We start from the raw sequence: 288,358 nt of genomic DNA, 5'->3' as shown, positions 1-288,358 counted from the left end.
GAGAGTTCCAGAAAAACATCTATTTCTGCTTTATTGACTATGCCAAAGCCTTTTACTGTGTGGATCACAATAAACTGTGAAAAATTCTTCAAGAGATGGGTATACCAGACCACCTGACTTGCCTCTTGAGAAACCTATATGCAGGTCAGGAAGCAACAGTTAGAATTGGACATGGAATAATAGACTGGTTCCAAATAGGAAAAGGAGTATGTCAAGGCTGTATATTGTCACCCTGCTTATTTAACTTCTATGCAGAGTACATCATGAGAAACTCTGGGCTGGAAGAAGCACAAGCTAGAATCAAGGTTGCTGGGAGATATATCAATAACCTCAGATATGCAAGTTATTGATGCCACCTATATGGCAGAAAGTGAAGAGGAACTAAAAAGTCTGTTGATGAAAGTGAAAGAGGAGAGTGTGAAAGTTGGCTTAAAGCTCAACATTCAGAAAACTAAGATCATGGCATCTGGTCCTATCACTTCATGGGAAATAGATGGGGAAACAGTGGATATAGTGTCAGACTTTATTTTTGGGGGGCTCCAAAATCACTGCAGATGGTGATTGCAGCCATGAAATTAAAAGACGCTTACTCCTTGGAAGGAAAGTTATGACCAACTTAGATAGCATATTGAAAAGGAGAGACATTACTTTGCCAACAATGGTCCGTCTATTGAAGGCTATGGTTTTTCCAGTAGTCATGTATGGATGTGAGACTTGGACTGTGAAAAAGGCTGAGCGCCGAAGAATTGATGCTTTTGAACTGTGGTGTTGGAGAAGACTCTTGAGAGTCCCTTGGACTACAAGGAGATCCAACCAGTCCATTCTAAAGGAGATCAGTCCTGGGTGTTCTTTGGAAGGAATGATGCTAAAGCTGAAACTCCAATACTTTGGCCACCTCATGCGAAGAGTTGACTTATTGGAAAAGACCCTGATGCTGGGAGGGATTGGGGGCAGGAGGAGAAGGGGACGGTAGAGGATGAGATGGCTGGATGACATCACTGATTCGATGGACATGAGTTTGAGTGAACTCTGGGAGTTGGTGATGAACAGGGAGGCCTGGCGTGCTGCAACTCATGGGGTCACAAAGAGTCGGACACGAATGAGCAACTGAACTGAACTGAACTGACTGAATATCTGTTCACTAGTATTGTTATATATGTTTATACTTTACTGAATAGCCTGCTTACCAAATTAGCTCAATTTTCTATTGTGGTGTCTCAATGGGTAAAGAATCCACCTGCAATGCAGGAGACACAGGAGACTCAAGTTTGATCCCTGGGTTGGGAATTCCCCTGGAGGAGGGCATGGCAACCCACTCCAGTATTCTTGCCTGGAGAATCCCATGGACAGAGTCTATAAGGTTGCAATGAGTCAGTCACGACTGAACTGACTGAGTACACACACATTTGTTTTTTCAACGACCTTTCAAGGTCTGTCAGGTGTGAAGTATTCAGCTGTATCCTCTGCCCCTGTTACATGTGTGAGGAGACAAAAAGTAGCAGTGATGTGATCATGAATTTAATAAAATTTAAACTCACTTAAGCAACCAGCATTCACATTATGGCACTTCAAAATATTCAGTGGCAATCTGGAGAAAAATATGATTTTATTTGTAATGTGTCAGGAAAAATAAGAAAATTTTCAATTTGAAATGCTGTATAGTCAATCTCTTTGATTTAAAACGTGTTTTATAATACTGCCTAGAAGTGCAAATCTCTTCCAAAATGAATGTATTGCCTTGTTCACTAAGTGGTATTTAAAGTAACTACCCAGAAAAAATAGAACTGTCATATAGTGAATGGTATACCATATAGCAACTGTACTTAGTGTTATCTATTTTTATACTACTTTTTTCCATGGTGCACTGTTTTTTTTCCTTCTGTAATTGTTCAGCATTTCAGCATGGAAGTATGAAGTGTGGGCAAATGTTAGAGGGCGAAAATATGGCTGTCTCTGTACATTCGAAGTCTGCGTTTATTACTCTTATGTTAACCATGCTATCATCCCACAAGGACATACCAACTGTAAACTTCCCTATGTCTTAGTTTTTATGTAAGAAATGTATCATGCAAAGTGATGAATTAGCAGCCAAGAGGTAAGTGCTGCTAAATGTCACTCGATGATATCATGAGCCCTTGCACATGGGAAACTATACATTTTCCCACATAGCAGTGTATTAACTGCAAGAATATCTTTCTGTACTCTGATGTCTTGGAAGCAAGATTCTTTAGCAGAACAAAAATTGACTGCATGCAAATTTTTCTCACACTAGTTAGGGAAAGTTGTCTACATTTTAATAATATAATCCAGGGTTGTTACTAAATCATCACATTTATACATTTTGGAAGAAGCATTATATATAGAAGAAAGTACTAAATGTCTCATAAAAATATTAAACTGTGATAATCACTGTGAGAGATTAAAGACAAATATATGATTTCTGCCCATAAAAAAATATTCAGTTAAACAAGTGAAAAATGCATGAATAAATATGCTTTTTAAATAATTATAAAAATCCCAATCTAATAATCAGCCACATTTCCATTCCAGTTCTTTGGGGATTTCAGTTTTGTCTAATTTAGAAATGCTTATAACATGCTAAGTAATATACAAGATACATTATAAAAGAATTATTCACCAATGACAAATTTATCATAAAATCAGTCTCTTGGACTGCAAGGAGATCAAATCAGTCAATCCTAAAGGAAACCAATCCTGAATATTCATTGGAAGGGCTGATTCTGAAGCTGAAGCTTCAATATTTGGACCACCTGATGCAAAGAACAAACTCATTGGAAAAGGCTCTGATGCTGGGAAAGATTGAGGGCAGTAGGAGAAGGCAACGACAGAGGATGAGATAGCTGAATGGCATCACCGACGCAATGGATATGAGTCTGAGTAAACTCTGGGAGTTGATGAACAGGGAAGCCTGGCATGCTGCAGTCCTTGAGGTTGCAGAGTCAGACATGACTGAGTTACTGAACAACAACAACACTTATGCAAGCTGAGATCTTTTTCTGTATTTTCACTTTAGTTTTATTACCATGGTTGTGTTTTATAGTGCTAGTATCATACTCTCCTAAACTATTTAAAGTTTAGAATACATTTAATTATCTGGCCTTACAGTTCTCCATTAACTTTCTTTTACAATATTTTTTTTTTCATTTGGATTTCACTTTTTTTTCCCATGTGAGATATTTCTATCAGTTAAACAATAGAACTTGGGTTTTATTGAAATTGCATGAAAAGGTGATATTCATCCAAAAAGAATTTTGTTCTAGTTATCAATTAGTGTATAACTAACTACCTCCAACCTTAGTGGCCTAAAGTGACATACATCTTATCATATCCTATGATGGACATGGGGGATCAAAAATTTGTGCCAGGCTTGGCTAGTCAATTCTGTGCCACACAGTTTCAATTAGGGTCACTTGGTGATATTCCAGTCTGACTGAGCTGGTCTGAAGTTTCCAAGACAGTCTCATTCACATATCTAATACCTAACAATTCACATACATTGAATTGTATGTGAATTCAATAATTCCCTTGCCCATAATTCCAACATGGAGAGCTGGAAAGGTCCCCTTCCATTTAATCTCAGGGCTTCTCCACATGGTTTCTTTAGCAGTTTTTGAATTTCATGCATGTCATCTCAGGGTTCAAGAAATTAAGGCTTAAGCTTCCAGCTTCTTAATGGCTTGGTTTAGGAAAGTCATTTTTGCTATTCTCTACTGGTCAAATCCATCACAGGCAGTCAAGATTCAAGGGGAAGATTACTAGATTCCACTGCATGAAAGAAAAGGGGCAAAGCACCTATGTCTATTTTTAATTCATCAGAGTTGGCCCTCTTCCCACAAATCATTTACATTCTTCTAACACACCAAATACAATTACCCCCTCCTAGTTTTCCAAACTCTTGGTTCTGTTATAGTTCCAGATCAAAATAATGAAAATAGGGAAGTTTCCCTAAGATATAGGATGTAACAACAACAACAAACGCTGGTAACTGTCCAGCTGAACAATTTCTGGCTGGTAGAACTGTCCCCAGGGCATAGGTATGCATCCCAGGACTTCTCCTGGACCAGAGTTCTCAAGCAAAAGAGAAACTAGGCATTCCTTAGCTCATATTGGTCTGCTAACTTACAAATATGTAACGTGATGTTGGGAGATTTTCCTGCTCTTTCCCATGGTATGCTTTGGTCCCATGCCTAACTTTTGAGTTGAAGCTGGCTCCACTCTGCTGAAACCTTGGTGATGACATGTAGCAAACAGCACCATGTCTCTCCATACAGTGAAAAGTTGACAATTTAGAGGACAGTAGGTTTTCTCTTCCTTCTCTGCATGTAAATTATCCACACCCAAAATGGAAGCAGCAGTATATGCCAGTGAGCCCCTTCCACCATTATGCAGCATTATCATTCAATGAAAATGGATTACCAATATGCTGTCATTTTTGGATCCATTTAAAATAATTTGCTTTATCTGAACATTGAAGAAATAGCAGGTTACATGAAAATCTAAAATTTATAGATTTGAGCAGAAATAATGCATTTGCTCTACCAGTTCTTTCACAAAATTTCAGACTTTGCAAAATTCACTGGTTTTCATTAAAATTTTTAAAAAATCAATCAAATCAATAATGCAACTTACTTACCAGGAAATACTGCATTAAGTCTGTAACAAAATAGTTTTTCAACTGAATTTATTTTCACAGCATCTGCATAAAACCACAGAGTGTGATAAAGAGCACTTTTGAAAATATGCATTTATATTCTTATCAACTTAACTACAGCTTTGTTTTTAGCATTTCTGCTTCAGTCTATATATCTGGAGTTTCTCTAGTCAAAAATTCAAAGTCTATGTCCCTGGAAATGTATGGCATTTTTGGCCAATTTGAGGTAGCTTCTGACAGAGCCATTTACAATTCCTTAATTACAACCCACACAGCCCCTATCGTTATGTGAATTGTGCTGAAAAAACTTACCACCTGCTCATCTGTACAGAGCAGATCACATCCATATGATTCACTGAGAACTTCATTATTGTTCCATTATTAAAATCTTAGGACTTCAAAAATGAACCATCTTTGAAAAACACCATTTAGAAAAGCTTTCAGTGCCTGAATCCTACTGGGATTTAGATTTCTGGCTAAACACTTTTTAAACTTATATTTTTGGTTAATTATTAAAAGGGGCTCCTATTCTATTATTCTACTTAACAAATTATTGTCGAAAATGGGAAGAATCATTGTTTTTTTAAAATTCTCATTTTAAAGCAGTCTTATTAATTAATCTATTATTATTTCTGAGACCATTTGAATCAATATTTTTTCCTTTTTTAGAGGGAACATTTATTTTTAAAATAAAAAGTGTTAGGCACTTTTCTAAACAATAGATGTATTATTTTATATTTTACTACATGGGATGAAAATTCAAGATTAATGCCACGGAACAACAGACTGGTTCCAAATAGGAAAAGGAGTATGTCAAGGCTGTATATTGTCACCCTGTTTACTTGACTTCTATGCAGAGTACATCATGAGAAACCCTGGACTGGAAGAAACACAAGCTGGAATCAAGATTTCTGGGAGAAATATCAATAACCTCAGATATGCAGATGACACCACCCTTATGGCAGAAAGTGAAGAGGAACTAAAAAGACTCTTGATGAAAGCGAAAGTGGAGAGTGAAAAAGTTGGCTTAAAGCTCAACATTCAGAAAACTAAGATCATGGCATCTGGTCCTATCACTTCATGGGAAATAGATGGGAAAACAGTGGAAATAGTGTCAGACTTTATTTTTCTGGGCTCCAAAATCACTGCAGATGGTGACTGCAGCCATGAAATTAAAAGACGCTTACTCCTTGGAAGGAAAGTTATGACCAACCTAGATAGCATATTCAAAAGCAGAGACATTACTTTGCCAACAAAAGTTCGTCTATTCAAGGCTATGGTTTTTCCTGTGGTCATGTATGGATGTGAGAGTTGAACTATGAAGAAGGCTGAGCACTGAAGAATTGATGCTTTTGAACTGTGGTGTTGGAGAAGACTCTTGAGAGTCCCTTGGACTGCAAGGAGATCCAACCAGTCCATTCTGAAGGAGATCAGCCCTGGGATTTCTTTGGAAGGAATGATGCTAAAGCTGAAACTCCAGTACTTTGGCCACCTCATGCAAAGAGTTGACTCATTGGAAAAGACTCTGATGCTGGGACGGATTGGGGGCAGGAGGAGAAGGGGACGACAGAGCATGAGATGGCTGGATGGCATCACTGACTCGATGGACGTGAGTCTGAGTGAACTCCGGGTGTTGGTGATGGACAGGGAGGCCTGGCGTGCTGCGATTCATGGGGTCACAAAGAGTCGGACACAACTGAGCGACTGATCTGATCCGATCTGATTAATAACTACACTTATGATATACAAAATAATATCCTTCTGTTCCTATTCCATTAACAAATGTTATCAATGTTATCTATTTGATTTTATCCAATTTGTATCTACCACATAGTTATATTTTTCCCTTTGACCTGTGATTAAATGAATTATATTAATACATTGGAACATTAGTAGACTGATTGTATTATCCTTTCTAAGAACTCCCAGAAAATAATCCTGCTTGATTATGTTTTGCTAGTTTTGTTTTGTTAGATTACACACATATTAAACTAAAATGTTCACTTCTTTTTTCGAACATGGAATGTATCTTTAATACTCTTTCTTGTACTGTTTTTGTCTTGTTTTGGTAACAGAGGTTTCCTAGCCTCATAAAATAATTCAGAAATCTGGTATCCTATTTTTTACATTTGAACGCCTTGAAGATATATGTTTTTAAAAATTCACAGCAAATTTTAAATTTATCTTAAAAATATATATATGATCTTGGTGTTTTCTATTTAAGATAGGTATTGGGCATGTTATTTCATTACATCCTTGCTGTCAGTCTAACTTTATTCTCTGCTTCTTCTTTAAGACCTACTGATCTTTATATATTCTAAAAATCTTCTATTCTATTCTGATTTTTTCAGTGTTTTCTGAAACTATATTTACTAAATAGTTCAGTTATAAATATATAAAACTTTGACTTAATTGTGTAGCTTTAACTGTTATCCTCAAATTAACTAGGAATTTGTCTTTTAATGATTTTTTAAAAACTTTTAACTGTGCTGTTTAATTTCCTAATGTTTTATTTTATCTTTATCCTTCTTATTTCTTATTTTTATTTTATGTTTTCTGTCTTATACTGCATTCATCCTCTGCGGATGCTTAATTTTTGGTGCTGTTTTCATTATTTGAGTCTTTCAGTACTTCGTTACATGGTTAAGTATGTGGCAGCAGACTTTTTGAATCATTCATATTTTAAAATCTCTTTACCACTGTCCTACTACCACAGTGCCAATGAGAAGAGCAAATTGCCTACTATTTATTTGTTCAGTTATACATTTCCATCTTAAGTTCTTTAGTTTAGCCTACTTATCCATTAATGTGTGGGGAATTTTTAGTTCAATCAGTTCAGTTCAGTCACTCAGATGTGTCTGACTATTTGTGATCCCATGGACAGCAGCACGTCAGGCCTCCCTGTCCATCACCAACTTCCAGAGTTTACTCAAACTCATATCCATTCAGTCGGTGATGTCATCCAACTATCTCATCCTCTGTCGTCCCTTTCTCCTCCCACCTTCAATCTTTCCCAGCATCAGGGTATTTTCCAATGAGACAGTTCTTCATATCAGGTGGCCAAAGTATTTGAGTTTCAGCTTCACCATCAGTCCTTCCAATGGATATTCAGGACTAATTTCCTTTAGGATGGACTGGTTGGATCTCGTTGCAGTCCAACGAACTCTCAAGAGTCTTCTCCAACACCACAGTTCAAAAGCATCAATTCTTCAGTGCTCAGCTTTCTTTATAGTCCAACTTTCACATCTATAAATGACTACTGGAAAAACCATAGCTTTGATTAGACGGACCTTTATTGGCAAAGTAATGTCTCTGCTTTTTAATATGCTGTCTGTGTTGGTCATAACTTTTCTTCCAAGGAGCAAGCATCTTTTTATTTCATGGCTGCAGTCACCATCTTCAGTGATTTTAGAGCCTAAGAAAATAAAGTCTGTCGCTGTTTCCATTGTTTCCCCATCTATTTGCCGTGAAGTGAAGTGATGGGACTGGATGCCATGATCTTAGTTTTCTGAATGTTGAGTTTTAAGCCAACTTTAAACTCTCCTCTTTCACTTTCATTAAGAGCCTCTTTAGATCTTCTTCACTTTCTGCCATAAGGGTGGCATAATCTGAGTAGGTGAGGTTATTGATGTTTCTCCCAACAATCTTGATTCCAGCTAGTGCTTCATCCAGCCCAGCGTTTCTCATGATGTACTCTGCATAGGAATTAATAATTTATTTTCAAATAATTTTCTTCACACAATAAATATTGATTTATGAAAAATCTTAATGTAGAAAATTATTTTCTTTCCCATTGTATCTTTGAGTGTTTGTGCCCAGGTTTCCCTTTCTATTCCCTTCTTTTCTCCAGAATAATAATTTCTTATATTTTCTTATTTTTACAGCACTCATTCATTTTTCTGCATTTTCACAATGATTTTTAACTCTGATGTGGCATTTTGTTTCCATCATTATTCACTTGTTGTTTTTGTTTTTTTCTCAAGGAGACAATTAGCCCAGTTCAGTCCTTCAGTCGTGTCCGACTCTTTGCAACCCCATGAATCATGGCACGCCAGGCCTCCCTGTCCATCACCAACTACCGGAGTTCACCGAGATTCACTTCCATTGAGTCAGTGATGCCATCCAGCCATCTCATCCTCTACCGTCCCCTTCTCCTCCTGCCCCCAATCCCTCCCAGCATCAGAGTCTTTTCCAATGAGTCAACTCTTCGCATGAGATGGCCAAAGTACCGGAGTTTCAGCTTTAGCATCATTCCTTCCAAAGATCCCAGGGCTGATCTCCTTCAGAATGGACTCGTTGGATCTCCTTGCAGTCCAAGGGACTCTCAAGAGTCTTCTCCAATACCACAGTTCAAAGGCATCAATTGTTCAGCTCTCAGCCTTCTTCACAGTCCAACACTCACATCCACACATGACCACAGGAAAAACCATAGCCTTGAATAGACGAACCTTTGTTGGCAAAGTAATGTCTCTGCTTTTGAATATGCTATCTAGGTTGGTCATAACTTTCCTTCCAAGGAGTAAGCGTCTTTTAATTTCATGGCTGCAATCACCATCTGCAGTGATTTTGGAGCCCCCCAAAATAAAGTCTGACACTGTTTCCACTGTTTTCCCATCTATTTCCCATGAAGTGATGGGACCAGATGCCATGATCTTCGTTTTCTGAATGTTGAGCTTTAAGCCAACTTTTTCACTCTCCTTTTCCACTTTCATCAAGAGTCTTTTTAGCTCCTCTTCACTTTCTGCCATAAGGGTGGTGTCATCTGCATATCTGACGTTATTGATATTTCTCCCAGCAATCTTGATTCCAGCTTGTGTTTCTTCCAGTCCAGCATTTCTCATGATGTGCTCTGCATAGAAGTTAAATAAACAGGGTGACAATATACAGCCTTGACGTACTCCTTTTCCTATTTGGAACCAGTCTGTTGTTCCATGTCCAATTCTAACTGTTACTTCCTGACCTGCATACAAATTTCTCAAGAGGCAGATCAGGTGGTCTGGTATTCCCATCTCTTTCAGAATCTTCCACAGTGTATTGTGATCCACACAGTCAAAGGCTTTGGCATAGTCAATAAAGCAGAAATAGATGTTTTTCTGGAACTCTCTTGCTTTTTCCATTATCCAGAGGATGTTGGCAATTTGGTCTCTGGTTCCTCTGCCTTTTCTAAAACCAGCTTGAACACCAGGAAGTTCAGGGTTCACATATTGCTGAAGCCTGGCTTGGAGAATTTTGAGCATTACTTTAAGCGTGTGAGATGAGTGCCATTGTGTGGTAGTTTGAGAGTTTTTTGGCACTGCCTTTCTTTGGGATTGGAATGAAAACACCTTTTCCAGTCCTGTGGCCACTGCTGAGTTTTACAAATTTGTTGGTATATTGAGTGCAGCACTTTCACAGCATCATCTTTCAGAATTTGAAGTAGCTCAACTGGAATTCCATCACCTCCACTAGCTTTGTTCCTAGTGATGCTTTCTAAGGCCCACTTGACTTCACATTCCAGGATTTCTGGCTCTAGATGAATGATCATACCATCGTGATTATCTGGGTCATGAAGATATTTTTTGTACAGTTCTTCTGTATATTCTTGCCATCTCTTCTTAATACCTTCTGCTTCTGTTAGATCCCTACCATTTCTGTCCTTTATCGAGCCCATCTTTGCATGAAATGTTCCCTTGGTATCTCTAATTTTCTTGAAGAGATGTCTAGTCTTCCCCATCCTGTTTTCCTCTATTTCTTTGCATTGATCACTGAAGAAGGCTTTCTTATCTCTTCTTGGTATTCTTTGGAGCTCTGCATTCAGATGCTTATATCTTTCCTTTGCTCCTTTGCTTTTCACTTCTCTTCTTTTCACAGCTATTTGTAAGGCCTCCTCAGACAGCCATTTTGCTTCTTTGCATTTCTTTTCCACGGGGATGGTCTTGATCCCTGTCTCCTGTATAATGTCACAAACCTCATTCCATAGTTCATCAGGCACTCTATCTATCAAATCTAGGCCCTTAAATCTATTTCTCACTTCCACTGTACAATCATAAGGGATTTGATTTAGGTCATACCTGTATGGTCTAGTGGTTTTCCCTACTTTCTTCAATTTCAGTCTGAATTTGGCAATAAGGAGTTTGATCTGAGCCACAGTCAGCTTCTGGTCTTGTTTTTGCTGACTGTATAGAGCTTCTCCATCTTTTTCTGCAAAGAATATAATCAATCTGATTTTGGTGTTGACCATCTGGTGATGTCCATGTGTAGAGTCTTCTCTTGTGTTGTTGGAAGAAGATGTTTGCTATGACCAGTGCATTTTCTTGGCAAAACTCTATTACTCTTTGCCCTGCTTCATTTCATACCCCAAGGCCAAACTTGCCTGTTACTCCAGGCATTTCTTGACTTCCTACTTTTGCATTCCAGTCCCCTATAATGAAAAGAACATCTTTTTTGAGTGTTAGTTCTAAAAGGTCTTGTAGGTCTTCATAGAACCATTCAACTTCAGCTTCTTCAGCATTACTGGTTGGGGCATAGACTTGGATTACTGTGATATTGAATGGTTTGCCTTGGAAATGAACAGAGATCATTCTGTCCTTTTTGAGATTGCATTCAAGTACTGCATTTCGGACCTTTGTTGACCATGATAGCTACTCCATTTCTTCTAAGGGATTCCTGCCCACAGTAGTAGATATAATGGTCATCTGAGTTAAATTCACCCATTCCAGTCCATTTCAGTTCGCTGATTCCTAAAATGTCGACATTCACTCTTGCCACCTCTTGTTTGACCACTTCCAATTTGCCTTGATTTATGGACCTGACATTCCAGGTTCCTATGCAATATTGCTCTTTACAGCATTGGACCTTGCTTCTATCACCAGTCACATCCACAGCTGGGTATTGTTTTTGCTTTGGCTCCATCCCTTCATTCTTTCTGGAGTTATTTCTCCACTGATCTCCAGTAGCATATTGGGCACCTACTGACCTGGGGAGTTTCTCTTTCAGTATCCTATCATTTTGCCTTTTCACACTGTTCATGGGGTTCTCAAGGCAAGAATACTGAAGTGGTTTGCCATTCCCTTCTCCAGTGGACCACATTCTGTCAGATCTCTCCACCATGACCTGCCCATCTTGGGTTGCCCCGCAGGCATGGCTTAGTTTCATTGAGTTAGACAAGGCTGTGGTCCTAGTGTGATTAGATTGACTAGTTTCTGTGAGTATGGTTTCAGTGTGTCTGCCCTCTGATGCCCTCTTGCAACACTACCATCTTACTTGGGTTTCTCTTACCTTGGGCATGGCGTATCTCTTCTCGGCTACTCCAGCAAAGCGCAGCCACTGATCCTTACGTTGGACGAGGGGTATCTCCTCACTGCCCCCCTTCCTGACCTTCAACATGGGATAGCTCCTCTAGGCCCTCCTGCGGCCGCATAGCCACGGCTCCTTGTAAGTGGAGTTGGTCCTCCCAGCCGCTGCCCCTGGCCTTGGGTGTGGGAGCGTGAGGTAGCTCCTCCCGGCTGCTGCCCCTGACCTCAGACGCAGGGTAATTCCTCTTGTCACCGCCCCTGACCTTGGACACGGGTAGTTCCTCTTGGCCGTTCCTGCACTGCCATAGCCTGGCACTCTCGGCTGCTGCCCCTGACCTCGGATGTGGGGTAACTCCTCTTGGCCACCGCCCTTTGGGCGTGGGGTCCTCCTGGCTTCTGCCCCTAAACTCAGACGTGGGGTAGCTCCTCTTGGCAGTGCTTAATGTGCTGGTCGTCACAGCCCCAAGGAGACGATTAGTAATTTAATTTATTGTTTTACTAGTTCTTTCTGTTACATCTTTTTCTTCCTCCCCCTGCCCCAACAGAATCAGTTCAGTTCAATTCAGTTCAGTTGCTCAGTCACGTCCGACTCTTTTCGACCCTATGAATTGCAGCACACCAGGCCTCCCTGTCCATCACCAACTACTGGAGTTTACTCAAACTCATGTCCATCGAGTCAGTGATGCCATCCAGACATCTCATCCTCTGTCGTCCCCTTCTCCTCTTGCCCCCAATCCCTCCCAGCATCAGGGTCTTTTCCAATGAGTCAACTCTTCGCATGAGGTGGCCAAAGTATTGGAGTTTCAGCTTTAGCATCAGTCCTTCCAAAGAACACCCAGGACTGATCTCCTTTAGAATGGACTGGTTGGATCTCCTTGTAGTCCAAGGGACTCTCAAGAGTCTTCTCCAACACCACAGTTCAAAAGCATCAATTCTTCAGTGCTCAGCTTTCTTCACAGTCCAACTCTCACATCCATACATGACCACAGGAAAAACCATAGCCTTGACTAAACGGACCTTTGTTGGCAAAGTAATGTCTCTGTTTTTGAATATGCTATCTAGGTTGGTCATAACTTTCCTTCCAAGGAGTAAGCGTCTTTTAGTTTCATGGCTGCAATCACCATCTGCAGTGATTTTGGACCCCAAAAAAGTAAAGTCTGACACTGTTTCCACTGTTTCCCCATCTATTTCCCATGAAGTGATGGGATCCCAACAGAATACATGTACTTAAATCTTACTGGTAACAAAAAGCATATTTCTAACATATATTTCTCTTGTAAATTCCTCCCCCTTACCCCAGAGCATCTCCTGATCCTCAGATGTTTTATGTGTTACTTAGTTTTGTATTATTATTGGAGAGAATAGTTGTGTGTCTGAGGAGTATTCAAGTTTAGAGAACAATTTTGAAGACAAGCAGCAGGGCAATGTTTTAGAGTTTTAGTCTTCTTGGCTTCCATAACAAAATGCCATAGACAAAATACTACATATAAATAGCTTTCACTATTCATTATGTGTGTGTGTGTGTGTGTGTGTGTGTGTGTGTGTGTGTGTGTGTGTGTGTGCCAAGTAATGTCCAATTATTTGCAACCCCATAGACTACAGCTCTCCAGACTCTTCTGCCTGGGGAATTTTCCAGGCAAGAATACTGGAGTGGATTATATTTCCTCATCCAGGAGATCGTTCTGATACAGACAGCAAACCCCCATGTCTTGCATCTCCTGCATTGGCAGGTAGGATTCTTTACCATTGCACCACCTGGGAAGCCTCGCATATAGTATATATATGTATGCATCTCAAAATTCTAGAGGCTGAAGTTCTAGATCAGGATACCAGCATTGTTGGATTCTAGTGAAGGTCTTCATCATGGCTTGCAGATGGTTACATGGCAACACGTGCTCTCCCATGTCCTCACAAGGCAGAGAGAGCAAACTCCTGTCTCTTCCTCTTCTTCTTCTTATAAGTACACTAATCTCATCATGGGGATCCCATCTCTATGACTTCATTCAAGCCTAATTACCTCAAAAAACGCCCCATCTACAAATACCATCACATTTGGAGTTAATAATTCACTATATATATTTGGAGGATGTATAAAAATGCAATCCAAAACATTCTACCTAGACCCCCAAAATGTCTGTTTTTTCTCACAGGCAAAATATATTCATTACATTCCCAACACCCCAAAAGGAGGTTAACTCATTCCAGCATCAACCCTAAAGTCTATCATCCAAAGTCATGATATAAGGGTGATGCCAGCAAAATGGTGGCATTGGCATTTCTACCTCTCTTGGTACACCCCAAGTAGCATCAATTTAAACAACTATCTGTACTTTCATGAGAGCCAGGGTGAGAGGCAGAAACAATAAAGGACATATTGAGGAAGGTAGGAAAGATAGATCCACACCACTTCTATTATCCCTCTCTCAAGCCTGTGAAATCTAGCTGAAGAGAGACACCTTCCCCACAGGAGAGTAAAGTGAACCTGGCTTCATGGCAGACTCCAGAGCTAGCAAACCTGGGCACCAGGCAGAAACCCAAGGCCTTAGATGGCTCCCCAATGGGCTCCCACCAATCCATGTTCCCTCTCACACTGGCCCTTGTAGACAGCCTGAAGGTTCTTCAAAATGTTTTAAATAGAAATATATAAGATTCAGCAATTCTACTTCTGGAGAGTGACAACACTGTTTGCAAGACATATCTGTACCCCCATGCTTATTACAGTATTCTTAGCAACAGTCAAGACATAGAAACAAAGTATGTGTCCATCAATAGATGAATGGCTAAAGAAATGTGGTACACACACACACACACACACACACACACACACACACACACACGCAATGACACATTATTCAACCATAAAAAAGGTAAATTCTGCTTTTTGCAACGACACCGATGGACCTTGAAGGCATTATGCAAAATGAAGTAAAAAATACAGTATATTCTCACTTATATGCAGAATCTAAAATCCTGAACTCACAGAAATAGAGAGTAGAATGACAGTTGTCAAGGGATAGGGAAGTGGAGGAAATAGGAAGATATTGGCCAGTGGGTACAGACTCCCAGATTTCAGATGAGTAAGTTGGGGGGCTTTAATGTACAGCATAGAGACTATAACATAATGATGCTAATATAAATGTTAATTAAATGTCACGACCCAAAAATGTGTATATATTTATATATACATATGTATATATGCAGGAGTTTCCCTGGGGGCTCAGGGGTAAAGAATCCACCTGCCAAAGCAGGAGTCATGGGTTCAATGCCTGGGTTGGGAAGATCCCCTGGAGAAAGAAATGGCAACTGACTGAAGTATTCTTACCTGGAAAATCCCTTGGACAAAGCAACCTGGCAGCCTACAGTCCATAGGGTCGCAAAAGAGTTAGGCACAACTTAACAACTAAAACAACAAACAACATACATGTTATATATCTTTATGTATATATATTTATTGGAGAGGGCAATGGCACCCCACTCCACTACTCTTGCCTGGAAAATCCCATGGACAGAGGAACCTGATGGGCTGCAGTCCATGGGGTTACGAAAAGTCGGACACAACTGAGCGACTTCACTTTCACTTTTCACTTTCATGCATTGGAGAAGGAAATGGCAACCCATTCCAGTGTTCTTGCCTGTAGAATCCCAGGGACAGCGGGAGCCTGCTGGGCTTCCGTATATCGGGTCGCACAAAGTCAGACACGACTGAAGCGACTTACCAGCAGCAGCAGCATATATATATTTATAAAGTATAAGTATAAATATAAGTGTATTTATAAATATGTATATGAATGAAGGTGTTATTGTTTTGCAATATATATGTGTATCAAGTAATCATATTGTACAACTTGCAGTTACATATGTATGCTATATGTCAATAATATAGCAATAAGTAGAGAAAAATATTTTTAAATAATGTTCAATGTCTTTTCTAAAACATCATCTAAATCAGATAGTTAGAATTTGAGATATGATTTGTCCTGAGGTAAAATTCCTCTCTAAATGTGAACGTGTGAAACCAGACAATTTTATGTTTCCAAAATATGCTAGAATAGCATAAGATATAAGACATAAGATAGGCATTCCTGTTCTAAAAGGAGACATCACAATGACAGGGAAGGATGGTCCTCCAACTCAGTACATTTCAGTCGCTCAGTCATGTCCAACTCTTGCAACCCCATGAACTGCAGCATGCCAGACTTCCCTGTCCATCGCCAATTCCCAAAGATTGCTCAAACTCATGTTCATCGAGTTGGTGATGCCATTAAACCATCTCATCCTCTTCTCCTGCCTTCAATCTTTCCCAGCATCAGGGTATTTTCCAATCAATCAGTTCTTTGCATCTGATTTGTGGCCAAAGTATGTGGTCCACTGGAGAAGGAAATGGCAAACCACTTCAGTATCCTTGCCTTGAGAACCTCATGAACAGTAAGAAGTGGCAAAAAGATATGATAGGTCCTAAGAGAGTTCAAAACCTAGCAAGAAAAATACTATTAAGAATAATCCTTTTTGATTTGAGGCTCTGTCTTCTTGACCTACAGGGATGGCAGCTCCATTTTTCAGACCCAGTGGGTCTATCATACTATGCTTGCACCTCTTCTAGGCAGGATTGGTAGCCCCAAGACTCTAGGACACACTTTTCCCACAGCTCAGTTGGTCCTGTTCTATGATTCCAGATAGCCATCATCTGGTCTGCTGAAACTGGGGAAATGGACCCCCATCTCCACCTTTAAAACCACAGAGGCAGCCCTGAAGATCTCTGAATAATGTTCAGGGTCATTCCTCCTTGTATTAAAGAATAAGGCACATTTGTGGCTGAAATTGTTGATGATATGGTCTGGTATAGTCTAAGAAATCTGACAGTCTTCCTTCATTTTGTTTTTATTGTTTAGTTCACTAAGTCAGGCCTAATTCTGTTGAAACCCAATGGACTATAGCCCACCAGACTCTTCTGTCCATAGGATTTCCCAGGCAAGTATACTGGAGTGTGTTGCCATTACCTTCTTCAGGGGATCTTCCTGACCCAGGGATGGAACACACATCCCATTCATTGGCAGGCAGATATTTACCCCTGAGCCACCAGGGAAACCCCTCCATTTTTCTCCTCTCTCTTCCCTTCAGTTCATACTGCAGTTTTGTTGTTTTGTCTTTTCCTTGAAAGACTGATTTAGTCCAGTATTCACACCCACACTTGTTTCCTTCTCTTATGACTGTGTAGTCAACACTTAGCACTCTCTTCTGAACAGGCTTCCTCATTTTTTGAAACAAGAATAGGCTGAAAGTTTGTAAACCTCCAAGTTATGTTTCCTTTTTGCTTAACAATTCCATCTTTAGTTTCATTCTCTCTGTCACATTTGATTATAAGGTGTCAGGAGGAGCTAAAACTATCCTTCAAAATTTTGCTTAGAAATCTCAGCTAAACATATAAAATTTTTGCTTTCAAGTTCTACCTTTCGCAAAAACACTAGAACACTGTCCAGCCAAGAGTTCACAACATTTTAATAAGAATTACCTTTCCTCCAGTTCCCAATAACATCATTCTCATTTCTGTCTGAGATCTCATCACAATCATCATTAACATGTATATATCTACCAACATTCTATTCATAATTATTTATGGAAGCTCTTTCTATAATTCTCTTCTTTCCTTCTTGAGCCTTCACCAGAAACAGTTAATAGTCGCTTCATAGAAAAGTAAGGCTTTTTTACCTCAAAACTCTTTCAACCTCTACTCATTATCTAATTCCAAAGCTGTTTTCACATTTTTAGAAATTTGTTACAGCAACACCTCACTTCCAGTTGCCAAAATGTGTCTTAGTCAGTTTAGTTTTCCATAACAAAATGGCTAAAACACAGAAATCTATATTTTCATAAATCTAGGGGGTAGAAGTCCAAAATGAGGGTGCCAGCAGGGTCATATTCTGATGAGAACTTTCTTCCTGACTTGTAGATGGCCACCTTCTTGCTATGTCCTCACATGGCAGAGAGCCATGATCTCGTCTTCTTATTATAAGGACACAAATACTATCACAGGGGTTCACTTTCATGACTCAGTTTAAACTTAATTACCTCCCAGAGGCCCTATCTACAAATTCCTTCAAATTGGGATTCAGATCAGATCAGTCGCTCAGTCATGTCCAGCTCTTTGTGACCCCATGAATCACAGCACTCCAGGCCTCTCTGTCCATCACCAACTCCTGGAGTTCACTCAAACTCACATCCATTGAGTCAGTGATGCCATCCAGCCATCTCATCCTCTGTCATCCCCTTCTCCTGTCCCCAATCCGTCCCAGCATCAGAGTCTTTTCCAATGAGTCAACTCTTCACATGAGGTGGCCAAAGTACTGGAGTTTCAGCTTTAGCATCATTCCTTCCAAAGAAATCCCAGGGCTGATCTCCTTTAGAATGGGCTAGTTGGATCTCTTTGCAGTCTAAGGGACTCTCAAGAGTCTTCTCCAACACCGCAGTTCAAAAACATCAATTCTTCGGTGCTCAGCCTTCTTCACATTGGGGTTAGGGCATCAATATATGAATTCAAGGGATACACAAACATTCAGTCCCCAAAATGTAGGGTTATTCTGTCCCTTGGTTGGGGTCAACATTCTCCTTTCCTGTTTTAAGCTCCTATGGCTGGGAGATATATATATATATATATATATATACTGAAATATATATATACTGAAATATATATAATTATAAATTTATATATAAATATAAATATATATTATTTATTGTTGTCATTAAATAAATTAAAGGTGTTTCATGACAAAACCCTCTTCTATGGACCCTTTAAATCAGTCAGTGGAATTCCACTGAATTCTTGGCACATATATAAGTAATCTGTTTGCTTTACTGAAAAACTGATGCAGTGATCCCTAAAGACGAAGTAGTAATAAAAATTCTTACCTCACATTCTCCACACACAAACACACACACATATATCAAAGTTCCTGATTTGAATTTATACAGCTCTATTTAGCATGTACTGTTGTGTGTAAATTTATGACTTTTCCTAAGATTTTTTTTCCCCCAAATGTCTTAAGTCCAAATGCTTGGAATAACTCTCTTATATACTCACCACCTAAAAGATAATTACACAAATTTTCACAAAAATATATTATTGTACACCAGAAAACTAAAACATAAAGAATATAATTTTAAATGTATTAAAATATAATATAAAACATGAAAAAGTAATGCAATTGTTAGATTTTTTTCTATCAATACACTACTTGTGTAATAGAACTCTTTTACCCCCAAATGAGCAAACACTTCCACAGTTAACAAGGTTCTTTTTGGAAACTGTTAGTATCTTTTTTAATGCAGCCTTCCAAGTTTCAAATTTTTGGCTAATCTCCAGTACCTATATAGTCTGATATTTAATAGCTCCATGTTTTGTAGTCCCATCTTTCTACTCGTCTAGTCACTAATTTTCAGTAAAATTACTGCTAATATGAAAAACCTGATTCAGTATACATTTTACTGTTTCAGCATTTTTATCTTTGAAGCAAATTGCTCATAATCCAATTTGTTTATGTCTAGACTTAACATATATATACATAAGCGCACACACACACACATATATGTATATATACACATATACACTTTTCTGTAGGTCTTTGCTGGTAGCTCAGATGGTAAAGAATCTGCCTGCAAGGTGCGAGACCTGTATTCAATCCCTGGGTCAGAAAGATCAGCTGGACGAGAGAATGACAATCCACTCCAGTATTCTTGTCTGGAGAATTCCATGGACAGAGGAGCCTGGCAGGCTACAGTCCATGGCTCGCAAAGAGTCAGACATGGTTGAGTGACTAATACTAACATGCTTTGCTATAACTATCATTTCCAAAATATTTTCAGTCTAAATTCACAATTTTTTTATTTTATTTCTCATTATTTTCCCAACATTCTTGCTATCATCACTCAGGTAGACTTTACCAGTATACCTGTAGGGCCACCACTGTATTATTTATATGAAATTTACTTGCATGTTTTATCTCTCCAGTATTTTGTGGATAGGGATCACATCTCACTCATGTTTTTGCCATTTGGTGCATGGTTTGTCACTGAAAATTTTTAAATGATCTAGAAATCTTCATGAAACATACGCTACAGGCTATAGGCCCTTTATTATCCTGAACATAGGGCTATTTGTGGAAAGAATTTATTTCAGTCCCTCAGCAGTAAGTGACAGCTTGCAGCAAGCCCCAGCAAGCAATAGCTGGAAGCAAAGTTTTCTGGACCAGGGGTCCTAAGCACTGGACCACAGGAGCCAGCAGTTAGGGATAGAGTCCCCAATCCTTACCTCTTTAGTCAAGAATGAATTCAGGTGAGGAAGCAGAAGGTAAAATAAGTAAAGTAAGAAATTTATTGAAAAGAAAAGTACATGCAGAGAGGCGCATAGGTGAGCTGAGACAGAGAGTTGTGCCTTTGGGAAGTTAAAATCCTTTATAAAGGGGCAGTTTTCTGGGTCTTTGTCTTTTCTCAAGCCAATCATTTTGCTTTTCACCCCTCCCCCTTTTCCTGGTTAATGTGTATTATGACTCTCCCCTGGGGTGTGCATACACCCCTCAGCCAAGATGAATCTTGAAGTGAAGGCTTTTGGGAGGAGCAAGATTCATTATGTTCTCAAATTATCCTCTAATTTTGACTCCAAGGAGTCTTTCTGTGCATGTGTAGTGTCTCCTTATCCTAAAGATGGGGGAGTGGAGATCCCTTAATCCTTTACTCAAAGAGAGTTTTGTCTCTCCATCCTTGCCATGATTATTTCCTTAAGATGTTTACAAGAGACAAAGACTGGGCATTTACCCAGTCTTTCTGTTTCTGTTGTTACTTCCATTTTGGAGGGCAAACAGGAGGCTGATTGTAAATTCCAAAACTGGAGCCCACCTATTTCTTGTCTCAGGAAATGCAAAGAGGAGGTTGGCTGATTGTAAATGTCCAACCTGAAGCCCATCTAACTCCTATCTTAGAATCAGTGATAAAGATGTGGTTCATGGGGTCGCAAAGAGTTGGACACGACTGAGCCACTGAACTGAACTGAACTGAAAAGACAAAGAAAGAAAAAAACCCATGAAAATGGAATAAAGGAAGGTCCAAGGACCAGAGTGAGAACCTCAGGTAAAACAAACAGCCCTCCTGCCCATCCCAATTTACATAGGGCAGGCTCAGGGGGAAGAGAAAAAGACATAAAAAGAGGAGCCAAAATTGAGCCATGGGCTTCTCTTCTCTTGAAGTCTTTTGGACTGGCCTGCCCTCACACTGAGTTATAACACTGGTCCATCCATCACTTCAAATTTTTCTGTGGTGAGACAGAACCAAGGAAATTACACACTCCCCAGACATTACTATTTGGGTATGTCAATTAGATAGTAAGCAGCATTCTGAAGGGCAGAATTAATATTAGCAGAATTACTTTGCAGAGAGTTTTGGTCAAAATGAAGTTAAATATTTTAGCTATTAGAAACTGAATTCTAGTAATTAACTTTAAGTGGGGTTTAGGAAAAGATCAGTGGTAGATTTATATGATCCAGCCATAAGGAAGATTTGAAACTCTGTGTTTTTAGTGCAAAAACTCAATAGCTCATGTGAGTGTTACTGAGTCTGAGCTTGCTCTAACTTGCTGTGCAAGAGGACAATGAATCCAAGAGATGAGGTTTAAGGCAAGCATTAAGACTTTATTCTGAAAGCAGGCTGACAGAGAAGATGGCAGACTAACGTCTCAAAATAACCATTTTGTAGGTGTCTGGATGCTAGGTTCTTTAATGGTTCAGGAAAGGGGAAAGGTGGGGGAAACAAAGTAAAAAGGCCACTTAATCTTGCAAATATCTCCTAAAATCGCAAGCCTCAGGCAGGGGGATGTGCTAATTTTGTCTTTCTTGCCATCCACAGGTGACAGGGTGCTGAACAAAGGCACTTTAGCTTAACAGCCAGGCAGAGGGGTAGGATTCTCTGAGGCAGGCCATTATGTGCAATTATAATAGCAAAAGATGCCAAAAACACACCTCTAGAGTAGAAGAGTCAACACTGACTGGTTACAAAAGCTCATTAGCAAGTCCACATATTTGTAAGGAGACTATGGCTATCTGGATATCTATTACTCTATCAATGTTTACTGCCCTATTTTGTGCATTCTCTCTGGGCTATCACTTTATATTTATATCTCTCATACTGGGCACATATACATGTGGATGAATGGATGTGCTTCTGTTCCATTATTTACAAAAACAGGAATTGGGTTATAGCTTCTCAAGCCCTGTTTTAATATTTGGGTTAAAAAAGTTTTTAAGTATCACCAAATGTTACCAAGGAAGTATTATGTGGAAAACAATTTGAAAACATTAACTTAAATCTTTACTTCATCCTCCTTTTGTACTTATCTTAACCTATCCATAACCAATGTAGTGGCTGGACCAGCCCTTGTGGGTCTTACTATGATTGGATGATACCTTCGCAGTAAAATCAGTGAATTTTAGGGAAGAAAAAGAACAAGATTTTATTAAAGCTCCTGGAGGGTACAGGGCACATGTGGAGTCACACAGTAAGGTGACAGGTAGTTTGTGTTAAGTCTCTTTAGTTGTGTCGCATCTTTGCCAGTCTCCTTTGTCCATGGAATTCTCCAAGCAAATGTTGACTAAAAAAAATGTGCTCAACCTAAAAGTTGAGAGGTAGGTTTTGTTTTGTGGGAATGTTAGGACTTGGTCATGGGAAACAGCATCTCAGGTGACCCCAAGGGAGCAGACTCCAAGGAGACAGGGGAGGAGCCAGGCTCGATACAAGTTTGTAGAAGTTCAGTTCAGTTCAGTCGCTCAGTGGTGTCTCACTCCTTGTGACCCCACTGACTGCAGCACTCTAGGTTTCCCTGTCCATCACCAATTCCCAGGTTACTCAAACTCATGCCCATCAAGTCCATGACGCCATCCAACCATTTCATCCTTTGCTGTCCCCTTCTCCTCCCACTTTCAATCTTTCCCAACATCAGGGTCTTTCCCAATGAGTCAGTTCTTCACATCAAGTGGCCAAAGTACAGGAGCTTCAGCTTCAGCATCAGTCCTTCCAATGAGTATTCAGGACTGATCTCCTTTAGGATGGACTGGTGGGATCTCCTTGCAGTCCAAGGGACCCTCAAGAGTCTTCTCCAACACCACAATTCAGAAGCATCAATTCTTTGGCACTCAGCTCTCTTTATAGTCCAACTCTCACATCCATACATGACTACTGGAAAAAAACATAGCTTAGATGAGATGGACTTTTTTGGCAAAGTAATGTCTCTGCTTTTTAGTATGCTGTTTGTGTTGGTCATAAATTTGCTTCCAAGGAGCAAATTCATGGCTGCAGTCACCATCTGTAATGATGTTGAAGCCCCCCAAAATAAGGTCTCTCACTGTTTCCACTGTTTCCCCATCTATTTGCCATGAAGTGATGGGACCAGATGCCATGTTTTGGATTTCAATGCCATGGAAACCATGTAAACAATGGTTTAGTAACCCATGCCATGCTTAACTTTCTGCATGTTGAGTTTTAAGCCAGTTTTTTCACTCTCTTCTTTCACTTTCATCAAGAGGCTCTTTCGTTCTTTGCTTTCTGCCAGAAGGGTGGTATCATTGGCATATCTGAGGTTATTGATATTTCTCCCAGCAATCTTGTTTCCAGCTTGTGCTTCATCCAGCCCAGAATTTCACATAATGTTCTCTGCATATAAGTTAAATAAGCATGGGGACAATATACAGCCTTGACGTACTCCTTTCCAGATTTGGAACCAGTCTGTTGATCCATGTCCAGTTCTAACTGTTGTTTCCTGACCTGCATGCAGATTTCTCAGTAGGGGTCAGGTGTTCTGGTAGTCCCATCTCTTGAAGAATTTTCCACAGTTTGTTATGTGCTATGAATCACACAGTCAAAGTCTTTGGCATAGTCAATAAAGCAGAAACAGATGCTTTTCTGGAACTCTCTTGCTTTTTCGATGATTCAATGGATGTTGGAATTTGATCTCTTGTTCCTCTGCCTTTTGTAAATCCAGCTTGAACATCTGGAAGTTCACAGTTCATGTATTGTTGAAGCATGGCTTGGAGAATTTTGAGCATTACTTTGCTATCATGCGTGATGAGTGCAATTGTGTGGTAGTTTGAACATTCTTTGGTGATGTTTGCAGTAAGGGACAAGTAATCTGAATATGAAAATATTTTTGTTAATTAAAAGAAAGCTAAATCTCTCACATGAAGAGATTTAGTGATCTTCTCTGTATAGAAAGTTGTTAAAGAGATGGAAATGCCAGATCACATTACCTGCCTCCTGAGAAATCCATATGAAGGTCAAGAAGCAACAGTTAGAACTTGATATGGAACAACAGACTGGTTCCAAATTGGGAAAGGAGTACATCAAGGCTGTATATTGTCACCCTGCTTATTTAACTTATATGCAGAGTACATCATGCAAAATGTCAGACTGGATGAAGCATAAACTGGAATCAAGATTGCAGGGAAAAACCTCAATAAACTCAGATATGCAGATGACATCACCCTTAAGGCAGAAAGCGAAGAAGAACTAAAGAGCCTCTTGATGAGTGTGAAAGAAGAGAGTGAAAAAACTGGCTTAAAACTCAACATTCAGAAAACTAAGATCATGGCATCTGGTCCCATCATGTCATGGCAAATAGATGAGGAAACAGTGGAAACAAAGAGAGACTTTATTTTGGGGGGCTCCAAAATTGCTGCAGATGGTACTGCAGCCATGAAATTAAAATATGCTTGCTCCTTGGGTGCAAAGCTATGACCAACCTAGATAGCATACTTAAAAGCAGAGACATTATTTGCCAACAAAGGTCCATCTAGTCAAAGCTGTGTTTTTTCCAGTAGTCATATGGATGTGAGAGTTGGACTATAAACAAAGCTGAGCCCTGAAGAATTGATGGTTTTGAACTGTGGTGTTGGAGAAGGCTCTTGAGAGTTCCTTGGACCACAATGAGATCAAACCAGTCCATCATAAAGGAAATTCATTGGAAGGACTGATGCTGAAGATGAAACTCCAATAATTTGGCCACCTGATAGGAAGAATTGATTCATCAGATAAGACCCTGATGCTGGGAAATATTGAAGGCAAGAGGAGAAGAGGATAACAGAGGATGAGATTATCAGATGACATCTCTGACTTGATGGACATGAGTTTGAGGAAGCTCTGGGAATTGGTGATGGACAGGGAAGCCTGGAATGCTGCAGTCCATGGAGTCACAAAGAGTCGGACATGACTGAGCAACTGAACTGAACTGAACTGAACTGGTGTATGGAAAGATTCAAGTGTCTGGGCCTGCTGAAATTATTTCTTTCATATGCATTTAGGTCTCTGGGGCCAATCCTGCTTTCTTTATTGTTCACATACTAATTCCTTGTTTACCATAAGAGATGGTGAATTGGGGATGACTGCCCCTCATATCCTCTCAGTTTCTCATGCTTACCAGAGAGAAAGTAGCCAATGGCTTCCAAATAGCTGGGTTTGTTTCCCCTGGTTTCAGAAATTTGCATTTGGAAAAGGCTTGTTTACTGATAGAATGTACAGCAGAAAATATTTCATTTCACACAAGAATACTGGAATGGATTGCCATGCCCTCCTCCAGGGAATCTCTCTCCCTGCCCCCCGCCCCCCAGAGATTAGATTCACATCTCTTAAGTTTCCTGCATTGGCATGCAGGTACTTCACCACTAGCACCCCCTGGGAAGCTCCTTAAAATCACAGGTAGAGAGAGATAGAGAAAATTGGGGGATCTAGAATTCTGTTTTTACTGACCTATTGTGGAAGCCTAGGTTTTCTAGAATTGACTCTACTGGTGAATTTGAAACAACAAAAGAGTGAGAATTAAATCTCTGGAACTAAAAAAATAAAATCAGGGCTACTAACTGGTCATTTATTGAAATCATCCAAGATCTCTAAAACAATGGAGGCTGGGGGGCTGACTCTTTACCTAGTCAGACATGTGAAAATGTGTTTATTAGAGATAGCTGCCTTTGAAGTGGATGACTCTTTGAAGTGAATTCTTAGGCAATCAAAGCTTAAGTCAGGCACTTGCATTACAAAGAAGAAAAACCAACTGTCAAAGCTTACACTATAATCCTTTACAATATTCTTTTGCAGCCTTCCACCTCCATCAAGCCAAGAAAGTGATTTTCTCAAGAAAGAGGGGGATGTTTTATTGTGTAACAAAAAAGTGAGTAAGCTAAATTTCATTATCATTCTCTCTCTCTTTTTTTAATCAGTTAATGATTTCAAGTGGCAAATTTGATAATAAACTTTTAGATAAGGGAAGACCTAATCAGTCTGGAAGTAGAAAACAGAAAAGCAGATAACTTCCAATTCTTAAGGATTGTGTTAAAAATAGAGGAGAGAGAGTATGTTTCTATATTTCATGACGAAAAGAAAAAAAGAGGGTGAGAGAGAAGAGAGAAATAGAAGTGTACATTCCTCAGAATGTATCCATCACACCTTCAGAAAAAAATAAAAGAAACCTGTACATTTCTTTAGACTCTAGAATTCCATAGGGATGTTGTGCTGAAGACAAAGGTTACTGTCTACCACTCATGTATGGGATGAGTGATCACCTTCTAAACTATACCCTCACATCATCTCAGAGGGTAGCCTCATCACAATACAGTTCTGTGTTGACTGGAAAAATAAAATAAAATAAAAAGCACAACTTAAAAGTTGAGAATTGTGGTTTACTTGACAGGGTTACTGAAAACTATAGCTAGAGACATAGCCTCTCAGTTAGCTCTGAGGGACTGTTTCAAAGAGTAAAGGAGAATCCAGGATATATATAAGAGTTTTTTTCTGGGAGAAAAAAAAAAAAAAATATATATATATATATATAGTTGAACATCAAAAAATTAAAGCTAATTACAAAAAGCAGACATCTCAAGTTAATGACTTTCCATGCATGTTACTTTTCCATGCATGTTAACGAAAGAGTTTCCAGGTGGCACAGTGATAAAGAATCCACCTGCCAAGGCAGGAGACCTGGGATCCATCCCTGGTTTGGGAAGATCCTCTGTAGGAGGAAATGGCAACCCATTTTAGTATTCTTGCTGGAGAATCCCATGGGTGGAGAAGCCTGGCTGGCAACAGTCCACAGTGTTGCAAGGAATTGGACATGACTTAGTGATTGAGCAAATATGTGTGGTAATGATCTCAGTTGGCCTCAGCCTGCAGTGGCTTGAAGCAGGGTTTGAGTTCCAGGCCAGAGACAGAGGTTGGCTGGAGCAGTGAGAAAGTTGAATCTTAGCCACTGGTCAATGGCAAGGCCCTGTCCCTTCAGCTTTGAGAAAAAGTATTCCTACAAGGACAGAAAGTACTGAAACAAGTGAAGTGTTTGTTAGGTGGAAAAAGAATACAGTATGAATAAACACACAGGTGGATTCAGAGAGAGAGTTGCACTCTTGTGTTAGTTTAAATCAGTCATATGTGGCATTTCTTCCAGGCTTCTTTGGTCAGTCATATTGATTATTTGGTATATTTCAGGATCTTCTGACTTGTGTACATGCATCTCTCACCCAAGATGGATTCCAATGAAGACATCTATGGATAGTTTTGACATCACTCCCCTTTTACCTCCAAGGATCTTTCTAGTCAGGGAAGTTTCCTTGACTTCAAGAATGAGAAACACGTGGTCTCTTATCTTTTATTTGGGAAAGCCCAGCCTCCTCTCTGGATTGAGCTTCTACTGATAGTTTGGAGTTTCTTTCCTCAATGAATGAACTCAAATTGCTTTCCCTGGGTGTCTGGGTGTTGGGGTAAGTGGGCATCTGATTCAAAAATATGCTAGAATCTGGACTTACTGGAATTATTCCTTTGATATGCATCTTAACTATCTAAGACCAATATCCTGCTTTTCTCCATCCTGAGTTCTCCTCAGTGTACACTCTTGGGGGTTACTGCAGTGACTGATGGTTATAGCCCAACATCCTTTGTTTACTGAAATGGCAGGAGACATATTTTATCCACAACTATAGGCATCATGGTTACTTGAAATCCAGTTTTGACTTTACCAAATGCCTAGTACTGACAAACAGCCATTAGTCTGCAGAACCTTCTGGTGCTGCATAGAGGAGACTGAGAAAGAAGTTGATGTCAAGGCTGGCAGTCTACATGATGTCTACTATTTCAAAGGGAAACTTTACCCGGAAGTTGAGACTGCATGGTACACAGATGAGTCCAGGATTCAGAAGGAAAAGATGGGAGACACCCTGAGAAGGATTATGTGAGTCAGGAAAGGAGGAGCTGAGTTAATCAGGAACTACCACCAGTACCTGGACAAGGGACTGAACAAGTGTTACTAGAACCAGTATAGCAGAGACCACCAGATCAGCATGGTTACCCCTAGAGCTCACTAGATTATCCCTCCACATTCTGAGACAATTCTTTGGGAAGGTAGGAGGGTTTGAGTAACTAAAAGTAACAGGTAAATAAGTTTCCCCTAAAAAGAATGAACATGTAAAATAGGTTACTTAAATTATTATAAAAATAATTTTCAAAACTGAATAAAACTCAGATCAGATCAGATCAGTCACTCAGTCGTGTCCGACTCTTTGTGAGCTCATGAATCGCAGCACGCCAGGCCTCCCTGTCCATCACCAACTCCCGGACTTCACTCAGACTCACGTCCATCGAGTCAGTGATGCCATCCAGCCATCTCATCCTCTGTCGTCCCCTTCTCCTCTTGCCCCCAGTCCCTCCCAACATCAGTCTTTTCCAATGAGTTAACTCTTGGCATGAGGTGGCCAAGGTACTGGCATTTCAGCTTTAGCATCAGTCCTTCCAAAGAAATCCCAGGGCTGATCTCCTTCAGAATGGACTGGTTGGATCTCCTTGCAGTCCAAGGGACTCTCAAGAGTCTTCTCCAACACCACAGTTCAAAAGCATCAATTCTTCGGTGCTCAGCCTTCTTCTCAGTCCAACTCTCACATCCATACATGACCACAGGAAAAACCATAGCCTTGACTAGACGAACTTTGTTGGAAAAGTAATGTCTCTGCTTTTGAATATGCTATCTAGGTTGGTCATAACTTTCCTTCCAAGGAGTAAGCGTCTTTTAATTTCATGGCTGCAGTCACCATCTGCAGTGATTTTGGAGCCCAGAAAAATAAAGTCTGACACTGTTTCCACTGTTTCCCCATCTATTTCCCATGAAGTGGTGGGACTGGATGCCATGATCTTCATTTTCTGAATGTTGAGCTTTAAGCCAACTTTTTCACTCTCCACTTTCACTTTCATCAAGAGGCTTTTGAGTTCCTCTTCACTTTTTGCCATAAGGGTGGTGTCATCTGCATATCTGAGGTTATTGATATTTCTCCAGGCAATCTTGCTTCCAGCTTGTGTTTCTTCCAGTCCAGCGTTTCTATGCTCTGCATAGAAGTTAAATAAGCAGGGTGACAATATACAGCCTTGACGTACTCCTTTTCCTATTTGGAACCAGTCTGTTGTTCCATGTCCAGTTCTAACTGTTGCTTCCTGACCTGCATACAAATTTCTCAAAAGGCAGATCAGGTGGTCTGGTATTTCCATCTCTTTCAGAATTTTCCACAGTTTATTGTGATCCACACAGTCAAAGGCTTTGGCATAGTCAATAAAGCAGAAATAGATGTTTTTCTGAATAAAAACATAGATGTTTTCTGAATAAAACTAGTTTTTTAAAATTATGTATTAGGTGTAAGAGCTTATTTATAAAACTGAATAAAGAACAAGTGTAAAAAGTCAATTTTCTTTCACACTTGAACAGTTTCTCTATAGTGTATTTATTATACAATTCTGATTTTAGAAAGCTAACCCTGCAGGAAGTAAAAACAAAAACTGAGGCAGGGGAGAGACAAAAAGGGAAAAGTTTCCAAGGCAGGAAGAACAATGAGAAGATTTGGTACATTATGATGAGATTTACAAAAAAAAATACAGTAAAACAGATGAAAAACAGATGGATTGAAATTGGATTCTAACATTTTATTCTTTTTTAAATTGTATGGCTTTATGATTTAATGTAATATCATAAAAATAAGTTACTGTGTGATTAGTGAAATATTTTTATCTAACCTCATGCTCATTCTTTAAAAGACAGATACAAAAGTATCACAGAACTTTTTCCAAGTTTGTTTTTCTCTTTTCATTTTTTTCCTTGATTATATGTTCCAAAGTGTAAGTTGAAGTCAGTGTCTTGACAATGTCTAGATAACAAATTTATACTTTATGGAAACAAAACTTGCCACCCCAAAATGTGTCTCTTTCTCTTGACGATTATTTGGGGCTGATTGTTTTTAAGAAGCAAAGGGCTCAGGTAAAGAATTTACCTCCTCTCCTTAACTGCCTAAAATACTTTAGGTGCAGGGCTTGTTCCACCAAAGCTATCATCATAAATAACTAACATATAATGAACTAGGTGACGTGGACTTAGGGAAATTTAGCAAGGTCTGGTTGACTAAAGTCCTGCCTGTGTACATTTGTCCCTGCATGGACCAGCAAACACTTTTTTACCAAATATTTGCTATTTTTCATCTTTCAGAAAATTGTATTCCTACCCTTTGAAGTCCCGACCTCCTGCCTTCACCTTCTTTTTCAATGACACGTGAGCTTCAATTGCTTAACTTGTCCTTGGGCTTCCTTATCTTATGGAACCCCAAGAAGTACAAAATTATATTTTATTTTCTCCTGTTAACCTGTGTCATGTCAATTTAATTATGAGACCAACCAGAAGAAAGATAACATATTTTTCTTCCCCCCACAAAGCTATATCCTAAAATTATTTAACTGACAAAATAGTAAAAGACATTGATAGTGGATATTGAGGAAAAGAAAGCAGTTGAGGTTGACTTTAATTTTTCTTATTTGTAAAATTCAGTAAATGATGATATCAACAAGCAATGGCATAGGAGGAGTAAGACTTGGAAGTAGAGGCTAATGACTATAGACTGAATTATGTCAACTTGAATTTGCCTATTAGATACACAGAAGATAGTGGATCTCAGAACAGAGGAAATGTATAGATGTGGCAATGATCCATAGACTGAAAGTCAGAAAAACAGATGATTCTGAAGATAACTTCACTCTTAAACAGCATCTGGGGCAAAAGGCAGGCCAACGTCTAAAAGAGAGCGCCGAGACCTATTGTGTGTACAAGGACAGGGGTCTATTCAGAGCCACAGCTACACTGAGCATAGGAGGAGACCCAGGGGGGTAAGCTCATGAGATGCAAGGGGTGGGGGTAAGGTTCAAAAATACAGCTGAGTGGACAGAAATGTCAAAACATAACAGTAGATCACAGTAAATGAAAATTTGAGAGTTGCTTTTCTTTCGATGATTTCAGTAGCAATAGAAATTTGGAATGTAGATCGAAAGCTGTGGCTGAGATATGAATTGATTTGAGAAAATGGAAAACTTCATTCTTATTTTGGATTATTTTCACTGAGTCTAGAAATGAAGAGAAATCAAGAGAAACAATACAATAAGGAGGGTGACTGAGACAAAAGGAATGAAAGAAGGATTCAGATACAGAGAAGTATATTATCATGGCACTGAGGGAAGCTAACACTTTAGCCACAAATTTGTTCTGTCTGTTTGCTCCAGAACAGGTTGAGTAAGGAGAATATAGAGACTAAAACGTTGGAATAGTTGCTGTAGGAAATATGAAAAAGTTTGACCATGGGCAAGTATACATGTGGCAAGTTGGCACTGGTATTGTAGTGATATCTAGAAACCATGCTGTTATAATCATTCATTCTGCATTACTAATTTATTATCACCCTAGTAGCCTGTGAAATGTAAAAAATAGTCACAACTGAGAACCTTAGAGTTATACTTTATTTGGTGGGAATTTTTAGAAATTCAAACCTGAGAGATAGCATCTCAGGTGACCCTGAGAGAACTATTCCTTGGAGCCGGTGGCAAGGGGAGGGTGTGTCAAGGAGTCAGGTTATATAAAACTTTGCAACATGGGGGAAACGACAAGTCTGAATATCAAAAAGACTGTTAATTAAGGAAAACCAGTTATCTCAAAGTAAGGAATTCAGTGCTTTTCTATGTATGGGGAAATGCAAGAGTCTGGGCTTACTTAAATTATTATTTTCATATACATCTCAGCTATCTTGGGCCACCATCCTGAAATTTGAATTTTCACATCCTTAGTTCCTCACTCACCATAAGGAGTTGTTGTTGTTCAGTCACTCAACCATGTCCGACTCTTTGTGACCCTCAAGAGGTCTATCAATACCACAGTTCAGTTCAGTTCAGTCACTGAGTTGTGTCCAGGTCTTTGTGACCCCATGGACTGCAACACACCAGGCTTCCCTCTCCTTCACCAACTCCTGGAGGTTGCTCAAACTCATGTTCATCGAGTCCATGATGCTATCTAACCAACTCATCCTCTGTTGCCCCTCTCCTCCTGCCTTCAAACTTTCCCAGCATCAGGGTCTTTTTCAATGAGTCAGTTCTTCACATCAGGTGGCCAAAGTACTGGAGTTTCAGCTTCAGCATCAGTCCTTCCAATGGATATTCAGGACTGATTTCCTTTAGGATTGACTGATTTGATCTCCTTGCTGTCCAAGGGACTCTCAAGAGTCTTCTCCAACATAACAGTTCAAAACATCAAATCTTCTGTGCTCAGCTTTCTTTATAGTCCAACTCTCACATCCATACATGACCACTGGAAAAGCCATAGCTTTGACTAGATGGACCTTTGTAGGCAAAGTGATGTCTCTGCTTTTTAATATCTGCCTATTATTGGTCATAATAATAGGTTGATAATAATAATAATAATCTGTCTAGGTTGGTCATAGCTTTTCTTCCAAGGAACAAGCATCTTTTAGTGTCATGGCTGCAGTCACCATCTGCAGTGATTTTTGAGCCCAAGAAAATAAAGTCTGTCACTGTTTCCATTGTTTCCCCACCTATTTGCACCAGAGTTTAAGAGTGTCAGTTCTTCGGTGCTGTCTTCTTTGTGGTCCAACCCCGCCATCCATACATGACCACTGGAAAAACCATAGCCTTGATCACAGGGAGCGCCTCCAGTCTGGTAGCTGCCGAATGGAAGCCTTGTTCTTCCAGGGCACCCTCCAGTCCCAGAAATTCAAATTTGGAGAGCCAGAATAGCTGATGTATATGACATCTTTGTTTATTGATACGGCCACTTCACAAGCCTAAAAAAGAAAAATTTCATTTTAAGAATCCAAAAGTAAGAAAAAAAATCTATAGAACTGTTCTTGAATTGATCTCATTTGTTTATAAAAGGAATAGTTCACGGAAATGTTTATTAGCAAGCACTTATGAAAAATCATGCTTTGTGAAAGGCTTTATCATAAAGAACAAAAGTTGTATCAAGGATTTGACAAGCTTCAGTAAAATTAGTATAAAACCAGCTTTATTATTTAGCTAAATTTAAATTAGTTCAAAGCATCTTAGAATTCAAACAAATATTTTTAATCAAGCATGTCTTATAAAACTGGAAGATACATATATGTATATATATTATTTATTTATTTATATATATTTACATATTTGCCATATGTAGATTTAGATCTCTTGAAATATTACTCTTGATAAGGAACAGGAAGACTTTAATTTAGGAATACTTGAAACCAAAATTGAATGATATACAATGTAGCTACATTATTATTCTTTATTTTAATTTGTATTATGAAATATCAGCACAATACAGCTTTTAATGTTGGATTTAGCATGAGAAGATCAGGGTTTAAATTATGGTTCAGCTCCCATTGTACTTTTTTTTTTTTAACTTGCAGCCACTTCAGTAGTTGAAATCAATTATTAGCATGGCTCTGTCCACATCAGATTTTAACTAAGACAATGGGTTTGGTTTTGCTTTTATTTCTGTTTGAATGAACTACAGTATGAAGGAATTGCTAAGCTATGTTTTGAAACTAGCTGCAGGTGAAAACTGGCACTTATTTTATTGTTATTATTTTTTTCTTGTACACAATTTTCTACTAAAGGTTAAGACCTCTGTATGCACATGAATCTGTATTTCCCAAGATTTAAGTTTATGGTGAAGTTTTGTCATAAAATAAAAAATAATAATTACCCCCTTATAGCCCTATACTGATTTATGAAAGAATCCACATATAATGTTTATTATCTATTTAACTGATCAGCTAATGTAAAAAATTTATGAATTTACTCTTGTGAAAACAATGAGCCCTATTTTGCTTCTAAGAAATTAAGAAAATCACAGGATTTACCAAAGAGAGTGGTGTTATAGAAAGAGTAATAACATTAGGAAATTGCATATCTTTAGCAAATGTTTCACGGAGAAGGCCCTGGCACCCCACTCCAATACTCTTGTCTGGAAACTCCCATGGATGGAGGAGCCGGTAGGCTGCAGGTCATGGGATCACGAAGAGTCAGACACGACTGAGTGACTTCTTTCACTTTTCACTTTCATGCATTGGAGAAGGAAATGGCAACCCACTCCAGTGTTCTTGCCTGGAGAATCCCAGGGACAGCGGAGCCTAGTGGGCTGCCGTCTGTGGGGTTGCACAGAGTCGGACACGACTGAAGTGACTTAGCAGTAGCAGCAAATGTTTCAAAGTGTTTCCAAACTACACACAAGCTTTTCTTTACTCAGAACAAATGCATTAAAATTAAATGAAAAAATAAACCATACAAACTTACTTTTTATGTAGAGTTGTTATACCTAAAGAGGATATGATATGACAATAGTAATACGATAATTTATTATATTATGAAATTAAAAGACGCTTACTCCTTGGAAGGAAAGTTATGACCAACCTAGATAGCATATTGAAAAGCAGAGACATTACTTTGCCAACAAAGGTCCGTCTAGTCAAGGCTATGGTTTTTCTAGTGGTCACATATGGATGTGAGAGCTGGACTGTGAAGAAAGCTGAGCGCCGAAAAATTGATGCTTTTGAACTGTGGTGTTGGAGAAGACTCTTGAGAGTCCCTTGGAGATCCAACCAGTCCATTCTAAAGGATATCAGCCCTGGGTGTTTTTGGAAGGACTGATGCTAAAGCTGAAACTCCAATACTTTGGCCACCTCATGTGAAGAGTTGACTCATTGGAAAAGACCCTGATGCTGGGAGGGATTGGGGGCAGGAGGAGAAGGGGACAACAGAGGATGAGATGGCTGGATGGCATCACTGACTCGATGGACATGAGTCTGAGTGAACTCCGGGAGTTGGTGATGGACAGGGAGGCCTGGCGTGCTGCGATTCATGGGGTCGCAGAGTCAGACATGACTAAGCAACTGAACTGAACTGAACTGAACTGAAGCTCTTTGTCTAAAACAAACTTATTTTTTCTTTTTGACAAAATATACTGTTTTTAATATGATTTTCTCAAATGCAAGAACAATGAGATATCTACATGAGATTCTCTTTATATTATATTAAAACATAAAGTACCAAACACACAGACACATACACACACGCATACCCCACTTTAGAGTGATATTTATTAAATTTCATTTTTGGAACAAAATATAGTTGAGAGCTCTGTAAAAGTAATATTGCAGTTGCAGTTTGTGTTCAAACCACAACAAGGGAATTCTAATTCTCAATATAGATGGTTATATGGCTGGTAGTACAGATGTTATCCTCTAGTTAGTGGTTCTTACAAAAGTTTCTCCCAATATATTTCCTACCTCCCCTAAAGGAAATAGCAGCAGAAACTACAACAAAAACTGGCTGTGGACTGGAAAACAAAGCAATTTCACGTACTTGTGGATAGACCAGTGCCCCAGAGTAGATTGCTTGTTGCAGAAATTTTAAGACGCTGTGTCAAAAACACTGTTGTAAAGTGGATGTGGCAATTCAAAGCAATGCTTCTCTGTTGATTTTGCACTGTTATATATGTGGAATGCCTAGTATAAACACCATGGAAGCCTTGCAGTATTTTAGGAGACAAAGTATTAATCAACCACTGGGGAGCTTACCCCATATCAGACCCCCTGAGGATTCTGAAAGTATTTTCAGCAGAGCAATTCCAAAGCCTCTGGCAAAGGAAGGGTTTTGGTATATTAAACTCAACTGCAATTTTCAATGAGTGCAGATAGGATGCTCTGGAATGCTTAATGTTTCAGCATATAGCTGCTAAAAAGGTGTGGATTCTGTTGTTTATTCTTACATTTATCTTACCTGACAGAATCCTACTTATGTCCTAGGGTTTTAAAGTAATGAAATGCAAAGAGTGTCTGCTTTTTGGCAGTTGGGCAGAATGCATATTTACAAATAGAACTGAAAACAAAGGACAACCAAAAGATGTCACAAGTTCTGAAATTATTTTGTAGTAAACTGGTTTTGAACTTTGTCTAATGTTAAGTGACCATGAAATAATTGGATTATGTTTTTCCTTCTATTATCAAACACTAGTTGGATTTCTTGAAACAGTTTTTCCATTTTAATAATATTACCTGTCTTCATTACTCCAAACTATCATTTAACTAGGCATCTATATTTTTCAAAAATCACTTATTTCCTTTGTTTGGCTTTTGTACTGGTCTTTTCCCCTTAAAGTTAATCTTTAATGTGTACAAATCTTTTTCACCTACCTCTATTCAACTTTGCATATCTATTCTTCCTTTCCTTTCCTCTCAACATATTTGTTAGTTTTGTTTTCATTGCTTTGTTCCCGACCTGGCACCTAGCTTCAGTTTTGTTTTCTATTGTGCTTTAGTTGTTTTGTTCTTAACTGATATCAGTTCAGTTCAGTTCAGTTGCTTAGTCATGTCTGTCTCTTTGTGACCCCATGAATTGCAGCACGCCAGGCCTCCCTGTCCATCACCAATACCCAGAGTTCACTCAGACTCACGTCCATCGAGTCAGTGATGCCATCCAGCCATCTCATCCTCTGTTGTCCCCTTCTCCTCTTGCCCCCAATCCCTCCCAGCATCAGGGTCTTTTCCAATGAGTCAACTCTTCACATGAGGTGGCCAAAGTACTGGAGTTTCAGCTTTAGCATCATTCCTTCCAAAGAAATCCCAGGGCTGATATCATTCAGAATGGACTGGTTGGATCTCCTTGCAGTCCAAGGGACTCTCAAGAGTCTTCTCCAACACCACAGTTCAAAAGCATCAATTCTTCGGCGCTCAGCTTTCTTCACAGTCCAGCTCTCACATCCATACATGACCACTGGAAAAACCATAGCCTTGACTAGACGGACCTTTGTTGGCAAAGTAACATCTCTGCTTTTCAATGTGCTATCTAGGTTGGTCATAACTTTTCTTCCAAGGAGTAAGCTATTGTTTGATTTCCTGTGTTCGCCAGGTCAATCTACTGTACTTTATTTTTGTTGGATTTTGACTTTGCTCATGTGTGTGTGTATGTGTGTGTGTGTGTATTCCATTATTTTAATTATTATTTGCCAGATTTTGTAATTCCCATTTGCCTGGAGTTCATGATTGATCTCTCATTTTTGGATATTTGTTTAAATCTCACTTAATGCAATAACAAACCACTTGTGGAATCTTCATTTCTAATCAGAGATCAAGCCCTGAGCTTTTGGAGTGGGAGTACTGACTAAAGACTCTAGACTATCAGAGAATTAACCCTGCTGCTACTTCTGCTGCTAAGTCGCTTCAGTCGTGTCCGACTCTGTGCGATCCCATGGACAGCAGCCCACGAGGCTCCCCTGTCCCTGGGATTCTCCAGGCAAGAACACTGGAGTGGGTTACCATTTCCTTCTCCAATGCATGAAAGTGAAAAGTGAAAGTGAAGTCTCTGAGTCTTGTCTGACTCTTAGCGACCCCATGGGCTGTAGCCCACCAGGCTCCTCCGTCCATGGGATTTTCCAGGCAAGAGTGCCCTAATGGGGTGTCATTACCTTCTCTGAGAATTAACCCTAGAGAGTATCAAATACTGAGAACTCACACAAAGGAAACCACTTGAATACAAGACCCAGGATCACAAAACCACCAGTAGAAACCTACACAGGATGACTCACCTAAACAACAAACAAAACAAAAATACAAACCCAATAATTGTCAGACAGGGTTACCACCCCACTTAGCCTTGTCCATCAGAGGAAAAACAAACAAACAAAATCAGCACAAATTTCACCCCATACAAAGCTTACACAAACCAAAGGAGCAACCTTAGAAGGGAAGAAGTCAAAAGGAAGAAAAAATTCAATCTTCTTCAGGGCAAGAATTCAACTTTCCTTGAAGCCCAGGAAAAAGAGACCTCAAATAGAATAAGTTAAAAAAGAAATAATAATAATGAAAAAACACAGAAGTACTACACAAATGAAGGAACAAACTACAAACACAGAAGTTCAAATAAATGAAGAGAAAATAGGCAAGCTACCTGAAAAAGAATTCAGGAAAATGATAGTAAAGATGATCAAAAACCTTGAAAACAAAATGGAGAAAATACAAGAATCAATTATAAAGAGGTAGAAGAATTAATAAATAAATTTAAATTAAAAAATAAATAAAAATATTCTAGAAGGAATCAACAGCAGAATATCTGAAGGAGAAAAACGAATCAGTGAGCTGGAAGATAAAATGATGGAAATAACTTCTGAAGAGCAGAATAAAGTAAAATGAATGAAAAGAAATGAGGATAGTCTCAAAGACCTCTGCATGTCACCCTGTTTATTTAACTTATATGCAGAGTACATCATGAGAAATGCTGGACTGGAAGAAACACAAGCTGGAATCAAGATTGCCGGGAGAAATATCAATAACCACAGATATGCAGATGACACCACCCTTATGGCAGAAAGTGAAGAGGAACTCAAAAGCCTCTTGATGAAGGTGAAAGTGGAGAGTGAAAAAGTTGGCTTAAAGCTCAACATTCAGAAAATGAAGATCATGGCATCTGGTCCCATCTCTTCATGGGAAATAGATGGGAAAACAGTGGAAACAGTGTCAGACTTTATTTTTCTGGGCTCCAAAATCACTGCAGATGGTGACTGCAGCCATGAAATTAAAAGACGCTTACTCCTTGGAAGGAAAGTTATGACCAACCTAGATAGCATATTCAAAAGCAGAGATGTTACTTTGCCAACAAAGGTCCATCTAGTCAAGGCTATGGTTTTTCCTGTGGTCATGTATGGATGTGCGAGCTGGACTGTGAAGAAGGCTGAGCGCCAAAGAATTGATGCTTTTGAACTGTGGTGTTGGAGAAGACTCTTGAGAGTCCCTTGGACTGCAAGGAGATCCAACCAGTCCATTCTGAAGGAGATCAGCCCTGGGATTTCTTTGGAAGGACTGATGCTAAAGCTGAAACTCCAGTACTTTGGCCACCTCATGCCAAGAGTTGACTCATTGGAAAAGACTCTGATGCTGGGAGGGATTGGGGGCAAGAGGAGAAGGGGACAATAGAGAATGAGATGGCTGGATGGGTTGGACCTGAGTCTGAGTGAAGTCCTGGAGTTGGTGATGGACAGGGAGGCCTGGCGTGCTGCAATTCATGGGGTCGCAAAGAGTCGGACACAACTAAGCAACTGATCTGATCTGATCTGAAGAAGAAGAAGAGAAAAAGAAAGAGTATGAGAAAATTTTTGAAGAGGTTAGAGTTGAAAATTAGCCCAACGTGGAAAAGGAAATAGTCAATCAATCCCAAGAAGCACAGAGTCCCATACAGGATAAACACCAGGTGAAACATGTGAAGACACATACTAATCAAACTAACAAAGAATAAACAACATAAAGAATATTAAAAGCAGCAAGGGAAAAGCAACAAGTAACATACAAGGGAAATCCCATATGTGTAACAGCTGATCTTTCAGCAGAAACTCTACAGGCCAGAAGGGAATGACAGGACATATTTAAAGTACTGAAAAGGAAAAATCTACAACAAAGATTACTGTTCCTGGCAAGGATTTCATTCAAAATTGATGAAGAAATCAAAAGCTTTTCAGACAAGCAAAAGTTAAGAGAATTCAGTACCAACAAACCAGCTTTACAGCAAATGTTAAAAGGACTTATATAGTCAAGAAATACAAGAGAAGACAAAAGATCTACAAAATCAACCCCAAACAATTAAGAAAATGCCAATATGAACATATATATCAATAATTACTTTAAATGTAAATGGATTAAATGATGCATCCAAAAGACACAGACTGGCTGAATGGATACAACAAGAAGACCCATTATATGCTGTCTACAAGAAACCCAGTTCAGACCTAAAGACACATATAGAATGAAAATAAGAGGATGGAAATATAGATTCCATTCAAGTGGGAAGTGAAAAAAAGCTGGAGTAGTAATCCTCATGTCACACAAAATATACCTTAAAATAAAGAATATTGCAAGAGATAAGGAAGTACACTGCATAATGATCAAGGGATAAATCCAAGAGGAAAATGAAACAATTGTAAACATCTAGGCACCCAACATAGGAGCACCTCAATACATAAGACAAACACTAGCAGACATAAAAGGGGAAACTGACAGTAACACAATAATAGTAGGAGATTTTAACACCTCACTCACACCAATGGACAGATCATCAAAACAGAAAACTAATAAGGAAACACAAGTCTTAAATGACACATTAGATGAGATGGATCTCATTGATATCCTCAGGATATCACATCCAAATGCATAAGAATATGCCTTCTCAAGCGCACATGGAACATTCTCCAGGAGACACCACATCTTGGGTCACAAATCAAACTTCAGTAAATTTAAGAAAACTGAAATAGTATCAAGCATCTTCTCTGACAACAATGCTATGAGACTAGATATTCATTACAAGAAAACAACTGTAAGAAAAACAATCACATGGAGATTAAACAACACATTTCTAAACAACCAACAGGTTACTGAAGAAATCAAAAGGTAAATAAAAACTTTTCTAGAAAAAAATGGCACTGAAAACATGACAACTCAAAATCTATGGGATGCAGCAAAAGCAGTTCTAAGATGGAAGTTTATAGCAAGAAAATCCTACCTCAAGAAACAAGAAATGCATTGAATAGACACCCTATAAAGAACACACCCCCAAAATTAATATAAGGAAATAAATAATAAATAGCCATGCAAAAAGAAATGAAAAGAAATGAAAGATCCAAAAATAAAGATTAATAAAACTAAAAACAGGTTTTCTGAGTAAATAAACAAAGTTGACAAACCTTTAGCTAGACTCATCAAGAATAAAAAAGAGAAGAATCAAATCAACAAAATTAGAAATGAAAAAGGAGAGGTTATAACAGACAATGCAGAAATACAAAGGATTATAAGAGACTATTATGAATAACTATATGGCAATAAAATAGATAACCTGGAAGAAATGGACAGATTCTTAGAAAAGTTCAATCTTCCAATACTTAACCAGGAAGAAATAGAAATTATGAACATCCCAGATATAAGCACTGAAATTGAAACTGTGATCAAAATCTCCAAAAAACGAAAGCCCATAACCAGATGGCTTCACAGGAGAATTCTATCAAACATTTAGAAAAGAGCTAATGCCTATTTTACTAAAACTCTTTCAAAAAATTGCAGAAGAAGGGACACTTCAAAACTCATTCATGAGGCCACATCACCCTGATACCAAAATCAGATGAAGACAACACAAAAAATGAAAACTACAGGCCAATATCACTGATGAACATAGATGCAAAATTCCTCAACAAAACTTTAGCAAACAAAATTCAGTGAGACACCAAAAAGCTCATACACCATGATCAATTTGGGTTTATCCCAGAGATGCAAGGATTCTTCAATAAATACAAATCAATCAATGTGATACAGCATATTAACATATTGAAAGATAAAAACCATATCATCATCTCAATAGATGCAGAAAAAACCTTTGACAAAATTCAGCACTCATTTATGATTCAGTTCAGTTCAGTTCAGTCACGCAGTCGTGTCCGACTCTGCAACCCCATGAATCACAGCATGCCAGGCCTCCCTGTCCATCACCAACTCCCGAAGTTCACTCAGACTCATGTCCATCGAATCAGTGATGCTATCCAGCCATCTCATCCTCCGTTGTCCCCTTCTCCTCCTGCCCTCAATCCGTCCCAGCATCAGAGTCTTTTCCAATGAGTCAGCTCTTCACATGAGGTGGCCAAAGTACTGGAGTTTCAGCTTCAGCATCATTCCCTCCAAAGAAATCCCAGGGCTGATCTCCTTCAGAATGGACTGGTTGGATCTCCTTGCAGTTATGATTAAAACTCTTCAAAAAATTGGCATAGAAGGCACCTACCTCAACATAGTAAAGGCCATATATGAGAAGCCTAGAGCAAACATTATTCTCAAAGGTGAAAAACTGAAAGCATTCCCCCTAAGATCAGAAACAAGACATAGATGTGCACTTTTGACACCATTATTCAATATTCAATATTCTGGAAATTCCAGCTTCTGCAATCAGAGAAGAAAAAGAAATAAAAGAAATCCGGATCAGAAAAGAAGTAAAGCTCTCACTGTTTGAAGATGACATGATACTGTAAGTAGAAAACCCTAAAGATAGTATCAGAATATTACTAGAGCCAATCAGTGAATTTAGCAAATCACAGGATACAAAATTAATACACAGGAATCACTTGCATTTCTATATACTAAGAATGAAAAATCAGAAAGAAATTATGGAATCAATACCATTCACCATTGCAACCAAAATAATTAAATATCTAGGAATAAACTTACTTAAGGAGACAAAAGAACTGAAAATTGTACTGAAAAGTACATAGAAAATTTTAAGGCACTGATGAAAGAAATCAAAGACGACATAAACAGATGGAGAGATATTCCATGTTCCTGAGTTGGAAGAATCAATATTGTGAAAATGACTATACTAGCAAAAGCAATCTACAGATTCAATGCTATCCCTATCAAATTACTAATGACATTTTTCACAGAACTAGAACAAAAATTGCAGAATTCTTCAGGAAACACAAAAGACCCCCAATAGCCAAAGCAGTCTTAAGAAACAAGAATGGAGCTGGACGAATCAATCTTCCTGACTTCAGATTATACTAAAAAGCTACAGTCATCAAGACAGTGTGGTACTTGCATAAAAACAGAAATATAGACCAATGGAAAAAGATAGAAGTCCCAGAAATAACCCTATGCACCTATGGGTATCTTATTTTTGACAAAGGAGACAAGAATATACAATGGGGCAAAAATAGCCTCTTCAATAAAATGATGCTGGGAAAATTGGACAGCTACATGTAAAAGAATGAAATTAGAACACTTTCTAACACCATACACAAAGAGACCTAAACAAAGACCAAAAAGTATGAAACTCTTAGAGGAAAACATAACCAGAACACCTGTTGACATAAATCAAAGCAAGATCCTCTATGACCCATCTCCTAGTGTAGTGGAAATAAAAACAAAAGTAAACAAGTGGGACTTGATTAAACTTAAAAGCTTTTGCACAGTGCAGGAAACTATAAGCAAGGTGAAAAGACAACCCTCAGAATGGGAGACGATAAGAGCAAATGAAACAACTGACAAAGGATAAATTTCCAAAATATACAAGCAGCTCATAAATCTCAATATTAGAAAAAAAAAAAAACAACCTGATCAAAAAGTGGGGAAAAGACCTAAACAGTCATTTATTCAAAGACATACAGATGGCTAACAAGCACATGAAAAGATGCTCCAACATTGCTCATTATTAGAGAAATGCAAATCAAAACTACAATTATATATCACCTCACACCAGTCAGAATGGCCATCATCAAAAAGTCTACAAACTATAAATGCTGAAAATGCTGTGGAGAAAAAGGAACACTTGTGCACTGTTGGTGGGAATATAAATTGATACAGCCAGTATGGAAGATGGTGTGGAGATTATTTAAAAAAAAAAAAAAACTAGGAATGAAACCACCATATGTGCCAGCAATCCCACACCTAGGCATATACCCTGAGGAAACCAAAATCGAAAAAGACACATGTATCCAATTGTTCATTGCAGCACTATTTACAATAGCTAGAACATGGAAGCAACCTAGATGCCCATCGACAGAGGAATGGATAAAGAAGTTGTGGTACTATACTCAACAGAATATTACTTACCCATAGAAAGGAACACATTTGAGTCAGTTATGATGAGGTGGATGAACCTCAGTTCAGTTCAGTCACTCAGTCGTGTCTGACTCTTTGTGACCCCCATGAACTGCAGCATACCAGGCCTCCCTGCCCACCACCAACTCCCGGGGTCTACTCAAACTCATGTCCATTGAGTCAGGATGAACCTATAAACTGTTATACTGAATGAAGTAAGTCAGGAAGAGAAAGATAAATATTGTATTCTAACAATGCATATATACATAATTTAGAAAAATGGTACTGAAGAAATTATGTACAGGGCAACAATAGAGAAACAGACATAGAGAATAGACTTATGGACATGGAGAAAGGGGAGGAGATGGTGAGATGTATGGAAAGAGTAACATGGAAACTTACATTACCATATGTGAAATAGATAGCCAACAGGAATTTGCTGTATGGCTCAGAAACTCAAACAGGGGCTCTGTATCAACCTAAAGGTGTGGAATGGGGAGGAAGATGGGAGGGAGGTTCAAAAGGGAAGGGTTATATGTATACTTATGGATGATTCATGTTGAGGTTTGACAGGAAATAACAAAATTCTGTAAAGCAATTATCCTTCATTAAAAAATAAATTAATTTTTTAAAAAGATTAAAAAATGCAAAAAAAAGTCACTGATTATCAGCTGACAACTGAAATAGAATGATAATTTGATCTTGAGTATCTGCATTGAATTTGGAGAGTTAAAAGTGATTAAGATAATTAAGATGCTAGAAATATGATAAATGAATATATAATAGACGAATAGTTGGTTCATTTTCTACCCACTTTTTCAAATACTAGGCTCTCATTATCTAATTTTAACCTAATTTAGAATTTGAAGATAGGGCTAAGGAAAAGGAATGGGAGTAAAATGGAAAGCAGAAAGAAAAGATGTTTCTCATTTATAGAGAAAGCAAGTATAATGGAATGAAAATGCACCAGAGTTAAACCACCTACCAATTTAGCTCTTTCCAGTTCCTGCTCATCAGAGTCTTTAAAATCAATATCCTGAGAAATATAGAAATGGTATAGTCATGTATAGAATATTTAACACAGAGAATAAATATTTATTAGGTGATATTGTGTTTGACTATAGAAAAAACACAAGTAAAATTCAGGAAGTCTAATATGAACATTTAGAAGACCTACCATTCCTAATTAACACCGTCTTAATTGAAGTAATAGTAGAAAATTGTATTTGTATAACTGAATATGAAGTAGTTTTATGTTTGTATTTTCTATAAACACTGCATCAGTGTGTCACGTTACTAATGCTCATAGGTCAATTTTCAGTTATAATTACAATGTACATGTATAGAATTTGCAGCATTGTGTTTATATTAGTTATTGCAGATCCAGGTGGTATGCTTGGTCCCAGACGGGATTAGGCTCATTACTAAACTGTGCTCATACTCAGAAAATGTCTTCTATCCCTCTTCCATTCTAAATCCAATGCTCCTTACTTCCATTTGTTCGCATTTGTATTTCTTAATAAAATTTTAATATTGTAGTTAATCATTAGATGCTATTCAATGTTGCTGCTGTTGTTGATTTTAGGATGTTACTAAACTCTTCCTCTCTTTATTGAAGGATCACTTTAAGACATTTGTCTTTGCCCACTTTGCAGGACAGGTTGGAATTCAGCTGCTTTTAGACTAATTTTTCTAAAGATTACCAAGCCTTACTATAATTTTGGTATTTCTTATAGATCTTTTTGGGCTTCCCTGATGGTCCAAACAGTAAAGAATCAGCTTTCAAAGTAGGAGATCGGGGAGATGCAAGTTTGATCCCTTTCTGACCCTCTGGAGGAGGAAATGGCAACCCACTCTGGTATTCTTGCCTGGAAAATCCCATGGACAGAGGAGCCTGGTGAACTACAGACCATAGGGTCAAAAACAGTTGGACCTGAGAGCATGTGATGAATAGATGGACAGGTCCTTTTATTGCACAAACAGAAAATATTCTAAGTATTTGTTGATAATCAATAATTTTATAAATTTTTATGTTCTAAAAAATTCACATTTTACCCTCAGATGCAACTACTGCTGATGCAAAAATCTGATGTCATTCTTAATATTTTTTTTGTATTGTACATAACCTTGCTTTTGTTTCTGAATATTTTTAGAATTTTTCAATCTCCTCAGTGTTCTGAAATTCGACTCATTTAAGGATGAGTCTTGAAAATTTGTCTTATGTTATTCAGTGGAGACTTTCAGTATAACGACCCATATATATTTTTCCACACAGAAAATTTTTAGTATTGTTTTCCTCATTAAATCAATAATGAACCTAGTTGGTTTCTTCTCTCTCTCTCTCTCTCTCTCTCTCTCTCTCTCTCTCTATATATATATATATATATATATATATATATATATATATTGTATTTTTAATTCAACATTTTTCTTTCTTTTGTATTTTTAAAACTTTACAACTTGGCTTTAAGCATTCAATTAGTCTCTTAACTTTGTCTGTAAGATTACTCAAGCCCAGTTGGAAGGCATATGGTTTTGTCACAGAACCTATTCAAAATGTGTGTACTAGCAAGATGTTCTTACTAGATGAATGGTCTTAAGCTAGTCAGCTTCTTTCTGCCTCAATTTCCTAATTTGTAAACTGGAGATACTGAGAGTATGATATAGATTTGTTGTGAGAATGAGATGAGTTAAAACTATATCAAGTTTAGAGAAGAGTACCTAGTCTATTATAACCACTAAATAAACTTGGCTACATATTTTAACAAGAAGTTGATTTTTAGCCTTCAGATCAGATCAGATCAATATCTCAGTTGTGTCCGACTCTTTGTGACCCCATGAATCACAGCATGCCAGGCCTCCCTGTCCATCATCAACTCCCAGACTTCACTCAAACTCACGTCCATCGAGTCAGTGATGCCATCCAGCCATCTCATCCTCTGTCGTCCCCTTCTCCTCTTGCCCCCAATCCCTCCCAGCATCAGAGTCTTTTCGAATGAGTCAACTTTTCGCATGAGGTGGCCAAAGTACTGGAGTTTCAGCTTTAGCATCAGTCCTTCCAAAGAAATCCCAGGGCTGATCTCCTTCAGAATGGACTGGTTGGATGTCCTTGCAGTCCAAGGGACTCTCAAGAGTCTTCTCCAACACCACAGTTCAAAAGCATCAATTCTTTGGCACTCAGCCTTCTTCACAGTCCAACTCTCACATCCATACATGACCACAGGAAAAATCATAGCCTTGACTAGACGAACCTTTGTTGGCAAAGTAATGTCTCTGCTTTTGAATATGCTATCTAGGTTGGTCATAACTTTCCTTCCAAGGAGTAAGCGTCTTTTAATTTCATGGCTGCAGTCACCATCTGCAGTGATTTTGGAGCCCAGAAAAATAAAGTCTGACACTGTTTCCACTGTTTCCCCATCTATTTCCCATGAAGTGATGGGACCAGATGCCATGATCTTTGTTTTCTGAATGTTGAGCTTTAAGCCAACGTTTTCACTCTCCACTTTCACCAAGAGGCTTTTGAGTTCCTCTTCACTTTCTGCCATAAGGGTGGTGTCATCTGCATATATGAGGTTATTGATATTTCTCCAGGCAATCTTGATTCCAGCTTGTGTTTCTTCCAGTCCAGCATTTCTCATGATGTACTCATGTGTTATTCATACTGTTCATGGGGTTCTCAAGGCAAGAATACTGAAGTGGTTTGCCATTCCTTCTCCAGTGGACCACATTCTGTCAGATCTCTCCACCATGACCCGCCCATCTTGGGTTGCCCCACAGGCATGGCTTAATTTCATTGAGTTAGACAAAGCTGTGGTCCTAGTGTGATTAGATTGACTAGTTTTCTGTGAGTATGGTTTCAGTGTGTCTGCCCTCTGATGCCCTCTTGCAACACCTACCATCTTACTTGGGTTTCTATTACCTTGGGCGTGGGGTATCTCTTCACAGCTACTCCAGCAAACCGCAGCCAGTGCTCCTTACCTTGGATGAGGGTATCTCCTCACGACAGCCCTTCCTAACCTTCAACGTGGGATAGCTCCTCTATGCCCTCCTCCACACGCACAGCCACTGCTCCTTGGATGTGGGGTTGGTCCTCCTGGCTGCCGCCCTTGGCCTCGGGCATTGGGGTAGCTCCTCCTAGCTGACGCCCCTGACCTCAGATGCGGGGTAACTCCTCTCGGCCGCTGCCTCAACCTCGGACGTGGGGTAGCTCCTCCCGGCCACCCCACCAACCTTGGACTTGGGTAGCTCTTCTCGGCCGTTCCTTATGCCGTCGCAGCCTGGCATTCTCAGCCCCTGCCCCTGACCTCGGACGTAGGGTAACTTCTCTTGGTCGCCGCCCTTTGGGCATGGGGTCCTCCCGGCTTCTGTCCCTGACTTCGGATGTGGGGTAGCTCCTCTTGGCCGCGCTTAGTGTACCGGTCACAGCCGCCACCGCACTTAGTGTGCCGGTCGCAGCCGTATGAAAAGGCAAAAGGATAGGATACTGAAAGAGAAACTCCCCAGGACAGTAGGGACCCAAGATGGTACTGGAGATCAGTGGAGAAATAACTCCAGAAAGAATGAAGGAATGGAGCCAAAGAAAAAACAATACCCAGCTGTGGATGTGACTGGTGATAGAAGCAAGGTATGATGCTGTAAAGAGCAATATTGCATAGAAACCTGGAATGTCAGGTCCATGAATCAAGGCAAATTGAAACTGGTCAAACAAGAGATGGCAAGAGTGAATGTAGACATTCTAGGAATCAGCGAACTAAAATGGACTGGAATGGGTGAATTTAAATCAGATGACCATTTTATCTACTACTGTGGGCAGGAATCCCTCAGAAGAAATGGAGTAGCCATCATGGGCAACAAAAGAGTCCAATATGCAGTACTTGGATGCAATCTCAAAACGACAGAATGATCTCTCTTCGTTTCCAAGGCAAATCATTCAATATCACAGTAATCCAAGTCTATGCCCCAACCAGTAATGCTGAAGAAGCTGAAGTTGAATGGTTCTATGAAGACCTACAAGATCTTTTAGAACTAACACCCAAAAAAAGATGTCTTTTCATTATAGGGGACTGGAATGCAAAAGTAGGAAGTCAAGAAACACTGGGGTAACAGGCAAATCTGGCCTTGGAATACGGAATGAAGCAGGGCAGACTAATAGAGTTTTGCCAAGAAAATGCACTGGTCATAGCAAACACACTCTTCCAATAACACAAGAGAAGACTCTACACATGGACATCATCAGATGGTCAACACCAAAATCAGATTGATTCTATTCTTTGCAGCCAAAGATGGAGAAGCTCTGTACAATCAACAAAAACAAGACCAGTAGCTGACTGTGGCTCAGATCATGAACTCCTTATTGCCAAATTCAGACTGAAATTGAAGAAAGTAGGGAAAAACCACTAGACCATTCAGATATGACCTAAATCAAATCCCTTATGATTATACAGTGGAAGTGAGAAATAGGTTTAAGGGACTAGATCTGATAGATAGAGTGCCTGATGAACTATGGAATGAAGTTCATGACATTGTACAGGAGACAGGGATCAAGACCATCCCTATGGAAAAGAAATGCAAAAAAAGCAAAATGGCTGTCTGAGAAGGCCTTACAAATAGCTGTGAAAAGAAGAGAAGCAAAAAGCAAAGGAGAAAAGGACAGATATAAGCATCTGAATGCAGAGGTCCAAAGAATAGAAAGGAGAGATAAGAAAAACTTCCTCAGCGATCAATGCAAAGAAATAGAGGAAAACAACAGAATGGGAAAGACTAGAGATCTCTTCAAGAAAATTAGAGATACCAAGGGAACATTTCATGCAAAGATGGACTCGATAAAAGACAGAAATAGTATGGACCTAACAGAAGCAGAAGATATTAAGAAGAGGTGGCAAGAATACACAGAAGAACTGTACAAAAAAAGATCTTCACGACCCAGATAATCACGATGGTGTGATCACTGACTAGAGCCAGACATCCTGGAATGTGAAGTCAAGTGGGCCTTAGAAAGCATCACTACGAACAAAGCTAATGGAAGTGATGGAATTCCAGTTGAGGTATTTCAAATCCTGAAAGATGATGCTGTGAAAGTGCTACACTCAATATGCCAGTACATTTGGAAAACTCAGCAGTGGCCACAGGACTGGAAAAGGTCAGTTTTCATTCCAATCCCAAAGAAAGGCAATGCCAAAGAATGCTCAAAATACCACACAATTGCACTCATCTCACATGCTAGTAAAGTAATGCTCAAAATTCTCCAAGCCAGGCTTCAGCAGTACGTGAACCGTAAATTCTTGATGTTCAAGCTGGTTTTAGAAAAGGCAGAGGAACCAGAGATCAAATTGCCAACATCCGCTGGATCATGGAAAAAGCAAGAGAGTTCCAGAAAAATATCTATTTCTGCTTTTGACTATGCCAAAGCCTTTGACTGTGTGGATCACAATAAACTGTGGAAACTTCTGAAAGAGATGGGAATACCAGACCACTTGACCTGCCTCTTGAGAAATTTGTATGCAGGTCAGGAAGCAACAGTTAAAACTGGACATGGAACAATAGACTGGTTCCAAATAGGAAAAGGAGTACATCAAGGTTGTATATTATCACTCTGCTTATTTAACTTATATGCAGAGTACATCATGAGACATGCTGAGCTGGAAGAAGCACAAGCTGGAATTAAGATTGCCAGGAGAAATATCAATAACCTCAGATATGCAGATGACACCACCCTTATGGCAGAAAGTGAAGAGATACTAAAAATACTCTTGGTGAAAGTGAAAGTGGAGAGTGAAACAGTTGGCTTAAAGCTCAACATTCAGAAAACGAAGATCATGGCATCCGGTCCCAGCACTTCAAGGGAAATAGATGGGAAAACAGTGGAAACAGTGTCAGACTTTATTTTGGGGGGCTCCAAAATCACTGCAGATGGTGACTGCAGCCATGAAATTAAAAGATGCTTACTCCTTGGAAGGAAAGTTATGACCAACCTAGATAGCCTATACAAAAGCAGAGACATTACTTTGCCAAAAAAGTTTCGTCTATTCAAGGCTATGGTTTTTCCTGTGGTCATGTATGGATGTGAGAGTTGGACTATGAAGAAGGCTGAGCACCAAAGAACTGATGCTTTTGAACTGTGGTGTTGGAGAAGACTCTTGAGAGTCCCTCGAGCTGCAAGGAGATCCAACTAGTCCATTCTGAAGATCAGCCCCGGGATTTCTTTGGAGGGAATGATGCTGAAGCTGAAACTCCAGTACTTTGGCCACCTCATGAGAAGTATTGACTCATTGGAAAAGACTCTGATGCTGGGAGGGATTGGGGGCAGGAGGAGAAGGGGGCGACAGAGGATGAGATGGCTGGATGGCATCACTGACTCGATGGATGTGAGTCTGAGTGAACTCCAAGAGTTGGTGATGGACAGGGAGGCCTGGCGTGCTGCGATTCATGGGGTCGCAAAGAGTTGGACACGACTGAGCGACTGAACTGAACTAATGTGTTATTCAGTTTACTCAATATTTTCTTTTTCAAAAATCAAGAAAGTTTTACTTGCTCCCTTTGTTCTTTACTTTGTTACAGACAGTTCTGTTTTTAAATGTGTATTTTAGACCAACCTAATCTTTAAACAGAAGAGCCTGGAAGGCTACAGTCCATAGAGTTCCAAAAGTCAGACATGACTGCACCACTAACAGCAATATTCTTTCCATAGACATGTATTAGAGAGTAGTGTATGATTGTGTTATGGTTGTTACTTTTAATGTTTTTGTCCTGAATTACCTAGTCTTTTTTCACGTCCTTGTTGTTTTATATACGTAAAATTTTTTGTATGGATGTTTCAATTTTATGAAAAAGACCATGTCATTTAATATCAGGTATTGACACAGGTTTGGCTCTTTAAGTCTGTTTCCTCAAGAAGTGATTTCCTTGTAGAGAAGACTAAGACTGATGAGCTTCTTCACCTAAGAGGTTGGTTGTGGGCAGGACACTACCCTGCAGAGTGCCTGAACATAGCATGACTGCCAGAGTTCAGAAACTCTGCTCTTTGATTGGGAGAAGGCAATGGCACCCCACTCCAGTACTGTTGCCTGGAAAATCCCATGGATGGAGGAGCCTGGTGGGCTACAGTCCATGGTGTCGCTAAGAGTCAGACACGACTGAGTGACTTCACTTTCACTTTCCACTTTCATGCATTGGAGAAGGAAATGGCAACCCACTCCAGTGTTCTTGCCTGGAGAATCCCAGGGACGGGGGAGCCTGATGGGCTCCCGTCTATGGGGGTCGCACAGAGTCGGACACGACTGAAGCGACTTGGCAGCAGCACCAGCAGCAGCTCTTTGATCACAAATGAAGTCAAGGTGGTCTTACATGTTTCTAAACTTTTCCTCTCAGAAGCTATGATTTCTTTGTCTTGGGCTCCAGCACCCACACTTGAAGCTACCCATGACCTATCTGTCAAGTAATTTAAGGAGTGGGTCTTAGTTATAAATCTGGGCATGAGAGTGCTCCCTGTGCTTTGTATGTAGGGTAAGAGGATGAAAGAAAGGAAGCTGAGGCCAACTGAGATGTTTTCATTAAAGTAGGGCAAAAAATTACCTAGACAGTACTTTATTCTCATCTTCCACTCTTTGAATTTACTGATCCTGAACTTAAGGCTTGTTTGAGGTTGCTTGGGAAGAAAACTTTATGTCTGTTGTTTGCAGGTGCTGGTTGCTTTCCTCTTTTATCTTCCTAAATCCAGCACAAGCTAGTTTTCTATATTCAAGGAATTTTCTGATCGAATGTTATATAATTTTTTGGCATATAATGATTGCACTATTTTATTATTTTAATATAAGAACTCATTATCTGAGGATAATCAGTTCCAGGAAAAAAAGTCACTCAAAGTAAATCCAACTAAAGCAAAGATTAAAATCTTATGTGAAGGGAAAACCTTCACATAAGGCTTAGAAGATTAACTTAAAAATAAATAAATAAATAAATCTTGTCAAGATCCCTTGTAATTTTTTAATGGTGGTTATCATTTTCTTATTACCTGTTTTGTATTATTTTGCACTTGATTCTAGTAGTTGCAGTTCTCTGACATCACTCCCATTTCTTTCATGAATTCTTGCATCTTTCTTCAGATTTCAGTTTTGATTGTTAAAAACATGCATTTTTATTATATTGTGGGATGTTTGAAATAAAGGATTTTGAAGGAGAAAATAGCTGGAGCAATTTTGATGTGATAGAGAACACATCAAAATTGTGTAAAGATAAAGAACAGCTGCTACTAAATAGGAAGAAATATCCATGGTCATACTATAAGTGGTCCTTTTGTAATGATAATTTTAGTTTCCATCTGCAGCCTCATGGGGTCTCCACCACCTGAATACTCTGAGAAAGAGAACACTGCCATATATACTCTATCAATTCAACAGAATGAATAAAAAGGCTTTTGCAATTTTTGTTGTCCATTTTATTTTTTGTTTTGAATTTTTGAACTTTTACTCTTTTCTACAGAACAAACTCTGCTTTCTGGATTCTGTAAAAATCAGTATCTCAAATATTTACTAGCTAAATTGCTAATTGTATTTAAATCTTAATAAGTATTCTTTGCTTATTATCCTTTTTTATACTATTTCAAATTAAATAAATAATAAGTATTCAATATAAGAATTCGGAGGTAAATTCTTAAGATAGTAGTTTGTAAATTTAATGAGGTAATCAAACATTAATGTTCACTCTATTAATATGTAATTTCTGTCTATTACTGATAAATATACATACACATTTTTTATGCTCACTGTCTTCACTGGCAGAAGGAAAAACACTAAGATGCTGTTTTTTGAAAAAGAATCCTGGGTATTTCCTCAACATGAGCTCTTTTTAATAGAGTAAGGCTTGAATGGGGACATAGTAGAAACAGTGATAGATTTCATTTTCTTGGGCTTCAAAACCACTGCAGATGGTACTGCAGCCATGAAATTAAAAGACGCTTACTCCTTGGAAGAAAAGTCATGATCAACCTAGACAGCATATTAAAAAGCAGAGCCATTACTTTGCCAACAAATGTCTAGTCAATACTATGGTTTTTCCAGTAGTCATGTATGGATGTGAGAGTTGGACTATAAAGAAAGCTGAGCGCTGAAGAATTGATACTTTTCAACTGTGGTGTTGGAGAAGACTTTTGAGAGTCCCTTGGACTCCAAGGAGACCCAACCAGTCCGTCCTAAAGGAAATCAGTACTGAATATTCATTGGAAGGACTGATGCTGAAGCTGAAACTTCAATATTTTGGCCACTTGATGTGAAGAACCGACTCATTGGAAAAGACCCTGATGCTGGGAAAGATTGAAGGCAGGAGGAGAAGGGGATGACAGAGAATGAGATGGTTGAATGGCATCACCATTCAATGGATGTGAGTGTGAGTAAACTCCGGGCATTGGTGATGGACAGGGAGGCCTGACATGCTGCTGTCCATGGGGTCGCAAAGAGTCAGATATGCCTGAGTGACTGAACTGAACTGAAGGCTTGAATGATTGTTCCTTTCTACACAAAACACATTATAAAACTTTCTAATTTTTGTGCTGGTTGTTAGGTATTTTCAGGAGATGTGGGACAAAACTGCACTATCTCTTTTTGTTAAACTCTTTTTAGTTATTTCTTGAATAACTAAATAACTAAATAAGTTATGATTGAAATATATCTTGTTCCTATCTACAGGTGTTCTCTGCTTACATATTTGTAAGAGTGCAGTAAAGATCTTAGTTTAGCTACTATATTTTTTAAAGCTATAATACTTTTACATAGATGAAATTTTTTCATATATAATCCAGGGTCTTTCCTGGTATAAACCCATAGTCAACTGATACCAAATATTATTCTTTCATGGTGCAATACACAGTAAAATTTCTCTGATACCTACAGTATATTTAAAACTTGATAAATTACCTCTGTTATTCCTGAAACAAACTTATCCTATTAATAAAATATCTGCAAATGATTTAAACTAAAATATTTTATCATATTAACAGTTTCAGTGATTATTACCAAAGACTGACTAGAAGTAAAATATAATTTGAGTTTGAATCTTCATTAATCTACTTAATATTATTCATAAGTAATTCTCACCTATGAGCACTGTATACAGATATGGAGTATAAATGTTCAGTTCAGTTCAGTCGCTCAGTCGTCTCCAACTCTTTGCGACCCCATGAACCGCAGCATGCCAGGCCTCCCTGTCCATCACCAAGTCCCAGAGTCCACTCAAACCCATGTCCATTAAGTCAGTGATTCCATCCAACCATCTCATTCTCTGTATAAATGTTAGGTCTCCTCATTTCCTATAAAATTCCAGTTTGATTGTGTTCATCCTTGCAGTAGAGAAGAAACTGAAGTAATAGTCTTATTCATTAACTTAGATGAGAAAGTGATTGATTGATTGCTTAATATTTAAGCTGTTCTTCCATGTGCATTGAATTAACTCCTCTACTGATAGGGTAACTGTCACGCATAATGCTTAGACAGCTTAAATAACAAATTATTTCATTAAAAGAACTGCAGTATCATCATTGTTATTTGTTATTCATACAAATTATGCTAATGATTACCATGTCATATTTTAAGATGTTTAAATGGAATCCTTTAAAATTAAGCAATAATTTTAGGACTATAAAGTAATGTACTAAGATATCCCACTTGCAAAATAGGGATTATGTGAGCTATGATTTTAGAAAATGACCTTTAATGATAACTGTATGTCTCACTTGTTTATGTGTCCTAGATATTTTATTATGTACATACATCAAATATTTATATAAATAAATATATGCTTGGATACTAAATATATCCACATCTATTTGATGTCATTTATTTATGATGATTCATAAATGATAAGGCTTTCATCCTTTTTTCTTTCTTAATTTATGGGCTCAATTCTTAACTGTACTAAGTGTTGTTCAGATCCGGACTAGCAGAAGTCCGTGGAGAGGCAGAAATTTACAGTTCTTGTATTTATTGTGTACTAAGATAAGTGAAAACTCATATTCTTGAATTTCCAGGTGTTCAGTTAATTTTCTGTCAAAAGGAATATAACAAATTTACAGGCACTATTAGACAAAAGCAGACTAATTCATTTCAACTTTTGTTCAAGGGATGCTTTTTGCAAAACACTGTATGAGACACTGTGGGGTACACAGGAAATGGAAACCTATCATTCTTCTCTAGGTCTTTATTATTTCTGATGGAGAGAATGATACAGTAATTAAGCAGAGAATAATTCAGAACAAAATAAAATATGTATCATAAAAGTTATATATAAATCATCATAACAGCTTTAAAAGGAGGAATCATAGTCTATTGTAAGGAATCAAGAGAATATTCACAAAGATGTGTGTTTTTAAGAGGAACTTAAAGGATATTAAATGATGACCTTATAGAATATCAATGTAAAGGACTGATTTTGACAGAAACAGTATCTCCAGAGTCCATACTCATATCACTAAGCCAAGGGGAAAAAATGGCAAAGGAAACTAGAAAGGATAGGGAATAGTAATTTATAATGTTTAAAACATACATCACCAAACTGTATTTATGAACAGAGCAAGAAACACCAACTAGTCTGTTATTATCATAGTACATTTGTGGAAATCAGTTTTGAAGTAAAAATTAATATATGTAGCAAAGTTCTGTATCAGCAAAAACACACATTAGAAAGTATCCAATAATACAACAGAAGGATCATGGAGCAAAGATTTAGAAGATGATGTTTCTCTTCTATTCCTCAGTGGCAACCTCTATAGGTTGGAAGAAACTAGAAAAAGTCATGTAGACTAGCTACAGCTACCACAGTTTTACATACACCTTTTTAAATAACTATTCTGAGACAACCATTTAAGTAGTGGTTTTTTCTATATCATGAGTCAACATCTTCCAAACAATGTGTTTCAATTTCTGTCATCATAATGATATTCAAGAAGTTGTTCTTAAATTATAGCTTATTGTGCACACTTTCAGGTAATTAATATTCAGAACATTATGATTTAGTTAATTATTTCTGAAAACAGCACATATTAATGTATAACATTATCTTGTATGTTCTTGAAGTCAAAGAACACTACAAAATAATGTTACTGACTTTTTAGAGTAGTTTTAACAACAATCAGATTGAAAAGAAAAAAAATCTGGGACCTCAGAGTAAAATAATGTTTTATACATTATAATGTTTATAATGTATATAAATGTTTATAAATGTTTATAATGTATATAAATGTATATAAATGTATATAAATGTTTATAATGTATATATATACATTATATATATATAATGTTTGCTCTACTAGTATTCCTTGGTCCTACTATTCTTAGATGTCATGACCCTTTTATTTCCTATTCACCGCATGCATTATATTTAATATGCTACATTGTGACTTTATTTGAATTCATTAAACCATACAATTAACTGCATATATTAATACTTTTGCCTGCCTTTTTTCCCAAAATGATTCTCAAGAGATTTATATGTTAAAAGCAAATGAAGTGTCCTTGAGAAAGTTTCAGTACCTGGGCCTTAGTAAATATTATAAAAACAATAATTTCTTCATAAGTATGGGGAACCTGTTCCAAAAAGCCTGAAGAATATGAATTAAATGTTCTCTGGGAAAAATGGAGAAGGTTAAAATTCATCATTTTAACTGATATCCTTTCTACAGGAAAATAAGCAATGCAAAGAATACCAAACAGTTTTATTTTTGTATGTCTTTTAGGAGGAAAATCATTTAATTCTTTCAATTGCAAATAAATTTAATATAATAATTATTGATTTTATATTTAATTGCCCTTAATGAGATATATTTGAGTTTAAAAAACATTAAATGAAAATAATTTATCATCTTTCTTTTAAACGCAGTGCAACCCATGAATTGCAATTTTAACTATATCATGTCAGATGTGCTAAAACTCATATTTTGATTAGGCTTGAGCCTGTCTTTCAGGAGTACAAGGAATAGAATTTACTTCAATCACAAACTCAAAATATCAATGTTCTCTCGGGAGTATGAAGTCAGGTTTTTGTTTTTTTGTTTTGTTTTGTTTTTTTAAACTTCAATTATTCTTATCTTTTAGCTACCAGGTGGGTTACAGTCCATGGCATTGCAAAAAATCAGACAAGACTGAGCCACTGACCACACACAAAGTCAAAGAAAGATTAAGGTCATCATCATTCTGCTAGTTGCTTAGGAGAAAAAAAGAGAGAGAGAGAGAGAGAAAAATAGTAATAGTAAAGTATGACACCAAGATAAAATATTTTTCTTAGGTTCCAACCTTCGTCTGACTAATGGCATGCCAAAGATTGTTCCTGTAAGAGAGTAGCTCTGGCTTTATTCTTTTTACTTAAAAGAGAAATAGAATTGTCCTCACCCAGAGACTAAATATTGCACTGCAGACCAAGAGAAGTCCAAGAATCGGTATACTGAATGGGCATTTTTGTTGTGTTTGCTCGTCTTCTTGCTTACTTTCTCAATGTAGTCACCAAAGGGCTCTTGGGGAGGCCCATGAACTGTGACTCTAGAACAAAAGAACATACATTTTCTGAAAATAGCTATTAAAAGGGATGTGACCTTAAGGGGTATTAATGTAAAATCTTTGATTTTGTTTAAATATGGGGGGCTTGCTTTGAGAGCTTGTAAGACCTGGAAGAGGAATCTAGACAGCACGGCTGATGTAAGGGCCCAAGGATACAGAATCCCCTTCGCATCAGTTAACCAAACTGAGTTGTAGGATTATTTAAGGGTGAAAGAAAAACTGGAGGCTTGGTTTTTCCTGAAGTATCTTTGTGTATGTGAGTGAGAGAAAGAGAGAATTGAGAGAACATCCTTATTTTGATACTTGGCCAAAATCCAAATTGGGTCCCAAGGGCTAAGGTTGGCTAGGAAGTACTGAAGCAAAGGTTGGGCTGCACGGATGCTCAGGAGAAGAATCTTCAGTTTTACTTGTGGACTTTCACTGTAAAAACATTCCCAATGCCTATTTTATCCCCATATTTCTTCATCTTTCCCAGTATTTTTCTATCTAGCCTTTCATATCTTCTGTGATACCTCAACATTTATGAGAAATGGAATCCACATATTAAAATGCCAAATGGAGCATGTAAACCTAATCTTTTTCTAATCTTAGTTTTAAACCTTAGACTTGTTTTCCAGATATGACTATGATTTAAATACTAATTAGTTCATTATGAACTGTGTCATACTGTAAAGTTTTTTAGCCTCTCTGATTTTCTCATTTGTAAAATGAGCATAATCATCTATCAAAATGTTATTGGAATGATTAAATAACACATAATAAACTACCTAAAGTCAGAAATTAGGCTTCCTAAGTGGTGCTAGTGGTAAAGAACCCACCTACTAATGCAGGAGACATGAAAGATTCAGGTTGGATCCTTGCATCCTCTGGAGGAGGACATGGCAACCCACTCCAGTGTTCCTGCCTGGAGAATCCCCATGGATAGAGGAGCCAGGTGGGTTACAATCCATATGGTTGCAAAGAGTCGGACATGACTGAAGCAACTTGGAAGCACACATGCAAGGTCAGAAATAAATAAATAATTATTATCAACAAATGTAAAGCTTCAGCCATATTCTCTTAATCTTGCACTTCTTTAATTCTGCAGCTTGCTAGGAAACCCCACTGTATATTTTCAGTTTTAGTGATATTTGGAGTGTATAACCATGGCACAGTCCATTTTTATGTTTATTTTAGAAAATTTGGCACTGTAGCTGCTGCCCTTTGCTGTGGGGGCAGATTATTTTATTCCAGTGCTGGGGAACAGAGAAATGGGGTCAATAAAATCTTCTTACCTCTCTCAAACTACTTACCATTATGAGCAATTAATTATTACTCCTGGAAGTTTTCATATTAAGTTTCCACTGGACATGAAAATGGCATAAAATATGATGTTTTAACTAATAAGAAGTCTAAATAAATATACATCAGATCAGATCAGATCAGATCAGTTGCTCAGTCGTGTCCGACTTTTTGCGACCCCATGAATCACAGCATGCCAGGCCTCCCTGTCCATCACCAACTCCCAGAGTTCACTGAGACTCACATCCATCAAGTCAGTGATGCCATCCAGCCATCTCATCCTCTGTCGTTCCCTTCTCCTCCTGCCCCCAATCCCTCCCAGCATCAGAGTCTTTTCCAATGAGTCAACACTTCTCATGAGGTGGCCAAGTTACTGGAGTTTCAGCTTTAGCATCGTTCCTTCCAAAGAAATCCCAGGGCTGATCTCCTTCAGAATAACTGGTTGGTTCTCCTTGCTGTCCAAGGGATTCTCAAGAGTCTTCTCCAACACCACAGTTCAAAAGCATCAATTCTTTGGCTCTCAGCCTTCTTCACAGTCCAACTCTCACATCCATACATGACCACAGGAAAAACCATAGCCTTGACTAGATGAACCTTTGTTGGCAAAGTAATGTCTCTGCTTTTGAATATGTTATCTAGGTTGGTCATAACTTTCTTGCAAGGAGTAAGCATCTTTTAATTTCATGGCTGCAGTCACCATCAGGCAACATATATTAGCTCCTCCTATAAACATATTTATAATTTTTATTTTATTAGAAACTGAAGTGGTCTCAGTTACTGATATTATTTAAGTAATTTTTGCTATTGTGAGAGATTATTATCTTAAAGATACTGAAGTACAATTATATTATATATATTTTAGCAAATTAGCTTTTACTTTTAATCTAATAAAGGGAAAATTAATCATTACATGTTTGGTATTCAGTAGTGCATATCCTAGGCCTTTCCCTGGTGGCTCAGAGGGTAAAGCGTCAGCCTGCAATGCAGGATACCTGGGTTCAATCCCTGGGTCAGGAAGATCCCCTGGAGAAGGAAATGGCAACTCACTCCAGTACTCTTGCCTGGAAAATCTCATGGACAGAGAAGCCTGGTAGACTACAGTCCATGGGATCACAAAGAGTCGGACACGACTGAGCAGACACTAGGACTGATATCCCAGTGCATATCCTTTGGTCATTATTTTTTGTTCAGTTGCTAAATCCTGTCCAATTCTTTGCAACTCCATGGACTACAGCATGCCAGGCTTCCCTGTCCTTCACTATCTCCCAGAGTTTTCTCAAACTCATGTCCATTGAGTCAGTGATGCCATCCAACCATTTCATCCTCTGTCGTCCCCTTCTCCTCCTGCCCTCAAACTTTCCCAGCATCAGGGTCTTTTCAAATGAGTCAGCTGTTCACACCAGGTGGCCAAAGTATTGGAGCTTCAGTTTCAGCATCAGTCCTTCCAATGAATATTCAGGGTGATTTCCTGGTTTGATCTCCCTGCTGTCAAAGGGACTCTCCTTTGTTCATACAACCATTATTTTTAAAGTTCTTTTTTTGTTGTTGTTATCACTGTATCTATTTAACTCAGTTGATTAGCACATGCTGCTAATGAAGTTGAGGGCATGAGTGACATGTGCGTTCAGGCCAGTTAGTTTTACTCTATCCACAGACCATAATCCTAACCTAAGGCAAATTGTACTAAAATTGAATGTCCTTCAATACAAGGCAGTCAGCCCAGGGATATATGTGATTTTCTTATCCAAACTGGAAAAATAATTTAGTTTCCATGTCTGAACAAGTTAAATCACTGTAGTTATACATAAACATACCACATTGTTATTTTCTTAAATTACATATTCATGTATACATTCTTTCTTCTCAGATTCTTTTGAAACAAATAGTTCACTGATACTTGCATGCCTTTTTTTAAAAATTATCCCTTGCATATGTTATACTCTGAATCACAGAGAGATGAATAGTAGTTCCCACTCTGAGTATCCTAGTTGCCATTACAATTATCATTTTACAAAAATAATTTCAACTTTCATGTTATTCTCCATGAGTCCACAAATATTATTTGACCATTCTATTTTAGCATTAATTTTGATTGATGACTTTATCATTGCAGTTAATTTTTTTTAGCCATATTTATGAACCTGGCTAAAGGGTCTTGAGTCCTTAGAACTGCACATGTACATAGTGCCATTCAGTCAGTTCAGTTCAGTCGCTCAGTCGTGTCCGACTCCTTCCGACCCCATGAATCGCAGCATGCCAGGCCTCCCTGTCCACCACCAACTCCCGGAGTTCACTCAAACTCAAGTCCATCGAATCAGTGATGCCATCCAACCATCTCATCCTCTGTCGTCCCCTTCTTCTCCTGCCCCCAATCCCTCCCAGCATCAGGGTCTTTTCCAGTGAGTAAACTCTTCACATGAGGTGACCAAAGTATTGGAGTTTCAGCTTCAGCATAAGTCCTTCCAAAGAAATCCCAGGGCTGATCTCCTTTAAGATGGACTGGCTGGATCTCCTTGCAGTCCAAGGGACTCTTAAGAGTCTTCTCCTATACCACAGTTTAAAAGCATCAATTCTTCGGCACTCAGCTGTCTTCACAGTCCAACTCTCACACCCATACATGACCACTGGAAAAACCATAGCCTTGACTAGACAGACCTTTGTTGGCAAAGTAATATCTCTGCTTTTCAATATACTATCTAGGTTGGTCATAACTTTCTTTCCAAGGAGTAAGCATCTTTTAATTTCATGACTGCAATCACCATCTGCAGTGAGTTTGGAGCCCCAAAATATAAACTCTAACACTGTTTCCACCGTTTCCCAATCTATTTCCCATGAAGTGATGGGACCAGATGCCGTGGTCTTAGTTTTCTGAATGGTGAGCTTTAAGACAATTTTTACAATCTCTTCTGCCACTTTCATCAACAGGTTTTTTGTTCCTCTCACTTTCTGCCATAAGGGTGGTGTCATCTGCATATCTGAGGTTATTGATATCTCTCCTGGCAATCTTAATTCCAGCTTGTGCTTCTTCCAGCCCAGCGTTTTTCATGATGTAGTTTGCATATAAGTTAAATAAGCAGGGTAACAATATACAGCCTTGACGTACTCCTTTTCCTATTTGGAACCAGTCTATTGTTCCATGTCCAGTTCTAACTGTTACTTCCTGACCTGCATACAGGTTTCTCAAGAGGCAGGTCAAGCGGTGTGCTATTTCCATCTCTTGAAGGATTTTCCACAGTTTATTGTGATCCACACAGTCAAAGGCTTTGGCATAGTCCATAAAGCAGAAATAGATGTTTTTCTGGAACTCTTTTGTTTTTTCGATGATCCAGTGGATGTTGGCAATTTGGTCTCTGGTTCCTCTGCCTTTTCTAAAACCAGCTTGAACATCTGGAAGTTCACAGTTCACATATTGCTGAAGCCTGGCTTGGGGAATTTTGAGCATTACTTTACTAGCGTGTGAGATGAGTGCAATTGTGTGGTAGTTTGAGCATTCTTTGGCATTGCCTTTCTTTGGGATTGGAATGAAAACTGACCTTTTCCAGTCCTGTGGCCATTGCTGAGTTTTCCAAATCTGCTGGCTTATTGAGTGTGGCACTTTCACAGCATCATCTTTCAGGATTTGAAAGAGCTCAACTGGAATTCCATCACCTCCACTAGCTTTGTTAGTAGTGATGCTTTCTAAGGCCCACTTAACTTCACATTCCAGGATGTCTGGCTCTAGGTGAGTGATTATCTGGGTCATGAAGATCTTTTTTGTACAGTTCTCCTATGTATTCTTGCCACCTCTTCTTAATATCTTCTGCTTCTGTTAGGTCCATACCATTTCTGTCCTTTATCGCGCCCATATTTGCATGAAATGTTCCCTTGGTATCTTTAATTTTCTTGAAGAGATCTCTAGTCTTTCCCATTCTGTTGTTTTCCTCTATTTCTTTGCATTGATCACTGAGGAAGGTTTTCTTATCTCTCCTTTCTATTCTTTGGACCTCTGCATTCAGATGCTTATATCTGTCCTTTTCTCCTTTGCTTTTTGCTTCTCTTCTTTTCACAGCTATTAGTAAGGCCTCCTCAGACAACCATTTTGCTTTTTTGCAGTTGTTTTTCCCCATGGGGATGGTCTTGATCCCTGACTACTGTACAATGTCACAAACCTCTGTTCATAGTTCATCAGGCACCCTGTCTATCAGATCTAGTCCCTTAAATCTATTTCTCACTTCCACTGTATAATCATAAGGGATTTTATTTAGGTCATACCTGAATGGTCTAGTAATTTTCCCCACTTTCTTCAATTTAAGTCTGAATTTGGCAATAAGGAGTTCATGATCTGAGCCACAGTCAGCTCCCGGTCTTGTTTTTGCTGACTGTATACAGCTTCTCCATCTTTGGCTGCAAAGAATAGAATCAATCTGATTTCAGTGTTGACCATCTGATGATGTCCATGTGTAGAGTCTTCTCTTGTGTTGTTGGAAGAGGGTGTTTGCTATAACCAGTACATTCATAGGCTTGGATTACTGTGATATTGAATGGTTTGCCTTGGAAATGAACAGAGATCATTCTATCATTTTTGAGATTTCATCCAGTACTGCATTTTGGACTCTTTTGTTGACCATGATGGCCACTCCATTTCTTCTAAGGGATTTCTGCCCACAGTGGTAGATATAATGGTCATCTGAGTTAAATTCATCCATTCCAGTCCATTTTAGTTCGCTGATTCCTAGAATGTCGACGTTCACTCTTGCCATCTCCTGTTTGACCACTTCCAATTTGCCTTGATTCATGGACCTAACATTCCAGGTTCCTATGCAATATTGTTCCTTACAGCATTGGACCTTGCTTCTATCACCAGTCACATCCACAACTGGGTATTGTTTTTGCTTTGGCTCCATCCCTTCATTCTTTCTGGAGTTATATCTCCACTGGTCTCCAGTAGCATATTGGGCACCTACCATCCCAGGGAGTTCCCCTTTCAGTATCTTATCATTCTGCCTTTTCATACTGTTCATGGGGTTCTCAAGGCAAGAATACTGAAGTGGTTTGCCATTCCCTTCTCCAGTGGACCACATTCTGTCAGACCTCTCCACCATGACCCTCCCGTCTTGGGTTGCCCCACATAGTTTGGCTTAGTTTGATTGAGTTAGACAAGGCTGTGGTCCATGTGATCAGATTGGCTAGTTTTCTGTGAGTATGGTTTCAGTGTGTCTGCCCCTTGATGTTCTCTCACAACACCTACCATCTTACTTGGTTAAATAAGTAATCCTACCATTAGTTAGTCCCTAAAAATGTAGCTGAACATTTTAAAACAGCTTATAAATCATTACAATTAACAACTTTCAAACTGCCCATCCAAAGCAACTCACTTGATATGCCATCTGTTATTTTTCCTTTAAAACCTTCTAGTCTGTTTATCTAAGGCAGCCATTTAACATTTAAAATGATGTTCTTTTTTAAGGTATGTGATGGGCTGCTGAAGACAAGCTTTTGTTTTAATTATCAACAATTTCTGTGATACGATATAATTTTTGCAGTGCTCAGGGCCTTTTACAAATCAAAAGGAATTCAACTAAAACAGTAATTAATGTCAAATGACTAGTCACAAAAGGCCCTATTTAATTAAAAAGTTCTAATCTTTGATTAAACCTCATCACACATTCTCTTGATTGCAAACTGTTGTCTGAAAAAGGAATGTAATTGGGTACATAGTCTCTTGTCTTTCTAAAATGACACCTGCAAATTATGTGCATGGCTTGTTTAAATTTGAAAATGATTCTTGTTATATTTTTATATTGACTGTTTTTCTCCTTTTGCCACTATAACGAAGCCTCCTCTTTTGTTAAATACATCAGCTAAAAAAAAAATCAAGTAAATTTATGTATGATTTTTTATAAAACAGTTAATAAGAATGTTTTGGACATTTTTCTTTTGAAGTTCAAATTAAAATAAACTTTATTCTTATAAAATCAATAGAAAAGTGAGAAAATGTAATTTTGGGTCAAATAGTTATGATATATTTTGTGCTTACATTTAGAAATATTTAAAAATCTAAGTGATTTTTTTTTAAAGTTCCCGTTTTTTTAATACTTCTCACATTCTATTTTCTGTTTTATTACATATTGAAATCACTGATTACTAATTCAGATTTATATATTGCTTTTCATTACATTTATTTATTTTGTGATCATATTGTTAGATTTAATCCAGTTCAGTTCAGTCACTTAGTCTTGTCCCACTCTTTGCGACCCCATGGACTGCAGCACACCAGGCCTCCCTGTCCATCACCAACTCCCAGAGTTTATTCAAACTCATGTCCATTGAGTCAGTGATGCCATCTAACCATCTCATCCTCTGTTGTTCCTTTATAGATTTAATTATAGTTATATAGATTTAATTATGGTTATAGAACTATAGATTTAATTATCATTCTCCTATTCTGGGTTTGATCCCTTGATTGGGAAGATTCCCTGGAGAAGAGAATGGCTCCCCACTCAAGTATTCTGGCCTGGAGAATTCCATGGACAGAGGAACCTAGCAGGCTACAGTCCATGGGGTTGCAAAGAGTCAGACAAGACTGAGCAACTTTCACTTGTTCACTTATTTGGAATAGAAAATGTACTATGTTAATTAGATCATTAAAAAATAAGGATGGGTGATTCCCTGGTGGTCCAGCAGTTAGAACTTGGTGCTTTCACTGTTGGGCCCAGGTTTTATTCCTGAGTTCAATCCCTGGCCAGGGAACTAAGAATCACAAGACATGTGGTGTGGCAAAAAAAAAAAAAAATCAATGATTTTGGTAAAGTTTCAGGACACAAAATTAATGCACAAAATTATCTTATATTTCTATATACTAACAGCAAAAGGTCAGAAAGAGAAATCGAGGAAACAACCCCATTACTATTTCATCAAAAGAATAAAATTCCTAGGAATAAACCTACCTAACAAGGCAAAAGACCTGTACTCAGAAAACTAAAAGATACTGATGAAAGAAATCAAAGGTGACACAGTTAGAGATATACACCATGTTGTTGCATTGGAAGAATCAATACTGTGAAAATGACTATATTACCCAAAGCAATCTACAGAATCAGTGCAGTATCTATCAAATTACCAATGGCATTTATCATAGAATTATAAAATAATGGTTTAATCACAATTAATATTATTCCCTGTGATATAAAGTCAGACCTTGTTGTTTATCTATCCTATATATAATATTTTGCATATGCTAATCCTAAATCCCAGTTTGTTTCTCCCCAACCCTCCTCACCCTTGACAATCACAAATCTGTTCTCTGAATCTGTGAGTTTATTTCTGTTTCATAGATATGTTCATTTGTGTCATAGTTTCGATTCCACATACAAGTGGCATGATATGATATTTGCCTTTCTGACTTACTTCATTTAGTATGATAATATCAAGGCCTACTCATGTTTCATTACTTTATTCTTTTTAATGATGGAGTAATATTTTATTATATATATATATATATATACACACACATATATGTGTGTATATACATATATATATGCACAAAAATTTCACTATATACAAATCTTCAAGTTGCAAACTCAAAGATGCAAATGTGCATTTGCATGCCCAATCCCGTAAATTAGTTCATGTGTCTGGTGTACATTGTAATGCGCATGTATCCTCTACAAGTGACCATGCTTTTGTCTGTAGTGTTGTATGGAGCAGCAATCCCCAAACTTTTTAGCTCCAGGGATCAGTTCCATGGAAGACAATTTTTCCACAGGATGGTGAGGGGATGGTTCATATGGGAAACTTCACTGGACCATCTAACTCCTGCTGTGCACCCTGGTTCCTAACCAGCTGTGGGGTTTGGGAACAATGGTAGGGAGTGCAGTAGTACAGTATTTTTTTTTTCCAAGTCCAGGATGTCTGGAAGCAAATATAAAAGCAACAGTGATGTAGCTAGTACTGCTAAGAAGTGCCAAGGGATAACAATGGAAACAAAGGTGAAAATGAGTGGAACAAGGTGAAAAAGTAGTAGATGTCACTTGGCCTTATAACATGAATCATTCAACCAATGTCAGGATTCCAAAGAACAAGAACAAAATCATTGTGTCAGTGATGTTGACGATAATATTGAAGAAGCATTGGAAAGTGCCGTAGGAGATGGAAAAACTTCTCAATGTGTCAATGCAGGATGAGCATCGAGTCACACTTAGTTTAATGCTAAACTAAAAATCTATATGAAGACTTGAAAAAGAAACACAGGACAGAATCAGAAGGTTTATCTTTTAATGCTAGCCATGATTGATTTCACTGGTTCAAGACTACAGCCAATCTTCATAATATTAGAGTATTGATAGGTAGTGAGGAAGCAATTTAAGATATGGTAACTGCCTGGGAATTTACTGAAACACTTTGACCAATTATTGATGAAGGTGCATCTTTACCCAGGGAGGTTTTTAATGTGGATAAGACAAGACTGTACTAGAAGAGGATACCAGACCAAAGTTACATCAGTGCAGTTCAGTTCAGTTCAGTTGCTCAGTCGTGTCCAACTTTTTGGATCCCATGAATTGCAGCACGCCAGGCCTCCTTGTCCATCATCAACTCCAGAAGTTCACTCAAATTCATGTCCATCGAATTGGTGATGCCATCCAGCCATCTCATCCTCTGTCGTCCCCTTCTCCTCCTGCCCCCAATCCCTCCAAGCATAGGGTCTTTTCCAATGAGTCAACTCTTCACATGAGGTGGCCAAAGTACTGGAGTTTCAGCTTTAGCATCATTCCTTCCAAAGAAATCCCAGGGCTGATCTCCTTCAGAATGGACTGATTGGATCTCCTTGTAGTCCAAGGGACTCTTAAGAGTCTTCTCCAACACCACAGTTCAAAACCATCAATTCTTTGGCGCTCAGCTGTCTTCACAGTCCAACTCTCACATCCATACATGACCACTGGAAAAACCATAGCCTTAACTAGACGGACCTTTGTTGGCAAAGTAATGTCTCTGCTTTTGAATATGCTATCTAGGTTGGTCATAACTTTCCTTCCAAGGAGTAAGCGTCTTTTAATTTCATGGCTGCAGTCACCATCTGCAGTGATTTTGGAGCCCCCCAAAATAAAGTCTGACACTGTTTCCACTGTTTCCCCATCTATTTCCCATGAAGTGATGGGAACAGATGCCATGATCTTAGTTTTCTGAATGTTGAGCTTTAAGCCAACTTTCACACTCTCCTCTTTCACTTTCATCAAGAGGCTCTTTAGTTCCTCTTCACTTTCTGCCATAAGGGTGGTTCATCTGCATATCTAAGGTTATTGATATTTCACCTGGCAATCTTGATTCCAGCTTCTGCTTCTTCCAGCCCAGCGTTTCTCGTGATGTATTCTGCATATAAGTTAAATAAGCAGGGTGACAATATACAACCTTGACGTACTCCTTTTCCTATCTGGAACCAGTCTGTTGTTCCATGTCCGGTTCTAACTGTTGCTTCCTGACCTGCATATAGGTTTCTCAAGAGGCAGATCAGGTGGTCTAGTATTCCCATCTCTTGAAGGATTTTCCACAGTTTATTGTGATCCACACAATCAAAGGCATTGGCATAGTCAATAAAGCAGAAATAGATGTTTTTCTGGAACTCTCTTGCTTTTTTGATGTTCCAGTGGATGTTGGCAATTTGATCTCTGGTTCTTCTGCCTTTTCTAAAACCAGCTTGAAAATCTGGAAGTTCATGGTTTCTATGTTGCTGAAGCCTGGCTTGGAGAATTTTGAGCATTACTTTCAGTAAGAAGGAAAAGTTGATGCCAGGTTATAAAGTAGCAAAGGATAGACTAACTCTGTTGCTTGATGGCAATACTTCCAACAATATGAAGCAGAATCCTGTCTTAGTTTATCATTCAGAGAACCCAAGAACCCTTAAAAACATAGCTAATGGCTCTCTTCTTCTTATGTGGAAGAGCAACTCCAAAACCTGGGTTATGCAAGCTATTTTCCAGGACTGATTTTTTCACCACTTTATCCTGGAGGTAGATAAATATTGCTTGGAGAAAGAAGACCCATTCAAAATTATTTTGCTGCTCCATAATGCTTTGAATCACCCCCTATTCCTGGATGACTTTCATCTCAAGTTAAAGTAGTACATCTGCCACTGAATACCACATTGTTCATCTAACCTATGGACCAGGGAGTTATAGCGACTGTCAAGAAATATTATTAACATCACAATTTTCATCAGATGGTAAAGGTGAGTGATGAATCAAGAACAACCTTATGACAATTTTGGAAGAACTATAGCATCTACAAGGCCATAAAGACATTGACTTTGCTTGGCATGAGGTTGTAGCTGTCTCCATGAGTGGGGTTTGGAATAACATTTGCCCCCCATTTGTTCATGACATTTGTGGCTTTGAGACAGTGGAAGAGGAGTCCAAAAAGGTCTTCAGCAACTTGGTAACCTTCAGGACAAGCTGGAGTAAGATCTGCAACAGGTCAACTTCATTGAACTTCTTGTTGTACAACACTAGGAGCTTATTAATGAAGACCTGATGGAACTGGGGGCCCAGAGAAAGGACAAAGAGAGGCAAGAGGAAGAAGTAAACTGAAGAACCTAAGAGATTCATATCACAGGAAATGGAGAAGGATACACTTATTCGAGATGGTGCTATTAGTTTTTGAAGCACAGGAACCTAATATAGAATTGTACACAGAGGTTGCAGCAGCCATGCAGAATGCAATCCAGTACTACAGTACCATCTATGATGAGAAAAAAATAAAAAGAAATTTTAAAGCTTCTACCCAGACATCACTGGATCATTTTTTCAAGAGGGTAGATAGAACTGAATCCAGCAAGGAATCAGAACCTGTGCCATCAACATCAGACATGAGTGAAATCGCAGCTTGCCCTCCATCTCCTTTTGCTAATGATCCTTCAGCTCTACCATCTTCCACTTCCTTTCCCTCCTCCAGTCCATAACTCTTTTTGCCAGCCCCTGTATGCCAGCTGTTCTACTGTACTATCATACTTTTCAAGGCACTGTACTGTGAGATTTAAAGTGTTTGCTTTATTTTTTGCTTGCTTTGTTATGTATTATTTATGTGAAAAATATTATAAACCTACTCTACTGCAGTATTATAGAGCCAATCTGGGCTTCCCAGGTGGCACTAGTGGTAAGGAATCCACTTGCTAATGCAGGAGATTCAAGAAACAGGGGTTTGATCCTTGGGTGGGGAAGATCCCCTGGAGTAGGTAATGTCAACCCACTCCAGTATTCTTGTCCGGAAAATCCCATCCATAGAGGAGCCTAGGGGGCTACAGTCCATGGGGCTGCAAATGTCGAACATGCCTGAGTGATTGAGCATAGCACAAATAGCTGATTGTGTTAGTTGGGTACCTAGGCTAACTTTGTTGGTCATAGGAAAAATTTGGACTTATGAACACGCTCTAGGAAGGGAACTCATTCATATGTAGGAGACTTGCTGTCCCACATCTTTATCTATTCATCTGTCACTGGACACTTAAGTTGTTTTTGTGTGTTGGTTATTGCAAATAGTGCTGCTATGAACATAGAGGAAGCATGTAACTTTTAAAATTATAGTTTCATCTGGATATATGGCCGGGAATGGGGTTGTTGGATCATACGGCAACTCTATTTTCAGTTTTTTGAGGGACCTCCACACTGTTCTCCGTACCAGATGCACCAATTTACATTCCCACTAACAATATAGGTGGGTTCCCTTTTCTCCACACCCTCTCCAGCATTGTTATTTGTAGGTTTTCTAAAGTATGGCCATTCTGTCAGGTGTGAGTGATATTTCATTGTAGTTTTGATTTGCATTTCTCTAATAACTTATGACATCTACATTTTAAATTAAAAAAACTTATTTTGTATACTTATCGCATGAAATATGTATAAAAGTAGAATATATAAACATTTTTATTATATTGATTAACACTATATATTAATAAATTGTAACTGAAACGTTAACATCAAGCTGTTGTACGTATGACAATTTGTTATCTCATAAATTATTTTTAATTCTAAGATCAAACTAATGACTAAAGAAATAGAAATGCTTTCTTGAGTCTTCATCTTAAAGTAAAATTAAGCTCTTTTGATTAATTACCATAACAGGTTTTAAACTATAGCATCAAGTCAATTATATGCATGACACATATGAGTGAAGCAGTTTGCTAAAATTTGTGGATCTGACACATCAGTAAAAAATGAAATTAACTTCATAAGGATAATTGAAACAATAAAGCAAGTTAAAAGACATATTATAAAATGATTCAAAAATTAATCCTGTCAAGTATTTAACATGGTGTTAAAATTGATAACTATCTATGGAAAATGAAAATATAAATATAAATTCTTATGAATTTTTATGACTTTCTTCTCTGAAAACTTAACAGACTACTATAATTCTTTATACATAATAATGTAATAAATTCTCTAACTCTGGAGACAGTTCCTGTGATAACAAAAAAATTCTACCAGTTAAACAGTCAATGAGGCTTCATCAAAGACCATTGCAATAAGGGAGAAAGACTGAACTCAACTTCACTGATAAAAAAAAAAAAAAATGCAAGAGAGTTTTTAAATGCTAGGATGTGTTGGTACAAAAGGACTAGAGAACATTAGTGGGGAGGTTTGGTCACTGAGGTTATCTGTATTTGCTAATTATCACTATAGAAGTTAGCCAGAAGATTGGGGGATAATTACATTTCAAAGATATGACTCTCAGGTATTCCAGAAATACATTCCTTTGTTGTTAAAGATTTACATCTCAAAGAGGCAGAGAAGAATTTGCAATTGCAAGTTTGCTAAGTAAATACCTTATGAAAAGTCAGAAGCCTGGAGTCAGGCCAAAGCCTGTCTGTAGTTGAGTTAGGCAAAAAGTGAAGGCCTTCTTGGTAAGATGAAATTTCTTGTCACGTTTTACTTAAAGTGAGCATTTTGTGAAGAGTGGAGATGACACTAATAATAGTTTGTCAATGTTTCTATTGCTTACTTTGGACTCCAATGAGTCCTTGTTAATTAATATATCTTAAATATGAGGATTTAAAAAAAAATTAGGATTCTTCCAAATGTGATATCAATGACACCAGCACTGAAATGATGTGTTATTTCATTTGCCATTGAAATTTAATCTCATCATATCACCCTAAAGCAGACACTTCTATTATTCCCATGTTATCATTGAGGAAATGGAAGTATAGAAACGTTAAAGTAACTTACCCAAGGTCAGAAAGCTAACATTTGCTTGGGCTGAGATACAAACACAGGTAGTGTTATCTGAAAAACTGGTTCACCTCTTGATGGGAGTTAAAGTCACAAGCAAGGCAAAGAGTAGGATACTTGAAGCAAATAAGAACACCTGGGATCCTTCTGTTGCTGCCGCTGCTGCTAAGTTGTGTCAGTCGTGTCCAATTTTGTGCAACCTCATAGACGGAAGCCCACCAGGCTCCTCTGTCCCTGGGATTCTCCAGGCAAGAACACTGGAGTGGATTGACATTTCCTTCTCCAATGCATGAAAGTGAAAAGTGAAAGTGAAATCGCTCAGTCATGTCTGACTCTTAGCAACCCCATGGACTGTAGCCTATGAGGCTCCTCTATCCATGGGATTTTCCAGGCAAGAGTACTGGAATGGGGTGCCATTGCCTTCTCCAGGGATCCTTCTGTTAGGTAGGTAGAATAGGGAAAAGGAGTCCAAAATGGCGGTGGTTAAAAGACAAGGAAGGGAAAAGCCCGCGAAAATAGAATGAAAGAAGGTCCGAGGACAGGAGTGAGGACCTCGGGTAAAACAAACAACACTCCTGGCTGGCCCAATTTACATAGGACAGGCCCAGGGAGAAATAAACATATAAATAGAGGAGCCAAATCTAGCTCTCTCTCTCTCTCCCACGCGCTGGGACATTCTTCTCCTCGTGTCTTTGGATCGACGTGCCCTCACACCTTGAAGATGGATTTTCCTGCTATCTTCTAAATAAAATAGAGCTGTAACACTGAGCTGTAACACTGATTTGTCTAAGAGCTATAACATGGTCCATTTGAGACCTGAGAGGTATAACATGGTCTATCCAAGACCTGAGAGCTGTGACACGTCAAGGGGGCTTTAATGTCCATCACTCTAAATCTTTGTTGTGACAAGACAAAGAACCGAGGAACATACACTCACATAACACTTTCCAAAGCAGTGTCTCCCTAAACAGCAAAATTAGGGAAGTTTTAAGCCAAAGGTACATACATATTTGTCAGGGGAGTGTGTAATTTCCTTGGTTCTGTCTCATCACAACAAAAATTTGAAGTGGCAGAACAGTGTTACAACCCTCAGATGGACCAGTGTTATAGCCCTTGAATAGACCGCTTTTACAGCTTCATGGTTGGCTGTAGTTTTATATATTCTTGTTGAACTGGCACTACATTTTGTAGTTTGTTGACCTGGGCAGAGACAAAATGGATTAGACAATCAATAAAACATGGAACAATCATAAGCAGCATCAATATTGTGATAACAAGGACTAGTACGGGCATTAGACAACTCCAAATTCCCATCACCAGGAATATTCCCCAAATAGAGATTTTCACCACCCCAAGAACTCTCCAGCTCATTCTTTGAGATCCTGTAGGGTCTGAATGTTTTTCTTGAGGACTGTGAGACTTTCTTTAACTTAGCTGGAGGTATTTACCCAGAAACAACATGTCTCATTCAAGATGACTCAAGTCTCTCCTTGTTCAGGGATCAGGAGATCTATCTCCTGTCTGTTTTGGAGTACAACCCCTGCCAAGCTGCGTTGGCTCTTGAGAGCTGTCCTGAGAAATCTTATCCCCAGAAACTAGATTTTGGGTGTGTTCATTAGAATGGCACTCATTTGCAGTTCTGAATACGTATCTGAGATCTCCCAGGGGCTCACAGGTGTATTGAGTGTCCTCTTCTGTTTTCTTCCATGGCTTGACTCATGGTAGTGAATCCGGGAGTCATGTCCTGGTACCTTAACTGCTCTGGGGGTAGAAAGTATTACAGGGTAGGGGCCCTTCCATGTGGGCTTGAGTTGAGACTTTGGGGACCCACCTTTCCAGACTTTAATTAGGACTTGAGTCCTTGGAGCATATAGTGAAGAGACTTTAGAATCTTTTGGGTCCTGGTTGACACACAACAAGCATATATCCTGTTGGAATTGACCAGTGGCCATGGTATAAGACCAGAGAGTCTGAGCCTCTGGATCAAGGAAGAGGTCATTGACATACACAAAAGGTCTCCCATATAGCATCTCATAAGGACTAAGACCAACCTGTGCCTTAGGGGCAATATGGGTGCAGAGGAGAGCTATTGGTAAACCCTCCTTCCATCCCAGGGAAGTCTCCTAAGTTATCTTTTTTATCACTGATTTTAAGAATTGATTGACTCTTTCTCCATTTCCTGAAGACTGAGGCCTCCAGGTGCAATGGAGATAATAAATAATGACCAATGCATTTGTAGCAAGCCATTTTAGAAGACCTGTCATGGTTTGGACACTCTTTGGCCCAATGCCCTGCCTGTCTACAGATTAGGCATTTGCTTCATGCCTTGTCTTTCAAGGACTCAGGGTTTGCCATAGGGTTTCCTTGGAGGGTGGCCAGCAACTGGGCATGCCTTGTCTCTTCCTTTTCTCTCTTTCCTGGGCCTTGGTTTCCTTCTCTTGTTCTCTGTTATAAAAGATATTGTTGGTTGCCTGGACCATCTCATCCAAAGAGGCTGCAGGGTCCTTCTGTTGTAGCTGTTGTAACTATCCTGATGTCTGATGCACACTGGGGCAGGATTTTTTCCTTTAAAATCACCTGTCCCTCGTAAGAGTCTTAGTCTAGATTGGTAAACTTTTGGAGGGCCTTTTTTAGCCTTTCCCGAAAGGCAGTGGTATTCTTGTTGGGCTTCTGAGTTATTACTGAGACGCGGGTATAGCTGATTACATTTTGCTGGGCTGCTTTCAGTCCTGCCCTTAAACAGATTAGAAAATGATCCCTTTCTCAGATGTGCTCAGGGTCATTATAATTCCAATTAGGATCTGAAGAGGGGACTGCAGTTTCCCCTACTGGGTATTTATTGTTTGACATGTGAAGCCTTATAGCATACCTTCAGGCTTGATTTAAGACCCTAGTATGCTCAGGGTCAGATAAAGTTTGACTAAATATGACCATGATATCCTTCCACGTCAAGTCAAATGGCAAGGTAATGTGTTGGAATATATCTATATATTTGCCTAGGTCATTTGTATAGCTTCCCAGGTCTTGTTTGATCTGTCTTGGTTCTAAGAGGGAGAAGGGCTTATGGACCTGGGTTGGTCCAGATTCTTCTCTAGTTTCAACTAAGGGACATACTCGAGCTGGCTTTTGTGGAGGGGATGCTCCCAGATATGGGGGCACATTTCAATAAAAGGAAGGAGCACCAGGCAACTCGGGAGCTGTGGAAGTTGAACCTTCATAGCGGGGTTCCTTCTCTTGGTTGTCTGGGCCAAACACCATTTGCCTAATAGGCTCACTTTTAGGGCATACAACAATTCCCATACTTAAGACAGAGTTCCTTCATATCTCTTAGTTGGAAGAAAATTTGGATATAGGGGATCTCTATCCATTTCCCTTGTCTTTTGCAGAAAAAATCTAGCTGCAGGATGGTATTGTAATTTAAAATCCTATCCTTGGGCCAGTGCTCCTTGTCCTCCAGAGGATAGCATGGCCATGCAGTGGCACAAAAGAATTTTAAGTGACTTCTTAGAGTTAGAGGATCAAACAGCTTCCAGTTATCAAGGATGCATCTAAAGGGTGTCTGTTGGGAAGTGGATTAGTTATTTCCCATCTGAAAGACAGTGATGACAGGCAGGAAAAGAGAAAAGAAAAAAAGTAATAAGCCTCCTTCAATTTCCTTGGGTGGACTTCCTTAGGGGTGAGTCTTTTTGAGACTTATCCTACCCAGCACTGTTGAAACCTGAAACCCAGGCATCCCCGGGTCAGGGTGCAGATCCCCAGGCAGGCTGAGGCATGACAGCCTCCTGGAGATGGAAAGGTCAAGGCATGTTGGCCTCCAGAGAATTGGGTCCCTGGGTGGGCCGAGGCGTGTCGACCTCCTGGGACCTCTGGACTGGTGGATCCCTGAGCAGGTTGAGGAGTGACAACCTTTTGAGGGCCAGATCCCTAGGCAAGTCGAGGCAGGTCAACCTCCTGGGATCCTGGACTAGAGTTGGGCGTCCCCAAGGTCTCCAGTGTGGCCAGTGTTGGGTAGGATTAAGGGGTTGCAATTTTAACTCATTGCCAGTTTGTTCACCACAAATGGGAATAGACAACATGATGTAAAGCAGTCCAAGCCTGTGCCCTGAGACTGGGAACCTGGTGAAAGAGATATAAGCCTTATCCTCTTACTGCTCTAAGGGAACGTAGTCACTGATTTCCTCCCCTAGTCCTCCATAAGAGCAGCTTAGGGTATTTCCAATGGTAAACACTTCATTAGCACGATCCCTGAGTCAGGAAGATCCCCTGGAGAAGGAAATGGCAACCCACTCCAGTATTGTTGCCTGGAGAATCCCATGAATAGAGAAGCCTGGTGGGTTACAGTCCACGGGGTTGCAAAGAGTCAGACATGACTGAGTGACTTAACTTTCACTTTCTTTCACTTTAGGTAATAACAGAAGTAATGACAAAGGAGTGGGTTATTTGGCCCTGTTAGGGGCATTAAGAATATTTTAATAATAAGCAGGGTGGAGCAATGTTGCCTACAAGGGGGCAGGGTCCTGGTTGTAGGAGTTAGTAAGTGGCTTAAGAACAAATTGATAAGAGGCAAAAGACCAGATATTCCATAAAAGTGGAGTGGAGATTTGATCCTGGGGTATGTTTGTAACTTTAGGAGAAGGGTGGTAAGGCTTTGGCCCAAATGGCCTGCAGGTCTAACTCCCAAAGTGGCAAACATTATCCCTGGAAGCCCAATTGCCTTTGAAGGGATGCCAACAGATGGACTTCTAGCAGGCACTGTGTGCCTGTCTCCTGCCCTAGCAAGTTCGCTGAGAGATGCTGATGTTGCACATGTTGCAGAAAACATGGAGGATGAAGGCCTGAATATCTAGAGGGATTGGATATCATACAGTATTTCCCTCCCAAGGGCCAACTATTTTCTGGTTGTCCCTCCAGAAGATTGTAGAGGCAACATTGTGGGCCCGGATGGGGCTCAGGAAAAGAACATGAAACAGGAGGGAAGGGGGCAGGGCACAACTTTTGAAAGAATGACATAGAGCAAGGGCATAACTTAAACTGATTAAAATCAAATGGGTCCAAGATAACAAGTCAAATTCAACTAAACCTTGGTCCCCAAACTGCAAGCTAATGACTCATCCAGGTGGCAGGACAGTTCCAAGGCTCAAAGATGGAGGAGTGGGTGGTTCCCCAATGGTTGGAATGATCCTCCCACTCATTAGCATATGAATTCACCTACCTGGAAAAAACTAGCCACACCACATTCTTTGGCCAAAGCACTTGCCCTCTGCAGTGGAATGCGCCCTGCAGAGTGTGCTTCTCTCTATATCAGAACAAATCCACCTCTTACTTATCACTGTGTCTCTAACTGAATTTCTGCAATGAGACATCAGAGCCTGAGCTTCATTAGGCCCTGAAGCCAGGCACCTTGGGTTTGGCCAGTCTCAAGTCCTGGGAGAGAGGACAGAAGGAAAAAGTAGTGGGGAAAACGTGCCAAGGAATCCCCTTCATAAACTGCTGGAAAATCTGCTAAATACCTGACATGTGCTCACAGTTTTCATTGACCTGATCCCTGGCAGAAAGAAGATTAAGGACAGAAGAACCGCCACTGGCTTAGGTAATAGCTACTAGGGCCCAGCAGATAGTGGAGCCTTTGGGACAAACTGAGGAGTAGGCCCTGCCAGAGTCCTGCAATTGCACCCATGGCTGCTCGCCTGTTCGCGGGAGGTTCAAGGAAACAAGAAAAGAGAGATTGTAAAGGAATTAAGATTTTGTTAGGCATGTGTCCTTCCATCTATAGGAGCGAGGACATCCTACCTTAACTGGAGGTCTTCTAGAATCTGAGACTGAGCCGCATGAGCTTTCTGCTGAGTTTGTGTTTTGCTGTCCCGGTTTCCAGCACACTGGGCTTCTTGTCACTTCCCCTGTGCTGGGTTTTCTTCGCGTTCAGCTTCCACCGCAGAAGGTTTGCCTAGTTGGGCTCCTACTGTGCTTGGCCTTCTCCTTGCAGAGGCCACGCCGAGGTTGTTTCAGCCAGGTTAAATATGAGCGTATAATTTCCTCAGTTCTGTCTCATTACAACAAAAATTTGAAGAGACAGATGGACCAGTGTTACAGCTCCATGTTACAGCTCAGTTTTATTTAGAAAGTAAAGGAAAATACATCCTTCAGGTCTGAGGACCTGTTGACCCAAAAGATGTGAAGAGAAGAGAGTCGCCCACCCAATTTTTGCTCCTCTTTTTATATGATTTTTCTCCTCCCCCTGGTCCTGCCCTATGTAAATTGGGGTAGCCAGGAGTGCTGTTTGTTTTACCTGATATCCTCACTCCAGTCCTTGGACCTTTCTTTGTTCTATTTTTCAGGCTTTTCCCTTCCTTGTCTTTTAGCCACTGCCATTTCTGAACACCTTTTTCCTATTTTAACTACCTAACATACTCATAAAGGAACTTCAACAGAGGAGAATTCAGCATAGAATTGGGGCAAATGTCAAGAGTCCAAGCTTTAGCTAATTGAAATCATATCCATGGATTCACATCCATGGATACAACCAACTGAGAATGGAAAACATTACCAAAAAAATGCCAAAAAAATTGCAAACTGAAAAACTTGAATTTACTGTATGCCAGGAACTATTTACATGACATTTATATTGTGTTTACAACTATCTACATAGCATTTACATTGTACTAAGTATTATAATTTCTCACTTCCACTGTATAATCATAAGGGATTTGATTTAGGTCATACCCGAATGATCTAGTTGTTTTCTCTGCTTTCCTCAATTTAAGTCTGAATTTGGCAATAAAGAGTTCATGATGTGACCCACAGTCAGCTCCCAGGCTTGTTTTTTCTGACTGTATAGAGCTTCTCCATCTTTGGCTGCAAAGAATATAATCAATCTGATTTCAGTGTTGACCATCTGGTGATGTCCATGTGTAGAGTCTTCTCTTGTGTTGTTGGAAGAGGGTATTTGCTATGACCAGTGCATTCTCCTGGTAAAACTCTATTAGCCTTTGCCCTGCTTCATTCCATATTCCAAGGCCAGATTTGCCTGTTACTCCAGGCATTTCTTGATTTCCTACTTTTGCATTCCAGTCCCCTTAATGAAAAGGACATTTTTGGGGGGTGTTAGTTCTAAAAGGTCTTGTAGGTCTTCATAGAACCATTCAAATTCAGCTTCTTCAGCATTACTGGTTGGGGCATAGGCTTGAATTATTGTGATATTGAATGGTTTGCCCTGGAAAAGAACAGAGATCATTCTGTCGTTTTTGAGATTGCATCCAGTACTGCATTTTGGACTCTTTTATTGACCATGATGGCTACTTCATTTCTTTTAAGGGATTCCTGCCCACAGTAGTAGATATAATGGTCATCTGAGTTAAATTCACCCATTCCAGTCCATTTGAGTTCGCTGATTCCTAGAATGTTGACATTCACTCTTGCCATCTCCTGTTGACCACGTCCAATTTGCCTTGATTCATGGACCTAACATTTCAGGTTCCTATGCAATATTGCTCTTTACAGCATCAGACCTTGCTTCTATCACCAGTCACATCCACAACTGGGTATTGTTTCTGCTTTGGCTCCATCATTCTTTCTGGAGTTATTTCTCCACTGATCTCCAGTACCATATTGGGCACCTACTGAGATGGGGAGTTCCTCTTTCAGTATCCTATCATTTTGCTTTTTCATACTGTTCATGGGGTTCTTGAGGCAAGAATACTGAAACAGTTTGCCATTCCCTTCTCCAGTGGACCACATTCTGTCAGATCTCTCCACCATGACCCTCCCATATTGGGTGGCCCCACATAGTGTGGCTTAGTTTCATTGAGTTAGACAAGACTGTGGTCCGTGTGATTAGATTGACTAGTTTTCTGTGATTATGATTTGTGTGTCTGCCCTCTGATGCCTCTCATAACACCTGCCTTCTTACTTGAGTTTCTCTTACCTTGGACGAGGGCTATCTCCTCACGGCCACCCCTCCTGACCTTGAATGTGGAATAGCTCCTCTCAGCCCTCCTGGGCCTGTGCAGCTGCCGCTCTTTGGACATGGGGTAGGTCCTCTTGGCCACCACCCCTGACTTTGGGTGAGGGGTAGCTCCTCTCAGCCACGCTTCTGCGTGGTACATCACAGCCGGAGTGTTTCTGGAAGTGAGGAATAGATTTAAGGGACTACATTTGATAGATAGAGTGCCTGATGAACTATGGACAGAGATTCGTGACATTGTACAAGAGAAAGGGATCAAGACCATCCCCATGGAAAAGAAATGCAAAAAAGCAAAATGGCTGTCTGAGGAGGCGTTACAAATAGCTGTGAAAAGAAGAGAAGTGAAAAGCAAAGGAGCAAAGGAAAGATATAAGCATCTGAATGCAGAGTTCCAAAGAATAGCAAGAAGAGATAAGAAAGCCTTCCTCAGTGATCAATGCAAAGAAATAGAGGAAAACAACAGAATGGAAAAGACTAGAGATCTCTTCAAGAAAATTAGAGATATCAAGGGAAAATTTCATGCAAAGATGGGCTTGATAAAGGACAGAAATGGTATGGACCTAATAGAAGCAGAAGGTATTAAGAAGAGGTGGCAAGAATACATAGGAGAACTCTACAAAAAAGAGCTTCATGACCCAGAAAATCCCTATGGTGTGATCACTTACCTAGAGCCAGAAATCCTGGAATGTGAAGTCAAGTGGGCCTTAGAAAGCATCACTACAAACAAAGCTAGTGGAGGTGATGAAATTCCAGTTGAGCTATTTCAAATCCTGAAAGATGATGCTTTGAAAGTGCTACACTCAATATGCCAGCAAATTTGGAAAACTCAGCAGTGGCCGCAGGACTGGAAAAGGTCAGTTTTCATTCCAATCCCAAAGAAAAGCAATGCCAAAGAATGCTCAAACTACTGCACAATGGAACTCACCTCACACGCTAGTAAAGTCATGCTCAAAATTCTTCAAGCCAGGCTTCTGCAGTACATGAACCGTGAACTTCCAGATGTTTAAGCTGGTTTTAGAAAAGGCAGAGGAACCAGAGATCAAATTGCCAACATCTGCTGGATCATCAAAAAAGCAAGAGAATTCCAGAAAAACATCTATTTCTGCTTTATTGACTATGCCAATGCCTTTGACTGTGTGGATCACAATAAACTGTGGAAAATTCTGAAAGAGATGGGAATACCAGACCACCTGACCTGCCTCTTGAGAAACCTATATGCAGGTCAGGAAGCAACAGTTAGAACAGGACATGGAACAACAGACTGGTTCCAAATAGGAAAAGGAATATGTCAAGGCTGTATATTGTCACCCTGCTTATTTAACTTACATGCAGACTACATCATGAGAAACGCTGGGCTGGAAGAAGCAGAAGCTGGAATTAAGATTGCCAGGTGAAATGTCAATAACCGCAGATATGCAGATGATACCACCCTTATGGCAAAAAGTGAGGAGGAACTAAAAAGCCTGTTGATGAAAGTGAAAGAGAGAGTGAAAAAGTTGACTGAAATTTCAACATTCAGAAAACTAACATCATGGCATCTGGTCCCACCACTTCATGGGAAATAGATGGGGAAACAGTGGAAACAGTGTCAGACTTTATTTTCTGGGGGTCCAAAATCACTGTAGATGGTGATTGCAGCCATGAAATTAAAAGACACTTACTCCTTGGAAGGAAAGCTATGACCAACTAGATAGCATGTTAAAAAGCAGAGACATTACTTTGCCAACAAAGGTCCGTCTAGTCAAGGCTATGGTTTTTCCAGTGGTCATGTATGGATGTGAGACTTGGACTGTGAAGCAAGCTGAGCACTGAAGAATTGATGGTTTTGAACTGTGGTGTTGGAGAAGACTCTTGAGAGTCCCTTGGACTGCAAGGAGATCCAACCATTCCATCCTAAAGATCAGTCCTGGGTGGTCATTGGAAGGACTGATGCTAAAGCTGAAACTCCAATACTTTGGCCACCTCACACAAAGAGTTGACTCATTGGAAACGACCCTGATGCTGGGAGGGATTGGGGGCAGGAGGAGAAGGGGACAGCAGAGGATGAGATGGCTGGTAGGCATCACTGATTCAACGGACATGAGTTTGAGTAAACTCTGGTAGTTGGTAATGGACAGGGAGGCCTGGCGTGCTGTGATTCATGGGGTCGCAGAGTTCGATACAATTGAGTAACTGAACTGAACTGAAGTATTATAATTAATCTAGAAATGATTTAAGGAATAATAAAGTATGTAAATTGGTCATATGCAAACAGTACTCCACTTTATATAAGGGACTTGATAATCCACTGATTTTGGTATTTATGGAGGTCCTGGCGTCTATCCCCATTCCATACCAAGGGACAATTTTACAAGAAAATCAATACTTTTCCCAGTCTTAATTTTAAAAACATCATTCAAAAGATGAAATGAACTACTATGAAAGGAATTAGGAACTAATTCAATTTAGGTTTTGCACTGCAAAGAAAACAGTGACATAATGAAAAGACAACCTACTGACTAGGAGAAAATATTCTGAAATGATATGACTGACAAGGGCTTAACAACCAAAATATATGAACAGCTTATATAATTCAATATCATAGAAACAAAGAAGTCAATTAAAATATGGGCACAAAATCTGAATAGATGTCATCATAAAGATGATATGCAGATGGCCAACATGCACATGAATATTGCTGATCAGCAGAGAGATGCAAATCCAAACCACAATGAGCTACTTCTATGCACCTGTCAAATGGCTATCATCAAAAAGTCTACAAATAATAAATGTTGGGAGGATGTGGAGAAAAGGGAATACAAGTACCTGTTGGTGGGACTATAAATTGGAGCAGCCACTATTGAAAGCAGTATGGAGGTTCCTCAAAATACTGAAAATATAACTACTATATGATCCAACAATTCCACTGCTGGGTATATACCTGAAGAAAATGAAAAAAATCTAATCCAAAAAGATAAATGCACCCCAATGTACATAGTAGCATTGTTTACAAAAGACAAGATATGGAAGCAACGCTAGTGTCCATCAATGGGCGATGAATAAAGATGTGGTATATATACACAAAGGAATATTACCAAGCCATAAAAAGAATGAAATTCTACAATTTTCAACAACATGAATGGACTAGAGAATGCTATGCTCTGTGAAATAATGCAGATGGAGAAAGACAATTACTTTATGTTATCGTTCATATAAGGAATCTAAAAACATAACGAATGTACATAACAAAACAGTAACAGACTCATCTTTAACTCCTTTTGCAATTTTGAACACTTTGGTACAAATTGGTAAAGGAGTATGTCGAGGCTGTGTATTGTCACCCTATTTAACTTATTTAACTTACACACAGAGTACATCATGCAAAACGCCGGGCTGGATGAATCACAAACTGAAGTCAAGATTAAATCACAAGCTGAAATCAAAACTCAACTTTCAAAAAACAAAGATCATGGCATTTGGTCCTATCACTTCATGGAAAATAGATAGGGAAAATGTAGAAACACAGTAAGATTTCATTTTGGGGGGCTGCAAAATCACTGCAGACAGTGACTGCAGTCACGAAATTAAAAGACATTTGCTCCTTGAATGGCTATGACAAACCTGCTGCTGTTGCTGCTGCTGCTGCTGCTAAGTCGCTTCAGTCGTGTCCGACTCTGTGCGACCCCATGGACTGCAGCCCACCAGGCTTCTCCGTCCATGGGATTTTCCGGGCAACAATACTGGAGTGGGGTGCCATTGCTTTCTCCAATGCATGAAAGTGGAAAGTGAAAGTGAAGTCACTCAGTCGTGTCTGACTCTTAGCAACCCCTGGACTGCAGCCTACCAGGCTCCTCCATCCATGGGATTTTCCGGGCAACAATACTGGAGTGGGGTGCCATTGCCTTCTCCCATGACAAACCTAGACAGTGTATCAAAAAACTGTACTGACAAAGGTCTGAGTAGTCAAAGTTATGGTTTTTCCAGTAGTCCTATACAGATATGAGAGTTGGACCATAAACAAGGCTGAGTAGTGAAGAATTGAAGCTTTAGAACTGTAGTGTTGGAGAAGATTCTTGAGGGTCCCTTGGACAGCAAGGAGATCCAACCATTCCATCCTAAAGATCAGTCCTGAATATTCATTGGAAGGACTGGCGCTGAAACTGAAGCTCCAATACTTTGGTCGCCTGATGCGAGGAGCGACTCATTGGAAAAGACTCTGATGCTGGGAAATATTGAGGGCAAGAGAAGGGGGAGACAGAGAATGAGGTGATTGGATGGCATCACTGACTCAGTGGATAAAGTTTGAGTTTGCACAAACTTTGGGAGACAGTGAAGGACAGGGAAGCCTGGCGTGTTGCAGTTCATGGGGTCCAAAAGAGTCAGACACGACTTAGTGACTAACAACTGACTCATAGATATAGAGAAAAATTGGAGGTTACTAACAGGTAGTAGGTAATGGGAAGGGATGAGACAGGAGTTTGGGACTGAGACGTAAACTACAATGTACAAAGAAAACAAGTGTCTATTTTACAACACAAGAAACAATAGTCATTATTTTATAACTTTAAATGAAATATAATCTATAAAATATTATATCACTATGTAGTACACCTGAAACTAATATAATACTCTAAAGCAACTATATATCAATTTTAAAAAGTAGGGCTTTTGTTTATGTGCATTTAAAAAGAGAAAATAGAAAAATCTATATAGCACTTTTTGAGTTTAAATTTTTCCTTTGTATTGATTTGACATATTACATTAGGCCACATCATGTACCTTTTCCTGATAGGATGATTATGATAATGATGATGATGATGATGATGATAAATACTGAACTTTATTATTACAGCTTCTGAGCTAGGTAATTTGCATTCAGTAGCTGATTTAACACTGATATATCATGAGCTGTTTTTTTTAATAGTGTTGATTTATTAGATCAATACCACTTACTTTTATTTCATATTCTAATAATAATAATAAAAACATTTATTTCTCACGTTACTTGTCAAGACTTGCATCAAGGTTTTCATATCTGATAGATCATTAGCTACTTAAGGAACACACAGGCACAGACAGCACAAGAATGTGGCCCGCAGTAACAGAGCAAGTGAATGGTGAGTACAGGGTTCACATAGGGGAAAACTGGCCTCATAACCTTCAGCCTGAAGCATAAGATCAGCTGCCTCATCCAGCATACCCCCTGTTACATTATTAACATAAAGTAAGGAAATATAAAGGGCTTCCTAGGTGGCTCAGCGGGAAAGAATCTGCAGCCAATGCGGAAGAGGTGAGTTCGATCCCTGGGTCAGGAAGATCCCCTGGGAAAGGAAATGGCAACTCACTCCAGTATTCTTGCCTGGGAAATTCCATGGATGGTGGGCTACAATCCATGGAGTCTCAAAGAGTCAGACATAATTTAGCGACTAAACAACAACAAAACAGCAACCACAAAAAAGGAAAAATTATAAAATAGATTCAAAAAGTCATGAATCCTTTGGTTGTACATCTGATAGCTCTGTGACACTGGGAAAGTTATTTGATCTCTCTGATCCTCAGTTTCCTCTTTGAAAAATGAGAATAATAATTTCTGATATATCTATTTCAGACAAGTATTGCATAATTAACATAAGTATAAAGTGTTTTGTAAACTGATAGAATAGAAGTTCTAGTTAATATCATATTTACCATTACCGCCCCCTCCAAATGTACACACATAAATAAAAGTAAAAATTAGTCCAATAGGCCCAGAAAGTTACAACTTAATCCCTCAATTTTCAGTGGGGGAAGAAATGCTTCATTTTGGCCTTAAAAAGTGAATAAGTGCATTTAAATATATATTTAAGGTAAAAAAAAAAAAACAACTATTTTTGAATTATTTAAAATTTTCCTACATTTATTTCAGGTTTTTAAGCTCAATAAATTTATTTAATTCAATACATTTATTATTGTATAAGCAGAGCATGTGATCTAAGCAGTGTTTTGCTTCTTTGGGCTTCCCTGATGACTTAGACAGTAAAGCATCTGCCTGCAATGTGGGAGATCTGAGTTTGATCTCTGGATCGGGAAGATTTAAATCTTCTTGATTAAGATTTGTGGCTTTATCAAGGTACCAGACAAAAGTTTTTACTAAAAACAGACAAGTCAAGCATATAATTTATATTTAGAAATGCATGTATTTATCATTCGTTGTTGTTCAGTTGCTCAGATGTGTCGGACTCTGTGATCCCATCTATCACAGTGCCCAGGGCTTCCCTGTTCCTCACTGTCTCCTGGAGCTTTCAAGTCCATTGAGTCAGTGATGCCATTGAACCATCTCATCTTCTGTCTTCTTCTCCTGCCTTCAGTCTTTCCCAGCATTAGGGTTTTATCTAATGAATTGGCTTTTCACATCAGGTGACAAAGAATTGCAGTTTCAGCTTCAGCATCAGCCCTTCCAATAAATATTCAGGACTGATTTCCTTTAGCATTGACTGGTTTGATCTCTTTGTAGTCCAAGGGACTCTCAAAAAAGCATCAATTCTTTGGCACTCAGCCTTCTATATGGACTCTCACATCCATACACAACTACTAGAAAATTAATTCCCTTTTATGCCTTTGAAGAAAATTATTTAGGTCTTGAAGATTTACACCAGGTATGCAGTTAGACCAATACTTAACATGGATCAAAAGATTACAAGATGGAGGGTAAGTCGTGAGAGTAACTAGAAACTCAGATATTCACAACAGAAAGGGAGATGATGGCTCAAAAAGTAGAGGGTGTTAACTCCTACTGTAGCATCAGCAAAATATTAAGGGGATTTTTAATTTACAGGGGTCATGGTCTGCCATAGTGTAGGGTCCATGTTACAGTATGTCCTATTCCTTTATAGTTCTGTGCCACATTCCACATCATTAGGACTGTTTTCTTAACCATCCCCTTCCCTCTCCAGGATAAAAGCCTACTGATATCTCAGCCTCTCATTTTGCCTTTCTGTAAATCCATCCTCATAGCTGCTAGGGGTGGTCTTTTTTAAAATGTGGACTTACAAAGCACATCCCTACACAATATGCTTCACCTTGGAATGGTACAGCAAATTTTTCACAAGATTCTCCTTACTTTATTGGTCTCATCTTTTACTGTTTCCTTTCTCTCATGCATGATCTAACCATTCCAACTACCTCTGCATGAATCAGAACATTTTATCAACACAGGTTCTTCTCTTCTAGACCTAGAAAATTGCCCTTTTCTGGGTAGCTTCCCAAAATGAATATGTCTTCTCATAGATCTTGTGCCTTATTACCCTGAATGTCTCCAGGTGGGGATGGCTTCTCAGCACAAAGTCTGAGCCCTCCTTAACTGGGCTGACATGGCTTCTCAGCACAAAGTCTGAGCCCTCCTTAACTGGGCTGACAAGCAACCTTAAAGGGATAAATTGGAAAAGTCACAACTCATGGGACTGCAAAATCCCGGCTTCCCTTGTGGCTCAGCTGGTAAAGAATCACCTGCAATGCGGGATAATTGGGCTTGAGCCCTGGGTTTGGAAGATCCCTTGGAGAAGGAAAAGGCTACCCACTCCAGTATTCTGGCCTGGAGAATTCCATGGACTGTATAGTCCATGGGGTTGCAAAGAGTCAGACACGAACTGAGCGACCTTCATTTTCACTTTCAAACCAACAAATGTATCAGCAAATTCACTGGCAGCCTTTTCTGTTGTCGAGTTTCTCCTTGATCCCATTCTGTTCTTAGTCATTCTATATTGAATTCAAATTAATAATTTATATCTTTGCAATGAACCACATTTAAAGAAACTTCTTTTTTGAAAACTGATTAATTTTCATCTTTAAAAGATATTGCATTTGCATTTAGTTAAAGTGATGAGTGCTTCATAGGTGGCTCAGTGGTAAAGAACTTGCCTGGCTTGTGATCCTGTTCCTGTTTGAAGTCAGCAACATTGGGCTAAGTCTTCTTACACATTGATGCCTCTATGATTCTCTCTCTGTTGACTCCTTTTTTTCACTTACAAGAACCTTTATGATTACCTTGTAACCACTGAAATAATCCAGGATAATCTATTTTAAGGTCATCTGATTAGCAACCTTTGTTCCATTTGTAAACTTAATTTTCCTTTGCCATATAGCCAAAAATATTGACATTCTAGGGATATGGACAGTATTCCTTTTACCACAGCCTCTCTTTTTAGGTTTTTCCAGTATTTTCTTGAGTATTTTCAGTAGGGATATCATGTATGCTGCTTCATTTTATTGTACATCAATGCACAGCACACAATATCTATTTGTTCCTTTATAGGTAGTGTTAATATTAATCATTTGCTGATAATAGATCAGCCACTGTAATGTTAATAGATTTTGCTAATGTTAGTGATTTTGTTAATAGATAAGTTAATGCTGATAATAGATTTTGCCACTGTAATGTTACTTATTAACAGTAATAACTACCCTTGTGAGATTATGTTATATCCCTTCTCCAGGGGATTTTCCTGATCCAGGGATTGAACCCAGGTCTCCTGAATTGCAGGAGGATTCTTTACTGCCTGAGCCACCAGGCAAGGCCAGTCTTTATAATCTACTACTAACATTATTTTGATACTCTAACCTATAAGTTTTTATTTCTTTTTTACTATATCACTATCATTCCTTGGTCATTTCTTTACTTTCTTACAAAACAAAATTTTTCAGACTTTTGTCTCTACCCCAGACCTAGAATCAGCCCTTTCTTCAATGATTTCTTAATTGGAGAGTAATACCTGAAGAACAAGTAGGAACTAGAAGAGCTCATTGATACTGGAGTGTCATATGCCCCAGGCTCTTTTGATGGAAAATCAGAAAATGAATATGTATCTATGCATATATGCTGATAACCATGAAATCAGTACTTACAATTTCACTGCAAAACTACAGAGGTCACACTGCCTTTACACACTTCCAAATTTATGGTTTCCTTGCTGGACTGAGAAATAGAACTCCCATTATTTCAATCCTCTTGAGTGCAGCCAATCTTTCACTGATGCGGGGCTCCCACACTTCGCAAGGGTGTCTCCTATGCTGACTTAAGCCTGCCTTGCCCAGGGCTGCCTACCTCACCCAGGGCTGCCTACCTCATTTGAGTTTGCATCAGGGAACGTTGACAATGGAAGAAAGGAGGGAAGCAAGGAGAGAGGAAGATAGAATGATGTAAGTGGTAAATGCTGTTTAAAGAGAGGGAGGGGTAATAAAAGAGGAACAAGAACAATCAGTCTTGCTTTTGGGAGAGCTGTTTGTAAATGTCTATTGATTTTTATAAATGTTTACTTAGAAATAATTTCAAACTTACAGAAATATTGCAACAATAACAGTAGTACAAAGAATACTTATATATCATTTACTAGATTTACCTTTTATAAATATTTTACAATATTTGTTTTTTTATCTTCTCTATATGGCACATGAGTGCAAACAAATTCATCTATATAAGCATATATGTATTTTATATACACATTTGTATACAATCTGTGTATATACACACACTTTTTCTAAATCATTTGAAAGTTTTATATACCATAGACATTTATTTTCTGAATATTTGAATGTATATTTTCTCAAAATAAGAATATTGCCTTACATAACCCTAGTACAGTTATTGGTATGAAAAAATGTAACATTGATACTTTTTTGTCTAATTGACTATGTGTACTCCAGATTTGTCACTTTGTCCAATAATACCTTTTATAACATTTTTAAAATTCAGTACAGAATCAGAATTCTGTCTAGAATCAGAATCAGGTATTACAATTAATTGTCATGTCTCTTTAGTCTCCTTTAATCTGAACTATTTCCAAAGCCTTTCTTTGTCATTTGACATTTGTCATTTGACATTGACATTTGTGAAGAATATAGTTCTTCTAACTTTTTAGTGTGTGTGCTTAGTTGCAGTCTTATCTGACTCTTTGTGATCCCATGGACTGTAGCCTGCCAGGCTTCCCTGTTCAAGGAATTTTCCAGGCAAGAATACTGGAATGAATTGCTATTTCCTTATCTAGGGGATCTTTCTGACCAAGGATTGAACCTGTAGTTCCTGCATCTCCTGCATTTGTAGGCGAATTCTTTACCACCATGCCACCTGGAAAGCCACCTATCTTTCTAGTACATTATATTTTTGTATTAAAATATACATTCCTTTAGACATAGCTAATTGACTTCTCATAAATATATTTTGTGTGAAAATATTTCCACATGTATAGAAAAATATATTAATAATTGTGTAAATTTCAATACTTTAAAACATCAAAAGCAATCTTATATCTACTAAGAATTAGTTATACTCTAATAACACACGATGATGTGTCACACAATAAAACTCAATGTTTTGCTATGGAAAGATGTGCCTGATTTATCATTACTGAGAGAAAAATAAGTGATATAAAAGTGTGATTAGTACTATAATCACATACCTACCCTACCTATTATTTGAAAAGACCCTGATGTTCAACTTCCCTGGTGGCTCAGAGGGTAAAGCGTCTGTCTACAATGGGGGAGACCTGGGTTCGATCCCTGGGTCAGGAAGATCCCCTGGAGAATGAAGTGGCAATCCATTCCAGTACTATTGCCTGGAAAATCCCATGGACAGAGGAGCCTGGTAGGCTACAGTCCATGGGGTGGCAAAGAGTCGGACACGACTGAGCGATTTCACTTTCACTTTCATTTTCTGATGTTCATTAGAGAAAATGAAAAGACTCATTTGAAAAGACCCTGATACTGGGAAAGATTGAAGACAGAAGGAGAAGGGGATGACAGAGGACAAGATGGTTGGATGGCATCATTGACTCAATGGACATGAGTTTGAGGAAGCTCTGGGAGATGGTGAAGGACAGGGAAGCTTAGCGTGCTGCAGTCCAGGGTCGCAAACAGTCGGACATAACTGACTGACTGAACAACAACCCTATCTATGTGGTATATCTTACCAATGTGGTATGGTGTTGGCTGCTTTTATAAATACTATGACTGAACTACATTTCAAACAACTTTATATTAGTATTATTTTGTTCTAAATACTATTTCATATCAAACACACAAATGAAGAATATTTTTCAAATTACATTTTAATTCCAATCTAAATAATTAAAACTTCTCATTAAAAACTTTAGAAATGTTACTACTTAGCAGTTTTCTGACATTAGACACCTCTAAGAATTTTAGTGACATCTAAAAATATTAATATTATCGTAACCTCAAGTATTTCATTCAACATAGGATTTCTGATAGTAATTCTTCTTAAAAATTCAGAAAAAAAAATTGTATTCACAAGTGTTTTGGAATATGTAAGGTTATTATTAATTAATCTAACTGATAATTTTTGATAACATGTCCAGTATATAGTGCAAATTGCATGCTGAAGATAAATGTCTATGTGCTAAATGTTAAAACAATATATAAAAGCTATCTTTTGAATCAACTTACAGATATTCAGCAAAGAAAGCCCCATGTAGAAATGCCCTCTATGTAATCAAGAAACACGTCAATCCCCACCCCCCAGAAAGAGTCATGCAATAGGCAGCAGAATATTGTTGCTAATTGGTGTATGTTTTTCTTCTCAAAGTGAAAATTCTAACCTTTTACTTGACAGATGTTTGGGTAAAATGCCATGTAACATTTTGAGAGCTTATCTGTGCTCTTTACAGTTGTGTTTATGCTTCTACACATGCAGGAGCAAACAATGAAAAAGTAACCAAAAGTAAGACTGTGACCTACTTAGCTCTCTACAGATAATCATAAATCAAAAGCCAGTTACTTTCAAATATGTAAAATATTTAGTAGATAATCTAATAAAATATTGACCTAGAAAGCACATTTCTAAACATTTGGAGCACTTGAGAACAAATGACCAGTAAGATGATCAGAAAATTAGTAATTATAAACAAATACAATTCTAGATTATTACAAGCAACTGTATGCCAATAAAATGGAAAACTTGGAAGAAATGGACAAATTCTTAGAAAGAACTAGGAAGAAATAGGAAAAAAAAAAAAAAAAAAAAGCACAGATCAGTCACAAGTACTGAAACCGAGACCATGATTAGAAAATTGTCAAAACCAGAAGTCTAGGAGCAGATGGCTTCACAGGTGAATTCTATCACATATTTAGAGAAGAACCAACACCTATCCACTTTAAACTGTTCCAAATGATTTCAGAGAAAGAAACACTCCCACAATCATTCTATGAGGCCAACATTACCCTGATACTCAAACCAGACAAAGATACCACAAAAAGAAAATTACAGTCCAATAACACTGATGGACAGAGACACAAAATCCTCAATAAAATATTGGCAATCCTAATCCATCATATAACATAATTATACACCATGATAAAGTGGGATTTATCCCAGTGATGCAAGGATTTTTAATATCTGGAAATCAATCAATGTGATACATCACATAAACAAATTAAATAATAAAAATCATATGATGATCTCAACAGATGCAGAAAAAGATTTTGACAAAGTTCAATACCCATTTATGAGAAAAGCTCTCCAGATTGGGCATAGAGGGAACATGCTGCTACTGCTGCTAAATTGCTTCAGTTGTGTCGACTCTGCGTGACTCCATAGACAGCAGCCCACCAGGCTCCCCCGTCCCTGGGAGTCTCCAGGCATGAACACTGGAATGGGTTGCCATTTCCTTCTCCAATGCATGAAAGTGAAAAGTGAAAGTGAAGTTGCTCAGTCTCAACCTACTCTTAGCAACCCCATGGACTGCAGCCCACAAGGCTCCTCTGTCCATGGGATTTTCCAGGCAAGAGTACTGGAGTGGGGTGCCATTGCCTTCTCTGAGAGGGAACATATCTCAACATAATAAAGGCCATATACAACAAACATACAGCCAGCATACTTAACAGTGAAAAACCAAAAGCAATTCCTCTAAGATCAGGAACAAATCAAGGATGTCCACTATTATTACTTATTCAACATAGTTTTGGAATTCCTAGCTATGGCAATCAGAAATGAAAAATAAATAGTAGGAATCCAAATTGGAAAAGAAGAAGTTAAACTGTCACTGTTTTCAGATAACATACTATACATCAAAAATCCTGAAGGTGTTACCACAACACCACTAGGGCTCATCAATGAATTTGATAGTTTCAAGTTACAAAATTAATACACAGAAATCTATTGGATTTCTATACTCACAACAAAAGATCAAAAGATAAGTATAAGAAACAATCCCATTTACCATCACTTCAAAAAAAAAAAAAAAAACAAACCTAGAAATAAAGCTTTCAAAGGCATGGTGATGAAAGAAATCAAAGACAACATAAACAGATGGAAAGATATGTTCTTGGATTGGAAGAATCAATACTGTCAAAATAACTACTATAAAAGGCAATCTTAGGTACAGACTCAATGCCATCCCTATCAAATTTCCAATGGCATTTTTCACAAAACTAGAACAAAAAAAATCTTAAAATGTGTATGAAGGCATAAAAGACTCTGAATAGTCAAAGCAATCTTGAGAAAGAAAATGGAGCTGGAGAAATCAGGCTCACAGATTTCAGACTATATTACAAAGCTATAGTAATCAAAACAGTATGGCGCTGGCACAAAAATAGAAATATAAAACAGTGAAACAGGACCAAAAGCCCAGAAATAAACCCACATACCTATGGTCAATTAATCTATGACAAAGTAATAAAGACTATAAAATCGGGGAAAGACAGTCTCTTCAACAAATAGTGCTGGGGAAACTGGACAGCTACACATAAAAATGAAGTTAGAACATTCTTTAACATCATACACACAAAAATGAGCTCAAAATGAATTAAAGACCTAACTAGGAGACCAGATACTATAAAACTTTTAGAGGAAAACAGAGGCAGAACTCTCTCTGACATAAATAACAATAATATCTTTTTCAATCAGGCTTTTAGAGTAATGGAAATAAATGGGAACTGATTCAACTCACAAGCTTTTGCACAATTAAACAAAACACCAACAAAACTAAAAAACAGCCCACCAAATGGGAGAAAGTCTTTGCAAATGTCGTGACTAACAAGGATTAGTCTCCAGAATTTACAAACAGCTCATGCAGATTTATATCACCAAAAGAAGCAATTAAAATTAAAAGATGGGCAGAAGACCTAAATAGACATTTCTTCAAAGAACAATACAGATGGCTAAGAAGCACATGAAAAGATGTTCAGCATTGTTAATTATTAGAGAATTACAAATAAAAACTGCAGTCAGATATTACCTTACACCAGTCAGAATGGCTATCATCAAAAAATCAACAAACAATAAATGCTAGAGAGGGTGTGGGGAGAAGAGAACCCCTTTATATGGTTGGTGGGAATGTAAATTGGTGACACCACTATGGAAAACAATATGGAGGTTCCTTAGAAACTAAAAGTAGAGCTATGTATGATCCTGCAATCTGACTTCCGGGCTTATGGTCAGAGAGAAAAGCATGGTCTAAAAGGATACATGCACTCCAGTGTTCATTGCAGCACTGCTTACAGTAGCCAAGAGGTGGAAGCAACCTAAATGTCCATTGACAGAAGAATTAATAAAGAAGATATAGTACATATTCAGGGCTTCCCAGGTGGCTCAGTGGTTAAAGAATCTGACTGCAATGCGGGAGATGCTGGAGATACAGGTGTGATTCCTGGGTTGGGAAGATCCCCTGGAGGAAGACATGGCAACCCAATCCAATACTCTTGCCTGGAGAATCCCATGGACAGAGGAGTCTGGTGGCTACAGTCTAGAGGTTGCAGAGTCTGACACGACTGAAGGCACTGAGCACAACACAAAACAGCATATATACACAATGGAATATTACACAGCCATTAAAAAGAATGAAATAACTCCATGTTCAGTGACATGGGTGGATTTAGAGATGGTTATATTGAGTTACCGCACAATTGCACTCATCTCACATGCTAGTAAAGTAATGCTCAAAATTCTCCAAGCCAGCCTTCAGTAATACGTGAACCATGAACTTCCAGATGTTCAAACTGGTTTTAGAAAAGGCAGAAGAACCAGAGATCAAATTGCCAACATCCGCTGGATCATGGAAAAAGCAAAAGAGTTCCAAAAAACATCTATTTCTGCTTTATTGACTATGCCAAAGCCTTTGACTGTGTGGATCACAATAAACTGTGGAAAATTCTGAAAGAGATGGGAATACCAGACCACCTGACCTGCCTCTTGAGAAATCTGTATGCAGGTCAGGAAGCAACAGTTAGAACTTGACATGGAACAACAGACTGGTTCCAAATAGGAAAAGGAGTACATCAAGGCTGTATATTGTCACCCTGCTTATTTAACTTATATGCAGAGTACATCATGAGAAATGCTGGGCTGGAAGAAGGACAAGCTGGAATTAAGATTGCCAGGAGAAATATCAATAACCTCAGATATGCAGATGACACCACCCTTATGGCAGAAAGTGAAGAGGAACTAGAAAGCCTCTTGATGAAAGTGAAAGTGGAGAGTGAAAAATCTGGCTTAAAGCTCAGAGATAGTGAGTGAATTTGAGACTGACATTTACACATTGGTATGGCCAACAAGAGCCTACTGCATAATACATGGAGCTCTGCTCAATACTATGCAACAACTGGGAAAATAATTTGAAAAAGAATAGATACATGAAGACGTATAACTGAGGCACTTTACTGTACATCTGAAACTAATACAATATTGTTAAATCAACTCTGCTGCTGCTACTAAGTCGCTTCAGTCATGTCCGACTCTGTGCGACCCCAACTATACTGTTATACAAAATAATAATAAATTTTAAAAATACAATTCTGTATTTTTAACAGAATATCAAATATCGGGTCCCCAAAAATTTGGGAAGAAGGAACATCAGATACTTTATTAGTATTTCTGAGATGATAAAATTTAGTCTCTGAGAAGTTAACAGGTTTGCTTACTGGACCAGATGAAACTAGTCTCCCAGTAACATTTTCAATATCATTAGTGAAGCAGTCTATGCTGAACAGTCCACCCGACCCCACACCAATGCTGTTAGAAACTTTTAGGCACAGTTAAGACTGCCAATGACTCTGTGTAATTTATTATTAAATATGGTTATATTTATGAATGAGTGTTTTGCTGAATAAATTTATTGATTAAAGCTTTTGTTGAAAATGCTAAGACCACATCAAGTGATTATTGTTGTTTAATTCTTGTGTCATCAATACCTTCACCCCAACAAGATGAATAAGTGTATTCAACAGGAATGAAATGCAGATAACTGAATATTAATGATTTAATTCTCACTTTTTTAAGGAAAATAGTTTATTAATATGGCACTCATCTAATTGATTCATTAAAAGAAATCTATCAAGTCTTAGACCTTACACAAATAGCAATACTGAGTCACAGCAAGTAGGATGCCTTATTTGAAAACTTAAGCTACATAAATAACAGTGAAAAGTATTGATTTTTTTCACTTTGAAATCTTATGTTACAGTATACCAAATCAAGGGTTCTTATTTCATGTTCATATATATTAATTCTTCTCTTTAACATTGACTGGTTTCCCAACAATGCACTAAAATAAAACAAAATATTAGTCAAGGGCCTACCCCAAGGATGCTGCTTTTCTACTTAGAGAAAAAATTATTTATGATGAATGCAACAATAGAAAACAAGAGAAAGTAATTACTAGCAGTCAGTTGTTTCCTGTAGAATTCTAGTGTTTCAGGAAACTGAATAATTTATGCAAGGAAAAGACTTGCCAGGTGAGAAGAACAAAAGCAAACATGGGAATTAACATTGCTTATATGAACAAGGGTACATGCTCAGTCACTTCAGTTGTGTCTGACTCTTTGCCACCCTATGGACTATAGCCCACCAGACTTCTCCTTCCATGGGATTCTCCAGGTTAGCATGCCAGAGTGGGTTGCCATACTCTCCTCCAGGGGATCTTCCTAACCCAAGAACCAAACTCGTGTCTCCTGCATTGTAGGCAGATTCTTGACCCCTGAGTCGCTCATTGGTGATGGACAGGGAGGCCTGGCTTGCTGCAATTCATGGGGTCGCAGAGTTGGGCACGACTGAGCGACTGAACTGAACTGAACTGATGTATATACAAGTTTTGAGAAAGTGGTAATATTGTATATACTGCTTTATTAAATGCTGTTTAATGTAAATTTCTGAGCTGTTGCATTTCATTACTTTTTCTTATATTAACTTTGGAGTAGAATGCTAACGTACAGCTGTTCTGTAACTTATTTACCCAACCTCTTTGTGTAAAGCCCTGTGGCAAAATGCCCCTCCCAAAGATGTCCACATTCTAATCCCTGGAATCTGCAAATATGTTGCAGCATATGGAAAGGGAGACTTCACTGGTGTAAATAAGGTTGTGCTTAGTTGCTCAGTTGTGTCTGGCTCTTTGCGACCCTTTGGACTGTAGCCCACCAGGCTCCTCTGTCCATGGAATTCTCCAGGCAAGAATACTGGAGTGAGTTGACATTCCCTTCTCCAGGGGATCTTCCAGACCCAATGATGGAACCCTGGTCTCCTGCATTGCAGACGGATTGTTTACCGTCTGAGCCATCAGGGAGGCCCATAAATAAGGTTACAGACTTCCATTTGGGGAGATTGCCTGAGTTATTTGAGTGGACTCAATCTAACAGCATGAGCCCTTAGAAGCAGAGGATTTTCTCCAGTTGGAGGCAAAGAGATGTACAGATAGGGAAGTCGGAGAGGTTCAAAGCCTGAGAAGAAACGGGCTCTGCTGCTTTGAAGATGGAGAGGACAATGTGACAAGCAATGCAGACAGTCTTAGGGGACTGAGGGAGACTCCTGGCCGAAAAGCGGAAATCTCATTCTTCTGGTCACATAGATGTGAATTTGGCCAATAATACTGAATCACAGACAGACGAATTTTCTTGTCTGCGTTGTTAACTATTATAATTCCAGGACCTAAAATGTACATCTCATTTACTAAATCGGTGAATGAATTATATTTCTGCACGTGTAGATTGTTCTTTAACGTCACTTGTACAGGTGTTTTTTTTTTTTTTTTTTCTTTTTTTTTTGGTCTCATTTGATGATTCCATTTTTCTTGATTTGAAGGAGCCAGTTCTGTATTAAATGTGTAGCATTGTTAGGATGAGAAATTTAGAAGAAAAATCTATCTTGTAGGAGAAAAAAAAATGCCCTAAAGTCAGTTACTAGAAATAATTTTTTTTTAAAAAATCATTTGGTAAAATCAGGAAACAAATTGTTCAGCTAACCTCAAATAAAGAAAAACAAAATAGGGAGAAGAAATGTGCATAACTGTGGACATTGCACTTTTAGTCTAATACAGGAGAAAAGAAAAGAGAAGGTAGGACTCTGAGTATATGGAGTCAAGGTTTATTTAAGACTGAAATGTCATTGGCTGGCTACAGGGAGGAATGTAGAATGAGTCTACGTAATAAAGGCAGTCATGAGAGGAGAAATGTGCATTATTTATAAAAATCTTAAATTGAGTCCAAATGCTAAGGAGCTTCTGGGATAATGTAGAGCTCTATTTTCTACTATGGTTTAGCTCTGATATTTGCCTACGGGTCAAGGAATTCAACTTCCATGTTGTCTTGCTCCTCTTCCCATCAGCTTGCTCTCTGAAAATGTCGCTTATCCTACATAGTAGAAACCCACCCCTGGGACCAGTGGGCTTGGGACTTGAACAAATGTAGCAACTGCTGCTCATTTGCTCCCTCTGCCCACAGGGTGGAGCCCACACAGAGCTGCACTGGGGGGCATCACTTGGAGATAACACAACAATAATTCTTACCATCCTTGAAATTCAAAAATTAAAGGACTATTTTTGACTTGACTTTTACAGTTCACCTGGTAGTCAATAAAGTATTTCAATTAATAAAACTGGTTATTTGTTTAGCCCCAAAACCTTTTCCCTCTTATTTTCAAGGTTATTGATCTTCCTCATTTTCCCATTCTATTCTTTGTCTCTTTTACAATTTCTGTTATTTATTATTGTGTTTTGTTAATGGATACCCTGCACCTGTCATTGTATTTGTTTTTTCTCAGTTAATTTCTCTACATTGGCTTCTTTCCTCTGAATTACAGAAAGAAAAAAAAAAAAAAGCTGATTTTTTTCATATAGTTCTGTACTTTTTTTTTCCAGTATTCTTTCTGCTGTTGACCGAACCTACTGTAGTTTTACAAATTGCAGTCATGACTTTTCAAATGTTGTACTATTTCCTTTACATGGCTTCTTCTTCAAATATCTTGGATTCACTATAACCAAACATATTTTTGAGAATATGAACCAAAATTTTGGAAAGACTTTCTGCATTAATTCCACTTCCAAGAGAATATATGCTTCCTGAATGTGGTTCTGAAACTCCCCTCTGCACCTATCTTTAAGAATGATACATTTACCTGGTTGATCTTCACAGAGGGTAAAGACAGGTAGACAGCTCCCTATGAGACTGTGCAGATTTTGATCAGATCCAGACAAAAGCAAAGGCTCAGTCATCTGTTGCAATTCTCAGAACTACTGATAAAATATGCAACCATTCTCTCCCCACCACCTGCTCTTGCAGCTTTTTCTCTCCAGTGGGCATGATATTTATATTTTTCCAAATCTCTGCCTCTTACACCCAGGTAAGTGACTCTGGGAAGCTAAGATTTCAGAAGTTTCCTTCCATCTAGTTCCATCTCAACTGTATCCACAAAACATTCTTTGTTATTCAATTATGTCATTGTTGCCTTTTTCACAAGATGCACACTTTTATTTTTCCCTTATTTTTCTAATGATATTGTCAATCATAATTTACCAAGATTTGAGGCAAAGGAGGAATAGGTGACATCCACACATGTCATCAATTCACTTTGAAACTAATATTTCCAATTAAACAAAATTTTAGACTTGGATTAATCAGAAATATTTCCCCCTCTGAATGTATGCATGCATCTCAAAGTACTTTGATTTTCTTTTCTCAAATGCTTTCACTCTTGACTGAAACAACTTGGAGGGATACACTATACTATCCACAGTGCTTAAGAGTCTTCTAATCTGGAGTCCATGGAGCACAAGGAATTCTATGGGTTGCATCTTTATAAATGCTCCCTTACAAACTATGTACTATTTTCTATGTATGTTTTTATATGAAATGTGTTGGAAATTGGTTCTAAAGCATTCAGCAAATTCCTGAAAAGGTCCATAACTTAACAATCTAGTGACCACTTTTAGCATATTGCTAATTTATATTTGTTGAAATGGCTGAGTCATAAAATAAACATTTAAATCTTCACCATGAGTATGTCCTTCTCCAATTGCTTTTGTCTGTTCACAGTAACAGGGCCCTTTATCTCTAACTAGGCAGAATTATATGTCCATCTTTCAGCGGTGAGAGTGAGGAAGATTTCTATATCTCAACGGTCTTTTGGCTGCTAAACCTGAGTACTAAAATGAAGAGGCTGCTCCCTGCGTAATCTTTTACTTCCCTGCTGCTTGTGAGGATCCTTTGTAGCACAATAGTTACAATCAATTAAGCTTTCCACTGTATGTGAGGTTTCTGATCAAAGTACAGGAAGCTTTTTCTTTTAAAAAACTGATTTTTCAATTATTAAAATATATGTCATAAAGTGCAATGCATCACACAAATTCCTCTCATTCCTCTTAAAATTTTAATATTAGCAGAGCAAAGCTGCTTTTGTAACATCTTCTAAAAGAGTTATTTCAATATTTGTACACAGTTAGTATGATAATGAAGTATATACAATTCCTAAAAGTATTTGTGAAAATATTTGTACAAACTGAATTTATAGATCACCATCAGATTTATTGGAAAGGGGTTCTGCAGCATTTAGCAGATTCTCAAAAGGATCCTTGTCACAAAAGAGTTTAATTAAAACTGTATGTTATTGATACACTTTCAGAATATTGTTCATTTATATTTGTATAAATGACTGAACAATGCAATAATTTTAAATTCTTTTTTATGCTTTCCTCTGGTTCATATGCCTCAATCAAATCATTTAGAATAAAAACAAAGATAATCCTAACTCATCTACTTAATATAGCCAATACATTTCAGGATTTAATTTGTCCATTTTCGAAGTTGAGCAGGCCAATATTTAAACAAGTACGCAAGCCTTAAAATTTCTTTTGTTTAATATTATATTTATGGTTGTCACATATCAAACTTACACTGCAGTAACTAATTTTTGTGAGAAATAAAGACACATTGCTCTTTTACCACCAAAGTTGGATTTAAGTTTTTCAGTACTTAATTAAAATACAATACTTCATTATATTTCTGTTTTAGTATTGGTAATTTATAAGTGACCATGGCCTTTTTTCTCTCATCTTTTCTAGAAACAGTTAACACTGACTTGGAAAGATGTGGACAGTCTCTGAGATGCTGATGTTAGAAATTAGGTTTCAGCAGCTCTAAAAATCCATCCAGCCATAGTATTTTTAAAGATGATTCATTCCAGTGATTCCATTTATTTAACATTTAACATGATTTAAAAAACGTCATTTCATCACTTGAGAGCAGAAGTAATGTTATTAGATGTGTACTTGTTTGTGTATGTTTAGAAGGGAAAAGCTAAACAAAGTTTCTCTACCTAAAACAAAAGTCTGCTATTTCCAGTGTGACAGACAATAGCTATTTAACAGTGCTTGGTTTTGAATTGAACTGCTCCGAATTTTTAAAAGATAAGAGGAAATAATATGTTTAGCTCACTGAAAAGAGGAATTTACATAAGTAGGACATAATTATCCAAGTAAGACCTTGTCACTGAGACTTGGGAGGGTTAATGATTATGATGATAATTAAAATGCAGAGGATTTGTAGAGTACTTATTTGCTTTCTGAAGAGCTCAGTGTACTTCTTATATATTCTATTCTTTTCATTGATCTCTGTGTGATAGCTATACGAAAGGATGTTTAAATACTTCAGAATAATGGAAAAAAACATCTGACCTGTTATTAATAATAAGTGATTATAAGCTTTTGGGTTTTGCCTTACCTGAAAGGCAGGACCTCCAATGACATAGCTTTTTGAAACATCATTTCAGGTCATCATAGCAAAACTGACTCTGAGGAAAGAGTGCCACCTACTGAATCAGATTGCTCCGGTTCCCTCCAAGGGCTGGTCTCTCAGTTTTAGAATTCTCCTGACATGCTTAACTATAAGGTTTAAAATTGTCCTAACATGCTTAACTTAGCATGGGATTGTTGAACCATTTGTGAAATAATTATTTTTGTTTCCAGCTTCAGTCATTTTATTTTAACAAATCATCAGTTATATCTGTAAATTAACCATTTCATTCAAAACCTTTTTATTTGTTTTGAAAACTAGTATACAAAGAATGATTGAAGAAATCTATATTCTTTAACGCAGGGAATTTCCTAAACAAATGCCTGTCTTTTTATAGTTAACGTGGCCACAAGGGGGAGCTAGTATGCAATTTCTTATGGGGCAGGAGAGTAGCGGTTTCACAATTAACTGAACTCTTATTTCCGGCTAAGGCATAAGAAGATCTAAATAATGCCATTAGAAATTTATGAAGTTCAAGATAACTTTTCTCACACTTACATTTTACACAATGTAATCCAACTCCCCTTTTTAATGTATGTTAATTAATACATTAAACACACTGAACATATTAGGGTGATGATTCCTATTTTCTGTATGAGCTCTCTCTCAGGTATTCTACACACAAGTACATGCACACATTTTGTTAAAACCACTTCAAATAGTTTGCAACTGTAAAACTTATATATAAAAAGTTTAAATTACCTCTTAAATTTAAGTCTCAATATTTTAAAATAAACAGACTAAAATGCATTCAAAAGTTGATCACTGGTGACTAATTTATGAATGTCCACTTCTGATTTATATGTATATAAAATAATGCATATATGTATATAAAATATGTAGCACCAGTTGGAAATTTACTTTATTATTGTGTGAATTTCAAATTACTAGAAATTCCAAGTTTTTGTAAGGTTAATCCTGTAATTTTAATTTGACTTCTCTTCGGGAACTTACTTCCTGTGTACAAGAGAAGGGTACTGTATGTGACTATATTATATTGTAACATAACATACATATCATATAGAACGGATTCAATATATACCATTTCCTGACAAATTTTTTATAGCAAGATTTAATCATTTTAATTAAAATGAGAAAAAAGTTAACATTCAATTTATCATACTGTTTATAGATATGCTTTACTGTTTTCTAATTTATTATAGAGGAGAAATTTAGTAATCAAACTGTTTCAATTATAAAATTTCTCTTGAAACTTAAAAATTATACTTAATATGTATTATTTTATTAAAATCATATTTTACTTATCTTTATTAACATTCATAAAGGAGAAAGATGTTTTAGTCATTGTTATACTAGTAGGATAAATTTGTTATTTATTAAAAGGGGAAGCTTTGATTAAAAGTTAGCAATTGATCAATGGCTGTATGTCTAACAGACAATGGAACTGGAGCTAGCTATAAATAAAAAATTCACTTGTAAATTTAATATGATATGGAAATTTTTGATACTTGTTAAACCTAAAACAGTTTAGCTGTTAAAGTCGTTTTTGAAAATTCTCTAATAAAAATATATGAAATCAGGTAATGAAATAATGGTAAAAATGACAGAAAAGGAAATAGTGGGAAGAGAATTTTTCAGTCATATAAACATTTGAAAATAGCAGCAGCAAAGATTTCTCTTAAGAACTGTATTTTATTGAATTCAAGAATGAAGCAAATAGGACAAGTTTTGGAAGAATTTTATAATTGCTGCCATTTTGACAACATGCATAAACTCTTGGAACTATAGCTATAACTAGTCAATATAAACATTAAAGAGTCTCTTGGAGGCAAAATTAAATATCTTTTGTAATTAAAAATCATGAATAATGATATTTAATTATTGATTTAACATAGCAGTATTAATCACCCCTTATCAGCCTATAAAAATAGACCTTAATATTTGTTTGAAGCTCTCCAACCTAATCAATTTATTTTAAAACTCACCTACAATACATTATCTTATTAATTAAATAATGCTATGTCTATGCGAGTATTTCTCAGTACTCTTTCTTAATGAGGCATCATGCATATATATTTTGTTTGAATCACACAAAAGCTTTGGATGTTCAATACATGTGATAATAAAAGAAGAGTACATGGGGCTTCCCCAGTGGCTCAGCAGTAAGGAATCGGCCTGCAATGAAGAAGATGCAGGTTCGATCCCTGGGTCAGGAAGATCCACTGGAGAAGGAAATGGCAACCCACTCCAGTAGTCTTGCCAGGAAAATTCCATGGATAGAGGAGCCTGGCGGGCTATACAGTCCACGGGGTCACAAAAGAGTCAGACATGACTTAAGGATTAAACAACAACAAAAGAATAATATGATTTTGATTTAAGGTTAAGACTATCAATTGTAATTTCAAATCATGATTATCAACCAGTCTTTTCTTGAGAAATATGAGATTCTAGATATCATGAGTTATGCTCAACTTTATGATCCTCTGGATTTCTTATTAAATCTCATATGTTCATAGCCTCCTATGGTATAAAAACCAATAGGATCTTTGAAATGTTAACAGTACTTACAAATCTCTTTTTGTTTAAATTGAAGTCAATATTTTAAGAATAGTTAAAAAGAAATTATTCAAAACGATATTCAAAACAGAAAAAAATAATGTTTAAGAAAAATAGAATTTGTGTTACAAATTAGGAGAGGAAATGGCAACCCAGTCCAGTATTCTTGCCTGGAGAATCCCATGGACGGAGGAGCCTGGTTGGGCTACAGTCCACCGGGTCGCAAAGAGTCGGACACGACTGAGCGACTTCACTCACTCATAGTTTTAAAAATTGTATCTGGTTAAAGGGAAGTCAAACAATGGGAAATATCATTTGATTCAATTTCCTATAAAAATGAAATAGCGATGAGACAAAGATTAGACTTAAGGGCTCCCCTAGTGGCTCAGCGGTAAAGAACTTAGCAAGTAAAACAAAAAGAAGATACCTGATACGCAGTAGTTTTGTTTTGCTCCCCTTGACTGAAACCCTGGGGTAGTCACCATAAGCATGGTAGTTCTCTTTCTGTACACTAGGGGGAGGTGTGACACAATTACTCTGGAGGGGTGATGGGCAAGTTGGTGTCTATGAGGATGTGCTGGTCTTTCTGAGACATTGTGGGTTTCCTCTCATTTGGATAATAAAACATCAAATTAAGAATAATCAATAAATCATATTACCATTTCCTAGGAAGTTTTTATTCTCTTGTGTTTGCTTTATTGTAAACCTCAAGTAAGAATATTTTATGAGTTTCCTTGAATGAGTAAGCAATGCAAAAAAAAACAAAACAGATTTTTCATATTTAAAAAAAGTAATGATTAATAAAGGAATGTGTAACCTCTACTCTTGACGTAAGTTAGTGGCTGCTTTTAAAGCCTCTACACCTCAGATTTCAAGACACACAAGTTAGGATAGAGGTACTAACCCCTGCTTGAGAAATGTTTCACAGGGCAGTGTGGTTAGGCACCCACTTCGCAAAATAACCTAGCTTTCAACAAAGCTCTAGCTCTCCTGTCTAGCAAATGAATGTGCATGACAAACTACCTATTCACAAAATGCAAAGACATTTTAGGATTTGAAGGACTGGCTGTAAAGAATTCCTTTTTACATTTTTAAACTCTTAAAGATAGTCTTTTAAAGAACTGGTGAACTTTGGATCCAATCATCTGCAAATTCATACTATAGGTTATCTCATTGAATCCTCTGAGAAATAATAGCTCCTTTACCTGAATCTTTAAGCAATTATCCCAACAACAGTCATCAGAACTTTCTTGTAATTGGTCTGGATTTGATTTCTTTGAATCTTGAATGATTCATGTTACAGACTTGTGTGTTAGTCATTCACAATTTATAAATGGCAACTTTACTTTAGTATTTATGAATTGTGATCAATACTCTAGCAATCAAAACACTCACCTTTTCTATTTCAATACTTCAGTTTTCTTTTGCATTCTTAACTCTTTCCCAGAATGACTGGATCATGAACAAAGAAGTCCTCCCTTATGGATGTTTGTGATAATAGTTTGGGGAGAAAGAATCTCTGAGATTAGGACGTAAAGTTGTAGAAAAAGTAGATGAATCAGGAGTGTATTTGTGTGTGTGTGTGTTTATGTATGTGTGTGTGTGTGTAGTGGTGGTGGTGGTGGTGTTACTTAGAAAGTACAAATCTTACCAGATTTCCCACTGATCTGTCTTCATGTTTATGTTTCAGTTTCTACGCGTAGAGGCTTTGGCAAATACGGTCATCAACACCTACTTGGTCTTAAGGATACAGCATTCAAATTTCCACATGGAACTTCAATAGCAAGATCACGGTAAACAGAATACCTTGAAAACTATTATGCGTGAGTATATGGATGTCTGCTTTACTTTGAATCTGGGCTGAGATGCTGGCTACTGAAAAGGGTAAAGCTCTAAGTATTATTTAGCCAGATTTGGGTTTTAACAAGCTCCAAGCTTAAATTGCCCGTGAGCCTTTCTCCTTAAAGGAGAGGCGCTTTTTCCTCTGGGGAGACATGGCCTCTCTTTCATTCTGCTTTTCTTCTGAAGCACTTTCATAATCAAGTGACTTTCCTTGCCAGGGTACCGGGGGACCGCTGATATTTCTGAGGATGCAGAAAGTTACATATTGATTACTGTTGCTCGAGGTTTGTTTGCAGCGGCGCGGGCAGAAGCGGGCGCGCCAGCACCCTCGCATTTACACACACACTGAAATACACAACACACACACCCTGCCTGAGAAACAAGTACACACCCCTCTGCACCTCATTTAGATGGGTACACGCGCAGTCGAAAGATCTACGTCTCCCTTGGTATGGGTGAATGTACGGCGCGTGCGTTCGTGTGTGTGTGTGTGCGTGTGTGTGTGTGAGAGAGAGAGAGAGAGAGAGAGAGAGAGAGAGAGCAGAAGCCCAACAGGAAGACCGCAGCTATCTTATTCTGCAAGCACTCTGCGATTCCGGGTTCCGCGTACATCGGATAAAACAATAAATAAATTGCTGTCAAACTTTTTTTTTTTCAGATTCTCTTTTTTGCCAGAGGAAGACGGAGGAGGCGTTTCTCCCGGCAGTTTAAGACTCGGGGGACCCTGCGGCGAGGCCCGGGGCGCCCCCGCCGCGGCGAGCGCGGGGCTGGGCCAGCACGGCCGGGCCCCGTCTCGCGGCTCTGATCAATGGCTCTGAGGCGCCGGGGCCACAGGCCCCGCCCCCGTCGTCTGTCCGGCGCTCCCATTGGACGCGGGCCGGGGAGGCCGGGCCTGGCGCCTCGCGCTTATTGGCTGGCGGGGAATCAGTATCAATGTTTAAGCGGCGGCGTGAGGTGAATAGAGTCAGTCAGCGAGAGGCGCTGGGGAGAGAGCGGGGACTGCGAGCCCGGCGGATGCGGCAGCGGAGGGCGGCCGGGGGGACGCCGCTCCAACTGTTGAATTTTTACCTTTCCTTTCCATCGGTGCTGTGCCTGCGGACATGGATTTATTTGCTTTGAAATCCGCACGTCTTTCCCAGGCTGTGAGCTGATCCTGTCAGGCACCAGATTGAAAGAGACCACCCGTGACAGAAAAGGAGGAAAAAAAAAAAAAGCCTCCACAACGGACTGCACAATTAACTACGCACACCAGTCCTGGACTTTGTGAATAGAAAACACTGACAGGAAAATCGTGAACTGTGATGCGGAGCTAAGCTGTGAACAGTCTCTCTAATCCAGATTTTTTTTTTTTTCTCTTTTTTTCTCACCCAAGATTGAAAGATTTGGGGGTTCCTTTACGCCTTTATTTTTAAAATAAAAACACCTAGCAAAACAGACGCCTTGCTTTCCAGAGCCTCGGACTCCGGCAGAAAGAGGTAGAGTAAAAGTGCTGCTGGATTCAGCTTCACCTCCCTCCTCCCCTCCCTGCCTTTCTCTCGCTTTTTCTTTTTTTCCCCAAAACATGAATCTGGCTTTTCTTTCTGTAGAGTGAGTCAGAGAAAGCGTTAGGAAGAAGCCACAACTAATGTCTGTGAAGGGAGGACCATGAGGCGAGAGTGAATTCGATTCGTTCCGCTGTTTCTGACTCATCCGGCAGATCGGAACACCTGCATTTCTGGATGTGTCATTCCCGTTTGTCGAGGCGCCTCGAGAATCCGAGATAATGTGTAGACAGACCCGTGCCTAGCATCCCCTGGGCGGTAGCTCCCCGGGGCGGGTGCCCCGGCTGGACCGCCGCGGCGGCAGCTCTTAGTCCGCTGCCCTCGCGACTCGCCCAGAGAGACTGCGAGAGCGAGACTGCAGAATGCATCACGCCAAACCTTGATGTGTTCCTTTCATCCAACCCACTCCTACTATAGGAAAAAAAAAAAATTGAAGAAAAAAGAAAAAGCCCGCACTTTATTCGCTTCAAATATTCACCACTTTTATTCCTCGCCAAGGTTTTCCTTTCTAGATGAAGAGGACTGGGAGGCAGGGCCATTGGAAGGAGATGCTGAATAGAAAGAAAAGAGAGGCACTTGACAGCCCAACCCTCTGAATGCAGAGACTGTTTCCCTTCTAGCGAGAGACAGGGAGAGTGTGTGTGCGAGGACTGGGAGGGTGGCTCCCCCTTCCTTTTTATTCCGCCTCTCCCTCCCCCTTCAAATCTGCACATCCAACCATGAGTTGCCTGTTGATTTCCTTTCGCCTGGGAAGAAAAGCAAACTGGAATTAAACTGCAGGGAGAGAAGTCCTTGCTCGCGGGCAGAGAATGGGATGGTAGCGGCGGCTACTGGCTCAGCGTAAGAAATCAGAGTGCGTTCTACCAACAGAGGCGGAGATACATCTCTACATTTTCCTCCTCCCAACAGACTCCAACCGCAAACGCAGATCAGGCTGTGGCTTCCTCGACTTTGGGGAGAGCCTTTTCCGAGGAAGAGAGGGAGGAGCCTCGTGGAGGGAGGAAACTACAAATCCGGACACTAGTTCTTTGCGCTGCATTTCCTCCCCTCCCTTCTGCTGTTCGGAACGGAGAGAAGGAGGAAAAAAAATAATAATAATAAAGAAACACCCTTGGCTTGGAGATGCAGTCTGCCGCCACCGCTGCCTCAGCCGCCAATGCGAGATTAGATCTCTAAATGCAGCAAAACACTGCCTGAAAACCCCCGCGAAGCAAGCAGACATTTCACAAGGCTTCGGGGAAGCTTCAATATATCTGACTCTCTCTCTCTTCGTTGTTCCTCATTCCCATCAATTTCATCACTGAAGAAGAGAAACAAGTAAGGATTTCACTTTCTGATCTGCCTAGAGACACACCTCCCAGCTCCCTCCCCCACCCGATGTGAAGAGTATTCCGGAGGCAAAAAGCTGGAGTGGATTTGCAGCGCCCTAGCGGGAGTGAGGAAAACCTACGGATTCTTCAGCTCATTACCATCCTCCCCAGACGCGATTTCCTTCTTATCGCTGCTCTCATCGCTCAAGTTTGAGCCGCCCGAAGTCCAGGAGGGAGAGACAAAGCCCCGGGCTCGCCCCCAGCCGCAGGGAGCCTCCGCCTTGCTCAGTGTCCCTGCAGCTCCGCTGCACCGCTGCTCCCAGCCCAGTGCGGATGCTGTAGATCAACAGGTTCGGGGAACTTGAGCGGAATAAGGAGAGACCGCCGGGTGCCGCATCCCGGGAGCGGAAGGAAGAGAGGATCCAGAGACTTGTGGCTCGCGTCGGGCGCGGAAGCTGCGCCCGGAGCCCCAAGCTGGCGCGCACCCATCCGCTAGCCCCTCCAGTCCGGCTGCTTCTGCCAACACCCCGCCGGTCTGGGATGTATCTTTCCATCTGTTGCTGTTTCCTCCTATGGGCTCCTGCCCTGACGCTCAAAAACCTGAACTACTCAGTGCCGGAGGAGCAAGGGGCCGGCACGGTGATCGGCAACATCGGCAAGGATGCTCGACTGCAGCCCGGGCTTCCGCCCTCAGAGCGAGGCGGCGGTGGTGGCGGGCGAAGCAAGTCTAGCAGCTATCGGGTGCTGGAGAACTCGGCGCCGCACCTGCTGGACGTGGAAGCGGACAGCGGGCTCCTCTACACCAAGCAGCGCATTGACCGCGAGTCTTTGTGCCGCCACAACGCCAAGTGCCAGCTGTCCCTCGAGGTGTTCGCCAATGACAAGGAGATTTGTATGATCAAGGTAGAGATTCAGGACATCAACGACAACGCTCCCTCCTTCCCCTCGGACCAGATTGAGATGGACATCTCAGAGAACGCGGCCCCGGGCACCCGCTTCCCGCTCACCAGTGCACACGACCCCGACGCCGGCGAGAACGGGCTCCGCACCTACCTGCTGACGCGCGATGACCACGGCCTGTTCGCGCTGGACGTCAAGTCCCGCGGCGACGGCTCCAAGTTCCCAGAGCTGGTTATCCAGAAGGCGCTAGACCGCGAGCAGCAGAACCATCACACTCTGGTGCTGACCGCCCTGGACGGCGGCGAGCCGCCGCGCTCCGCCACGGTGCAAATCAACGTGAAGGTGATTGACTCGAACGACAACAGCCCCGTCTTCGAGGCGCCCTCCTACCTGGTGGAGCTGCCCGAAAACGCCCCGCTGGGCACCGTGGTCATTGATCTGAACGCCACCGACGCCGACGAGGGTCCCAATGGCGAAGTGCTCTACTCTTTCAGCAGCTACGTGCCCGACCGCGTGCGGGAGCTCTTCTCCATCGACCCCAAGACCGGCCTGATCCGGGTCAAGGGCAACCTGGACTATGAGGAGAACGGGATGCTGGAGATCGACGTGCAGGCCCGAGACCTGGGTCCCAACCCTATCCCGGCCCACTGCAAGGTCACGGTCAAGCTCATCGACCGCAACGACAACGCGCCGTCCATCGGTTTCGTCTCCGTGCGCCAGGGGGCGCTGAGCGAGGCGGCCCCGCCCGGCACCGTCATCGCCCTGGTGCGGGTCACCGACCGAGACTCGGGCAAGAACGGGCAGCTGCAGTGCCGGGTCCTGGGAGGAGGCGGGCCGGGCGGCGGCGGCGGCCTTGGCGGCCCGGGAGGCTCCGTGCCCTTCAAGCTGGAGGAGAACTACGACAACTTCTTCACGGTGGTGACCGACCGCCCTCTGGACCGCGAGACCCAGGACGAGTACAACGTGACGATCGTGGCGCGGGACGGGGGCTCGCCCCCACTCAACTCCACCAAGTCGTTCGCCGTCAAGATTCTGGACGAGAATGACAACCCGCCTCGTTTCACGAAGGGGCTCTACGTGCTGCAGGTGCACGAAAACAACATCCCAGGAGAGTATCTGGGCTCGGTGCTGGCCCAGGACCCCGACCTGGGCCAAAACGGCACGGTGTCCTATTCCATCCTGCCCTCGCACATCGGCGACGTGTCCATCTACACCTACGTCTCCGTGAACCCCACCAACGGGGCCATCTACGCCCTGCGCTCCTTTAACTATGAGCAGACCAAGGCGTTTGAGTTCAAGGTGCTTGCTAAGGACTCCGGGGCGCCCGCGCACTTGGAGAGCAACGCCACGGTGAGGGTGACGGTGCTAGACGTGAATGACAACGCTCCGGTGATCGTGCTGCCCACGCTGCAGAACGACACGGCCGAGCTGCAGGTGCCGCGCAACGCCGGTCTGGGCTACCTGGTGAGCACCGTGCGCGCCCTCGACAGCGATTTCGGCGAGAGCGGGCGCCTCACCTACGAGATCGTGGACGGGAACGACGACCACCTGTTTGAAATCGACCCATCCAGCGGCGAGATCCGCACGCTGCACCCCTTCTGGGAGGACGTGACGCCAGTGGTGGAGCTGGTCGTGAAGGTGACGGACCACGGCAAGCCCACCCTGTCCGCGGTGGCCAAGCTCATCATCCGCTCGGTGAGCGGCTCCTTGCCCGAGGGCGTTCCCCGGGTGAACGGTGAGCAGCGCCACTGGGACATGTCGCTGCCGCTCATCGTGACCCTGAGCACCATCTCCATCATCCTCCTAGCGGCCATGATCACCATCGCTGTTAAGTGCAAGCGCGAGAACAAGGAGATTCGCACTTACAACTGCCGCATCGCCGAGTACAGCCACCCGCAGCTGGGCGGGGGCAAGGGCAAGAAGAAGAAGATCAACAAAAACGATATCATGCTGGTGCAGAGCGAGGTGGAGGAGAGGAACGCCATGAACGTCATGAATGTGGTGAGCAGCCCCTCCCTGGCCACTTCCCCCATGTACTTCGACTACCAGACGCGCCTGCCGCTCAGCTCGCCCCGGTCCGAGGTGATGTATCTCAAACCGGCCTCCAACAACCTGACTGTTCCCCAGGGCCACGCGGGCTGCCACACCAGCTTTACCGGACAAGGGACTAACGCGAACGAGACCCCAGCCACGCGGATGTCCATAATTCAGGTAGGAGACTTTTAGCATCACTGGGACTTCACTTTCTTGCTGGCTTGGGGAGCTGTCCTGAAACCTTTGAAACAGGAAGAGCCACACTGCCAGCAGCTGTGAGAGGGGCACTTACGGAAAAGGATTTCCACTTGGGCCACTGCCTGCACAGCATAGTCTACACATAACCCCTCCCATGTGAATAGTCGAAAATTTATAAGATGTAAAATGTCTTACTTTTGTTGCATTTTAAACGTTTATTTTTTTATAGGTTTTAAAATGTTACCCGGGTTCAGTGTTCACAGTTTATTTTACTTTGCTGGTCTGCATTTCTCTCCACAACAGAGGATTACTAGAGTAGAACATTTTTTTCAGTTAATTCACTTAAAATTTTTGTATTTCATTAAAAAAAATCTGATGGCAAAAGAAATGTATTCCCCAGTATTAAGTAGCTAATTACTTTTTAAAAGAAGCTAACTACTTAAGTACAGCATATCAACCAACAAGCCGTCAGAATTTTCAGAGCCTGAATCATACCAGTTTTTACCACCACCCCCAAATCAGTGTTTCTATTTAAAAAGTATTCTAAAGGGCACAAATCTTATTAATTCTTCAGCTGAAACTGCAGACAGTGCATTAGTGTAGCTTAAGCTTGGAAATGTGAATTATATTCTGAAGATCTTTGAGAAACTTGAAAAAGTATAGGCTCTAGATATGACTTATATATATCTATGAAAAGTTTATATTTATTTTGTCCTGTGGTTTTCCTGATCTGTTTCCTTAAAGTCATTGAGAGATGAACAGAGTACATTGGAGGGCTGGTCTCATTCTCTGCTGTGAAAACAGGAGGCAAAGTTGCACTAAAGGCACCTGTACCAAAAAGAATTCCAGGATGCATTTAGTTTGCATACTGCATATTTTCAGTATATCTAAGTGATATTTAATATAAATCAGATAGTAGATTCACATTATTGGTATATGAAAAAAACTAACTGACCCAGCATGGGCTCTAGACTAACAAAAGCAGTTGATTGTACTGTGTTTAGTTATTGCCTAGTTTCTTTATCTATTATTGGGTTGTGTCACAAAAACAAAGTTAATTTTTGCTTATCAATGTGTGTTGCTAAAGATTACTCTGGATGAGCAATACTTGCAATTTGAAATTGAGTTTACTGAAAGTGACATTTTGGGAGGAAAATTAGTTTGGGGCAAATGAAAATAATTTACTCAGAATTTTGTGCTTTGGAAAAACAAATACCTTTTAGTGACACTTGACTCAGTAATGTTTTTATTATTAAAAACATTTATTATTATAAAACAGAGTAGTAGAATTTCATAATCTTATCATTTTAAACAGAAGTGTAACAAATAGTAAAACTCAGCAAAACAGTGTCTTATAATATTTTAATGTCCTTGTAAATCAGACTCATACTGAACACTACTGAATACCAGAGTATCCATTGTAGTTTTAAATCCCATTTTTTACAATGTTTGCTATACACTAGTAATCATGATTTTTGGCGATCTCTATAAAACTGAACAAGAAATTTCTCCCATAAAAATTATAGTTTCTATGAAAGTCTGTGTGTAAAACTGGTATTTATGATAATTTCTATAAATACACTTGTTATATACTTTCTTATAGTTTTACCATTGACAGTTAAAAAGATATCACAGAGGGTTAGTGCTTAATCTTCCTCTTCAAGTACTATGAGTTGAATTCTTATTTAGTGTCCAATAAGAATGAAGTTTGTGCAGTGAAATCCTCAGCAAGCCTGATTCCTGATCAGTTTAGGGAGAAGCAATCTTGGGTGGAAGTACCCAGGAGGCTTTGACGGACAGGGGTCCTTGAGCAGTGTTTACACCATACCGTCTTGAATCTGGCCATTGCCCGAGGGACAGATGATGATGATTCCTCTCATTAGCAGTAAAACTTGAGCCAGGGCAAATCTCACACACACACACACACACACACACACACACGCTGGGGAGAGAGAGTTCAAACCGAAAACAAAGGAGGCAAGCTTCCTTGTTTTCCTGCTATTCCCTTTCTTCCAGAATCGTACTTCATGACATAAAGACACAGGATAAGTTTAAGTTCTTGAAATGGTTTCCAACCTGGCTCAGTTGCCCATATTGCTTCTACAACTGGGAGTTTTTGCAGTCTTATAAGGGATGCCTTTTAAGTTCCTAATATGTTAATTTCCTTGTAACTATGTCAAGTTTTTCTCAGTGCCTATTATGGGGAATAGAGTAAATTGAGTACAGTGACTTTGCTTTTTTGCTTTCTTTTTTAAACTAGTGTGCTGCAAACACTTTGTGCAGAACTGACAAGCTCAAATTAAAGTGTTCAGGCATCCCATATTCTTGTTTCAAGTTCATTTATTAATGTGTGTTTATTTAACACAACCTGCTGAGGAAACATTCTATTAAACCCATGTCTTTCTGAAGGAAGAATTTTAATCCACAGAATACAGATGAAGAAGGAGCTATTGGGTCTGGTTTATCTTTATTTTCCAGCATCTTGGGTGCTGTTTAGAATATTCGCAGAGTATAAAATGAAAAAAAAAAATCATACTGTTTTGAGATACACTGTTAAAGGGTGGTGAAATGAAATTTAGGAACTTTGGGATTATAAGACTCATGTTACAACGCAAATTAAAATTTTTCAGAAGATTTTGTGTGAGTTGCAGGCTCTAAAATTTTAGGGTTAATATCTATAGATTTTTCGGCATGAATTTTTATTGAGAATAGATGCCAAAAAATCATGTAAGTTGGTGTAAAAACAGTGGTTTGTAAAAAAGTATTTTATTGAAGATTTTCTTCAAGTTTCTCAGCCCATTTAAAGTCAATCTATAAAGTGTTCAAACAATTGACTAGTGATTAAAACATCCTCAGTAGTGTGAATCATAATACAATATTATTATAATGAAATATTAACTTTAAAGCCACAAAAGTAATTTGGAATAAAACAGGAACACAGATTTTGTGGTCAGTTAGACAAATAGATTATTACACAAATTTATAAAAGCACTCTTCATTGGAGCAGTTTTCATGTGAATTATTTCATAGTTTAGTATGAGAATCTAAAATCAAGTGGAGGTCATTACAAATTGTCACAAGTTACTGCTAATCGTGACTTATCAAGATTTACTAGGTAGCTGGGTAAATTTTCCACAGGTGTTTTCAATGATGGCCTGGTTGCGAAGAGGAAGGAGGCTGGGGACTTCTCACTGGTGGGAGAATTTCCAGTTTTGTTTAAACTTCTGTGTTTTCAGTTTTTTTTTTTTTTTATTGGTAGCACATAAAATGTAGTCATCTTAATATGCTGTCATAGAAGAAAGTATGTTGAGCCAACAGAATAAGATATACTAAAATAAATTTTTGAAAGGAATACATTCTTACACAGTGTTTTACAGTTCAATTTTAAAAGATTCACATTCTGGTTGACTTTAGACTTTTTATCCTGGAAGAGGAAATCCTTTTGATATACCTGGATGGCCTTTTCAATAAAAGTGAATTAAACATATGAAAATACCTTCAGTCAATCCAAATATATAAAAATGAGATTGAGGCATAGAGGACTCTAGTATCATAATGTAGATAATAAAGTCAGTATCTTAGAATGAAAGGGTGAAAGACAAAATACATCTTTCCTAGCAACATTAACCGTGGTCTGTTTTATTGCTACTTCTCTAATACAAGAGATTTTTGGCTTGGGGCCCAGATGAGTTCTCAAGACGACAATTTTCAAAACTTCATACTCTGGTATGGTAGGCATTTCAGTAACAATCACAAAGTATGTGAATAACTTTTTTTCCATTCATGATTTTAAAGAATCTTTTGCAGTGTTATTCCAAGATGAAACCATTTTATTAATCACATGCACTTATTTCCATAAACTTGATATACATCTCTATTTCTAGGGTTTGTGATGGGCTGAATAGGAAGGGAATATCCCTATCTTACTGCATGCCTCTAGAATTATCCTGTCCAGTTCGGTTTTTTAAGTTTTTTTTAAAAGGTAGGTTTCAGTTCTACTTCAAATTCACGTGAATACACAATCATAAAACATATCTTTCTGTTTTTGAAGTTGAAGTGTTAGTCGCTCGGTCATGTCTGACTCTGCAACCCCACAGATTATAGCTCACCAGGCTCCTCTGTCCATGGAATTCTCCAGACAAGAATACTGGAGTGGGTTGCCATTCCCTTCTCCAGGGGATCTTCCCAAACCAGAGTTTGAACCTGAGTCTTCTGCATTATAGGCAGATTCTTTACCATCTGAGCCACCAGGGAAGCTGGCTTCCTGTTTTTACTATATTAAAAATAGTACGAATAAAGTAGGAATAAGCTTTAAAAGTTACTCAGCAATTAAGGTGGATACTCAGCAGTTTGAGTTTCTTTGGAGAAGAGTTTAAAATTCAAATTATTATCATTCTTAATATGTTATTATTTTTATTCTTAGTTTTGTGTTTGCTTTTGAAAATCTCAGCTGCAGTGTAAATCTCTGTGCATTTCTCTATTTTATAATAAATAAAAAAACAAAAGTCATAACATTTTTACTATATGAACTAGAACCCCGAGGCTCACTTTTAGTGTCAGCTGCTCTAACTGCTCATGAGGTAATAGTTTCTTTAACCAATATTTTTTAGTTTTCAAGAAAATTTTCAAAATATTAGCTAGATAGTACTTTATTATCTTTAAGGTCTTATTCTTACATCTTTATCAGTCTTTTAAAATGTAAGAGTAAGATGATTTTTAATTCTATTTAAGTTCTTTGAGTGACTTTATAATTTTTATTGAATTCTATGAGTGAATTTTGTAATATCAATAATACTATTATATAGAAGTCTGGAAGGAGGATTTTATTCTTGGCATCATCTTGCTATTTAAGGCTGTGTGCAATCAGGCCATAGAAAAGCATGCTCTAAAATTCCTATTTCAACTGCTTGAACATATTTTTATTCAAGAAAATAAATTTACATGTTCTAAAGCATTACCTGTTGCCTGTCACTATATTGATCAAGTCAAACAAAAAATAAAATAAGAACACCAAAAAACGTTTATTTATAAAGTTGCTCTTATAGTACATTTTATTCACTTTTTTATGATGCATAGATATACATTTATATGAGGTTAAAATAAATGTTATTTTTAAAATAATCCCAAACATTATCTCTTAAAAGACTAAGAAATATACATATTTAAATCTGCAGATAAATATTTAATATTGTTGAAAACAGTAATATTTATACTTCATCATGTTTCACTACTATTTTCCAGTTTCAAATTTTTCACTGTTAGTGCTGCTTATGTAATAAATGTAGTAGAAATACATCTATATAAGTAAGAGATGTAAATTAAGAAAATATTTTAAAAAATTTAAGGTTAATAAAGGTTTACATGCCTTAATTCAGTGAAGGCTGGCTCTGCCCATATTTATGAAAATGTGAACAATCAAACTTCCTGGAAAAATTAATGTATTCAGGTACATGTGTATATGTCTTTACGTTTTCAGTATAATGTACATAAAGGTCAAGCACAAATATTAGCCCATTTTTATACTTTTTTATTTCAAAGGTAGTTTTCTTTTCTAGGATGAACTCAAACCTTGCTTTTTCCTTGAAAATATTTTTAAACTTGATAATCTCACTGTTTCAAGCTTCAAACATTTTGAAGTTCCTAAAAATAGAGGCGGTTATTCCAGAGTAGTTCAGGAACAGCTGGCTTTCAGTGGACAGTAGGTTGGAGTTTATGTAGATTGGGGCTTCCCTGGTGGCTCAGATGGTAAAGAATCTGCCTGCAATGCAGAAAACCCAAGTTTTCTGATTCTCTAGGTAGTGTGGTGGGGTGTCTAGAGGCACTGTGAGAGTATATGCTGGGAGCCTGCTGATGAAACCAGAGGGGGAAGGTGAAGCCACTGGAACTGGTCTCATGCTAGTTAGGAAGTGAAACTTAACTCCCCTATGCTGAGAAGTTTTGCAATACACTCAATAGTGGGTAAATTCTTACAAATGCACCTGTTAATTGTGATTTTAGTCATTGCTTCAGAATGTATTCCCCTCAGTGATGCTTCTGTTTAATAAATCCCATTGGGCATTATCTTAAAGCCATCTTTTAGTAAAGTCATTAGGGAGAAGGTGTTTTTTTTTTTCTATTGAATTCCTTCAACCAATGACTGTCTATTTGTTAGAGACTAACATAATGGTCATCTTGCCTATCAATTTGAAGATAGTGTTGACTTCTGACACCCATCTACGAAACGCTTTTAAATCTTCATTGGACCTACACTAACCTATTGTCAACCTGTTTTAGCAAAGGAGACATTGACAAGAATTCCCTTCAAAGGCACACAGTATTTTACAGTTAGTCATAGCTTTCACCACTAGCTTTGACAGTGATGTATTGCTATCCTTTGGTCTCCTGAAATAAATTATCTTATAATAAAGAAGTTCTTAATGGCATCAACATTCTGTCCTGTGACTAAGCAGAAGCCTGTTATTGCGTCCTTGCTACTGCAGAAGTATAAATTCAATATTTTTAAAGTAAAGCAAAAAAAAAAAAGATGTTGCAAAATACAGATGCAAAGTTATGGAGTGTGGGTGGCACTTTTCACTCTTGTGCACTGTGTTCTTCCAGTGATAGACTGTAAAATTGGTTTCAGACAGTGTTTGAGAGAATCTATTGATATACATGCGACACACTTCTATTTGTCTGTTCTGATCCTAGTGACATTCTGATTACTGGTATTTGTAGGCTCTGCCCTGGATCTATTCCAAGGAGTTTTATTGTAGTGAAATGACTCTTACAGTTCATTGAGCATCTAGCATAACTGTGCTAAATATGATTGGCACGTTTGCATATATTTATTCAAAAAATAAGGCAGTTAAACAGCATAATTATGGGAAAATGAATCATAACAATAAAAGACCATTTAAGTTAACAAGCTTTGTGATCAAAGGATAAATACAGGTTGGATAAATTAGACTTTAGATGTAACTAATCTACATAAATAGACTTAGTTCTGATTAGGGGAATGGAATATATTAAAATAATTTAATGGTATAAGAAATGCATTTTATTTCATACATTATGAAATATTTAAAGATTTGAGTTATTTTCTATATATTTCTATTCTCTGAAATGGTCGTGAACCATATTTGTGTTGAATGAAAAACAAGCAAGGTAAAGATGGTTATCATCTTGAAACTTATTTGGTAGAATACACGCTGTAAGAAAAATATTTATTTTTAGGCTTGTAATATTTTTGATTGATTTTTAATTAATGAAACATATTAAAGGGACCATTTAAAGGAAAATTTCTTGTTTACTTCTTTTATCAACTAGAAGCAGCCTTTGTAGAATATGAAAGTGTGAACATTAAAGCTCTATTTCATGTTTTCAAAGCTATATATTCATAATCGTTTTGTAGATATATGCTGTTTTCAAGAAACACCAGATACATGTTTGTAAATTATATTAATATGGATATATATATAATATGGATAATGACTATATTCTCAACTTTTCTAGTGCTATTTTGATGGCTTAAGTGATAGGTTTAACTTACATGACTCAACTAATTTCTTTCCAGCAACTGTGGTGCTTAGGTATGTTTTCTTAAGCTCCACTTGGTGGTAACTTTAAAAATGTAATTTAAGCATAAGTCATCAACTGGTATACTTTTACAATATTTCTACCTGAATCAGTAATCATTGTTAAGCAATGATTGAATTATACTTATACCTAGAATTTTCGTGTCCTCCAATTCAGTAAAAACTTTTGCTAAAAGCTCTTCATTTTATTTTGCACACAGTATATTTTAACAGAGTATACTGAAATTATTTTAGGACTGAATGTTTGATAGATTTTTGCTCTTTTTCCACAACACCAGAGCAACTGCATATGCAGAACTGATATATATATATATATATATATATATGTAAACAACTCACTTATAATTGCCACGAGAAGGTTATCCATCCACAGTATGAGGTTACCAAAATGCACTTTTACTGATGTCCCTATTTCAGTAGATGAGGTAACAGTAAGAAGTTAGAATGTTTGAGAAATAATATGTTTAAAATCTTAGAAAAACTTGCTAGAAAAAATGTTATCCCTTAGTATTTTTGAGAAAAAAAAAGACAGCTTCAAAAAGGAAATATTTTCCATTTCAAATTTGGCAATTGCTTAGTTATACATCTTTATATAAATATTAAAGTTATATAATTTCTGGACAACTTGAAAAATAATTAGTTTTGATTTCAATAGTTCTATCAGCAAAAACCCAGGAAATTGCTTGATATTTTCTGGACAACTTGAAAATTTCTGGACAACTTGAAAAATAATTAGTTTTGATTTCAATAGTTCTATCAGCAAAAACCCAGGAAATTGCTTGATATTGGTGACTTCTATTACTGTGTCTTCTTAAGACACAAAATTTCTATTTTGCTTTGGCAGTTTTGCATCTGTTTTAAAATAGTTTATCCCAAATCAACTTAATGCACTGAGAATATGAAAAAGAGGAGATATAAACCATGCAAAATGAAAGATAAATCAACCATCTATCATTACAAGCATTCCTATTAAGACAGAATTAAAGATTCTGTGCAATTTTACCTTCACATAGTTTTAAGGCAAGACACTTGATTGCTTTATGCTTATTATTTTAGCTTTGGATGACCTTGTGTAACATTAATGAATTGTGTTTTTTCTTTTTGTTTTAAACCACCCCTTATTCTCTTACTTTAATCTTGATTGATTAAATAGGAAATTTCTGATTAATGAGAAATGTTTGGCGATATAGGTGACTCTTACTTGGCATGGCATAGGCACAAAGTGCATTTGTAATTTTAGGAGCAATGAAAATATATTGGTGCTAATGCATTAATTTAAATGTAGGATAAAGACAATTTATTGAGAGAAGATATTATATGAAAAATAGGAAATATTTTGATACAATACATAGGTTGAAAAAAAAGTTTATAACCTTATACTTTAAGTGTTGGCAGATGCACGGATAATAATTATTAGATGAATTTCCAGATCCTGACCTTCTAGGAAGGCTAGTATTTATTCTTAGATGATAATAAGGCTGAAAATAAGGGAACTATCTTAGTAAATAAATCCCACTTCCAGTCAAGATAAGGTTACTGACAAGAGTAACCTTGCAGTGTGGCCCTCACATCAGCTGTGCCAATACCAACAAATGAAGCAAAATGACTAAGCTTGGAGAAACAAGACAGGAAATACATTTAAGGAGACTTTTTTTTTTTTTTTTTCTGATTTTGAGCAATTTGAGGTTTTCCATGATTTTTTTTTTTTTTTTTTTATAATTGAGACAATTACATAGTAATTTGGGTTAGAATGCATGCCCAGTTCCCCATTTCAAAACCCAATTTGTTACCACCTGTGGCTATTTCTATTAAAAAAAAAAGAAACATAATTACTATGAGTCTCAGCAGTCTTAGAGTAAATTTTGCAATTACAATGCTTCCCTTGGGCAGATGTGTGAAAATGGAAGATTAATTCCTGCCAGGATCTTTCTGTTCCTTGTGCATTTTTAGTTTTGGTGTTGCCTGCTTATTAGAGTGGCTCTGTTTGCTCTGGTTAAAGGTTATGTCAGTGTTTCCATAATAAATCTCTAGAAATGAAGATTCACAAGTCAGCCATTAAATTTTGCCTTAGGTGAAAAGTTGACATGTAACGTCTCAGCAAAGGAGCAGTTATTATTTTCCATCACACTCTGTTGTTGGGTTAAGTTTGAAGTAAATGGTAGCAGGACCATTTGGCAATGTTGAAAAAGTAGGACTTAGACTAGCAGGCAAAAAGAAAAGTGCAGTCTTTTGAACTATGAAATAATATCTAATCAACAGAAGCTGATAGAAGTATTTTAATTCTGTGCTTCATCTCTAGCTACTTACTGCATAAGATTTTTAAACAGTCACAATAAAAATATTGAGGCTGGATAGCTAACAAGAGATTTAATACTCCATCTGTTTCCGTTCATTCCTTCATTATGATGTGTAAAGTGAAAGTGTTAGGCACTCAGTCATGTCCAGCTCTGCAACCCCACGAACTATAGGTTGTCCCACCAGTCTCTGTCTGTGGAATTCTCCAGGCAAGAAGACTGGGATAGGTTGCTATTCCCTCTTCCAAGGGATCTTCCCTACCCAGGGATCAAATCCTGGACTCCTGCATTACAAGCAGATTCTATACTATCTGATTCACCAGGGAAGCCCTGAGATGTGTACACAATATTCTTAATAAAGACCTAATTGATTTACACTCAAAATAACTAATGTTTTTAAGTTTGAATAGTTTTGAATCTCTGGCTCAGTGTTATAACTCTATTCATAAAGTTAATTTATCACAAAGTGGTCTAGATAGAAGAATGGTTGAAGACAGTGATCACATCCATCTTGTCTTTGTAGTTGACAGAACTTAACATAGTTTAATACATAGTAGGCACTTAAAATATGACTTATTTGTGGTGTCATATGATTACTGATCAGATGTAAGCCAGGGCTCGGATTCAAACCTAGAAGCTATTCAGGTTAAAGCTAAGGTTGTTTATAGAAACATGTTGAAATATTGATCTGTTGGTAAATAATGTATTTGATCATTTTTATTCATAGTTATTACATTCTTAATAACTGCAATGAAAATTTCTATGTTATACTGATAATATTGCCAGTCCATGGGAAAAAAACAGGTGGTCAGTGTTCACAATTTCCACAATATGTTTATATTTATGTGTGTAGATATATCAATATGGACTTCCCAGGTGGCACTAGTGGTAAAGAACCCACTTGCCAATGAAGGAGATAAGAGATGAAAGTTCAGTTCCTGAGTCGGGAAGATCTCCTGGAGGAAGGCATGGCAACCCACTCCAGTGTTCTTGCCTGGAGAATCCCATGGACAGAGGAGCCTGGTGGGCTACAGTCCATAGAGTGGCAAAGAGTCAGACATGACTGGAGTGACTTAGTATGCAGGCATATATAAAAAAAAAAAAAAAAAAAATATATATATATATATATATATGTTATCTCTAATTTACATCACATCAACAGAAACAATGTTGGTCAGAATATCTTCCTTTTGTTCTATTACTTGGTATGGTTTATAAAATATTGAAACTATGCAATTCAGAGGTTATATGTTAAGATGTTATATGTTATATATTTTAAGGCTTTGAAAACCCCACAGCTGTAGTAAACTAAAAAAGTAGAGATTTTCCTGGCAGTACAGTGGTGAAGAATCCACGCTATAATGTAGGGGACACAGGTTCTATCCCTAGTTGAGAAACTAAGGTCCCGCATACTATTGAGCAGCTAAGCCTGTGTACCACACCAGATAAATAAACTCAATAAAGATTAAAAAAAGAAACTAATGTGATCCTTTTTTCTATGTTTTAATTTTAAGATAATTATATGTATAGAGACTCCATAAAATGTACTTATTTTCTAAATTAATTTTTAATAAAATGAAATGATAGATAAATGGTAACTAGTAAATTTTGATTAAATTTATTTGTATTTACTGACATCTAATTTTATGAGTTAATAATTTTCATAACAGCCATTTGCCATTTATAAATGGGAGAAGAAAATCACTATGGGCAGTTATCAAATTCATGTAGTAATAACCCAATTTACAAAAACTTTTCTTAAAATTTCAGAATCTATCTTATGTAGGTGATATGATATTTCAGTTCACATATTTGGGGAACATAAACTACACATTCATGTAAACAATATTTTCCCATTTCAGTAGTGTTGTTTAAAATGCATCCACACTCTTCAGAGTTGTTCAAGCCATATTCATTAATTCAAGAGTAAGTTATGAAATATTTTAAAGAGCTCTTAATTGAAATACTTTACTGCCAATGCAGGAGATATAAGAGATGCAGGTTTAATCCCTGTGTTGGGAAAATCCCTTGGAGTAGGAAATGGCAACCCATTCCACTATTTTTGCCTGGAAAATCCATGGACAGAAGAGCCTGGCAGGTTACAGTCTGTAGGGCTGCAGAGTCAGACAGACTAAATGCACACATGCATATACACATTGATTTTAAACTACTACAGGACTTAATTACTATTTATCTAAATTTTAAATTTTGATGGAAAATTCAGGTCAAACAATAAGGAGGCTTGGTGGAACAAAGGCTTCAAGCAGAATGAGCTTTCACACCATATTACAAATTTAATTATCCTCGTTTCACAGAAGAGTCGAGATTCAAAGTGATGGAAAAAAATAATGGAAAGCAACATAGAAATAAACATTTAGGAAGTTCAGAATTCATTGTCAACTCCTATTTATGAAAAACCAAAAGACTGTAATAAAGAGTAAATTAATAGTGTCAAATATTACATCAATTAGCCTATGAATAATAAGTTCTCAATGGGGATATTTATATTCACAATTATATAAATATTATAGTTCAAGTCCATCTGTAAATTCACCCTGGATTATTTGCTATATGGGAGGAAGAGGGCCCATCAACAGTCAGTGCTGTTCTGTCCAGATGAGCGGTCAAGCTGGATCTTGATTCATGGAACTATTAGATACCAAAGACCCGTGTATCCAGGGCAGACATTCCTCTACACAGTGGATCCAAGCTGGACCTGAAATATTAATATTTCATAATCTGTCTGAATTTTACTTCTTTCCAAAATGTGCTTGTTCTTGAACTATCATACATGCTTTTTTTTTTTTTTTTTTTTTTAAGAATACAGCTGAGAAGTCTTCTGGAAAGGTGACTTCCAAATAATGTTGGTAGAATGTGAATGGTTTGCAAATATACTATTTTTCATGAGTTTAATTTCTTTTCACATAAAACCAAATAATCTAAACACATGTGTCATCTGTTTATAAATTTCTCAAAAAGTTGTTTAAATAACTGAAATATATCATCAAAACACATAATTTGAGTGAAGCAAATGGAAAGAAATTATTGTTTATATTTTATACTGATCTGTTCTAATTTTTTTCTTCCTATCTTTGCCCTCTGGTATCTTTTCTGTGATATCCATTCAGAAAACATATTTTTATGTAGATAGCTTCTACATTTATGTATAACTTAAATATTTTAAAATATGTATATATATTTAAAAGGATATATATATATATATATATATATATGCTATGCTAAGTCACTTCAGTCGTGTCCAACTCTGTGTGACCCCCATATACGGGAGCCCATCAGGCTCCCCCGTCCCTGGGATTCTCCAGGCAAGAATACTGGAGTGGGTTGCCATTTCCTTCTCCAATGCATGAAAGTGAAAAGTGAAAGTGAAGTCGTTCAGTCGTGTCCGGCTCCTAGCGACCCTATGGACTGCAGCGTACCAGGCTCCGCCATCCATGGGACTTTCCAGGCAAGAGTTCTGGAGTGGGGTGCCACTGTCTTCTCTGATATATATATATATATATATATATATGTATGTATGTATATATATGTATATGTGTGTATATAGATTGATGAGACCTTGGTGGTATTTCTCACCAAATTACTACTTAACTGTACAGTTGCCCATCAGTATCTGTGGGGGATATATTCTAGGACACCCTGAATTCCAAAATCTAAAGATGCTCAAGTCCCGTATATAAAATGGTGTAGTAATTACACGTAGCCTACACATATCCTTCCATGTACTTTAAATTATCTCTAGATTACACACAATACCAAAGGCAATGTAAATGCTATGAAAATAGTTGTAAATATAATGTAAGTGCTAGGTTAATAGTTGCAACTTACAGCAAATTCAGGTTTTGCTTTTTGGAACTTACTGGAATTTTTTTCCCCCAAATGCTTTTTGTTTGAGATTGGTTGAATCTGGGGATGTGTGACCTGAGGATATGGAGAGCTGACCATATGTACATTTGGACTTAAGATCATGTAGTTGATTTCACATAGTGGAGCTGTACAGGGGTACGTTGAATTTCAGATGGGTTGAATTCAAAGTACTGTTTGGCATTATTAAAATGCACCTAATAGACAAGATACATTTATTTAGTTAAAACTAAAAAGCTTCTTATTTCCTTTAATCTAAACTTGAGTGTATATTTTAAGAAGTAAAGTGTTGATATTCTTTTTATATAAAAATGATAAAATGAACCTCTCCACATGACTCCCTCATTTCGTTCTTCAGGCAAGAGTGTGCTCTATTGAGATATAGTAGAGAAAGGATTTTCCATTTGCCATTCCTGAAAATAGAATGCTTAGCTTTTTACCTCTTGATAAATCTTCTTTATTTATTTATGACTATGCAAGTCAGAGAAATATACTAACATATCAGTTCCTAACATAAGGAAAGGAAATTTATAGTTAAACTTGGTCAACAAATTCTTTAAAGTTATTTTCATTTGAAATTTCCTGTTAAGCTTCAGTGAACTGCTTTATTTAAATAGTCATCATTTAACTAGAGAAATTTAATCTCCAAGGACACATCTGTTATTTAATGATATTATAGGTTGGGTTTTGTTTGGTGGAAGTGTAGGATGCAAAGGTGCTAGGGGTTGGAAAAGGAAAGGGGCTGTAATTCAGTATACCCAGGTAATATGATATAAATAATTGGAAAATGGAGATATCATTTCAGTTGGTTAATTGTAATAAACCTATTATCTTGTTAGAGGATTAAGGTAGAATCAACATGTTGGGAAATAGATAAAAGGTGCATGAAAGCATTTAAAATTCAATCATTAGGTTTTATTGCACCCATCTGCTCCCAGGAAATATAATTGGAAATTTGATTCATTGACCTTTAGCTGCCATTTTGGATCATAGTTCCAAAGTCTATGTTTTCAAGTTGGATATTTGAAGTTAATTTGATCAGAACCATACTCAGTACATTTTTAACTCAATTACCTTTTTGAACAGAATTTCAAAAAATAAAATCAGGCTTAATGGGCTGGTGTGTATTTGACAATAGCATCAGCATAGTTATTTAATTCTGGATCTGGTTAAAGCAACTAATGTTCAACTTCATTAAGGTTTCTATTAACTGAAAAGACCGGCAAACTTTTTATGTTGCTTTATTCACAAACTCCTACTTCTCATTAATTATTCTCTGGATCTATATTACATTAATTTATAGTTACAACATCCAATTACAGGAAAATTACCTACCATGACATATGAAAAAAACAGTATTTAGTATTACAGGTGATTATCCTTAATTTAAAAAAAAAATTGGCACTCCTCAAGCCCCTTATGCCAACATAAATATGATGCTACAGAGCCCTCCTAAAATATTTCTTACACTTCACTCAGAAGAGTGAAATGTAATAAAATTACATGCCTAACAGAAGAAATAATTATGTAAATTGATCATGATTTCTTGTCAGTGTTTGTCAGAGCTCTGTTCACTGAAGTTCATGTAACTTGGAAAAGAATCACGATTAAACAGATGTTTCTTCAGCCTTTGAGATCAAATTTCTGAAATATTTATATAGTGATGAGCCAGATGTACAAAGCTTAACCTTATAATCCCATTTCGCAGCTTTTCCAAATACTTGGAAACTTGTTAAGTATGAAGCTGATTATTTTGGCAGCATAGTTCCATTAATAGGATTCAGATCTCCCTTATTTACAAGCGAGTGCTGTTAATGTAATCTAGTGTATTAAATCGACATGGAAACTGAAAAAGAATCCATTTAAGGGTTCACTGACAGGGAAGGGTTTCTCTAAAGCTCTTTTTATTGTTTTTTTTTTTTTTTTTTAATTGACTTCTTTTAGAAAACACATGGTGCAGGTGAATGATGTAAGTGTTTTAGGTACTACACTACTACCACTTTGGTGTGAAGCAACTATAACTGATTTCTCATACGTTTATCATAATCTTGATATATACCATATATGACAATGCATCTGCCCTTTACAAATATCCCCTTCAGCATCATCTCAGTTGCAAGGCCTTGCATGTCATTTGACATGTGAAATTATTTTAAATGCACTTATTCTTTTTTTAATGAATAGAGGCAATACAGAGTAATATAATAATGTGTCATGATTTTCATTTTGCTTATTTATTGGTTCTGCAATAATAGATGGAGAACTTATTGTTATGCTTTCAGTTTGAGCTGTTTATTAACCATGCTACTAGGTGCACCATTTCATATTTGTGACGTTCTGTCCTCTCAAGAAAAAAGAGTATCAAGATTCTTAAATCAAATTAGACTAGGAAGAGTTTTATACTTGGTCTTTTTTTTATATTAAGTGCATAGCTATTATCAGCTTTTACCTGACTCTGCTTGAATAATAAACCCATGCTCCTTCAGAGAGAGGAAAAACCTGTTTTTCAAACTATATGTGACCACTCAATTCTCTATTTCATAAAGTAGGAAAAAGGAAATAGACTATCAGTGACTAGAACAATTCTTCTACTTTTTATCTCTCTTGGGATATTTATCTACTTTGCATCTTATATTTATAAAAAATGTGTCTAATGGACCAAAAATAAAGAGACATAATATTCTTAACATTGCTTATCGTCAAGGAAAGGCAAATCAAAACCCCTCACTTCACAGCTGTCAGAATGGCTGCCATCAAAAAGAACACAACACGTTTGCAAGAACATGGAGAAAAGGGAACCCTATACACTGTGGATGTGAATGTAAACTGGTGCAGCCATTTACATTTTACTCCATACTATGAAAGGCAGTATGGAGGGTTCACAAAAACTAAGACTAGAACTACCATATGGCCTAGCAATTCCACTCCTGGATATATATCTGCAAAAACATTTTTAAAAAACCCACTAATTTGAAAATATATATACACCCCAGTGTTCCTAGATCATAGCAGCATTATTTAAAATTGCTAAGATATGAAAGCAACCTAAGTGTCTATCAACATATGAATGAATAAAGATGTGTAACATGTATCATATATATACACAATGGAATACTACTTAGCCATACAAATGAATGAAATTTTGCAATTTGCAGCAACATGGGTGAACTTGGAAGGCATTATACTAAATGAAATAAGTCAGAGAAATATAAACTTTGTATGATAGCACTTATATGTGGAATCTTACAAATATAGAAAACTAGTGAAAATAACAACAATAACAAAAAGAAGCAGATTTGTAGATACAGAGGGCAAATTAGTAGTTACCAGTGGGAAGAGGGTCAAGATAGGGGTGGGAGTACAATCTTCTGGGTGTAAGAGATGTTCAAAGATGTATTACACAAGATGGGAAATAGTGCATTTATTGTAAATGGAAAGTGACCTTTAAAAGTTTTCTTAAAAAATTCTTACAGCTCTAAAAATAATCAAAATTGCCTGGAAAAAAGGAAAATATCTATTTTTACAAGGAGAGGCACCTAGCTATCCTTCATGGTCAAAGATATTAAAAGCTAATTTCCATATTAATTGGCATAGGTCTGAAAACAGATTTTTTTTGAAAAGCTAAGTATTTGCAGGTAAACTAGAGAATATTTGTCCAGAAGACCTGGCATGCCCAGAAAATATTCAGATAATGACTTTAAATAAAGTTTCAAGAATAATTACACATTTTAATAAAATAAGTGTGCAAATACTGACCAAAAATCCCATATAGAATTAGGTAACCTATAAAGAAGAATTCTTCAAGGACAATGGATATGTAAATACATGTTGAATAATAAAATCTTTGGACCATTATTTTTTGTGTGTGACATATTAAAAAATAAGTTTCTCTGTTGAGACTGTGCCTCTATATCTGTGTGGTCAAGACCCAGGCACTGCTGGTCAAGTGCCTTTTGGATTTCAACTGCTCTAGAATTGATGCTTTTGAACTGTGGTGTTGGAGAAGACTCTTGAGAGTCCCATGGACTGCAAGGAGATCCAACCAGTCCATCCTAAATGAAATGAGTCCTGAATATTCATTAGAAGGACTGATGTTGAAGCTGAAACTCCAATACTTTGGCCACCTGATGTGCAGAACTGATTCATTTGAAAAGACCCTGATGCTAGGAAAGATTGAAGGCAGGAGGAGAAGGGGACAACAGAGGATGAGATGGTTGGATGGCATTACTCAATGGACATGAGTTTGAGTAAACTCCAGGAGTTGGTGATGGACAGGGAGGCCTGGTGTGCTGCGGTCCATAGGGTCACAAAGAGTTGGACAAGACTGAGCGACTGAACTGAACTGAACTGATCATCAAACTGGGAATTTGTAGTCATCCTCCAGGGACTACGTTTGACCACAGGAAAAGTTACTCCCTTCCTGTTTGATTTTTAGCAAGTCACTAGTCTCCATAAGAAGACAGTTTACTCTTGGGACCAACAACTATTACAAAACCCTGATATTCAAAAATTCAAAGAAATATTAATATGTTTAATTTTGAGTTGTTGTACCAGTCTCTGCTAGGATGGGCAATACATGACATACATACACACACACACATATGCGCACACACACACACACACAACTAGATTTTTACTGTATAATATTGTAGGCAGCTGTATTTCAATTTTAAAATCTGATATATTCAAAACAATATATTAAAGCTGCTTTTACTCAAATTTATATAATATAGCATAGATATCTTTCTATGTCCATAATGTATTTTCATATAAATGATGGAATTCTTGGCCAATTATGAACATGTTACAATTCATTTAATCTTACTCTCATTGACAGACTCTTTTTTTTATCTAAATTAGTTTTTATTTATTTATTTATTGACATATAATTGCTTTACAATGTTGTGTTAGTTCCTGCTGTACAACAAAGTGAGTCAGCTATATGTATACATATGTCTCCCTCTCTTGGGCCTCCCCATGTCACTCTTTTGTCTCACTCTAGGTCACCCCTATCCCCCCAGCTCACTCATGGAGGTCACTGCAGAGCTGAGCTCCTTGGGCTATATAGTCGCTTCCCACTAGATATCGATTTTACACATGGTGTTGTATATGCGTCAGTGCTATTCTCTCAGTTCATTCCACTCTCCCCATATCCACATGATTGGCAGATTCCTTACAGTGAGATTCTATTTTCAAGGCCTTGGCTTTTAAAAGCAAATAAAACTTGCTTTTCAGTCCAGAGCAAGTTGCATAACTTCTTTTTCCCTGTTTTCTTACCAGGTGTAATAATAATATTTGTTACTCATAATGCTGTCATAAGTGTTAAGAATGAAATATGATTGTGCTGAAAAATAATATTAATGATACTAAATTCCAAATAAATATTAACCATATTAGTATTTTTGTTAACAGCAAAAGACAGAAAACATTCTGGAGAAGTTAAACTTTGGGCTTCTAATATGTAGACATATTTCCTGAAAAAACAAAATTTCAGTAGGCCTCAATCCTAGATTATTTATGATTGAGTGAAATCGCTCAGTCGTGTCTGACTCTTTGCGACCCTGTGGACTGTAGCCCCCCAGGCTCCTCCTTCCATGGGATTCTCCAGGCAAGAATACTGGAGTGGGTTGCCATTTCCTTCTCCAAATTTATGATTATAAAAATGTAATTTTACTGGGATGCAAATTTGTTTTACTGTAAATTTCTATTTTGAGCTCTTAAACTAAGAGTGATCACTTTTATTTTAATGTTAGACATTTTAAAATGTGATTGATTTTTGATAGAATTTGTCTTGTGAAAATTTGTTTCTAGATGTCTAAAACTTCTTTAACCACCAAAGTAAACTCTGAAGGGGAGAGATGTTATTAAGTCTTCCTTAGAATTGTGCTTTTTATTCAGGGAGACCTTGTGAGAAATAAAGCTCACACGGGGTAGAAACTGAAGAGAAGTTTCCATGAAAGAATTGTAGGCAATGAACATTAGAAAGTTAGAGACATATGACAGCATCTGATTTCATTTGCACTTCTTTTCATGTGAGAAAATCAAAGCACAGAAATGTTACCACAGCTTGCCAGGAATAGAGAACTAATGTCATCTGACTCAGAGTTTAGGGTGTTTACTCCTACACCAGTTGGGATATCATATTTGACATGCATTTCTATTGAGGTATCTGTAGAGTATGAGAACATCTTATAGCATGAAAATTGCTGCTATGAAGTAGTACAACTTACTTCCTAAACTGCAGGTCAATTTAAAAGATAATTATTGAAGGCTTCCACATAGGTTAAAGCATCTGCTTGGAATGTGGGAGACCCGGGTTCAATCCCTGGGTCGAGAAGATCCCCTGGAGAAGGAAATGGCACCCCACTCCAGTACTCTTGCCTGGAGAATCCCATGGAGGGAGGAGCCTGGTAGGCTACAGTCCATGGGTTCGCAAAGAGTCAGACACGACTGAGCGACTTCACTTTCACTTTCTTTCACTTTCCACATAGTAAACGTCAAACACTCCACTGGAGCCCATGTACAGCATGTTGTCACAGGGTCTCTCAATGGGCAACCAGCAGTAGTGTCAAGAGGCTCTCTACTTGTTCCTAAATACTGAAAATACTTTCAAATTTTGGAGACTCTAGAAGCAGCCCTGGAATCTCATATTTAATCATAGAACTGGCTTTGATTCTTTTATTCTCATCAAAAATTGTCTAGTAGACGTCATTATTTTTATTTGTGTTTGATTTCAGGGCTGACTAATTATAGGAATAAAGCCATTCAAGTGGGTGTGACCTGGTATTAGAAGTATGTAGAGTGTTGGTTAACAAGCATGCTTAGAATAAAAATAATCTGTGAGATGCATCAGACAATGATAAGTAGAATAGAATAGAAAGAAAGGATAATACACACAAAAGCAAGATGAATCATATAGCACTTGCAGGTTTTTTATTTGAAAGAGTGCAACATTTTGAATCAAAAGAACTTCTTCATACTACTTACTCATTTTGGGACCTCTGGCTAGTCTTTCATGAAGTCCACAGGCATCAGTTTCTCCATCCATAAAACAGAAATAATTATAATAGCACCAGTCAGTCAGGCTGAAAGGAAATAATAGACTTGAAAGAGTTGAAATACTGTGATGACATCAACCTCTAAAATGTAAAGAAAGAAGCACAGGAGACAAAGTTCAGCAAACTGAAGAATTCTTTTCTTTGGGAAGGAATGGGTTACTGTTATCCTTAAGAACACTCTAGAAGAACTTACAATACAGTTCAGGAAACTTCATGTGTCTAAGTGAATTTTGCTTTCAAGTGTTCCCATGATGGTACTGTTTCTGCAGTTTTAAATTGTTTGGAATTGAATACAAACATGCTATAAATTACCTAAGGCCTAAATCCACTTAAAAATATGATTCATTTTTCAATCAGATACCTTCTAAATGCATACTCTGGGAGAAAGTCTATGTCTCACAGAGGATGAAAATGACGAGGTTTTTTCTAAATCATGACCTGATGGCTCAGCAGATAAAGAATCCACGTGCAATGTAGGAGACAAAGGAGACACAATTTGATCCATGGGTCAGGAATCCCCTGGAGAAGGGGATGGCTATCTACTCCAGTATTCATGCCTGAAAAATCCCCTGGACAGAAGAGCCAGGTGGACCACAGTCCAAAGGGTTGCAAAGAGTCAGACATGACTAAGCAACTAATCACATATGTGAAAATGCCTCATTACTATTGATATTTTATATACAGAAGTGAGTAGAGTAAAAATATTAATTATATGTTAAGAACTGAGACTTAGTCTTTCTAAGTCAGGAGCCTGCAACTTTTTTTTATGAAGGGACAGATAGTATCTACTCTAAAGTTCAGGGGCAGTATGGTCTCTGTCACAACTACTCAACTTTGCCATTGAAGGGTGGAAGCAGCCAAAGACAACATATAAGTGAAAGAGCATGGTTGAGTTTCAATAAACTTTATTTTCAAAAACAGAGATTGAGTCCCATAACCACTCAGAGTTCACCAACCAATTTTGTAAGTCATTCCTGTTAATAATATTTCTTATTTTTTTCTATTTGAGTGTCTGTTAAAAAAACTGCACTATTTAGACTTTAAATTATTGTTATTGTAGTCACCAAGTCATGTCTAACTCCTTTGCCACACCATGGACTGTAGCCTACTAGACTCTTCTGTCCATGGAATTCCCAGGCAAGAATACTGGATTCCGTTGCCATTTCCTTCTCCAGGGGATCTTCCTAACCCAGTGATAGAACCTGAGTTTACTCCTTTGACAGGCAGGTTCTTTACTACTGAGCTACCAGGGAAGCCCAGACTTTAAGTGTTTTCTAACAAAATAAAAATGACTCTTACTTCAAAACTAGATATTTGATATATTGGAAGAATGCTTTCTTATTGTCTCATGAAGTGATTCTCTAGGAAAGGGTACTAGAGAAGAAAAATTCTAAGAATTAAAGTCTTCAAGCAAAAAAAGAATGGGGGGGTGCTTGAATTAGGAATTAAGTGACAACCTGATAAAGAGTAGAGATATTTCATTTCATTTTGTGCTAATGTTTAATTAAAAATATGTTAACGTTAGTAAAGACACTTAACTTTATTTTAATTTCAGGTAAGAACACTAACCTAAAATAGACTATTTCCTTTGACTCATGCATTTTAAATGTGATACTTATTCTTATACTTCAGAGGGAAATGAAAAATATTCTAGTAATCTAATACTCATAAATTTGATTAATAATTAATTTTTCCTCAAATATAGGAATGCCTTTTTCTTTGTAATGTTCATTTCTGAGGACAAGTCTTCCAGATTCCTGTATGTTATCTTCTAATTTCCATAATTGTGCTTTCAAATTACTCTTTTGTTTTTAAACCAGAAATTCAAATCCAATGGGTATTTTTTAATTTACATTTTTATATAATTTTTGTTCTTTGGAAGGAATTAGTAAGTTATCTTTAAATCCTTGCAAAATGTTGAGGACTCAGAATTCCTCAAAAGTATATACTAATTACTGTAAAATACATTGTCTGTTCAGCTGGTTGGCTGAATCATTACTTAATAAAGAGTTAAAAATTCTCTATGCCTATCGAGTGTTAGAGGAAGGAAATGTGAGAAAGGTGCTACACCATTTAATTTCATCTTGAATTCCTCCTACTTTTTTCTTCTCTTAAGAATTGGAATGTACCTATACAGCCGATGACTTGAAAGGCTGATGCAAAATCATATCAGAAACTGATCTTGTTGATAAATTTTTCTTGCATTTGTGAATATAATCATCATTTTAAAAATAATTGACTGTCAATATTTTGAGGTGCAAGACTGGTGAATTGTGCTTACCAAATCATTGGATGCATAAAGTTTTAAATTTTAGTGTATTGTGAAACAATAAACTAATGAAACAGGTAACAGCCATACAGATTGGTTTACTTTTTAGGTTAGTTATTTGCTTTTTAGAAATTTTACCTAGTGATTGACTAAATGTAATACCTTAAATTTGCACTTTAAAAGGTAAGTGTTCAGAAGTGCCTATTTTGACAATTGATAATGTATGACTATAATGATGGTAATTATACAGTTAAGCTTACTGTATGCATTATATATTTGATAATAGATGCCATTATTACCTTTTTAGGGCTTCCCTGGTGGCTCAGATGGTAAAGAATCTGCCTGCAATGCAGGATACCTGGGCTTGATCCCTGGATCGGAAATATCCCCTGGAGAAGGGAATGGCAACCCACTCCAGTATTCTTGTCTGGAGAATTCCGTAGACAGAGGAGCCTGTCAGGCTACACAGTCCATGGGGTCACAAAGAGTCAGATATGACTGAGTGACTGGAAAAATCTAGTCATTAGAATTAAATATAATATTAAGCATATTAAAATAATTTAATATGAAAGTATAAAAAGAAAGGTACAAATGCCCAAAGAGCCATCTTGTTATCAGGGGTAATAGTAGTATTATTTTGTTTAGTATGTAACAATAATTTTTAAGATCATTTCAAGGCAATTCACATTAATGTCTCATTAAGTTATTTCTGAAAGTATTGGAGGATGAAGAATTATTTTTCTCTATTTCTCAGAGAGGCAGTGCATCAACTGACGGTTCCTGGCAGTCTTTGGCAAGTGTTACTGTTGTACAATGAATTAGGGACATGACAAGTGACCCTATGAAAGTCAGCTGTAGTTTCTCTGTTTAAAAAAAAAAAATGTGTACAGTGACTGTATTGTGTCTCCTAGGGCAACTGAAGAGAATGAATAGTAAATATCAATAATACTGTTTTGTAGATCCTAATGTAGGGCAGCATACTGCAAATCTCCAAGTATAGAATAGTGATAATGGTGCTGTGATACCATTTACATGCATTTAGATGCAGTGAGGTAGAGTTTCAAAGCATTTCCATATTAGCTAAGTTAATTGGACTAAAAGCTGGTTTGAATCAAATAATTCAATTTTTTAAAATTTCTATTTGGTTATGAGCAAGTTTCTCAAAATTAATAAAATTAGATTTTAAAGAAATGTTATTTTGTAGAAAGACAGCATTCATAGTGATAAAAAGTCAAATAATGTGTCACTAATTTTTCTCCCTCCCTTTTTGTTATTTCTCTTCTTATGTGGAGCATTCTAGAAGTTCAGGCTTATAATGAATTTCTGTTGGTGATGTATATTTGTGTCGTTAGTTTTTTGGAGGCCCAATTGCAGAGAATTTAGTTTCAGATATTCCCTCTGGGGGAAAGATTCTTCTATATTCTTCATAGAGATAGAAAAAGAGTACAATAGAAGGAAAGCAGAGGAGAGTTTCTTAAGACTAAATGTCTGATAAAGAGTTAAAAAGTATGTGCGTGGATTTATCTCTGGGCTTTCTATTTTATTCCATTGATCAATATTTCTGTCTTTGTGCCAGTACCATACTGTCTTGATAACTGTGGCTTTGTAGTAGAGCCTGAAGTCAGGTAGGTTGATTCCTCCAGTTCCATTCCAGTCCAGGTTCGATGCATGATGCTGGATGCTTGGGGCTGGTGCACTGGGACGGCCCAGAGGGATGGTATGGGGAGGGAGGAGGGAGGAGGGTTCGGGATGGGGAGCGCATGTATACCTGTGGCGGATTCATTTTGATATTTGGCAAAACTAATACAATTATGTAAAGTTTAAAAATAAAATAAAATTGGAAGAAAAAAAAAAAAAAAACAACTGGATCATGTCAATATATGGCAAAACCACTATAATATTGTAAAGTAATTAGCCTCCAATTAAAATAAATAAATTTTAAAAAAAATAAAAATAAAAACAACTGGATTACATGAAAAAAAAAAAAAGAGTTAAAAAGTAAACAAAAGAACATCAAACTTCCTCTGCTACTTGGAAGAAAAAGGGAACTGCATATTACATAGGGCTGAGATGGAGATGCTTAGCATCCGGAAGAGAATAGATTAATTAGGGATGTTGAAGTTAGCAATCTTTCAGTAAACTGGTTTGGATGCCTTTCCTAAGACATCGACTCCTGGCCTAATGTGGTGCGCTTGCCAGTGGAATAGCACAGTTAGCATTTCGTGGATCCTGGTGGCCTCTGGGCTCCAACTTTCAGCAAATATATAAAGAAAATGTGCATTTTTCTCTATTTTGTGTGCTTTTCCAGGTAACAAATAGCTCTCATTTTACCTTTTGAGTATTTCAATTTTCTTCTTTCTTGTCAAAGATGACTTTAAGATCACAAATTAAATTCTGGCATACCAGCTTTTATTAAAGTTATCAGTGCCGTTTATAAAACAGTTAACATTTTCAAGAGTTTTTCAGATATAGCCACATCGCTTCAAAAATTCATCTAAGTCATCCGAGTTGAATAGTGGACTTAGAGTTCTCACAGGATATAGCTTGTCCCCCCATTTTTTAATTTAAAGTAATGTTAGTCTTTGCTCAATGTGGTAAGAATTTCTCTTTTTTTTTCCCTTGTGCTTTTAGTAATGTAACACAAGTGTGAACCACACTGTATTTGTATAAAATGTATTATTTTGGAAATCATTGATAAATACAGTTATTGCCATACCTCATGCACTTTAGAAATTTCAAAGCCGTAGGTGCTGTCAGATAACTTTATAAGTGGTGGCTTAAAATGTTGTTGCCTACTTCAGCAATGTGTAGAGAACCACACCATATATTCTGTTGAAGGCAGAGCTATCAGAAGCAATGTCAGTATGAAAAGGCTTAAAGTGAATTATTCACCTCTTAACATTCCCTTGTGTTCAGACTGCTGCAAAGAGAATGCTTGTTATCAATGTGAAAAGCAGTGCCTTTGAATTAAGGGAAAAGTTCAACTTGTTTCATTTTGTTTGCAACCCAGTGGCATCAATACATACTATCAATCTTCTGTCCTTAATTCAAAGGTACTTTTAAAATTTCACTCCCCTGTTCCTCTGAATTAGGAAAACACTGATCATCTAAGTATAACTGAAACTATAACTACACATCCAATTGAACATTCATTTGTGAGAAGTTTTCTCTTAATGATGACTTCAAAGAGTCAAGTACACACTTTAGTTTTTCTTCAATAATTCCAATTCTAGATCAATAACACTAGAATGAAAGCTTTCTTTGTATTTATATTGCAGCCTTTGAAAGAACCTTTTTGTATTTGACATATCTGTCTGCTCTCATATGTTACAAAATTATAAACAGGCTGCTGGCACAGATATATAAAGTTTATTCAGATAAACATAAAACATTTATATTATATACACACATATATGTATATGTGTATAAATATAGTTGGTGAGGTAGATGCTTCTAGAACTTGGTGCAAAATGCTACATCTTTTGTCCCTCATTGTCTAATCTGTTGTCAGTATTATTTATTGTATCTTTATTTTCAAATATTATAGTTTTGAATTTTAGTTTTAATTTTTCAATTTTAGAACTTTCATTTTCACTCTATTTCTTGTCTTTAGGCCCAAGACGAGGATACTGCAAGAGAGGTTCTTAGGGCTCAAAACTTGACGCACTTACTCTCAGGGTCATGCTTTTACATTCCTGGTCATTCTTCCAATATTCTAAGAGACTTTAAGGTCCTTGTTGGTTAATTCTGTCATCTTTTTCATGCCAGGGTCTCTTTTTATTGATTGATCTTTCTCCTAGGTATGGTTTATATTTTTCTGGTTTATTGCATGCCTTGTAATTCTTGATTGAATCTCAGATATTGCAAATTTTACATTGTTTTACATTGTTTTACATACATTGAATGCTAGATTTTTATATTGTGCATAATTTGAGCTAAACGAATGCTTGTGGAATGAGTTTACCTACTGAACCTCTGTCCCAAAGGCCTCCTCTTTCGTAAGAAACAGACATAGAAACACAAAATAATATCAAAAAAATGCCAGCAGTTTTTAAACCACTGTCTTCTGTGTTTCCACAACAACAATTCTGGAAATGCCAGAGCTGTTTGGTTTGTCAAAATTGATCTCTCCATAGGAAGTTTCCTGACTGCCTCATGACTCTATAACGGGAAATGTAAGATATTGCTAGTAAATTAGCAGCAAGGTATTGTGTATATATTTATCATATAGTTATTGCACTAATCATAGATTGAGTTCTAGCATCATTTACTTAAATAGTATCTATGATGGTGAAAATAACTCTAGATAAGAGTCTGCTTTCCTAAAGCTCACAATGTTTTTCTCTCTTCCTTTTGTAGGGATACAATTGGAGACTAGTATTCTGATTTTTTCTTAAAATTCTTTTGAAATGAGACTCAAAATGATGAGGATTTTATTTTTCTCATTCCACCGTTTTCTCATTTTCTAGAAATTCGGTGGTGTTTTACAGTTTACCGGACTTTCATCCAGTTATCATCATTTCGAGATTATTACAGTGCTGCTTATAGGATTAAAAAAATTTAAAAGTGGAAATTCCCTACTGGTCCAGTGGTTAGGATTCTGCACTTCCACTGCAGGGAGCCTGGGTTCAGTTCCTGGTTGGGTAACTAAGATCCTATAAGCTGTGAAGTACAGTCAAAAAATAAAAAGTTAAAAAGTTATAACAGGAAAGCTACTATACAACTAAGAAATTTTCACATATTATCTCATATAAAATTTAAACCACACATTTTAGATCGTCTTATCCTTTGATACTGTCAAAGTTGTAAAATTATTTTGATAATTTTTCATACACTTTGGGGCATCTTAGATGCTAATAATTTCATATTCAGTGTCTTTAGGCTTTACAAAGATTCACTTATTTACAAATATAGAGTGACTTTCATGAGATATTTTCTAAATTAAAAGACTAACCATTTCTAAGGCTGGTTCCTATTTCTTCGTGATATAGCTACATTTTTTCATGCATTGAAAGGAAAAGCTTCTTTGCCATAAATGCAGTCTGAAATCTTTATTTACTTAAAGTATGTATTTTGTGGCTGGGTAAACAAGAACTACACACAATAAAATGATCTTTGAAAAAAATGAAAATTAAGCTAAATAATTCATATTTAAGATGACTGTCTTATAGAGTGTTGCTTGGGTTTGTTAGTGTGGGTATATAGAGTTTTAGATCTCAAATCTCTTTGTAGCCTGTCCAAATAAACATGGGATCTCTACATAGGGTTTTGAAAGTTAACTGTATACATTTTAAAGGCAAAGTTCAGAAATACTCTTTATTGAGACTATTTAATGAAAACAATTTTAGTTTTATAATTCTCTGTGAGACAGAAGTATCTTCAGTGTGTATGAGATGCAGATGATTACCATATACATTTATATTTAGAATTACCTGTTATTAGCATCCAGTAAAATGAACCTTTTTTGAATGTGTGTGTGTGTTTTCATGTATAACTTCATAAAACTAACACCACAGTCAGCATACTAAGGAGTTCTATCACCCTAAAAAGCTTCCTTATGTTCTGTCTCTATAGTCAATCTTAACCCTGGCATCCACGGATTTATTCTTTGTCATAACAGTTTTTGCTTTTTCCAAAGTCTTATAAATAGAATCATACAATGTACAATTCTTTTGAGATTGGTTTCCTTCACTCAACATGATGCTTTTGCAATTCATCCAAGTTGTTGGATCAGTTGTTCATTTTTGTTGTTGTTTATAGTTTTCATTCTATATATATACCACAATCTGTCCACCTGTTGAAAGTTATCTGAGCTGATTCCAGTTTTGGCAAAGAGAGCTCTTGAAAATTGTACACATATCTGTGTGATCATAGTTTTCATTTATTTAAGGTAAATATCAAGTTATTGGGTTAATTTTGGTCTTTTCTTTCCCCTATGGATCATATTTTTGTTATTATGTCAAAGAATTCTACCTAACACCAGGTCACATAGATTTTCTGCAGTGTTTTCTTCTTAAGTTTTATATTTTCATTTAGATCTGTGATCAATTTCAAGTTTTTAAAGTTTTTTTGTTTTGTTTTAATAAGTTTTTTATTTCTATTGAATTGCCTTTTGCAACCTGGTAGAAAATCAGTTGAATATCTCTGTTGGTTACTTCTGAATAGTCTCCTCTGTCACATTGATCTATGTGTCTTTTCCATTGACAATACTACACTGTCTTCATTAGTGTAGCTTCATAGTATCTCTTAAAATAGGGTAATGTGATTCCTTCAAATTTAATCTTTTTTTTTTCAAAAATATTTTGAATATTATAGTTCTTTTTGTTTTAAATTCTAGAATCCTCTTGTCTGTAGCTACAGAAAGTCATGCAAAGAATATGAATGGAATTATATTACATGTATAGATTATTTGAGGAACATTGATATTTTGACTATGTTGAATTTTTAATCCATAAACATGATATCTTTCCATTTATTTAGGCCTTCTTTGACTTATTCCATCACTTTTTGTAATGTGCAATGTACAGATTCTGTACTTGTTTTTATTTTTGTAAATTATCTGTTTAAGTATTTGATTCTCAGGAAAATATTATAAATCTATTGCTTCAGATATTTAAGTTTCCAAATAGTTCATTGCTATAATATAGAAATATGATTAATTTTTGTGTGGTGACCTTGAATATGGCAACATTGCTTAATTTATTTGTTGGTTTTGAGAAGTTTTGTTTATTTTCATCTGTCTTGATTCTTATTTTCTGCTTGAGCAATACTATTACCTGAGTATACAACAACACTGTAAGAAAAATTTTTCTTCCTTTTCCAATTTGTGTGTCCTTCTTTCTTGCTTTATTGACCATACTATGGCTTTCGTGCATTGGAGAAGGAAATGGCAACCCACTCCAGTGTTCTTGCCTGGAGAATCCCAGGGACAGGGGAGCCTGGTGGGCTGCCATCTATGGGGTCGCACAGAGTCGGACACGACTGAAGAGACTTAGCAGCAGCAGCAGCAGCATGGCTTTCGTGCAGTGGTGAATAGAAGTGGTGAATGATTTCAGTCTTTCAAGTGTGATGTTTGTATGTTCAAGTTGCTAAGTCATGTTCAATTCATCGCAGCCCTGTGAGGTGCAGCATGCCAGGCTTCCCTATCCTCCACTATCTAAAATTCATGTCTATTGTGTCTGTGGTGGTATCTAACCATCTCATCTTCTGCTGCCCCGTTCTCCTGTTGTCTGCAATCTTTCCTGTCATCAGGGTCTTTCCCAATGAGTCAGTTCTTCATATCAGGTGGCCAAAGTATTGGAGCTTCAGCTTCAGCATCAGTCCTTCAATAAATATTCAGGGTTGATTTCTTTTAGGATTGACTGGTTTGATTTCCTTGCAGTCCAAGGGACTCTCAGGAGTGTTCTGTAGCACCTCAATTCAAAAGCATCAATTCTTCAGTGCTCCAACTCTCACATCCATACATGACTACTGGAAAAACCATAGCTTTAACTAGACGGACCTTTGTCAGCAAAGTGATGTTTTTGCTCTTTAATATGCTGTCTAGGTTTCTCACAGTCGTGAGATAGATGCTGTTTTTTGATAGATGCTGTTTATACAACTGAAGAAGTTTGTTTCTATTCCTGTTTGCTGAGAATTTTTATCATTAATAGATGTTAAGTTGTGTCAAATGTTGGACATATTTTTAAAATTTCCATTTGTATGCTTCTAATAGTTAAAAAAATCTATTTTGACTCCTTTTGCTATTTTCAGCTCAACTTTTTTATGTACATCTAAGTGGTCATATCAAATTAATCTACTTCCACAAATAAAAAGTTTTCCCAGTTTCAGGCAACATGGTTCAGCTTTAGTAGGTGCTTTCTTTTCTTTATTCAGAGATACTAATTTTTAAAATTGATATTTTATAGATTTATTTTTAGAGTTCTAGATGAGCAAGTAGTAGAAAATAGTATATCTTAGGAATAGTTAATTACCACCTACTGCTAATAAAAATTATGATTTCAAGTATCATTTATAATTTACTACAATTTGCTGAGCACTAGAAGAGAATGCATAAAGGAAAATATCGAAGAAACCATTTGTATCATATAGACTTTATCTACTTTGTTTGTTTACTTGATTTTTTATTTGTTTATGTTTTCTATAAAAAAGAATGTAAAGAATATCTGAACTTTTATCTTCATCAAAAATCAATACAACAAACCAAAAAAATGAAATTAGGATGGTCAAGCAGTTTCATAAATTAGTTTAGATTTGTTTTAAGTAATCATTCTGAGCAAATGATCATTGAAAAAAAGTACCAAATATTTGCCATTTTATTTCTGAGTGAAATAGTTTAAAATGATCATCATATCCTACAGTTTAATTCAAAATGTTTACTTTAGAACTTTTCTGTTACTACTCATCAATTCTATGGATCCATTTTTTAACAATAAACAAATTATAAGCTTTAAAAATAAATGGTAAAACTTGCTGTGTTCAAGTTGCATTTGAAGGGAATACATTCTAGTGATTCACTTTTATGGAAAAGAATGAAGTTTTCAAGAGTTAAATATATTCATAATTTAATTACTCTGCTGAGACCTAAAAGTCTATGTCTTTGACTTCAAATTTTACTTTCTTTCTAGACTTAAAATTTAAGAATTTTAAATGTACAATGTGGAACTCAATTTTTAGAATACACTGTTGGAAAATAGCTAAAAGCCCTTCTATTTCTACATTTAGCACTTGATATATATGGCTTTTTGTCTGTTTTTTGTTTTACTCTGTAAATACTGTTATTTTATATTCGGATTATTTTTAATGAGTTTTCAGATACCCTTGGAAACTGGATAATGAAAATGTTATTTTTTACATTAAAATCAGTGTGGTTTTTATAGTGCATTAGTCATAAGTTTGTTAAAGGCTAAATGGCTATTTCATTATAGTAATTATAAACACACACTCTCTCTCACATTCCTACCTATTTTAATGGAAAAATGCAGACAGACATTATTAGTCAACTTCTGATACTCTGCTACTATTAAGTTTCAGACTTCTAAAATTGTACTTTGTGAAATTCCATAATAATAAGCCAACATTTTTTTGCTTTTTTTTAAACTACTCTCATTTCTTCTCCTGTATGTATCTTTCTATTTTACTCTTCCTCCTCTCTCTATTTTCCTCTTGCCTTTCTCCCTGCCTTTATTTTTTTCTTTTTCTTTCCTTTCCAAAATTCTTTCTTTTCTGACTGTCTGTTGTTTGTTTTTATTTTCATCAAAACAATATTTGGTAGCATTACCATTGCCCAGTGGTCACAAACACTCTGAGACATACATAGAAACATACAAAGACACGTTTGCACACACACTAGCACATAATTTAAAATAACCCTTCACTTACTTAGAAAATGTATTTTATTTCTTAGTTTAAGTCTCTTATTAGAATTGCTTAGAACGTTGATATTATGCAAACGTTTTTAGTTACTGTCTCTATTACATCAGGGGAGAAAAAGTTTTCCTAGTCTATCTCCCTGTGTCTAACTGAATAGGGATCCATATTGTATGAATTTCCACATAACCATAGCCATTAACATTACAAGATTAGCTGTAATAGCCCTGATATAGCAAATATCAGGGTTTTCCACTTTCCACTTTACATTTTACTCTTTCCGTAATGGGCTTCCCCGGTGGCTGAGTGGTAAAGAATCTGCCTATAATATAGGAGACACAGGAAACCCAGGAGATGTGGGTTTGATCGCTGGATCAGGGAGATCCCCTGAAGAAGGAAATGGCAACCCACTCCAATATTCTTGCCTGGAATCCCATGGACAAAACAGCCTGACTGGCTATGGTCCATAAGGTCACACAGAGTCAGACAGAACTGGGCACACACTCTCCCAAATACCCTGGATTCTGTTTCTGATCTAAATACTCAGGCTTAGCTTTTAGCTGACAGCAATAATGGGTTGATTCATGTTTTCAGCCAATTAAAAAAAAAAATGAACTAGATGATTTTAAGTTTATATGTGGAGTTTCTAAGAAATTTTAGTTTTTAAAATTGCAAAATTCTTTTGCAAACAGTTTTGCTCTCGGTGTTGGTTTCCATTACTACTTTAATGGAAGATATTTATCTTTTAAAGATGGATAGGTAGTTATGGAAACAATTAAGGTGCTTCACAGAATCTGGAAATTTGTAAAACATATTAATAAAATATATCTGCTACCAACTACTAGTTAAATAGATTAGGAGTGAGAAATTAATCTACCTTGTTTACCGTTGTCTTTGCATTTATCTTGACAAAGGTCATTAGAACCACAGTAAGAAACAGATTAAGAAATTTGTGGAAGTTTTTCCTGTCCCCCAACTTCTAGCAGACAGTGAACCTTAGAGAATACTTTAAGCTATTACTCTCAACATTTTTTTCCATTAATAGTTTAAAAAGCCAAATAAATTATTAACATGGGACAAGAAAAGAGTCTTATTAGTTTAAATTAGCCTTATTTATAAGGAAAACACATATTGCTCTACATTAAGCCTTACCTTGGGTCCTCTGCTTCATGAATTATGTGCTTCTGTGTCACGGATACTTGCACGCTTGATGATCTTGTAGGAACCCATAGCTGCTTCAGAGCACAATGGTGTGATATGAAGTGAGGCAGAAAACAGGAGAACCTTTGTCGCTGAGTCAGCTGCAAGAAGAAGTAATGTGTATGAATGTACAGTATAGGGAGATCTATGAAAGATCTACTCTCTTTCTCCCAAAAGACTCTGTTCCATGGTACAAGGAGAATTCAGTTCTATTTGGCAGACCTCCATGTCAGTTTGGAAGCAGTAAAAACAACCACAAAAACAAGTCTCATTTCTCAGTGTCTTTAATTCTCCATGTTTTAAGTAACATTTTAATTCTCATTTTTATTTCACTTTGTTCTAATAATCAAGAGCTAACACCCCTCTCCCTTGTATTGAGTACAATTTCCAGTGTAAGGATGCAGCTAAGAATGAATTACAGAGATGAGTCCAGTCATAGGTGCTATGCTTGTGTTTGTCACCGGTACAATTTGAAGGAAAGGCTCTATATCTCTTAATTGAGGCGGGGATGACTTTAATACATCAAGGAGGGCAAAGAACCCCAGCAGATGATGCAAATTTGTTTCAAAATGAGTATTATTAAATAATTCATGTTTTTAATATGGAGAAATTAGGTCATTTTTCCACTCCTCCCACAAATGTTCAATCTTAATATCTAAGTAATGAAACAACACAGAGAATGTTATCTATCCTGGTACTAACAGAGAATGCCAGTTATGACAGGCTCATTGTTTACTTTAACAGGTAATTTGTGGACTGGAATCATTTAATTGTTCTGAGTACATAATTACATGTCAGCAATTTCCAATTTAATTAAAATGTACAAATCTGAAGATTAAGGGAATTTTTGAATTATTAATCATTTTTCCACTAGGAAATCTTGTTGCTCTGCAGGAGATTTGTCCAGTGTACAACTATACGTATTTTTTTCCTTCTTTTTCGCAGACAGACAATTTTCCCGCAGAGCCCAATTACATGGGCAGCAGGCAGCAGTTTGTTCAAAGGTAAGGCCTATTAAATAACTTTCTCGGCTTCCCCATTTGCATTCGTGTCAAAATTGCTTTGCAAGAGTCTACACTTCAGGTTCAAACTTGTAGAGACAATACTTTCTCTTCTTTTTCTTTATATGTATTTCAGTAGCTCCACGTTTAAGGACCCAGAAAGAGCCAGCCTGAGAGACAGTGGGCACGGGGACAGTGATCAGGCTGACAGTGACCAAGACACTAACAAAGGCTCCTGCTGTGACATGTCTGTTAGGGAGGCGCTCAAGATGAAAACGACTTCAACTAAAAGCCAACCACTTGAACAAGGTGAGTGAAGCCTTCCAATGCTTACCAAGTATAAAGCTTAAGCAATATTAAACCTCAGAATACTAGTTGTAGTTTATCACCTTGGAATGGAGCTTTTATAATATAGCAAAATAAACATCAATACTTCAGTAACCACAGAAAAATGAAGTTCATGGATTCTGAAGTTCATGGAAGCCTGAAATCTTCCTAAAATGAGAACTTTTCCAAAGTCACTAGATTATACTTATTTTTATGAACATTTACTAACCTTTGCTGTTTTGCATTTTAGTAAAGGAAAATATGATATATGTTAACTAGATATGCACATTTTAATATATTAATTTAAAGATTAAATGAATAAATTTAACATATTCAGGTGAAATGAAAACTTGATTGAAATTGTATAGCTCTTAGCAGGGTTGGTATTATTTTTAGTGTGGGTTTTAGCTCCAAAGTCATTTTTCAAGAGTCAAATAACAGCTAAGCCAGAGTTCTGGCTCCTTCTTTTGATTTAAATCTAAGTCTTCCTGGATATCAAATAAACATGAACTTGTTTACTCTGATAGAGGTAAAAAAGAAATGCTTCTTCATGTATACATATGTCTTTTCTAAAAGTCTAACTTCAATTTATTAGCTTGATATGTCTTTTTATTAATTGTGATATTTTTATTGTTTTAAACACAGTACAATGTTAATTAATGATTCACCCAAAGAGAATTAAGCTACTCTTTTGTATAAGACTTAGATGTTGTGAAAAAGCTTTTTTATATCTAATTATAAAAAGTAAAAAGAACTGTTGCATAAGTTGAATTTCAGAGTTACAAATGCATATTATATTAGTTAATATTAGTTTTCAAAATATTGATGATATGCAAGTATGTTTGATATTTAAGTTTTGAGGAGCTATATTTAAACTATTTGAACTTATTTATTCTTCTAAGTCATTTAATGATAGATGATTCATAGAATGCAAATTTTTGCCTCTAGTGTAATCTCTCCTATCACATATACATCAGCAGATAGAATGCTTTTTATTTATCTAATCATGTTGAAATTTCAATTCAAATATGCACATACACACATATATATACATTCAATACAGAAATTAATTAATATATATATATTTAAGTTTCTGCAATCAATATAATTATGCTGGCCTTATTTTAAGAATGACCCTCTCCAAAGCCTTGTTTTCTAAGTAATAAATGCCAGATATATTGTAGCAAGTTTTTGCATAACAAGGCAATATTGTTTTAAAAATTACTTTAAACAAAAGTTATTTGAATACTTACCTAATATTTGCAGTTCTTGCAAATTTGAATGATTATTTGATGTGACATATGTGGTCTTTATGGGTTTGACTATACAAAATCATATAAATATTTTAGGCACATTTTAGGTAATGAATTTTTGGATTTTGGTATGTGAATACACAGCCTAACAGACTCGTCTACGTCTGTGATAAAGTGGTTTGCATGTAATTCATTGGCTACTATTTGTAAAGCTTCATAGAGTAAGTAAAGCATTTACATTTACTGTCATATCTTCATGAGAAAATTTGTTAATTAAAACCAGGCTGCTGCTCACTGCAACTACTGCTAAGTCACTTCAGTTGTGTCCGACTCTGTGTGACCCCATAGACGGCAGCCCACCAGGCTCCCCCGTCCCTGGGATTCTTCAGGCAAGAACACTGGAGTGGGTTGCCATTTCCTTCTCTAATGCATGAAAGTGAAAAGTGAAAGGGAAGTCGCTCAGTCGTGTCCGACCCTCAGCGATCCCATGGACTGCAGCCTACCAGGCTCCTCTGTCCACGGGATTTTCCAGGCAAGAGTACTAGAGTGCGGTGCCATTGCCTTCTCCCCTGATGCTCACTATGAACTTCTTAATTCCTTTCCATACACTGAATGAGCAATGTAATTGATAAGAATGAAAAAAAAAAAACCCTATAAGTAAAGGACATTTATGTCTGAAAATGTAGTTTATATTGAAAATCTGTTATTTTTTCCTATTTTGGTATCAAAAAGTAATATCTTAGAAGGGTAGCTATTAAAAGAACATATAGTTGATGTATATTTTAATTAATATTACACATAAAATAGCTTCTAGTCTACGAGTAAGAATGCCAATAGAGATGTCTCCTGTAAAAAAAGTAGTTTTCATGTATTAACAAACATGAGAAAATTATGAATCCGAAGGCCACACTGAGAAGATAATCTCTGAATTACATAGGAGACTGACTTGTACTTTAAAACATGATTTTTGAAGGATTAACTAAGAGTATTTGATTGATTGATGGATTTGGCTCATTAATTCATTTATTTAATAAATATCTATTAGATGCTTTCAATAGTAAGGAAAATTAGATACTTTTGGGACATCAGAAATAAATTTGATTTGGATCCTGCCTTCAAGAAACTGTTGGAGAAGGAAATGGCAACCCACTCCAGTATTCTTGCCTGGAAAATCCCACGGACAGGGGAGCCTGGCAGGTTATAGTCCATGGGGTCGCAAAAGAGTCGAACACAACTGACCGACTTCACACTTCAAGAAACTGTATGTAACTGTGGTAGAGATGGGAGACTCTCTCTGTGTCTCTCTCTCCTATCTCCTCTCTCATTTACCTGTATCTCTTATCTCCCTACCTAACTCTCTATCTACCTCCAATCTGTCTTTTTCTGTCCATCACCTAGACCATCTTTTTGGCTCCCTGGCTCCCTTCCCTTATGTTTTGTCTTTTTCCTATCTATGTATCTTATGTATACATCTATCTACCTACCTATCTAGATGCAGAGGAGGCTAGTATCTATTGTTTTTACTACTTACCATAAACTATGCTAACTTCATTTTAACATTAGCTTATTTAACCTGAAAACTCTAAAATAGCTAGCATTTGTATCTTACATATAAAAAAACTGAGCTTATGCGGAACTTGTTAACTTGCAGAGCAGGTTGAAATTTTATCTTAGATCTAGATATGACCAAAATTTATATCTTTTCTATAGAACTTTATCTCCAAATAGTCAAATTTACTCAAATATACATTCTGATTCATTGCTATGACTAGATATCAAGTAAACATTGAAGGTTAAGTTAAAACTTGAGTTCATGTATATGAACCTTGGGGGAAAATATCAAAATGACTTATATGCATTGAATTATTAGTGGCTAAAACATAATATTCTTTTTGGTATTCATTGCATTTATAAATAGATGAATATAGTTCCTCTCACATTTATAGATGTTAAGAAACTTTGTCAGTGTTCCATGCTGTAAGTAGTGAAGTCAGCATCAGAAATAAAATAGCATGCCTCCAGGGTTTGTCCTCTTAACCAATGCTTTATGCTATTCATATAATGAATGGTTTACTCAGAAAAGTAAATAAATAAATAGCAATCAGCCATTGTCTTGGTCATTGTAACTCTGTTAATTTATTTGAAAAGCACCGTAAGCGCCAATGCTAAATTAATTTAATGTACACCTATAAAGAGTAATTTCTTTTACAGATGAAAGAAGATGACAGCAGTATTCAAATAATTATCTCATGTCCAAGTTTCATATGTTAAACACTAATTTTTAATATCTTAAAAAAATCTCATAAAAATAGAAATAAATTTCCTTTAAAACAAAAAGGAAACAAAAAGAAACCTATTTATCACTTTTGCTCATTCTAAAATATTTATAGTAGTGTCTTAATAGTTTTTAAAAAGTTGTAGCATGTTATATTTCATATTTTTATATTAATTTAGTTGGCTTCTTCCCTTGTTTAAATTATCTCTATTAAGAAAAATAATGTTCTATTTCTAAATTAAAATACTATTTTAACTTAGAAATTAAAATCAATTTAAAAAATAATCTTCATATTTTCAATGGATATTTTCTATGCTAATAATAATTTCCCTTTGCAAAAGGTTAGTACATTTGAAATTTTATTTCATTAACTCAACTGTTGCTATTTTATTTTCTCTTTTGTACCATTAGATTTTTTCCATTTGTTTTATTCCTGTTATTTGTGTACTTTTGCTACCATCAGTTTAAGCATCCCAGATATACAGCACTAGTATGTGTTGCCCATTATTTTAGAAAAAAAAAATTTGAAAGGATTCAGTAGCTAACTGATGGTATGCACTATAGCTGAAGATAGCTTTAAGGATTTTATGTTAATAAACCCTCTAATAGAAATAAGTTATTTTAGTTTCTCTTAGTGTGATTTAAAAAAAAACACCTCTCAAAGAATGTACTTAGTTTCTTACTATTTGAGTTCAGTTTTCTGTCTGCCCTCTCTGTCAATAGATTTTTCCGCATATATTCTCCATCAAATATTAAATGTAAATAGGTAGGTTAATTGGTAGATAGAAAGAGGAGGGAGATAATAGTAAAACAATCTGAATGTTTTGGAATTCATATGGTGCCCATAGTAGCACATTCACACACACACACACACACACATACATATTATTTAATAAGTCGTTGTTTATCAGAATGACACAGAAAATTGACTAAAATACATTTGATCTTATTCTGCTGATTTTATATTTTGGAATGAGAAAAGCTAATTTATATCAAGAACTAATAAAAATGCATAATGTTACTTCTGTAAACGAGTCACAATTTTACAAAGAAGAAAAACTCTCAAAAATTTGTGAAGGTAATTTACAACTTATACCTCAGAATACCATTTATACTTACAAGGAAGTACGGTACCCTTGAATTTCTATGCATCAGAAGCCCTGTAAAGTATTTTGATTTTTAGCAATAATTGCTTTTTTTTTTTTTTAAAAGATGTAATAAGCTTTCCCTAAAATTCAGTAGTCACTATTGATTCCCAAATAATAAATGTGCAGTTATCATAAATGCTGACCAGCAATTTCTCTGAGCTTCTTATTGATAGCTCAGTGACTGTTCTCAATTTTTCAAGGATTATCGGTCTTCTGATATCTTTATGGGTCACTGAAACCAACTCCTTGAGTTGAAGTCTCACGCTAGTGGAGTAGCATTGTTCATCCTGAGTACTGATGGCCTGGCTTGTGCTAGAGACTGCAATGGAACACCACTCACATGGAATGCAATACCCTGTGGGGGCCAGATTGTTGGTGCCCTCCCTGGTGACTGGACTCCAGGACATTTCTGAGCCTCAGGAGTTGTTCCTTTCACATTCTTTTTTGTTTCTCATTTTATTTAATTGCCTTATGATTTCTTTTATTCTATTCAAGTCTCTGTCTCCCCTATTCTCTCTACTGCCAGAAAAATCTGACTTCTTAAATTATGTTCTGAATTCAAAACATTTCACAATGGAATCCCTGATTATAATCTAATAAAAAAATAGTCAGTAGAAAGTTGAGAATAAATGAAATAACCAAATAAAGTAGGTTTGCTCCACTGAATTCAGTTTTAAAACTAATTGCATTCTTAAGGGTTGCCTTTCCTTTTTCCAGAGGACATTCTAGAAAACTACAAAACTAAAGTTAAGAGATGTTTTTTTTGTAGCTGTTCCTTTTTTTCTTTAAGTTAGTATTTAAATGTTGCTTCTGGACCCCATATTTCATAGCAGGTTTATACTAGTTTCAATGACTGCAGTATTTGTTATATGATTTCAGAGTTTGGTGAGACTCTGAGGTCCACTCCTTTTAATCTCCCTCCCTAATTCACTGCATAATGATTGCAGTGGCACCATATTTTTAATTATGTCTGGAAAGGAAACAGTTTCTACAACCTCTGCTTTACCACGAAGGAGCTATTTCAGAAAGCAGTAGTAGGGAAACAGGAGAGTAGAGGTTGAGATCCTTGTTCATGCGAGTGAATGGGGAGCCATGCATTCAGGATCTGGGGGGAGCTTATTGAGACAGAGGGATGGGAGGCCAGACACAAATGTGACCTACATTACAATTTCCCCTAGAACTGACCCTGATTAGAAAAGTGCTAGCTTAGTACTTCAATATTCTCAAGCTTCTGTTCTGTTTTCTCTTCTGCATTATGGTTACCTTCGAATCAAGCAGTGTATTTTCCCAGGCCTACCCAGAACAGGCAACAGCAAATCTACTTCTACAGAAGTAAGAACATGAAGATGGTGACATGTCCATCTTCTCAGCAGCCATCTGGCAGTCTCTGAAAATAATTTTTAAAAGAAATGTTGCTATAAACAATAGGAAATTTGTCTTAGGAAGGGAATGGAAAATTACAGCCATATATAGGGGACGGGAAGGAACTGTTAAATATTTAATGCCAGAGAGAAATAATTTACGAAATTTTAGAGGAACTTCTGCTTTATGATTTGCATACATGGTGTTTAAGAAATTGTATTATTTGCCAAGAATTCATATTATTTTCAAGCCCTGTGAGTTTTTATTAGCCTGCATCTATCCAAGAGCACTGTAATATCATTTTCGCCACCTCCCTGTGCTGTCTTTTAGGACCTTCCAAATTCATCTGGCTTTACATTTTACTAGATAAAATATTTTTCAAACTGTGAGCAGCTTCACTTTATTTTTGCTTACCAGGCTTTGCAACTGTCCCATGGATCACCTAACTTTAAAAGTTTCAATGACATCTCTTTTTCTCATGTGCAAACATCTGCTTCTAGAATTCAGCATCTGGTATCATGAAAATAGAGAGATTTTATCACTCTCACATTTGTTGCTCATCGTAAAGCCTTTCTAACAAGTGTTGCATGATTTACTATAGACTCAATGTGATTTTGAGATTCTCTTGCTTTTAATAAGCACAGCAATGACTTTTGCTGAAACATCCCAATTAGGAAATGTTGGGAGAGTATTTCCCAAACTTTTGAAACTAGTTTTGCTGTATACTTGGGGCAACGGAATCCTCCCCAGCCTTAGAATTACACACTCTCAAATATTCCCAATCAACTAGAGGATTTTAAATTTTTAAATAATATTTATAAATAATCACAATGTATTTTTTAACTTTTATAAGTAAAATTCTATACTAGTCATATGCATTTTTATGAAAGCAGGAGTGTGCCCATAAATGCTAAAAATATAAAATGGTTATCAGCTCCTTTGTTAATTAAGAACTGCAAGAAAATCATGTCATTTGGTCTAAAACCTCCCAGTAATTTCCTGTTATTTCACTTTAATAACATGTTCTAATATTGCAGGTTCTCTATTCTTTTGAAAGCCATATTACAGAACTTCATGGTAAGAATCCTTGAAGTATAACTCCTCTATTGTGTATATAAGAAAACAGATTGACTTCCATGGGGCCTTCAGGCTAGCTGAAGAGGTAGTACTCATTCCAGGTTTATAATTTTCTGTCTAGAGCCCTTTCCATCCTTCTGTGTCATTCCTGTGTCACATTAATAGACACCTCAAAATCTCTGAAGAGGCACTTCAGATTCATCATCATACTTCTTTTCCTTATTAATCTGAAGAAGTCAACTGCCATACTACAGAGCTTGATTCTTTCATACATATTGAATGAATTCTTCACATAGTCATATATCTTATATATATTGAATAAAGATATTGAAATAAAGTTCCAAAAGGTCAATTAAATGTATCATTCCTTAAGCTATACACTAATGCTTCTGGATTATTTGTCACCAGGCATTCTGAAATAAATATTCTTTTCAATCTGGATACATTACCTATACCTCTCCTAACTGTGGGTCCTTGATACCTTCTTAGCATGCTAAGGAATGGTGGTGCCAAAAGAGATTTTCATTCATTCATTCAATATTTTAATAAATGATTGTGTCAAGGATACAAAGATATATGAAAACACAGGCTGGGTCCTCAAGAAGTTCACACCGTATTAAGGGAATTTGACACACAATCATGAGATTGGGGCACTGAGAGGTTTGCCCTGAGTATCAATGGAGTCAGGAGAATGGAAACCCTGCCCGGATTTGGAGGATCAAAGAACATTCCTGGAGAAGAAGACATCAGAGCTGATTCTTCAGCATATGTTTAGCTCATTTGGCAGAGTGAAGTTGGGGTGGGTGGGAACATGACAGGCACTCTCAGAAACACAGGAAAGGAAGTAGAGTTTGGCAAGCTGCTTAGAGGCATGTGAGCAGAGATGTGTGAGAATAGGAATGTAGAAAAGAGCCTGGGGAGGTGAGTAGAAGCCCAATGATGGGACCACTGAAACACAGCCCTGGGAGGTAACAGTTCAGACTTCTTCTTAAAGGTATGATAGTTATGGCAGTGTCTTGGGAAATAGGAATACAATTAGAAAGCTGGGCAAGTAACACAAGGCAAGACAGTATGAGCCCTAGAGTGGTAAAGAAAGGAATGGAACAAAGTGGAAGATTCAAAAGTTTTAGAATTGCTTAGTATTCACTTGAAATTGATTTTGATATAAGGATTTCTAAAGGAAAAAATGACTCTGTTCGTTTCCAAGGCAAATCATTCAAAATCACAGTAATCCTAGTCTATGCCCCAATCAGTAACGCTGAAGAAGCTGAACGGTTCTATGAAGACCTAAAAGACCTTTTACAACTAACACCCAAAAAAAGATGTCCTTTTCATAGGGGACTGGAATGCAAAAGTAGGAAGTCAAGAAACACCTGGAGTAACAGGCAAATTTGGCCTTGGAATACGGAATGAAGCAGGTCAAAGGCTAAAAGAGTTTTGCCAAGAGAACACACTGGTCATAGCAAACATGCTCTTCCAACAACATAAGAGAAGACTATACACATGGACATCACCAGATGGTCAACACTGAAATCAGATTGATTTTATTTGCAGCCAAAGATGGAGAACCTCTATACAGTCAGCAAAAACAAGACCGGGAGCTGACTGTGGCTCAGATCATGAACTCTTTATTGCCAAATTCAGACTTAAGTTGAAGAAAGTAGGGAAAACCACTAGACCATTCAGATATGACCTAAATCAAATCCCTTATGATTATACAGTGGAAGTGAGAAATAGGTTTAAGGGACTAGATCTGATTGACAGAGTGCCTGATGAACTATGGACTGAGGTTCGTGACATTGTACAGGAGACAGGGATCAAGACCATCCCCATGGAAAAGAAATGCAAAAAAGCAAAATGGCTCTCTGGGGAGGCCTTACAAATAGCTGTGAAAAGAAGAGAAGCGAAAAGCAAAGGAGAAAAGGACAGATATAAACATCTGAATGCAGAGTTCCAAAGAATAGCAAGGAGAGATAAGAAAGCCTTCCTCAGCGATCAATGCAAAGAAATAGAGGAAAACAACAGAATGGGAAAGACTAGAGATCTCTTCAAGAAAATTAGAGATACCAAGGGAACATTTCATGCAAAGATGGGCTCGATAAAGGACAGAAATGGTATGGACCTAACAGAAGCAGAAGATATTAAGAAAAGGTGGCAAGAATACACAGAAGAACTATACAAAAAAGATCTTCATGACCCAGATAATCACGATGGTGTGATCACTGACCTAGAGCCAGACATCCTGGTATGTGAAATCAAGTGGGCCTCAGAAAGCATCATTACGAACAAAGCTAGTGGAGGTGATGGAATTCCGGTGTAGCTATTTCAAATCCTGAAAGATGATGCTGTGAAAATGCTGCAGTCAATATGCCAGCACATTTGGAAAACTCAGCAGTGGCCACAGGACTGGAAAAGGTCAGTTTTCATTCCAATCCCAAAGAAAGGCAATGCCAAAGAATTCTCAAAATACCACACAATTGCACTCATCTCACACACTAGTAAAGTACTGCTCAAAATTCTCCAAGCCAGGCTTCTGCAGTACATGAACCGTGAACTTCCAGATGTTCAAGCTGGTTTTAGAAAAGGCAGAGGAACCAGAGATCAAATTGCCAACATCTGCTGGATAATCGAAAAAGCAAGAGAGTTCCAGAAAAACATCTATTCCTGCTTATTGACTATGCCAAAGCCTTTGACTGTGTGGATCACAATAAACTGTGGACAATTCTCAAAGGGATGGAAATACCAGACCACCTGACCTGCCTCTTGAGAAACCTATATGCAGGTCAGGAAGCAACAGTTAGAACTGCACATGGAACAACAGACTGGTTCCAAATAGGAAAAGGAGTACATCAAGGCTGTATATTGTCACCCTGCTTATTTAACTTATATGCAGAGTACATCATGAGAAATGCTGGACTGGAAGAAGCACAAGCTGGAATCAAGATTGCTGGGAAAAATATCAATAACCTCAGATATGCAGATGACACCACCCTTATGGCAGAGAGTGAGGAAGAAGTAAAGAGCCTCTTGATGAAAGTGAAAGAGGAAAGTGGAGAAGTTGGCTTAAGTCTAGTCAAGGCTATGGTTTTTCCAGTGGTCATGTATGGATGTGAGAGTTGGACTCACACATCCATACATGTGTGAAGAAAGCTGAGCACCGAAGAATTGATGCTTTTGAACTGTGGTGTTGGAGAAGACTCCTGAGAGTCCCTTGGACTGCAAGGAGATCAAACCAGTCCATTCTAAAGGAGATCAGCCCTGGGTGTTCTTTTGAAGAAATTATGCTAAAGCTGAAACTCCAGTACTTTGGCCACCTCATGTGACTCATTGGAAAAGACTCTGATGCTGGGAGGGATTGGGGGCAGGAGGCAAAGGGGACAACAGAGGATGAGATGGCTGGATGGCATCACTGACTCAATGAACTTGAGTTTGAGTGAACTCCGGGAGTTGGTGATGGACAGGGAGGCCTGGCGTGCTGTGATTCATGAGATCGCAGAGTCAGACACGACTGAACGACTGAACTGAACTGAACTGAAAGGAAAAGAATAATTTGATGCTCAAGTAAATGGAATATCACTTGAATTATTTAGTGCATTTTAATGCATTTAAGTAAGTCTTATGTAGTATATACCACATATAGTAAATTAACACATAAATATTTGAGATGTTAGCTTTTTCTCTAAAAAATCAATGTTTATTTGTACATAGGAATCAATTTAATAAACAAATTTACCATTCAAGAATGGTAGAGAGAAAAACAAACAAGGAGAAACTTCACTTTGATAGATCTTTGAGAAAAGTTTCAGAAAGCAGTGAGGTAGTATACAACTTGGTGTGCTAATGATTCAGGATTGTGACTTGGGTAACTGAGTTTTAGTAAAGTGGTAGACACAGGGTGAGAGTATCATGGGGACAGCATTTGGAAAGTCAAAACCATTTAGAAGATTAACAGAGAGACAACTTAAAATTACCATTTGGTAATGAGAGGAAAAGACCATTATGCTGGGAAAGATTAGGGGCGGGAGGAGCAGCGGACGGCAGAGGATGAGATGGCTGGATGGCATCACTGACTCTATGGACATGAGTTTGAGTAATCTCCGGGAGCTTGTGATGGACAGGGAAGCCTGGCATGCTGCGGTCCATGGGGTCTCAAAGAGTCGGACGTGACTGAGCGACTGAACTGAGCTGAATGAGAGGAGAGGTTGGTGATATAAGCTAGAAACCATTGACATAGTATCATACTTAAAGTAAACTGATGACAGGGATTATTGAGAGAAAAGGCAATAGGATCCATGCCAGAATCTGGCTAAAAACAAAGTAAGAAGTTGGGAAAAAGTAAAGTTCAACAACTGTTCAATCAGCAAAGAGACAAGGCATAATCAGTATGTTGTATGACAAAGCAAAATCTGGAGGACAGCTACATGAGTTATTTGACTGAAGCCAAGAGTGTTTAGATTTCAATTCCAACAACCATAATCAAGAGCCAAATTAAATCAATTCATTAAGCCAATCTAGACAAGTCTGTTTTTATTTTATTTTATTTTTAAAGAATCAGGTTTGGTTTTATTTTTTCTGTTCTTTAATATAGTAAAATATGCATAACATGATATTTATCATTTTAACCACTTGTGAGTGTACAATTCAGTTTATTTCTGGGCTTTCTATACTATTCTCTTGGTTTATGTGTGCCTTTAGGTCAGTAACACACTTAAAATTTTTTAAATAGTGTTTAAATACGTGTAACATAAACTGTTTTGCCATCTAACCATTTTTTTAACATACAGTTCAATAGTGTTACATACACGTCACATCTGTGCAACCAATCTCTAGAAATATGTTTGTTTTGTAAAAATGAAACTCCAACTTCTATTTCCCACTTCCCCCTAGCAGCCATTCTTCTACTTTAGGTCTCTATGAATTTATTAGCCTTTTTTGTTAACTGGCTTATTTTACTTAGCAGTGGTCCTCAAAGTTCATTCACATTGGAGCATATGTCAAAATTTCCATCTTTTCTAAAGCTGAATAATATTATATTTTATATATATATATAAACTTCCCTGGTGGCTCAGACAGATGTAAAGTGTCTGTCTACAACACGGGAGACCCAGGTTCGATCCCTGGGTTGGGAAGATCTGTTGGAGAAGGAAATGGCAATCCACTCCAGTACTATTGCCTGGAAAATCCCATGGACAGAGAAGCCTGGTAGGCTACAGTCCATGGTGTCGCAAAGAGTCGAACACGACTGAGCGATTTCACTTCACTTTACTTCATATATATATATATATATATATATATATATATATATAACATATCATATGGATATTGTGTTTATTCATTCATCTGTCTTTGAATACTTGGATTGCTTCTAACTTTTGACTTTTGTGATTAATGCTGCCTTAAGTGTACAAATAAGACCCTGTCTTCAGTTCGTTAGGGTATATATATCCAGAATTGGACTTGCTGGGTCATATGGCAATTCTATTTTTTAATTTTTTAGAACTTCTGTCCTCTTTTCCATATTTATTACACTATTTTACATTCCCCCAACAGTAGAAGAAGGAAATGGCAACCCACTCCAGTGTTCTTGCCTGGAGAATCCCAGGGACAGGGGAGCCTGGTGGGTTGCCGTCTATGGGGTCGCACAGAGTCGGACACGACTGAAGCGACTTAGCAGCAGTACCAGCAACAGTACACGAGTTTTCAGTCAGTTCAGTTCAGTCGCTCAGTCATGTCTGACTCTTTGTGACCCCATGAATCCCAGCATGCCAGGCCTTCCTGTCCATCACCACCTCCCAGAGTTCACTCAAACTCACGTCCATCGAGTCAGTGATGCCATCCAACCATCTCATCCTCTGTTGTCCCCTTTGCCTCCTGCCCCAAATCCCTCCCAGCATCAGAGTCTTTTCCAATGAGTCAAATCTTCCCATGAGGTGGCCAAAGTACTGGAGTTTCAGCTTTAGCATCATTCCTTCCAAAGAACACCCAGGAGATGAGGACATCTCCTTTAGAATGGACTGGTTTGATCTCCTTGCAGTCCAAGGGACTCTCAGGAGTCTTCTCCAACACCACAGTTCAAAAGCATCAATTCTTCGGCGCTTCACAATTCTTTCTTCACAGTCCAGCTCTCACATCCATACATGACCACTGGAAAAACCATAGCCTTGACTAGACGGACCTTTGTTGGCAAAGTAATGTCTCTGCTTTTCAATATGCTATCTAGGTTGGTCATAACTTTCTTCCAAGGAGTAAGCGTCTTTTAATTTCATGGCTGCAGTCATCATCTGCAGTGATTTTGGAGCCCCCAAAAATAAAGTCTGACACTGTTTCCACTGTTTCCCCATCTATTTCCCATGAAGTGATGGGACCAGATGCCATGATCTTCACTGAATGTTGAGTTTTAAGCCAACTTTTACACGAGTTTTAGTATCTCCAAATCCTCATCATCACTAGGCTTTTGGTTTTGCTTTTTTGATAGCAGCCATCCTAATGGGTATAAGGTGGTATCTCACTGTGGTTTTGGTTTGCATTTCCTTAGTAATTAGTGATATTGAGCATGTTTTCATCTGCTTATTAGCTATTTGAATATCTTCTTTGGGCAAATGTCTATTCAAATCCTTTGCTCATTTTTTAAATTTAAATTTATTTATTTTAATTGGAGGCGAATTACTTTATAATATTGCATTGGTTTTGCCATATATCAACATGAATCCGCCACGGGTGTACACATGTTCCCCGTCCCAAACCCCCCTCCTACCTCCCTCCCTGTACCATCCCTCTGGGTCATCCCAGTGCACCAGCCCCAAGCATCCTGTATCCTGCATCGAACTTGGACTGGCAATTCATTTCTTATATGATATTATACATGTTTCAATGTCATTCTTCCAAATCATCCCACCTTCTCCCTCTCCCACAGAGTCCAAAAGACTGTTCTATACATCTGTATTTCTTTTGCTGGCTCGCATACAGAGTTATCGTTATCATCTTTCTAAATTCCATGTATATGTGTTAGTATACTGTATTGGTGATAAAAAAAAAAGTATGTGTTTATTCAAAACAAAATCTGAGGACAGTTTGAATACATGATCTCACATCACTGGCATAAATGTATGATTCCAGAACTCACCACTTGAAAAAAAGGAACATTTACCTGAAATCATATATTTTGAATTTTTACTGTAACTCAGTAATTTTTTGTGTAGTATTTATTGCGTGTATTTATTATGCATTTCTTATTTATTATGTGTATTTGTAAAGTATATGGGGAGATCCCCTGGAGAAGGGCATGGCCACCCACTCCAGTATTCTTACTTGGAGAATCCCATGGACAGAAGAGCCTGGTGGATTATAGTCCATGGGGTTGCAGAGTTGGACATGACTGCAGTGACTTAGTATATATAGTATATGACACTGTCTTAGATGCTCTGCTGAGTATTTATTTAACAAATATTTGTTAGGTTTTTGGTATGTGTCAGGTACTTCTCCAAGTGCTGAGGATGGAGTAATAAGCAGAATAAACATTCCTGTTCACATGAACCTTACATTTGAATGAGAATGTGATTCTCAAATGAACCCTCTTCAGAGCCATGAACCCCATTCTCACAGAACTTATATTCAGAAAATATAAAAGATAGAAAGTAACATGCTATTGATTAGGTATAAATAAAAGTGTGAGAGTTTCAAAAGGAGAGATAGAATATTGATCATTATTCCAGGAAGACTTCATACATAAGATGAAATTTGAGCTAGGGCTTAAGGAATGAACAAAGCTTTTACTCTGAAATAGAAGAAATAGAACAGATCCATAAAACAACCATAGGATATAGAAGTAATATTTAGGGGATAATGAATAGTTCCGTGTGTCTAGAGGAAAACCTATAGAAGGAAGAAAATATGCAAATGGAAACAGGAAAAAGTGGTCAGTAAAGAAGGGAAATAGGCAGTGACAGTGTCACAGTGGTCAAAGAGAGACAAGAAGCGTGTTGACTCTGCTGCTGCTGCTGCTGCTTCTAAGTCGCTTCAGTCGTGTCCGACTCTGTGCGACCCCATAGATGGCAGCCCACCAGGCTCCCCCGTCCCTGGGATTCTCCAGGCAAGAACACTGGAGTGGGTTGCCATTTCCTTCTCCAATGCATGAAAGTGAAAAGTGAAAGTGAAGTCGCTCAGTCGTGTCCGACCCTCAGCGACCCATGGACCGCAGCCTTCCAGGTTCCTCCGTCCATGGGATTTTCCAGGCAAGAGTACTGGGGTGGGGTGCCATTGCCTTCTCCGGTTTGACTCTAGAGGAATTTAAAAAAATACACAAAAAACGGAGGCTCACAGACACCTATTCAATCTGATTACTACAGGTCTATCTTGGTTTCCATGAGAGAAGTTATGATGGGGTAATGAAAAAGGGAAACAGATTTTTAAAGGTTATACGACTGAAGCATCATCAGGAAATGGAAATAGACATTTTTCTTATTCCAAGATAAGAATGGAATAAGAGAAAGAAAGAGGGGAAAATAGCTAAAGAAGATGGTATTATAGATGGAAATTACTTTAATTATTCAAGGTAACTGAGTATCAATATACTGAATAATATACTAAATAATCCACCTAGAAGGAATTATTGAAGAATTGAATTAAATAGATATTATTTGAGCATAAAAGTGGAGGCTAGCTTTAAAGTGAAGATAAACTCTTTTTCTGTAAGGGAAAGAAAACAGAAGATTTGAAAAGATAAACAAGGATGTAGAGGCATAAGTAAAGTAATTGTTGGTTCCAGTCTTCTCTGTAAAGTGGAAAGCAGATTTCATTAAGCTCATTATTTCACAGAAACACTTGTATAATATAAATGACACTCAGATTTGTGAAAAGCTAAAGGAGTTCAGACAATTACCAAGATAATCTATTGCAAAATGAACATCTGTCAAAAACAGATACTGCTATTATTTCATATTTATAAATTTGAAAAAATAAGAACATATTATACCAACCCGAAAATATAATCATATTTAAATTAGCTCCTCATGTACTTTTCAATTTTATAGCTTGCTTGGAGTTTTCCAAAAAGATGTTTTGATGTGTAAGCCTACAGTCTAGATTTTTCTAGAATTATATTGTTTCAAATTCTATTTAGAAAGATGATATCTGGCATATACCATATATTATATTTTAGCCCCACTGGGATCTGTGCCAGTACTTGCAATTAAACACATTATCAGTTTTGCAGTGAAAAGTCTTAAATATTCACACTAAATGGAATAAATGAATAATATAGATAGCCTATGTCAATTCAAGTTAGTTTCCTCCACCAAATGAGTAACAAAATAACATCCAGACCTGAAATGTTTTTTTTATTTCAAAATGGGCAAGAAATTGTAGACTTGTACTCAATTTGCATATTGGAGCTTTCATTCCTTAAAATCTTGATAACTAATAGTATTGCTGATGATCCCAGTAGTAACATGATAAATATATATATATATATATATATATATATATATACACACACACACACACACAAAATATATATATATATATACACACACACACATACATATTAACAAGAGAAACTATTTAATCGAGTTTCCTATTAAGTCATAATAGAAATCTGCAATGGGGGGAGTCTTAAGATCAAATGGGGATGAAAATATTCTATAATCATTTTAATATGATAAATACTTACTTTGGGAAGGACACTTAAATGTTTAATCATATCATAAGAAGATTTTGAGTAGTACTTTTAGGATTTGCAGACAGATAACAAATGTCCTCCTACCTCTGATACAGGATATATTTTTGAAACAAAATACATATTTCATAGAGATTGATTCCTCTGCCCTGGATTTTTTTTTTTTTTTTGAGGTTTTGAAAATTCATACTGAGATGAAACTCTGTTTTGTTTTTGCCCTGAGTCATTTCCTTCCTAATTTTAATTACTGTGTTTATTACATAATATCCTTTTATAGCCATCTAAGCTTTTACCTCTAAAAGCTGACATTTTAAAGATATTTAAAAGAAGGATGGCAAGAAAACTTCAGAAAATTTTAATACATGCAGAATGCCTTCATGACGTGTGTTCCTCTACACGGTTGGAAAACAATAGACAACATATTGAATCTTAAGTAAATATACCTGATAATTTTATTTTTCACTCTTTGAGTTGTGACTCCTGCATTAATATATGAATGAATTAATTCCATACATTTTATTTCAGTACCCATGGATATGACTCTACCTTCAAGGTGTTTAGTTTTTGAAGTTGTCATTTCTCTGTCCATCTAGGTATAGTTCCATTTGTTAAATACTGTAATATATATAATAAGTAAAAATAAAATTAATTCTGCTGGAGAAATGAATGGAGAATTACTTCATGAATTAGATGAGCCTCTAATAGTGTCTTGTAAATAGAGTAGGATTGCAGGATACAGGTGAATTGAATGAAGATGGGATAATAGCAAGATCCAAGATCATGCTAAAAATGTCACAAGTCATAGCATGATCCAGGCTTCCCTGGTGGCTCAGACGGTAAAGCTTCTGTCTGCAATGCAGGAGACCTGGGTTCGATCCCTGGACTGGGAAGATTCCCTGAAGAAGGAAATGGCAGTGCACTCCAGTATTCTTGGGTGGAGAATCCCATGGACGGAGAAACCTGGTGGGCTACTGTCCAAGGGGTTGCAAAGAGTCGGACATGACTGAGTGACTTCCCTTTCAATTTCTTTCATAGCACAATCCAGGAGTGCAGATAAATTAGGGATATTTTTATTGGAGTTTGATGTATAGTTGTAATGGAGAATAGTTGGACCAAATAAATGGACTAGGGTCAGATTATGAACACCTTAAATACTGTACTAAGAATTTTGAATCTAATTATATAGGCCATTAAAACTTTGAGTAGAGTTGATCAGAATTTTGTTGTAGATGATTCAATTAATATTATACCAGAGAAGGGTTGGAAATCAAAGGAGATCAAAGGCCAAGACTAATCATCCATCAAATTTCCAAAGGGAGAGTAGCATGTTTAATATTTTCTAATTTTTGTGTATCATAATGTAATTTAATTGCTGAGCCCAAGAGTTTTCATTGAAATCATTCTGAGCAATAAATGTAACTCAAAATACAAATTATTCACTTCAAAGGACCATCTATTTGTGTCTGTCAATTATGAACAAAGTTGATTTTTCTCTTTCATTTTTATTTATAGCAGAGCTGAACACTCTACCTTAAATATCAATCTTAATGAAACCCTTGCTGCTGCTGCTAAGTTGCTTCAGTCGTGTTTGATTCTGTGCGACCCCATAGACAGCAGCCCACCAGGCTCCCCCGTCCCTGGGATTCTCCAGGCAAGAACACTGGAGTGGGTTGCCATGTCCTTCTCCAATGCATGAAAGTGAAAAGTGAAAGTGAAGTCGCTCAGTCGTGCCCAACTCTTAGCGACCCCATGGACTGCAGCCCACCAGGTTCCTCTGTCCATGGGATTTTCCAGGCAAGAGTACTGGAGTGGGGTGGCATTGAGAGATTATAAATGTATAACAAACTGTATGGACTTATGCAATCAGATAACAAAAGAACAGCTAATAGTTACAGGTCACTAAAAAGAAAATGAACAGCTGCTATATGTCAAGGACTGCACCAAGCACCTTCAAGCAGTTTGTCCTCATGGCAAGCTGGTGAAATGGCTGTTCTCTCTAATAGGTGAAAAACCTGAACATAAAGGACTGAAGGAGCTTGCCCGTGGTTGATGCCCCCAGCAGTGTAGCACTTGTCGCCCTGATGTCATGTGTGAGCTCTCTTCATTCTGGTTCTTTTTGCTTATTTATAGTCTTCAATAACAATGTGAAAAGGAGAGTTCACAGGGAAGTTATACTAGTATTTCTAAATTGAAAATAGGGTATCTTACTTTTGAAAGTAGAGTTGAATCTGATGTATGTCTAAGTATACAGAGATATGAGCGGCTCTTCAGTACCACATATAATCATCTCATTGCCATCATTTTATCATTATCATCATTATGACTTCCTCTGCAGTGGTATCTGATAGTGAGATGATTGTTCTTTCATCCTTATATAGACTGTTTGTCTTTACCCCAAATAACATTTATGTCAGCGCTACAGATCCTGCAGTTAACCTAGTCATTAGACAGAAGACACAATACTTGCCATCAAAATACTTAGCAACAAAATGCTAACATTTTGATACTATTTGGAAAATACTTTGCATATACTTCGAAAAATCCCCTTCATATGTGAGGGCTATTTTTTATCAATGTGTAATTGCTGTTAAACAAAGAATATAATAAGATAGTTCCAGATATGTGTTCTACCTCCCCATTCATTTCCATTGTTTGATAAAAAAGATACTTTTACTATTTTTGAGTAATAAACAAAATACATTTTGTTTTTAAAGTGCTATCTGTATCAAGCTCTAGCATTAGTTTACTTTTAAGCCTATGACAGACTACTTCAAGTTATCTATTATAGACACAAATTTAATTCCACTTTATTCACAATCCATAATTTGTAAAACACTGTAGTCCATATATATTCTTAAGAAATGTCACAGTTCTCTAGATATTTGATCAAAGTTTTTGTTCAATTAAAATGGAGCAAAAATGGAACAAATTCTATTTATTTCATTTTTCTACCTCCAACACATTTTTTTCTACCTTCCCAGACTCCCCCAACTAGCTCCCTTCTAATCCCAGTTACTGGTACCACCATCTGTCTAGTCACTCCAATCAGAAACACAGGTACTCCTTATTTCCCATCTCTTCCTCATCTCAGCTGTGTCATTAAGTCCTATTGTTACCGTGAGCCAGTTCTACTTCTTCAGTTCACTTGCCTTTGATGCATTTTATCCATCAGAGGCTACCTCTTTTTCTCATCACCATACCTTCCCAGGGTAGGTGGTCACCTGCTTCCCTGGCTGTCTTGTTTGAGATATAAGTTCAAACTTATATTTTGTTTGAGATATAACTTCAGCTTTCACTCCAATTAAGACTCTTTAATGGCTTCCGCAGAGTACTTGAAAAATGTTAGGTTCTGACACTGACCCTGTGAATCCTCCCATCTTGTGACTCTCCTGCTAGCTCACTGTACAACAACTCTGGAGTGCTTCCTGCAGTTCCTTCTTTTCTCACTCAAGAGAGAGGCTTCATGTGCAGAAACCTTTCTTAGCATGAACTTGTCTCTCTCAGGGATCTGCATATTCTCTGCGCAAAGTAGATACATTTGTTCTCCAATGTAGTCCGAATGTTTAGTTTCTTAAAAATGGGTTATTGTGGATAAAACTGCAGATTAAGATTTTAGGGAACTCGAAGTCCTTGAATAAACATTAAAGGGTCTTGATGGAGTAAATAGCATGATATTGAATTAAGCTTTAGAGAAGCCAGTTCTATAGTTAACAAATCCAACAAACATTTAATTACTTCCAGTAACTTACTTGAATTATCTCATTTACTCTATAAGGTTTTAATAGCTTTATAAGGTAAGCAAAATAGTTTTATAGGTAGTTTTTTAAGGGCTTCCCTGATAGCTCAGTTAGTAAAGAATCTGCCTGCAATATGGGAGACCTGCATTCAATCCCTGGGTTGGGAAGATCTCCTGGAGAAAGGAAAGGCTACTCACTCCATTATTCTGGCCTGGAGAATTCCAGTGGACTGTATAGTCCATGGAGTTGCAAAGAGTCGGAAATGACTGAGCAACTTTCACTTTCAAGATAGGCACTGCCATTTCCATTTCAAATAGAGGAAATGACCAATCTAAGATCATCAAACTTTTATGTGACTAAGTCAGAATTTTAGCCTAGGGATCTGATTCTAATTTCATGAGTCTTTTAATTATTTCAGAATAGCAGTGGCCACATGAGAAATAACAAAGTTCTAACCAGTCTAAATGATAGTGGAAATAAGGGAGTCATTGGAATGACAATATTTGGAGAATAAAGACCTTAACATATGGGTAGGGAGTAAGAGACAGTCATCAAATTCTGCAATATTAAAAACTTCCACCAAGTCAAAACAATATGGTTGGATTACTTAATAGTATTGACTGGCTAAAGCACCATGCAAAGAAAAATACATAGTATAATAGGATTGGGTGAGAAGAGAAGTGGATGATGTGAAGAGTACAATCTGTTTGAAATATATGGTTTCTGTATTTGAAATATGTTAATGAAGGCATTCAAAATATACTGCACTATTGAGGAAAAAGTGGATAAATTTGGGTTAGCTTTTGAGTGTCTCATTAATATTGGACTATATGATATGTACAAAAATTAGAGCAAGTAGATAAGCTGACATGTTAAGGAAAATAGTAAATCAGGTTTCTTCTATGAAATACTGGAGGCAAATTAGCAAAATGAAAGCTTATCTTATGAGTGGGTGCAGCAACCAGACCAAGGTTGGGCAGGTAAAGATTCCATAGGGCTTAGAAGTGCTCCTTCATATCACTGGGACCAGAGCTACATTTGCAGTAAAATAATTAGATTTTAATCCCAACAGGTAGTGTTCATTTATTTGTGAAATACTGATGTGTGCATGCATGCATACATGCTTAGTCGTATCCCTCTCTTTGCGACCCCATGGATTATATCCTGCCTGATATTGTTGATGAAATACATGTACTGATTTTTAAGAGTGTCAGTTTATATAAATCCACCTAAAGTAATAGAGATGTGGTAAAAATAATAGTGGAAATGAAGGCTTTGCCAAAAGTGATAATAGATGATACTGAGAAAAGGCATAAAAGTACTCATACATTGAATAGTTACTAAAAAGAAGAGCAAGTGTAGTTCTTCAGGGCATGATGTGAGATCCCCTTGAATTCATACAAGAACATATATTTAAAATAATGAAGATTAAAGAAACAACACTCTAAAAGCCAAAGTTTTCTAGATTTCTTCCTTACATTTTACTGAGAACACCGGTAGAATGTTTTTGCTCTCTCTTTGCTTCTAAAAATATTGAGATTTTCAAAAACTAGGCTACATAAAACTCCAGAGGTTAGGAAATACACTTCCTACTAGATTTTTTTATGGGATATAACTGTGACTTTCTATCTTTTGATTACTAAATTCATTTTCTGTTTTATACCCACATGTATTTGTATGAAAACATAGGTGAGTTTGAGTTCACCTATATTTATCTTCAATATTTGAATGACAAAAGCTTATTTTTTTTAAATTACACTTAGCCTATATCCATGAGAATATCATTAACTTCTCCAATGTATTATAATTGTGCTTGGAAATTATATCAGGTTACTAGAGACTTGTCCTTGAAATTACAAAATGTGTGAACAATATATAATGTGTCTTCAAATAGATTTATTAGCGCAAGAGTATTCAAAACCCATTAACAACCTAATTATTTCTGTGTCCACATGACAATATTTTATTAACCATCATTTACAAAATTTTGAATGTGGAAAAGAATAAAAAGAGAAGCTTTTTAAAAAGCCATAGGGCAATTTACTGATTTTTAGGTTATGAATGTGCATTAGTTGCTCAGTCGTGTCTGATTCTTTGTGACCCCATGGACTATAGCCTGCCAGGCTCCTCTGTCCATGGGAGTTTTTCAGGCAAGAACACTAGAGTGAGTTGCCATTTTCCTCCTCCAATGTATATTCCCAATCCGGGGATCAAACCCACATCTCCTGTGTCTCCTATTTTGCAGACAGATTCTTTACCTTCTGAGACATCAGGGAGGCCCTTTTACATTTTGAGTAATATGTTTTTATGAATAGAGGTTGCATGCTTTTCTTAATTTGCTTTTGGAATTGTGTTTTGAATATAAATATGTACATTCATTTCAGTATATTTATTACATCAGTTAATTTGAACACTCTGGATACTTTTATTAATACCATTAAATCAGCGTTTGAGTGATTTGCTGTCATCAAATCACTCAATTTCCTTCAGATATAACCAGTTTTTCTCTGGTATTAATTCAGTAATGTTAAACTACTCAATTTCACTTTAATAATAACACAGTACAGTCAGTAATTCTATATGGGGGGGGGGAACCTATCTGTATCATGAATTATTTTAAAAGAAGATAGATTTCTATCTTGTTTTAATTCAAAGATGTACTAAAATTCAAATGAGTCAATAGTATGTTGCTATATAAATCCTTATTAACATCTTCAAAGATAAGTAGATGTGATAGATAGTAATTAGTGTGTTATCTATAATTTGCCTCCAATTTATTTAAGGGAGACTAAAAGTAGTTTGTTCCTTTAGAACTATAAGTACCCTTTTATAGTTCTGCTTCTCTTTTTAATGTTCAATATCCATTAAAATATTCAAAAAGGTAAATAAACCTATTTAGTAATAATTATATTGATGTATACTTGGTAATAATTATACTGATGTATAAATTAAACTGACACCTCAAAGTGATGCATATTTTTTCTATCTTCTCAAATATAGTTTTATTAAAGGATTAAACATGTATTTGTTCCAGAAACCGTACATGGCACTAGGGAAAGACATTATACACAAAACAAACCTAAGTCCTGATCTTTTGTTGCTCACCTCAGTAGATGTTTGTGTTATTAAAAGTTCTTAGAACATCTCATTTGACTTTTTGTTACTGAGCCACACCAGTCTGAATACACAACTTAGTCTACCATGTGAAAAATCAGCAGCTATGTGGAAATAAGCTTTAAAACTTAGGTGAGATAAAAGTATATCTTACCTATACCTGTGGAAGTTGTAGGATGGAATTTATATTCCCTTCATACTGATAAAAATATTGAGGAATGATATCCTGCATGAAATCCTTGAAGAGAAAAATGGCATGAGGTAAAATGTGAATAAAGTATGGACATTATTTTATCAATATTGGTTCACTCATTGTAACAAATGTACTATATGAATGTAGGATGTTAAGATAGGCCCATTTTGTGAGAGATCCATGCAACTCTCTAGTATCCTCTCCATTGTTCTGTAAATCTAAAACTATTCTAAAATTTTGAAATTATTTTAAAAATTATTAACTTTGGAGGAGAAGAAAATGAAGATACCAAATTGTGCAGAACTTTAGATATTAACTGAAGTATTTTAGCATTTTTAATGACAAGTAAGGGGACATTGAAATGTGTGGGCAGGAGACTAGTGTAATTAATGCAATCACTTAGGACACCATTTCCTACTACTGCACAGACAAATTGTAGGAAAGGAGTGGTGATTTCTAAAAGATCAATCTGATTCAGTAATTTTGATACAAAGTGATAAAGGCAGAATTAATGTGGTAGTCAGTATGACTGGAAAGATAAAGATTTGACACAGTACAATCAAGTAATTAACAGTATTTGTCAATTTATTAGATATGAAACCTATCAGAGAAATAAAGTGTGGGTGATTTAGAGGAGAGATGTATGACATAATAAACTGCATATAGAATAAAAATAAAATGTAATTTTAGATTTAGAAATTACAATTGCTGATAGTGTTATATTAGTTAGGGTAAAGGAAGATAAATTTGAGTTCCCAAGGTTAAATGAAAATTTAATCATTTCCTTCAGGAATATCCTTTGGTTAAATAATTTGAAATCTCTTGAGCAATGAACAAAGAATGTTTGGAATTTTTGAGCCTAGAGTGTCACTGTGGTCTGTTTTACAACATTTTTTGTTATGATAATGATTGCTCTTTTATTTTAAATACTCATATTTTCTCATAAGTGCATCATGAACCATACCTCTTAATGCATAAACTAAGAATGAGGAGTAAAATAGGAAAATTTCCAGTTGCCAGACATCTCTTAATCAGTAATCTCTAATACATATTCAGAATATTAATTAACGGTTATAATAGAAGTCTAAGAATGGCACACTGCTCCAATTTCAAATTCATTTGATGAAATGAAATTTTAGGTAGTTAACTTTTATTTTATTCTCATTTACATTTCTACCTTTGATTATTAAAAGTAATTTTATGTTCTGTATTTCACAAGTGGAAAATAAATTACTTATGAAACTTTTAAAGAAAGGAAAATGATTTGGAATTACCGAATTTGAAATTGACCCACAAAACATCAGTAATGACTTGAGAGAGGGCACTGAAACTTATATTCCTATTGTTTGAAACGGTCCCTTTGATGTCTACTAAGTTTCCCAGAATGTTTTTGTAGACCATTTAAAGTCTTCAAGTTAGAAATAGATTTCGATTAAATATAGTCTCAACTGGGTTTAAATTTGCATTTTATAGACTTGACTGGCTCTTTAGGGTCATTCTTATGAAAGAAACCAACTCTTCGTTAAAAAAAATTTTTAAGTTGCATCACCAAAAGAATAGCTATAAAATGATTCTCTGAATAATAAAGCAAATGGAGCAAATTGTTAAAACTGGGAAATACAGTGAAGGACATGTGGGAGTTCTTTGTGCTATTTTTAAAATCATTCTGTAATTTTGAAAGAATTTAATAATAATTTTTAAACAACCACCACATAACAATGGGAGCTTTTTTGTTTGTTTCATTTTGGTTTTTGCCTGTGACATAGATTCCAAATGCTAGCTAATATTAAGAATTGTGTGAAAAGCCTAAATGTAAGTTCTCAGGCCTGGCTCCAATCTACTGAACTAGAATCTTCAGAGAAAGGTCTGGGAATCTCAGGTGTTATGATGTTTGGAAAATATTACATGATGATTTTGACAATAATTTTTTTTAAGAATAAATGCAATAAGACAAAATGAGGAAAAATAAAATAAAATTTAAAAACAAAACAAAAAAAGGAAAAAAAAATGATAGTCTGGGTGGGAGAAAGGGCCTCACATTCATTGTTGATCTGTATCATTTCAGTTCAGTTCAGTTCAGTCACTCAGTCATGTCCGACTCTTTGTGACCCCATGAACCACAGCACTCCAGGCCTCCCTGTCCATCACCAAACTGCTGGAGTCTACACAAACTCATGTCCATTGAGTCAGTGATGCCATCCAACCATGTCATCCTCTGTCATCCCCTTCTCCTCTTGCCCTCAATCTTTCCCAGCATCAGGGTCTTTACAAATGAGTCAGCTCTTTGCATCAGGTGGCCAAAGTATTGGAGTTTCAGCTTCAACACCAGTTCTTCCAATGAACACGCAGGACTGATCTCCTTTAGGATGGACTATTTAGATCTCCTTGCAGTCCAAGGGACTCTCAAGAGTCTTCCCCAACACCACAGTTCAAAAGCATCAATTCTTCGCCACTCAACTTTCTTTATAGTCCAACTCTCATATTCATACATGACTCTGGGAAAAACCATAGCCTTGACTAGATGGACTTTTGTCAGCAACGTAATGTCTCTCCTTTTTAATATGCTGTCTAGGTTGGTATTAACTTTCCTTCTAAGGAGTAAGCATGTTTTAATTTCATGGCTACAAGCACCATCTGCAGTGATTTTTAAGCCCCCCAAAAATAAAGTCAGCCACTGTTTCCACTGTTTCCCCATCTATTTGCCATGAAGTGATAGGACCGGATGCCATGATCTTTGTTTTATGAATGTTAAGATTTCAGCCAACTTTTTCACTCTCCTCTTTCACTTTCATCAAGAGGCTCTTTACTTCTTATTTTCTGCCTTAAGGGTGGTGTCATCTGCATATTTGAAGTTATTAATATTTCTCCCTGAAATCTTGATTCCAGCTTGTGCTTCCTCCAGCCCAATGTTTCTCATGATGTACTCTGCATATAAGTTAAATAAGCAGGGTGACAATATACAGCTTCGACGTACTCCTTTTCCTATTTGGAACCAGTCTGTTGTTCCATGTGCAGTTCTAACTGTTGCTTCCTGACCTGCATATAGGTTTCTCAAGAGGCAGGTCAGGTGGTCTGGTTTTCCCATCTCTTTCAGAATTTTCCACTGTTTATTGTGATCCACACAGTCAAAGGCTTTGGCATAGTCAATAAAGCAGGAATAGATGTTTTTCTGGACTCTCTTGCTTTTTCGATGATCCAGCGGATGTTGGCAATTTGATCTCTGGTTCCTCAGCCTTTTCTAAAACCAGCTTGAATATCTGGAAGTTCATGGGTTCATGTATTGCTGAAGCCTGGCTTGGAGAATTTTAAGCATTACTTTGCTAGCGTGTGAGATGAGTGCAATTGTGCGGTATTTTGAGCATTCTTTGGCATTGCCTTCCTTTGTGACTGAAGTGAAAACTGACCTTTTCCAGTCTTGTGGCCACTGCTGAGTTTTCCAAATGTGCTGGCATATTGAGTGCAGCATTTTCACAGCATCATCTTTCAGGATTTGAAATAGCTCCACTGGAATTCCATCACCTCCACTAGCTTTGTTTGTAGTGATGCTTTCTAAGGCCCACTTGACTTCCCATTCCAGGATGTCTGGCTCAAGGTAAGTGATCACATCATCATGATTATCTGGGTCATGAAGTTCTTTTTTGTACAATTTTTACGTATTCTTGCCACCTCTTCTTAATATCTTCTGCTTCTGTCAGGTCCATACCATTTCTGTCCTTTATTGAGCCCATCTTTGCATAAAATCTTCCCTTGGTATCTCTAATTTTCTTGAAGATATCTCTAGTCTTTCCCATTCTATTATTTTCCTCTATTTCTTTGCACTGGTCACTGAGGAAGTCTTTCTTATCTCTCCCTGCTAATCTTTGGAACTATGCATTCAAATGGGTATATCTTTCCTTTTCTGCTTGCCTTTAGCATCTCTTCTTTTCACAGCTATTTGTAAGGCCTCCACAGACAGCCATTTTGCTTTTATGCATTTCTTTTTCCTGGGATGGTCTTGATCCCTGCCTCCTATACAATGTCACGAGCCTCTGTCCATTGTTCATCAGGCACTCTGTCTATCAGATCTAGTCCCTTAAATCTATTTCTCACTTCCACTGTATAATCATAAGGGATTTGATTTAGGTCTTACCCGAATGGTCTAGTGGTTCTCCCTACTTTCTTCAGCTTATGTCTGAATTTGGCAATAAGGAGTTCATGATCTGAGCCACAGTCAGCTTCCGGTCTTGTTTTTGCTGACTGTATAGAGTTCCTCCATCATTGGCTGCAAAGAATATAATCAATCTGATTTTGTTGTTGGCCATCTGGTGATGTTGATCTGTATAGTGCTTTATATTTAAATTCAGAAAAATGTGGCATAATTTTATGATTGACATGGATAAAAGATGTATACTTTTGGACACAAATTTCACCATGAATACATGAAAAGAATAATGGAACTTTTGTTCACACAAGAAGATGATTTACAGATAACAAAGCTGTGGAGGGCACTCTCTTGTTCAGGAGGTGATCCTGAAGTATTCTAGATTATTTTCCCTAATCTGATGCAATCCCCAACCAAAATGGTTGGAATCTTGTGAGAGCACTTGTTCAGGATAAGCTGTGTAGAGAAAGATTGTTCATTTAAATCACTTAGGAAGAAGTGGGCTCCAAACAGCTTGGAAATGTTTCCTTTGCTGAAAAAGCTTAGTTCATTCACCACCATGCCTTCCATTTACTCTGAAATCATTAGAGGTCGTAGACTTATCTTTCTTCACAGTTAGGTAGTTAGCACATTTAAAAATTCTATGGGGAAAATTATATTTTATACAGCAAGTATAATAAAATTTCCATTTTTGTACTAGGCAACACACACTAACTCTTTGCATTTATCTTTTTTGTTGTTGTTGAGTAAAAGCAAGGTTATTGACTATTATATCTGAGACTGATCTTTCTGTTTAACTCAAAATTCATTTTTGTAGTTTGCAAATATATACTGACATTTAGTTATCATCTACAGTTGCCTAAGTATTTGCAGAAATGCCATATACTAAATAATGTTGTTTTATTTTATCATCAAATACACAGAAAATGCTAGATCAGGAATCAGTAGACTTCAGTTCTAGTACTGGTTCAGTAGTAATACTAGTTGCATATCTGTGTCTTGATCTATGACCTTAACTTGAGAGTGAAAATGAATGTCACTCAGTCATGTCTGACTCTTTGCTATCCCATGGACAGTCCATGGAATTCTCTAAGCCAGAATACTGGAGTGGGTAGACTTTCCTTTCTCCAGTGGATCTTCCCAACCCAGGGATCAAACCGAGGGTCTCCCACATTGCAGGTGGATTCTTTACCAGCTGAGCCACAAGGGAAGCCCAAGATTTCTGAAGTGGGTAGCCTATCCCTTCTTACCACTTTACAATGCTGTATTATATACCAACATAGAAAACTGAAAAGCAATGACAGCTCCACTTGAAATCTGCTGATTATTTTCTCAATGCAGAAATATGATTAATTCTACACAAGTAATAGCAATAAGCATCCATTAGAGAGGGAATTCATTTGTACCATCCAAATTTTCAAAAACCTATTGCTGCTAATGATAAGGATGATAATATATTAATAAATATTTCTAGGCAGTAAGGTTCATTTTCTTAGGCTCCAAAATCACTGCAGATGGTGACTGTAGCCATGAAATTAAAGGATGCTTGCTTCTTGGAAGAAAAGCTATGATCAACCTAGACAGCATATTCAAAAGCAGAGACATTACTTTGCCAACAAAGGTCTGTCTAGTCAAAGCTATGGTTTTTCCAGTGGTCATGTATGGATGTGAGAGTTGGACTGTAAAAAATACTGAGTGCTGAAGAATTGATGCTTTTGAACTGTGGTGTTGGAGAAGACTCTTCAGAGTCCCTTGGACTGCAAGGAGATCCAACCAGTCCATCCTAAAGGAAATCAGTCCTGAATATTCATTGGAAGAACTGATGCTAAAGCTGAATACTTTGGCCACCTATTGCAAAGAATTGACTGATTGGAAAAGATCCTGATGGTGGGAAAGATTGAAGGCAGGAGAAGAAGGGGACAACAGAGGATGAGATGATTGGATGGCATCACCGACTCAATGGACGTGAGTTTCAGCAAGCTCCAGGAGTTGATGAAGGACAGGGAAGCCTGTCCATGGGGTGGCAAAGAGTTGGATATGACTGAGCAACTGAACTGAACTGAAAGTTCATGCATGTAGCATGTTTTTACTGTGTGTCTGCAATAAACCAGGTACATTTTAGAAAGAGCAGACATAAGTCCTCTTGGAAAATATGGCTTTCTAGCCACCATATGGAAGGAATAGGGCAATAGAACCATGAAGGAAGTGATACGGCCAGGTGGCTCTCTAGAGAAGAGTTCCAAGCAGAGAGTAACCTGTGCAGTTCCTGTTAGCCTGGTGTATGGAATAAAAAGTACCAAGTCCAACGTTGCCGGGGCAGAGGAGGTGACTTTGAGGCAAAGGTGGTGTCAGATGAGGAGGAGAGAAAGTGTTAAATAGTAATATTAGGGCTGTAGGGAAAAGACACAATTCATGCTTATTTATCTTACTGATAATGCTTATGACCTGTTTATTGAAAGAATCATTGAAATAGTGTCCTCTTATATTAAAATATAAGATTTTTGTGAAGATTATAGGGTAAATCAAACCTGCCTGGACCTATTTGCATAGTTTCTCGATAGGTGTCTTTGAATGTATCTATCTATATCTCTGTGTCTAATCTATAATTGTATACATCACAATTGGATTCATCCACTATATAATTTGTACATTCCCTTTAACACTTAGCAATATGTCTTGAACAAATCCCTGATCCCTTAATTTCTTCCAAAGTAGTAGTCTAATTCATCTCCGTATTTAAAGTCAAAATTCAAACCTTTGATTGAGCAATTCTTTACTGAAGCACAATTCTATTTGGTAAATTGTATATAATACATATACTATATAATTATTTTTATATTTAATGCACTATTCTAATTCTAATGCACTACTCTTGCAGGCATTGTACTGTTGAAGATGTGTGTTACAATAATATATTTCATTATTTTCCTAAGAAGTGGTCCTAGGAGCAAATTACTATTCAAAGAACAAAACTTTTCTTAAAGTTTCTTGATTAAAAACTAAAACTTCATAGAATTTAAAATAAAATAAATAAGCTATAGATTTCTCAAATTTTTCACATTCAAAACCATCCCATTGTCCATTATGTCCACAGAGGAAATATTCTGGAGGAAATATAATTAGTTTGTCATATTTCATTTTTAACTAGACTTCAAAAATCATGTATTAAAAATAATTATTTGAATTTTTAAACCAGCACCTTAACTGTATTCATGCTGAGTTTTTATTATATTGTTGGTTATATTTGGGCAAAAATGTTTTCACAAATTAGTTTTAATTATTACTGTATGTCAGCTTAATGTAATAGAGTTTAGTGGATTGTGTTCAAAGGCTTTTTATACTATTAGAATGAAAAGATATCATTTAATGAAAAAAGGACTTTTGTTTTTAGATACTGCAGTTTAGAAAACTTAAACATACTGCCATAATATTCATGAAGGAATATACCTTATTTTATCAAATTATTTAGCTGAAGTCAAATGAAAAAGGTGAAGATTACTAAAATCATGAATTTTTAGTAAGTGAAAAATACATTTAGTATATATCATTTATCAGAGAATTTGACTTCTGAATAAAACTGAAAATCTTCATGGGTGAGCAAAAAATGACTCAATACATGAGTCATAGTACAAATCTTTATAGTACATGTCCAGATAGCATCATTTATGTGAGATGATGTGTAATTTATAAAATGTAAAGTCGTTACCTCTTGCCAGGTACAAATTTCAAAATAATCTAACCAGAGCATGTTCACTAATTGAATTACTATTATATTTTCTTCATCACACAGTATAGCTATATAACCTTTGAAAATCGTGTCTCCTGTGATTCTTAAATGCAGAATCATTTCATAGACATTTAAGTTCAATTCATTTGAGTTAAAAACTATAGTTTCTGAAAAATGTCTACAATATACTTTTAATTTCTGTCTTTCCTTTATTTGAATTATAATAAATTAATCATTTTTGGTGGCTATTTGCCAAGTCATTCATCAAAAATGTTTCCTAAATTGAATACTAACAATTATGGGCAAATATTTAAATTCTATTAAATGAAAAAATGGAAAGAAAATGAAACAAACATTTTTTTTCATTTGAAATTAACTTCATTCATTCATTGATTCATGGCAGAATTTAATGGGATGACTATACTATATATTATCCAAAATGGTTCATTTTTTTAGGATGCAAGGGGCTTTTTATTACTTCAATTGAAGTAGATTTTTTAAGATAAATCTGAATTTATAGCAGTGATATACACAAATTTTTGTTTAAATAATGGGATAAAAAGTGATTGCACAGGAAAATCAAAATATAAGTGGGATGGAGAGATTAAAAAATGAGAAGTAAAGATTGATAGTTTTCTATTTGGCTCCTCTATGATGATTTTTTTAAGTGTTAAAGTTTTCAACATTTGAATTTTAATTGTTAAAAAGAATGCTAGGTTTTTTTGTTACTCTTAGATGTAGAATGTGTACACATCAATTAAAAGTTTAATAGCTTTACCCATTTCCCTGTGTGTTTAGAAGTGAAAATAGGTGATTTGAAAGGGAATCCATGAGAAAAAAAAATTTTTTTTAATTTAATTTGTAGATAAAACAGAATGTCTAGAATAAATTTATTTGCTACCAAAGTGAAAGTGTATTGTCCTTACATATGTTGCCTTTGCCTGAATCAATAAATATATTAATATTATGGCAACTAATAAAGGTAATTTATTTTTGAATTAAAGGCAAATCCTAATATGAATGCATATTAGACTGTGTCTTTCTTTGAATATATACTAGAGTTTATTAATTTTTAATACAGAAAAACCTATTTAAGGTGACTTATGGTTTAATAAATGCCACTGAGAACAGGAAGTTTAAAGGCATATAAAATTCAGGAAGATAATTTCAACTTGATAATGTTTCACAGGGAAGACTGGTACAACTTTCTGTTATCATTCATTCACTCTTTCCTGGTGTACAGACATTGATACTTAGCATTTTCATGCTTTGAGAAACAGTTCTATACTTGTTAAGTTGTCTGCAATTTTGTGAATAAATAAATGAGAGTTCCTCCATTTCCTAGCCATATCCAGGAAGCATGCTGGCAGTTTTCACTTCCATACATCAACTGAATGCTGCTTTAACTAGCTTCTCTCTTGGTTTATCAGCAATTAAATTTATCTGTGTCAGTTTACTTTTGCTTTTTACATTTTTAATATTGTAATATCTTTTGAGGTTAGCTAGGCTGATATGTGGTAATCTTATAAGTCTTTTATTAAAATGAGTTAAAATAAACCATAAACTGATTTAGCTACCTCTGTAGTAGCTAACATATTTTACTTCATATAGAAAATTTACTTCTGGGCATTCTAAAATGATGTATGTATTTCACATATCTTTGGGACATTTCTAAAAGTAGCAGTATTAAATGAACTAATCTACAATGGTGGGGAAAAACACAGAATAATGTGTATTTTAAAATTCATTAATTCTAGATTATTAGTTTTCTTTCTGTTGTTTTTTTTTCCTATTTTAGATTCCTATTCAAAGAAGAGGAAAAATCTGTTTAATTTTTCTAATTTTGATTATAAAAGTAAATTTCACTTTCAAAATGAGTTTCAAATTAAAAATATGTATACACACATATTTATATAAATGTATATATTTGGCAGTAATATAATCTGTGTGATGCAGTCTGGATTATATGAGTTTATTTTACAATCAAATTATTTTATGTTAATTTCTCACATGCATATACTTTTAGGAACTTTAAGGATTTCTTCAATTGAAGAAATAGTGACATTTGGATTCATAGCTTTCTCATAGATAAAAAGAAATCCATGACGCAGCTTGGATTGGAGGCTACAGCTTCCAATGCTTCATCTTAAGGAATGTATCTATTGTTAGCACTTCCACTTTAAGATACTTTCACAATTTTCAGATACCAAGAAAGCTAGTGTTCTTAAAGTAGTAAGGGTCAACAATGGAATACAGATCAACATTTTTTCTATTTCAATAATTCATTGAGAATTGAAATATTCAAAGTAAATTTTTAAAAAGGAAACATGCATTCACTTTCATATTTTCTCAAATAATGCTCAAATTTCAAGATTTAGATCTACTAAAATTTTTGTTTTGCTTTTTCATGGTTCATTTTTTAAAGCTTCAGCATATTATTAGAAGAACTACAGGTAGATCAGAGTGGAAGTAGATTATGTGTATTTTATTTGTAATAGTGAATGAAATAAAATTGCATAAAATCACTTGTATTTATTACTTTAAATATTATAATAATTCAGCATTGGTAAGTGCCTTAGTTTTAAGTTTTCAGCTACAAAGAAATATATTTTAAGAAGGGTTAAACTATTACATAGCACTTTACTCCAAATAGCACTTTTTTTAATTATGTAAAGTTTTTTATGTTGCTTTTTTCACATTTTATGATCTCTTTATTGTTTTTGGAGAGTGTACATGTTGTCAGAGACAAACTAATACAGTTTTATAAATCCTTGATTTAATAAGCAAATAAAAAACAGTGTATTGAGTTTTTGCAGTTTTATATCCTATATCCTTTTATAACAAACAATTCAAATCATGTCTTCAAATCCAGTTAAAGTAAAAATAGTTTGTAAGAATGCTTCCAATGTATAAACTGTAGATGAATAAATTATAGAGGTCATATTACAGCATTCGGTGGTTTTCTTAAGGCAATCTACATAAAGAATGGCATATCAAGGAGGCCCAGATAATTGATGGCAGTAGACTGTGGATATTTCATACACAAGTTTTATGAGTCTTTTCCAGATCAAGGTAGATGCAAAATGAAATCAAGCCTACCTTGATGTGGCAAAAGTTGGCTCAATTATTGAGATAGGAATGCTATAAGCAGGTAAACCAGCCTATGTATATAAGTTGTATGCTGTGTTTTTTCAGCAAAAGGTGTTCGTTGTTAAAAATGCCTGATGGAGAGGGGTTGTCTCTGCAGTAGATTTTAGGGCACATTCTAATTGCTACATTATAAGAGCTACCTTCTTAATCTGTGGAATTATGTCAGCAACGCCTTGCATTCTCACCATAGAGAGCAATTGTTAGTTTCCAGTAAGTAATGAATATGAAAAAGATTCAATGAGAATGAGGGACTTTTTTTCCTGTTCAGTCTTGCTCTTATATGCTGGGCTTTATCCTGTGAAAAGGAGCAAGTTTAGCATTAGGAAAAGTGTTATGAAGCATTAGCTAACTCAGAAGTGAGAAACAAATGTTTAATCTTCCAAAATAACATCTGTGTGAATTCATTTGTTGTTGAATAAACACACTTAATACTAGTTTCACTACCTAAAATCAATATCATGAAAATTTTTATGTTTATTTTTACACATCCTGAATTGAAATCTCTCCTCTTGAAATCAGCATTTGATTATTAAATAAAATAGCCTTTTGTTTAGAAAAATTTATCACAAATTGTAAAACAGTGGCAATATATGGTAGTATAATTGTTCCATTTTAATAGTGTCTATTTTTTCCCCCAGTCCTCAGAGAAATCCTATGTAGGCCATTGCCAGATGCATCATTCTAGAGTATATTAATCAAGGATCTGAATCGGATGGCAACTCCTGTGTGTCCAAAGAGCTGGGTCAGGATGTTTCTATAACTCCCTGATGAGGAGTAGAAAGATATTGGCCTTTTGTGCTATATAGACTTCAGTGTTTTCTATTTTATTAACCGCTTGATTACTGCTCGGTGTACCTGCTAAGTAGGACACACTTTTGTTCCAGTAAGTGAAGGTCTCATTGTATGGTTGAATGTACTGGCTGCAAGAGATGAAATAAACTATGTTTTCCCTTTCCAAATAAATTAAAATCAAGGGTATGGAAGAGAAGGGAAATTTGAGTGGGTTTTTCTCTATCATAGAATATCTGGATATCTGGTATAAAACAATGGCTCCAGGTATATTGATAATTTGCATCTTAAAAAACAAATTCATAAAAAACAGGGACATGATCACATTTAGTTTGTTTATAAATCAGCCTCTCATTTAGGAATTCCAGCCTAATTCCGTGGCTATGACGTGCTGCCAGAAACAGGGTTTTTATGTAAAAACATACAAGATAGGTTGAGATTACAAATGGAAACAAAGAAAAGAAAGAAAAAGAAAGGAAGGGAGGAAGGAAATAGAAAGGGGAAAGGACGGGTGAAGATTGGTTTCTAAAAGTAAATTATGTCTTCAGGTGAAATTACATACACTGAAATGATTTTGATGAAAATAACCCATTTTTAAGTTATAATATGTTATTCCTCCCATCAAAATAATCTTGTCTGCAGCATGGTAAATTTTGGTTAGAAAAGTGAGGTTGGATTAAAAATTATGGACCAGTGCAGTGGAGCACATATCTGCCATTTACCACTTCCTCTACTTTGTATCCAACCCTTTATATACGTCAGCACTGTCCTCACAGAAAAAAGCTCTGTAATTTAAGTTGGTCGCAGGTTACCAAAGAAGAGAGTATGAATCAGCAAATATTCTTGTAGTTAAGACTGCTCAAATTATCTTCATTGTTTCCTGAAGAAATGGACATGAAGCAGAAAGCCCAGGTGCTGGTTTATTTCTGCCCCTTGTCCCTTTAACTCTGGATTGTCTTTTGACATTCTCCTTTAAAGATGAAGTTAAGTGTACTGATATATGTAAGCACAGTTTAAACTCTCTCTATATACAATGTTATTGTAACAGCTGTTCTTAGTAGGAAATAGGAATAGGTTGGTCTTCATATTTTATTTGTAATTATTATTTTGGTTTTCCAGACCAGTCAGCATTTTATGAAAATACTATCTTGATCCTAGAATGCAAAAAGGAGATCAGATTGTATAAAAGTATTTAAATCTTCAGTTTTAGTCAAATTGTCCTTATTTTACATCTTAAAAAAGTAATTCATAAAAAAGAGGGACATGTCGCATTAATTTGTTTGTAAATCGTAGCCTCTCCTTTAGCAACTCTAGCCTAATTCCCTGGCTATGACATGCTGCCAGAAACAGGGCTTTTATGTAAAAACATACAAGATAAGTCACTTTAAAAAAAGTGGACTTGCAATTTTATATAAACTAATTGTATTTAGTCCTAAAATTTTAAGAAATAAACCAAACAAATGATAAACATATTAAAATAGAATATCAATAAAAATGTCAGTGTTACTTTAAATAGATTATTTTAACAAAGGAAAACATACATAATACTTTTTGCAAGGAACATGAAAATAATTATTTATAGTTTTAAACTGTGTCCAGCAAAATATACTATATATTTCAAAGCATTAATAGTGACATTTAAATTTATTTTATCATTTATACTGGAAAATGGAAGTTAGTAGTTCTCTATTACAAACAAAATATGATTTTACACATTTTGAGCATTAACAATAAAAATTAGGTAGGTTTTTTCATGATGAGAAAAAAATATTTTCCTTCTGAGTAGTAATGAAACTGCTAAAGTTTTTGAATGTGTTAATATGAGAAAGGAATCATATATGAATGTTGGCAACATTTTTATCTACTTAAATTCCTCCCACATTCACAGTTGATTGACGCTCTCAACAAACTGATAATAGCCCACTCGATTTGTTTAAATAATTCTTAATTTTTTTGAATTTTCAAGTAGACTTGAAGAAATCATTAGGAAATACTTGCATCAAGGGTAATCATTTGTCTATGATCTTATTTATTTATTTATTAGCATTTTACTTTTTTAGAGCAATGACTTGCTGTTTTATTCTAAAGTGGGGAAATCCATCTTCTAAGGAGACATCCTTATAGTTTTTTAGGCACCTGCTTATACTTTCAGATGATTCTCTCTCCATTGAGCTCTATGTACTTATTTTTATTAAGTGAAAACCCTATGAATACAGAATGGTTTTCCACTCTTTCTAGAACCTTATGCTATACAGAATAGTTCTTATTTATTCATGAAATAAAATGTTTTTTATGCATATTAGCCATGTTGGAGAACTGCAATTTAGCAAATTTTTGCATGAGTGTTTTGTGCTAGAAATCTAAAATACTTTATCCTTGACAAGATGGTAGATTTTTTAACCCAGCATTACATTTGTGTTGGTTAATGTATTTAACATCCACTGTGTACAACTCACACAGAAACAAAATGCAAAATGATTGTCTTTATATCCTCTTATATAGTATTAAAAGTCAAATATTCTAGAAAGTTGGTTTTTTTTAAAAATCACAAATGAGCTTCCCAGGTGGCTCAGTGGTAAAGAATCTGCCTACCAATGCAGGAGATGCAAAAGATGTGGTTCAATCCCTGGGTTGGGAAGATCCTCTGGAGAAGGAAATGGCTACCCACTCCAGTATTCTTGCCTGGAGAATTCCACTGACAGAGAAGACTGATGGGTTGCATTCCAAGCGATTGCAGTCAGACAAAACTAAGCAACTGAGCACTGAGAATACTAATAACGTAATGAAACCCTGAACCCTGAAGTTTATATGCTTATTAGCATCCTTATCCTGTAATGCATAATGAAAGTAAATTTTGTTGTTGTTAATCTACAAAGAAAGTTGGAAAAGGGGCCAGAATCAAAACGAACAAGACTTCAATTCTGGAGTACTTCACATTAAATGAATTTAAAATATGTTTGTTATATAAAATCATATAGATCTTAATTCTATTTTGGGTTTTCATCATTCTTTTAAAAGTGTTAAAATATAGTATGCGTGTGGGTGCAGACTCAGTTGTGTCCGACTCTTTGTGACCCCATGGACTGCAGCCTGCCAGGTTCCTCTGTCCATGTAATTTTTCAGTCAGGAATACTGGAGTGGGTTGACACTTCCTTCTCTAGGGGGTCATCCCAATCCAGGAATTGAACCTGTGGCTCTTGTGTCTCCTGCATTGACAGGAGGAATCTTTACCACTAGTGCCACCTGGGAAGTTCAAAAAGTATAGCATAGTATCCCAGATAGTCTTGGTTCCTTACATGTATAAACAAGTCATAGCAACGGGGCATCTAAATTTAATGACACTAAACATCTGTAATCTTGGTAAAGGAGTAAAATGTAGATTTGGGGGTAAAAGTGTACACATAGATTTCATCAAGTGGATTTTTACCTTGACCTGATGTTTTTTGTGACATCATAGACCAATAAATGTTCTGGATTGAATTATTGCTTTTCAGTATATAAATATGGCGAGAATGTATAGAGGAATACATATAAAAAGAGGAGAGGATGCTTTGTTTATTTTTTAATAACAGAAGATTCTTTGTTCATGCACTTATTTTCAGTGCCTTTACTGGAAGATAGATTCTTATGGGAACAAACTTGTCTTACTGACCTGATAGAGAAATTGAAGCTACACAGCATATGTATAGAGTCACAGTTTTGACACAGTTTTGAAATAAAATCAAAGTTGAAATGTTGGTCTTTATGGCAAAACCAATACAATATTGTAAAGTTAAAAAATAAAATTAAAATATAAAATTAGCATAAAAAAAAGAAACGTTGGTCTTTAGTAGTTCATATATATCCTACTTCTTTCTCTTTACTTTTATTGATAAACAGATGCTGATTACAGGGTTCTGGTAATTATTCCTCCTCATGAAATTGGAAATACTCACAGAGTGTTATGTTTTGCATAGTTTCGATTAGTAATTTTGAGCACTGTGTAGTGAATTGAATTTATCTAGTGTACAGAAATCTTTTAAGTAATACGACGCTCTTGAAAAATATTACATATTGTCTTTCATTCTGAAGCTGATTCTTTCAGGCCATAGAGATAAAATTATCAGAGATGTTGCCTTGTAGAAATGCCTTGAACACCACCAAACCCAACTTTCAGAGCTAGAGAACTCAAATGAGGGTTCACCCTCACGTTACAGAGAATATATTTCTGAGGAAAAACAATGACCTTTGGCACCTTGTAGAAAATCAATATGAGATATACCAGCTAACCATTTTTTTGCCAACAATTGAAAGGAAAAAAATTAATTTAAAAAGGCTTGACATCTTTGTCCCCCACTCTGATTCATTTATATGTAAACAGAGCCCCATTTTGACAACTGTTTAGCTCAAGGCACAGATTTGAAGCATTAGAGATAATGGTAGATTTATTAGATTAACTTTTGCCGGCATCTCTTAGTGTCCTAGATAATTACTGGCCATGGTACATCTGAATGGTTTCAGCTTGTATGATTGTAATGCGTGCATTCCCTTGCAGGCATTGAAGTTGTGTCAAAAGAGATATTAGTGTTCTATATTTAGTTATGTTTCATTGATTTGTGTTTTGAAAATGTGTGTGTGTGAAATAATTCATATCTCTGGCTTGTTTCATCCCCAAATTAATAAACAATGCCAAAATTTTCTTTTTGTTAATTTTCTGAATTTTTAAGAAACTATTCTCATAGCTATCTTTCTAATTTCATTATTGATCTGTCATTCTTTTATTACTCAAGTGAGCACCATCAGAATTCCTTCATCAAATTTGTACATTACATATCTTTCTTTGTATGATTAGTTGATGCCTTCTCTTTACATACTTACATTTTTCTTCTGTATCTAATGCCTTTTTATCCTTTTATGTTTATATGCTGTACTTTACTTGCTACTTTCTCTATTAGATTTTTTACAGGACATTTTTATTACTACTTTTTATAGCTTTTAATTATTTGAAGTTTTTTGATTAGGTTAATATTTTATATAATTTTATCAACCATTCCCCTATGTTTGTTCATGGTGGTGCCTATTGTTTCTCAAAAAAGCAGTAAATATTTCCCTACTGCATTTTTCTGTGTATATGGATGAAACATATTTTAATGCAGTCAATAAACATAAAATTTTTTTCCAATTTTAAAAGATAAAGATTTATATTATTTTCTAGATAAAATGTGGATCCCAAATGAAATTTTTGTCTTATTTTTAAATGATCTTGGAGCAAATCAAAGATTTCTAAACTTGTTCTTTATTTAAACTCTGGGTAGGTCATGGTTTCCTCAAAAAAAATCTCGGTCTATACCTATTGTCCAGGCATAATTATTAATAGTGGCCTCTATCACTTTCAAAAACATTCTTGTTTGGATAACAGATTATGTGGTGGCCCTAGTATAGGTGACTACAGTAAAACAAGAAGAAAAATACTTAGATATAGAAATATGGGGAAATAACTCTCCTTGGGATCAGGAGAATAATATTTGTTTTGCCACTGTCTATTCTGAAACTGTTTTCCTGCCTATAAAATAAAGACATTTTTTTTCTTGAATGAGCTCTAGCATCCCTCTTATTCCTAAAATATAAATTATCACACTTAATTACACCTCTTTTGAGATTTAAACTGCACAAGGATGGAGTATACATATAAAAATAGGTACAAGGAATGAAACTTAGATGAATATGTTTAAGAGATGGCCTGATTGTGGGAGTGAATATTTGCTTTCTTTTGCTTAGACCTTTGTTGATATTGCCCAAATACCTTTGGAAAATATAAAACAAATTTATTTAATAATGTAACCATCATTCTGTATGTGAGCAGTCATACCAAGGAAATCTGAACTAGACCCAAGAAAAAGTTCAGGCCAAGCAATTCTATAAAGACAGTTATTTCTACAATGTTCAATAAGAGTTAAATAGGATGTACTTTTCCTGTGTCATCATTTCTTTGAATGGCAATAAACCAGAGATCCAACCAGTCCATTCTAAAGGAGATCAGCCCTGGGTGTTCTTTGGAAGGAATGATGCTAAAGCTGAAACTCCAGTACTTTGGCCACCTCATGCGAAGAGTTGACTCATTGGAAAAGACTCTGATGCTGGGAGGGATTGGGGGCAGGAGGAGAAGGGGACCACAGAGAATGAGATGGCTGGATGGCATCACCAACTGGATGGACGTGAGTCTGAGTGAACTCCAGGAGATGGTGATGGACAGGGAGGCCTGCCGTGCTGAGATTCGTGGAGTCTCAAAGAGTCGGACACGACTGAGTGACTGAACTGAACTGAACTGAAACCATAAGTAAATAATGAATAGAAGGCCCAACTAAAAATAAACCTTCCTCATTATTTTCTTCTAATAGTAAAGATATAATGGAAAATAATTATTAAAATGAAATTTAGTTTACTAAAAATATCAAAGAAAGCAAAAATTAGCATCACTTTTTCTGTAGTTTATCAAATTACCATATCCCAGTATTGCTTTATCTCTTTTGACTCTCTGATTTTTGTCACATAAATTGTAAAACTGGAGGGTGGGGAAATGTAGATGTGAGACATTCCATCTGACCTCCAGAAGGTCTGCTTCTAATTTGCATGTGGCCTATGTCAAATTCTTCACCTTTCTGGTATTTCTCAGATGTTTCCACTAAAAGATAGTAAATGTATGATTATGAGTCATCAAATGACTATTAGAGGTGTTTGATTCTCATGTTCTAATTTTAAAATACCCATAATTTTGCTGTTTTATGACAATATTTTTTTTACAGAGCAGTCATGATTTAAATTATTTTCCATCTATTAATATTTTTCTTTGGGAACATGTATCTTGCCTATTTCTGCTTTTGTGTATTTGAACACACTTTTCTGTTAGAGAAGCATAGAGATACAGCTCTGGGATTCTGATTCCATCACTTAAAAAATCATTAGGAGCAAAAGAGTACTGTGCATTTATGATCTTTTCACGTCAACTGTAAACAACTATCACCCTCAGAAGACTAGGGGCTTCCCTGATAGCTCAATTGGTAAAGAATCTTCCTGCAGTGCAGGAGACCCTGGTTCAATTCCTGGGTTGGGAAGATCCACTGGAGAAGGGATAGGTTACCCACTCTAGTATTCTTGGGCTTCTCTTGTGGTTCAGCTGGTAAAGGATCTGCCTGCAGCATGGGAACCTCTGAGTTTGATCCCTGGGTTGGGAAGATCCCCTGGAGAAGGGAAAGGCTACTCCGGTATTCTGGCCTAGAGAATTCCATGGACTGTATAGTCCTTGGGCTCATAAAGAGTTGGACATGACTGATCGATTTTCACTTTCACTTCTCAGAAGATTATGTGTTCTGTTTATTCAATGCTTAAATTGAGATGGTAAGTAATATTATAGTGAACATATTAAAAGCACCAATTATATGTTTTGCTTTGTGATTCTAAAAGAGTCGAAAAATGAGTAGCTCTTACTTGAAAGAGGTTCTGCCTTCAAACTTAGGTGTCCAAATTGTGCCATACTTTCCTTGACTTGCTGATCCTGCCATAGTGTTATAACCTAATCCTAGTGTTCATTCAGTGGTTCTGTGAACTAAGTGCTTTGCCTGCATCTGCTCATTTAACGCCACAATAATCCTATGAGGATATCCCCATTTTATAGATGAGAAAGTGAAAGAGTAGAGAATTTAAGGGATTTGACCCAGAATACATGTAGTAAATTTTCAGATCCAGCTACTGGGTTTGCCAAATTCAAGTTCTGTCCTTCCTTAATAGTCCAGTCACTAAACACAATTGACACTTGTAAGAATCCAGCTCTAGAGACTGAAATTTTCATGGCCCTCAGGGATGGTGTGAGTATTCCCTCATGGCCTCAGTTATGCTCTCCGAGTACTGAATGGGCTCAGTAGTGCATATGCAGTTGCGTGTAGCAAGACAGACCTTCTCTGACCTATTAATTTCCCCATAGAAGGACACTTTCCTTTCCTCACTGTCTTTGCCACATTCTGAACCCCTGCTGCTGACTGCATTCAGAGAGCCATAAAAGGAAATAGGCGTGGCTGTGGATGCCAGCAGGCTCTCATGTGACATTGCTTTCCTGTGTCTCTGCAAAACTGCATGTGCATGTGTGTGCAAGTGCACATGTGAATTTGTGTAGTCTGTCTTTATTTTGTTTTTATATCATCAATTTACTTTTATGAATATTTCACAATTGAGACATTTAGCACAGTTTTATAAGTGTTCCCATTTTTGTAAAGATGTGATCTCTTTGGCCAGGAAGCTACTAAAGAGTTTGGTAAAAAAAAAAAACCCTCTTTTTTCCCCCTAAATTTTGAGAGAATTAGCAGTTAAGTCAAATGAATTTGGATATATTTAATCAGATTGCTTTTAGGTATAACATATGCCAGATATCAACTGCTTGGCATGAAAGAAAGTTCTCTTGAGAAAGGAAAAATCTATAGGTAATGTCAGGGAGCAGTGAACTTATGGGGAGAGTAAATTGGCCAAGGTGATACTCTCAATTGGGAAAATGAAGGAAGTCAAATAAATTTAGGGATAAGAGAAAGTGTGTTAAATGGAGAAAAGATAAGGAAAGGTGAATAAATGCAGCTTGCTTCATTTATCTGCACAGAATCACTTCTGTGTCTTCAAAGGAGGGAATTAGGTGTTCTTTCTCCACTTCTTGTTATATTCTATTGCTCCCTATTGCTAGAACTTCAAATTAAAGCCAAGGTTAGTAGTCATGGTATTATTGTCCAACCACACTGTAACTTTAGCAGTTTTAGTTTTTGTAAGCTAAACCAAAAACCTATTTTATTATAAATTTTGAATATAGTAAAGTATATTTTGAATTCCCAAGTAAGGATAATGAATAAATTTTCAGAATATAGCTCATTAGCAATTGTGGAATATATATGTGCGTGTGTGTGTGTCTGTGTATACACTCAGTATTTTCAATTGCATGGATGTTCACTAGTGATGCTTGCCTTCTGTCATAAGAATGCTGACTCATCTTGTTCTTTTTACTGTTATTATTATTGTTTTAATGTTATCATAATGTCTCCACTGGAGAAGGGAATGGCAAACCACTTCAGTATTCTTGCCTTGAGAACCCCATGAATAGTATGAAAAGGCAAAAAAGATAGGACACTGAAAGATGAACTCCCCAGGTCAGTAGAAGCCCAATATGTGGAGAAATAACTCCAGAAAGAATGAAGAGGTGGAGCCAAAGCAAAACAACACCCAGTTGTGGATGTGACTGGTGAAGCAAGCAAGGTCCAATGCTGTAAAGAGCAATATTGCATATGGACCAGGAATGTTAGGTCCACGAATCAAGGCAAATTGGAAGTGGTCAAACAGGAGATGGCAGGAGTGAACCTCAACATTTTAGGAATCAGCGAACTAAAATGGACTGGAAAGGGTGGATTTAACTCAGTTGATCATTATATCTGTATCTGATATAGAACTGTACAAAAAAGATTTCACGACCCAGATAATCACGATGGTGTGATCACTGACCTAGAGCTAGACATCCTGGAATGTGAAGTCAAGTGGGCCTTAGAAAGCATCATTATGAACAAAGCTAGTGAGAGTGATGGAATGCCAGTGGAGTTATATCAAATCCTGAAAGATGATGCTGTGAAAATGCAACACTCAATATGCCAGCAAATTTGGAAAACTCAGCAGTGGCCACAGGAGTGGAAAAGGTCAGTTTTCATTCCAATCCCAAAGAAAGGCAATGCCAAAGAATGCTCAAACTACCACACAATTGCACTCATCTCACATGCTGGTAAAGTAACGTTCAAAATTCTCCAAGCCAGGCTTCAGAAATATGTGAACCGTGAACTTCCTGATGTTCAAGCTGGTTTTAGAAAAGGCAGAGGAACCAGAGATCAAATTGCCAACATCCACTGGATCATGGAAAAAGCAAGAGAGATCCAGAAAAACATCTACTTCTGCTTTATTGACTATGCCAAAGCCTTTGACTGTGTGGATCACAGTAAACTGTGGACAATTCTGAAAGAGATGGGAATACCAGACCACCTGACCTGCCTCTTGAGAAACCTGTATGCAGGTCAGGAAGCAACAGTTAGAACTGGACATGGAACAACAGACTGGTTCCAAATAGGAAAAGCAGTACATCAAGGCCATATATTATCACCCTGCTTATTTAACTTATATGCAGAGTACATCATGAGAAACGCTGGACTGGAAGAAACACAAACTGGAATCAAGATTGCCAGGAGAAATATCAATAACCTCAGATATGCAGATGACACCACCCTTATGGCAGAAAGTGAAGAGGAACTAAAAAAGCCTCTTGATGAAAGTGAAAGAAGAGAGTGAAAAAGTTGTCTTAAAGCTCAACATTCAGAAAACAAAGATCATGGCATCCGGTCCCATCACTTCATGGGAAATATATGGAGAAACAGTGGAAACAGTGTCAGACTTTATTTTCTTCGGCTCCAAAATCACTGCAGATGGTGACTGCAGCCATGAAATTAAAAAACGCTTACTCCTTGGAAGGAAAGTTATGACCAACCTAGATAGCATATTGAAAAGCAGAGACATTACTTTGCCAACAAAGGTTCATCTAGTCAAGGCTGTGGTTTTTTCTGTGGTCATGTATGGATGTGAGAGTTGGACTGTGAAGAAGGCTGAGCACCGAAGAATTGATGCTTTTGAACTGTGGTGTTGGAGAGGACCCTTGAGAGTCCCTTGGACTGCAAGGAGATCCAACCAGTCCATTCTGAAGGAGATCAGCCCTGGGATTTCTTTGGAAGGAATGAAGCTAAAGCTGAAACTCCAGTACTTTGGCCACCTCATGCGAAGAGTTGACTCATTGAAAAGACTCTGATGCTGGGAGGGACTGGGGGCAGGAGGAGAAGGGGACGACAGAGGATGAGATGGCTGGATGGCATCACTGACTCGACGGACATGAGTTGAGTGAACTCTGGGAGATGGTGATGGACAGGGAGGCTTGGCGTGCTGGGATTCATGGGGTCACAAAGAGTCGGACGTGACTGAGCGACTGAACTGAACTGAACTGTGGGCAGGAATCCCTTAGAAGAAATGGAGTAGCCATCATAGTCAACAAAAGAGTCTGAAAGGTAATACTTGGATGCAATCTCAAAAATGACAGAATGATCTCTGTTCATTTCCAAGGCAAACCATTCAGTATCACAGTAATCCAAGTTTATGCCCCAACCTGTAAAACTGAAGAAGCTGAAGTTGAATGATTCTTCGGAGACCTACAAGACTTTTTAGAACTAACACCCCCAAAAGATGTCCTTTTCATTATAGGGGACTGGAATGCAAAAATAGAAAGTCAAGAAATACCTGGAGTAACAAGCAAATTTGGCCTTGGAGTACAGAATGAAGCAGGGCAAAGGCTAATGTAATTTTGCCACAAGAACGCACTGGTCATAGAAAACACCCTCTTCTAACAACACAAGAGAAGACTACACATGGACATCACCAGATGGTCAATACCAAAATCAAATTGATTATATTCTTTGCAGCCAAAGATGGAGAAGCTCTATACAGTCAGCAAAAACAAGACCAGGACTTGACTGTGGCTCAGATTATGAACTTTTTATGGCCAAATTCAGATTTAAATTGAAGAATGTAAGGAAAACCAAATAGACCATTCAGGTATGACCTAAATCAAATCTCTTACAACTATACAGTAGAAGTGAGAAATAGATTCAAGGGTTTAGATCTGATACACAGAGTGCCTGATGAACTATGGATGGAGGTTCGTGACATTGCACAGGAGGCACATATAAGAAAAAGAAATGCAAAAAGGCAAAATGGTTGTCTGAGGAGGTCTTACAAATACTGTGAAAAGAAGAGAAGCTAAAGACAAAGCAGAAAGGGAAAGATACACCCATTTGAATGCAGAGTTCCAAAGAATAGCAAGGAGAGATAAGAAAGCCTTCTTCAGTGATCAGTGCAAAGAAATAGAGGAAAATAATAGGGTGGCAAAGACTAGAGATCTCTTTAAGAAATTTAGAGAAACCAAAGGAACACTTCATGAAAAGATGGGCAAGAGGGGACAGAAATGGTATGGACCTAACAGAGCAGAAGATATAAACAAGATGTGGCAAGAATACACAGAAGAACTGTACACAAAAGATCTTTATGACCCAGATAATCATGATGGTATGATCACTCACCTAGAGCCAGACATCCTGGAATGTGAAGTCAAGTGGGCCTTAGGAAGCATCACTATGAACAAAGCTAGTGGAGGTGATGGAATTCCAGTTGAGCTCTTTCAAATCCTGAAAGATGATGCTGTGAAAGTGCTGCACTCAATATGCCAGTATATTTGGGAAACTCAGCAGTGGCCATAAGACTTGAAAAGGTCAGTTTTCATTCCAATCCCAAAGAAAGGCAATGCCAAAGAATGTTCAAACTACCGCACAATTGCACTCATCTCACACGCTAGCAAAGTAACGCTCAAAATTCTCCAAGCCTGGCTTCAACAGTATATGAACTGTGAACTTCCAGTTCTTCAAGCTGGAATTAGGACCGGCAGAGGAACCAGAGATAAAATTGCATTAGATCATCGAAAAAGCAAGAAAGTTCCAGAAAAACATCTACTTCTGCTTTATTGACTATGCCAAAGCCTTTGACTGTGTGGATCACAATGAACTGTGGAAAATTCTTTAAGAGGTAGGAATACCAAGCCACCTGACGTGACTCTTAAGAAATCTGTATGCAGATCAGGAAGTAACAGTTAGAACTGGTCATGGAACAACAGAGTATTTCCAAATAGGAAAAGGAGTACGTTAAGGCTGTATATTGTCACCCTGCTTATTTAACGTATATGCAGTGTACATCATGAGAAACCCTGGGCTGGATGAAGCACAAGCTGAAATCAAGATTGCTGGGAGAAATATCAATAACCTCAGATATGCAGATGACACCACCCTTATGGCAGAAAGTGCCACTTGATGAAAGTGAAAGACGAGAGTGAAAAAAGTGGCTTAAAAATCAATGCTTAGAAAGTTAAGATCATGGCATCTTGTCCCATTACTTCATGGCAAATAGATGGGGAAACAGTGGAAACAGTGACAGACTTTATTTTGGGGGGCTCTAAAATCACTGCAGATGGTGACTGCAGCCATGAAATTAAAAGATGCTTGCTCCTTGGTAAAAAAGTTATGACCAAACTAGACAGCATATTGAAAAGCAGAGACATTATTTTGACAACAAAGGTCCATCTAGTCAAGGCTATGGTTTTTCCAGTGGTCATGTATGGATGTTAGATTTAGACTATAAAGAAGCCTGAGCACCGAAGAATTGATGCTTTTGAACTGTGCTGTTGGAGCACTCTTGAGAGTCCCTTGGACTACAAGGATATCAAACCAGTCCATCCTAAAGGAAATCAATCCTAAGTATTCATTGGAAGGACTGACGCTGAAGCTGAAACCCCAGTACCATGGCCACCTGATGTGAAGAACTGACTCACAGGAAAGACTCTGATGCTCAGAAAGATTGATGGTGGGAGGAGAAGGGGACGACAGAGGATGAGATGGTTGGATAGTATCACCTACTCAATGGACCTAAGTTTGAGTAAACTCCGGGAGTTGGTGACGGACAGGACGGCCTGCTGTGCTGCAGTCCATGGGGTCGCGGAGTCAGACACAACTGAGAGACTGAACTGAACTGATTGTTTTTGAGTGGAGGAAATTCACAGAGAAACTTTCAGATAAAATCTATTCTCTTTTAGTTGGATGTTTGAATGGTTTTAGATACCTGTCTTCTAATTTCAATACTAAAAGAATGAGAATTCAGTCATGCAGGTTTGTGGTCTCTGTGATTTAATCACAACTCAGCCTGTAACTGTCCTTGTGCCATTTTGTTTTATCATCAAAGCAATATGAATTCAATGCACTCCCTCTTTCCTGTAGCATTTGTCAAGGGTAATTATGATAGTATGGCTATTATGCCCTCCTGACATTTTTGTAGGCATTACAGATTACAAAATTTACTCACTGGAGCTGTCCAGGAGTCAGTAGAAATTCTGTAGAAAACCCAAAGTGTATTGAGAGTTTTTCTCCTTTGATTACTATTCTGATAATATAAATCTACTTTTAAAAACTAATTTTATATCATATTTCCATATCTGTATAATAATTGAAAACCAAATATCAGGATAAAATTTAATTGAATAGCTGTTTCCTATTGTAAAGCCTGGCTCAGTGACTAAAGTTTCTACCAAGAACCCACTGAAACCTAAATGTGGGCATGGTACTTAAAAGATATTATTTGAAACAAAGTGACAGGGGGTAATTTGCTATGCTACAAAAAAACATGCATTGATTTTCATTTAAAGAAACTGAAATAACACAGCAGAAGGATTCTACTGTGAAAAATATCAGAAAACAGTAAGATATATTTTCTTGCATTGTGTGTAAGATACCAATGTCACTTTTTAACACATGCTTAGCAGCAGTAGCAGCAGATTCAGTCACTTTTAGAGAACTTATATAACTTGGATGGATTGATACTTCGGCTTTGAAATTGCAAAGTGAAATGAAGTCACTCAGTCATGTCCAACTCTTTGCGACCCCATGGACTGTAGCCCACCAGACTCCTCTCTCCATGGGGATTCTCCAGGCAAGAGTACTGGAGTAGGTTGCCATTTCCTTCTCCAGGAAATCTTCCCGACCCAGGGATCGAACCCGGGTTTGAAATTGCAAAGGGCACCATAAATCCCAGTAATTAACATATGTATGTATTTGTGTATATGTACATATGTGTGTAAAGGCTTCTGTGGTGGCTCAGATGGTTAAGAATCTGCCTGCCATGCAGGAGACCTGGGTGTGATCCCAGGGTTGGGAAGATGCCCTGGAGGAGGGCATGGAAACACACTCCAGTGTTCTTGCCTGAAGTATCCCATGGACAGAGGAGCCTGGTGGTTTACTGTTCATGGGGCTGTGAAGATTCAGACATGACTGAGCTACTAACACAACATACAAAAATGTATCAAGTTTTTATTATTATTATTTATTAGTTCCACAACAGATCAATTGAAAAATATATTCAATTTCTTTTTAGATCTATGACTTTCAGTCTTCTCTCCTCCCACAATATTGATTTTATTTCATGAAGTAGAATGCTGCTATGTACTGAAGGGTTTGTATCCTACCACCGAATTCTTTCTTTGAAACCTAATCCCCAAGCTAATGGTATTTCGAGGTGAGGCCTTTGGGAGGTGTTAGGTCATGAGGGTGGAGCCCTCATGAATGGGATTAATGCTCTCGTTATGGAGGCCTCCTTCCTCCATGTGAGGACACAGAGGAAAAAAACAGCCTTCCCTGAACCAAAAGCTGGATCCTCTCCAGACTCTGAATCTGCAGGTGCCTTGATCTTAGGCGTTTTCTAAGCTTCCACCTCATGCAAAGAGTTGACTCATTGGAAAAGACTCTGATGCTGGTAGGGATTGGGGGCAGGAGGAAAAGGGGACGACAGAGGAAGAGATGGCTGGATGGCATCACTGACTCGATGGACGTGAGTCTGAGTGAACTCCAGGAGTTGGTGATGGACAGGGAGGTCTGGAGTGCTGCGATTCATGGGGTCGCAAAGAATCGGACATGACTGAGTGACAGAACTGAACTGAAGCTTCCAGAACTGTGGTAAATAAGTTTCTATTGCTTATTAGCTTCCAGTCTGTAGCAGTTTGTTATAGCAGCCCAAACAGACTAGGACAAGTGCCTTATACAAATGATTTATTTATTTATTTATTTTTAAGTCTTTTTTGGGGCGTATGCCGGGCTGCTTGCGGAATCTTAGTTCACTGAACAGGGATTGCAGCTTAGTTCCCTATGGCAGTGAAAGTGCTAAGTCCTAACCACTGGATCACCAGGGAATTTCCCGAAAAAAATGAGTTAATTTTAATATATTAAGACATAAAGCCCTAAAGAAACACAATGTGCGTGTGTATACTGAAGTTACTTTAAAAATGCCTTTGCTAACAATGCATATACCTATTGCTAATGTACAGTATATTTTATTGAAATTCAGTATCATATTTCTTAAAGGAAATATATGTCTGCCTTATTTTTTCTATTTGGGTGAAAAATGTAGTCAACTGCCTTTTGATCCATGTATAAAAACTGGATATTTTAATGTTAATACATTCATTTTCCAAAGGTGTAGGAAATTTATTAATACATGGTTTGAGATAATGCTGAATATCTGTGGATTTGAATCATCTATTCCAGCTATCTATAGTAAAAATATTCTCACTAAAAATATGCATGTGTTTGAAGCTACATTTACACATATGGAGATATACTTTCTTGTAAGAAATTATTTCTTTTCTCATTGTTAATCCAAATACTCATGTACATAAGTGCACATTTTTTAATAGTCCCCTAGTATACATGGGAATTTCAAGCAAATTTGCCATGCAGATGACATTAAAATATGATTATTATACATAAAAAGTTGAAAGTAATATAAGTTGAGAAGCTAGCAATCTGAGGAAATAAGGACAAAGAGTTACTATTTAGCAAGCATTACAAAAAATTCTATTTCACAGTTTTGGGTAACATTTAGAACAATCTTGGAGAAGGCAATGGCACCCCACTCCAGTACTCTTGCCTGGAAAATCCCATGGATGGAAGAGCCTGGTAGGCTGCAGTACATGAGGTCGCTAAGAGTCGGACATGACTGAGTGACTTCACTTTCAATTTTCACTTTCATGCATTGGAGAAGGAAATGGCAACCCACTCCAGTGTTCTTGCCTGGAGAATCCCAGGGATGGGGGAGCCTGGTGGGAGGCCGTCTATGGGGTCTCACAGAGTCGGACACGACTGAAGCGACTTAGCAGCAGCATCAGCAGAACAATCTTACACACATATTTTTCCTGGGTAATTTCAGTGTAGACTTCTACTCCTGGTATCAGTTTTAGTGATTTATGTACTAATCTCTGATACTAAGTTTAGCTTATTTATAAGCCATAGTATTGAAGACAACATTTTAATTTATTCATATCAATCTTGTTTCACTTTTCTAGCATCTACATTTTATTTTCCCTATTGTCACTCTGGACAGGTATCTGAGTATTCTATATTTTTTAAGTTTATAGGCTTTTTTTTTTTTCTTGACATTATGTATTAGTTTCCTAGGGTAAATGTAACAAAGTGCTACTGATTGGGTGGCTTCAAACACAGATTATTTCTCCTACAGTTCTGGTGACGTCCACACTCGAGGCAGCAGGGCCATGCTTTCAGAGTCCTAGGGCAGGACCACGCCTTGCCTCTTCCTGGCTTCTGGTGCCTGCTAGCAAACCCAGACGCATCAGTCCTGTGTCTGCCTCCATGGTCATATTGTGTTCCCTTTGTATGACTGTCTCTGTTTCTCTCTCTCTCTCTCTTTTTTTTTTTTTTCCTATAAGGACACCAGTCATTAGATTACGGCCATTCCTAATATTAACGGACATCATCTTAAGTAATAATGTCTGCAAAGATTCTGTTTCTAAATTAGGTCACATTCTGAGTTTTTAGGTGGACATGAATTTGGGAAGATGCTAATTTAGCCCAGTCTACCCTCTGGCCCCCAATTCATGTCTATCCAGTTTGAAAATCCATTACCCCCTTTCAACTTCACCCCACTGTCATAACCCTATCCAGCATGAACTCTAAGTCCTTAATCTCTTCTAGATATCAACTTGAGAAGTCCAAATATCAGCATCTAAATCAGGTGTGGCATGGTCCATCCTGAGGCAATATTTACTTCTTGCCACATACCTATCAAACTAGAAAACAAGTTGTCTGCTTCTAAAATAGTGGTGGAAGAAGCGTAGGCTAGACATTCTCATTCTGAAAGAGAAATTGGAAAGAATAAGGCATTACTAATCTAAAGGATCTGTGTGGATCACAACAAACTGTGGAAAATTCTTCAAGAGATGGGGATCCCAGAACACCTTACCTGCATCCTGAGAAATCTGTATGCAGGTCAAGAAGCAACAGTTAGAACTGGGCATGGAACAACAGACTGGTTCCAAATAGGGAAAGGAGTATGTAAAGGCTGTTTATTGTCACCCTGCTTATTTAACTCATATGCAGTGTATATCATACACTTTCCAGGGAGCCCTGTCGAACAATGTGGCCTCACCGTGGTCGTATTATGGGACTTGGCCGGTCTTAGGATCTTGTGCCTGAAAATAGCCTGAGGTGGCTCAGGTAGCAGAGCTAGGGTGCCAGTTCGTTCTCTGGCAGGGACCAGGGCCCTAGGGCCCAGGATTGGAAGGAGACCAAGGGGGCAGCAGCCCTGGAGGGACACCAGTGCTTCCTCTTTGACCCAGCTCTTCCCCTGTGCTGTTCCGTGTTTTCCCACCAGTCTCTGTTGCCAAAGTTGCTGCCCCAGCTATGAATATCTGCTTCTTCCAGAGAAATAAAGTTAGTTTCTATTTTATGTTAAAAAAAAAAAAAAATGCCAGGCTGGATGAAGCACAAGCTGGAATCAAGATTGCCAGGAGAAATATCAATAACCTTAGATATGCAGATGACACCACCCTTTATGGCAGAAAGTGAAGAAGAACTGAAGAGCCTCTTGATGAAAGTGAAAGAGGAGAGTGAAAAAGTTGGCTTAAAACTCAACATTCAGAAAACTAAGATCATGGCATCTGGTCCCATCACTTCAAGGCAAATATTTGGGGAAACAATGGAAACAGTGACAGACTTTATTTTCTTGGTCTCCAAAATCACTGCAGATTTTTACTGCAGCCATGAAATTAAAAGACATTTGCTTCTTGGAAGAAAAGCTATGACCAACCTAGAAAGCATATTAAAAAGCAGAGACATTACTTTACTGACAAATATCCATCTGGTCAAAGCTATGGTTTCTCCAGTAGTCATGTGTAGATGTGAGAGGTGGATGATAAAGAAAGCTGAGCACTGAAGAATTGATGCTTTTGAACTGTGGTGTTGGAGAAGACTCTTGAGAGTCCCTTGGACTTCAAGGAGATCCAACCAGTCCATCCTAAATGAAATCAGTCCTGAATATTCATTGGAAGGACTGATGCTGAAGCTGAAACTCCAATACTTTCGCCATCTGATGTGAAGAATTGACTCATTGATAAAGACCCTGATGCTGGGCAAGATTGAAGGCAGGAGGAGAAGGGGACAACAGAGGATGAGATGGCTGGATGGCATCACTGACTCGATGGACATGAGTTTGAGCAAGTTCTGGGAGTTGGTGATGGACAGGGAGGCCTGGTGTGCTGCAGTCCATGGGGTTACAAAGAGTCAGACAGACTGAATGACTGAACTGAATCTAAAGGAAGCTGACAACACAGCAGGGGAATTTCCATTAGCTTTCAAGGCCTGAAAGTAATCATCTGTGTTTTTAGTGTGTCTTAATGCTTTGTCCTGACCCTCTGCACTTAGCTCACCCTTCCTGGTCCCCGCATCGGTATCCTCGGAAACCCTGTCCCTGCGTTTTATCCCATATATGTCTCCTTCAGTTCAAATTGCAGTGTTTCTAGTGGAATGTAATTGTCAAAAATATTTGTCTTCTGTGGATGTTGAAGGGATCCATGCCATTAGATACACATCCATAGATTATTCCTTGATAATCCCGTTCCTAATTCTGACTTCTCTTGAGATGATTGAGTGGATCCATCACTTATATGCCAAATATCTGTAGCAAATGACTGTCCACCATTGTCCTTATTTTCAGAGCATGCTATCTGGATGAACAGAGACTTTTCCAAATCAAGTGATGGTTTCTTTTTGCTTGAAATTCCATTCCTGTTAATCTCTTTCACATTGTGCTATAACCAGCAAGGAGAAACCAGACCACACCTAATGCACTTTGCTAGGAAATCTCCTCATCTAAATATCCAAGTTCATTGATTATACATTCTACTTTGCACAGAATAATTTGGCCAGGTTTTCTGCCACTTATAACAACAATTGCCTTCCAGAGTCCGGTAACATTCCCGTATGAGGTCTCACAAGAAGCAACTGTACTGTTTGTACTTCTATCTACATTCTGTTCGTGATAACCACATAGGTTTCCTCTAAGATGACAGATGCTTTCTGTACAGCTCTCCTTGGCTTCTTCCTGAGCTCTCGGCAAAATCACCTTTAATGTCCATATTTCTTCCAGTAGCTTCCTTAAGGCAATTTAAGCTTTTTAAAAAACATAAATTTCAAAACCTTGCATCTTCTATCCATCACCCAATTCCAAAGTCACTTTTACATTTTTAGGTTATGTGTTAAGAGTAACACCTCACTTCTGGTACCAAAATCATTATTAGTTACCTAAAGCTGTCATAACAAAATACCATGAACTATGTGGCTTAAAATAATAGAAATTTATTCTCTCCCATTTCTGGAGATTAGTGGTTCCAGATCAAGGTATCTGAAGAAGAAAGTGGTAACCCACTCCAGTGTTCTTGCCTGGAAAATCCCATGGACAGTGGAGCCTGGCTCTCTACAGTCTGTGGGGTCGCAAAGAGTGAGATGTGACTGAGCGACTAATCCACCTAACCAACCAACCAATTATGGTATCATCAGGGCTCTGCTCCCTGATGGCTCTGGAGGCGGACTCTGTCTCTAGCTAGCTTCTGGTGATTGCCAGCAATCTTAGACACAGTACTCCAAACTTAACTTCCATTTTCACCTGGTGTGCCCCCTGTGTGACTGTCCCCCCTGTGTGACTGTCTCTGTGTCTTTTTTTCTTTTTTTCCTAAAAGGACAGCAGAGTTTGGAGGAGGGCCAACTATCATCCAGTATGACCTCATCTTTAATTACATCTTCAAGTACCCTGTTTCCAAAGGTCATAGATTCTGGGTGGTAATGAATATTTGGAGTACAATATCCAACCCAGTGCATAACCTTTAGCTTCTTTATCTCTAATTTGGATGTGGTGCATTTTTCTGAATAAAAAGTCTATACTTTATGTGACTTTGGTTATACTATTTTAAAAATATAAGATATGTTTTGACTATATCTGAAAATTGTTAGATGTTGATTTCTTTTTTTTTTTTGATCAAATATTATAGTGCCTTTTGTACAGTAAAATGGTCAGTGGATAGAAAAAAGTTAAGTTTGTGCTAGGACTGAAAATTTAAGAGAATCATGTCAAATTTATAAAAGACAAATGAACCTGGTAACAAAGTAAGAATAAATGAAGGTTGTAGACAGTAATTTTTTCTCATCTATCTTCAGCAAGAACTAAATTGTCTTTTCAGAATTTTCAATTGAGTACATAACAAGATGACTTACAGATTAATTCTTCTTCTTCCCCTAAACAAATACTCTATGTGTTCTGTATTCTCTTCACTGTGCTAAAAATCACAATAGGCATTATTTAAACACGTGCATGAGGCAGACTTATTTTCAGGTGTTTCCATCTGTTGTGGGAATATACTTTAAGAAGAAGAGAGAAACATACACAAATTAAACAGGAAGACAGAAGGGAAAAAAAATGAAACATCTGTAGGGCAACAGGGCAAAAAAAATGTTTGAGCTGCCCATTATTAACTACTCAGTCTGTTTTACATTGGATCCTGAATAATTACCTTGCAGGGGAGGGGCAAACAACAGATGTTGAATAAAGGTTGAAATAAGAAAATGAGATTATTTAGAAAATAAAGCTACTTTGGTCACCGGCAGGCATTTTTTTTTTTTTTTTTGTCAGAACTTTTAGGCAGCAATCAGTTTCATATATTAACTGCACATTTCAATAACATTAATGCAAATGAAATGTTCTTTTTTTAGTCTAAGTTGATCAATATATACCTAAGTTAGGTAGAAATTCAGAAAAAGCAAACAAAAACCCCAAAAGCCACATTGCCTTAATTTTATATTTAATAACTTATTTTATGGTGTGTGGAAAAAGAGTAGAAAATGTTATGGAAATGCATATGTTCATCATTAGTACTGTCAGTACATTCTAAAAATCAAAAGTTTCTAGGCAACTGAGTAAAGTGTTAAATATATTACACATAGTCTGTTGTTTCAAGTACCAAATAACATATATTGTGTAACTAACATTAAGGGAAAAAAATGCAATTAAAACTATTAAAGCCTTACTGTCTAGGTATATTGGACAGTTTGCAAGTTTAATTTTGATCCTGCTTTTTACATCTTCTTTATTGAAGAAAAGTTTTTATTTTATTTAGGAAAAATGACTCTATCAGCATCACAAGGTTATTTTCCCTATTGTCCTAGGCATTCGTATAGGTTAATTTGCATGTTTCTATCTCATCTAAACTGAAATACTCCAAACAAGTAATTTCCTTCCAATAAGATTGTCTTTTGTATTTGGGGAAATGCCAATAACCATGTCCATAAAGACTGATCCATCTAGAGAATTGTAATATAAAATTTGAAGTCAGTAGAGAAGGATTCATGATTCTATCGGCCCTATTTTCCAGCTTGGCTTTTCTATTTGTTAACTAAAAATATTTTATTTTTCAAGCATTCCCGACTTTGCTTTCCTTTGCTATCCTCACCCTACACACCATCACAAGTAGACTTCAGTCTGTTGATCTGCCTCCTCCAGGTGAGCAATTTCTTCATCTGCTAGCTTTCTTTCTGTAATCCGAATTTTACTTGTTAAATGATGGCAGTCAGAGGACTAGACACACATACATTATATATACATATATATACACATATATGCTTACACATATATGTATATATATCCAGGCAGAACTTGTAGACTATTTTTAAAGGAAAATAGCATAGTAAATAAGTAATTTATCCAGTGATATCTGTATTGGTACTGTTAGTATACCAGGAGAATCTATCTGATATTAAGGATTGAAAAGAGAATATAAATATTTGTTTATATTGTTGTTCATATTTACTATTCTTATGTGAGTTTAAGTGGCTCAATTCTTAATTATTTAATATAAAAAAATCTACTTGCACTAATTTCACTCAGGAAAGCCTGTAGGTAGGAAGGGCAAAGTAAGAAATTGATGGAATGAAAAGTAGATTGGGACAAGAAAAGGGAACTGATTATTTTCTTTGGATGTTATATGTGGGTATAGAGCAAACTTTCACTGTTTGGCACTGAAGAATTATGCTTTACCTGAGAAACTGGATCCCCAAATTCTTGTTTCCTTTTGGAAAGACAATTTCATTTTGTATTAGATAAGTGTTATTTTGTAGAAATGCTTTAAAGGCTCCTTTACATCTTACCTTGTAAAATGTTTACACATCACACTAATACAGATTTTTATACATATATATATATATATATTTCTGTGCTTGAAAAATATACATGTATGTGATAACAGTATAACTACCCCTGTTGTGTTTATTTGTGTAGCTTTACTGATGCCAGAAAAAGATTGCATTATTTTTGCATGGAAATGAATGGAGTTTGGAGAGAAAATTAAAAAAAGGCCTTATCCACAGAACTATAGAGTCAAAAAGTTATATTTGTTCCTGATTTTGGAGGGTGAACTGGAAAGTTTGACAATGTGGATGTACAGACATACTCTCTCTCTCTCACACACACACATACACACATCTATAAAAAGTTTTTTTTATTACCCTTAAATAGTTGTGATTTCACATTCATTAAATTGCTATCCACTTGGGTAAAAGAGTTTTATTTTCCAGTTCTGTGAAAATTGAATCAAAGATAATATTTATATCCATAGAGCAGTTCAGTTTGTAAAATGTACGTTTCTGTTTGTCATTTTGTGTATTCTTAAAATTCTTTCTCTCTCAGTCTGAGACCCACTTTCTGTTCATGTACGTGGGTGTGCTCCCCGTGCCTGTGTGTGTGGGTGCACACCTGTGCTTCCCATGGCCAGCTTCCAGCTTGAAACATGGAGCCATCTGGGCACTGTGACTGAGCACCAGGAAAACCAGTAGGTGATGTTACGTGGATTAGACCGTTTTTGTTTAATATTCACTAAATGGTTCTTGAAGATTTGTGCCCTTAAGCAAGGCTCCTTCCATTCATTTCCATCTGGTACAGAAATGCGTTCCTTTATCGTGTGTACAAAGGGTGCGTGCATAATGGTATGCACAGTTGCTTTTCAGTTGTATTTATTTGTTGATTATTATCGGACATATTGGGGTTATCTTACTATCTCTAACTTATATAGTTCTTTTAGGGTATCAAAATAGTGAAGCTAGTATAAAATTCTTCAATTTAGAACTCAACTGTTGGAGCTCACTGAATGCAATCTTTTCTACTTTTATATACAATATATATATTTCCTTTATTATTCTACTACAATTATTATATGTAATACAATCATCATATATATGTAAGTTATTCAGTAATCAGAATAACTCTCTTTTTGTTTAAATCACTACCTCCAAAATGTGTGGTTTCTCTTTTTTAAAAATATTTACTTATTTGGCTGTGTCAGATCTCAGTTGTGTCATGAGGGACCTTTTGTTGCGACTCACGGACTCTCTGGTTACAGTGCACGGACTTATTTGCTCTTTGGCCATGTGGGACCCTAGTTCCCCAACCAGGAATCGAACCTGCATCCCTTGCATAGCAAAGCAGATTTTTAACCACTGAACCACTGGGAAAGCCCTGAAAGTGTGTGGTTTCTATAGCTACAGCTCTTATGTTTATGCATAATAAGTAGTTCAGTGACCTAACATTAGACTGCATACTTTTAAAAGAAATGCTTAATCTCAAAACACATCATTTATATTTGAAATTTTATGCAAAATTATTTACAGATATATGTTATTAATAGTAAAATGACTACCTAATAGATAGGAAAGTTCTATTTTTCTGCTTACTCCTAATTTAGAAGTTTCCCAGTGTATAACAGTACTTAATACTATAATCATATTTATAATAATTACCTAGATAATTTTCTTCTGTGATCATGTATATTTTTATTGATTCAATTAATAAACATTAAAACATTTTATTAGAAATTTGCCAAGTTAAATAGTAAAATTTAATTTTAATTTAGCATGGACTTTGTATTTTAATACTAGGTAATATTAGGTTGAGAAACATACTCATCTGAACCTCAAAAATAAAAATAAGTCACCTAAAAATTTAAGTCACCTTATAGCAGAAAGTGAAGAAGAACTAAAGAGTCTCTTGATGAAAGTGTAAGAGGACAGTGAAAAAGTTGGCTTAAAACTCCACATTCAGAAAACTAAGATCATGGCATCTGGGCCCATCACTTCATGGCAAATAGATGGGGAAACAGTGGAAACAGTGTCAGACTTTATTTTATGGAGCTCCAAAATCACGGCAGATGGTGACTGCAGCCATGAAATTAAGACACTTGCTCCTTGGAAGGAAAGTTATGACCAACCTAGACAGCTTATTAAAAAACAGAGACATTACTTTGCCAACAAAGGTCTGTCTAGTCAAAGCCATGGTTTTTCCAGTAGTCATGTATGGATGTGAGAGTTGGACCATAAAGAAAGCTGAGCTCTGAAGAATTGATGCTTTTGAACTGTGGTGTTGGAGAAGACTCTTGAGTCCCTTGGACAGCAAGGAGATCTAACCAGTCTGTCCTAAAGGAAATCAGTCCTGAGTGTTCATTGGAAGGACTGATGCTGAAGTGGAAGCTCCAATACTTAGGCCACCTGATGTGAAGAGCTGACTCATTGGAAAAGACTCTGATGCTGGGAAAGATGCTGGGAGGAGAAGGGGACGACAGAGGATGAGATGATTGGATGACATCACGGACTCAAAGGACATGAGTTTGAATAAACTCCGTGAGTTGGTGATGGACAGGAAAGCCTGGTGTGCTGCAGTCCCATGGGGTTGCAAAGAGTAGAAATCGACTGAGCGACTTAACTGAACTGAAAAATTTAAGATTAGAGTCATACTTTCTCAATTCAAGTTTCCTCTCCTTTGAGCAGACAGTTTATATTCCTGACTATGTGTCATGACAGATTGTATTAATACATTCTCCAACTGACTTAAATACTATAATGCTCTAAAGGAATGTTAGAGTTCCGTTACAAAATCACTGCCATTTCCTAAAGATTACAGAGATTTGCTGAAAAAGAATGTGTACAGATTAGACTTGTTAGAATTTGTTTGTTGTTGGTGGTGGTATTGTTGCTTGTTGTTCTTCTTTTGTTTTTCTTTTTTTTTATGATAGAATTGTCTAGTAAGTGTATTTAGGCCAGATTAAGGAGGGCTTTGAACAACAAACTGAGTAGTTCAGATTATGACTATTTTTTTTTCATTATGACCATGGAATTGTTAAGCAGCTACTCAAAAATGACTTTGACAGCACAAAGGATCACTTCTTTCTGAGACTGAGCATACGTATTTTTAAAGGGAAAAGCTCAAATACAGTATACTCAATTTAAAAAAGACTGTCTCTATGAATTTCTCCTGTGGTTTCAATATGGATTTCCTTTTAGATTAGTTTAGATTGCGAGTCTGAAAATAAAATAAGTTCTCATATACTTACAGTTATTTCCCTGTTATTATTACTCAGGCACTTTATGTTTATCATCTCTTCTATGCTTTGGGTTTAGTTGATTATTAATTAAACATCAGAAAATGCTCTCCAAGATAAGAAAGTACTTAAAACACCACTGTAGGCACCTTTTGATGTTTATACTGCATTATGTGTGCATATGTTTCATATCCTTTTAAAACACGTTTTAATCTTTGCTCTGATTCAAGAATAGCTTTTTCCAATAGTGTTTTGATGCTCGGTTTGATTACACATCAGGGTGACCCAGAAGGCCCTGTATCCTCTCTTTCTGTATGTGAGTTTCATACTTTTTTCCCCAATATCTTTGCTTCAGTCTGTTTTAATGATTACAAAATGTTAAAGCTATTACTAGAAAAATGGCCTGTTATTGTCAGTAAAACCCATGATAACATGCATTTATGTATATTTACTCTAGAACATGGATATTGAGTATATTGACTTTGCCTATATATTCATTCTTGGGGTTACCTACTCTTACAGAGTAAAAAACACCAGCTTTGTAAACTTGCAGTTATAGTAAATGTAATAAGAACTAACTTAATGATTTTAGAGCTGTAATTCCAAGAACAGGCTTTATTTAAAATGTCAATTAAAATGTCACTGTCTCTTTTCCTAGTGTTTATATATTTTGAACTATAATAATAGTAGCCATGATAGAGGTAGTATTAGCAACTTCGTGGTAGGAGTTGTTTTAGTATGATGAGGGCCCAGTTGTTTTGGTTCAAAAGACCTGTTTGTTTTTCTGAATCTACCTTGACTATTTATCAAGTTTAATAGTTCTCTTAGAAAGATTTCTCTAACAGGACGCATTTTTGGTGAAAATACATATTTATTGTCATTGTGCATGTGGATACATTCATATTGAGCATATTTAGATTCAATTTATTTTAAATGATTGTAATAAGTAATTTTATAGGAATTATATATATTGATAATCATAGTTTCATCTATTTTCACCAGTTTTAAATCTTAAAAGAAAACATGTTTTGTATTAGTTATTTATTTTTAAAAATTACATTTAAAAAAATACTGACCCAAGACACTCATCAGTTCTTTTGGAACTATGTCCACCTAATTGAAGGTAACCAAACTGAAACTTTAGTTCTATCTCTAGAGTAGAGTTCTATGAATTTAATGAATACCTTTTGGAGATCAGAATGTCATTAAAATATAACAGTATTAAAATCTTTTTTAAAAAATCCACCTTCTGGGGCTCCCAAATCCTACTGTCAGGCATTGATTACTAAATAATAAGTAGGAGAGATTAGTTGCATCTGAGTTAACTGTTTTCTGAGAATGCTAAAAATGATACCAATTCTGTTTATTTGTCTCTAGCAATTAAAAACAAACCAGTGATAGAAACAAATGAACAGTGAGACTTACACTGGTAAATAGATGTTCATCTGAACAGAAATCAGATAGCAGACAGGACAGAAAAACACTAAAAAGACGATCTTGCTTGCTTCTTACAAAGCGTTTGGCTTAACATGCGTGTTTTCATTGACCTTCTTTGCAGAATTACCGCTTTGCTAGGAGAACGACTTGAATTTTAGATGTATTCATCCATGTCATCAACAGTGGTGTCATTATCAGAGATACGGTTAGTTACACAGGTGATAAAACAGAAGGAAAATGTCTCTTCCATAGTAGTATATGTGAATAGTCTTGGGTCTGAAATTCACAGTATTATTTAAGTTGCTAGAAATTTAAATTTGTCCTTGTAAACCAAACAGCTTTTACTAACTACTGCACACCAGAGTGTAGGTTTCTCACTGCATATAAATCAGGAATTTTGGAAGTTGCATTAACCCTTTTAAGAATCTAATATTACAAAGACTTATTAGTTAATTCATATTGATGGAAGCTAGCAGATACACCATAAAACACTGAGGCAGCTACCTTAAATCAAAAGAGAGAAACTGGTACATTTGACCCAACCATGCAGTAGGAAAAAAATAAAAAAAGACAGAAGGAGAATCTAGGAGAGAAGAAAAAACTTATAGATGCTGACATGTAGGTTTTTGTAGAATACTGTTTTTGTAATTTAAAATTATAAAGAGATAATTATTTAAATATAGATTTTAATGTCAATAACGGTATCATTAGTTTAAAAAATTATCTTAAGTGGAAAATATTCTGACTTCCATGTTTCAGTGCATATATGTCAGGTAGGATTTGTTTGTATTATTGAAAATGGTGCCAATAATAAGATAATTCTCAATAATAAATAGATAACTTTGGAATTTTATATAAATATAGTATTTAACAGATCTGATGTTACTTTAAGGACTGTGTATCTCATAGCAAAAGAGAGCTATTATACATAATTTTGTTAGGTCCTGGGATCGTTCTGAAAACGGACATTACATTCTCATAAATGAGCTGAGTAATTTGTAAGGAGTGGTCATCTATATTATAGATAGCCAATAGTATTTGATACTTTTTCAGTGTAATCTTCCTTTATATCCATGGTAGCATTCTGTTCAAATTCAGAAGTGAGACTGTTGAGTGTGTTCTCAAAGAATAGAGCATGAAAGAATATACCAGGACCTCAGAGTCTTGATCCTCAATGAGGCAGATAGATTAAAATATAAGAGGCATGGAGTAATGCTTAAAAACTAATACAATAGGAAAATTGAGGCATTATCTTTGTCCAAAATAGAAATGTATTTTGGAAAATGTTTTCAGGAATTTTCATTTATTTTTCTAAGTAGCCAGAATAAATTTTGAAATGTTTCTGAGATTTAATATCTTCTTCATTTGTAACATTTTCCTTGCCTTGTTGGAGTATCATTACTTCTCTCCTAGATACCTATCAGAGAAGGCAATGGCACCCTACTCCAGTACTCTTGCCTGGAAAATCCCATGGATGGAGGAGCCTGGTCGGCTGCAGTCCATGGGGTCGTTAAGAGTCGGACACGACTGAGCAACTTCACTTTCACTTTTCGCTTTTATGCATTGGAGAAGGAAATGGCAACCCACTCCAGTGTTCTTACTTAGAGAATTCCAGGGACGGGGTAGCCTGGTGGGCTGCTGTCTATGAGGTTGCACAGAGTCGGACAGGACTGAAGCAACTTAGCAGCAGCAGATACCTATAATGATCTTATTTCTTCTAGCCCTTCCGTCTTCTGACCTTCCAGAATACTTAATCTTCCTGATATGGGATCATATGCAATCTTATGGTTGGTTAATAAATAACAGTTAGAACTGAACATGGAACAGACTGGTTCCAAATTGGGAAAGGAGTACATCAAGGCTGTATATTGTCACCTTGCTTATTTAACTTATATGCAGAGTACATCATGTAAAATGCCAGGCTGGGTGAAGCACAAGCTGGAATCAAGATTGCCAGGAGAAATATCAATAAACTCAGATATGCAGATGACACCACCCTTATGGCAGAAAGTGAAGAACTAAAGAGTGTCTTGATGAAAGTGAAAGAAGAGAGTGAAAAGTTGGCTTAAAGCTCAACATTCAGAAAACTAAGATCATGGCATCTGGTTCCATCACTTCATGGGAAATAAATGAAGAAACAGTGGAACAGTGGCAGACTTTATTTTTGGGGGCTCCAACATCACTGCAGATGGTGACTGCAGCAATGAAATAAAAAGACAGTTCCTCCTTGGAAGAAAATTTATGACCAACCTAGACAGCATATTAAAAAGCAGAAACATTACTTTGCCAACAAATGTCTGTCTAGTCAAGGCTATGGTTTTTTCAGTAGTCACGTATGGATGTGAGAGTTGGACTATAAAGAAAGCTGAGCACCCAAGAATTGATGCTTTTGAACTGTGGTTTGGAGAAGATTCTTGAGAGTGCCTTGGACTGCAAGGAGATCACCAGTCAATCCTAAAGGAAATCAGTCCTAAATATTCATTGGAAGGACTGATGCTGAAGCTGAAACTCCAATTCTTTGGCCACCTGGTGAGAAAAACCGACTCATTGGAAAAAATTATGATGCTGGGAAAGATCGAAGGCGGGAGGAGAAGGTGACGACAGAGGATGAGATGGTTGGATGACATCACCGACTCAATGGGCATGAATTTGAGTAAACTCCAGGAGCTGGTGATGGATAGGGAGGCCTGGCGTGCTGCGGTCTAGGGGATCGCAGAGTCAGACATGGCTGAGCGAATGAACTGAACTAAATAATAACAGCAAATTTGAGAAAGCAGGAAGAGAGATAAAGTAGATGTAGGAAGAAAAAGATATTTTCTAATTCAGAATTATGAAATGCAGGATTTATATTGTTAATATAAATATCTGTTGACTCATCACACATTAAGGCTTTCTTTAGTTTAGAAGTGGGATGTAAGCAGATTGGGGTAGCCCTGGAGTTGGAATGATGGTGCCAGAGTCATGCCAGGTCCTTGGTGCTCTGTTGGAAACATATCCTGGTTGCAGCCAAAATGCTGTATGTTTCCAGAAGTAGTGTTGATTTGAATACTACTTGCCCTGTGGCCATCCCAATTTTTTATATTCATAACTGTTGCTGAGGAGTGTTCCAATAGAGCTCCTAGAAATCTGATCCATGCAGTAAACTGCTCAGATACTTACATTAGGCTCCATGGCCTGCTGCATTAAATTTGGTCCTTTATTCACAGCTTTGCCACTTTCTTTTAAATTCTAGCCAATTTTTCCTTTGTAATTTTATTTTTGGTATTACAGTCTATGTCCTTCCACCTATGCAGCTGGTCTCTCATTATCCCGTGAAGCGCACATTTCTCTGTGATGACTGTTGCACGTTCTGCTATCTTTACCTAGATCACCCTCTCCCTACTCTCCACCGTCTGTTGAAACCATGATCATCTTTTGAGTTGCACATCAAGCACTATCTCTTGTACAAAGCCTTTCACAATATTACAATCTATGCTTTTCTCTGCATTTCTGTCATTTGTTTTCCTATCAGTTCAGTCAGTTCAGTCGCTCAGTCATGTCCGACTCTGAGACCCCATGAACTGCAGCACGCTAGGCCTCCCTGTCCATCACCAATTCCTGGAGTTTACCCAGATTCATGTGCATTGAGTTGGTGATGCCTTCCAACCATCTCATCCTCTGTCGTCCCCTTCTCCTCCTGCCCCCAATCCCTCCCAGCATCAGGGTCTTTTCCAGTGAGTCAGCTCTTCTCATCAGGTGGTCAAAGTATTGGAGTTTCAGCTTCAGCATCAGTCCTTCCAATGAACACCCAGGACTGATCTCCTTTAGGATGGACTGGTTGGATCTCCCTGCAGTCCAAGGGACTCTCAAGAGTCTTGTCTTCCCATAACATATATGTCTTCCTATAACATAGTTTAAATTATAATTGCTCATGAATTATTTTCCCTATCCTAATTTCAAATCAAGTTTCTAGCTTCCAGTCAAAGTGTAAACTCCTTGGTGAAAAGATACAGCCTTCCAGACAGGTGAATTTTAGAGGTGGATAAATATGCATTCATTTAGCACACCGCTTTACTTGACATAACACCTATTCCACAAAATTCTATCGAAGATGCCTTTGCTTAAAAACTTCCAATGCACAAAGCTGGTGTTAGTTCATTCTTACCTTATGAATGATTGAATATACTTTTTTTTTTTTTTTTGACTGCTGAATCACACACATCTACTACTCTCACTGAATTTAAGCTGTCTTTAATCTGGTGGAGCATTTGAGTTATATTGTTTCCCTTGAGAGGTCATGTCAGAGTCCTTTATTCAAAAAACAAAAGTAAAAACAAACAAACAAACACACAAACAAACAAAAAGCCTTGTTCCAGTTACTATAGAATTGAGCTTCAGAGTCAGTTCTCCTCAGGGTACCTGTTAAGAAAGAGATGGCCCCATTTATCTGTAACTTTACTTCCAGGGTTCTGCTTCTGCCCCAGGTGATGACTGCATCTCCGGGATGGGATCAGGGGAGGGGAGCAGCTATGTTTTGAAAGTTAATTCAGAACAGTGTGCCACAAGACACAGTTACATTTGTGCCACAGGTTCCCAATGCATGGTCTAGACCCTCATTTTTTGATTTTTAATTTCTGGTGCTTCCATATCAGATTTCCTATAAGGAAATAAAATCCTTTTGCTTTTATCCCTTAATATATGTTCCCCTTTAATTTCTTTTTTCTTCATCTCAGAGCATTATCTGTGATTGTCAACATTTATACCAGAAAATTCATTGTGGGAGACCTATTATTATGTCCAAAGGGTCACAAACACTCAAAACCATCCCTGAAGCTGTCCAGGTGCATTGAATAGTAATATGAATACTCCAGGCACTCCAGATACCCAGTTGCAATTGCATTCAGTTGAATGTGATATAGATCAGTGGTTTCTGGTGTCTGAATGCAGCCGGGACAATACATTCTGAAACATTGTATGATGCAAGTGCTCACCAGAGGACTGGTACTTCAAAGCTGTCGCGGTTTTGACTATTTGATAGCATTATACCAACTTCCTCTTCAAAATGTGCTCTCTGCCTATCAAAAGCAAATAAATGACATTTAACAACTGAGGTCAAATCTGGAAGCCAAATTGGCAGTACACCCACCTAAAATATATACGTTTATCTCATAGTATTTTTATTTTATGAACTATGTTCCTAAATCCAGGAAACAATTTAATTCCTGGAGTCTATACACAATGTTATATCATGATATATCACTGGCAAAATGTAACAGGCATCCTCAGGAAATGAGCAAATGAGCATGTTGTAATGATACATGATCTTACATTAAAAAGCAAAAGAAGCAAAAACACATCCCACATCTATGCATTTGTATATCAGTTATTTGATGAGTAGAACAACCTAGATCACTGTGCACAAGTGAGAAACACGGGAAATACAAGGCAATAGATGAAAGATCACTTAGCTAAAGAAAAGTGACTGTTCTCTGATGCCACAGTTTCCCCCTTTTCTTCCCTGAATAATGGATACACCAAGCGTATTAAAAATTGTGCTAAAATTAATCCTGGCAGTCATGTGAACACTAGCAGAAAAAAAAGTGTGATAAAATTATTAGGATACTCCTTTTTTTCCCCTGACACAGAGAAAGATGTTTTGAGACAACTTTCTAACACTGCCTTGGGAAATAATATTGAAACTGGAATTTTTAGCCACTTCATAGTTAGATAGAGGGAAATCAGAAGGTTTATTTTTAACTAATGTGCTAGTAAATGGAACATAGAAATCATAAATGAAAATAATTGAATGAATAGATTGTTAAAGTGCTATTTATATGGAATGACTCACCCTATCATCGTAACAAGTGTAAGGAGTTTACAGGATGGTAAAGGGAAATAAAGATTGCAGGAAGAAATATCAATAACCACATATGTGCAGATGACACCACCCTTATGGCAGAAAGTGAAGAGGAACTAAAAAGCCTCTTGATGAAAGTGAAAGTGGAGAGTGAAAAAGTTGGCTTAAAGCTCAACATTCAGAAAACAAAGATCATGGCATCCGGTCCCATCATTTCATGGGAAATAGATGGGGAAACAGTGGAAACAGTGTCAGGCTTTACTTTTCTGGGCTCCAAAATCACTGCAGATGGTGACTGCAGCCATGAAATTAAAAGACGCTTACTCCTTGGAAGGAAAGTTATGACCAACCTAGATAGCATATTCAAAAGCAGAAACATTACTTTGCCAACAAAGGTCCGTCTAGTCAAGGCTATGGTTTTTCCTGTGGTCATGTATGGATGTGAGAGTTGGACTGTGAAGAAGGCCGAGTGCCAAAGAATTGATGCTTTTGAATTGTGGTGTTGGAGAAGACTCTTGAGAGTCCCTTGGACTGCAAGGAGATCCAACCAGTCCATTCTGAAGGAGATCAGCCCTGGGATTTCTTTGGAAGGAATGATGCTAAAGCTGAAACTCCAGTACTTGGGCCACCTCATGCGAAGAGTTGATTCATTGGAAAGACTCTGATGCTGGGAGGGACTGGGGGCAGGAGGAGAAGGGGATGACAGAGGATGAGATGGCTGGATGGCATCACTGACTCGATGGACGTGAGTCTGGGTGAACTCCGGGTGTTGGTGATGGACAGGGAGGCCTGGCGTGCTGCGATTCATGGGGTGGCAAAGACTCGGACACCACTGAGCGATTGAACTGAACTGAACTGAAAGGGAAATAAGTGAATAATCATCAACATTGTCAAAAAAGCAGAGAATGGTTTATGGTAGAAAGCTGTCGGTTCATAGGATGTTATGAATTGTGTCAATTTACTGAAAGATACATTTTATTTGAGGTTATTGAACTGTATTCTGACTAGAATTTTAGTTAGTATTGGTGTTTTGTATTGGTATTTAGTACTTGTATTTTAGTGTTGGTGTTTTTTCTGTTGGAATGTATTTGGATTAATTGTAATTTGTTGTGTTCATAGAGAAGTGTGCATCCTTGTGTGAAATTGTCTGTATGTGTGTGTGTGTGTGTGTTTGTGCTGAAGAAAGAAAAAAACAGCAAAGCAAGATGTGGTTACATCATTAAAAACTTTCAGTAGAAAACTGGTATATATGAACTGTCTGTGTAAGGTTCTGGTTTGTCATTGTTTACTGACAGATAATCTGTGAGAGGGGTCAATTTAGATTCTGCAGAGTTCATCTCCAGAACACTTGGGCCAGCCACGAATATAGATGGGTGCCAGCTCCCTGCTTTCCCAGACAGCTAATTAGGTGTTATGAAAGCTTACATTGGTGAAAGAAGGTCAAGTGAGAAGTGAAGTCGCTCAGTCCTGTCCAGTTCTTTGTGACCCCTTGGACTGTAGCCCACCAGGCTCCTCCATCCATGGGATTTTCCAGGCAAGAATACTGGAGTGGGTTGCCATTTCCTTCTCCAGGGGATCTTCCTGACCCAGGGGTCGAACCTAGGTCACCCGCATTGCAGGCAGACTTGCAGGCAGATGCTTTACCATCTGAGTCACCAGGGAAGCTCGAAAGAAGGTAAACTAGAAATAAAAAAGAAAACTGAGAACAAATGAAAAATGAACTTCCATTTATAGAGTTGTCTACTTGGAAACAATTCTAATTTTAAGATGCTGTTAGAAACAGGAGCAACCACGACACTAACAGAAGAGCACTTTTCCTATTTAAAGCTATTTACAAAACAGAAATAAAACTATTCTGTTGACAGTTATGAAGCACAGAAAACTCTCTCAAATGGCCTTCCCCCACAACCACAGCCCTTCAGAGCTTCCTTAATGTTCTGATTTATGGATTTTGCTTTTCAGATTTCTGTGACAGAGACTTCATTTCATCATTATAAAAAATAAATCAGATGCGTATGTGAGACTCCTATACCAGAAATAATATGCATGTTTTCAGATATACAAATATGTGGGCTCCAGAGGCAGCAGGCAAAGCTGAAACTAAGGGGAGGAAACCCTTTTATGTTTTCTAATATTTCCCTAAGTGTTAACAAATTAGTTGCTAATATCTCTCTTTGGGCGGTGTGGTATAATGCTTTGAAGACAGGGAAAATAAGCTTATCTTATAATTTATTTCTTGAGTGATACAGATTAAAATAAAGAGATAGATTTACTCTGAAGTAAGAAATTTTATGGACTGGTTCCTCAATATGTTTCCTTTGCGGTGAACACTACAGAATCACAACACACAAGGATTTTTTTTCCTCTGACTTTTCCCAAAACAACTATATTCAACATATGCCCTTTAATCTTTAATAATCCTTGCTGGCTTAAATAGTGTTTTGACTTCAAATTTTAGTCTTATACATAGCGGTTGTTGGCACCTCTTACCCATCTTGAAATGGCTGTGCACTCTTAATGATGTAGTGACATCACAGTGTTAAGATCACGTTATGAACATTAAGTTCTGGTAACCTTTGTGGAAGATTGCTAAAATCCAATACTTTGGGGACAGATAATTTCATATATTACCTAAATCTTTTTTCCTCACACATATGTAACTTTCACAGTGACTGTTCCTTTGAAGGTATATTTTGGCAGAAAATGATTGCTTGCCTAATATCTTTAAGATTAAGTTGTTAAACAGCTTAGTCTAGGTTTAAAAAAAGATCGAAAGAGCTTTCAGATTTGTCAGCCAATATGAATATGCAAATTTCAAACATCTTTATTTCTAAATCAATTTGAATTATATAAAATTTTAAAATCAGTAGTCAAGTTGTTTATTCAGTCAGAGATTTCACACTTAGTTGAAGGGAAAAGGAAAGATTAAAATGTTGTTTATTGGTGATTTTAAATAAAAATATTTATGCATGTAAATTATATATAATGTTTTATAAATTATAAAAATGTTCATATATATATGCTTATAGACATATGTCTTTTATATTACTAATACATAACTTTTATATTACTAATATGTAACTTTTATATTACTAATATACAACTTTTCTGTGCATTTCATTCATTCATCTGTATTTTTCTTATGGTAGTTACTGATTTTTAATTTTCAGGGATACATTGGAAATGCATTTGGGTTTTAAAACTTTGTTTGGACTATCTGCTGGAGTAAGCTCAATTTTATTACACACATACAAATAGAGATTTGTACATGTGTGTGTGTAGTTTATGGTGGCAGCTGAATTGCAAGTACTTCTAGTAATTTGAGTGACTATATCTTTTGAAAAAAAAAATCATATAAATTAAAATTGACCTAATTAAGATGACTATGTTTAGCTCCCTCCCCTTGGGATCTTAAATAATAGCAGATGTGACTATAGTCGTAAAGAAAGTGCTACTTGCTCAGCCATTTCCAACTCTTTGTGACCCCATGGACTGTAGCCCACTAGACTCCTCTGTGCATGGAATTCTCCAGGCAAGAATACTAAAGTGGGTAGCCTTTCCCTTCTCCAGGAGATCTTCGCAACCCAGGGATTGAACCCAGTTCTCTTGCACTGCAGATAGATTCTTTACCATCTGAGCCACTAGAGAAGTCCATAGTAGTATAGGAAGTGATTCTTAATAGTAAACAAGAATTTAAATGTATGCAGATGTCACATGGTCCTTCAGATAACTATTCATTTAAAAGATTAGGCACTGTAAACTTTCTCTATAGACAGAACTGCCCATATTTCCAGCTGTTGGACTTCAGAGTGGTTTTCACTTTGCAATATAAACATGCTTACCTCTCGGTTACTCTCATCTGTATACTTTTTTGATTATCCGATCTTTCTTGGCAAAGGGTGATTTTGTGAAAGAGTTATCATGTTATATTGAGGAAAGGACTAAAAATAGGGTAAATTATTTCTTTGTAATACCAGATTGGCCCAGAAAAAAAAGTGAATCTTGGATCAAAGTTCTCTAAGTTTGTTTTCTGTCCAGGATCCCTACATTTTTTTTTTTTTTTTTTGATGCAAATATCTAAACTCTGTAGATAGTGGCTGCCTATATAACTTGCTTCTTTTTTCGTTTTTATAGTTCATAATTCAACATATCTATTCTGGAATTCATTTCCCCAAGGTACAGAAAGAAGTTTTATCATCTGCCTCTAAGGCTCTAGAGCTGGAGAAAATCCTCCACGTTATTATCCTTTATTATACACACTTAGTTTATCGAGGGGATTTTAAAAATTATAATAGAAGGTGTGCATAGCAAAAATACTCCCAATATGACTCCTCTTCCCTTAAGCCTCTAATTCCTCCCTCCATCCCTCTCTCCTCTCACTTAGCATTCCTTCTTCCCTCTCTATTTCTTTTTGTCTTGCTGGTCAGTTTTTGTTTTTTTTTTTTTCTTTTTTTGGTCTAGCTGGTCATTCTTTATTTACTACCAATGTCTCTTTTATGTACCAACCTAATCATCTATTTATTTATGTTACTTCAGAAATAATTTTACTTTCTCATAAATTATTTGACCCTTGTCAATTATAATTCACTTTCTGCTCATAGTTTCTGCTGTTTATACAAAAGTGTCCATTTAATTTTCTTCACCATCTGTGAACTGCTGCTATCAAGTCTATTGCTCAGTCGTGTCCGACTCTTTGCGACCCCATGGACTATACAGCCCATGGAATTCTCCAGGCCAGAACACTGGAGTAGGTAGCGGTTCCCTTCTCCAGGGAATCTTCCCAACCCAGGGATTGAACCCAGGTCTCCCACACAGAACACAGATTCTTTACCAGCTGAGCCACCAAGGAAGCCCAAAAGTGAAGTTGATTCCTCCCACTTTCCAACCGGAGACCTTGCACATGTTAGGGGAACATGATAACCGCTAAACTGGGGAAACCACAGAGTTGTGGTTTCCTTAGTGTAGTGGCTGCTATCAAAATTACAGTCTAATCCCAAGGTGAACAGCATATAATGTATCATTATCAGTACTCGAAATTTTCTCGCTCGGTTGTGACATGAAGTTGAGTAGTAAAACTGCAGAGTTTATGTTGATAGTTTCAGATTCAAGGTCGATTTATACTTTTATACATCTGCATTATTCTATCTTTTTCACTCTCTTCTTAAATTCATATTGAATTCATTCAGAGCTGGGCTATCCAAATTGCTGAAACTGAGACCATTCAATATTGAAAAATAAAACTATGTTAGTGTATTTCAAAGAGAGCGTATGGGTTGTAAATGGTTTTTAAAAATCACAACTCTAAAAGATATAGAAATATTACCAAGTGAAATGGATGGTTAAGTTTTTCACTGGATCTTTGAAGAATAAAATTAGTTGAGTGAAATGATACATATGTTTTTTTCTAAAACTTACTGACACAGGTATAATATTGATGGTTTACTTTCAGAATACATAAACAGATACCTGATATTAAACATTTTTGATATCCTGTTGTTTAAACCTTACTCTACTTTAAATCTGCACAGGGAGGCTTTCCAGAAAATTTCCTAGCTTCTTCTGCTTCTGTTTGTGTCCATCTGTCTGACAACCTTTCAAATCATAGAAAGTATTTGAGTTTGTGAATAGATAGTAGATAGTTTAGTTTGAGACTACATTTTAGCATTCTTGACTGCGTTACCTAATAAGCTTAACATATTCTTTTCACTGCTTAGGTAAATGTATTTTAAGAAGAAAGACAATTAAAATAGAGAAAAGCTACCTAGATACTTCTTTTTAACATTTCATGTGTGCATGATACATGCTACGAAATATCATAGAACTTTTGTTCTGTCAAAACACAATTTTGATTCCTTTCTAAGAGTTTAGTTTCATAGAAAATTATTTTATCCTAAAATCTTTTGAGTAAATTAAGTTGTAGTTTATATTTTTTTCTTTTTGGATAAGGAATTATTTATGTGTTTTAAATACAAACAGATTTTGTATATGACTTTTAAATGTAACTGTATAAATTTATCAGTGCTGTTAAATTTGCTGATTTTTCCCTTGCACATAGGACACTATATATTATAGAGATCCTCTTGCATCAATTAAATGGTAATCCCAAGAGTTCCCAAATGTGTAGGGAATTCTATTCCCATCACATGGAGTTAAATTGTAAATATCCTCTCCTGAAAAAAAAACCCGTGTTTTAAAAAGGATCATTAAACATAAGGTGGACAATCATTTGCTGATGAAAGGGAAAACTGGGAAGATATAGTTCAAAGTTATAGCTTAAAATGTTGAATTCATGGACTGTTGTCATAGTGAAGGAATTTTCTTTCATATTTTCTTGTTCAGCATCTTTGAAACAGTGGTAATTAAAAGAATGGTTTATTTAGATTATCTACATGTTATTGTGAAAGAGAAGCGAAATTCTCCCAGAGCATTACTGTTTACAAAATCAAGATTTTTCATTCATTCTGAACTATATCTGTTGACTAAATCCATTTTCACTTACTTACACCAAAAACAAAACAAACAAAAAAAATTGAAGTGAGGAAACCTGATTATGTGATTCATCTGCAAATCTACTACAATAGGACTATGTACATTTTTGACAAGGTTGTTTATAACATATTTGGATAGAAAATTCTATTTGCTACTCTCAGTAGGAAAAGTAGGCTTTTAAAGGAAAAGTTTTATTTCATGACTGTTACCAAAATAACAATTACAAGCAAAATAGGGATAAAACATGGGAAAAAAAAAAACCAGGTTAGGACTTGGTATGGAAGTTTGCGATTCAGTTTCTGTACTGTTATTTGATTTGAAAAATTAATCCTGGCAATCCTTCTTGAAGTTCCCTGTTTCCAGGATGTGTTATACAGAACAAAGACTAACTGATATCCCCAGGAGATTAGTTTACAGTGATGTTCTATTCTACTGAGAATGAGTCTCCAATGGCCACTTTTTACTTCTTTCCAGGCTATGGGAATTCGTTAATATCTAGAGAATAGACTTAAATAAAACCATTGTCTCAACCAGCAGGTTTATGCAACCATCCTGAAATGTTTTAATTATTGTTTTCTTTTCTTTTTAATTAAGAGACCAGAGGTCAAGCAAACCCAGGGAGAGCGGATCACAGTCTCGGTAGCAATATAAAGGCAACCCTAGTGATTGGCTTTGCTGTCTTTCTTTTGTTTTGCAGAACCGGAAGAGTGTGTTAATTGCACAGATGAATGCCGAGTGCTTGGTCATTCTGACAGGTGCTGGATGCCACAGTTCCCTGCAACCAATCAGGCTGAAAATGCAGATTACCGCACAAATCTCTTTGTACCCACAGTTGAAGCTAATGTTGAGACTGAGACTTACGAAACTGTGAATCCCACTGGGAAAAAGACTTTTTGTACATTTGGAAAAGACAAGCGAGAGCACACGATTCTTATTGCCAATGTGAAACCTTATTTAAAAGCCAAACGTGCCCTGAGCCCTCTCCTCCAAGAGGTCCCTTCAGCATCAAGCAGCCCGACCAAGGCATGCATTGAGCCTTGCACTTCCACAAAAGGCTCCTTGGATGGTTGCGAAGCAAAGCCAGGAGCCCTGGCCGAGGCAAGCGGCCAGTATTTGCCCACTGACAGTCAGTATCTGTCCCCCAGCAAGCAACCAAGAGACCCTCCCTTCCTGGCTTCTGAGCAGATGGCAAGGGTCTTCGCAGACGTGCATTCAAGAGCCAGCCGGGATTCCAATGAGATGGGCACCGTCTTGGAGCAACTTGACCACCCCGGCCAGGATCTGGGCAGAGAGTCGGTGGATGCAGAGGAAGTCGTGAGGGAAATCGACAAGCTTCTGCAGGACTGCCGGGGAAATGACCCTGTGGCTGTGAGAAAGTGAAAAAGAACAAAAGGCATTGGCATCTTCCTGTTTCTTCTTTTGATTGAAAAATGATCCCTCCTGGTGACAACCCCATTGTACAGGGATGAAGAAAGACCGATGCTGCTTTCAGGCTCTTAGTGAACATCTGAAGTGCCCACGAGTACATTCTTTTCACTGCTGTTTCTTTTTCAGAGATAATGATGGATTTTTCTGACCAGACTTATATTAGGACAGAATTAAGGATGCTCAAAGAGGAAAGACAAACAGAAAAGAAAAAGGAGAGGAGATAAAAGAGGATGATGAAGCAAGTTACCTTTTGACAATCTGTTAGGAAGGTATGCAGTGTGAGAATGGAAGAATTTTTCTGATTGCTCTAAGACTGTCCTCCATGGTTTATGCTGACTTAACTGTTTACCTATAAACCCCATACAAAGCAGGGTCATAATTTTTGATCTGTGGTAGAATTTCTAGCAGTCACCACAGGCTTCTACTGAACGTCCCGAGAAGACCTTGCAGTAGTCCAAGCTACACCAAACATTAACACATATTTGTGGTAAACATTTCTGTATAAAGTTACCTGCCACACATATAAACACAGAGAACATTCCATATCATTAGTCGAAAAAAAAAATTAAAAACTGGGTCATTTGTAAAACACCTCATGTCGTATAAAAGTTAAATGTAAAAAGATATATTCCATTTTGTCCTGCACACACATAGACTAATTCACTTCATGAAAGGAGAAGAAAATTTAAAGGTTTAAAATGCCTCTTTAGCATTTTAGTGTCCAACAAACATACACATAGCAATGGATATGTTTTAAATTTGCTCTAGAAAAGATCTGAAATATAGTTATCATTGAGCGCTGATATTCAGAGACAATTAACATGATTGATATGTTTTATTCATTTGTGGACACTAAAATAGCTCAGGAACGTGGAAATGTTTTAGACATACACAAATCACATGACCATTTAAATGTGCAAATGTAAGAAAATTAAATGTGTTTACATCAAATGACATATTTTTATTGATTTATTGCAGATTCAGTGCATATGAGCCAAATTGTTGAGTGTATAAGAGCTATATTGTGTATTTTATTAAATTAATATATAGTTGTGTTGCAAAAATATTTGGGCTTATATTGTAAATGGCAAGTGTTGCCTCGGTAGCTGTCGAACTCTATGAGTTTTGTTTTTTCCTGCTTCCTTTTCCCCATGGAGTGTTGGAAGCAGTGCCTCAGAGCAAAGTCTCTTGTTTAATGTATAGTCTACCAAGTACTACAGTACATAATCTGTTCAAAATGTGTTTGAGTGAGCTGATGGAGCTAACTGAAAGGTCAGAAAATACATCTGTCAGTCACGGTTATGTGCAAGTCCTTTGTGGAAGCTTTTATTAAAGTCATGCTAAATCACAAGAATTACATTTGTACCAATACCTGAAACTTCTTCATGTTTTTCAATAACTTCCAGCTTCTGCCTATGTAGATATCATACTGTTGATTGGTTCTCAAAAGTATCCTAAGTGGTTCAAGATGTGTGTTCCCATTATACTTCAAAACCATGCAAAATGCTTTAATGCATGTGTGGTACCAGCACTGGTTACTTGCATTGTGTAGTGTTTTACAAGAGGTCTTGGTCTTAACAAAAGGTTTGCCTTTTTTTTTTCAGTGCTCTTTTGCCTCTTTTTATCGCTGTCCTTTGAGAACAATACACCTTCTATTCCTTCATTTTGTTGCACCTTTCCTTGTGACATTTAGCAAGTTTCAAACTTACTTCCATATGAGGCTAGGAAACCTCAAATTTCAGGAATTGGGAAAAAGTAAAATTAGCACTTGCAGAAGTAGCAGCAGATGGGAAAATGCCTTGATTGACATTTTCCTTCAGCGTTTAAAAATTTTGGCATTTTACAGCTTCATGACAAACAGTTTCCAGCCCATACCTTAGAATATGTGGTGCTGAGTTAAATAAAGGCTGTTTGTGCACTGGAGCAGAAAAATGCATTATTTGCAAACTGGTGGAGAATTCTGTGCCTTCTTTCCTGGCCACCAAGCCAGTGTAGTAACAGCGTAAATGTCATAAAATACTTATATCAAAAACAAAAGCAAAAACAAACACAGAGGTGAATTCAGTTTTGTAATTTTAAACCTCGAAAAATCCAACTGAAAAGATTTCCATCCAATGCTGTCAAGATTTGAGACTGTACCTCGTTTGCAGAACTGCTTTGAAAGGGAAGAGTGGACAACTCCCATCAGCCTTATTCTCTTGAGAACTGTATTTGGTTCCTAGTAACAGCCTTTCCAAAGCTCTACTCTTGGTTTTTATTATTCATAAATGTTTAAATTAGAAAAGAAAGGATCTTGTACGTGTGAAACTTAATTGACTCTCTATATTTTGGACAATTTATGTATCTGAAATGTGTCGTCTCTGTTATATGATGTTATTTTTTGCCAGGAGACTACAGGTTGATTTAGCTTGATAGCTGCGATTTGATGGAAAACTGATTTCCATTTAGTCTTACCAAGTGTTGCCTCTCTCTTACTAGACAATAGCCAAGTAGTAAAATCTAAGGCAGTATGTAAATGAAATCAACAAAGAGAGTAGGGTTTATTTTTAAAATGTTCTTAATGGTGAGTAACCAGTTGTTCAATTTATTAAAAGTGTCTGAAGACATTAAAACACTATCAGATTTTAAGAATTGGTTGTGCCAATGTGTGAGGGATTACCTTTAGGCTCTCTGTCACCAGTGATTTACTAGCATTAGCTGTTTAACACATTATCTGTATTTAGTAGTGATTATTTATTTACCAGTTGGTGGTAATTCAGCAGTCAGGACTCTAAGCTTTTATAGTTAGGTTGAAGGGAATCTTGCTTTTATTCATTTGGCTGGCAAATGCCTTTATCACAGACCTCTGGTGCTTGGCTTCCATGGAAGTCTCTGAGATGCCAAAATTACCCCTTTGGGGAGCAACTTGCTCCAAGGGGTGATGCAGTGATATTTCAAGGGGTTTTTGTCACAATTCAGAATGTGAAAAATTATCTTAATTCACATGCTCCAATTACCAGCCCCTCAAAAAAATCCCCCACATTCAAAATAAATGAAAATACTTTGTCTTTTAGGTCCTTGAATAACTGTATCAAGCACAGAAAAAGTATCTATAGAATTTTTCATAAGAAAGTCAAAGTTCTAAAAATTGTTTACTGATGAACTAAAAAAAGTACCAGTAACAAAACAATGTTTCCATTAAATGTTAATGTGTTAATGATAAAAGATCTTTTCATCAAAATTAAAAGTAGTGAGAATCAGTGTTAGTTGTATCTATACCAAAGTAAACATAAAAAAGACGTATCACACAATTTCAAAGAATGCTTTCATTTTATTTCTTAACCTGGCATACTTAATCCTTACTGCAGGCAATATGCAAATATTGGCTCACTACTCCATAAATTAATTGAATTCCCGGTTGGGTAATTGACTTGTTTTGTTTTTCTAAATTAGCTGAGATCTTGTAAAACATGACTTCCCTTTAAAGGATCTAGGTACTGCTCAATTTAAAAAATGATACCATAAAAAAGAAAAAAAGTAATGTCGTGATGGAGCAGTATGCTTTATTAGAACCAGGTTAAAAGCTGTTTGTTGCCTAATGGAGTAGAAGTTGCTGAGGTCAACAAGTAGACTGAGATTTGGCATAATATATGCCCACTCATTATTGTCTAATTATATTCTTTTGACAACACACAACACTTACCGGAGCATTAATTCAAATGAGGGTTTTGGCTATCAAGATGTGTTGATTCGAAATGTAATTGAATGAGACCTGAATACAGTCTGACTTTCCTGGCTCCAGTGTTTCGTAGGTTGGCTATCCCCATTTATCAGCCCCATCACTCCATAAGGTTCTTAGCTGCACCAAGTGATTGGTGAACAAGACCAACAACAAAGCAGCATACATTGTATGGATCTATCTCAACGCTATTGTTTAATGGCTGTGTTCAATGTGACCTATCTGGAAAATGAGGACTCTGAATAAAAAGCTATTACTAATACTGGTGTTGCCTTCCCTTGCATTCTCTAATACACTGTGTACCGCAGGGACCCTGATCATAATTATTTTGGAAAGCAATTGTGACATCACAAATGTTTGTGCTATTCCTTTATTTGCCAGTAAAATAAGCTTTTGGAAAACTTATTTAGCAATAATGACACTCAGTGGGAATTCATTACCAGGCTTTCAGAAAGCCTGATAAGCTGGATAGTCAAATACTTACCATGGAGTCATAGCCTTATGATACTAGTGGCTTTTCATATTTACGATTGGTTTGAAGATACTTTTGGTACAAGATCCTAAAGGACTTCAGAAAAGTCATTTTTATAAGACCTCTCATAAGCTTACATGACTGATAAAACCACCTATTTATAAATGGTATTTTAAAGTTAGTACATGTTTATTGTGGCATCTTAAAATAATAAGCCTGTCTTTCTACTTACTAAACAAATGTTTACTGAATTCCTACTCTGTGTTTTCCTTGGACAATTATGCCCCAGGAGTAAACAGTAAAATCCGAATGGTGCCCGAGTCACAGTAGTCTGGTGGGAGAAACACAGAGGTAAGTTCAACTCTTTATGAACTAGATTTGCTTGTTTGCATTTTCCCTCAGCTAGACCACACATACCATATCTCTGCCAGTTCACACCCAGTGAGTAGCATCTTCTAAATTACAAACCAACATAATGTTCTGCCCCTGTTGATTTTTTTTCTTTTAATTTTACTTTTCTTCTGACAGTATAAATTACATCAAGTGTGCACTGCTTTTCCATATTTAAGATCTTTGTGGTTTAGACTTAATAGAATAGACTAAATGTCCTACCCATTATTTTGTTCATTTATTGGTTAACATGTCTGTTTCTTTTTCAATGAGCACCACTTAGGTGTCAGGTTCCATACAATGGTCCTACGGTACAAAAAACTAAAATAATTACATTTTACCATCAGAGTACTTATTCCTTGTACCTAGGTGGTATATGCAAACATAGAAATTGATCTTATATTGCCTTGAATTATATTGCCTCATAGAAACTGACCTTATATTACCTTTTATAATAGAAAATATTTCTGTGTTAAGTAGAGCAAAACCATATGGTTATCACGTCATTTATTGCTTTCAAGTGTGTTAATTAACTCACCTGAACCAGTTGACCAAGGCTGAAGGATTTGGAAGTCATTCAGATGAACAACTCTACCTGGCCAGGTTGCAATGAGGAGGAAGTCATGTGTGCAACATGTATCATAAGCTTCCGTCATGTCAATGAGCTATTAAAGCTCCTCAGATTAGAGTGGTTTTTAAGTAGATATGCCCCAGAGATACAATTATTTGACAATCAGAGAGCAATCATTTGTAGGATATGAAGAGAACAAATTCTTAAACATTACTATAGCATCAATACAGCACAGAGAAATAGATCATCAAGTTAATGGACCATCTTCAAACTCTTTATTACATGCTTTTGTAGATGGTTGCACATGGTTCACCAAGGAAATACATCATTTTCTGTTCATATTAGAAATTAATAATGCTGGATAATCCACTGTCCATTAGGATTTATAAAAGGGTACAACTTCTTTCCCTGTTCTCCCTTTTTAATAATTCAGAAAAAAGTTGCCAAACAATAACTTAGTTTTTGAAGCTACTGTAAATGTTAATGAGTATCTTACATACAAATATCGATTAGAGAGGGAATATTTTTGTGTGTTTTTTTTTTTTTTTTTACAAATTTTGTATCACACAGACTGACTTCACCCATTAGCTGTGTTCTATTTTTTGTCTTACAAATGAAGCATTTCACTTTGAGAGGAAGAATTTATAAATGATCTATAGCATTCTAATGAACTAAATTTTGATTATTATTTATATTTCAAAATCTATTTTCCTGAAGGTACAATATTCAATCAAATTATTTCCTAATATTTTTCAAAGATTGTTGTAAAACAGAAACAATATTGGAAGCTTTCTTTGTTATTGTTCAACTTACACAGTATATCATGATATTTTGTATAAAATATTGGTCAGCACCATTTATATGAAAATTGTGCTTATTTCCCTAAGGGTTTGTAGCATCAGGCAGGTCAAATAATAGTTACGCAAGCCTTGTTAATATTGATAAATTCTATTTGTAGAGAATTTTCCAATTCCCAGAGAATTTTCACAAATTTAGAAGGCATTACAAAATTAGAAATTCTGAAGCTCAAGGAAGTAAATAAACTTAACCAAAGACATTGAGCTTGGAAGTCTTAAGACCACACTTGAACTTACTGAGCAGTTCCTCTGTTTGCAGCAGGTTTTGTGGATTCCAAAATCTTGCCCTATTTAACATCTAACCTTTCTAGTCTCTTATTTATCATACTAAAACTTTAAATTATGCCAGTGATATGCTTTTCACTTTAAGTTGACAATCATGTCATCAAAAAAAAAAAAAAGTCATATAACCCAGATAGTCTCTATGTTAATAGTTCATAACAACATTAAATAATTTAAAAATAGAGAATAGGGATTATACTCTACAAGAAAAAGAAAAGACATCATAAGAATTGAGCCTCTCTTAAGATTGCCTTCAATTCTTTACTGTCATTTATAAAATTGTTTTATAGCATTGATGGTATGATCTCCAAAATATTCTGAAACATTATGGAAGATTTGCTTTTTCATGAACTTAACATATTCTCATGGAAGATATTCATAGATTTTAATTCCTTTACATCATAAGGTTATGCATATGCTGAATTAATAAGATTACTAATTGACTTCTTAGAAATAATCACATAAACCAAAAATATTGAAAAGACATTTAAATATTGCATTCATATATATGGATCCATATGCACATATGGAGGCATGAGAGTCAAGTTATTTCAAACGTCAGTATCACAAAATAAAGAAGAGAATTTAAGTAGTAGCAATATGGATAAAGGCTGAACACAATTTTTTATTTATGACTTTCCTCATCCACATTTGATAAAATATTATATCATTTCTGTTTTCAATAATCTGATGAAAAAGAGAGATTACTATAGCTATCCAAGTCATTTTCAGTCTGGTTAATCAAAAGTGAAGTGTTCTGATTCTTTCTGAGTTTTGCTTATTCATTCATTTTTAAATATCTCTCTTTGCAATTTACAGAAAACCAACCTTATTCTCAAGAGGTCCAGAAATAAAATTTAATGTAATTTTAACACTGTTTTATATTTTAAAAATTTAAATTCACATAGATGGGATATGGTATTCATTCCTTCACTTTATTGATCAGCTGAATATCTCAACACTATCTCTTTGCCATCATATTTTGACATTATTCCTCCTTATTTTTGCAGTTGAAATATGTTTTCACTATGATAATTTGCTTTGATGTAATATTTTTGAATTTTTATTCTATTCTTTCTATTAAAAATCAGGTTTATTTATATAGATATCTTTATAGCATTAATTTTTATAGCATTATCTACTGTCTTGCATATAACCAGTCTCTTATTTTCATCTTAATTTCATAATTTTCTATCAATATCAAGTATTATATAGTCTTTCTCATCTATTTATTTTTCCATTAGGTATATTCATATAAATATATTTCTATATGTCTTCTTATTCATGGATCAATTATAGAGGTAGTGATGTACAATCCAATAGTTACAGCAAGTGGAAAATGTTCAAATTGCTTTTATTAAACTATAGGAAACAACCAGTTTTTAGATGTAGCCTACATAGAGTGTTAAAATTGACAAAATGCTTAATAAAATATAACAGAGGTATAAAAGGTGGTAAATAAATACACAGGGTTTGTAGTTAAAATCTTTATGCAAGAGTGCCTCACTACTTCATTGAAAATTTGAAAATGTGATAGAAAATAAATCATCTTACTCTGTTATTATTAGTGCCTCAGTTCAGTTCAGTTCATTCGTTCAGTCGTGTCTGACTCTTTGCAACCCCATGAACTGCAGTACGCCAGGCCTCCCTGTCCATCACCAACTCCCGGAGTCCATTCAAACTCATGTCCATTATGTCGGTGATGCCATCCAGCCATCTCATCTTCTGTCGTCCCCTTCTCCTCCTGCCCCCAATCCCTCCCAGCATCAGGGTCTTTTCCAATGAGTCAACTCTTTGCATGAGGTGGCCAAAGTACTGGAGTTTCAGCTTTAGCATCATTCCTTCCAAAGAAATCCCAGGACTGATCTCCTTCAGAATGGACTGATTGGATCTCCTTGTAGTCCAAGGGACTCTTAAGAGTCTTCTCCAACACCACAGTTCAAAACCATCAATTCTTTGGCGCTCAGCTTTCTTCACAGTCCAACTCTCACATCTATACATGACCACTGGAAAAACCATAGCCTTGACTAAAAGGACCTTTGTTGGCAAAGTAGTGTCTCTGCTTTTCAATATGCTATCTAGGTTGGTCATAACTTTCCTTCCAAGGAGTAAGCGTCTTTTAATTTCATGGCTGCAATCACCATCTGCAGTGATTTTGGAGCCCCCAAAATTAAAGTCTGTCACTGTTTCCACTGTTTCCCCATCTATTTCCCATGAAGTGATGGGACCAGATGCCATGATCTTAGTTTTCTGAATGTTGAGTTTTAAGCCAACTTTTTCACTCACCTCTTCACTTTCATCAAGAGGCTCTTTAGTTCCTCTTCACTTTCTGCCATAAAGGTGGTGTCATCTGCATATTAGTGCCTACATGTTAAGAAATTCTCATTTTGAAAACTCATAATGTGAAATTTTTGGCTTTTACTGAAGATAAGACCCTTCCTTCTGAGATATGATTATGATTTCTCAGTTTGCCTTTTCCCCTCAAACACCTCTAAAATTCAACTATTATACTTATTTCATCATTTCTCTCATTTTGGATAACTACTAAAATTTAATCTATGTTCATAATCCAAAGAAGAAAAGGAAATAAATGAATGGGTCAAAAGTGACTTCTCTGGTGATTTTCCTTCCCGAGAATGTGACATTTCACTTCAATTCAATATTAATTTATGGAGCATGTAGTGTGTTTTTGAATAGAGCATACAGATATTAACAAAATGCAGGTTCTGTCTCCATAGAATTTAAAATACACTGGGAAAGGAAGTTATTTACACAAATGCAGTTTGTAGTTGGTACTATGAAAGAAGTACAAGTTGCAGTGGGTGAAAAAAGAGACAGAGTACTTTCAGCTAAGGAGAAGAGAGGTGGGGAGCGAAGGCAGCATTTGAATTGAGCCTTTAAGGTGGGACAGGGTTTTGGCAGCAGAGACGCACAGAAAATGCATTTTGGAAGCAGAGAGAGGCAGTGTGTGCAAAACATTTAAATAAAGTCAGAATATTCTCTAAATAGAAATATACAAAGGTTTGGGAAGGTAGGTTAGGTCAAGATGGGGATTGTACTGATGCTGACATATCACATGAATTTCTCTTCCAGGGAAAAGAAACTCGAGGATACCTGAATTAGGCTCTCTAACTGGGAGAGCTCTGTGAAAGTCTTGCCAAGCTGAATGTGAATTCAGGAAAATAACACTAGGACAGCTTGCTGCTGCCTGGTGATCCATTCTTTATAAGATGCTGCCTAATAGCACCTTGTTCTTGGGTCAGGTCCAACTACCTAAAGGCAATGCCAACTTTGCTGAATCTTGCAATTCTCAGCTTCAAGCTCTCAGCAGAGTATTTATGTGTATGTTTCCAGCTTCCCAGAAATGTCTTTCTTTGAAATTATAATCATGTTTGAAGCTTTAGGAGGCAGAGAGAAGAGAAAGGTAAAGACCAAGAGCATAGATGATTTTCATCTCATGGAAAATTGACTTTTTAACATTCCCAGATTTTCCAATCTGGTACCTGGGTGAGTACTGTTTGGCAGAATATTTCCATGTATATATTTTTTTGATTTATGTCCATTGACCCAGGGCCTTCCAGGCTGATATAGGTATATTATCTTAATTCTTCTATAATATTCCATGCATATCAGAGAGGAGCTTTTAATTATTGATTATTTTGACATTAACATAAGAAATAATGGGTTTCCCTCATAACTCAGTTGGTAAAGAATCTGCCTGCAATGCAGACCAGGGTTTGATTCCTAAGTTGGGAAGATCCCCTGGAGAAGGAAATGGCAACCCACTCCAGTATTCTCGCCTGAAGAATACCATGAAAAGAGGAAAGTGGCAGGCTACAGTCCATGGAGTCACAAAAGTCGGACATGACTTAGCAACTAAACCACCACCACCACCATAAGAAATAATGCCTTAGCTTACTGGTTCCCAACTGGGGTCAGTTCTGCCCTCCCAGCAGTATTTCACAGCAACCAGAGGCCAAGTGCCACAGAATTGATGCCTTTGAACTGTGGTGCTGGAGAAGGCTCTTGAGAGTCCCTTGGACAGCAAGGAGATCAAACCAATAAACTCTAAAGGAAATCAACCCCAAATATTCATTGGAAGAACTGATGCTGAAGCTGAAGCTCCAATATTTTGGCCACCTTATGTGAAGGGCCAACTCATTTGAAAAGACCCTGATGCTGGGAAAGATTGAAGGCAGGAGGAGAAGGGGGTGACAGAGGATGAGATGAGATGGTTGAATGGTATGAGTGACTTGGACACGAGTTTGAGCAAGCTCTGGGAGACAGTGAAGGACAGAGAAATCTGGCATGCTGCAGCCTATGGGGTCACAGAGTTGGTCAAAACTGAGCAACCGAACAACAACAATTCCCTCCTAAACTCCCCTTGCATCCCAAATGCCACATAACATTGAGCAGAGTTCCATGTGCTATACAGTAGGTCCTTGTTGGTTATCCATCTTAAATACAGTAATGTATACATGTCCACCCCAAACTGAGAGACTGAATAACATATACAGGAAACTTGGATTGTTAAGAAGTGGAGGAATTGGGTTGCTATTGGCATCTAGTAGCTGCTAAACATCCTGCAGGGATTTCCCTAGTGGCCCAGTGGTTAAGAATCTACCTGCCAATGCAGGAGACATGGGTTTGATCCCTGGTCTGGAAAATAAAATTCCACATACCACCTGTCAACTTAGCCCATACACCACAACTACTGAGCCCACGTGTAGCAGCTACTGAAGCCCGAGTTCCCTAGAGCCTGTGCTGCACAACAAAGAAGCCGTCACAATGGTAAGTCTGCTAACCACAGCTGAAGAGTATCCCCCACTCGACACAACTAGAGATCGCCCTCCAGCAGCAAGGAAGACCCAGAGCAACCAAAAATAAATACAGACATTTATAAAGAAGAAAACATCCTGCAGCACACAATAGAGTGTTGCCCCCCACCTAACAAAAAAATGTCACTAATGTCTGGTTGAGATATCCTGCCTTAGAAAGGACGTATTTAGGAAAAGAGGGGTGAAATATATTAGGTTTTGGGAAACAATCATTGACTGTTAAATAAATTGATATGTTTTCTTCCTGAGTTTTGAGAAGAGTTCTGGAAATTCTCCTAATTACTTGACATAAGGACTTATTTAAAATTTCTTACAGATATATTCTGCTCTGGAGATTGGCAGCCCAGTGTGTCTTGCAATCGTGAGTATAATCTCAGGTTCTGATCAGTACCGAGTCACTCCAAGATGGTGGAGTAGAAAGACATGGGCGTATCCCCTCCTGTGAGAATACCAAAATTGCAACTAGCTGCTGAGCAACCACCTACAGGAGAATGTTGGAACCCACCAAGAAAAGATACTCCACGGCGAAGGGCAAAGGAGAAGCCAGCACAGGATGGTAGGAAGGGTGCCATCAGGTTTAAAATCAGTTGGATGGCATCACTGACTCAATGGAAGTGAGACTGAGCAAGCTCTGGGAAATAGTGAAGGATAGCAAAGGCTGATGTGCTGCAATCAATGGGGTCACAAAGATTCAGACAGGCTGAACAACAGCAAATCAGTATCAACAGCTCACTGGAAGAATCTCCATGGAAAGATGCTGCTTGGAATGGCTCCTCCTGAAGCAGTCAAAAGCTGATTTCGATATTTGGCAAAACTAATACAATATTATAAAGTTTAAAAATAAAATAAAATAAAAAAAAGCTGATCCCCTAAGAAGGGCAGGTAAAATGAAATTCCTCAGATGTAAAAGGAAGAGTTTGCCTCTGAGACTATCTCAAACGTCTGGTCTACTGCTGCCTTAGAGGTCAAATGACATGATTAATTTATGCTCCAAACTCAAGTCACTTGTCCTTAACGTGTATGTGGAAACTGTCACTCCCATGACACTGGGAGTCTGTGGGGCCAGGTATTAGAAAAAGTGATGGTGGTGGAAGGTGTCAGATCAAGAAAATGGCAATGCTTAAACAGAAGCTAGGGGATCGTAAATATGTCCAGATGCTATAGGATGAATGCTTCTATTGATTTCTTGGGCATCTTCCGACCTGACTTTAATTCTTTCAAAGTAATATGTGGAATGCCAAAAATGTCAGATTGACTTTCTAAATGAGGTGAGGGGAAGGTGAGTGCAAATGGTTTCTTAAAAGTTTTATTTCTTTTGACACATATTCTGTTTTACCCATCTGTAAAGCAGGGTGGGTGGTTCCAATGCACATTTTATGAATTTGAACTTGAAATGACTCTGGTTTAAAAATAATAATGGTAATGTGTTAAAAGGGTGACAGGAACTCCAGTGGCAAAGATGAAAGTCTGCACATTGACAGGCTAATTAATACAAATAGTAGTTACCATAGCCAATCCACATTCGAGATTTTATTTGGAACAACTCAGCTAAATATGCACTAAGTGAGTTAAAAGTAAAGTTAACATACACTGTAGTGAAGGCTGGTGTTACCAACAGACCAGGAACACATTGTGAAAGGGAAAACCATAGTCTGAACCTATGAGGTGTTCTTTCCAGAGAGACTCAGTCACCCTCCAGCACATGCACAAACTTGCTGGGTTTTATTTATGCTGGAATATTTCTATATTGAAAAGCAATATAATTGCTGAAATACCACTACTGTTCAAGGTAATTTAATTCCTAATGGTTTATTTACATAGTGAAATTTGCATTTTATTTCACAGAAAATGTTGTGACTCCACCTGCCCTCAGTTCAGTTCAGTTCAGTTCAGTCGCTCAGTCGTGTCCGACTCTTTGCAACCCCATGAACCACAGCACTCCTGGCCTCCCTGTCCATCACCAACTCCCAGAGTTTATTCAAACTCATGTCCATTGAGTCGGTGATGCCATCCAACCATCTCATCCTCTGTCATCCCCTTCTCCTCGTGCCTTCAATCTTTCCCAGCTTCAGGGTCTTTTCAAATGAGTCAGTTCTTCAGGTCAGGTGGCCAAAGTATTGGAGTTTCAGCTTTAGCATTTGTCCTTCCAAAGAACACCCAAGACTGATCTCCTTTAGAATGGACTGGTGGGATCTCCTTGCTGTCCAAGGGACTCTCAAGAGTCTTCTCCAACACCACAGTTCAAAAGCATCAATTCTTCGGTGCTCAGCTTTCTTATAGTCCAACTCTCACATCCATAAAGACGAACTCTCACATGCCACCTGCCCTATCTTAGATAAAACACCAAAGCAAAGAGAAAAATGGGAACAGTTAAAGAAGAGAATGAATATAAGAACCTTCTTACCCATTGATTCCTGCTTGGCAATACTGAAACTGGAGTCTGGAGAGAGCATGAATAACCCTGGTGCTTTCTACCTTCATGAATAGTGCACTGACTTTATGTTTCAATCTTCTCTTGCTTCATCTTTAGAGTGCTTGCAGTTCAATAAAGGTAATTTCCTCAGGTGATGTTGAGTCCTACAAAGTTCACTGTGAGGGTATGTTCATTTTAGGAAATGTAAAAGACAAGTGAGACACAGAATGTCTTGCCAAGTTGCAACATCACTCCTGCTTGTCTATTATTGGCCTCAGACAGATGGGGGTGCTAATTGTAGATCACAGCCTAATGTAACAAAGCACTGCTTTCTGACCTCCTGTGATCAAGAGCACGGAAATTGGTGCAATATACTTTCCCTTCTCACTGAAGCACATGCATCATTATATATGAGCATTTTCCTTGGGGTCTTCAAGGTTCAAATCCTAGGTGACAACTGCCATTTTAAAGGTGACTCATTACAGTCATTTAGAGAGTCCCCTAACAGATGGATAGGACTTATTTCTCAGGGAACTCTGGCAGGTTACAATTCTCAACAGTTTTTAATCATTTCAACAAACTTACACACATCTGTCAATTACCCTATTTGGTAAAGTTAATAATGCAACAATCTGACGGTAACAAAGTGTTGTTTTTTTAAAAAACTATTCCATAACATTTTTTGCATATAGAAATAAAAATATAGGTCAAATAAATTCAAAAGTTTATTTTTTATTCATAAAAGAAGACTCCTTTCATTTTCATGATAAATTTTATATTTAAGTTATTATTCAGAAGAATTCTTAGATGCTTCATATAAAAAGCATCAGGGACCAAACTAAAAATATAAAGAAAAAAATTTAAGCATAATTAAGCAAAGTTGTTTTCTCTTTGAAAGCTTTGATCATTATATGAAGTTTTCCAAATAAATGAAAATGGAAGTACTTCATTTACAAAGTTACAGCAAGAAAGTATAGTAGTTAAAAGTCATAGACTCTTACCTCAGAGACATAACTCTTATCTACCACTCTCTATATCATGAGTGGGCAAACTATAGCTGTTGGGTCAAATCCAACCCCCAGCTTATTTTTGTGAATAAATATTTATTGGAAACCAGCCACACTTATTTATAGATTGTCTATCTTGTTCTCTAGTACATCTGGCCTTTTACAGAGGAAATTTACTTTGTAAATTTACATGAACTACTACACATGCGTGCATGCTAAGTTGCTACAGTCATGTCCAACTCTGTGTGACCCTATGGTCACACAGAGCTGTGTGTGACCAGCTCTGTGCCAGGCTCCTCTGTCATGGGGTTGTCCAGGCAAGAACACTGGAGTGGGTTGCCATGCCAGCCTCTAGGGGATCTTTCCAACCCAGAGACTGAACTCGCATCGCTTAGCCTCCTTTACTGGCAGATGAGTTCTTTACCACTTGCACCATCTGGGAAACCTGAAAGGAGGCGCTATGGCTGCATGGACTGGAAATCCAACCCAGGCCTTCTGTCACTTCTGGCCGGCATGAATCCTACCACCGAACCACCCACACACCTTAACTACTAGATACTTCAGTGTTTCCATCTGTAAAATGTAAGAGTAACTAACTTCTAAAGTAATTGTAAGGAATAAATGAGGTAAAACATAAAGAGCTTAGAAGCATTTTGAACACAAAGAAAACTCTCAATGAACACGATCAATTATCTCAAATAGACTCATCTTGGTAATTCAAATATAGCCGCACATGATCACAATATATCATTGCAAAATCTTGTTGAAGGTCTTAGATTATTCTAAACAAAGCAAAATAAAAAAAGAAGAACAATAATAATGAAATAGGCTGAAGTTCACTCTGTTTGTTATAATTTCCCAGTCATCCCCAAACATTATTCCTTGCACGGTAGTAGCTACTAAGTCATTTAAGCACTTGCCACTGTTTCACCAGAATCTGGGATACCTTTACCGTGTTTGCCACCAGCTGCGGAAGTGTGCGGTCCATGGTCAAATGCTTCTCAGTAAAGTTAAGCAAGTGGCAGCTGGCACCACGCAGCTCTGTCATAATGAAAACATGAGGTGGCTGCCATTACACAGTCCTGCACTAATGAGAACAGTGGGAGGCTAGCATTACAATGGTCTAATGAAAACAGGAAATGGCTGGCATTACATTGGTATAATAAAAACAGGAGGTGGCTAGCGTTATGCTGGTGGAACAAATGAATTAAGATATGTCAAGCCGTCCCAATTTCATCTTTCTTATATATGACCGCCATACCCAAAATTTAGACGAGATCCATTCAAAGTCAACCAGTGTTGGATGAAAACAAGTTTTTTTCCCACTGCGCTTCAAAAGTTTGTCCTATTTCAACTTGTGTTTCCCTTAGGCCAAAGAAAGCAGGCTGTAAAATAACAATATAATTTACACTAAACTCCTTTTCCCTTTAATTTCAAAAACAAACAAGCAAACAAAAAACCACAAGGCAACATTATTTCTGACTCCAGAAGATTGGCTGGAATAAGAATTAACAATTTCAAAAACAGTTTCTACTTTGGTCGTTGCCTTTTCCTCTCCTTTCTCTGTTACGTACTCAATGGTGACTAAATACTCAGAGTGGCATAAAACAAAACAGAAAAGAAATAAAATACTACAGAGAAAAAAATTAAGTGCAAAATCAATCAATTAACTAAAAGACTTTTTTCTCTGAACAAAAGGGAAAGATTTCTCATATATTGTTTCTTTTTCCAAACTTATTAGTATAGGTAGAAGACTTGTGTGTACCTCTCAAGACAATATATTTACAATATTATGTTTTATTGTAAATCACAGAGCCAGCTGTATATGATTAACCCTGATCTTTTTAATCTGGAGGAAAACAGAGAAAGTTGGCACAGTTCAAAGTCATACATTAAGACAGTACATTAATCCTATCACTCAATAGGTCCAATCCCCATTAAAAAAATGCAATAGGAACTATTTTTTTACCTTAAAATTCTTATTTATTTATTCGTTCATGCATTTATTTACAAATGATGTCAAAAAAGAACAATGCCAAAATCACTCCCATGGAAAGGGTCATGTTTCTAAAGGCTCACATACACTGATGGTTTTAGTTTTGCAATGTGGGGAACAGACAGGAACATTCTGGTGAGGTCATTAGGTGACAAAACAGCAGCATGATTCCAACAAAGTGAAAATACTGATAATCAAATAAAACCATTTTAAATTCAGTTTTAGACATTGATATTTAATTTCTTTCACTCCAAAATTTTTATTAGTCTTCTCTAAGACTACTCCTGAATTAGCTAATGAACAAATGCACATTCACGAATACATTTCTATCCAATATACACTAAAGAAGCATATAAGTGGAAGGGGAAAATTATCTTATGCTATTACTACCATACTTTTACATTTGTGTAAGACTAAATCTTTCTTCTTGGATGTGCTTTTCTAAGAAATGATCAAAATTGATTAAATTTTAAATAAGGAATCATGGACAAAAATTCAATTAAAATTCCTTATTGATTTTTTCAAAGAGGTGGAGTTTATTAATCTAAAAGAAGTGATTTCTTTTACATGTTTAAAGCCAGTATTAAATCTATGATGTGCTGAACGCTAATGCATGTGTTGCATAAAATCTGTTGCTGGGCTTGCATGGGATTCACAGACATGGCTTAATCGAGACACAAAGTGATGTGTGCCATGCATTCAAAATTAGCATCTGGCCGAGGGCCACTCAATTTGGCATCCTAAGAACTGATTTTATCCTCTGCCAAGTTTCTGCAGGGACTAGACTCACTGAATTCTGAACCACAGCCTCTAATTTCCCCTTCAACAGACTCTCTTTGAATTGAGGGACCAGAGGAACTTGCAAGTGAACATAAAAATTAAATGTGAAATATAGAACTCTCCAAAGAAGAATATTCTTGATACAAGATGCATATAAAACATGAAATATTTCCAATTAATCACTTGTAATGTGGACTGCTTACTAGCCAGCTCACCCTCCATTCAATTTATTTGTTTCTTACACAAACAGAGAGCACACTATAGGCTGCCCATTCTGCCAAACTCCAAAGAAACACTTGAGAGCTTATGAATTTTGCATATTATCAATTCACTTGACAGGTCTCATCATATTGTAGGCAATATTTTTTAATAGCCAACTTTGTGGAAGAAATGGCATTTTGCCCTAATATCACACTAACCAATTCTGTCATGGTTGGCATCTTTATTACATTATTAAATACATCAGTCAACACCAGCTGGTGTAATTGAGTCCTGTTTTGTAAAACAGATAGCTGTTAAAACTATGGATCTTTTATCAAAGTCAAGTCAACAGGCAGAAAAGATTATTGTTTAACAGAATTTTAGGAAAAATGTATACATATCATTATTGCAAGTATTTCTGATTCAAAATAATGAATCGACCTTTCCTCAGTTTATGTTCAGAATCATTCATAATTGTGTTTCACTGAAAGTTCTGCATTAAGCATTTGATTATAGTAATCTTAGCTTTGTGTAGCATAGGGAAGGCATGAAACCGAACACCTGGCAATTACAAGGTGATCACAAATGCCTGAGGAGGCAACTGTGAGAGGAACTTGAAAAGACATGCTTAGAACTAAAAAGATAATTTATTAGAAGAAAAAAGTTGTCCTTTATTTTGAATTCTTAAAACAAAAAAAAAAGCTCCAAAGAAAAGGCTTAATAAGTTTTCTTGGAGATCAATAAAATTATTTTTAAATAAGTAGAAAAGATGCCAAAGCAGAGAAAATTCAAAGAAAAAAATCTGTTAAGTGCTTAGCTTTCTTTTCTTGCAAAGCTCATCAAAACAGCCTTTAATGCCTATATAAAATAATGACATAGAATTAAGTTAAATTTATATAAGCAAAGCCAGCATTATAAAAAAAAAATCAGTATCTAATCTGGATAAAGCAACTTAATTTCTGATTCCCCCCAAATCCTAAAACCTAACACCTGTTCCACTGTGTTTTTTTCATAAGAAAGTAAAATATTCTTATAATCTTATCCAGAAAGAACAAAATTCCCATGAGAAATTTCTTGTATTTTTAGCATATCTGAACTTTTAGGATTCCACAGGAAGACATTGTGATAATAATCAACATAGGAACAATTTTTATGTGACTCATTTTAAATAAAAATGAAAAGTTAAATGAAAGATTATTTAAGTAAAATTGAAAATGTAATCTAACAACGTGCTTTCAATAGTATTTTACAAAAGTAGATCAAGTAGATCAAAAAATAACTTTCTGAAAATTTGAAATGTAATTTGTGCTTAAGATATATGCATGTTTTTAGTAATACTTCTATTCAATAAAAGTATTCCTTTTAATTTATCTAAAGACTGAACTGTCCTTAAAAAATAAATGTTTCAGTGTAGATGTGCCTTCAAGGCCATCTCAAGATTAAAAAAAAAAAAAATGACCACCTAAGAAAACTAATAGTCCCAGAAATATTCCTCTTTAATTCTTACAATGCTTTCATCTCTGCCAACTGGAAAATATTTAGGTATTACTGAACACTGGAGAAGGGAATAAGGGCGGGGGTCTCAAAATCAAATCAGATCTCCCACTTTACCTGACACAAAGGGGCTCTGCATGTTATTGTACTTTTAAATATCCACAATAAACTCAAGCAAATAGTTTTCACAATCTATGAGTCGTGTACTACAAAATCCACATACTATCTATTATTAAAAATACATTCTTATGTGTTTTCCTCTATTTCATTCCAGTATCTTGGCTTAGATTTTTCTCAAGAAACTATGCCTATTCAAGTGTCATTACTGTTTCATTTCAGAGATCTCAATAAGTAATAGCTAAATTTGATGTTCAGTTCAACTTAATATTAAATATTTGAGAACTTAAAGAATCTAAGTATGGAAGATTAGTTGAGGGTATAGATAGTACCTGGATCTCCCCATGAGTAATCTGTGCCCATGTTCAGAACATCAGCAAAGTCGTGGTATAAAATTAGAAGTAAGCTTTAAAGTGATTGCCATATTTGATATTTTTAAAGAATTAAATTGATAATGGGTAGAATTAAATAAATACTGGATCTCACAAATGTTTTATTTTCATAAAATTTTTATTTTGAATACTATATGGATTGCAATATTTGATTCTATATGTGGGGCTACTATATGGATTGCAATATTTGATTCTATATGTGGGGCTTCCCAGGTAGCTCAGTGGTAAAGAATCAGCCTGCCAATGTCACAGACACAGGATTGATCCCTGGGTGGGGAAGATCCCCTGGAATTGGAAAAGGCAATCCTTGCCAGTATTCTTGCCTGGAAAACCCCATAGATGAAAAAGCCTAGCAGGCCACCATCCATGGTGTCCCAAAGAGTCAGGCATAACAATTCCATGTAATGTCTATTTCTATTCATCTATCTATCTATGTCCTGTTAGTTCTGTTTCTCTAAAGAATCCCAATTAATACAAGTGATGTATCATGATATTGTCAGGACTTTGAGTCAATTTGCTTAGTGGTCAGTTTGGTTAGGATAGTCAAAGGCCATGTTGAGAAATATAACCTGAATTAATTTCGTATCCAAGTCATGTATAAGTTGATTCTCCCAAACATCTTCATCAAAATTATTGCTGCATGAAGGAACTACGTTGCTGTTCTGAAGGTTAAGTGTATACAGTGAATGAAGGGATGGAGAAATTGATGAAAAGAATGGACTTCTAAGAAATGAAAGCAATGCATACAAAATCTGGATGCCCAAAACATTTTGACTTGTTTAGGAAAATATATTAATAGAAAATTTTATACTAGAATGATTATTGTTGTCAAAGTAACAGTCCGTAGAATGATTTCTTGGTAAGGTTGGTATAGACCAAGGTTTCTCAATATCTCCTTGGAGCACTGCTACTTTCTTAAAAGGAAACATATCTAAAAGTTTTCAGTTTATTAACAGATTGTTTGTATTATTATGTAAGATGACTGGGCACAAAATAAGCTAAATATGAATTCCATACATTGATATTTTTTAACTGAAAAAAAGAAAGTACAAATACATACAAACAAGAATACAAATTTAAGAAAACTCAAATAAACCACAATTAATGTAAGATAGTAGGATATTATATCTGTGAAATTAAACTGCCACTAGAAACATAAGCATGATCAGGGCACAGCACTGTTTAGGGATGGCTGCGGTTGGTTGCAAGTTTGGCATTGTTAAACTCCTGTGACTCTTGTAATGACAGATATCTCCTACCACATATTTCTTTTCGACCTATTGTAAAACATTCATTAGTATACATATCTTGATATCTTCTGAATGAATGCATTATTTACATATTATGTCTCTATTCCTTTCTCTTTAGCCTACTGCAATAAATAAGTGTTGATAGGTCTTAGTAACTAAAAGTTTCTATGATTTTTAAAATGAACATTTATACTTTGAAAACTGAGATAGAAAATAATTGACACTCAAGGATATGTCTGCATATTCCAGAGAACATATTGGCTCCGGTTGAGAGAAACTATTACAGAAAGATATTTTATGGTGATCATGTATTAACCTGGGTTTATTTTATTTTTTTCCAAAATATTTTTGCTCTCCTTGTCCTATTCTCCATGTTTTTTTCTCCAGAATGCAAGCATTAAATTGTGAGATGCATCAGAAATGTACCATAGAAATATAGAGACATATGGTTCGGCTTTAGCAATTGCATTTGATTTTATGGCTCTAAATAAGACTGTCTGCCTTCATCTACAACTGAGTTGAAAAAAGCAAATCAGTACCAAACCTTCACAACATGGGATCATGGTTAGGTGGAGTTATAATCTTCCAGACGAAGAAAGGTCAATGAGATAAGACACTGCTCAACAAGTCTTTAAATTTCTCCACTTTGGCAAGGTTCCTAACAAAGAAGCAAGAAGTGGCATTGAAGTGTCTCATTCTCACCTTGGTGAACCCTTAAAATGCAATTTATTATTGCTCTCAATTATTGTACATTCCACAAGTGTTGACTATTTTTGACTTACAGCAGCCTCATAGTCAAATGATGATGACTGAACATAATGAAGTATTCCCTTTTAACAGAAATTTAGTGCTAAAGCAAAAAAAAGACATTTTAGACTAATCTGAATGACTCTTACTTGAAGCTTTAATAAACTGACAAAACAATGTGTTAAAAGCTAGAGTGAAAGAGTTTTTCCACAAAGACAGATATTTTTTCCAAGGAAATAAGTAATTTCCTTCAAAAGGAAGTGATAATTTGGCATGTTTTCCCAGCGTGTTATTTGTATTAATTATCTAGATTCTAGAAGGTCTTACTTCATATTGCTAAGATACTTGGTAACTAGCAATGAATTAAAATATGTCAGTTTAGCAAGAATTGCTCGATTACACTTTAACGGAAAGTACTTTTTCTTGTTATGTCTTATGCAACGTTCATTTCTCATAATAAACGTGTATGTGTATATATTGGCAGTTTAAGGTCTACATGGTGGCTGAAAGCAAAACAACAAAACAAAGCAAAAACTGAGAAACATTGGCAGGGAAGATGATACATATGGATGTGGGTGGCAGTGTTTGAACAACAGATCTGGTTGTCCCTAAGGGAACATTTTAGGGGGAAAATATATCCAAGTGGTGCATTGTGTTACATTTAGTGAAGCTTTCTACCAAATATTTGTATGTTATCAAAATTATAACCTTTGCTTGGCTTGGTGTTCTTGAATCTCATTTGTGAGAGAATTTTGGATAATGCCATGTTCTCTCTTTACCCTACGTATTTAAAATTTTGTCTTTCTTGTATAGATTAGTTTTAAAAGATTGAGTTGCATTACTTATGTACATTGCACAACATGAATATCTAAATATATTTATTTCACCATGTGCAAAACTTGGGCTAGAAGCAAACAAGGAGAACAAACTTATTTGAATTTCATTAAGTGAGAAGTTCTACAAAGCTCACTTCTCTTTCTTTATTCTCATTCAAAAGTTTCTCTACTTCAAATTCGAGATATCCTTAATTAGATATCACTTATTGACCACAGGCTTTGAAATCAGAAATAAATATATGCAAATCAACTTCAAACTCATGTAATCTGGGTGAATTTGGGTAATTTATAAATTATCTGAATTGCATTTTCTCATTTGTAGGATTACACCTAATTCATTAGGTTATTGTGAAGATAAGAGTGATAGTGTTTATGATACGAGGTAAAAATTCTAGTTCCTGTGTACAATAAAAGATTACTAATGCAAGAGAGTCTTAGATGCATGAGTGAATGTGGGAGTATTAAGGAAGGTGGCAAGAGATACCTACTCTTCCAATTAATTTGATATATTTTATCTATTTAATTTTAAAAATAAATGCTTTGTTACATATTTTTATTACTATCTCTCTTTTAATGCATAAGAAAACTGAAGTCTGACACAACCCATGCAGGATTTTAACCAAGTTTTGAAAGGTGTGCCTTTTCAACAACATATTTCATCTGGGTAAATTGCACCCAAGGGGCTGGAGAATACCTATCTTTTGAAGGCATACTTCATTTTACTGTGTTTTGCCTCATTGTACTTAGAAAATATTGTGGAGTGTTTCCACTTTTTGTTTCATTTTCATTAATTTTTATTGGGGAATAGTAGTTTTACTGGAGAAGGCAATGGCAACCCACTCCAGTATTCTTGCCTGGAGAATTCCATGGACAGAGGAGCCTGGAGGGCTACAGTCCATGGGGTTACAAAGAGTCGGACACGACTGAGCAACTAAACCACCACCACCAGAGTTGCTTTACAAAGTTGTGTTAGTTTCTACTGTACAGCAAAACGAATCAGATATATATATATATATATATATATATATATATATATATATATATATCTTTCCCTTCCTCCGGGACTTCCTTCCCACTAGGTCACCATAGTGCATTATGTATAGTTCCACATAGATAACTAATGACGACATGCTATTGTGGCTTTTTTTTTTTTTAAACAAATTTAAGGTTTGTTTTAACCTTGCATCAGGCAAGTCTATATAAGTGCCATTTTTCTAACAGTATATTTGCACTTTCTGTCTCAGTGTCACATCTGATAATTCTCACAAATCTTTCAAACTCTCCACTAACAAAAGTACTGAATTGCTAAAGGCTCAGTATATAATTAGTATATTTTACCAATAAAGTATTTTTTAATTAAAGCCTGGATATTTTTTAAAACATAATGCTATTGCGCTTTTAATAGACTGTAACACAGTATAAATACACCTTTTTCATGAACTGGGTAACTAAAAAGTTTGTTTGACTTGCTTATTGGGATATTCACTTTATTGAGGTGTTCTGAAACTGTTCATGCAAAATACTAGGCTGGATGAAGCACAAGCTGGAATCAAAATTGCCAGGAGAAATTTCAATAACCTCAGAAATGCAGATGACACCACCTTTACGGCAGAAAGTGAAGAAGAACTAAACAGCCTCTTGATGAAAGTGAAAGGGGAGAGTGAAAAGCTGGTTTAAAACAACATTCAAAAAATTAATATCATGGCAGCGGGTCCCATCACTTCATGGCAAACACATCGGGAAACACTGACAGACTTTATTTTCTTGGGCTCCAAAATCACTGCAGATGGTGACTGCAGCCATGAAATTAAAAGACACTTGCTCCTCGGAAGAAAAGCTATGACAAACCTAGACAGCATATTAAAAAGCAGAGACATGACTTTATGGACAAAGCTCCATCTAATCAAAGCTACAGTTTTTCCAGTAGTCATGTGTGGATATGAGAGTTGGACTATAAGGAAAGCTAAGTGCCAAAGAACTGATGCTTTTGAACTGTGGTGTTGGAGAATACTTTTGAGAGTTCCTTGGACTGCAAAAAGATCAAACCAGTCAATCCTAAAGGAAATCAGTCCTGAATATTCATTGGAAGGACTGATGATGAAGCTGAAACTCCAATACTTTGGCCACTGGTGTGAAGAACTGACTCCTTGGAAAAGACCCTGATGCTGGGAAAGATTGAAGGTAAGAAGGGGAGGGGATGACCAAGGATGAGATGGTTGGATGGCATCACCGACTCAATGGACTTGGTGATGGACAGGGAAGCCTGATGGGCTGAAGTCCATGGGTTTGCAAAGAGTTGGACATGACTGAGCGAATGAACTGAACTGAACTGCAACTGAATCTCAATATCTCCAAGGAATGCCTGTACCACTCAAGCTAGACCTTCATGAAGTAGGAAGGCTGAAAAGAATTTTGGGATAAGGGAACATCAAGAGCAAAGGTACATATGGTTGATATTTCATCCATCCTTTGGATATTGGGAAACACATCCATGTGATTGGAGTATAGAATGGGAAAGAATGAACGAGAATGTGACTTTCAAAATGTTCTAGATTTAGAGGTCCTTGATTGCTACGAGTTTGTACTTCTTACCAAAGATGATAATGAGAGGTTTTTGAAACTGCTCATCAGAAAAATAATGTATGGTAGAGTTAAAAAAAAAAAAAAAGCTAAAATGAATTGATGAGGCAATTTCCTGTTAGAAAATTATAATGACCTGAACAGTTCTTTACATATATCAACATACATTTTCAAACCTCACAATGTTTCTTCCAACTTCATGAGAAAACTGAAACAATCAAAAGAAAAAATAGCATATGCATCCACATCCTCTGCCTCCTCTAGAGACATCATGGATGAGAGCTCTGTTCTCCCAAGCAAATCTGTTTCTCCGTTTCTGTACCGATTTCCATCTTCTCAGAGACTACTCAGGCATTTTCTTGCCACTTCTGAATTATAAATTAGTTGGTTTCTTTTGAGCATTGCAATTAATAAAAAATGTGTTGTTATTTATAAACACACATACACATGCATTTCTCTTGACCCACTTGTCTCACCTGCTATTACATACATTGTTGTTTTCCCATTTACAATGAAAGTCCTTGAATAAATTTTATATGCTTTGTCTTCAACTCTTCTTCCATTCTCTCTGAAGTCCAGTCCAATTAGGCTTTTGTTCTCTTCTCTTATTCTCACGACTCTGCTCTTACCAAAATTACTGAAACCAAGGCTGACTTCCAGGTTATTGAATGCAATAGTCAATTGCATGAGCCTCTTTTCAAGGAGTTGATCACTTCTCATTAATATAGGCTCCCTGGTGGCTCAGGCTGGTAAGACCTAGGTTTGATCCCATACTCCAGTATTCTTGCTTGAAGATTTCCATGGACAGAGGAGCCTGGTGGACTACAGTCTATGGGGTCACAAAGAGTCAGACATGACTGAGTGACTGACACTTTTCACACTTTTCATATTAATATATATTTTTTTTACTTGGATTACAGGACTGTCTTGGTTTTCTTTCTGAGATGGATTGATTTTTCAGTATCCTAACTCTCTCTTTTCTTCATTAACTCTTAAATTGGAACACCTCAGAATTCAGTCTTTACATCACCTACATCTCTACTTATATGCATCCCTTTTGTAGTCTTTACTGGTCTCATGGCTTTAATCATTGTGCCAACAATTCTTAAATTTATAGTTCTCATCTAGACCTCTTTTTCTAAAGGGATCACCAATTCCATGCATCCAATTCCTTCCTTGATATTTCCATTTGCTACATCTAATTTAACATCTCAAAAAACTGACCTTTGATCTTCACAATTAAAAAGACAAGAAACAGAAAAAGAAGCCACTCATAACCTTCTGAATCTTTGTTGATGTCATCTAAGCTTTCAGTGGCTTGGGTCCTAACTACAGAGGCCTCCTTTAACATTTTTTTCCCCCAAATGCATTTAGATTGTCAGACAACTTGTTACTTCTTTCAAGATATGCATAAACCTTCCACTGTCCATGGCTTCCACTAAACTACCACCGACCAACACCATTGTTTCTAGCCCAAGTTCCTTTATAATATCCTAGCATGTCTTTCTGCTTCAGCTTCACATTTTTAACTGGTTATTCTCAAACTAAATGCATAGTGACCCTTTGAAATCATAATCGGCAAATAGTTCTCCATGTCCTTTAGAGAGGAAAAAATAGAAACAAGCAAAGACCTCATCAGGGCTCATGAGTGGAGTGTGCTCTTCACCAGCTCTGTTTTATGCACTGCCGCACCATCCCTTCACTTTGTGTCAGGAGCGTTGGCCTCTTTCTTCTGGACGTCACTTTGGTTAAAGCCTGCACACAAAGTCTTGACTGAATTCTCACTTGGTCACTGGTACTTACTCAGATCACTCTACTTAATATTGCATCATACTCACCCCCACCTACATCCTCTGGCAACCCAGGTCCCCTGTTCAGTTCAGTTCAGTTCAGTCGCTCAGTCATGTCCGACTCTGCAACCCCATGAACCACAGCACGCCAGGACTCCCTGTCCATCACCAACTCCTGGAGTTCACCTAAACCCATGTCCATCAAGTTGGTGATGCCATCCAGCCATCTCATTCTCTGTCATCCCCTTCTCCTCCTGCCCTCAGTCTTTCCCAGCATCAGGGTCTTTTCCAATGAGTCAGCTCTTCTAATCAGGTGGCCAAAGTATTGGAGTTTCAGCTTCAACATCAGTCCTTCCAATGAACACCCAGGACTTATCTCCTTTAGGATGAACTGGTTGGATCTCCTTGGAGTCCCAGGGTCTCCCAAGAGTCTTCTCCAAGACCACAGTTCAAAAGCATCAATTCATCGGTGCTCAGCTTTCTTCACAGTCCAACTCTCACATCCATACATGATCACAGGAAAAACCATAGCCTTGACTAGACGGACCTTTGTTGACAAAGTGACGTCTCTACTTTTTAATATGCTGTCTAGGTTGCTTATAACTTTCCTTCCAAGGAGTAAGTGTCTTTTAATTTCATGGCTGCAATCACCATCTGCAGTGAGTTTGGAGCCCAGAATAATAAAGTCAGCCACTGTTTCCACTGTTTCCCCATCTATGTGCCATGAAGTGATGGGACTGGATCTTAGTTTCCTGAATGTTGAGCTTTAAGCCAACTTTTTCACTCTCCTCTTTCACTTTCATCAGGAGACTCTTTAGTTCCTCTTCACTTTCTGTCATAAGGGTGGTGTCATCTGCATATCTGAGGTTATTGATATTTCTACTGGCAATCTTGATTCCAGCTTGTGCTTCTTCCAGCCCAGCATTTCTCATGATGTACTCTGCATATAAATTAAATAAGCAGTGTGACAATATACAGCCTTGACCTACTTCTTTTCCTATTTGAAACCAGTCTGTTGCTCCATGTCCAGTTCTAACTGTTGCTTCCTAACCTGGATACAGGTTTCTCAAGAGGCATGTCCCCTGTACATAAACTTTCTTCTTTTCTTAACAATTGTAACTTTCTAAAAAAATAGTTTTCTCATGCTTATTGACTAATCTCATTACTAGAATATATGCTTTCTAAGGCAGAGGATCTATGTTCGTCTTTTATATTATTTTCTTTGCTATTATGTTCCAAATAGCATGCTTTGAATATAATGGGCCTTCAGTAAATAGCAGTTGAACTAACTTGAATTTCAAAGCAACTGAATTTATTAAACAACCGGGAAAATTATGATTATAACTTTATGAAATAAATAGTGTAGATGGCGAAGTTGATTAGACTGCATCTACTCTGCTGTTTCATAAACCCACAAAAGGCAAGAAAATAGCAAAGTAACAAGTGAATTTTGACAAAAAGTGTAACATGGGTATCTTTGTGATCATCAGAACTAGAATCAGGGAGTTTAACAGATAGACAAGGATGACACATTTTGCCTACTTGAGAACTGTAAGACTGAGAATTTCTCTCATCCTGAATTCCAATACACAGAAGGCTTAAGAAAATAAATAACTATCCTTTTCTTAATTAAACATATTCATAGAGATAAATATGATATAATCCATAAATAGTCACAGTATTTCCTGCTTAGAATTAAAATATTACATGGGTAGACATTTTTAGAGAATACCGTGTGCTAGGTTCCTCTTTTCAGATTCCACTTTGACACTTTTTCCTTTCAGTGTTTTAGCTTCTCATCCATTTTTGTTTGTGTCTTCACTCGGAAAGTCATACATTTATCTAGTCATTGCTCACTTAGGCCTACTAATTGTCAGACAGTGTTACACATCTTTGGGATAAAATTCTGAACACAGACATAGCCCTCTTGTCATGGAGCTGACATTTTAATATGTCCAGAGGATAATTAAGTAAACAGATAAGATAATTTCAGATGCTGATATATGTCATGAAGGTAATAAAATGGGTGTTGTAATGGAGAATAATTGGCAGATGAGTTACCATATTAAGACAGTTGACCAAGTAAAGATGTCAGAGAAGATAGTGTATGAGTTATAATTAGAAGAAAGAAAAAGAATCCAAGATAATTCAAAACAAGAATATTGAAGACAAGATTGGCAAAGTCAGAAAAAATTAAATCAGTGGGCTAAATTTAATATTGAGTGTGAAACTCAAAAGTAACATACTGAAAATTTTTACTACTTGTGGCTAATCCTGTCCCCCTCCTTGTTTTCCCCACCGCAGAAAATACCACAGCTTACTCACTTATTCAACTAAAAACCTGAAAGTTATGCTTAAATTGTTTGTCTTCTTTCATGTTTTTGTTTGCTTTCATTCAATCCAACAATCTATTCTATAATCAAAATAGATCCCAAACCTGTCCACATGTCTAAGCTGTGTTGACTTATCTCACACGCTAACAAAGTAATACTAAAAATTCTCCAAGCTAGGCTTCAACAGCATGTGAACTGAGAACTTTCGGATGTTCAAGCTGGATTCAGAAAAAGTAGATGAATCAGAGATCAAATTGTTAACATTTGTTGGATCATAGAAAAAGCAAGAGAATTTCAGAAAAGCATCCACTCCTTCATTGACTACACTAAAGCCTTTGACTGTGTGGATCACAACAAATAGTGGAAAATTCTTAAAGAGATGGAAATACAGACCACCTTACCTGCATCCTGAGAAATCTGTACAGAGGTCAAGAAGAAACAGTTAGAACTGGACGTGGAGCAATGGACTGACTCCAAATTGGGAAAGGAGTACGTCAAGGCTGTATATTGTCACCCTGCTTATTTAACTTATATGCAGAGTACGTCATGAGAAATGCCAGACTGGATGAAGCACAAGCCAGAATCAAGATTGCTGGGAGAAATAGCAGTAACCTCAGATATGCAGATGACACCACCCTTATGACAGAAAGCAAAGAGGAACTAAAGAGCCTCTTGATGAAAGTAAAAGAGGAGAGGGTGAAAAAGCCAGCTTAAAACTGCATTCAAAAAACGAAGATAATGGCATCCAGTTCCATCATTTCATGCAAATAGATGGGGAAACAATGGAAACAGGGAAAGACTTTATTTTCTTGGGCTCCAAAATCACTATAGGTGGTGATTGCAGCCATGAAATTAAAAGACACCTGCTCCTTGGAAGAAAAGTTATGACCAAACTAGACAGCATATTAAAAAGCAGAGACATTACTTTGCTGTCAAAAGTCCATCTAGTCAAAGCTATGGTTTTTTCAGTAGTCATTTATGGATTGAGAGTTGGACCATAAAGAAAACTGAGCACTGAAGAATTGATGCTTTTGAACTATGGTGTTGGAGAAAACTCTTGAGGGTCTCTTGGACTGCAAGGAGATCCAACCAGTCCATCTTAAAGGAAATCAGTCCTGAATAATCATATAACATAAAGTAGCAAATACTGTGTAAAGGCTTATAGGTGTTTATTAGGTACAGTTATAAGTGTTTTATTGTTTTCACTTATTTATTCCTCACAATATTCCTGTGTAGTTATGTGTTATTGTTACTGTTACTCTAATTGTATCAATGAGTAATACTAAAATTCAGAGTTTCCTACCTTGAACAAAGATACCCACATGGTAAGGGTGAGACTACAGTTCAAATCCACCCAGTGAAACTGTGGTGGTCAAGTTTAATTGTTCCATATCACTACCTCTATGCAAAGAGAGGCAATATAAGATTAGCTTCATGATAACCAGTTTAGACGACTAGGCAAGTGAGACAAGAAATAATAAATAACATGGCCTATTATGGCATTTTTAACAGATTCTGATTAGACTCCCTGCTTGAAAGGACAAAGCTGGAGAAGGGGATAAAAGCTTGAGAATTAAATGAAGTAACTCCAGGATGGCATAACAGCCTCTGGACTCAAGGTGGAGAGCTGCAATGCCTGAATCACCTTTTAAATTTTGAGTGTGAATGGCCATCGTGTCATGTACACAAAAAAGTGTATTTTAATCAGGTCATTGCACATCAAAGACTAAGATTGTCTGACCTTGGAGGCCTGAGGACCTTGAATTCAGCATCTAAATTATTGGGGGAGGCAGTAGCAGCTTAAGTAGCAGCAGCAGGAGTTGAGATTACACAATTCAGGGGAATTATTTTGCATATGAAACAGATTTAGAGTTATATGATTTTACGATTAGTTGTAAAGTAGGGTTGGAAATACTCTTCATTTTATCTTTTGCTGAGATGGATATCACACATAATAAGGTTTCCTAAGGGTCAGTTAACAATTTTATGTCTTTTAATATTATGTGCTGGATGCAGAAAGCCAATCTGAATAGTTCAGAATTATTGGGCTAACTTTCTTCAATAACAGAATATGTGTTTGCTACTTATGATTGTGCAGTAATTATTGCATCTCCACTTTGTCTGTGTAGACACAGCCAGCATTAACTTTTATGGGGTGTGAAATCAAGCAAACTGGAACTAATTGAAGTGTTAAGTCAACACTGTACTGAAATTGAATAAAGTATGATTCATATGGCTCAGATAATAATTGAAATACACATCTCATTCCAGATAATCTTATTTTCAAAGTAATCAATGTGTGTTATGTCATAAGAATGAGCAAGTATCTTTATGTGTGTGTATCTATCTATTTATCTCTCTATAGATATGGCTATACATGGGTGTAAACCTATTATCTAAGAGTCAGAACGTACCAGAAACTTGCAACATTATAAAGAAATAGGATAGCCTAATGTTAAATATGAGTCAGACAGATTTTGGTACAAATCTAACTGCCAGACTTTTGGTAATGCATTGTTTGCAAAATACAGATAACAACACCTATTTCAGAGTTTAAATAATTACTATAAATACAATGCCAGGACAGACTATGAACTAACCAAATGGTGCCACATTAAGAAAACAGAGCTGTGACTCAGGCCAATAAAACATCTAAGCCTATATCGATGACAGTATATTCAATTAGTCTTCTTGTCACAGCTCGTTTCCTCATTTCCTTGCCTAGGTGTCATCAGGTCAGTCTACTTGCTCTTACTAGGGGACAATTTTGCCTTCCAAGTGACTTCTGGGAATGTCATTTTGGCTTACTGTGCCTTGAGGGAGAGTGGTTGCTACTTGGATCCAGTGGGCAGAGTCTGGAGATGATGCTAAATGTGCTGCAATGAACAGGAGGCCTGCACCCAGCAAGTAGTCATCTGCTCCAGAATGTCAGTGCTTCAGACACTGGGAAACCCTGGACTAATCTTGCTGTATTTGAAGTTTATAATGACCATATTTAATCAAGAATTCCATAATTATTGTGCCTACTAATATGTCAGACTGAATATTATCAATACAATGCTTAGAAAGTAGGGGCCTTTTCTTCATGGTGATTCCGGTGCCTGTCTGCTATCTTTTTCCTGTCCCTCTTCCATCCTCAAATAGCCTTTCACTCAGGGCATAGCCACCTTTTCAGAATTTCTAGGAAACCATTTGTGACCTCTCCAACCTTTACTTATCTTCTCTTTTCCAAATGTCTGCCCTAGTAGTCTGTATCACACAATTATGGCACCCCACTCCAGTACTTTGCCTGGAAAACCCCATGGATGGAGGAGCCTGGTAGGTTGCAGTCCATGGGGTCGCTAAGAGTCAGACACGACTGAGAGACTTCACTTTCACTTTTCACTTTCATGCATTGGAGAAGGAAATGGCAACCCACTCCAGTATTCTTGTCTGGAGAACCCCAGGGACGGGGGAGCCTGGTGGCTGCCGTCTATGGGATCGCACAGAGTCGGACACGACCAAAGTGACTTAGCAGTAGCAGTATGTACCATCATGGATAGTTCACTAATTATTTTATGTACAGTAATACTATTGCCACAAAAGAACCTTAATTACAGTATACTAACGCATATATATGGAATTTAGAAAGATGGTAACAATAACCCGGTGTACGAGACAGCAAAAGAGACACTGATGTATAGATCAGTCTTATGGACTCTGTGGGAGAGGGAGAGGGTGGGAAGATTTGGGAGAATGGCAATGAAACATGTAAAATATCATGTAGGAAACGAGTTGCCAGTCCAGGTTCGATGCATGATGCTGGATGCTTGGGGCTGGTGCACTGGGACGGCCCAGAGGGATGGTATGGGGAGGGAGGAGGGAGGAGGGTTCGGGATGGGGAACACATGTATACCTGTGGCGGATTCATTTTGATATTTGGCAAAACTAATACAATTATGTAAAGTTTAAAAATAAAATAAAATTAGAGGGAAAAAAAAAAAAAAAAAGAACCTTAATTAGAAATCACAGCTATATTCCCAAATCCTTATTTATCCATTAATTTATAAAGCAAGGATGAACTCTCCATTCATGCTTTTAGATGTGCAAAAATCTAACATTTTAAAAATATAACTGAAGTAAATTTTTATAGTGAGTCATTTTATCTGGCAGTGAAAAAACTTAATGTTATCAATTCAGTATAAATTCAATTGCTTCAGAGTTTCCCAGTTGTTTCAGGATAAATTGATCAAAGGCAGCTCTGTATCTTCCAACTTCTCCCTAGTAAGTCATATGGCTTCTGCGATATTTATGTGACCTGGGGTGGGGGGCTGGACTGGGGTGGGTGCAGATATGTGAACAGCTCATGCTTTCCTCATCTCAGCTAAAATAATATAGCCTGCTAGTTCAGGGCACATTCAGGTCTGAGAAAAGAAAGGTCTCTTCTTATCCTCATCAAGGAGCAGAGAGATTCCACAAGGCTGACATATACCTCCTTTCTCTTATCTCTACCCTTTAGGCCAGGGTTGCCCCTTCCCTATAGATGGTGGACGTGTGATCTCTTCACCAGCACACCCAGGATCGACCTACAGTGTTTTACTTTTCTCTTTAATTCTCTCTTTATTTGAAATGATTTTCATAGGGCCGGGGGTGTCCTATGTGTGTGTGTTTATGGAGGAGGGGGATAGAGAAAAGGAGATTTGCAGCAAATATTTGTTCTGCCTATTTTTTAGCCTTTCCCTGCATCCAGAATGTCACTTCTGAAACCCATGTCTTTTCCAACACTTAAAATACAAGTTTTGAAGTCTAACGTCCAAGCATAGTCACTTTAGGGTCTGCTTTGACTCCTGAGTCTAAGCAATGGAGAGAGCCCAGAGTGATCAGAAGTACAGGAAAAATCAGATCTACAAGCTTTCCACAAAGCGTTTTGCAGCATATGGTCACAATGGACCAACTTTTCTATACCTCCTTCTATTGCTGGATGTTCACTGGAAGGACTGATGCTGAAGGTGAAACTCCAATCCTTTGGCCACCTGATGTGAAGAGCTGACTCATTAGAAAAGACCCTGATGCTGGGAAAGATTGAAGGCAGGAGGAGAAGGGGAAGACAGAAGACAAGATGGTTGGATGGCATCACCGACTCAATGGACCTGAGTTTGGGCAAACTCCGGGAGATGGTGAAGGACAGGAAAGCCTGACATGCTGCAGTCCATAGGGTCTCAAAGAGTCAAACACGACTGAGCGACTGAACAACAACAACTTATTGCCATTGCTCCTTGATGATTACTTGTGCAATTTGTTTCTGGGTTTCACCTTTGGAGGTTTCCATATGTCTGAAAGTGTCAGTTTGTCTTCTCTGTAGACACACTCTTCCTTCAGACTTGCTTTAATGCACATTCCTATATGCAGGGAATTGTACATAAATTATTCCATTTCTAATGAAACAATTGATAACTTTGTGAAAGCCTTATTTAGTTTTTTATTTTATTTTCTCAATTTTATTTCTAAAATCAGGGCTTTTTGTCTAACTGAACAGTGGCAGTTAGCACCCTGTGGGAATATAATAATCAATTGCATTTATGGTTATATGTGTAATGCATACAAGCATTTGTACTTCTAATATTGTCTGTTAAGTGAAATAAAAAAAGCACTTGAATTAATTTAATACAAAAATTTAATACTGCTTGAGCAATGCTGTAGTTTCTTTGTAAATATCCAGTACAAAAAGAAAGCTGAACACAGAAGATTTATGATAACAACAGTTTTCTTACTTGAATATGTACGTTATGGGCTTTCCATATTCTGCATCCTCAATACATCCATTTAATGGTGTCATAAATATTTGAGTACTAATGTGAATCTGTTCATCCCTTTGTACAAGCAATTTCATTTTCTTTTGCTTCCTGGAATAGTACCAATTGCCCATCTCTGCACACCTCTAAACAAAAGCAATTCAATCTCCCACAATTTTTCACCTGATGCTAGTCATAAGCAGCCAGAAAAATGGAATCTTCTTGTTAATGTCATCATTTGCATAGTTATTAGTATTCCAGTGCATCATTGCTTCAGAGAATGAGAGAAAAGTGACATTATATTTTATTCAATCAAGAAACAATCAGTGTCAAAAGCCTGATGTCCAGACCTAACCTTTTAATTATAGTTTCCTTCCATATGGGACTGTACTGTGAGGTGTAAAACCTTATCCTTCAATAAAAACAAAGAAAGCTTACATTTTACAGGAGAAATCCACAACAGGACTCCTTTTGAACACAGGAATAGAAATTACGTGCGTGTTTCTCCAGGGACACTGCTGGTCCCGCACACTCCTGAAATCAAATATTTCTATGAGTGTTCACTGATGATGTGATTGCCTGTTTTACCGCTTGATTAGGTCAATGCTGCTATTGCAATCTGGTATCACTTTACCAGCAAGGCAATTTTACACAATTAATTTCCTTCTTTAAAGGAAGCAATAAAGGACAGGCAATTGGAAACCTCACAACTTACAGCTAGCATCCTTTACTAACTAGTGCACATATCTGCAAATAGAAATATCTCCCTGCCTGTACACTAACACACGTGCATTCAATTTTTAAATGATGATGGGGTTTTCACAGATCCATCATTAACCTCCTTGTAAGAAACAAACAACAAACAAAAGACAAGAGCTGTGAAAAGTAAAGAGCTCAGATTGACTCAAATCTCAAACTCCTCTTAAGGTACTTTTGGATTCTTTGGGGATTTAAGAGTGTGGCTTTAATATGCAAAGGTGAAAAAAGAGGAGTAAAATACCGGAAAGTAACATAGTGTGAAGACAGAATCTCATATCTAATTCATGCCTTGGCAAATATTGTATGCATTGATTTCATAATTATTTTGTCTTTTTTTTTTAAGTTAAAAGGCCACTTATAGTGCTATAAAGAATAACATAAGCTCTTTTTTCTCTTATGTGGACATACTTTGCTTTTTGGACATCCTTTTACCGTCAATACTTACATCTGTTGTTTAAAAAGCTATTCGTGGTGCAATTGCTTTTTAAATGCAAACCCATATGTGTGATCTCTAGAGGAACTGGTAAATTTCACCAAATGGGCATTCCTAAATTACATGCCATCTGTAGCTAGTGAAGAGAGGACTAAACCTGCTCAGCTGTGATTTTGCACCAATGTTTCCATCATTTTGATTGGCTCTAGGGAAATCATCCGTTTCTGGCATGAACTTTTCTAACCCGAACAGGTTATTATGGTCTGCTTGAGTTGCATTGGCTCAAATAATGTTAAATTTTGGCATTTGTTAGAACTCATTCTGGAGAAGGCAGTGGCAACCCACTCCAGTACTCTTGCCTGGAAAATCCCATGGACGGAGGAGCCTTGTGGGCTGCAGTCCATGGGGTCGCTAGGAGTTGGACACGACTGAGCGACTTCACTTTCACTTTTCACTTTCATGCACTGGAGAGGGAAATGGCAACCCACTCCAGTGTTCTTGCCTGGAGAATCCCAGGGATGGGGGAGCCTGGTGGGCTGCCATCTATGGGGTCGCACAGAGTCGGACATGACTGAAGTGACTTAGCAGCAGCAGTAGCAGATCTCATTCGGCTTTTGATGTTGGTTTCTTTACCACACCTTGCCATTGTAACATAAAAATCCTGTTTTATTTGATTTTTTAGGTTTCAAACCAGTGAAGAGATAGTAAAGGTAATTCCATTTCCTACACAGGGTAGCTTAAACTGTTGAAAAAAGAAAAAAAAAAAAAAAAAAACAAATAAGCCCCCAGACTGCACATTCTAACAGCTGAATTACCTTAGTAAAAATTGCCACATAATACAACTGAAAGATCATGGCTAAGAGATTATGTTGGAAAAACAATGCAAGAGGGTAAATTTCTAATATACATTTTTCACCGATGCTCCCTTGGAAATACAGAAGGAAGAATACTTCACTTTTTTCATTTTAGAAATGTACTTTTTCACACTGTTTTTTTTTTTTTTTTTTGCCAAAGGCCGTTTTAGGCTCATATATTTTAAACTGCAGATAAATTCTCAAAACATCAATGTACATTTAAACTCTGAACTGAAATTCTAGGTATTATTTCAATGACTATTGTTGAATTTTTACATACAAAATAATTTGCAGTTGAAGAAAGAAGTCATTCTAATTAAATCACTTCCTCCCTATTGCTTTTAATTCATCCTAACATTTTTTTGTAGAGATTTTGAAACATGAGCAAAGTCAGTATATTAGCAAGACAACTATTTTGACTTTGTAATATAACCATAAGTAGGGTGCTAATATATTTTTTTCCCACTGCTTTCTATAATAACTCCGAAGTATCCTCCTTTGGCCTGAATCAGAGCAGATGGCTGGCTTGTGTATATATGAGAGCGAAGCGTTCTGTGGCCAGAGATACAGGAAGTAGGAAAGTCAGCATGGATCACAATGAGAAATGTCAACACCAAGAGTGTAGAAAAGAAATGGATTGATTGAAACTTACACTTATAACCATCATGGCAGATAGCAGTAAAGAGGGAAGTAGAGAAGATAGAAAAAAAAAGTATACCAAAAGTCAAGAGAATAGTGCTTTGAAGGGCCAGGGGAAATGCAGGCATGCTATCCAACACTGATTAGAAGCATATCATTTCCCTGAAGTCTTTTTGAAATTCTAGTTTCTAACCCTCCATTTTTTCAAAAGATATCTATCAGGGCCAGTGCAGAGAGCTGGCTCACTAGGACTACAACAGATCAATACATTATGAAGGGAAAAAGTCTAGAATTAGACATTATAAAGTCTTTTAAAAAATAGCACAATTAATTGTGTCAGAAACATGTATCAAAATACACCCTGGATCTTTACATTTTTACTCTCATCTCTATGAAATAACACTGAGGACATCTCTCATATGATTTAATTTAGGGTATAAATTACCTAGAAATGTTTTGATGGAATTTTGGTTGAAAACTGGCAAGAAAAGCAAGTTAACATTTCCAGAATGTGTGGAAGATAAGGATTTGATCCATGATCTTTTTCTTAGGTACAAGCAATGATCAATGACATGTGGTCATTCTCTACTCAGTAAATCCTGGATTCACAACATGTCAGAATTTGTGTTGGAAATTTAAGATCTTTTAGCAATAATTAACAAATCTTGCAATTTGGGATTCACACATGTATTTAATTTAGCTAATGGAAAACTCACTTAATACTTTCTACTCATTACATAGAAAGCCTCATGTAGAAAAAAAACAAATGAATTTTCCAATTATTATCCTCAATTATCTCTCACATAACCTTATTAAGGGGACATTTGTCAGCCATTTCTCCTTATACACACACCCACACATAAGGGAAAGATTATGGTATCCTATCTGACAAATAGTGTTGAAGCTAGAATACATAGAAACCAGATATCCATGGCTAAATAGAAAACAATAGAGAAATACATACAGCAAAGGTGTAACTGTAGAGGAAAGAACTCCAAGGGGAAAATTCTGCAAAGATAGAAGTAGGACCTTAACCCTCATCATATATCATGTATCTGACCTCTTAGGAGCAGAGGAAAGGGATGAGGAAGAGGAAAAGAGGATGATAATATTTTCTGATCTTTTGAAATATGATATTTGTATTCTGTAACATGAATTATCAATATTTTGTGTAGATCTGCTTTATAATCTCTGCTAAATCCATCATTCACACATAGCTTAATGTATCTAAGTAAGCAACAAGTGACAAAATTACCAGCTACAACAGAGGAGAAATGATCAATTTGCTTACTTTTTTGCTTAAAGGAAATCACAAGTACAGTTGTGGTCATTTAAAATGTGTTTGGCCTTCTTTGGGAAGGATCTTGAAATATTCATATTTGAGAAAGTATTACTGAGAAAGCAGAGGGATTCTATTCTTGTTTTTTTTTTTTGTATTTTGCTGAACCTAGCTTCAACTATGTCTTTGGTTTGATTATACAGCCACTGTTATTATTGTAAAGTCCCAGCTGTGAGAGAAAAGAGTGTGGTGTGCAATTTGTCTTAGGAAAAAAATGTGAATGTATACTTCTATTTGTGGAGGGTGGTGGTGGTGGTGTGGTGTGTGTGTGTGTGTGTGTGTGTGTGTGTGTGTATTTGCATGTTGAAGACTTAAAATACACTTAGACGATTAGCAGAAGACTATAAACAGATTGCTAGAAATTGTGTTTAATAAATAAAAGTTCTTTTCTAGTCTCCAGTGGCAGTACCACACCTGGAAAATTATTTTCAGTTCTAGAAACAAACCAGTGAAATCACGATCACACCTTCGTGATTATCAGGTTGTGAAGATGTTTTTTGTACAGTTCTTCTGTGTATTCTTGCCATCTCTTCTTAATATCTTCTGCTTCTGTTAGATCCTTACCATTTCTGTCCTTTATTGTGCCCATCTTTTCAAGAAATGTTCCCTTGGTATCTCTAATTTTCTTGAAGAGATCTCTAGTCTTTCTCATTCTATTGTTTTCCTCTATTTCTTTGCATTGATCACTGAGGAAGGCTTTCTTATCTCTCTTTGCTATTCTTTGGAACTCTGCATTCAGATGCTTATATCTTTCCTTTTCTCCTTTCCTTTTCCCTTCCCTTCTTTTCATAGCTATTTGTAAGGCTTCCTCAGACAGCCATTTTGCTTTTTTTTTTTTTCTTGGGTATGGTCTTGATTCCTGTCTCCTGCACAATGTCATGAACCTCCATCCATAGTTCATCATGCATTCTGTCTAGCACATCTAGTTCCTTTAATCTATTTGTCACTTCAACTGTATAGTCATAAGGGATTTTATTTAGGTCATAACTGAATGGTCTAGTGGTTTTCCCTACTTTCTTCAATTTAAGTCTGAATTCAGCAATAAGGAGTTCATGATCCAAGCCACAGTCAGCTCCCGGTCTTGTTTTTCTGACTGTGTAGAGCTTCTCCATCTTTGGCTGCAAAGAATAGAATCAATCTGATTTTGGTGTTGACCATCTGGTGATGTCCCTGTGTAGAGTCTTCTCTTGTGTTGTTGGAACAGGGTGTTTGCTATGACCAGTGTGTTCTCTTAGCAGAACTCTATTAGCCTTTGTCCTGCTTCATTCTGTACTCCAAGTCCAAATTTGCCTGTTACTCCAGGTGTTTCTTGACTTCCTACTTTTGCATTCCAGTCCCCTAAAATGAAAAGGACACTTGTAGTGTTTTCCAAGGATGAGGTAGGAGCTCATCCTTATCCTTCTTTAGCCTTGTTACTGCACTTACCCACGTCCAAAGTAAGAGAAACCCAAGTAGGACTGCAAGCACTGAGAGAGGAGATCAGAAGACAGACAGACTGAAAGTACAATAACAGACAAATAGCCAATCTGATCACATGGACCACAGCCTTGTCTAACTCAATGAAACAAAGCCATGCCATGTCGGGCCACCCAAGACGGGTGGGTCACGGTGGAGAAGTCTGACAGAATGTAGTCCACTGGAAAAGGGAAAGGCAAACCACTTCAGCATTCTTGCCTTGAGAATCCCATGAGAACTATGAAAAGGCAAAAATATAGGACACTGAAAGATAAACTTCCCAGGTCGGTAGGTGCCCAATATGCTACTGCAGATCAGTTTAGTTCAGTTCAGTAGCTCAGTCGTGTCCGACTCTTTGTGACCCCATGAACTGCAGCACACCAGGCCTCCCTGTCCATCACCAACTCCTGGATTTCACCCAAACTCATGTTCATAGAGTAGGTGATGCCATCCAGCCATCCAATCCTCTGTCGTCCCCTTCTCCTCCTGCCCCCAATCCCTCCCAGCATCAGAGTCTTTTCCAATGAGTCAGCTCTTCTCATGAGGTGGCCAAAGTACTGGAGTTTCAGCTTTAGCATCAGTCCTTTCAAAGAACACCCAGGATTGATCTCCTTTAGAATGGGCTGGTTGGATCTCCTTGCAGTCCAAGGGACTCTCAAGAGTCTTTTCCAACACCACACTTCAAAAGCATCAATTCATTGGCACTCAGCTTTCTTCACAGCCCAACTCTCACATCCATACATGACCACTGGAAAAACAATAGCCTTGACTAAACGGACCCTTGTTGGCAAAGCAATGTCTCTGCTTTTGAATATGCTATCTAGGTTGATCATAACTTTCCTTCCAAGGAGTAAGCGTCTTTTAATTTCAAGGCTGCAATCACCATCTGCAGTGATTTTGGAGCCCCAGAAAATAAAGTCTGACACTGTTTTCACTGTTTCCCCATCTATTTCCCATGAAGTGATGGGACTAGATGCCATGATTTCGTTTTCTGAATGTTAAGTTTTAAGCCAACTTTTTCACTCTCCTCTTTCACTTTCATCAAGAGGCTTTTTAGTTCCTCTTCACTTTCTGCCTTAAGGGTGGTGTCATCTGCATATCTGAGGTTATTAAGATTTCTCCCTGCAATCTTGATTCCAGATTGTGTTTCTTCCAGCCCAGCTTTTCTCATGATGTATTCTGCATAAAAGTTAAATAAGCAGGGTGACAATATACAGCCTTGATGTACTCCTTTTCCTATTTGGAACCAATCTGTTTTTCCATGTCCAGTTCTAACTGTTGGTTCTTGACCTGCATATAGGTTTCTCAAGAGGCAAGTCAAGTGGTCTGGTATTTCCACCTCTTTCAGAATTTTCCACAGTTTATTGTGATCCACACAGTCAAAGGCTTTGGCATAGTCAATAAAGCAGACATAGATGTTTTTCTGGAACTCTCTTGCTTTTTTGATGATCCAGCAGATGTTGGCAATTTGATCTCTGGTTCCTCTGCCTTTCCTAAAACTAGCTTGAACATCTGGAAGTTCACAGTTCACATATTGCTGAAGCCTGGCTTGGAGAATTTTGAGCATTACTTTACTAGTGTGTGAGATGAGTGCAATTGTGTGGTAGTTTGAGCCTTTTTTGACATTGCTTTTCTTTGGGATTGGAATGAAAACTGACCTTTTCCAGTCCTGTGGCCACTGCTGAGTTTTCTAAATGTGCTGGCATATTGACTGCAGCACTTTCACAGCATCATCTTTCAGGATTTGAAATAGCTCAACTGGAATGCCATCACCTCCACTAGCTTTGTTCATAGTGATGCTTTCCAAGGCCTACTTGACTTCACATTCCAGGATGTTTGGCTCTAGGTCAGTGATCACACCATCATGATTATCTTGGTCATGAAGATCTTTTTTGTACAGTTCTTCTGTGTATTCTTGCCACCTCTTCTTAATATTATTTGCTTCTGTTAGGTCCATACCATTTCTGTCCTTTATCGAGTCCATCTTTGCACGAAATGTTCCCTTGGTATCTCTAATTTTCTTGAAGAGATCTCTAGAGTTTTCTGTTCTGTTGTTTTCCTCTATTTCTTTGCATTGATCATTGAGGAAGGCTTTCTTATCTCTCCTTGCTATTCTTTGGAACTCTGCATTCAGATGCTTATAACTTTCCTTTTCCCCTTTTCTTTTCTCTTCTCTTCTTTTCACAGCTATTTGTAAGGCCTCCCCGGACAGCCATTTTGCTTTTTTGTATTTCTTTTCCATGGGGATTGTCTTGATCCCTGTCTCCTGTACAATGTCATGAACCTCTGTCCATGGTTCATCAGATACTCTATCTATCAGATCTATTCAATCCCTTAAATCTATTTCTCACTTCCACTGTATAATCATAAGGAATTTTATTTAAGTCATACCTAAATGATCTAGTGGTTTTCCCTACTTCCTTCAATTTAAGTCTGAGTTTCATAATAAGGAGTTCATGATCTGAGCCACAGTCAGCTCCCAGTCTTGTTTTTTCTGACTGTATAGAGCTTTTCCACCTTTACCTACAAAGAATGTAATCAATCTGATTTTGGTATTGACCATCTGGTGATGTCCATGTGTAGAGTCTTCTCTTGTGTTGTTGGAAGAGGGTGTTTGCTATGACCAGTGCATTCTCTTGGCAAAACTCTATTAGCCTTTGCCCTGCTTCATTCCGTATTCCAAGGCCAAATTTGCCTATTACTCCAGGTGTTTCTTGAATTCCTACTTTTGCATTCCAGTCCCCTATAATGAAAAGGACATCTTTTTTGGGGTGTTAGTTCTAAAAGCTCTTGTAGGTCTTCATAGAACCGTTCAACTTCAGCTTCTTAAGCGTTACTGGTTGGGGCATAGACGTGGATTATTGTGGTATTGAATGGTTTGCCTTGGAAATGAACAGAGATCATTCTGTCGTTTTTGAGATTGCATCCAAGTACTGCATTCCGGACTCTTTTGTTGACCATGATTGCTACTTCATTTCTTCTAAGGGATTTCTGCCCACAGTAGTAGATATAATGGTCATCTAAGTTAAATTTACCCATTCCAGTCCATTTGAGCTCACTGATTCCTAGAATGTTGACGTTCACTCTTGCCATCTCCTGTTTGACCACTTCCAATTTGCCTTGATTCATGGACCTAACATTTCAGGTTTCTATGCAATATTGCTCTTTACAGCATCAGACCTTGCTTTTATCACCATTCACATCCACAACTGGGTATTGTTTTTGCTTTGGCTCCATCCCTTCATTCTTTCTGGAGTTATTTCTCCACTGATCTCCAGTAGCATATTGGGCACCTACCGACCTGGGGAGTTCCTCTTTCAGTATCCTATCATTTTGCCTTTTCATACTGTTCATAGGGTTCTCAAGGCAAGAATACTGAAGTGGTTTGCCATTCCCTTCTCCAGTGGACCACATTCTGTCATACCTGTCCACCATGACCCTCTCATCTTGGGTGGCCCCACATAGCGTGGCTTAGTTTCATTGAGTTAGACAAGGTTGTGGTCTGTGTGATTTGATTGACTAGTTTTCTGTGATTATGGTTTGTGTGTCTGCCCTCTGATGCCTCTTGCAACACCTGCCGTGTTACTTGGGTCTCTCTTACCTTTGACATTTGGTATCTCTGCACAGCTGCTCCAGCAAAGTGCAGCTGCTGCTCCTTGCATTGGATGAGGGGTATCTCCTCACAGCTGCCCCTCCTGACCTTGAATGTGAAGTAGCTCCTCTTGGCCCTCCTGCTCCCGGGCAGCCACTCTCCACTGGAGATCAATGGAGAAATAACTCCAGAAAGAATGAAGGGATGGAGCCAAAGCAAAAAGAACACCCAGTTGTGAATAGGACTGGTGATGGAAGCAGGGTTCTGTGCTGTAAAGAACAATATTGCATAGGAACCTGCACTGTTAGGTCCATGAATCGAGGCAAATTGGAAGTGGTCAAACAGGAGATGACCAGTGTGAACATCGACATTCTAGGAATCAGTGAGCTAAAATGGACTTGAATGGGCGAATTTAACTCAGACGACCATTATATCTACTACAGTGGGCAGGAATCTCTTTAAAAAAATGGAGTAGCCATCATGGTCAACAAAAGAGTCTGAAATATAGTACTTGGATGCACTCTCAAAAATGACAGAATGATCTCTGTTCATTTCCAAGGCAAACCCTTCAATATCACGGTAATCCAAGTCTATGCCCTGACCAGTAACACTGAAGAAGCTGAAGTCGAACAGTTCTTTGAAGACCTACAAGACCTTCTAGAACTAACACCCCAAAAAGATGTCCTTTTCATTATCGGGGACTTGAATGCAAATTTTATCTAGGTCATTCTTAAATGTGTTGAGGAAAATTTCCTGAAATATCCCTACCTATCTGTTTCCATCATCATAGGCATTATGATTCTTACAGACTCTTCTTCCACTATTATTTTTATTAATTTTTTGAAGTATAGTTGCTTTTGGAGAAAGGCATGGCAAACCACTCCAGTATTCTTGCCTGCAAAATTCCGTGGAGAGAAAGCCTGGCAGGCTACAGTCCATAGGGGTCACAAAGAATCAGACATAACTGAGCATACATGTACACACACACAGTTGATTTACAATATTTTATTAGTTTCTGCTGTACAACAAAGTGAAATAGATATATGAATGCATATATATATACCCTCTTTTGTATTTTTAGATTTCTTTCCCATTTAGGTGTGTCCTATTATTTTTCCTTGTAATAGGAATAGTTATCCTTGATATCCAAGATACAGGATTTTTATTATCTGCAGTTGTAAGTTCCTAGTGATTGACATTTTAAAGGTATTATATAATACTAGCACTTAAAATATACTAAATTGTACTTCAAAATTAAAAATATATTGGCTTTGAAATAGAAACTTTCAAAGTACTTATTGTAAAGTATATAAAAACAGATAATATTATCTTGTAGAAAGTTCACATTTGCTTGAATCAGCTAGTGACCAGAACTGATTTTCTACATTTCCTCTCAACTGCATGTCCGGCGACATACATTTTGTAGCTTAAAATCAGTCATTGTGGGAGTAGCTACACCATGGAAATTGGCAAATGTTATAAATAAGGGTTTTTTCCCCACTGAAAGCGAGTTACTAAACACTTACTGATGCACTGCTATGCTGATGCTTCAGTCATGTCTGGCTCTTTGTGACCCTATGGATTGTAACCTCCCAGAAGCCTCTTCCAAGGGATTCTCCAGGCAAGAGTCCTGTAGTGGATTGCCATTCCTTCCTCCAGGGGATCTTCTTAACTAGGGATTAAACCCAGGTCTCTTATGTCTCCTGCATCAGCAGATGGGTTCTTTACCTCTAGACATACTGCTGATAAAATTATACTGTGAAAGATGTTTATATGTATGAAGTTTAAATCCCAAACAGGAATATTGTCATATTTTAATTATATGTCTACTTGTTATTTACATATTATCTATATGTATATAAAGCTGTTATGTGACATTAGAATTTGTTAAGGAAACTTGCTTAGTCATTTTTTTTTATTTGCAAGGATTATATTCATAATGCTTATAAATTAAATATAATGCTACCAGAGAAAATAAATTAAATATAAGTTAGATAAACTAAATTAAAAATAAGTGCAGGTGAAAAATAAGATGACAAAGTCAGTCAGTTCTGGTTACACTCACTAGATAGATTGCATTTCCCAGTGGAAAGAGTATATATGTGAATAGGGATAAATTGCCATATATTTATTTGAAAGCATACTCATCATCTTTATTTAAGAAATCAAACACCTCAGATATATATAGTATCGAATCCCAGCTGTGTCCACCAAAGCAAATCCACAGTGCTTACTCATGTCTTGAAGATTTATGGAATAAGCCAACCAGAAGTAATTTTGCATTTCTCTTACTTAGAAGAAAAGTCTTCCTAAGAGAACGAGGTAAGGGAGAAAGGTGAGCAGAATAACAGAAATATTGTAATCAAAAAGGAGTGATTCTAAATTCTACATGACATATCTAGCATTCAAAATTGTCTCTGAGTCCACAGGTGGATCCATCAGTAAGATTGGAGAAAGCAACTGTCATTTGAATTCTAAAATAGTGGAGAAGAAACCAGGATAGCTTTAATGATCCTCTAACCAAAGACAGAATAATAAAGAAAATGATTCAGCTTCTTCACCACAATAACTAAGCAAGTCTGGAATCATAAGGATACACTCGTGTGAAGCAGAGAGAGCAAGGTGTGAATAGGAAAGAAGTAAATTTAATTTCTTATGAGCACATTTAAACCTTTGTTCAATACCAGAAATCATATGCATGGTTTAAGACAAGGTTAGGGTCCTGCAGGAATAAGTGGAGAACAATCACCAATAAAATAAGGGCTACACTGGCATAGCAATACATATTACTAGCTCAATGAAAATCAGGCAAAAATATTTGTTGGCATTTTTTTTTTTTTGCCAATTTCCCAATTTATTGGCTAAGATCCTAGCTATATAACCACCAACTTTCATTTTTATTTGGTTAAATCACTGAGTCAAAAAACTGGTAAATGAGATAAAAACAAAAGGTAAAAAAGAAATCAGAGGCAAAACATTGAATTTGCTCACTTTTTCAACTTTAACAACCAGGATGCTATAGCAAGCCAACAAATTAGGCAAATTTTAACGGTTCCCTTCTTATTAATCTATTACAGGCAAGAAGGCAGAAGCACAAAGAATGTCAACTGCTGTACTTAATGTTGGAGCTTCAAATAAGCCAGTAGTTGTTTCTCTGTGATCTTGTGTGTGCTTGCAGGAATATCAGTGTCATAGATCCTTATGTGATTGATCTTCCATGTATGATTAATTACAGCAAACTCATAATCTTTGAAAATACGTATCATGTATAAAGAAGAATTTAAAAGCCTTATTTTGTTATCTGGAAAATTGAAAAGATACCAGGCTGTAAGTGAAAGCAAAGAATATCAAGAACAACATAATATGAAAGATTTAATGATTTGCTATCCCTCGGTTCCTTTCCCTCTTATTTTTGTTTTACCAGTTCGTGTGTTGGGAGGGGGGTTGTTTGCTTGCTCCTGGGGTACACTGGGTAGAAATAGATCTTTACAACATCAAATGTACAAATACAAAGATACATATATTGAATATAAGCATTTCCTTCCTGCTTGTCATATGCTGAATAATAAAGGCTAGTCCTTGGAGGCTTTTTCTTATTTAGTTTCCTTATGTTAGTTGCTCAGTTGTGTCTGACTCTTTGCAACCCCATGGACTGTAGGGTGCCAGGCTTCTCTGTTTATGGGATTTCCCAGGCAAGGATATTGGAGTGGATTGCCATTTCCTTCTCTAGGAGATCTTCCCCAGGTCTCCTGCACTGCAGGGGGATTCTTTACTATTAATTTCCTTAGCCTTGGTGTCAAAAGCTATAATTTTTAAACTTGATGCTGAATTTGAAATCTCTGACTCTACTGAATCTTGCTTTGTTCTCTTTGATGTTCAGGACCCGTGCAATGCTTCCAAGGAGATCTATGGCTTAAACCTTACCATGTGTCATACTCATTAAAGTATTACATATGTGGTTAAAATATACTTTGTTTCATTTTTATTTCTTTCTTCTCCCTTTTTTCAGCTCTAGGATATCAAATCATCTTTAATAAGTGACCCACATTTTATTCATCCTCAAATCAAAATAAGAAAGAAACCACATTTAAGAATATTTCATCACAGCACTGTTTATAATAGCCAGGACATGGAAGCAACCTAGATGTCCATCAGCAGATGAATGGATAAGAAAGCTGTGGTACATATAAACAATGGAGTATTACTCAGCCATTTAAAAGAATACATTTGAATCAGTTCTAATGAGGTGGATGAAACTGGAGCCTATTATACACATTGAAGTAAGCTAGAAAGTAAAACACCAATACAGTATACTAACGCATATATATGGAATTTAGAAAGATGGTAACAATAACCCTGTATGCAAGATAGCAAAAGAGACACAGATGTATAGAACAGTCTTTTGGACTCTGTGGGAGAGGGAGGGGGGATGATTTGGGAGAATGGCATTGAAACATGTATAATCAGAAACAATCGCCAGTCCAGGTTTGATGCAGGATACAGGAAGCTTGGGGCTGGTGCACTGGGATGACCCAGAGGGATGGTATGGGGAGGGAAGTGGGAGGGGGCTTCAAGGTTGGGAACACGTGTACACCCGTGGCGGATTCATGTTGATGTATGGCAAAACCCATACAATATTGTAAAGTAAAAAAATAAAAAATAATAAAGGCATATGGAATTGGAGAAAAAAAAAGAATATTTCAAGACGAGGTGTTATTGAACATTTTGTTTTTACTTACAGGCATACCTCATTTAATGGCACTCTGCTTTATTGTACTACACAGACGTGGTTTTTACAAATTGAAGGTTGTGGCAACCCTGTAATGATCAAATCTATCAGCACCATTTTTCTAACTGCATTGGCTTACTTTATGTCTGTGTGTCACATTTTGGTAATTCTCACAATATTTCAAACATTTCATTATTATTATATTTATTGTGGTGATTTTTGATCTGTGATTTTTAATGTTATAATTGCAAAAATGTTATGACTTGCTGGAGGCACCCATAATATATTTTTTAATTAAGATGTGCATTTTTTAGATATAATACTGCTGCCCAGTGAATAGGTGACAGTGTAGTGTCTACACAACTTTCACAGGCACTGGAAACCAAAACATCTGTGCGGATTGCTTTACTGTGATACTTGCTTTATTTGGATGATCTGAAACTGAACCCATAATATACGTGAGGAATACTTATATTAGCATGAAAAAGTTTTAAAGACATTTAAAGAAAACGTGTAGTCAACACAAAGGGTTTTTTTAATTGAAAAAAAAATGTCAGATAGTTTTAGTTTCACAGCAGAATTGAGGACAATGCAGAGCTTTCTGTATATTCCCTACGTGCTCAGCTTCCCTGCAAGCAACACCCCACCCAACTCCCCCAGCTTGCACATTTGTTACTGTTGGGGACATTGTTGGTTGATGGTTAAACTGACACATTGCAATCACCCAGTCTGTGCTTTGAATTCCAGTTGAGGACGCCTCTTGTGGTGGAGTGAATAAGAATCCACCTGCCAATGCAGGGGACACAGGTTCAAGCCCTGGTCCAGAAAGATTCCTCATGCTGAGGGGCAACTAAAGCCCGTGCACCACAGCTCCTGAATGTGGGCCACAATTGACGAAGCTCACGTGCCCTAGGGCCTGTGCTTCACAACGAGAGAAGTCACCGCGATGAGCAGCCCCTACACCTTAACGAAGAGTGACCCCCTGTCACTGCAACTGGAGAGAGCCCATGTGCCGCAGCAGAGACCCAGCACAACAACAAAATTAATTAATTAATTAAAACCATAAATAAATAGATTACAGTTCACTGTTGGTATTGTACATTCTATGGGTTTTGTAAAATGTATAGCGATATGCATCTGTAATTATGGTGCCATATGGACTATTTTTACCCTAAAAATCATTTGTTCATCTGTACTTTTATTCATCTTTCCCTTCCCCAACCACTGGCAGCCTCTGATCTTTTTACTGTATCCATAAAGCTTCTTCTAGAATATCATATAGTTGAAATCATACAGTATGTAGCCTTTGCAGCTTGCCTTCTTTGACTTGGTATTATGAATTTAAGTTTCTTCCATGTCTTTTTATGACTTGATTGCTCTTTACTTATATATAATGTTATATTGTCTGGATGCATCTGAATTTGTCTATTCACCCGCTGAAGGACATCTTAGCTGTTTCCAAGCTTTGGCGGTTATGAATATGGTTGCCATAAACATCCATCTGCAGAATTGTGTGGAATACAGTTAAATTCTACATATCAAATAATCAGCTGGATAGCTTCTTTTCATTATAGCAAAGAACCAATTTGGATGACTTAAAATATCTTAAAATACTTGTATATGTAAACCTTTATATAATTTTTATTAGTGTCTGTTCAAAGACACTAATAATTGGCAAGCAATTCTGGTGATTTACTTATAGTGACTGTGTAAACTTGCCAGATTTAATAAATAATTGCATACTCTTTACTTATTTTACTAACAAAAGAGCTTAGCTGAAATTGCATTGTTTGATTCTGTTTTTTTTTTTTTTTTTTTAAGATCATGTGGATTCAGGATTAGCATTTCCATGGTTTGTTTCTTCTTTACCAAGTTTCTCCACCCAGTGTTTATTAGAAGTCTCCATGTTTAATAAAAAATAGCAAACCATGACAAATAGTCTACCACATTTGAAATTTTGAATAATCAGTAGCATTATTCCAGTTAGTAGCTCATAACTCAGAGAGTGTTGGAGGCCGTGGGTACATATTTTCCCTTATGACTATTTGTTTCTTAATATATGTCAAATATAATAAGAAATTATTTTTCATCTAATAGTTGTTTTGTCAGAAAGCCCATGAGAGGATCAATAATACATTTGTTGGAATCTTTATTATTCCTGCTTATAAAAGAATACATGTGCATTTTGGAAAATTTACAAAATATGAACATTTACAAAAGGATTATTTTACTTATAAAAAATCTAACAGGTAAAATGTTATGTTTCATATTCACCTTCTTTTTATTCCCATTGTCACACCAATTTTTGTTGATGTATAGCAACTAAGCTGAGTCCCACTCTTTTGTGACTCCATGGACTGTAGCCAGCCAGCCTCCTCTGTCCATGGGATTTCCCAGGCAAAAACACTGGAGTGGGTTATCATTTTCTTCTCCAGGGACTCTTCCCAATCCAGGGATTGAACCCAGGTCTCCTGCATTGACAGGCTGATTGTTTACCACTGAGCCACTGAAGACTCCTGAATAAGGCATATTTTGGTCTATGTAAAGTATGAAATTTACTTTTATTCAAGTTGAGTTTTTTTTTAGGTTAATCTCACTTTTTAATTTTCATTTTGACCAATTGTATTAAAACATTATCTAAGGATAAGCTACTCCTTCCTTAAACTTAAGTAAAGAAATTTATTCGACCCCATGGGCTAGAACACAGGGAAGATTCACTTACCATGTTCTACAGCACCTTCTACAGAAGGTGATTTTTTTTCTTAGGGTTCTTATGATAAGGATAAGCTTCTGAAAACATCACATGGTATACAAGGTCTTAATCTAGTTTAACACTGACATTTACAAATGTATGTTTTGCAGTTTCTAATAAGTATTTTGAGGTTCAGTTTTTTTTTTAATCTACAGAATGATGATTTTTCCAACGCTGTACCATACACCATTATTTCCCACCATTTTCTTCAGTGAATTCAAGATGAATGGTGTCATAGATTATCCAGACTTGCACAAAAGAGAAACAAAGGAAAAGGATAACCTGTCATAGAGAATTCATATCATAAACATCTATGAAATGAATTAAAGTAGCGAAATGCTTTTAGAAGTGTTCTTTGGTTTTTCAAAGTGAGATTAATTTCAGATGTCTTTCCTCAACATTTCTCCCTGCAAATGTCTATTACAGAATTTATTATATTTTATCCTAATCACTGAAGTTCCTTTTCTATCTCAAAAGATATTCTGAGTTCTTTGGGTCCAGGATTACAGTGGATGCCGAAGCCATGAGATAGTGAGATAGTAACAGGGAAACTTCAGTACTTTGGCCACCTCATGCGAAGAGTTGACTCATTGGAAAAGACTCTGATGCTGGGAGGGATTGAGGGCAGGAGGAGAAGGGGACGACAGAGGATGAGATGACTGGACAGCATCACTGACTCAATGGATGTAAGTTTGAGTGAACTCTGGGAGTTGGTGAAGGACAGAGAGGCCTGGCATGCTGCAATTCATGGGGTCGCAGAGTCAGACAAGACTGAGTGACTGAACTGAAATGAACTGAACAGTGAGGGCAGAGAAAACAGTAAGCGTTCTAGATGTACTTAGTCATTTTCAGTTACGAGACTTGGTGAGTAGTTAGATAGAGAAAAAAATTCAGGAAAACTCTGGTTTTTGACCTTCAATAACTATCAATGAAAGGGTAATCTTGGGAAGACAACCATATTCACAGGGATAAAAACAATCAGTTCAATCTGAAGCAATAATGCATTTGAAATGTCTATTAAGTATTGAATATTTGAGTTTAAAATTCAGTAAAGAAATCTACACTGAAATTTAATATTCATCCAAGGTACAGTTGATAGCTGAAGTCATAAAATTAGAAAAGGTCACTCAGGGAGCAGGTAGTATGAAATTAGAGTGACAGATGAAATCTGAATATTTCCCCATTTAAAAAAAAAAGATAAAAAGATGACTGAGGGAAAGAGGCTTTATCAGAGAAGACATTATTATATGTAAGCATTAAAAAAAAAATCCTGAAACAAGGTATACATTGATAGAAGTTGATTCATCTCAGTAAAAAGTTATTCTTAACCAGTTGAAATTCCAGTCTTGCTGTGTGGTAGGGTATCTGTGAGGAATGTTAACAACTAAGAGAATTATTTTTTCTGTTTACCAAATATTCAGTTCACTTTCATTTCCAAACAGAAATCCTTGTCACCTCTGTCCAAGAAAGACCATCCAAAAGTCTCAGCTAACCATTGCATCAAGCTCAATATTCAGGATCTTAATAGCCCTTTATCAGAGATGATGGATGGTGACCACTGGATAGTTCCTTTTTGTGGATCCTCTTGAGAATTATAGGCAAAAAGACAAGTTTTCTGTTTCACACTCAATTTACAATGGACAGATATGATCAGAATCATACCAGTAACCACATACACACAAAAGGAGAAGAATGGGAGACACATAATAGTAATGTCAATTACTCAGCCATTAAAAAGAATGAGATAATGCCATTTGCAACAACATAGTTGGATCTGGAGATTATCTTACTAAGTGAAGTGAGTCAGACAGAGGAAGACAAATATTGCATGATATTGCTTATATGCAGCATCTAAAACATTCACGCAAATGAACTTGTTTATAGAACAGAAACAGGCTCACAGACTTAGAAAATGAACTTAATGTAACCCATGAGGGGAGGATGATAAGGAGGAATATGTTGGGAGTTTGGGATTGACATGTGCACACTGATATATTTTAAATAGTCAACAGACAAAGACCTACTGTAAAGAAAAAAAGAATCTGACACTGGGGAGGGCTTCCCAGTCTGGGAAAGAGGAGCTTTTTATGACTGGATTCAATTCTGCTCTGTTAGAGGGCTGGTTCTCAAGTTCATTGTTCTAGAAGTGTTTTCCTTTCTTACCGTCCTCCATGTTCATAACTGAATTGAATATTATAGACCATATTCTCCTTGAGAGTTAACTTTTTTGAAAGAATGACTCTAAAACATATAGTTTGCTTCTTATCTACTTGTTTTCAGTCAACATCATGTATCTTAAATCTGTTTTTTTATGGACATACTTACTAAATTTTCTGTTATTTTCTTGGATTCTCTTCTTCACATTTATGTGAGCTCTCACATACATTCAAAGCAATTGCAATTACTTTGTTCTATTAAGGTTTCATGGTGGAGGCATGGCTTTTCTTTCTTTTGTCCAAATGAAAAGATTTACTATGCACTAGCTTAGCTATTCAAGGTATTTTAATAATGAGTAAAAAGGCAAACATTGTTTGGACCCTGCCTCTAAACAGACTTTTATAAATGTTTTAATTTTAATAGTCTACTGTTCAGCATCATGAAAATGCTGGGCTGGAAGAAGCACAAGCTGGAATCAAGATCGCCGGGAGAAATATCAATAACCTCAGATATGCAGATGACACCACCCTTATGGCAGAAAGTGAAGAAGAACTAAAGAACCTCTTGATGAAAGTGAAAGAGGAGAGTGAAAAAGTTGGCTTAAAGCTCAACATTCAGAAAACGAAGATCATGGCATCTGTTCCCATCACTTCATGGCAAATGGATGGGAAAACAGTGGAAACAGTGGCTGATTTTATTTTTCTGAGCTCCAAAATCACTGCAGATGGTGATTGAAGCCATGAAATTAAAAGATGCTTGCTTCTTGGAAGGAAAGTTATGACCAACCTAAACAGCATTAAAAAGCAGAGACATTACTTTGCCTACAAAGGTCTGTCTAGTCAAAGGAATGGTTTTTCCAGTAGTCATGTATGGATGTGAGAGTTGGACTATAAAGAAAGCTGAGCACTGAAGAATTGATCCTTTTGAACTGTGGTGTTGGAGAAGACTCTTGAGAGTCCCTTGGACTGCAAGGATATCTAACCAGTCCATTCTAAAGGAGATCAGTCCTGGGTGTTCATTGGAAGGACTGATGCTGAAGCTGAAATTCCAATACTTTGGCCACCTGAAGTGAAGAGCTGACTCATTTGAAAAGACCCTGATGCTGGGTAAGATTGAAGGCAGGCAGAGAAGGGGATGACAGAGGATGAGATGGTTGGATGGCATCACTGACTCCATGGACATGAGTTTGGGTGGACTCCAGGAGTTGGTGATGGACAGGGAGGCCTGGTGTGATGCAGTTCATGGGGTCATAAAGGGTTGGACAAGACTGAGTGACTAAACTGAATTGAACTGAACTGTTCAGCTGAGTTATATTTGTGTTTTCTAAATCTTCAAGTTTCTGAATTTTTATTTTTCTTCTCTTCTTGGAAATATTCAGTTCTTTTTAAATCATCTCTTTCTTAAGATCTGGTAAAAATCCATCCAATGATGCTTAGTACACATTACTAGTGTTCTGTTTTCCAACCTTTTCTCCTAAAACAACATTATTTGCCTTCCAAATTATGGTGGGAGACATTAACAATAATTTCACCATTGCAAAACTGGATTATTTTCCTTCTAGATTTAATATCAGTTAGTTCGTTCATCACTCACAGCAGGGCTGCTAAAGCAATGACATAAAAATTTTGTGTTTTCAATAAGCCATATCTGGGTTACAGTTTCTACATCAGCCATACAGTCCTGATTATTTTAAGCAATTTTTTAAAAATAAGGTTTATTTTGACCAACTCCTTGAAAAAGGAGAAAACATCATTGCCTCAACTAACATTTTCTTTAAAATTGCAAAATAAAGTTACAAATTCCATATTAAAAAAAAATTCTCAAAAACTTTCAAGCATTTAAAAAAATAATAACTCAAATTAAGGGTAACAAATCCTTGTGTAAGTCAAGTGGTTTCTTACTTTTCTCTCTAAATAAAACTGAAGTAGGAACAAATTAATTTGCCAGTGATAAATCATTATAAATGATGTTTAATAATAGATCACTTTACACATTAAAAAACACTTTATAAAGTGAAGATCTGAGTCAAATCTTCCTTTCAGATGAGTACGTGACTTCAAATATTCTTGTTATTCATTTGCTAATTTGTGTCTACTCTTTGTGGCCCCATGGACTGCAGCATGGCAAGCTCCCTTGTCCTTCACCATCTCCTGGAGTTTGCTTGAATTCATGTCCATTGAGTTGGTGATACTATCTAACCATCTCAACCTATGCTGTCCCTTCTCCTTTTGCCTTCAGGCTTTCCCAGAATCAGGGCCTTTCCCAACGAGTCTGTTAATCACATCAGGTGGCCAAAGTGTTGCAGCTTCAACTTCAGCATCAGTCCTTCCAATGAATATTCAGGATTGATTTTCTTTAGGATTGATTCCTTTGATCTTGCAGTTCAAGGAACTTTCAAGAGTCTTCTCCAGCATCACGGTTCAAAAGTATCAATTCTCTAGCACTCAGCCTTCTTTATGGTCCAACTCTCACATCCATACATACATGACTATTGGAAAAACCATAGCTTTGACTAGACAAACCTTTGTCAGCAAAATGATGTTGTTGCTTTTTAATACTCTGTCTAGGTTTGTCAAAGCTTTCCTTCCAAGGAGCAAGTATCTTTTAATTTCATGACCCAGTCACCATCTGCACGGATTTAGGAGCCCAAGAAAATAAAATCTGTCACTATTTCCACTGTTCCTTCTTCTATATGCCATGAAGTGATGGGACCAGATGCCATGAGCTGTTTTATTAATGTTGAGTTTCAAGCCAACTTTTTCACTCTCCTCCTTCATCCTTATCAAGAAACTCTAGCTTCTCTTCATTTTCTGCCATTAGAGTGGTATCATTCACATATCTGAGATTGTTGATATTTCTTCCGGCAATCCTGATTCCAGCTTGTGATTCATGCAGCCTGGCATTTCATATGATGTACTTTGTACATAAGTTAAATAAACAAGGTGACAATATAGAACCTTGTCATACTCCTTCCCCAATTTTGAACCAGTCTGTTGTTCCATGTCTAGTTATAACTGTTGCATTTTGACCTGCATACAGATTTCTTAGGAGGCAGGTAAGGTGGTCTGGTGTTCCCAACTCTTTGAGAATTTTCCACAGTCTGTTGTGATCCACAGAGTCAAAGGGTTTAATATAGTCAATGAAGCAGAAGTAGATGGTTTTCTGGAATTTGCTTGCATTCTCTATGATCCACCAAATGTTTGCAATTTGATCTCTGGTTCCTCTGACTTTTCTAAACCCAGCTGGTACATCTGGAATTCTCAGTGCATGTATTGCTGAAATCCAGCTTGAAGGATTTTGAGCATAATATTACTAGAATGTGAAATGAGTGCAATTGTATGGTGAAAGTAAAGTAAAAGTGTTAGCTGCTCAATCGTGTCTGACTTTTTGTGAACCCTGGACTGTAGTCCACCAGGCTCCTCTGTCCAAGGGATTCTCTGGGCAAGATGGTAGTTTGAACATTTTTTGGCATTGCCCTAGTTTGGGAATGGAATGAAAACTGATCTCTTCCGGTCTTGTGGTCACTGCTGAGTTTTCCAAATTAGCTGTATCTTGAGTGCAACATTTTAACAGCATTATCTTTCAGGATTTTAATTAGCTCAGCTAGAATTCCATCATCTTTATTAGCTTTGTTCATAGTAATGCTTGCTAAGGCCCACTTGACCTCACACTCCAGTATTTCTGACTGGAGTGATCACATTACCATGGTTATCCAGGTCATTAAGACATTTTTTGTATCATTCTTCTGTATGTTGTTGCCACTTCTTAATCTCTTCTCCTTCTATTAAGTCCTTGCCTATTCTGTCCTTTAAAGTGCCTATCTTCACATGTAGTGTTCCCTTGATATCTCCAATTTTCCTGAAGGGATCTCTAGCTGTCCCCATTTCATTGTTTTTCTGTATTTCTTTACACTATTTATTTCAGAAAGCCTTCTTATCTTTGTTTTTTTCTGGAACTCTGCATTTAATTGGGTATATCTTTACTTTTCTCTTTTGCTTTCACTTCTTTTCTCAGCTATTTGTAAACCCTCCTCATGCAATCACTTTGGATCTTCGCATTTCCTTTTCTTTGACGTGGTTTTGGTCCCTTCCTCCTGTACATTATGAATCTGTCCGTAGGTCTTCAGACACTCTGTCAGGTCCTTTGAATCTAGTCATCACCTGCACTGTATAATTATAAGGGTTTTGATTCAGGTCATACCTAAATGGCCTAGTAGATTTCCCTACTTTCTTTAAGCTTGAAGTTTACAATAAGGAGCTCATAATCTGAGCCACAGTCAGCTCCAGATCTTAGTTTTGCTGACTCTATAGGGTTGCTCCATCTTCAGCTGTGAAGAATATAATTAGTCTGAATTCATTTTGATATTGATCATCTGATAATATCCATATATAGAATCATCTCTTGTGTTGTTGGAAAAGTGTTCTTGCTATGACCAGTGTTCTTGACAAAACTCTTTTAGCTTTTCCCTTGCTTCATTTTGTACGCAAAGGACAAACTTGCTTGTTAACCTAGATGTCTCTTGACTTCCTACTTTTGCATTCCAATACCCTATGATGAAAAGCACATTTTTTTTTTTTTTTTTTGGTGTTAGTTCTAGAAGATCTTGTAGGTCATCCTAGAGCCATTCAACTTCAGCTTCTTCAGAATTAGTGGCTGTGGCATGGATCTGAATTACTGTGATGTTGTACGGTTTACCTTGGAACCAAACTGAGATCATTCTGTAATTTTTGAGGTTTCACCCAAGTACTGCATTTCAGACTCTTTTGTTGACTATGAGGATTACTTCATGTTTTCAATAATGACTTCAGAGGGAAAAACAAACCGAATCTAGGGCCACAGTAAACTGTAAAATGTTGCACATAAATGATGCAATTGCTTTGAAATCCCTCTGAAATGTATCTGCCCATGCTCCCAGTTGTGTGCCAATTATAAATGCCTTGAAACATTATCAATCAATACTTTTATTTTTCTTGAAAGGCCCATAAGTTGAAATTTGAATAAATGGGTAATTTGCTTCATTCACATATGGCCTTTATTGTTTGCCTTTTACATTCTAAAATAGAATCTATGGTTAATATTTTAAGGTTTTTTAAACGTTCTGTGGTTTGTAGATAAAGTTAGTACTTTTACATACCTCCCCAGTCTTGCAATTTCATTTGCACTTCTATACCGAGCTTAAATAAAGACTTGTGATACCTGACAGTCAATAGTGTCTTTACAAGTGGCATTGTGGGTTTACCTCTTTAAGGAGCTAATCTGGTAGCAAAAAAGAATGCCTTGTGAAAAATCACCAGAAATTAGCATTGTACAATAGCTAGATTGGTTATCATTTGTATGTAATGTATGTCTAATGCTCACATATTCAAATACCATTTATGAGATGTGTTTGCAAATCAACTAACGAAGGCACCTTACCTTGTCATAGGGCTTCCCCGGTGGCTCAGTCAGGAGAGGGTCTGCCTGCAATGCAGGAAACCTGGGTTTGATCCCTGAGTCAGGAAGAGTCCCTGGAAAAGGAAAGAGAAACTGACTCCAGTATTCTCACCTGGAGAATTCCATGGACAGAGGATCCTAGTGGGCTATAGTCCATGGAGTGGCAGAGTTGGAATGCCTGAGTGACTAGCACTACCTTTTCATAGTCGTTTAACTTTTTAATGCTGCTTGTTATCAGTAGCTTTCTTTACACTCATAATCAAGATTGCAGGGGAAATATCAATAACCTCAGATATGCAGATGACACCATACTTATGGCAGAAAACAAAGAGAAACTAAAAGCCTCTTGATGAAAGTGAAAGAGGAGAGTGAAAAAGCTGGCTTAAAACTCAGCATTCATAAAATAAAGATCATGGCCTGTGGTCCCATCACTTCATGGCAAATAGATGGGGAAATAATGAAAACAGTGGCAGATTTTGTTTTCTTGGGATCCAAAATCTCAGTAGACTGTGTCTGCATCCATGAAATTAAAAGACACTTGCTCCCTGGAAGAAAAGCTATGGCCAACATAGACAGCATATTAAAAAACACAGATATTACTTTACTGACAAAGGTCCATCTAGTCAAAGGTATGGCCTTCCCAGTAGTCATGTATGGACGTGAGATTTGGACCATAAAGAAAGGTGAGAACTGAAGAGTTGATGCTTTTGAACTGTGGTGTTGGAGAAGTCACTTGGACAGCAAGGAGGTCAAACCAATCCATCCTAAAGGAAATCAGTCCTGAATATTCATTGGAGGGACTGATACTGAATCTGAAGCTCCAATACTTTGGCCGCCTGATGTGAAGAACTGAGTCACTGGAAAAGACCCTGATGCTGGGAAAGATTGAAGGTAGGAGAAAAAGGGGACAACAAGGAATCAGGTGGTTGGATGGCATCACTGACTCGATGGACAGGAGTTTGAACAAGCTCTTGGAGATGGTGATGGACAGGGAAGCCTGGTGTGCTGCAGTCCATGGAGTCGCAAAGACTCAAATGCAACTGAGTAAACACGACTGAACTGACTGACATAATAATAGTTTCATGAGATGTGAGGGACAATTCGCTACATTACTTGATATGTGTGGTGGCAAAGGTGAAATACAATTAAGTTCCATAGATGGTTCAAGGCCATATAACTACTCAGAAGAAAATGTTGTCCTCTTATTCGTTCTTCATAAATGATTATTTCTTTAAATATACAATTGCTCATAAATTAAAATATAGTAGTAAAAATGAAACATGTATAAAACATATACATACACACACACACACACACATGAATGAGTACTTAGTTGCTCAGTCGTGTTCAACTCTTTGTGACCCCATGGGCTGTAGCCAGCGGACTCCTCTGTCTATGGGAATTTCCAGGCAAGAATAGTGGAGTGGGTTGCTGTTTCCTCCTCCAGGGGATCTTCCCAACCCAGGGATCAAACCTGACTCTCCTGTGTCTCCTGCATTGCAGGTGGATTCTTTATCCACTAAACCATTGGTGGAAGCCATATATATATATATATATATATATATATATATATATATATATATACACACACACACACACACATATATATGTCATGGAAAAGTCTTAATGTTTAATTACTGTCTTTTATTTTAATTTGGGATCTCCATAAAGGCAAATATCATTGGGGAAATTTTCTTCCACAATTAAATTAGAGTAACTGAGAATGTTCTAAGATAATATTGAAAGTGAAAGTATTATTTGGTCAGTTATGTCCAATCCTTTGCAATCCCATACACTGTAGCCCCCCCAGGTTCCTCTGTCCATGGAATTTTCCAGGCAAGAATACCAGAGTGGGTTGCCATTTCCTTCTCCAGGGGATTTTCCCAACCCAGGAACTGAACCCAGGTCTCCTGCACTGTAGTTGAATTCTTTACCATCTGAGCCACCAGGGAAACCTTCTAAGATAATTTTAAATGATTAATATAGTCTTCTGTAATATTAAAGTTTTTCAGTTTTATAAACTCATAATAGCCCACAATGATCATCACCTCCCTGGATTCATGCCCTTGTGTGGTCTTCTCTCACACCAGATAACAAATACAATACTGTAATCTGTGTAACTAATACAATATTGAGGGAATAGTGCAGTCAGAGTTCCAAGTCTAGGTCATAGGAAACACTGCAGTTTGTTTTGCTCTTAGATTGTTTGCTTTGGGAGAAGCCAATAGCCAGGTACTGAGGGTGCTCATGTTATCACTGTGGAGGAGTCCACACTGCAAGGACCTGAAGCCTTCTGTTCATAGGTAGAACTGAGTCCTCCTTTCAAAGGACATTGAGTGGGTCATTCTGGAAGAGAATCCTCTTGCTCAAGTGTTGCCGTCAGAAAACTTCAGCCCAAACCCACCCTTCAGTGGTGACCTCCTGGGAGAACCTGAACCTGAAGCACTAGGTAAGCTGCTCCTGAATTCCTGACCCACAGGAATGATAAGATAACAAGTTTGTTGTTTCTATTTGCTATGTTTCAGGGTAATTAGTTATGTAACTATAGATAAACACAGATAATTCGAATAGGCCTAAACCCCCCAGATTTCACTAGGTAGGCAATACCATGTTTACTGTCATTACAGGAAGGATGCTCTTTAAGTGCAGAAGAGGAGGCCCTCAGAAAAAATGGGAATTGACTGAGAAAGAGAGAATTATGGAAGCTGATTTTAAAGAATGAAGGCAGATAGAAATGGAGTAAGAAAAGAGGAATTCCAAGCAAAACTAGCAGAATACATGTATCCACAAAACTATAGTCCCTACAGGATGCTTGAAGAAATTCCTTGCATTTGACAAAGTTTTGTTGCTGGTGTGATTCATTCACAGTTGATGAACCTGAAGAGGTAAGTGAGTGAAAAGGGCCTCCTTTGTTTGAAAGGCAAGCTAAGACTTAGTCTTGTAACTTAAAGAATCTGAGTAGACACTTAAGTCTTCTAAGTGGGAAAATGAGTAAATTTAAAAATAAAAGCCAAATAGAAAATGATTGCAATACTTCCAGCAATAAAACAGCAAAGGTAGATTTAAACATGCAGAAGTGGCTGTGGAGAAAAAGAAACTAATGGCAAAAATACCAAGAAAATACTTCTAATGAGACATAGCAGAATTTTCATTTGTGATGGAAGGAAAGCTGAGGCTGTATCAGATCTTTGCCATCACATACTTACAACCTTTCAGTGTCTTTCCATTAAATACTTTATAAAGGGAGACAAGGACATTTTCACTTATGCGTATTAGATTTTACATTCTCTTTTCTTGCTCCCCACCACTCATTATCCTTCATGACATCCTGAAATCACCCTAACAGATGAGTTATACCTTTCTACACACTCATCAGGCAGAACATATCTCAAAGGGACAAACCCATAGCATTATATATATATATATATTTTTTTGAAGTTCCAGAACTACATAAATAATTGAGATAATCAAAATGTTTGCTTAACTGGGAAGGAAGACCAAAAAAGAAGCAGAAGTTTAGCTTCACCTATCATTTATAATTCCAAATGTAGGCATTAAATATTATATTGTAGAATATTCAAATTAAATGTGAATGCACTAAATATTTTAAATTAAAATATGACCATTGAATTGCTATCACTAATATATACATCTTCCTTGACTTATGATGGAATTGGGGTTACATTCTACTAATCAAATCATAAATTGAAAATATCTTAAGTTCAAAACGCATTTGATACACAGAAGCTATTAAGAATGATGATAACTTCTGTGGTGACTTAATTGGTAAAGAATCTGCCTGCAATGCAGGAGATCTGGGTTCAGACCCTTGGTCAAGAAAATCCCATGGAAAAGGGACTGGCTTCCCACTCCAGTATTGTTGCCTAGAGAATTTCACTGTCAGAGGAGCCTGGCAGGCTAAGGTCCATAGAGTCACAAA

General features: G+C 37.1%; 1 protein-coding gene across 3 annotated transcripts; it reads left to right on the top strand.

The window, feature by feature from the left end:
• The first annotated feature begins 108,236 nt into the window (after nt 1-108,236).
• Nucleotides 108,237-229,421, top strand: PCDH17 (protocadherin 17). Of its 3 annotated transcripts, none has more exons than XM_027557105.1 (5): nt 108,237-113,234; nt 147,847-147,905; nt 148,042-148,211; nt 206,306-206,389; nt 224,711-229,421. In XM_027557105.1, exons 1-5 carry the CDS (start codon nt 110,664-110,666, stop codon nt 225,391-225,393), a joined length of 3,567 nt encoding a protein of 1,188 aa, XP_027412906.1. In that variant the 5' UTR covers nt 108,237-110,663; the 3' UTR covers nt 225,394-229,421. The 3 variants fall into 3 exon arrangements, with proteins under 3 accessions (XP_027412906.1, XP_027412905.1, XP_027412907.1); XM_027557104.1 differs by having other exon boundaries at nt 148,039-148,211; XM_027557106.1 differs by lacking the exon at nt 206,306-206,389 and having other exon boundaries at nt 108,238-113,234; nt 148,039-148,211.
• Nucleotides 229,422-288,358: the final 58,937 nt, after the last annotated feature.

Source organism: Bos indicus x Bos taurus, chromosome 12 (genome assembly GCF_003369695.1).
Source record: "Bos indicus x Bos taurus breed Angus x Brahman F1 hybrid chromosome 12, Bos_hybrid_MaternalHap_v2.0, whole genome shotgun sequence".
Lineage (NCBI taxonomy): Eukaryota > Metazoa > Chordata > Mammalia > Artiodactyla > Bovidae > Bos > Bos indicus x Bos taurus.
Note: the sequence above shows the minus strand (reverse complement) of the source record. Positions and strands in the feature narration are given on the sequence as shown.

What these genes read in the sequence shown, in the direction of transcription:
- PCDH17 (XM_027557104.1), top strand. Translation starts at nt 110,664, where the DNA reads ATGTATCTTTCCATCTGTTGCTGTTTCCTCCTATGGGCTCCTGCCCTG. An exon ending in AAGCCAACCACTTGAACAAG is followed by an intron (nt 148,212 to 206,305) that starts GTGAGTGAAGCC and finishes TTATTTTTCAAG; the next exon opens with CATTCCCGACTTTGCTTTCC. An exon ending in TGTTGATCTGCCTCCTCCAG is followed by an intron (nt 206,390 to 224,710) that starts GTGAGCAATTTC and finishes TTTGTTTTGCAG; the next exon opens with AACCGGAAGAGTGTGTTAAT.